The following is a 266,272-nucleotide window of genomic DNA, read 5'->3' on the forward strand; positions in this document are numbered from 1 at the left end:
ATTACCAGCCTCCGAAATTACCTACATTCAGTCCAGGGTTGAAATTAAACTTTGATCCAAGAGCAATACTTTTTAACTGAAACCACTGATGGTTGAAATTTTGTGCCAATATTCAAGATCTATGATTTTTTTTTTTCTTTTATTTGCCCCAAGAAATGTTTAGAAATGTCTTTATATATCAGTGAAACATCATGTAAATCTCTTCACTGAATCCCAGGATCATATTAATAATAAATAACATATATCCCTTCATGTTTGTTCATACAATTAATGTGGAATCAAAAACTGACGGACCGATATCTGTGTGATTTCTGTTAAAAGGCTGATATCCGCGTATTATATCGGTCTAACCGGGAAAGCCTGTCTGCAGCTTGACAGGAACGAGCCACCTGGATACCATGACAACCAGGGTGATTGACAGGTGGCATCTTAGTTCCCACAGTGGAAACGGGAGGAGCCACAGAGGAAGACACCTGGTTCAGAGGGTCAAGTGGTCGTGCCCCGACACCGTCCCGGGCTATGACAGGAATTCTGCTGAGTTATGAGCTAAAGTCTGAGCGGGCGGCTGCCAGCTCAGCACAGGCCGACTCAGTCTGACTCGAGGACCAATCAGAGAGGCTGCTTGGAGTTTTAACAACCTTGCATTTAAACACCTCCACTCGTAGACCTGTACTGATGTGTGTGTGTCTTTCTGTGTGTGTGTGTGTGAATGCACCATGGCATGTACAGGCTCCTCTAGATAAAAAGCATTGTTTTAAACCTGTACTTTAAAACCAGTTTAACAAAAAAAAAAACAAAAAAAAAAACATACAGTCTAAATGGAAGGAGGTAAAGAGACGGCCTCTTTGCCATGGAGATTTACATAACAGGATAATGGAGATCATTTTCATTCAGCTCCTTCACAGAGCAACTGATACAACTGATGCAAATCGGCTATTTCACAACTAATCATTAGATGTAAATTCATCTGAAACGTTTGAGAAATTTCAAATGGCTGACATTTTTATGGATGTTTAATGGAAATGTTGCGGGCTTCCACTTCTGTGGCTAAAACAGCTCCACTGAGAAATAAGGAAACTGGTACTAAATGAAATATTTTATGGGGCTTTATGCCTTTATGGGCCTGTTTGGTAAGAGTGAAATGGAAAACGAAACAAAAGCTGTTTCTCATCTGTAAGGCACGATGTTGAGAATGTGTGGATGTATAGGCATTCACAAACTCGACAAATGCAGAAAACCCCAGACTGGAGCTTTAAAGGGCATATTTTGGCTGTGGAGCTGGAGCCATGCACAAGTGAGCCACAACTGTTTGTATTTTGACCGACAGAGTAAGTCTCTGAATAACTATAGGCACAGCTGAAAGTGAGGAGGAGGAGGAGGAGGAGAAGAGCCTGGAACTGGAAACAATTGAGGAATATTGAGGCATCAGGCATTTGATTCATCACATACGACCCCAAAACCTCAACCGGCGGCCAGCTGAAGAAGCCAGCATACTTTCCCATGAGGTTATGAAAGATGGTGATTATTTGTTCTCGTTCAAACCTCAGAAACTAGACCTAGTGTCATCTATAATCAAACCACTTATTCCACGCTTCATTCATTATTCCCGTGGAGAGTTTAGCTCACGCCTGGTTTGTCCTCAAAGGTCCATACCAGTGATTTTGTATGTTTAGCCTAATATCTACAAAATGTATAAATTTCATGTTTCATTTCTGCTAATCGTTTCCAAAAGCAAGCAGTCATATTTCAGAGTTATGGTATCATTTTTTCCTCCCTTTTATCCAGCCACTGGTTTCCATTCATTCCACTACAATATGAAAATGAACTTTGAGAGACTTCAAACTTTCTTCACACCAGTTTTCCATCACGGTAATGAAGTCGTCCATGGTCATTTTGATGAGTGAAACGGTCTCCCTGGGGAAAATAGTCCCCGGGGAAACATTTGCTTTACACAGAGAATCATCAGTTCTGTGGTTTAGGAATGGCGATGACTTTGTTAGCTGCAGAAGTCAAACATTACAAGGTGGGTGTTTCAACCCAAAAGTCCTATTTATAAATCGAGGGAAGTTGATTACATATTGTGAAATCTTTAGTACTCCCGCATGATTTGCAACATGATTTGTATGTAAAATGTGGCCCTAATAGTATAAACGGGTCAAACATTCAAAATCACCGGTATGGTCCTTTAAAGCCTGTCTTGAAGTGACCGAGTCTCAGGTTTGTGAGCAAGAAAAACAGGTTTGAAGCCAAAATAAAAGGAAAACCACGTAAAAAAAAAAAAAAAAAAATTACAAAAGAATTAAAAGAATCTGTACTTTCATGATCCAGCTCATGTTTCAGAGCTGTGATCTCCTTCAGTGCACCAGTGTAGTGCCTGAACATTTCCCTCAACAAATATGTGTATCTAATTATGTGTGGCCTTTTAAAGACCTCCTAACCTGCTTTTATAAACTTACATATGTTGTTTAATCTTATGATTGCTTGGTAGTTTTGTTTTTGGATAAACTCTTTTGTGCATTTGTTTTACTGAATCTTGTAAGTTTCTGAAAGTATGTAAAAAAAAAAATGCATTCAATTCCTTTACTCAAGCAATGAAGTTACTTCAGTAACAGTAAAAATCCTGCATTCAAAGTATGAAATATGAAAGTAAAAGTTGAGCTGAATTATTGATGCATTAACCCTCTAAGAAGTTTTTTTAAATGCTGTAGCTTGAACTGCTCTCTATACTGTTTAGAGTTCACTCTGTAACAATGCATCACATCTTATAATTTCCATATTAAAGCTTATTCTGCAAACTAACTACTGACTGCAGTTGTCAGATTAGAGCAGTGCCATAAAGATTGTTGAGCATTTTGTACTTGTGTAAGAAAAGTGCTGTAGAAATTAAGTTTGTCCTTATTATTTTATGTGGCGCTGGTTTCGTGGAGGGTTTCAGAAGCACTTGGTCATCTCCATGCAAAAAGCCTGAGGGGCCAGCCCCCGTAAAACCCTGCATGTGTGTGTATGTGTGCATGTGTGTAGGAGGACAGTCCGTTTGGGCTGTGGAGAAACAGAGGCAGGTTCCAGCAGATGGCCAGACAAGCTCCAGCCCAGTCCATTCCTCTGGGGAGCCATATTGTCTGTCCTGGAATGTTCTCCACATGACCTTTGACCCGGCTGGTGTGAAGGAGAATGCTGACTGCAAAGTCACGGTAATAGTCTATATAATACACACAGTAAAATCATCACATACGCCACATTGCTTGATGTTTTCCAAGAACACATTACCTCAGTGGCGCATTAAATGTGTCCACTTCTGGTAAGAGCACAAGCCAAGAGCATTACAGTTAAGCCATTTATTAAGTGAGAGGCGCCTCGCTTTGCCGTCTCTGCACTGCTCTGATCAAATGTTTCCTCCCGTCCAACTGCATGCGGAGCCAAAGGTTCAGAGGGAAAATCATTACAAACATTGTACATTATAGTGAAATATTTCAGACTCAGACAGTAAAATGATACACGCCATATTTTCTCAAAAAGATAAACTCAAATTACACTGTGATTGTCTGATTTAGCAATAAAAAGAATAAAGATGCTGCTTCAAATCTACTCTATTGTATGCCCTGCCCATATCCATTAGCCAGTTCTTCAGTGACACACAAGTGAGCATACAGTGAAAATGCTGAAGAGAAGCAATGATAATCTCACTGTGAGTTTACAGCGGGCTCATATGGTTCCATACAAAATTCAAAACAACAGCTACGGGTCATCTTGAAAACCACGAAGCCCGTAGCACGAGGAACTGTCTGACTGCAGGGGTTGCATGTGTGTGTGTGTATGTGGATTGGCATCTCAATGGCTGTCAATTGCGAGGTGCATTGAGCGCACACACACATGCACACACACACACACACACACACACAGAGAGAGCCCAGATAGCCCCACAGGGTGATCTGCAGCCCCTGCTGTGAGGGAAAAATGGAGGTCTGGTTCTTCATGGTCGGGTGAACTATCTTCTTCCTCTACACTCTACTTACCTTTTTGTACCTGTCTATTTTCTCCTTCTTTCGCCTCATTGCCTCTGTCTGTGCCTGCCTCGCTCCCTCTGACACCATCTGCACTTCATCAGCTCCTTGGATTTGTGTCTGTTCCTCCCAGCAATAGCTAACTGAACCCAAAAAGTCCAGCACTGACTCACTATATGCACTTTTTAGCATTACTGTCAGTGGCTCTGGTTAAACATGTCCCCCAGGCGACCCGGGTTATGCTCATTAAGTAGACGATTGGGTGAATTACAATATTAGACTTCATCCTACAAGTAGGTCTTCAGGTTCAGCCGTTAATGATACAACAAGTAAGGTTTTTACTGTGTCATTGTTCAAAAAGATCATAAAGTATTTGCTGACGACTTTGCTAGAGGTTTCTAATAATCAAAATGTGACTTTATTATTCATGTCAATTAGAAGCCATTGTAAGCTGCTGCAACAGCTCAGCCGCCAATAAAGGTCAAAAAAAGCAAGAGAATACTTAATGCCCCCTAAAACTGTTGACTGAGCTTCTTTATCATCTTCATGCTCATAGTACAATGAAAACGATTATTTTGAGATTAGGAAAATAGTTTTATTCTCTGCTGTGCCTTTGTTTGACTTAACAAATATGTACAGTTTGCATTTTCACAACTGTTTGCAGATGTTTTCGGATCCGATTACACGCAAAGAGCACAAAAAGAGGTGCTCGTACTCCGACTGACCTACATAGCAGCTCCGCTTCACCACCTGATCCAAGGGCCAGAGATGGATAAACCTTGGACTGATGCACTCTGTCGACATGGAGCATGAACGCAGGCCTTATCTCAGGCATGGAGGAAAGTGAATCATACTTCACACTGGATGCAGCATCTGCGTCTTGCCTCTTCCTCTCTCGGTTTATGATATCATGTCGTGATACGGACCTGACCTACTTACTGTAAACCCTCACAACAAGAAGGGCATGTTAGCGTGAAGTGGGGACACCTGGAAACACTGTTGTCCAGGAAGTAACTGCGTTGTTTTGGACCTGAAAGGATCTCGCTCGTTTTAATCAAGCTGATTTGCACACGTTAGTGTAAATGCAGCTAAAATGGTTCCAAATTGTTGTAGTTGGTTTCAGATGTGTGCAGACGGGGCATGATGTATTGTACAGAAACCAACACTCCCAAAACAGACGTTATGGGGTCAGAGACAGTACTGGACTCACATTATGGGCTTGTTTGACTGGCGCAGTTTGTGTGTGTGTGTGTGTGTGTGTGTGTGTGTACATACTCTAGGCCTTAGGGATGCGATGATGAGTAAATATGAACCACCTGGAGATACTGGAAGGGAAACCTTGGCTGCTGCTGCTGTAATCCATCACACACAACAGTGGTGAGTGAATGCACAGATGAAACCGTGTCCGTGTGTGTGTTTGTGTGTGGAACCGTACGCGCCTGCACATTTGGCCATAAATTCCAACCAAATAAATAAGTAAATAGTGTCAGTTTTATTCGCATGCAGGGCTCAGTCTTGGAGGCAGCTTGCAGTATGTACTCGGGTCCTTCAGTTGAAGGACAGTCCTCCCCGTCTTCTTATTAGTGTAAGCGTCGTGGGTGGAAAGTTGAGTGTGAATGAACAAGCAAACACTTGAGCTCTTCTCATAACTTTAGTGAGCAACATGAAGCAACAGGCGGCAGTACGGCACAGTCTCTCCTGCTCTCCTCCCTCTCGCCTTCTCTCTACCTCTCTACCTCTTCACCCGGAAGTTGTAACTACTCTGGACAACATTTAGCAATAAAACGGGTATAACTGAGCATATAACAAAATTAAATATACTCACAATGAGTGACACTGAATGAATTAGGCCATACCATCAAATCAGAAATTTAAATATGGCAACAGCAAACAAAACTTAAACACTTTGTCAGCCTGAATATATATATATTAATTTCCTTGCCAAAATTAACTCTTACACTACTTCCCTCCTCACCAAAGAAGCGTCCTCGCTTCGAAATAGTAAACAATACCGTTATAACAGGCAAACATAAACAATGGGATAACAGAAGGTACAGCAGTAGAACATAAAGATGAGTTTTTTTTTTTGTTTTTTTTTTCCCAGTCCATAAGGTATGGAGTGTGTGCATGAGTCTCTAACATAAGAGGATTCACAGTCCATATTATGTGTGTAAACAGTCCATAAGTTCAAAAGGTGAAAATAACAGTCCATCCATGAGTATGTATGTGTATGCGTGTGAGTGAGACAGTCCTTTGTCAGTTTTGGAGACTATAAACAGTTCAAGATGCAGATCCATAACGCTCAGGAGGTCGCACACAGCGTCCAGACCTGGTCCTCAATTCTGAAGAAGGTGGAACTACAACAGCAGGCTGTTCAATAGCCACTGCTGTAGGACTGTCTCTCACTTGAACAGGCGGAGTACAAGGTTCCTGAAGTGGAGTAATATCTGGCACAACAGTCACTGCAGGTGTCAGATCCTGACACGCATAAGGCCAAGAGCCTGAGAGTGCTGTGAGTGGCGGCGGCCCAGAACCTGATGCAAGAGGTGGTGGTCCTGAAGCCGTGGATGGTGCTTGTGCAGAAGAACACTGGGAGCGATAAGGTTTGAGACGATTGTAGTGAATGACCTTCGGCTTGGCTCTAGGGTTGAGTTGGTCCAACAGCTCATAGGTGACTCCAGTGTTATCTGTGCCTGAGTCCAGTCTCTGTAGAACTTTGAAAGGGCCAGTCCATTTTGGAGACAGTTTATGTCTAGCAAGGGCAGGGAGGTCAACCCACACTAGGTCTCCTGGCTCATAAGCAGTGTGTCTTGTCCGGCGATCATAGTAGTGTTTCTGCTGAGCACCTGCAGCAGCAATATTATCTGCAGCAGAGTGGAATGAATCACACAGCCTTTTCAGGACAGAGCGGGCATATTCATTTGGAGTACCTGGTGTGGCATGTGAAGCTCCTGGTGGGTCACCGAGGAGGAGGTCGGCTGGTAGGCGGGCTTCTCTTCCATGGGCCAAGAAGAAAGGTGTGTGTTTAGTGGAGGAGTGGACACTTGTGTTATATGCAAACTCAACTTGTTTTAGATGATCATCCCATTCACCTCCTTTAGTGTAGAGGTACTTAGCTAATTGATCCTTTATAGATCTGTTGGCTCGTTCCACCATACCATCAGACATAGCGTGGTAGGGAGATGTCCTGGTCTTGTGGATGCCCAAGTGTGAGCACAGATATTTAACCAGATCAGAGTCAAACTGACGTCCTTGGTCAGTATGCAAGCTTTGGGGCACACCGTGGCGACTGATGTAGTCTTCAAACAAACATTTTGCCACAGTAGCAGCTCGCTGATCAGGAAGTGCAAACAAGTTGAGGTACTTGGTAAAATAGTCCATTACAGCAAGTACATACCTATTTCCTCGAGAGGTGAGTGGCAGCTCTGTCAGATCCGCAGCTACTTTCTCAAAAGGCATGGAAGTGGCAATATTTTGCATAGGGGCTTGCTGTTGTGGAACCAGTGGCCTCCTTGCTTCACAGGCAGTGCACTGTAGACACCATTCAGTTATGTCACGTGCCATGTAAGGCCAGTAGCATCTAGCCTGAGCACACTGCAGTGTCTTTTCAGCATTAAAATGTCCAGACAGCGAATGTCCATGCAGTGTCTGAAACACCTCCCTTTGTATGCTGCTGGGAATCACAATCTGTAAAACAGGGTCACCTGGTGGGGGTCTCACTTTTCGACACAAGATGGAGTCAACAACAGCGAGTTTAGGAAACTCTCTCCAAAAATGTCTGTGTTCAGGGGAAGCCTTTTTGATTCTTGCAAAAGGTGGCCTACTGTCTGTCAACACCCACCCAGTGACAGTTTTCAACACAGGATCCTCTTTTTGAGCTTGGATGAGATAAGTACTATCCCTACCTAGAAAAGAGGCAATAGTAGCCACTGCTGGTGAGACAGTCTGTACACATGGAATCAGATCTGCTGCACTTAAAGTAAGGGACACAGGGTCTGGGCTGACAGTGTGCTCAGATGCTGGGGTCTGTGTGAATGTCTGGGTGTGATCAGTCTGTGTGGAAACAGAAACAGAGCTCACCTGGCTGGCTGTGGCCACTGAAGCAGCTTCTACAGTGGTTGGTGGACGACGTGACATAGAGTCAGCATTGGCATGTTTGCTTCCTTGCCTGTATTCCACTGTCCAGTCATAGGGGTCCATTTCAAGAGCCCACCTTGCTCTACGTCCGGTTGGGTCACAGTCCAAAGCCATTTTTCTCAGGCCAAGGAGGGGCTTGTGATCAGTGATGATGCGAAAATGGTGACCAGTCAGGTATTGGCGGAAATGGCGTATGGACCACACAATGGCCCACAGCTCTCTATCATAGGTAGACCAACGTCTCTCAGTCCGAGTCAGAACATGGCTACCATAGGCAATCACATTTTCCATATTATTGGCATTCATCTGTGACAACACACAGCCAATAGCTGTGTTGGATGCATCAGTGAAGAGCAGGAACTCACGTGAAAAATCTGGGTAAGAGAGGACAGGTGTGTTACTCAGGGCATGACGGAGTTGGTCAAACACACTCTGCTCAACTTCAGTCCAGACAAAAGGTTTACCTTTCTGAGTAAGACCATGTAGGGGTTCAGACAGATTGGCATATTGGTAGATGAAACGTCGGTAATATGAGCACAGGCCTAAAAATGCTCTGACTTCTGTGGGGTTCTCAGGAGTGGGCCAGTCTCTAACTTTCTGAATGTTTTTGGGGTCAGGCTTGAGGCCGGCTGCTGAGACAACATGTCCCAGGAATGACACTTCTTCTTGGGCAAAGTGGCATTTTGAGGGTTTGAGTTTCAGATTGGCAGCCCTCAGACGATCAAACACCTCTCTCAGATGTTGCAAATGCACGGCAAAGCTGGGGCTGTACACAATAATGTCATCTAAGTAGACAAGGCATGTTTTCCATGACAGGCCTTGCAGTACCAGTTGCATCAGCTGTTGGAAAGTAGGGGGAGCGTTCACTAGGCCCATAGGCATCACCCGAAACTGGTAAAGAGCTCTGCCTGTGGTGAAAGCTGTCTTAGCCTTATCTTGCTCATCAAGCTGCACTTGCCAGTAGCCTGACGAGAGATCCATTGTGCTGAACACTGAGGAGCCCCTCAGTGCATCCAAGGTGTCATCTGTTCTGGGTAAAGGATGTGCATCCTTGATGGTGACAGCGTTTAAGCCTCTGTAATCAATACAAAAACGCCATGTGCCATCCTTTTTTCGAACCATGACCACTGGTGCAGACCATGGGCTATGACTGACCTCAACAAGTCCTTTTTCCAACATGTCATCCACCTGTGACTGAATCACTTCTTGCATTTGTGGTGAGGTGCGGTAAGCACGTTTACGGACTGGGGGTGCATCATTGGTGTTGATTTTGTGCTTGACAATGTCAGTCCTGCCAAAGTCTGTGGGGCTTTTACTGAACACATCATGGTAACATAAGAGCAAGTCATTCAGTTGTGACCTCTCTATGGCTGACAAATGCCCACATTTAACATCAAATGACAGTTCAGTTGGGCGTTCAGCATGAAGTGGTGATTTGGGCGGTTGTGTAGGGCAGGCAGATACATTGCATACAGGGGCTGAGTCTGATACTATGTCATCATCTGACACAGGGGTAAACTGTCCAATGTGCATACCTGGCTGCAGAACAATGGGGCCATTGGTCGGATTCATGACACGCACCACAGTGAGACCATTTGCCGCTGTAGTCAGGGTGCGTGCCACTGCAATGCCATCAATATCCAGCTGGCGTGGTTCAAGACAGCCATCATAGCATTCTGGGATGCTGGATGTAATCTTAGAAGGAGTTAGTGAGACTTTGCAGTTCATTTCACAGCATGGGGGAACGGTAGTGCACTCCATTATCCGTGCTGTACAGCTCTCAGGTGCTAGTTGGGTGGTCTTAAGTAGTGGCAAGTTCTGACCATAGAGACTACATATGCCCTTACCCATATCTAGGACAACATTATGGGGCTGGAGGAAGTCCAAGCCTAGAAGGGTGCCCTGGCCAACATTCCTGATCACTTGCATAGTGTGATGTAGTGTTTGGGTACCTAACTTAAGGGTTACATCAATGGTGCCTAAAGTGTCTAAACTTTGGCCCGTCACTGATTTTGACAGCACAAAATCCTTCTGCAGAGGTCTCTTTGCCAGTATGGGAATGGCCATTCTGGTTGCTTCACTGATAAATGAAATGTGGGAGCCCGTATCTAACATAATATGTGTATCAGTTCCCTCAACAAGTCCATTAACATATGAAGTAAAGGGTATCTGGCTTACCACTGCAACAGTGTTTTCAGTTTCGATAGATGAAGGTGTAGTATCTGGGTCACCACTGGGGGGCAGTGGCACACTATTGCTGTCTGGCCTTCCTTTGTCACTTTCATGTGGGGCTTCTGAAGAACTAGCTGAAGAGCGCCCCGTGTCGTCAGCTAGCGTCCGTTTCCCTGATGAGGTGTGTCTGGGCCCCGGTAGTCATTGTTGAAGCGGTGTCGTCGATCCTGCTCCACGTGATGGTATCCATGACCATCCTCCTGATAATCTTGGAATGAGACATGTTTGTGGTGAGGACTGGGGCTCCTGTGATGTGAGTCATAGGGGTGTCTGGCAGGGGAGCGACGAGGTCCTCTCCTGTCCTCATAGTAGCCAGGGTAACCATAAGGGTCTGGATTCCTTGTTTTTTCGACATGACGTGACGACTGGTTGGCTCTGTATGGCTGCTGATATTTATCATCTCTTTGATTATAACTCTGATTACGGCTGGAAGAGTGCCAACAGCTGGGTTCTGGTGAGGAGTTGCGAGAATGTCTCATAGGAGAGCGTGACCCCCATTTGTCAGTGTATCTCCCTGGACTACTCCCATAGGGTGAAGGAGAGCGGTGAGAGCGCCGTGGCACATGCCCTTCGTGGCGGTGCATTCCGCTTTGTTCATCCAGTTTCAATTTCAGTGCACCAACATCTCTGCTCAGGTCTCTGACTGTGGCAGTAAGGTCCTGAACGGCATTCCTCAGGTAAGTGTCATTATCAGAAACTGAATTAACTGACTGGGCCATGCTGACATCTCTGGCAGTAACAATAGGCGGAGACATTGGCATTACCAACCGTGCTGCCTGGCGTGCACGTTCGGCTTGGGTGGCAACTTCAAAAGCCTCTTTAAAAGTTTTCACTCCTCTCTCATGGCACTTAATTTGGAGCTCCTGATCCAAACCAGCAAGAAACCGAGACATTTTCATGTACTCACAGGCATTGGGCTCAAAATCTGGAAAAGCTTCTTTCACAAGTCTGCATATGTCCGCAGCATAAACTTCCATGGCTTCATTTGGTTGCCTATGGCGAGCATTGGGAAACGTCTGAAAAGAGGCAATAACGTCTTTTTGACCAAAAGCAGCCTGCAGGCATTTCTTTGTTTCAGCATAAGAGCGCCGCGTTGCAAGGGGCAGATTATCCCACACTATAAACAGTTCAGGCGGCAACCTCGTGGGCAACTCCGAGGCTAATACCGCATCCAAGTCCACAGTGCTATCCCTGTAGCGGGCGTCCTGAATCACTTCATAACGGCGAGCCCACAACTGGAAAGACTCACGACCGTCGTTGCAGAACGGTGGAGGCAATGGAATGCCCCGTTGCGGTCCCTGGAATCCGGCGGGTGAAGCTTGCGCTGGCGCGGCGTTGAGGTGGCTGCCACTGGACCGGGGTGACTCCTCGTCAGACATGACGGCGTCGTGTAGCAATCCGGCAGACTGAGGCGACCGAAATGCGCAGCTGAACAACACTGGAAAGCTAGCAAAACAAAGAAACGGCGGCGAGCGAACTCACTGCACTGTACTGTAGGGCGAAGCTAAAAGTAGCCGCTAACGTAGCTAGTAGCTAGCTCCCGAACGCCAACGGTAGCAACGCTACTCACACCGTTGAAAAGAGTCCCAAAAACTCTACACCGCTGCCACCAGTGTAAGCGTCGTGGGTGGAAAGTTGAGTGTGAATGAACAAGCAAACACTTGAGCTCTTCTCATAACTTTAGTGAGCAACATGAAGCAACAGGCGGCAGTACGGCACAGTCTCTCCTGCTCTCCTCCCTCTCGCCTTCTCTCTACCTCTCTACCTCTTCACCCGGAAGTTGTAACTACTCTGGACAACATTTAGCAATAAAACGGGTATAACTGAGCATATAACAAAATTAAATATACTCACAATGAGTGACACTGAATGAATTAGGCCATACCATCAAATCAGAAATTTAAATATGGCAACAGCAAACAAAACTTAAACACTTTGTCAGCCTGAATATATATATATTAATTTCCTTGCCAAAATTAACTCTTACATTAGCGCTGAGATCATGTTTGACCGTGGAGCTGCGAAATAACAAAACCAGCAGTTCTAAGAAGCTTAGGGGAAATTTGGTATTAGTCATTACCAAGCTGCTTCGTGCCACAGAGACCTGCAGAGCATTAATCAAAAGAGCTGAAGCCAGGGTACAAGATCATGTAGGATTAAATGTATCCACCTCCCTTTCGGTTATCCAACACACAACAATAACCCCTGTCTGATATTCCTTCACACTGCAAAACAAAACCTTGGTGAGCTTCGGGCACCAGGACCTCAGAGGACAATTGACGGAAAGGCACATTTGTTTCACAGTCAGGAGTCCACGAGGAGACTTGGCAAATTGGTCATTTGAAGGCGAATAACGCGCCTCTCCCTGGGAACTCTATCTCACTAATGCACTAATGAAGTGTGCTGCCAAGGTGGCGAGTGCCCCAGCTCTGTGGCATTTTATGAGCACAATAGTAAACCTTGAAGGCTAGTCTGACTGGTTACTCCGGGTGAAATATGACCATGGGATGCAGATGAGCGCAGCATGCCAGAGGAAGCGGGACGAAGGGTGGAATCAGTCCAAGCAGTGTAAATTTAAGAGCGGCGCGGGGCCTTGAGCCAGACGGGGAGGCTACTTTCTCTGTCTGCCAGCTTCAAGTGTGTCACTGGCACGACAACTGTCAGCGCTCCTCACTACATGAGCTCAATTAACTTAATGGGCCCGGATTAATACGGTGAGATTTTGCAAATGCAGCATCGACTGCATCACCCTACTGTTTTTACAAATAGGCTAATTTGAGGAAAAACTATAACACGGGCATTCAACAATTAACTAAACAATGCAAAATCTCACAGGGAAAAAAAAAAAAAAGACTTGACCACAACTGATTTTAGCTTCACAGGTCACTATAGTTCAAGTATGTTAGCCAGGACAACAATAACTTGTTTATTCACATTTCCTCTTGCTGAAGTGATATGCAGTTCCTGTGGAATGTCATGGTCACCCCGCCGCAGGCCTGCACATCGTCATCATTACTTTTCTATATGGCAAGCCCTGTTGAAAGCATAAACCCGGTTCCAAGTGATATGATAAAGCTTGCCTATAAATACATCAAAGGTCACATTCAGCCTCCAAGTGGTACGACTGTAAAGGAAGAACGGCTCGGCTCTAAATCATCCCAGATGCCTCCACAGTTTTCAAGCAGAATGTGAGCTGCGTTTTGCGGGACCCTCGGAGGAAATGTCGCCAATGGATTTTTTTTTTTCACGATGTTGCCGTCAGTGTGAGCCGTGGTCTTTACACACACACACACACACACCCTCATGTTTGCATATAACTTCTGCAGATTTCTTCCAACGAGCACGCAATGAATTTTAAGAGACTTTCTTCTGGACAATGTCGTAGCTTTATTATAATCTGCAATCCATCAAATCACTGCATTCCTGTGGATAAATACGATGTTCGTTTTGCTCATACTAGTACAAGATGTCACATTTCAATGCTCACATGAGTTATTGGAAGTTCTTACCAAGCAACTGGCTGCAACTGGCCTGCGCCCGAAAGGTGAAGCGTTAATTCAACAGGGGATATTATATTATTGTCTGTCTTATTGCATGTTGGTTCACAACTAAAGCAAAGGCTGTAAGTCAATTTGATACATTTGTCACTCTTACAATACATTTAAGCAAATTTGTTCTGCAACATTTACACCAAATATGTGCATATACACACACCGACCCATACATTTCTTCATGAGGTAATTGTATACTCAACACAAGATACCAGAATTCATTTTGCTGGGGAAAAAAAAAAGTGAGAAAAATTTTGTCAAACATATTTCATGACCACAGCTTGATCAAAACTTCAAACGTCAAATAAGAATGGTTGAATGAATCAACCAAAATGTAATATTTTTTTTTAAAGAAGTCAACGCAAATGAACTTTGATATTATGCTTTCAACAGGAAAGTAGGGTACATTCTACATTTCACCAACTCAGAGTGCACATCCTGCTTAAACACTGCTTGTTAGTTTGCTGCTGTAGCCGATGAAGATGCTCCCGAGGAGAAATAAGATGAATATGACTGAAATACTGACCAAAACAAAAGCCAAACTCAATAGAAAAATGCACATTCTTCATGTCAATTCTAGTTCATTTACAATGACCCTGAGCAATAATCTGTAAACATTTCCACATTCACTTCAAACCGATAAAATAAAATATGGCAAAGAAAAGCTCCTGCCTCCTTTTTTTTTTTTTTTCCAAATGACAGATTCCCCATCCTTATTGAATATGTACATGGGAGTAAATTCGTCTTATAGGCATGCTGGTGTTATTGTTTACATACTGTATCTTGCTGTGGATGTACAGGGGATAAACATGACACCGGTTGTTCCGTGGATCCTGAAAGATTTGTAACATTGCTTTATCATTATTTTTATTCTATGATAGGGGCTATCATAGGGATATACACTTTAATATATAGTTACTGTATGTACTGCATTAGAGTATGGAGTGCATTCGTAGGATCCAGCAGTCGATATGTGGGGCCTGACAGCTGTTCTGCATATAGTGAAGACAAGCTAAGTGCTAAGGGAGAGAGAGAGAGAGAGAGAGAGAGAGAAAGAGAGAGAGAGAGAGAGAGAGAGAGAGAGAGAGGGAGGGAGAGAGAGAGAGAGAGAGAGAGAGAGAGAGGGAGGGAAAGCAGCAGAGGTCAATCTTTGGCTAGTCTCTGGATCAGTCTGCACCAGTCAGCCCTCTTCTGGGTGATGTAGGTCGGGGTGATGGTCTGCACGGGAAGGCGCGGCGAGCCCTCCACCCTGGCCTTCTCGCACAAGGCCTCGGCGATGCAGATGACGTACATGCCACAGTCATAGCTGTTCTGCTGGGACGGGCACGGCTCCTCCACAAACAGCACCTTCCTCCCGGCACCCAGGAAGGGCTCCAACTTGGTGGCGATGCGCCGCGCGTGCAGCGAGTTGCTGCCGTTCTGAGAGTCATAGTGGGCGAAGTGGGTGGAGTCGCGGTGGTAGACCAGCAGGCTCCAGTGGGAGCCTCCGGCCGTCTGGTTGGAGTTGTCGTTGACGGCCAGGAAGACCCAGCGGCGGGAGGCCACATCCAGCGGCTCCAGGAACAGGGCCAGCTCCTCCGGGCAGGAAGCACACTTGATGAACTGGGTGACCTCGGGGCTGATGAAGATGGCGGTTTTCTCGGCCAGGACTTTGAAGCGCTCGGCGGCAAAGTACTCGAAGGCGAAGCCGATGACTTGGTCGTTGAGCCAGTGAGGTCCCTCCAGTAAGGCCACATCGGAGCGTCGCAGGAGGCTGTCCTGGTAGCTCAGTACCACGGGGTCCATCCTCCACGTCAGTCACAGAGCGTCAGGCTGAAACAAATGGGATAGATATTTGATATCTATCCTGATTTCTTGTCCTGCATGTTCGCAATTTTGTCATTACATCACAAACATTGCAACTACACACACTGTAATCGTTAGTTGTTGTTTTTTTTCTTTTTTTTTTAACGCCTGCACATGTTGTGATTGTGTATATGAATATGTTCTGATTTCTTGTCCTATCTGTGCTGTCTGCTTTAGCAAAACGAATGCCTGTTTGTCACGCCAATAAAACACTTTTGAATGTGAATTTCGCCGAGGAATGTCACTGGGATCTGCCTTTTCACATTAACCCCCTCATGATCTTGTCTGGTCAGTTGGACCCCATTCAACGTTGAACATCTTAATCCATTATTCACCTCGTTTTGCTTCATATTTCATGAGTGGGTAAACATAAAACTGACATGATGGTATATTTTCAATGCCCTGCACACATTTTGTACACATCAGTGTTTTAGCTATATGAAACACACAGAAGGAACATCACCATTTCACACACACACATTTGTTTGAGTCGTCTTAAAAACCTTCCCTCTGCTTTAGGGCCCAAACCAAACATAATCACACCTGCAGTAGTGCAGCATCCACTCATAGGTATTGTGATATTTGGGAAAAACCTGATTCCCACAAGAACTTTGATGAGTAAGAGAAGGCGAGTGGGAGAGATTTTGTTTGTAATATTTAGCTTTGGGTAACAACTGTTATCATATTCATTGTCTGGAGGGTTAAATTTCTGGGGTAAAACTGACATTTCCCGGACCGCGGCTGGCCAGCGGCTGCCTGCAGGACGACACGCCGCAGCAGAGCGCCTCCTCCCCGGCCTGAGCTCCCCGCTCCGAGCCGCCGAGCCCCGCGGACCCCCCCGACCGGCCCGCAGCCTCCGCCCGCCCGCCCCGAACACGCTCCCGTTACGCTAAAACCCACGCGCTCGAGTCAAAGTCACGTACCTGACAGAAGAAGATCACACAACAAAAACAACAACAACAACAACATCCAGGAAACATGCAACCTTGTCCCTCATTGCAGTGCCAAACGTAAAGCGATTCGGCACCGTAAACATTTTGCGACAGTCGTGCACGACTTGGTGGGCGGTACCGAGCTCGGCTGTGATTCGCTGGTTCTGTTGCAACCCACCAATCACAGCACACCCTCGGTAGAACTTTTTTTTTTTTTTTTTTTTTTTTTTTTTTTTTTAAATCTTTATTGAAAACACATTCAAATATAAATAAATATAAAATTATTAGAGAACAAGAATACATCACAGCAGTTATTCCTCTGTAAACAGTGCACTGTACAGACAGTTTTATTAATTTTTATCAATGTTTTATAAGTTTGATAGTCTGTACATTGTATAAATAATATATAAGACATAAAGTAGTGCAAAAACATAATTAAAATAAATAAAATAATAATGTAAAAATATAAAATATGTAATATAAAAATGACTCACTTAAAGACTTTGAAAATATTGCATACATTTATTGTTCCAATGTTTTTGTTTGTTTGTTTGTTTGTTTTGTTTTGTTTTGTGAGGAAGAAACAGTTCCACTTCCTTCATGAATACCAAGAATTAAACTTTTTTTTTTTTTTTTTTTTTTTTTTTTTTTTTGTATTTGTCAGTGTGGAATTTGGCAAGCAGTAAAATTAAATTACCAAGAAAAAAATGTATTATCATTTGTTACTATGACCATTGCAGCCAAATGTAATATTTCTACAGAAAAGAGTAAAAATCTGAGAAAATGTTACAATTATTAACATCTTTCCACATTCAGTGAGCATCTACACCGCTATCATGTTAGAAATAGGTTATTAAAAAATGGTTAGCACTTCAGATAAACGGCATTCCAAATTTTTATATTTCTCATATATATTTTTAATATAGATAACCTAAGATGACCAATTTCTGACATTATTAATATGATCTCTCTTCTGGGTAAATATCATATCTGTGATCAGCAGAGGAACAGCCCGCCCTTCTGTGCTCGGATTATGAATGATTTTAAATTATTTTTCTTATCACTTAAAAAAATATATTCTGGGGTGGGGTGGGGTGGGGGGGTCTATTGCTTACGAATAGATGAAGCATTAAGTCATTAAAACATAAAGCACTGCACTGCTTTATGTTTTAAAACAGTGCAAGAGAAATACAGCAAAAATACCTGACCTGGCTAATAAATAAATAAATAAAAACACGGATGTATGTCAGTTAACCCACTTAGAGACACTGAAACTATTTATTTTTATATTGTATTTTTGTTTTTAAGAAGCGACTATACATTTTGTGTATACTAGATATTTTTGTATATATCTGTTTATTGTGCATAAAACCGCCCTACGTCATGCAATTATTTTTCTTTATTTTCATTTATTTTTTTCATTGTGAGGCCTTGTGTGTGTCTGTGTGTGTGTCTTCAGCGGGAATTTATATGTTCATAAATATATGTTTCCAAAAAAAAAAAAAAAAAAACAAAAAAAAAAACACCACGCTACGTCCCGGTGACTTCCTGTTATTCTGCTACGCGCGTCCCTGTCCCCGCCCCCGTGTGCAGCGTGAACGCGCAGCGGCGCGGCGGGGACGCGGACGGCCGCTCTGATTAGCAGCGGCGCGGCGGAGGAGACGGACGGAGCGGCCGGGACCACGGCGTGAGGCTCGCAGGCTGGAAACAAGCAAAATGCGCAGCTCCGCGGTGCGCTGCTGAGTGTCGAGGAGCGGTCCGGAGCAGCAGAGCGCAACAAAACTGTTTATTCTTCGGGAATGCAGGGAATTAAATAGACTTTCATTTTTTATTTTTTATTTTTTATTTCTTTCCATTTTTTGTGTGTGTGTCCGAACGAGCGCTGCCTGCGACCCATCCGGAGAGAGGAGGCTCCAAGCGAAAGAAAGCCATACTCCACATTTCGTCAAGTCTTGAGGTAAGGCTGGGATGTTTGGGAGTTTGAGCCTCTGCGACGGTGTGCGGCGGACTGTCCCGCACCGGGAAGGGGGGGTTTGCGTTGGAACCAGCAGACGAATCACTCACACTGTTGTTGCAAGAAATCTGTTATTTATTTGACGTGATTTTTTTTTTATTCGCTTCACTCACTGCACATGAAGCTTTTGGGGCGTACAACGCTTTTGTCGAGTGGTTGAATGAGTAGTTACTATCAGGTGTGTGTATAGGCTATGTGTGTACGTGTGTGTGTGTCTGTTAGGGAGAGAGCTAGAGAGAGAGAGCTTGTAAAAGTCCTGTGTGGCAAGCCATGTCACTTTGCAAAGTTCACACTGCTTGCTCCCCGCTTCGTTCAGTAAAATCAGAGAGAAACAAGTTTGATTTTGTTGTTGCTCTCAACCTTTCCCAGTAATATGCAAATGTGGAGGGTGCATCTCTTCTAATTGGACCTTTTTCCTCAGTCATATGAAACACTTACACACACACACACACACACACACACACACACACACACACACACACACACACACACACACACACTAATCTGATAGTTACATTCATTTGCATTAAGCAACAAGAAGGGGCTGTGCTGGCTGAAGTGTCTGGCCTCACTGAGGCGGGGTAAACGCTGCCATGTATTATTTAGTGGAGGTCAGCCAGGACTGCTTATAATGCAGTGGAGGCGATAGAGCCTGCACAGCAGCTGGAGCCCTACAGGGAGGTGTGATGGGCTGAGGAAGCTGCTGAATCATGGGGTCCCTCCGCAGGCTCATGCTGGACTCCGGATCAGACACCACTCAGTGTGAAATGTCTTCCTCTGATCACGACAGCATCTGTAAATATTCCCAAAGGGGCTGATAGTTTATCTGAAGCATCCAGTAGTGAGTTTACAGTGATTTTACTGCACTGTGTGGTTGCCAATGTTTTTTTTTTTTTTTTTTTTTTTTTCCTGTGGCATCTTTACGATATTTCCATTGTATATCATAACAACTGCAGTGCTTTATGGTGTCACTGTAATATCCCTGTAGGGCTATATAGTGTGTGTTTGTGGTAGTCAGTGGGATGACCTTGCTGTTCTGGCACGGGTATTTTTTGAATTCCCCATCACTGCTTCCTTTTTAGACATTTGCATCATATTCTTCTATTAGATTTACTGTAAGATTATTTCTAATTCTTCCTCAGCAGAGGAGCGGCACATGTTGTGGATTAGTTCATGTTGTGGTTTTTGCTATGAGCAGCAAAATCATCAGGGTTGAAAATGTAGTTTGGGGTAGCAAGGCGTAATTGATTCCTATAGATCAGTGACCCTTTCACAAAAGCTAAAAAAAACAAAAAACAAAAAACAAATGGGCGGCTTGTATTGAAGTGGCTGTGCAGCTCCCCTGAGAGCCCTGCCTTCCCTCTGATCTGCACAGGTGATGAGAGTGAAGTGGGCCTGTCCTGCAGGAATGTGTGGTCTGAGAAGACGCAGCTGCCAGTGTAGCATGAGAGGCGGCGCAGGCTGAGACTCCAGCAACTGGTCCCTGTCGACATCCGACACCCCGCTGGCTCTCTGTCCGCTATTTCTAAATGTCTGGCCTCCGTCTGTATCACACTGAGCTGCATCTGCACGGAGACAGAGAGATATATCACCGACACAAATCTGAGAGGATGGAGCTCAGTTTAGTCAAGTTGTGCACGCTTGAGTTAAAGAAAGAATCTGCCTCTTTATTTCCAGCTTGAATACTTGTGAGAGATTTTTCTGAAGCTTGCATCTTAATGTTAGTATGAGTTTAATCGGAGGCTTTGCATGCACAGCTACAGCACTCTCTTCACTGCTCTGTTTTCACCGCCATCAGCACTGTGATTTCTGCCACTGAGGACAGCTGAGTTTTTGATATTCTCTTTAGCAAAACAACTTTCCCATGTTTCGAAACTAGGTTCAAATCTTTGAAACCTCATCTCCAATCTGTCAGATTGTGTCAGTAATACTTCTTTGTATGTCTGGGAAAACGTTGGGTCCTCTTTAAACACAAAGAAAAGTGGAATTCAGTGATTGAACGAGTCAGGCACCGGCAGAGTCACGCAAAGGTCTTTTGTTGTGATGCTGAAGCGTATAATCTTTCAGATATATCAATGTGTTTGTATTTTTCCTCTACGCTGGAGGCGACCTTGAAAAGCGGTTCTCAAGAGAGAGAGAGAGGCCTCAGGTCACTTCATGCAGCTTGGGGCTCCTGAAGACGATTCATAGATGCTGCAGTACAAATGTGCCTGCAGTCCGTCAGAGACGTCAGAGCAGCGGCTGCACTGTCACGGCACAAAGAGCCGCATCATGCTGCAGCTTTGAAAAGCTCAGTCATGAAATATGTATCAGGAGAAAAAAGTGACCCCTGCTTTATATATAGCCTCACTCTCTGACAGTGAATTATGTCTGTGCTCGTGGAAGACTTTTCTGCCCCCCCTTGCTTGGAGTGTCTCTCTCAGAAGAAGTGAAGTCATAACAGCTATTAATACTAGAATTACAGAAACAGGGTTGATCCTGCTAAATGGGGCAGAATATTACATATATATATAAAAACCCAACAACTTTTCAGGATGAGATACTTGGTTGTAAACAGGCTACTCACATCTCTATGGCATTCTCACATCGATCAGTTTCCAGAATTTTAGCATCAAATCATGTTTTCTTATTAAACCTTACAAAGAGATTTTCAGAATGGACTTAGTATTGTTCATTTAAATGTTATTAGGTCCATGCTTTTTGTTTATTTTACCACAAACACTGAGTGCACTGAGCGCTGGCTTTCTTCCCTGCTGACAGCTGAAGAAAATGTGACCCTAAAGCTGAGGTACATGCTGTAGTAGGAGTTTAGGGTAACATTGACTTCTAATGCTTGTATGCATATTATTTCATAGTGTGACCTTATTTGTAGCCTTGTCAATGAGCAATAAGGAACTACCAAGGCCTGTCACAGAATTAATTTTGTTGTTTGTTTGACTCTTCAAACGCACAGTGTCATATTGATTTTTTTTTTCTTTTGATCGTCAGGACAAGAACCTTCTGTGCTGTGATTGGTGCTTTGCAGGAGTCCAAACCTCCTGTTAGGGTTGTTTTTACAATCCAGCATTATCCCAAAAAGGGGGAGACCCCCAGCATCACCTCCTCCTGAGCTGAATAGCAGCAAATTGAGGCTGGGGTGGGGGGTGTGGGGGGGGCACAAGTCACGTGCTGCCCCCTACATGGTCAGGACGTCCTGAAAAGTGTTGTGGCTGCATGACGGGATTGTATGGCGCAAGTGATTGGCATGCACATGAAGTCATTAAAGAGGAACCTGCTTGTGTTGCAGCGAACAAAGCTCCCCTTTCTTTGGTAGGCCATTATATTAGTGAAGCTTTGGCCTCAAAGGCTCAGCTTCCCTGCGTTTTGCATTTCCCCTCATTAACTCTGCGGTGCTAGTGGCTTTAGTGAGATGCAGAGAAGAAAGTGCATTGTGTTGTACTTTGCAAACGTATTGACGTGAAATGGGGCTTAATGTGTTCTTCTTTTATTAAACCCCCAATGGGATACGGCATCAACAAACATTACCGATCTGGTGGCAGGCCTCGGTTCCAGCCCTTTAAAATCCCCTTGAATCTGCTCTCGTCGTAACTTCTATGCTCTGACGTTTTGCTCGGGACAGAGAAGCAGGCCAAAGCCTTGTTTTTAGTTGAGAAACCCCACAGTGATTTAGTTTATGCCTGAACAATCACAGGAAACTTGAAGGGCATGCAGAGAAAGTTGTTCCAGGGAAACAAAGACCCAGCAGTTACTTTTACTAATGAATACTAAAATGAGAAATAGTAGTGGATTATGGGAGTCAGCCTGCAGGTTTGATGTGACAAAGTGACTGTGTGAAATTGCATGTGGGCCTGGAAACTAACTTGTGTCCTGATTTGACTTTTGAGGTAATGGCTTGTCTGGTTTGCAGCTGGGCTGAACGTTAGTAAAATGTTAATGGCATGGGAACGGAGTCATCCTCCGCTGAAACACCATATAAACTTTACTGAGCTCCAATGTGCTTCACGAATGGCAAAGCGAGTCTGACGAGAGATACAATGACGAAGAAGCTGGCAGCTCTTGATGCTACGCCACCCTTCAAACATCACACCCCGGCCACAGAACTCACCTAATGCTTTTGACGACACCAGCAGAGTTGGACTGATGACATGGTGACAGTGCAGCGTTATTCACCCTCTCGTTCTAATTGGTATTTCCCCTGTAAGATATTTCCATGGCAGCCGCTGCTGGCCGGTGCTTTTGTGGTTTTGACAGCTCACAGATAAGTCACACGCAGCACAAACGGACTCAGCTGCAGCTGATGGCACGCACAGTTTCTTCATTGAACATTCCAGTTTGTTTACAGAGCGAAGCTTGGAGATGCCAAGGCCTTTCTTCTGCAGGATATTGGCTAAGGAGCACTGCTAACATGAGTTTTGATTTGTTGAATTTTCTCTGTTTGTGTGTGTGTGTGTGTGTGTGTGTGTGTTGTGCGTGCGTGCGCAGTGACAGCTGTGAGAATAGCTACTGTGGCCCCCTTCAGCCATATGGTATACACAGGACAGGGCCTGTGGCTAATCCCTAGGCATGTGCTCTTGTGTAATGGTACACAATACTATCCGTTTGCAGGGGAGCGCTGCCACTGAGCTATGATGCTGCTCTAACAAGCACTCCAAACATGTTTTTTCCCGGTTATGCCTACGCGACGATAATGGTCCGAATGATTGCCAGAACATCAGGTACAATTGAACCATTAATTTGTTTCCTAAAGCCGCTGCCAGTGGAGCTTGAAACTTGCTGATTCTGGTGAACGCTCGAGTTTATAAATATGAACATTTGCATTTTCCCCCTGCTATTTTTATTGAGCTATAACTCTCCTGAAGCACTTGGAGTAGATGCATCTCAAGCAGCCCAGTTCATATAGCTCTCAGTTCATGTGTGATGCTTTTATAACGTAGGTTGGAAGATCGGTTTTAAATGTTGTCAGATTTGCTGGCAGGCAGCGTAAGTTATTGTCTGACTTTTTTTTGTTCCTTTCCTGCCTATTATTTTGAAAGAAATTGGTGACCTTCATTGTAGGCCAGTAATACAAACAGCCTATCTGGCATGTAGCACTAATTGCCATATGACAGATTATTGTGCAGTATGTGGCTGCCTGCTGTTTAGTGACACGCCATATGTCTGGGCAGAATATAACAGTGGTTCATGGCAAAACCAAAAGATTTTTTTAAGGGGTTCTTTTGGGGTGCAGTAACTGAAAGAGCAGGAGGGTGCATAAGCTGCAGGACAAAAAATATGTGACACAGGCTAAATATTGTCTTATGAGGCTTACCTTATGCCTCTCAGTATGAATTGTCAATGTAAGGACCTGTGGCATGTCGCTGAGATATACCTACCGCTGTGCCTGCCGTCTGTCACTGATCACTCGGACCTGCGGCATGTCACACAGCAGCAGCCATACACCGCTTAGTGCAACACGCCAGATTAACGGCATATGTGATGATCACAGTTCTCCAGTGCTCCTAGGAAAAGGCAGACTTTTTTTTTTTTATTGCTAAGACTTTTTCAAATAACAGGTAGAGAGTGAAAACATGTCAACCAATAACTTGCGCTGCCTCTCGGCCAAGCGGGCTGAGCTTCGGGCTAACTCTCGCTGAGACATCAGCGTAGCCAAACAATAACAAATTCCCCGCAGATATTTAAGAATGATCTCACGAGCTATGTTCGACACGTGAGCTACCAGCAGCATGAAACAGATAATAAACTCGTGCATCAGTCAGCTCCAGCACTGTTAAGGTGTCCGTTCCAAGTGACATGAGGACTAGTAATAGAGATCAAAAACTGCATGAAAAATAACGTCAGTGTTTACCCCTTGTCCTGTGGTAAAATGTGAATACTGAGCCCGTATGTGGATGGTGGAGTCGGGCTGGGCTGTCCAAAGTGTTGACAGAAGTCAGCTGCTGTTGCGGCGGGCCAGCTGTAGTGGTGGCAGCTGCCAGTGAGGAGCGGTACCTGCCAGTGGAATAAGTGGCACACCAGCTGGAAGTGGTACCTGCCAGTATAACAGCAGCGGCATATCAGTGGTCACTTTTTAACCTTGGCACCAGTCCCTCGCCAGACACTGTGTATTGGACTTATCTGCACTTCTCCCCACTATAATATAATACTTCCATGCTAAAAAAAACGAGTAAAATGAGGCAGCTCTCCTCCCGCTTGGGTGGAAGCCCCTCCTTTTGTGTTGCAAGTCAGTCCTGCGCAGTTCTTCCGAATCGTGCTCCAAGACAGAGTTACACCCTAGAAAACCACACAGTCTTCACCACGCTGGCCTCGTTTTTCCACAGCCACTACACTGCGCAATCGAGATTAATCTGAGACTGATATGTTGAGGTAAATATTGTACATGCAGGCGGCGTTCATGAGTGTGATGTAATGATTTTCATACGGGCCGGCCGAAGAGAGGGGCGGCGAGAGTTTTTAGTTTGCATTTGTGGTGCAAATGCATCATGAAAAATTGCAGCAGACTACATCAATTAGAGCTCTTATCCTGGAGGAATTCTGGCCGCTTACAGTAGTCTGCCTAATGTCAAAGAATGAGGCAAGAGGGGAGGAAAAGAGGAGATAGTTCTGCTTAACTGACAACAAACAGGCGGGATGTGATAAGGTTGACTGAAACGCTGTCTGTTCCTCCCCAACATGGAGCAGAGGAGATTTTCCTGCTAATAGCTGGAATGCCTCTCCTGGCTGTTTGGTGGATAGGGAGCCCGTGTGGTTGCTCTGAATGAGTGAGTGACTGAGACTATAGGCTTAACTTGGAAGGGAGGTGCATCTGAAGTGTTAAGGAGTAACACAATTGGGACTTTATTAGAGAAAACAAGGGAAAATAAAAAGTCGGTCATCTTTCATTGGTGTTGGTGCAGCTCCTCTTTCCTCAAGTAAGCTGTCAAACTTCCCAAGAGAATTACATAATTTGTATTTCTCTCTCTCTCTAGATCTGCCCTGTATTGATCTACTAGGAAATGTTAATGTTCTGTGGTAATATCATCAAATGTAGTACTAAAACACCTGATAATTAAGAATGTATGTCTTTTATGCATTGTAGTTTGCTATTGAGTTACAGGCACCTATTGGAGTGTTAAAGTAAGTGAATTTTTCTGCTACGATCCAGTGCCACTCAACCCTTTAGCTGACAGGTTAAGCACCAACAAATACAAAACTGCTCTTAGCCGTTGTTTGAAGTGTTTCCATCCTCGTGGCAGTCCAGGATGACGGTGTTCTCATTGACATGGCACAAGTGGTCACTGGAAAGTCCAGAGAGCGCCGAAATGGTATAAAAATACCCAATTTCCCGGTCTCTGTTACCAGATCACAAAGAAACTGAGAACTCGCAGTAAAATCCGGGGTGAATCAGTGTTTGATCATCACCAAAACACCAGATGATAATATTTGTCATGGAGGAAAGGAGTTGGATCTGTCCAGTAACATTGCAGATGCTTGTAAAATAAATGTCAGGCTGGACCGAAGATGAAGTCTCTCGAGGTCTGATGGCAAAATGTCACCGTTGAGTGTCCCCATTTTTCTTTATTTCGGTGCTTACCTGAATCCTCCTTTATTGTGCAGTGATCCCGACTTACTGGTCTCCTGACAGTATCTCTGCTCTGCACGTCAGGTTGTATGAGTTGAGTTGGACTGTTGTAGTCCAGGTGTGCTATGAAACTTCAGATGCCAACTGTAATGACTTTTTCCAAAGTCCTAGTTTTAGTGTTTGGGAGTCGGGGCCAGTTTATGCTCAGTAAGTTTTCAGAAGGAGGGTTGGACTGCTCTGATTGTTCCAGCTGACAAAACGCAGTATTGTTATCTGAAAATGGACAAAGTAGTTTTAGTCTAGATCATACATTTCTACGGACACGTTGTCCTTGGATGAAATGCAGTTCATTCGTGTTCAAACGGGGATGTGTCTGATTTATCAGTTCATTTACAGATTTGTGTCCTTTTAAGTGTTAAATGAAATGCCTTTCCTTCCATTTTCTCAGATAACTGGCAAAACATAGACAACATGACAAGGTTTTTTGCATGCAGCAGCAACAAGGACTGAACAATCAATCAGAATATTTTTGAAACCTTAATATCCAGACTGCAGGAGCATCAGTTTTTTTCAAGAAAATATTGGTGGCAAAATACCATTAGAAATGGAGAAGAGATACCCTGGCCTACAGACTGTGTTTTTTAGGTTTAAGAACAGCGGCGCGTGGTCCTTTTAAGTAGGGCATTATTAGGGCAACTCCAATTGTGAAACACATTGTAATGAATAATCATTGTTGTTATTGTTTTGTGTGTGTGTACGACTTTCAGTTGTTACTCGAACCTAAGTCATACATTATTACAGAAACATGACACCACCCGACGGCAGTCTGTGTGTAACATGTTTGGCTTTTCCTGGCGGCCCCGGATTGGTTGACACTGCTTGACGAAAATAAAACATACTTCACAAATAACTCCTGAAAGGCATTGAACATCACAGATGGCAGCGTAAGAGTGTCTGAGGATGGACTTTTCCTTTTAACTCAGCAAATCGTGTTGCTTATTTCTGGTTTGACCACAGTTTACCCAAATGTCTCTTCCCGTCGTCTCCTTGCATTCTTAACAACTTTGGAAGCAGAATTAAGCGTTAGGTCATAGCCTTATACCCTAACCCAGAGCCTCTCGCCAAAATCTTCAGTCATTTCAGTGAAGCCTGCAACCAAAATTGCTTGTTCATCACCACTGCAGCCCTTACTGTCTCTCCATCCATTGCGGCTGTGACTGCACCACCAGGCTCAGATTTCAAAAGCCTGTGGTCTGCTGACGGCAGACAGACAGCGATTGGCCCCCATCCTCAGAAGAGCTGGAGGGAGCCTTCGAAACACTGCCCTCTAATTACAGGTCATGTGTTTTTTCCTAATGCATTAAGCAGATGTGCATACGTTTGTGCTTAACATACAGCCCCCAAGTTGGATGCAATTACCCCTCATTGTTATAAATTACTGTAGGCCTGCACTGCTGTGTGGACTAGATCATTGTGATTTAAGTTTCTGTGATTCTGTTTCTGGTTTTTAACCTTAAAGGGGCATCAAGTAATTTACAACTTATCAACAACTATTGGTGACTAAGGAACCTCAGCAGCACTGACAGCTCTCTGGCACGGCTCGCAGTGGCCTGTGATGGACAGAAATATAAAACTCACATTCTCCCTACAGCTGAAAATTAGGAGGAGGGCTTGTTTCTAAAACGGAGAGCGGCGGCTGGAAAGTGGGTTCTTGGAGGCCAGAGATCTCGGCAGCTGGTGAAGCAATCATTATCTCAAACTCGCGATCAACAACTCAGTCAAAACCCCCGCAGATATGTCACGGTCATTTCATTTTATAGGCCGGGAAAATCTCAAACGCAGCTTTAGTGATACCTGAGGCGTGTCATATGTTGCATGATCTTGTGCCGTTCATCGGTTGGATGAGCAGAATGCCTTCTCAGTGTTTTGCTCCCTTTTTTGAAGATCAAAGCAAACATCCATCAGAAATCTCAGTCACTAAAATCCCTGACGCCGGTGGAGCCTGCATGTTTTCTGCCATCGTATAAAATTTGCTCTCTAAGCTTCTCAGGGCCCAGTGGATTGTCCAAATTAGAGTAATCTATTGACTGAGACAGAAGTGCATTGATGGACAGCCATTTCACCCGACTAGAGTCCCAGGGAGAATTAGACTGGCATCTGAATTACATATTATTACATACTACACAGAGACTCCTGTCCAGGGGTTAAGGGACAAGCTCACAGCATAGATTTTTGTGTTGAGGATTTGTTTAAGTTGGTACGATTAGGTTTGCTGAACAATCACAAATACCTGCTTTTGCAAACTTATTGTGACTAATTGTCCTCTTGCTGACAGCGCACACTGATGTCTCTCTCTGTGGGATATTTTTGCAGTGTACAAATCTGATTCACCCGTACATATGCCATGATTCATAGCAGTAGCTTCGAAATTGCTCTGTGTTGCAATCCATCGTAGGTGTCGAATGCCCTCGAGGAAGCATTCGCCGCTCTTCACCAAAGAATCCCTCGACAGCCAATTTGATCAAATTTAACGAAGCTAATCGGCCATGAAAGTGACGAGCGTTTCTGCATAGCCTCGGGTTGAAGAGCCAGTTTGCTTCTGCTGATATGCCTGACCTGGTTGCAGGTATCCAGAATGAGAAACAGTGTTGATTTCTCGGTGTTCATTACCGGACGATGTGTGTTGATCTCTGCGTGGTTGAAAGCACCGTGCCGCTGTGCTACAGTCATCGCCGCTCATCTCCACTCAGCTATGAAAGATGAGATGAGTTCCTTCTGGCACTTAGCAGCCTTTTTTTTTTTTTTTTTTATGTGTGTGTGTGTGCGGGTGTGTGCAGACTTGCTGAACCTCTTACCCCTTCCAGTATCTGTGCATGCTCTGTACCCTTTGTGTACAGGTGTCAGATTTTTTTGGTAGACATGCATGTTGATATCTCGCCTTTGTTTGTCCTACAAAGTGGAGGGATGTCTGGAGGAAACCTGCCGGTGCCCTGGCTGGTCCTCGGCGCTGCCTTGCCCCCAGGGCCAGCGGCTGCTGAATGAGGCCGTTTGGCCCGATAGCCCGCCATTCTGAGGGGGAAATGGAGTGTGCATAATCTGGGTCACTGATACCTCCTAGTCCCTCACTGTCTTCCTCTCCTCCTCCTCCCTCCTTCTTTCATCTCTTCTCACTGCCTCTGCTATTTGACCCCCCTGCTGTTTTGAGTACAGTCTGACCATTCTTGTTTACAGAATGGTTACCAGCCTTTTCATTCCCTGACCCGTTTGCAACACAGGAGCGTGATTTGCGAGCTAGTTTCTGCACTTTACTTTATAAGATACCAGCCGTGGCACATCGTTGTTCGACTTTCTTACTCATGTCGACCTGGCTCTTTACAGACAGGTATCAGAACATTTCAATTAACATTTATCTGGGACTTTTTTTAGCTGTTACTATCGGTGGCCATGCTGCAAGTCGGGAAATGTGCACCACAGCAAAGTTTCACGCAAGTCTAGTAGTTGAATGTTTCACACTGTAGACATTTTCTAAAATAACATCAACTTATAGATAGTTTTTTTTCTAAGTTGTCTTCTGCTGTGTTCGCCTCAAATTCGTAATCCTGTTAACATCTTTTGGCAATGTACCTTGCATTTGTGGACCCATTTTCTTGTTTGGCAGTGCGTTTTTCTTATTTCCTGTATTTCTGGTCAAAGGCAGACTATGTGACGTCGCGTTGATGCGTCCAGATCAGCCATGACGGAGTTTATCAAAGAAGAAGGGCTTTTCTCTCGATTCACCATTTGGGTTTGATGTTCATTAATGACACAGGGAGTAATCCATCAAAAAGGCAGATTTCCTAACAGACAGAAGCCTCCATAGACCAGGCTGTATTACTGACACGGGACATTTTGTGTAAGGAATTACCTGCTGATGTAAAGGTAGATGAGACGGGCTTAGGGAAACTGGGTTTACCAAAAAATGGCAGCACTTCAGCGCAAAATATATCCCGGATTGCATTAGCATCACAGATTGATCATATCCAGTAGTATGAGAGGGTGTTTTTTTTTCGTTTATTACCTCTGAGATTTGATTGGAAAACACTTTGATCTTTATAATTATCCCGCAGTGATTATGCAGTAGTTTTGGTATGAGCTCAGCTATCGTCACAAGCTGTTTCCTGTAGACTTCCACCTCTCCGGCTACTGATAAGTGACACCATCAAACCATTAGCTCACACCTGTGCTGGTTTTATGACGTTTCATATTGATTAATGTTAAATCGCTCGCTGTTTCACTCTGACATCAGCAGGCAGTATAGATCTCTATCTATCTGTGCATCTACTTCACAGCAAGAGAAGATAAAGAGGAGCTCGCACAGGTAGGGCGGCGAAGAAAATGCTATGATCTTGCGAGATATTTAACCTTCGGGGGGGGGGGGGGCGCAAAGGGCAGGTATATATTTAGAAAATGACGGTTATCTGAATGCAGGCATGTGAAAGAGGAAAGACCAGCGCTTAAATTAAGCAATAAGCAACAGGAACAAGCCAACAGTTCAGAGACAGAGCTTGAGACAGGCAGCAGGTTTAGAGAGAGGTGTCTCAGGGTCAGTCGACACTGCCGTCTGATCCACAGTGTCTAGACCACAGCGATGGAAAAAGTTGAAAATGTTGTCCAGGATGAAGCACAGCCATTGCAACTCTCTCCTGGATTTTTTAGCAGGCAGTCAGTTTTTTTTTTTTTTTTTTTTACAGCCGTCATGGGGCGCTGGGGTCTACGGACGTCTCAGAGACGGCTGGAGTTTATGAGCAGAGTTCAAGACTTTCTGTGAAAATATTTGCAGAAAAGTGCGGATGAGTCTCTCCCAAAGGTTTTCTGTCAGGCTGCGCATTATCTGAAATTTCCGAAACTCTGCTGCAAGTCTTTTTCTGTTGTTGTTAAAGTTGTTAAACAAACAAAACCAGTTTCTCCATGTTGGGGAGGAAAAATATAAGCTGGAATCTTTTTCAAGGTCAGCTTTGCGAGAAGCAACGCCCTTGACATTAGAAATTTTATGTCGCCCTCAGGGCTATTATCCTCTATTGTAGAAGGTAAGATAGAAATGTATCAGCAAAGCCCAAATGGTGTTGTTATGGAGAAGCCCAGCAGAGCTACACTTCCTGTCTCACCCAACACCAGGGTCATTGTCCCAGCAGTGGACACAGGAAGTGGGGTTCTCCATGGCGACCACAGAGGCGTGGTGCTGTTTACACCCACTGTCTCCAGTGCTCTTTTCCACATAAAGTCTTCGCATTTATTAATAGATGTTCTTCACGGGAGCCTGCAGCAGGGTTCACTGGCACGACAGAGCCTCTTTGATTATTGGGCGTAATGCAATCACAGCTACATCATTCGCAGGAGAAAAATAATAGCCATTTTCCTCCATGATACCAACATTTATTACTAGATTGGCAAGTTTCCACGGTCAGTGTGTTGGCGTAATTGGATTTTCCATATTGATTCACAAGAGAATTGTTCCTGTAGCCAAGTGAAGACTAAATTAAAACACTGAAGGTGGTAACTGCTTGTCACCCATGACTGAAGGGTGTGTCTGTGTGTGTGCTAAGGCCACAGTCCTGTTTTTTCCAGCTTTTACCTTTTTATGACGGCCCATATATACACATCTAGCAGTTCACTTGAGGTTACATGTAGCCTTTGACTGAAACTGGATTAGCAGCATTTGTCATAACAAATTCCTTTCTGTCAGGTAATGTTTGGGTCCCAGAGAAAACTCCTCAAAAATGGTTACAGAGGGAGCACAGAGTGTTGTTATCAGAACATACAGCAACAAGGCATTGTTTCTATGGTGTTCTGATTTTTTTTTTCTTTGTTACAATCTTGTCTCTTGTCCTTGGGCGTCCTGCAGTACGCTGTGTAATTTCACTTCCTCCCTCTTCGTCCCGCCTCTCTCTGTACCCCACTTCAGGCGATAACAATAATAGGTCCTGTGTGGCAAAGTTGGGCTCTTAATTTAGCAGTGACACATGGCAGCATGTTCCTCCAAAAGAAGGTCCTCGTGTTCTCAGGGGGTCAGACTCATATTTTCGTGGCAGTTCTGCAGTTGTGCCACCTGTCAGTGTTTAGCCAGTGGAATGTGGAGGGAGTTAGTGTAGGCCCGGCGCTTCATTCAGAATGACCAGCCACGATTATCCTCCGCTGTGTGCACAGACCGGCCTAAGAGGCCTTCAGTCGTTTTTAATTACAGTGTGGACAGTGATTCTTGCACGGACTTGTTCCAGCCTGGCCCCGGCTTCTCTGACTCATGTGTCTTGGTAACAAGTTCTCCTTCACGCAAAATACCACAAGCTCAAAGGCTAACGCTTTTGTAGTTTTCTTTTCTGTCAGTGAATCAACAGATAAAATCAAAGTGTTTATATCTGTTCTGTCGCTTTATCTTTCTTTCTTTGTCTCTCTCATTGCGAGGCATTCTGGCTTAACATCTGATCATAACCTTATCTGCACGCATGTGTTTAAAGAATACTTTTGTGAGGTGTATGCTTGCATTTTAAGTGCTAACCAAGGTTGTGCTTTTCTCTGCGTTGCCTGAGGGAGAACACATCTTCTTTTTCCCTGCAAAGGGGGAGTTACATATTCTTAAAATGCCACAGTACGTTTAGCCACAGGAGGCATTAGATAATTTGATTTAGAGCGAGTGCAGAAGTCCAAATCAAAGAGTAATAATCAATTAGCCTATTTTGTTTTACAATGGTTTTGCATCTCTAAAAAGACAGACTGAGGAGTGAGTATGTTTCTCTTCTTTCCACATTTTAGGGGCATGCTGACATTGGAGGGGGTGTGTACTTTGATTTGATGTGGTGCAGGTAGCCTTTGGTGTTGGCCCTTACCATTGCAAGAGGGTTTGATAACACAGAAATTACACCTATTTAGAAGATGGTGCATGAGATTCTGCGAGGTGAATTGGAGTTGGAAATGGTGCAAAAGACAGGGCCTGAACTGAAACAGAAAGTGCCAAAGATGCGAAGATGGGAGGGGAAGCAGCAGACGGGGTAGAGGACAGAGAGGAGACAGAGTGATGTCATCCAGCAGGACGCACGGCCAGGCTGGAGTCGTGCAGGCTGCTGACTGACTGTGGGCAGACCTTCGTACTCCTCTCTCCATTTCTCACTCTCCTTTCCTGTAATATTGGTCCCGCTCTCACTCTCACTTTCCCACAGCTCAGATTTCAGGAAACCAACATCCTCTTTTTTTTTTTTTTTCTCCCCCTCTCTCTGTCTATTTCTGTTAGAGTTGCCAGCTTCTACACACCAGCCACCACTTCCTAGTCATTAGTCCTGAGGCAGAGAAAGACAGACAGAAAGGGAATACGGGTGGCACCGAACACGGTTAAAGCGCTGCACGTCTCGCTGAAACTGAAAAAAAGCAAGAAAGCAGCCTTTGAGAGGTGGTGAAATGTATGCAAGGCTACGCTTCACCACAGGCCCCGAAACCATATTAATATCTGTGGAGGGCAAAGCGTGCAGCCTTTCACTCAGGGCTCAAATTAACAAGGTGGTTTAAAAAGGCCACTGTGAATGTGCGATGTTGTTCTCCACTCCCTCAAAACAGTCTCATTAAGCTGGCCTCATTCCTTTGTGATTGTTCACCAGGGTGGTAAATCTTGCCAAACTAGATATTAAAGCTTAAATGGTAATTTTATTACAGGTGTAATTACTTGTTATATCCAGCCTTCTCTATGTACAAAAAGCTACCTGCAGTTTTTCCCCCTGTATGCCTCTTTTTTGCTCATGCACAAAGGGCAAGGATGCTGAATTTGGGCCAGACTAGATTTCAGTTTTGTTGTTGAATGTCAGGCAAGGTCGGTAAACGATCTCTTTTTAAATCAAAATTGGATTTTTTTTTTTTTTGCAAATCCAATTACGGACGGTCATCTTGGTTCACCTCTGAACAAATTTTCATCACTCAAAAGAGTAATTTCAGAATGTAGGACTGCCTCAATCCGCACAAACCCCAAAGCTGAAATGTTCAAGACGTTGCCTTTGCAGTGTCAGCGCTCTGCACTCCCCCTTTTTCCATTTGCTCAAATTAGGGTCTAAGTGGGTCATTCGAGTGCGAGCAAAGTATAGGGAGAAGTTACTGTAGCTTTCTCTGCCACATCCTCATTCCCAACAATTTTCCAAACAGACAAAAAATATGAGCCATTCACTGTCAGTCATCACTACTGGAACAGCCCAGAGATGTTTTGTGCTCTTCTCCATAGGAAATGTTTGTCGTCTGACTCAGCTAACACAATGGTAGACTGACAATATGAAGCTCCACAATCGTCCAGGGCCTTTTCTCTCAGTCCTTGGTCCAGGTAACGATGTTGACTCTCTGACCCCCTGCTTCTACTGCTATTATGTTTCCCAAATAGCTGCTCCAGTGTCCCAACAGGCTGCGTGGTTGTAACTCCTCTCCTGACAAGGTCAAGGCCCCCATATGAGCTACAGTGTTGCCTCCAGGCTCAGGGTAGACTTCTGTGGGACGTTGCAAAGGCACACTGGAGAGCTGTGATGCATTCAGGTGCATGTTGACCTGTAATTATGTGTGTGTGTGTGTGCTGACCAAGTTGGTGCTTGCAAGGCATGTCCACTGCTGCATCAATCAAACTGACCCTCCACCCCTTCAAAGGTAGCACAGGGGCTATGTTTTCCACTCTGCACACACACACACACACACACACTTTTCTCTTTACGAGGACCACAGACTCACCATCTGACACAGGTTAAACATGTGGTCTCGAGCTCCACTGATACTAAACCCAATGCTAGTTATTTACCGGGAGCAGCAGTTGTCTGTTGTGTCTGTAACATTTATAGGTCGTATCATATCAAAGCACATTCTTTGCAAACCTCAGCCGTGTTTTCCTCTTCATCAGCTTGCGCCCATCCCTTTCCTTCATAGTTCATTTTATGACTGGTTGTGCTGCTTGATGTCTGCAGTGGTGTTTCCTCCCTGTGTGGTAGCGAGGGGGGTTGGGGCCTGTTTGGAAGGTGGTGGAGCCGCTTTAAAAGCAGGGGGAAATGAGCTTTTGTCTAGTGTGTATGCTGCTGCACATCACAGAGTTTGAGTTATCTGTGCATTATTAAGTCCCAAGTCACTTTCAGTTTCAATTTCAGAAGCAGCACCAACAGATGCACACTGACATACTAAGCACTTTCTGTCTTAAGTAATAATATTAGTACTAGTGTTTTTATAAAAACCCTTAATAGCAGAAAATGAATATTCAAATCCCGGCCAAACTCGTTGCTGCAGCATCTGTCTGTCCACCGGCAACCTCTAGCATCTTGGTTACCTGTCTTGTTGTGATTGGCCAGTGCCAGTCAAAATCATCCAATACCAGATTAAAATTACAATAGCTTGCTTTTAAATATTAGATATTAGTCCAATCTAACACTCTGTTGCTCAATATTTAAATCTAGAAATTAATTCTGTAATTGACAAGTAAAGAGGAAGTGAAAGATGTGTGTGTGATGTGTTTTATCTTTGCCGGTGAATCTGTCAGCATAATTTGGCAGTGATTCACATGTACCGACAAAAAGTTGTGATCTTGATGTGAGCGTTCGCAGTCTAGTGCCAACTCACGCACCTTTAATAAACCCAATCAAACCCAGGGGCTAAAGATGTGAACGCGTCTTGCACCACACAGCATTCTGAGCTGTCAGCGCCGGGCTTTAGCTCCGGTGACAGTGACAAACACACGGCCTTTCAAAGAGATGACTTCACATTGCAGAAAGCCGACCAAACTTGATCTTTCACTCCGCTCCAACAATGGTAGCCTTTGAAACAGTTGACTCACACAGTCGATCCTCCCCTTAGTGAAGGAACCTCCAGAGTGACATCTCTCCAAACAAAACTCGGTACAGAAAAGTAAAGTACAGAAACATTATGTAAACACGGTCATTTCCTTTCAAACACTTCATTAAGTAATATACATGTCTGCTCTGTAGGATTTCAAGGTGTGGCGCAGGTGATTTAGAAATAAATGAATGAATGAATGAATGAAGGTTATTGGTTATACTACAGGACTCCACCCAGATATGATTTGGAGAAAAGGCAGTTAGTGCTATAATAATCTGTTGTGTGTGTGTGTGTGTGTGTGTGTGTTGCTGCTCTAGTCCACTGCGTTTGATAAACAGGGGGCAGAGCAATTAATCAAAATATTATTGGGACCTCTCTGTGATCCATTGTAATATCTAAATCACAGCTGCAATTGTTTGATAAAGGTAAAATGTCTTATTAAAATAGCATTATAAACCAGTTGTATTGTGGCGCTACATTGGAGTGTTTCTTCTTCTTAAATCAGATTGTTCAGACAAACATGTTTGGTACAGACCCATTAAAAAAAAAAAAAAATCACATCATCATTTTATTATTTCTTTTTAAGTGGAAATGAAAATTGCAATGTAAAAAATGCCCACTCCCACTAAAATTGCTATTGTGGAAGTAATTGCAAACAGATTTTTCTGATCATATTGTTGTGTTTTGCTCACATGAAAAGTTGTGTCAAGCTGTAGATCTATGTGCAGCGAAAACCCAGATTTAATGTTAACCTTGATGAACCAAGATAACAGGAGCGGTGATTCAGTGTAGCCATACGCTGAAACATCTGAGAACAAGAGGCCACGTCTTTTGTATTTGAGGGCGACGTTTAAATACCAGCTTTACCGATTACTGACTTACAATGATATTTGACTGGAGATCACGGTTACAACCCGGGGCTCTGATAAAGGGATCTGTTTAGGTCTTGGGAAAAGTCTCCTGAAACGACAGATTTCAGGTCAGATTACATGATGGGGTGATTCCTAATCTCTGACCATTCAGGTGATGTAACCAAATCTGTTTCTGGTTCAGTCGTCTGCGAGAACAGAGACAAGAAGAAGCCAAGACGGGTTTCCTCCAGCTGAGCTCAGTGTGCCTTGTCACTTCCTCAAGGGCACAAACCTTAGCCTTATCTCCATCAGACCTTTACTCCTTAGTTAACACACACACACACACACACACACACACACACACACACACACAGATGCGCTCACACAGGCTGACGAGGTGGGATGACATCATGCTTCAAACATTCTTTCTTCCTTTTCTTTTGTCACTTACTCTCTTTTTCCTTTCTCTTTTTTTTCTCTGACATTTGGAGCTGCAGAGTTATGTTCAGCACTCTGAACAGATTTTCACCGCACGGCCTTAGGAACCTTAGGAATAGGATTCGACTCGGTTATGCTGATACATCTCATCCTGGTCACTTGCCCAGATCAAGCCCAGATGATCTTTGATATCAACAGTGCCTGTTAAAGGTGGAGTCAACGATTCTGGAGAAACACTGTTGATATTTGAACTCACCAAATTCAGCCAGTATCTCCTCACGGTCCACTAACTGTCCATTCTGTGTGTGTGCAGAAATAAAATTGGTGTTTGTACACAGCCCTGGCTTTGTAAAAGGGAAACAAACACGAGCTTGGACCGGACCCATGCAACACTATTCCAGCCAATCAGTTTGTGCTCATGCTCAAACAGGGGGAAAGGAGGTGTGTGGCTCCCAGAGCGAGCGAGACGGATGGTAAATCTGTCTGTCAATTTAAAATATCAAAAATCTTTCCGAAAGGCCGACTCCACCTTTAAAGGTTTCAACTTTTTGGGGAAAATAATGCAGTGACGAAGACAGAAAAGAGAGACCTGTTACTGTGCTGTTTGAGTTTGTTATCCAACAAGTCGCTGGTTATCTCGTCGGTCACAGTGATAAACATGACTAGGCAAGTCTAGATGAAACCGGACTGCCACTACAGCTTGAATCACTGAAACTGAACAATATCTACTTTGCTATTTGACTTTCCTAGCCCGTGTCTTCATGTATACGTGCACCAGGCAGGGAACTGTGAGAACGAGCGTGGGGCAGACGTTGCCTTATAGTCTGTTGGTCTGAATACTTGAGCAGCCTTTCTGCAGTTCGATCACCTCCCTGCAGGAAAGTAGAGCCCATCAGCAGTCGTTGCGTGTGGTCTGGTCCCAGAAATCAGGGGAAGAAAACTGCCAGGACTTTATTTCTAAATGTGGACTTTTACAACTTGGGCTTTAGTAATGCTGCTTTTTAACGAGTGTTTGTTTGGCTTGGCTCTGCCTTCCACACCGCCTGATTAGCCAGCTAACTAGCCTAGTCCAAACTACCTAGAGCCAAGAGCATAACTCAGTGTTACTTAGGATTCAATTTCATTACATTTCAACAACAGAGTGAGTGAGTCAGTCAGTCAGTCTGGGATATACAGTATTCCCGGCAGCCTGCCAGAAATTAAGGGCAGTATCATAATTGTTAGTGTTAATTACAGTGATATAGTAATACCAGTTAATGGTCCATGTCTAATAGGGTATCATCAGTATTGCATGCATAATATATAGTCATATTCTGCTCTATCATGAGACCTATGTGTTTTATTCATTTGAAAAAAAAAGGGTCAACATTTGTAATTTTCTTTGTTTTTTGGGAGCGTGTAGTCTGACTGTTGGTGTTTTACTGCAGGGACATTTTTCCTCATTGTCCAAGGTAACACTTTTTTTGTGCTATTGGACAAGTCATATCTTGTTTTTCCATTCCAACTCACCATGACTCAGTTTTGGTAACAGTTACTTTTCTGGATTTAGTTTTCCATCAGATGTTCCCTCATGGTGAAGCCCTGCTGCTCATATGTGGGTGTGTTGACTCCCTTCTCTACCGGCGCCCCACGCAAGTGTTTCTTGGCTTCTTTTTTGAAATGGCTCCTTCACATGAACCATATTAGTTTAACTAAGATATTCCCTGGAAAAAAAATACTTTTTAACATGGATAGATTATCAACTATGACACAAGTTTCTTGAGTCTTTCGCCAGTATTTCCTTGGAATCTCAAATGAGGCGCCTCCAGAAATAGCAGCTGATACCAGATACTATCCTAAACTTTTGCCCAATGGAGAACCTTAAAAAGAGAGTGGAGGCGAGGCGAGTAGAGCCGATACCATGTAATGTAATGGAAAAGCACCAATAGAGAATAATGCAACTTGCAGCCGATGATAATTCAAACTTCTCTTAAGGAGCACCGTCCTCTGAGACTTGCGCCCACCCATCTTCCTTCACAATACATCATCCCCTCCCCCAGCTGAACCAATCTGAGGACCGTGCGTTTCAGTGTCCCCTGTGTCGCCATGAATCATGCTGGGTAACATGGGTAACGCGGTTTTGCGCACATCCATCAGGATGGTCAAGAAGCAGTGGAGATGGTTGTAATTGGGAGATGTAATGTGATTGGCAGGATCCCTGGTGTTTTCCTGGAGATGTCCATTAGTTGATTGTCTTCATGTGATGATAAACAGAGAGGCAGCCAGCATGGCCCTGTGCTGTCCGGCACTGCCACAACCCTAAATCCCCCCCTATCCTTTAAGCAGCGAGCTGACCATCTGTTCCAGGGCGCCCGGCCCTAGTTTGATTCTCAACACACACACACACACACACACATGCATACAATCACATAACCAGGCATACCTACTAACACAAGCAGGGACATGCACACACACACACACACACACACACACACACACATTCATCACAGGGGTCCAGCACAGCGTAGCGGGCAGTTAATGCCTACTATATGTTTCTGTGAATCCATCATTATGCAGCTAGATTAGTGCCGTGTGTGAGGTCGAGAGAGGTGCTCTGTGTTTTTCTTGCTCTCACATGGGTGTGGGTCTGTATTTGGGAAGGGGAGAGCTACTGAGCCCATGTGTTTGCATGGCACATGGTTTTATGAAAGCTGCCGTGGCAACACATGGCCGTGCAGGCTGCACCATAGCGGGAGGGGGTTGAATACGGGACGGCAGGAAATGACCAGGCAGGGGTGCAGCATTGTACCAGTTTCCAGCTGGAGTTCTTTTCACTCCACTTTGTGCACCCACTATATGTGTCCCTTTTCCATTTCCTGTTTTCCTTTTTTTTTTTTTTTTCTGTTGCTGTGCTCTCCACATGCCGTTTTTATGTGCGGGCAGCAGAAATGAGAGGGCTAATAACAAAAACAAGAGGCCAGTGTTTTTGACAGAGAAGTATCTCTGCTGGCTGGCAGCAGTGGAATTTGAAAGTGCGATCAAGGCCATGTTTTTGGTAGAGCTGGTTTAGGAATTTGACAGAGGCCTAAAAAAAAAAAAAACAGAACAACAAAAACAACAACAACAAAAATAAATGCACATCCCAATAATCAGTGACACACAATAGACAGAATCAAACTTTTGTGGAGGTGGAACCCAAACAGTGTGCCGTGCTGTCGTGTGCTATCCTGCCAACACAGATCTGTACACAATAAGTCTCCATGATTCCCTTCATGCTCAGATTCTGTTGTATAAAATGAGATGAAGACCAAAAGAAAAGAAGCACATAACACAGTATAAAAATAGTATTAACCCATTAAAAACAGATGAAAACATTCATGTAATTGATGTTGTTGTGATGGACTTTTTCACTTTCAGTTACATGACTTATTTTATGAGGACAAATGGGTTGCCATAATTAACCTGATAAATCAGCTGACTGGAAGCTTCAGCGGCACCTCTGAAGACTGCAGGCTTGACAGTCGAGACATGCCAGGAGAATGACAACACCCCATTTGGCTGTATAAAAGAGGTCAAGAAAACAAATAAAAACAACAGAGGAATCACAGAATATACAAGATTGCAGGGTTATATAATAATTTGCTTCTGTCAGTTTAAGCACATAGACTACTGGTAGGAAATATGGGTCATAGTGACTTATGGACAGTCATTAATGTGGCTGCGTACTTCAATATGGGTGGAAATGTGAAATACTGAGAAGGAATGGCAACGCTCTTTAACAGAACAGCATATAAAGTGGATTGCTTCCTTGTCTGTTCACTTCAGTCACGCATCCGTGTTGTGTATTTGCTTATGTTGCATCGCATTACATTGCATAGAGATTCAGACAATAAAGGTCCTGTCGGGCCCCACTACCAGACACTGAATCCTGTTTGTGTGAGTAGCACTGGAGCTTGTTGGCTGCTGGCCAATAGGTGTGTGTGTGTGTGTGTCTGTGTGTGCGCGCGTGTGCATGCACTGAGCATACAGAATATTGGAACCACCTGTTCTAGCCACGAAATAAACTGACCAGGAGAAAGCTATGATTTCCTTTTGATTTCATCCATTAAATCCAAGAGGGGGAGATGTACATAAATTTGGTGAGACAGGTCAAAGAAGGACTTGAGACCAAAGAAAAATCCAGCCTAAAATAATGCAACACTATTAAAAAAAAAAAAAAAAAAGTAGCTTTTGGTGATGTACCTTGAATTTTTTTTCCTATCCTTGAGGATAAATGGCCAAATGCACATACTGTGTTTGCAGTGCAAAGTAAGTCCTGTGGAGTTTGGTAGGTTTTGTTTGTTTTTACCTCAGAATCAAAAAGTAAGGGCTTCTTTCTACATTAACTTTTTTGCATCAATGTTCAACAATCAGAAAGGGACAAATCGATCATAGAAGAGACCAAGTTCTCCACCGACACTAGCCGCAGTAGATCATAATGCAGTGCAGCCATGGCCACAAGACATGTATTGTGAGTGAGAGGAGTGCTTTTTCTTTAATGGAAACTGTCTTGCTCTTATGCTTTCACTCTGCTGTTCATATTGCTATTACTCTCTCCAGCTGCACTTACAACCCGCAGCCTAATGCAAGTTCATATCCATTTTCTGGTGGTTGTCCAAAGTCATTGTGGGAAATACAGGAAGTCGAGGAGGCAGGTTGAGGGAAAAGTGAGTACACTAAAAGTGTATCATTACCCTTCCTCACAGTTGTTGATGTGTAACAGTGTAAGACTATCCGAGGACGTTTGCCGGACCCCCACTAATCGGGGAAAGCCAAGAAACTTGGGTCCTAGTGGTGACAGCACTTGTGGCCACTAAAAATATGAACTTTCTATGTGTCCCTATTTTTTCGATATTTGATAAAAGCATCTACTAATGAAGACCAAACTGCGGCTGCACAATACATGGTCATGTGATACTTAAAGGCCTCTGAAGTACCGTAGATGTTGAGGAGAAGCATTTTTTTAACATCAGCAAATCAGGACGCACAATGCCAATCAGAAAATATAGGTATAATACATATAAGTGAAAATATAAGGTTGTAAGGTTGTTGCCGGTGCACTTTTGGCTAATTTAGACAAAATACAAATGCATTTAACTATCTTCAACAGGATTTTGCCACAAAAATCATTGATAGTCAACAAGCTGGACCTCCTCTGAAAGCTTAGTATACCTGCTACAAGATTCCCATGTTTGATTTTACCTTAGATGGATAATAATAATAGTTTAATAGTAACACGCACCAAAGCCCTGCTAATAGAACACAGCACTAAGGAAGTTACCTTTGACCTCTCACAGCCAGTGTTACTCAGATTGACATCGCCTTTATCCAATAGAAGGCACTTAGCCTAATCATGTCTGGCCCTCTGTCTCAGTGTGGCTGGCTGGAATTGGACAGGGGCCTAGAGAGGCCTGTTGCTTTTGAATCCATCTGATATGGCATATATTTGTACCTAATAACAACGTAACACAACAGGGTGTGGCAAGCACAAGCCTGGCTGTTCTATTTTTCTCCCTTCATGACATGAACTGTGCCAACAGGGGCGCCGCTCACTCTTAGAAAAGTCCTCTGACGTTTGTGTGTCTCCAGTGTGTGTTAGCATGTACAATATTAGATTAAACATAGACTGATTCTGTGCTACACTGATCGCTTAGAGCTTATTTTTTGGTTTACTCAGTCACGTAGATATTAAATTCAGTGTAGCTCCCAAGTAAGTCCTCTGGTGCCCTCAGATTTGGGACAGTCCTGCAGCACAGAAGGTTTTTGTCAGCAGCTCAGTCATAATACCCCTCTCACTCTCTCTGTGGCCAACACTAACCCCATGATGGCCCTCTGCTGTGTATTAAAGGGGAACTTCTGAATAGCGTGATTGTGTATTCAGTTAAGAGGATGGCAGCTGCTCGTGTGTGTGTGTGTGTGTGTTTGTGTGTGTGTGCATGTGTTGATGTTAATCCTGTCGATCCAGATGACTTATCTTTTATCCTCACTCATTATGAGCATGCATGTTGGGCTCCAACAAAATAATTTGGCCCTTTAGTAGATTACATAATAACACATAGGGTCTTTTGTGTCATAATCTGGAAACATTTCATAATCTGACAAGATTGCAGACTGTCTTGTTGAAACGTCTGGCGTTGGATGGGTTGATCGGTGCTGTCACTGCAGTTTCTGAATATAGATGTACAGTGTGACTCTGTGTCACTTCTTGCAAATGGAGGGTTTGTTTTAATTTATTTTAGGGTCATCCTGTTTATTTGTATTTTTAGGTTTAGATGTTTTGAGATGTGCTAAAGGAAGCAGTGTCTCTAATTTTAGATCTTTTAAGGCCACTGAGTTATTCATTCATCTTTGTGGCTTCCTGTCCCTCTCTCTCTCTTACAGTGGTGATGTCTTGAAGCTGTGGCTCCCCCAGCCCAGTGAAGGACGTGCCAGTGCCAGGTGCTGCTAATGGGAACTCCTGCTTCGCCATGAGTGCTCGTGATGGCGATGGCGGCATTGGTGGCATGGGTACCTTGGGCCGGCGCCAGCGCTTTGAGAACTCCGAGTTCACTGTGCGCATCTACCCGGGCGCCTTGGCCGAGGGCACCATCTACTGTCCGGTTAGTGCCCGCAAGACCACCACAGCCGCTGAGGCCATCGAACGTGTCATCGAGCGCCTCCATTTGGATCGCACCAAATGTTACGTGCTGGCCGAGGTGAAGGAGTTTGGTGGGGAGGAATGGATCCTCAACCCCACTGACTGTCCTGTGCAGAGGATGATGCTCTGGCCCCGTGTGGCGTTGGAGCAGCGTTCCTTCTCTGGCGGGGAGGACTACCGCTTCCTCCTGCGGCAGAAGAACCTCGACGGCTCCATCCACTATGGCGGCAGCCTCCAGATGTGGCTGCGGGTCACCGAGGAGCGCAGGCGCATGGTGGAACGGGGCCTGTTGCCGCAGCCCGAACCACAGGGGGACCACGCCGACCTGTGCCGCCTGCCAGAGCTCAACGAGCGCTCGCTGCTGGACAACCTGCGCTCACGCTTCCGCCAGGAGAAGATCTACACCTACGTGGGAAGCATCCTCATTGTCATTAACCCCTTCAAGTTCCTGCCTATCTACAACCCCAAGTATGTGAAGATATACGACAATCATTCGCTGGGTGAGCTCGAGCCACACATCTATGCGGTGGCGGATGTGGCTTATCACGCCATGCTGCAGAGACAGAGGAATCAGTGCATCGTCATATCTGGAGAGAGCGGCTCTGGGAAGACGCAGAGCACAAACTTCCTCATTCATCACCTGACTGCTCTCAGCCAGAAGGGATTTGCCAGTGGGGTTGAGCAGATCATCTTGGGAGCGGGACCAGTACTAGAGGTAAGCAGAGAATGCTAACATAAGACGTTTTAGTAAAAAGAAATGAGTTGCACAAAATCTATTTTTTGTAAACACCGTCCTGCAAAGAATGGTTCCTTACATTGTTTTAACCAGTTTTACTAAAATATACTGGTTGTAACCCCAGAAAGTGGCATCTTGAATCATTGAATTTATGTATTATTATTATTATTTTTTTTTTTTATAACATTTGGAGTTTCATTTAAAAGTGAAAAACAATAGGATATGTCATGCACATATTTTTTGCATTTTGTTATTTTTTCCTTTTCATAATTTCACTTACACATATATTTTTCTTCTGTGACCATCCAACCTTTATTGATCCCCTCGGGGGTCAATAAACTGTTTTTGGTTCTGATGTCATTTGGTCAGATGATTAAAGATGAAGGTAAATTAAGTAAAGAAGTAATTGTAATGGGAGATCATGTCTTGGGGGCGTAAACACCAATGGGTGTTGATGATATGTCAAATACACAGTTAATCTCTGCGCTGATCGTTTGCCTATTTGAATAGACAGAGCAGCGCTAACACATTCAGGAGGAGTTGTTGTGGTTGTGCGAGCTGCTGTGTGCAGCCGGCTGGTCACAGTTATGTAACTCTGCATGCCCACAGCTGTCGGCCGGCCTGAGTTGTGCCAGTCCCGTACAGAGCTTTATTACGGTTTCGGTCCAGCTGTGTGGGGATTATGTACACATGCACACTGCACAGAGGAGCTTTTTAAATTCAGACACACACACAGCGGCCCATCAGTTGTTACTGTTGCACATTCTTGTTGTGTGTTTTTGTCATTGGAACCATTTTTTTCCTGTCTGCACAATGCGATTTTTAAAATATTTTTAGTGTAGATGGTGAAGTGAGGCCAAGCCAAAAGCTGTGAAGGAGAGGAGTTAGGTTTCCATATCTCTCAAGACATTCCATTGATATTCTTCACTTCCTGTGGGACTTGTCAATCTCACACGGCGGAGTCACTCAGAGGCTCTGAGACGTTTACGGCCATACATTCTTTTCTCATTTGTCTTCACCTAAATTCCTGAACGTTGCATAACATCCTTCCACTACCGGCACAATGCAGCCAGTCAGGATGCTAAACAGCATGATAATGATTATTGATGGCAGTGTCATATTTTATAGGGTCTGCATCGCTCTTTGTCACGTCACCTGACCGCAGGATGTTTATAGTCGTTTGAGTTGCATTGAACGGGGAATTGTTCAAAGAAATGCATTCATGTCCGCTGGCATTTGCTCTCATCAGGAAACTTGTAGTAGCAGCGCTCTTAAATTTGGGGAGGGAGAGCTCAACACCAGATAATTGTGTTTAGCATTACCCACTAAGGCTATCTTGATCTTTATGGCCAAATCCATAGAGCTACTCTTGGCTTTTTATGGCTTTTTAACAACAGAATATTGATCCTCATCCACATTTAATTCATGCTGTAGACATTTAGTCATCAACACAAAAGTTATATTATCAATCGTGGCTTTAAAATATAAGTTGAGAATTCTGCCGGTGTTTTCTGCATCAGTGCCGAGTTGAAATTCAGAGCTAAAAGCCAAGTTCAGAGTCACTAGCATGACAACAGTCTCCTCGACAGGTAGTCCTAAGCTGTGTTTTACTGCCTCCCAGGAATGCCATTCACTGGCGTGTCTCCACAGTTAATGTGTAAGCACAGTGGGTTAATCTCCAACGCAGCAACACGACTGAGTGGTTTTGAGTGCAGAGGAGCAGCCTTTAATTGTTTGCACAGGAAGATTGCGTATCTGCCCGCTGGTGATTGATGCCAAAACTGGACCCGGGGCGCTACTGCAGAGAGAGAGAGAGCGAGAAAGATACAGACAGAGAGAAAGAGACGGGGAGGAGTGGAACGGCAGCCAACATTACCTCATCCCAATAATTCATTTTCATTTCCGTGTAGCGATTGATTTAGGTTATGTACAAATGCCACACAGGAAATCTGTTTGCCTTTTATGCTGCATGCAATGAGTGAATCTGTCTTTGCCATTCAAACGCATTCCCAAAATCATGCTTGGGCTTTTTCAGAGCCGTTTTTTTTGCATTGTTGCTTGTGATAATTCAACACAGAGTTTTGCTATTTTTGTGAGGTTCTCTGCAGCTGGTGACAGTGAGCAGTCTTGACCTCTAACTGGAGTTAATGTCCTCTCACCTTAGTGTAAAGAACATTTAAGTTAAACTTGACCACACGGCCATGGGTCACTGGAGTTAAGAATGCTGTCTCTGCCGGCTTAAGGAAAGGACAGAAGCTATTAAGTGAAAGGATGGAGAGATTACTTTGCTTCAACAATAGATGTTTCTGTATTGATCTGCATGGCCTCTTTTGAGTGGGCACAATTGCCTTAATGATGTTTGTGTAGCTGCTGCTCGGGTCGTACAGTATGAAAAGCTTCTCCGGCACATCTTTGCACTGAGTCGGCCCACTTACTTCACACACGCCTCTTCCATCTGAGGGAGCAACCTTGACCTACAATCCTCGTGCTTACAAATGTCAAGTTTTATAGCTTACTTCATGTTCCAGCTGCTGTTATAAAAGAGGTATTAAAGGGTCAGCAAGCTGGTGGATACTGTACAAAGTTAAAGCCAGCAAGGTGGGGGGCCCATTGTCACATCACGTCGAGCGGCCCAGAATTCCTCGCAGCACCCGTTACCACAATTATCACAATTAAGGGCCATGGGCTATGTAGACAAACAAGCATAGTCTAGATGAAACTCTTTTAGGGAGGCTAATAAGTGGTTGGAGAGGATTCTTGGCCAAAAGCCAAGAAAGCAAATATCTATACTAGAAATATGATACTCTGTAAAGCTTTAGTTATCCATGGGATCCTCAGCAAGACTACTTTTTCTCACACACACTCACACTTGGGAGCCACACACTGCAATTACAAGTCTTACAAGTTATCAGCAGAGGTGGACATACTGTCTTTCCTGCCCGGCCGGTGGTTGCTACAGTTCATCACTGAGAAAACGACGATATCAAACTCCAAGACAGTGTTGACCTGCTGTGCCGCCCTCAGGTGAACAGCACACAGTCACTACACAGAGCAGAGAGCAGAGACCTTTTCTAATGACTGTGAGCTGCGACGCAAACTCACCCCCAAGGCCCAAAGCATGCAGAAAGACAGTAGGTTAACTCCTGATTGAGGATATCACTTTACAAGAAGGTCTTAATCCTCCTGGAATCCTGCCAGCAACAGTAGTTTGCTGTTAAGATCCTGACAAGCCCTGTCACTCAAGTGCTCCAGTTAATAAAACTCAGTTTGATGGAAATGGAAATGAAGACTCAGAACATAATAGCAAAGTGTTGGTATGCTTTGTTCAGCACCAGGAGCTATTGCTTTTACATTGTGCACGGCTGTGTTTTTTTTTTTAGTTTTGTGTAAGATTTATTGCACATGTTACAGATCACTCTTGGGTTGCGCAATTAAGGGAAGTTGTTTTCATGTTTAATTAACCGAGCGATGTAAATAAATAGACTGGACCTGTCCTTATCTCCCTCTCTCCTCCTTTGAGCTTAAATTGACGCTCCAGAGTGAACATTAGTATGCAAGTGCCTGTGAAATATGACAAAAACTTCACCTGCTGCTGGCCTGGCTCTTATCTGCTGTCCGTCATTCCTGACATTGTTTACAGGTTTCTGCCACATAATGCCTGACTTTACATTAACTGTCTAAATTCCTGCGCCTACACACACATGGTGCACTGGAACAAAACAAACAAAAAACGAACAAGAGAAAAAAAATTAAATCACTGATTGCACTTGTTTGATCAGTTTTTATGTTTATATGTGTTAAATGGTATGTGGGACATTATGTTGTCATGTCTGTCTGTGTGTTGGCTTGTGAGTGTGTGAGTGTGTGTCTGTATGTGCCATTTTCATGCGTACAGTCATTCAAGAATAATGCATAGTAAAAAGTTTATGATTACACCACAGGTTCCTGTCTCGACATGATCTGATTACAATTTAGATCAACTTCCTAAATGTTTTTGCATATTACTGAGAAAAATGGAAAATGATGCGGCTCATTTAACGTTTAGCTGTGCAACTATTAATTACAACTATACCGTACTATGACTAGAAATTCATTTTTGTGTGTTTCTCTGTTGGAGTTTTGTCCCACACTGCTCATAATGATAGTCCAGTGTGGAAAATGTCGTATCCTCTGCCTCGGAGAAAAGATCGCCGTGTTTGCTCGACACAATGTTATAGTTTACCTCTACTGCTATTTTTACTTGTACGTGACATTTCTTCACTGAGCAAACAGCCTTGACAGATTGATACGTGAAGGAATGTTCCTGAGCTGGTACTCTATAGGGAAAGGCTTGGCAAAGTTTTGAGATAAGGGGTTGATGGTATACCTTTTATTCTTTTTTTTTTTTTTTTTGCTCCAGTTTTTGACTTCTAGCCAGACGTCAGGAGCCCTCTTCCAGCCTTTAACGACTACTCAGGCTTTGAATCCAGATGTCAGCCTGTCAAGACTTTTGCTTTTCAGGTGTTTACTTCACACCGACGCCGGGTTTCAGGGCGTGATGCAGTATAAAACCTTGAAGGATATATTGTGAAACTGTGTAAATGAATTGTATTTAATTTGGAGGTGTTGTGAGAGTAAAACATTTAAATTCAGATCGGTGTATGGCAGCAGTGAAGGACAGGACTGTATAACTCTTTGAAAAAAATGGTAGCGGGAACACCTGGTTGATCTTCAAAATTGAAACTGATGGAAATAAAGACTGCTCCTTTGTTCTTTTGCTTTTGAGAGAGAGAGAGAGAGAGAGAGAGAGAGAAAACGCAGCTTCATATAAACACTGCAGTCTGTCTGCTCCTCAAGGGTCAGCTGGCAGGTTGTGGGGCTGTAGTGCTGCAGGTCTATCACCAGGATCTGCTTTCGAAGACCAAGGAGTTGTCACTTGGTATTATATTAAGAGCAGTGTGTATGTGTGTGTGTGTGTGTGTGTGTGTGTTTGTGTGTGTGTGTCAGCGGGCCACTTCAAGGGCCCTGCACTGCAAGGCAAAGAGGTGTTGCTGCAGGCATCAAAGGATATGCAAACACATGCTGTTAATGCACACACACAAATTAATGGATCGAAACACAGGTATAATCAGCCAGCCTCTAAAAACTCAGACATCCATTAGCTCCCAGGAAGGTTTATTTCCTCTGTCTGTCGGCTTTGTTCTCTCTTTCCTGTGGATGAGGGCTTTTTACATTCAGTTGAAATCTTTTGTAAACTCACCCCTGTCCCAAGTGAGACACATGAAGAGTCTGTGTCCATACGGCTCACAGGAAGACAGTGGGTACTGCTTATTAGACTTCCAAAAAATGACAAAAAGTTATTCCATACAGCTCAATGCAGCATGATCCAAGTCTTCCTAAGCCAATGATCTCATCAAAGGCTGCAGTGGAGGTTTATGCTGAACATTAAAGGGTATGAGTAAAGCTCCTTTCATTGCAGGATGCTATCACAGGGCTTTGGAAGCCATGCTGCACAAGACGTATGGAGGAATATTTGTTGTAATTTTTTGCCCTTTTTGGAACGCTAAAAAGTAATATACATTGATTTCATTTTATTTGCAAAGTCTGCTATGCTCACCTCCCAGTGAGTTATATGAACAGAGACTCCTCACCTGTGTTTGAACTGGCTCAGGGGTGAGAAGATAACCGTAAAAGTTTCATTTTTGATGAACTGTGCCTGTAGCAGCTGGGACGGGGCCTCTAGTTCTTTCTCGCTGTATCTGGAGAAACAGTCTTGAGTTCAATTACTAGTTGGATTATTGTTAGATTTTTTTTTTTCACTGTTAAAGTATTCACAAATAGTGCATGTAATGGAGCTGCAGGCCTTGTTGGGCCAGCGAGTGTTGGAGCTCCTGTTGCACTCTCCAGTGTTCCCGGCCAACAGAAACACTCCCTGTGTGAGTCAGCCCAGATCAGAAGTTTCACCTCTCAACATCGCGTTCACCGCTACCTTAATACACACTCTCTCACACACACACACACACACACACACACACACACACACACACACACACACACTGTTGCACATTTATACCATCTCCCCAGAGTCCCCCTAATACTGCGTAGGATTAGTGTGTATTACGGGATCTCCCCCAACTGGGCGGGGTCAACTGAGATTTACTGTGCTCTGACAGCGGTTGTTTTTCCTTGTCTTGGACAGAAAAAGACCGGATGAGAGAGATGGGAGATGATTGAGCACCGTTCACCCAGTGTGTCCCCTCTGTTTAGTGTAAAATCATGTGTTTGCGGAGGCGAGGTGAAACCAGGGTAAAGAGTACAGTACTGGCCAGGGTGAGTGCTTACACAATGGGCTGGGCCTCCAGGTTGTACTCAGTGGATGAGTAATGGGCAAGGTGCAAGTCTGAAGTGCCATAGTTTGTTTACCGATCTGTGTGAGCCTTCGGTTTAAGCAAAGTAGCAGAAGTTTTGGACTGAAGTAACACACAGACAGTCCAAGTCCGACCACAAAAGCTCCAAGTACACGTCTGTCGTAGTTACACCGACAACAGAGTGGCTATAAATTGTGAAACGGAGCAGGGTTGGGAAGAAATCATTGGGATTGTTTGTGATCTAGGCTTAAAGGAGAAATACACACTAAAACTCCTATTACAGGCACAGGATATTTGCAGTGGAGCTGTGATCCAGTGTAGAAAAATAATCTGAAACGTTTGGTGTCAGTCCCTCAGAAACAAATAGCAAGGGCTTCTTTATACATATTATATATCATTATTCTGCATTTAAATGGGCTGTTGAAGTACTGGGAAAGTCAGATTTCCCAGATTTTGTATGTAAAATTTATATTTTTTACTAGTACCACTGAGAGACGGTTTAAGTGAAATTTGGGATTTGAAGGTTTTAAATAACACGGTCTTTACCTGACTTGACACAGCCTTAAAAAATAGGCTCCTTCAGAAACCATATCTATTTCTTGTAACTATACTATTTTTTTTGTCATTTGCAGTAAAATCACAGACTCACACTGAAATGTGTTTTTACTCTTTTGGGCCACAACTCCAGTTAAATTCCAGTTTTGATTCAGCCGTTCCCATCCAGTGTAGTATAAACACAATCGACAGCTGCTAAAGGTTTTAACATGATTGTTGTTACTGGAGATGAAGAGCGCCAACAGCTCCTGCTGTTTCCCCTCAGCGTTTTTATCTCACCACCGTGGTGCCAAGCCATTTTTTTTTTTTTTGTGTGTGTCTCTGAGATATTGTTTACATGAAGACTGGTACCACTGCTTGGCCAAAGGGAGGCTTCGCATCAGCCAAGATTTCATACAGTTCCCATTTTGCCAACCTGTCTGAAAAAAAAAAAAAGACTAATTGGACAGAAGTGCTGGTACATTGGCAGGGACAGTTTGAGGTCAAAGGTTTCAGAGAGATTTTAGTCGAGCCAAATCATCGCGGGGCTCAAAGGGGTCAAAGTGATTTGTTTAACCTAGCTGATGGGCTTTGTGTTTGTGTTTGGTGTGTCTTGTTGGATCAAATCAAACCAGACAAAAGGTCCAGATAATACTGGGCTGTGATTGCGCACCTGTAGCTAGCTGTGATCCTATTAGGAAGTCAGTAAGTTTCATTAGAGCTCATAGAGGTGCTTTGCATCTGCAAATAGACAACAAACAGCCGACTGTCACGTTCAATCTGAGTCAAATTCTGAGTCGTTTGCGGTCCTTGTATGAAATAGTGAGGGTATGTGAGGGTTTTTTTCTTTTAATGTCAAGGTTGTATGAATTGGCATACATCAACAAGAGTAACTAAACCTGTCACAGTGTCTTGTGAAGCCCACATTGGTTTTTGTCAGCAGGATCTGTGGCTGCCTCGGCCTCAGTGTCTTCTCTGTCTCTGCCAACTCGTCACTATAACACAGATGCTGCAGCCCAACAATGTGCCTGTGTTTGTGTCCTCTCACAGGCTCTTTATTTAGGCTAGGGCATGCAAGAGTTTTCAGATGCCTTGTCAGCAACACACACACACACACACACACACACACACACACACAGAGCACAGTCAGCGCTCGTTGCCAGACTCCACCAGCTGCCGTGGCTACACCTGCACCTTCACCAGAGTGTCAGATTGGCAAAGAGTTAAAAAGAAAGGACTTGATTCTTTGCTGGAGACATGCCACATGATCTGATAATCTGAGATCCTTGATTTTAAGTAAAGGGAAGTCACTCTGGTGTGTCTGTGGCAGTAATGGCTCTGTGCGAGTTTGTATTTTGCAGTGGAAAAGGCTCAGTGTTTTACTCTCAGCTGTGCTTTGTCTCCAGCGTGATTGAAAAGCCAGTTATGTTGCAATTTCTGTTTTGTGTCTCCTGTTTCTCTGAGTTGACATGCAGTCACACAGAGAGACAATCACACACACACACATATGCATACACACACATCATCAGCCCCCCCTCTGTGGCCTTGATTTTGTCAATCTGCAGCTGGCTGGTTGTTGCTTTTCCCCCGGCGTCCCTCCTTAGCAACTCTGTGCTGCCCCGATTGTGTGAAGGAGCGGATGTGCAGGACTTGTTTTAAAAGCCCTTTGTGGATGCTCAGTCATCCCCTTCCCTCTCTGGTGCTTTCCTTCTGGGAGGGAGAACGAGACCTTAGAACATTCCAGAAACCTCTTGTCCGATTCTGTTTTCCCCAAAATGTTAGATGTAACAAAAAAAAAATCTGGGCTGTACAGGCTCCAACAGCTAGGGGCCGGCTTGATAAGTTGGTTTATTTATCCTTTTTATCTGTTTCTATGAAAATACCAAAGGCAAACAGAAAACCGGACTTAACACTAGCCACAGGTTCAATTTGAAACCGGCTCCTTCTCTCCCTTCTGCACACGTGAACCATTTCCCCCGACTGATTTTCCATTCTCGTGATTTTGAGTATCAATAAAGTCTGTTACGTAAATGTTGAAAGCACACCCTCTTCTCCACACTTGTAAGTTATATAAATCCACGGCGCTGACCTTTGCGCCGTGAGGCTCACATCTGGCAGCGTGGTTTGTAGCCGACCTGAGCTCCCCATATGTCCAGATGTGGCGCAGTAAAGCCGAGTGTGAAAGCACACACATCTGGAAAGGAGCAGGGCGGGAGTAGAAAACATGACGGACGTCACCCTGGAGTCAGTCGCTCATGGAAAGACCATCCCAACAGGCCACATGCTGCACTGTACATTTTCCTGTAATTTATCTTGGTTTTCCTGGTACTATTTAAAAAAAAAAAAAAAAAAAAAATTGATTCAAGCAGCGGGTGATCAACTTTAGCAGCTCAGGCAGTGATGCAGACAAAAACTTTTTTGGCGGATAAGTCATTGACTTTTATACCCATGTAACATAACACAGCAGACAATGAAAAGGTGTCAGGTGATTTTATGTTCTTCCTTTTTCTCACTCCTTCCTTGTTTTCTGTTTTCTTTTTTTTTTTTTTTTTTCCGTTCCCCTCCTGTTGTTCGGCAGCAGTGCAGCGGTAGGTCGGCCCTCCCCTGGCCCGTCCCAGCAAGAAGAAGTGTCACCACCATGCTAAGAATAAAGCATTTGTGTTTCTGGGAATGTTGTCTGACTCATTAACTGTCCCCAACAATGGCTGTGAGGAGGCACTGCGGTGTGTTTTGTGAGTGCAGATGTGGTTCCCACCCACCATAAAGCCCGTAACAGCCTGCATCTCCGCTGTCTGCCAGACATCACTGCCCCCATTCAATAACCCTGGCCTTGTAGGCATCAAGCGTAAAAGGACCGTGACAAAATAAGGGGTCAAAACCACTTTCTGAAGGCGTCATTCTGTGACATTTTGCCCAAATTATTCCTAGTTTTTGTGTCGTGCTTTTATCTGTTACCTGGGAGAATTTCTTTTTGTTTGCCAACCTGAGGGCAGAACGCAGGATTAGAGGCAGACCAGCAGCCTTTGAGCTGGTTGGGATTCAGTGCCTTGCTTAAGGGCACTGCATTGGAAAACGTCAAAGAAACCAACGCACGGTGGGCAGCACAGAGCCCGAGCCCACTTCGTCCAGTTGAAAGACGATCGATTAAGCCACCAGGCGCGCCCTGCCGTCTTTCTTTTTGTATTTGACATCGCAGACATGGCTAAACACATCGCTTTGTGTTGCAGGGCAAAAATAAGACTCGATGAGGAGAGGGGAGTGAGGTCAAACAGCCTAATTAGCGCTACTTTGAGTTGTGATGAGGTCAAGTCACGGGGAAACCGAGCTTTTTGGATTATGTAATTACCACTTAAATCCAGCCAAGGCGTAACCTTGCATTTTCTTTCGCAGTCTGTTTGCATTGTATTGTATTGCTTAGTATTGGTATCGTGTTGCGTCTGTGACGGCAGAAAACACGCCTGCATGTGTTTACTTTGTGCACCTCTGCTCCCAAACAGACGTGTGTCGTTTAAGAGAGACGACGTGAAGGGGACAGATATCCCAGGATTGGCGTGCGATTGGACAGAGTCCCGCCGTTTGTGTCTGAGATCTAACTAATTGGATTGACCTCCTTTCGGTCTTGACCATGTGGGTTAGCTTTAGCGTAGTGACTGTACTAAGTCACTCTCCTCACTTGGCCTCTGGCTATATTGTCTTACCTCAGCTAGAACTTAGCATTAGCCTTGTGTTGGCTAACTAATGCTTGACATGTGGCCTATGTGCAGCGTGGACTCATTACTGATAGGACCACCTGTTCTGGCTTTTCCTCAACATGGCCAACTAATGGAGGGAGCTTTACCAATATGCCCTGTTCCTTCCAGCCATATGGGCATATCTGGAGCCTCTCTGGGGATTTTTCTTGGTTGATTCCTTACCCTCCTCGGCAGGGTAGACAAATTAATTGATTATTTCCATTACAAAATTCATTAGCAGCTGTGCCCCAAACACTGCGTGACAATGTTCGGCACACGGCTTTGATTTATTGAAAGTTTCTGGCTTTAGAGGCATTTCAGGTCAGGCCAGATTGTGGCACACTGCAAAAACGCAAAATCTTACCAAGATTATTTGTCTTATTTCAAGTCAAAATATCTCATTACACTTAAAATAAGACATGATCACCTCAGAAGTAAATTGTTTTTAGACAATTTGCTTGTTTCACTGGCAAAATTTGCCAGTGGAAAAAGTGAAAATTCACTTGAAATAAGAGAAAATTTGCTAGAAACAAGAAACAAATTTTGCCAATGGAACAAGCAAATTTTCACTTGTTTCAAGAGACAATTGTCTAAAAACAAGTTACTTCTGAGGTGATCATGTCTTATTTTAAGTGTAATGAGATATTTTGACTAGTAATAAGACATTTTTGACTTGAAATAAGACAAATCTTGGTAAGATTTTGAGTTTTTGCAGTGCACACATTCATTTTCAAACCAGGCTCATGAACAGTTCAGGCAGTCATTTACAAACCAGGACCAGAAATATAGTGCATCCTAATGTGGAATAAGATCAGAGGGACGATCGCAAAGATGTCATGGATCATGAAACGTGCCCCAGAATCTGTGTATTTCAAAGGCATGCCGAAGGATCTGTTTTCCTCCGTCTCAAGAGCCCTTAAAAGACACGGAAACGCAGCGGAGGAGATTTTTTCCGCTGCCACAGTTGGGCGCCCTGAAAATTCAGTCGAGCTCTCCCCCACACGAGCCTTAACTCAGTAACCTTCTGTTCCCGTTCACCGACGTGAAATACTCTCCAAATATTTTTTTTTTAATGGACAGTGTGAACATGTGCGTTTGACATCTTACAGGTTCACATCGCCACGTTGTCTGTTGCAAAGCATCAATCTTCTCGCTAATTCCCTGCAAAGCCTCGGCAGAACCTGCACTGCCACATTCTAACGCGCAGAACGTCCTGCATGTTTTCCGGCGCGGTAGGCTAACCTCGTCCCGCCGCGTGCAGTCAGCTTCGCGCGTTAACTTGAGAAACTGGGAAAGCCGAGGCCCAGCTTCGGCACGCAGTGACTGATCTATAATAACAATTAGCAATAGCTTCGCACTGTTAGGATAAGGGGGACTTTTGGCTTTATAAACACTTGAAGAGAGCTAGGTTTACATTTCTGCGGCTGCATAATCTTCCCTGTCCTGTACTGTATCGCCTGGAGCCGTTTTCCTGACATGGCCCACGTGAAGGGTCGAACAGCTCTCCTTTCATCTTCCACGTGAACATTTTTTTTCTTACCCTAAATGCTTTTTTTTTTACTCGAGTGTTTTGAATTTTTTTTCAGTCTCTCGGTGAATAATGAGATTCTTTATGCTAAAGGACATGGAGATCCTGTTACAGGCTGCCGCTGGGGGTGTGAGAAATGAAAACAAGTCTTGTGATGTCCAAAGATATTTTAATGTTGCCTTTATGACCCTTTGTAAGACTTAAGTAAATTGCACGTCTAGGTGGTGTCCTATGAGTGCAGACATTTCTTCGATCACAGCTGCAGCAAAAAAAAAAAAAAAAAAAGATGAAAGAAATGAGTCTGAGGAGTCTCTTTCACGTTGTGTTTTGTTGTGTCAGGTGGCTTTAAAACAGCACGAGAAATGATTTCGCCGCATCTGATCAAATCATTTGTTTCAGCGTGTTATTTCCTGACTTTCTCTTTTTCTGTAGTCTGTGAATTGGGACGTGACTCCATGTTTTCCAGGACAGTGAGTCCTCACCCCTCACTCCCCCTCAGTATTACATTCCATTTCACTGTATGGCCGCCAGATTTGGGAAGCTTCTTTCTGCGCCTTCCGCATTTCCTCTCTTCCTGCTGGTGTCTGGACTGTTTTTCCTTTTCCCGCCTTCTAGTGAGCCTCTGCCCTTTTTTTGTGTAGAGGGCAGCTTTAGATATATTCTGTGTCTGTGTGGGCTATCAGCTCAGATGGGGATTCTGCACGCAAAAAAAAAGAGATAAAGTTCATCTGTGGGCTGAGTGTTTGGAATATTCTAAGATTTATTCCAAATGAAGATGTATGCGATCTCCACGCAAGTGTTGATAGTCAGTGATAGATAATCCTCTGCGCACTCCTCTATCACTGTTAAAATGTCCTAAATGGATGCATTGCTACTTGCACTTACGCAGTTACTCACATGCACACAGGGAGAGTGTAAGGGGTTGGATTAAGGTTTCTCCACTCGCCTTGAAATCTGTCACCACTCCATAAATCCAGCCTCCGAATCCTCATCTCACACTTCCACACTCAGAGAGACGACTCCATACACAAATCAGTCCAGTATGTACAGCGTACGGCGCCCGGCGTTGGAGATTTACATGGCTCTGCCTTGTTCTTCATCCTACAGTTGTCTGAAGTTATCTAGTTTTACAATAATCCATCTTCTCCAAATCTTTATGGCAGATCGTAATCTCGCTTTGACAAGAGTAAACTTCAGTTACTGCCTGGCTGGGAGTTTACTTAGACCCAGTTAACATTTCACATTATATGTTGGAGCTGTTTTTATAGCAAAAAGATTAAGTGCTGCAGATATTGATAAGAACATTTCAGGCAAAGCCAGCAAAATCAGCAGTCAAAGCAAGTAATTTGTCAAAAACAACGGGATCGTGTGTTGTCCTTGGAGAGAAATGATTTCTTTCTCTTTTGAAGCAAAAATGAACTAACGTTAGTGTGCGGTCATTTCTTGGTTAAGAAGTTTTTGCTCTTATTTCTTTACTTCAGACAGCCAGTCAAATTACAAAAAACCTCCTCGTCGTACTTGAGCAGATCGTTGTTAATGCAACCTAAGCTGCTGCAGCAGGTCATCCGAGCAACTCGCTGGCATTGAGAATTTCCATATTGACACAGGCTTGGGGAGTGAGTGGGATTAGTGTTTGCAGTAAAAGATAGGCCTGTTTTCCTAATGGCTGAGCACATTTACTTAGTGCTTGTCAAACACATCCTATACAGGGAGGCAAATTGACTCAGGTCACTCAACCCTTTGACATCATCAAAGCACACCGGGGACTGGAATGCTACTGCCCCTGCCCCAATTAATGACATTACCATTCTCTGCTTTGATTTTTGTGTGTGTGTGTGTGTGTGTGTGTGTGTGTGTGTATGTTGGTATGTGTATGCGTGCTGTATGTCTCTGCCAGTTTGTTTGTGTGTGTGTGTGCATGCATATATGCATTATGCGTGCTTGTGAGTATTTGCGTTGGCTCTTTCCAGCATTCTGTGCATGTTGTATGGCAGTGAGAAGGGCCGTCAGCCTCAGCCCAAGTGGTTTTGGATCGCAGATGAAATACCTCGTCCTCGCCAGGCCAAGAGCTGGGCTGTGGTTCTCGCAGTGTTTTCTGAACCGCTGTCTCACACTTGAAAAATGCCTGTCGTAGAGAATCCACGGTGCCGTTATTGGATGGGACTCTGTAGATTTAGATCAGAATCCTGTTTTCCTAGGTTTGAATTTCATCGAGAAAACTTCAGATGTGACCAAATGACTCTAGCCTAACTTATCCCCACTGTGAAGTCTGTAGCCGTATTTGGAACATCACACTAACCCCACCCATTCATTAAAAACATGCATTTAGAGGAGAAAGTGTCAATGCAGACGGCTTGTGCTGTACAGGATGTGCTCTTACGTCAGAACATGCAGGCTTGTAAAGTCCGGTGCCAGCCAATATGGTGCTTTTAACTCCAGATCATTTGGTGTCACTATGTCAGCCTGAGCCGACATAAAGACACCCGCTGCCCACCTCTTCACAGTGGTGTTGCTCATATGGGAAAGTAATCAGCGCGATTGTCATTTTTCATGTGCCGGTTGGCCCTTTTTTGTTCGTACGGCTGCTTTAATGTCTTTTGCAACGCTGTTCATTGTCCTTTCGATGTGGGTGTGTACCAGTAAAGTTGAAGGTCAGCCTTTAGGACGTTATGCAATGACACGGCTTAAATCAACAGTTACCAGTAGCCTGTACCTTTCTTTTTTTCTTTTTTTTTTTTCAGAAGAACTGCATATTTTAGGGTTGGGGGAGAAAAACCAATTCACGCAAGAGCTGTGATTTTTATCATCTGCGATTTTAATCGATTCACAAATGCCAAAAATCGATTCATTCATTTTTTTTTCAGTCACATGGTTTCAGTGCTCTCACAGCTAAATACACTACAAGCAGCTGTGCCGCGAGGCCACAGTGCAGCCAGAGTGCAGTGCTGAGTATTGATGGGCTGAACGGGCAAAGAAAATAACTCAGTCCATAGCCTGTTTCGGTTCAAAAGCCATACACCCTGCAGCGTTGGTAGTAATGTAGGGTTTCCTGTAGGAGGTCCAGGATACAATTGGCTTGGCGTTTAATATTGGCTGGACATTAATATTTTCTTTTGCTGCTCAAAAGATCTGCAAAAGCTTCAGCTGATTAGCCAAACCTCCTTCAGTCAGTAAAGTATGCCGTATATGTAAAAAATGGTAAATGGTAAAATGTGGGAAACGTTTTAGCCGCTGTGGCCCCGGTGGAGCTTGAGAAAGGCGGACCTGCTGTTGCTGACAGGATGAAGCTGGTGTCACATTCGTACCTTCTATGTTGAGTTCAGGGAACTTTAAAGCCATACTGACTTCAAAAATAATGTAAAAAGACTGATCAAACCAGGAAAATATACTGTATATGGTAGTTAAACTGAATCGTAATACATCAAAGAATCAAGATTAAATTGAATCGTGAGATCACTGGTGATTCCCACCCCCTAGTATCTTTAATGAAAGAGGGTTTGCATTATATTTTTCAGTATAACGTTGGCGTGATTTCTGCAACAGCTAGTCTGTTTTAGTTGTTTTAGTCTGCTGATTTCGGCTTCAGTGACATCACTAAGATGCTAAGATTTTGCTTATTTTTCTGTATTTACATCATTACAAAATAAATCCTTAGGGTTTTTTGCCTGCTGGTCAGACTAAAAAAGCAAGGTGAAGACCTCATTTTGGACTCTTGGACTCAAACTTCCCATTTGTCCTCATCTTTGACACTTACAGTGTAAGTTATCAGTAAACTGATAAATATTCAACAATGAAAATAATGATTAGATGTAGCCCTATCCATCAGTTTGGCCTTATTATTGCAGCAACACATGATTCTGTCAAATATATGAACTAAGCCCTAGAAAAGAAACACGCAACAGAAGTTGAAAGTTTAAATACACTTATTCTCAAGATGTTACACATACGTATTGTTTTAAATGTTTTGGCCAAGCAGCACATCACATTTGGAGATATTGATGGAAAGGCTCACTGAGTGCAGCCACACCCTTTGCTGCAGTGCTGCATTGTGTTGGCATAGATTCAAGCTGAGGGCTTGGGATGCTGGACGTGTGTGTGTGTGTGTGTGTGTGTGTGTGTGTGTGTGTGTGTGTCTCAGACTGTAGATCAATATAAGTGATGCTGGCCTGGTGGCCCAGTCAGCCCAGTCATACAGTGCTTGCCAACTAGGTTGCGAGCACCTAGGGGCAAGGTTATTGTTAGGTGTTATTGTTGTCGTATGCTGTGTTGCATCAGTGTCCACTGGAGGAACTGGGAAAGTATCTCTGGGCTGCATTTAACTGAACGCTCCATTTGGTGAATACACTGAAAATATTTGTCAGCGAAGCGCTTTGCATAAATCCTTCTGAGTGATTTTTGGATCCGGCTAAATTGAGGGAGTGTTGTGATTTTGATGAGTTGTGGTTTAAAAGACGTGGACTTTTCACCTTTTGGAGTTTCAAACTTAAAAAAAAAAAAGCCAGAATAATCAGATTCAGACCCGCTGAACCTTGGACCATCAGTGGATATGAATCATTGATCAAAGAAGGAGCAGAGCGAGCTCCTAGCATGCAGCTCATCATCTCTGCTTTGGTGGATGACATGGAGAACAGAGGCACACAACAGGGCAGACCGCGAAAGATTTGCCACACACACACACACACACACTTTACATCGATTTACCCTTGAAGTTCAAAGAGGTGAAACATGTTCTGTGTATTGGAGCCGGGCCCGTGCATTCCTATCATTGATTTTACCCAGAGGACATTTACTGGTCAAAAGCCTAAGTGCTGTCTAATGTACTGTATTTTACTCTATTTTTGGTGTCATCCTTGTCAGACTTTGGCTGACGGGCCAGTTGGCGGCTGTTCGCTCAGCTCTCTGGTTAAATTCTGCTGAAACCAGTGATCTCAGTGTTGCATAACAGGATTTGTGGCCATCAGGTGGAGTATATCTGGATTTATAGTTGACTATTGGTTTATATAGCATGAAGTAGAAAAACACACACACACACACACGCAGATTTGTGAGTAAGGGTGAGACACGAGTATCCTTTTCTTAGGAATGTGGTGCACAGAGAGTATTATCTTTCAAATAATTTGTTGCACAATGGCTACATATTGATTCTGGGGAAACAAGGAGGTTTCACTTTGTCATCCAAGGACTTTAGTCTCCCACTATCCTTTAAACATGTCCGCTAGCACACACACACATGAAAAGTTATTGTGCGTTTTCCTGAGTGTCAGTTTCTAATGGTGGATGTTTCAGATCAGAACAAAACTTTTCAAACATTTCAGCCTTGGGCCTGCGGTTTGTTATCCAAGTCTGTATCTCAGCACCCCAGAGAGTCTTTATGTGGCGGTCTGCAGCGGGGGCAGCGGTCCGTCCGACGTTTGACTCAACAATCAGGTCTTGTTCCCCTATATGTTGGTGGAGTGACTCACAGGACTGAGCTGAGCCTGTGGGCTGTGTGGAAGGAATGACAGCAGCACGTGACTATCAAACATCAGCTGCGTTTTTTTTTTTTTTTTTTTTTCTCTTTCTTCTTTTTTTTTCCTTTGCGGAGCTCTGAGCCAGGCTAATGAAGGCTGACTGTAATGACATCCATGCATATTCACATACTGTACCAAATGGAAACTGAGCCCGTGGTCTGCATTTTGTTAGCCACGCTGATTCAGATAAATGCGGTATTCATTTTGGACTTTAATGTGGGCTGCACATACCGGGATTATCACTTTATATGACACCAGGATTAAGGCCGGGAGTCAAAGTTGAAATGCGTTAGCTGCACAATTCACTGCACATCAGTGATTTCTGCAGAATGACTTCAGTTATCTCTGGATTTCTAACATAGGAACAGAAATTTGTCATCAATCAACTACGGTATGAGGCAAACATAGGGAGACTAGAGGGGCTGCCCACAGGAAGTCGACTCAGACGGCAGAATAGAAGAGATATTATGTATTTGAAGAGTTCATTTGGAAAAACAGATAAAAGCCATCCTTAAAATGAATACACCTCTTTCACTGATAGTGCTTGGAGTACACACACATATATACACACACACACAAAGCATGATTTAGGATAATAAACATTATGCCAGGCTATATAAACATATACAAAATAGAAATAAATATAAGTAAATTTTAATAAAATTCAAAAAAGTTTGAAAAGGTTTAATAAATTCAAATGGAGATATCTGTTTTTGCAAATGAACTCTTCATTTATTTATTTTTAATTATGTGTTTGGACTGTTACTGGGCATTGTAATATCACGATAAAACAAGACACATTCTCTTTAAAATGCAATGGGGTGAATAAAGGATTCATCCTTCTGAAATGCCGACTCTGGAAATGGTGAGCCCTAGAAAATTAGTTTATGAATATGGATATATTAGGGATAAGGCAGTAGTGATGTGTGTCTCTTAGGTATAAATAACAGGGTTGTGGATGTAATGTTGCATCAGAGAATCTTTGTTTTGGTTTGGTTGGATAGCCGAGCAAATTTTCCTGCATGAAAATAGGAAAAGAAGCGTATGAGACAGTTAGTGATGCTGGAGAAAAACACGTCGATAGAGCCGAGTCATCAAACAGGTGTTCTTTGAATCCTAGTAATACATGATCTCAGCTGCTGATGAAGTTCAGAGGTGAAATACGAACGGCAGATGCAGACGGATAAACAGCTCCATCACATCTTGACAGGCGCGCGAAACCCCCGGCATAGTAGGTGGTTACAATCAAGACATCAGATCAATTGAAACACACCAGAGGCGGCGCGTCAAACCCGTCACAGGCAGCACGGGCAGCCGAGCATTATTGGAAAAGACAACTTGCGGGAATTGGCCTTTTCGGAGAGATGAAGTGCAGTGATCTGTGCTGATGTCCATGGATTAATTTAATCTGCTCTGATGTTCCAGCGTCTCATCGGACAAGCTGTGCCATCTTAATCAGTGTCAGATAAATGGAAACATCCATTTGAGCTTCAGCTTCTGGCTCAACACTGCCTCCCAGGCTGAGGCCTCGGTCACCACCTCAACTTGTGTTTGAGCTAATGGAGTCGCCGGTGTCATAGACTTTCCTCACTCACTCATTACACAGCCTGGCTATGAGCTACTGTAAGCCTCCATACCCTCAAACGCCATTTCTATAAGCTTGCAACAACTAGTGATTCACAGAAGGGGGAAATGCCAAGGAGCTGCCGGCACAGGTAAACCGGCAAGCTGCTTGTGATCTGCGGTTCTTTGAAATTTCTTTATAACTCTATATCCTTCTCTCTCTCTCACTCATTTGCCTCTTGCTCCCCTCTTCTCATTACCACGAGAAAACACTGCACCATTGTTTACCCTCCGAATGTCCCGGGAAAGTTGGTGCCCCAATAAGGCGCTTCTGCACCCTGCTCTCATTTGCTCCGCCATGCTTTGTGCCCCCTTTTGTATAGCCCCATTTTGATGAGGAAATGAGCTTCTATGGATCTAAATGAGGACGCCTCTTCTTCATAACACTACCCCCTTTCTCACATCTAAGAAACCAAACACTCTTACGTAAGACAGGGTCAAAAGTTCGATTGAGGGGAAAAAAAAAAAAAACAAAAAAAAACATGCCTTTTTTATTGTCACATGTCTGAACTGCAGAGAAGAAAAAAAAAACAGCAGCACAGAGACTGAAGCAGGAGGAGTAACAAGTGCTGTCCTCGACTCGGACATGACTTAAGAACAGAAGAGACACTGTGTGCCAGGGCGAGAAATGACATCGCATCTAAGGCATTTTCACAATGTTTGAAGGAAAAACCTGTAAGGCAGCTGTGCTTCACAGGGAACGAAGGGGCCTCTGCTGCAAATAGACACCCGACACACAGAGGACTGCACTAGCTGTGCGGGAAAAGAATATTATTTAATTTTATGCAGAATGGGCAGTTCCTTCTTTATGAACTGGATTTTTTTTTTCAGATTGCCCAAAGCAGTGCAACCTCACGTGTTACAGATTTTTCTAAAAACTGAGCTTCATCCACACTGGCCAATTGACGCCGGACCCAGAGGCACTTTGTGCAAAAAAGACTCGTCTTCAGCCTGAGATCCTCAGAAATGTAGAGGCCATGTTTTACTCAATGTGCAAAATCAATAACACAATTTAACACAACATAACTTTGAACTGAAAGCTTTTTAGTCCTCATTAATTGTTTTAGTAAATCTGAGTCATTGAGTAATTAAAAAAAAAGAAGCCTGTGGGACTGGTAAATGGTTTAATTTATTCAATAGCACATTTTGAAGTGTCTAATCTTAAATCTAAAAATATCAAGCCGTATCCAACATGAGTTAAACATAGAGCTCATTTCCGTTTTCCAAAGGAATGCCTGGAATGTATTTTTACACTCATTCTCATTGTAATCTCTAATCTTACTCCTCTAGCCCATGTTGTGTGTACAAGTCCTGCACACACACACACACACACACACCAGTTGTTGCACAATGAAGAAAATCACCAGGAGAAAGAAATGTGACATTCACAGGGGAAGATGGCAGTTAATACACCCAATAATTGAATTCAATCGTTTAATTTCTTTTGTCTGCCATCACATAAGGCGGAGGTTTCCCGCTCCTCCGACACCTAAGGGCTCCAGCTGAACACTGATTGCCAGGTAGCTGAGATCTCGCCCACTGGGAGCCCGGGAGGCCCCATTTCCCATTTCAGCGTCTCTTATTTGATGTTTCCAGTTGTGCTGAAATGTCACCTCCCTGCTTGGAGCTTGCGGCCACACACAGCCGAGGCCAGTCATCAGCATCTCTAATTTTAGCTCTGTTTTACAGAGGGCTGCTGTGTGTAAACATACTGTACACACAGTACACACACACACTTGCACGCCTAATTCTCTCCCAACAATTCAGGGAAGGCGTGCTCATTGTATTGTACGCACACAGATCACTATCACTGGATATCTGTGTAGTGTATCTCCTGTCCTTTTTTTTTTTTTTTTTTTTTTTGGATCGTTCTTGCGAATTTCCACTCGTAGCATCTGCTGTTTGTGTGTGTGTGTGTGTGTGTGTGTGTGTGTGTGTGTGTAGCAGAGTGCTGGCACAGGGGGAATTTTGTGCCAGTGGGAACTTCAAAACAAAGAGGTCTAACCTTCAATTTAGCGGAGCCTCGTGTCCCACTGCACCTGCACGCTGAGAATCCAGACCAATTTACGCTGGCAGGGAGCGAGAGCAGGAAAAATACAATGCTATATGTGCACGTGGATTTATTAATTTGATGGCCACACCTTATGCAGACCCTGTTTTCTCTTTATGGACCTTATAATGGCTAATTCATGCCTTTTATATTCTGGTTAAGATCTTTTTGTGTGTGTTAAGTAATAGAAATACAGACAGTCTATGCTGCTTTTCAACTGTGTTTTGTTTACAGTATTGTTCTCTTTTTTTCTTACATTAAAATGTGCAAGACTGACTTCGCAGAGCAATCATAATCCCCAAAATTACTGTTTACGTTTATGTTTACATGTGTTGTAAGTTGGTCCATAAAGGAGTAAGTGAGCCATCTTGATCTGGTTTCTCCTAATCAAAGCATGAGCTCACACTGCTCTTCTGTCAGCACACGTAAACATCATTGTTGTGTTGTTTACATGTGCTGACACAAAAGCAGGGCTGCACAAAGCAGGATTAGGAAGTCAGCTTAACTTCAAAAAAATGGATTTTATGATTTTTATTTATTTAAATTACTTTTTCCTCGCAGTCATCAGCAGACGTGATCGAATAATATTCCTGAACATAATGACTCAAGTTTTATTTTTCAGATTCAAATCACTATCGCCAGGATATAGTGTAAGCTTTTTTCCATTTGCCTGGCTAATGCTGCTTTGTGAAACACCCCCAGGTTAGCTCAGTAACCAGGTTAATGGAGTGGAATATGTATGCATGTAAAGCCACAAATTCAAAGCCCTCAGCAAGGCCTGGAGAGAATGAATGCACTGAACTCTGCCGCTGACCTCCTGTTTAATTTACATTTTTTTTTCTTTTGCTAGGCAGATTTGGCAATGGCAACTTGTACATTTTTAGACGCTGTGAAAAAGTGAACTTGCAGATGATGCATGTTAATCATTAATATAGAGAATGAGATTTTTCGCTCCGTTACCTTTTTGTCATGCAGCAGCCGTGTCACACACTTCAGGAGGTGTGTGTGTTCAGCGCATTCTGCAACAACCCTTTATGTAGGTTCTGTCTGTCACTGTCTTGTTTGGAGGTGTGGGGGTGAAATGTGCTATTATAGAGCACATCTGTAACTTTGAGGAGCTTGTCGTCAGTGTGTAGTGTGTGTGTGTGTGTGTGTGAGAGAGAGAGAGAGACAGAGTGAGAGAGAAAGTGAAGGAGACAAGTCAGAAGAACCAAAAATATACCAGAGATCAGATGCCTGAGGGAGGCCGTCAGACGAAGTCTTCCACACTCTCAGTTTTACTGCAGATAAAGAATGACTGGGCAACTTACAGTGCTGAGTCACCAGAGGAGAAAACAAGTAAACACCCCACCCCCAACAAATGATGCAGGCATCCCTTGAGTCAATTAATGACGATGCATCATCCCCAAATTTTTCAGTGCATCAGATATTGACCTTTAATTATGGCGTTCCCATCCCATTTCATCTTTTTAAATGCCAGAACACACTGCAGTTATGGATTATCTCTGCAAGTTTTCTTTTCCACAGTATCTGACCAGTGGTGTTTGAGATATTACATTTGACTAAACAATTTTAACCTTTAATGATCATACCAGCATCTATTGTATTAATGTATTTTTTTTTAAATGCTGGAAATGATTGTAAAAATGTATCTTCCCTCTATAGTTTAACTTGTTTCACTGTGTTGGAAAAAACTGAGGGCACTTTTGCCGCTGCCGAGATGAAAACAGATTTTGGAAAACCACTGTCTGTGTACAATCTTCCGATCTGGCAACCCAAGGATCAGATCGTCCTTACCGAGTGCTTTCTGTGAGCTTGAGTTTGTTAAGAGATCAAACGGCCCTCTCAGATCGGTATCAGTCAACACTGGGAAACGAATGCGTTCGGAGATGCATATCGTATATGGCGTGTATTGCATATGCCCTGGCTTGACGTTATTGTCGAGTCCACACACTCTCCTGCATAATGTGGTTTCACATTTCTGAGGGAAATTGGCTACACAGCCTGGTGATAAGAAAACTCTTTTCCCCGCCGGGTTTCTGCGCAGGGCTGGAAAGCATGGAGCAGCGCTATGGAAAATGAATTAGCTTATTTCCTGGTTTTGGAAAAGTTTGGGAAACAACAAACAAATTTTCCACTGTCTCAGCGAGCCTCTGTAAATGAGGAATGCGGCTTTTTTTTTTTTTTTTTTTTTCTGATCATCTTAGCTAATTCTCAGAGGTTTATGTTATATGAGAGATGTCTGCGATAGCTCAGTAGTCTGGGAGATCCACGATTATTTTTCTATTAGGGCCGGCTTTCATCTCCATCCCTGTGACTAATGTCTGCTTCTCCACTACCAGCTCAGGAGGACTTACTGCTGGAGCCAGGGGTTTCATCCGGCATCAGCACTGATCAAAAGCCCATTGCTTTCCCTCATTTTGTTACTCGGTGTTGTTCTCATCCTCGATCTCCCTCTGTCTGTGTCTCGGTCTCTGTCTCTCTCTCTCTGTCTGTGTAGCAGTATTGCAGTGCACAATATTTATCTCTTGTCTCATACCAGGGATATGAGGTATTTCCCACCAGTTGCCATTGTTCTTCATGTCATGTCACAAGATATAATTTCATATTGCATTACCTCACTATTAGTGAAAGAATGTGCTCACCAGCCAAGGTAAAGACATAATTTACCTGTGGTTGTGCAACATTGCGCTTTCAGTGACTGTCAAGCTATCCGTGTTGATGCATATATAGGCACGGCGTTTTCACAGACGTGCATCGAGGACAATGGACGAGTCATGTTCGCCTCAAAATATCTTTCAGTCCACAGTTATTGAGCCAGACGTCCGCTGCTTTGGATCTAGACAGTGCGTTTTGTGCGCTGCATCCTGAATAGACGACATGCTATTTTAGACCTGTTCCCTACAATGCTCACATGGTTAATTCAGATGACACAAAAATTATCAAGGCATTTAGTGTAAGTGAATATCACGTTAGAAACATAGGCTTTCAAATTCAAGCCGCTTCTCTTTCGACTGGGATTGGCGTGTGTTATTGTTTCCCTATTGCTTGGCTGTGAAGCAAAAGTTAGTATGATTTTGGTTTGAATAATTTGGTAGGCTGTCTTACCTCAATGGCAAAAAACTAAAAAGACAAATGAGATTATCAGCAGCTCTTTGCAAGATGCTCTACTAAAATCAGATTGCATGAAAAGTTAGGGCCTGCTTATTGTTTACACAGCCTATATTGTGAGACGTCTTTAATCATCATTTTATACATGTAGGATAATGCCTCGTCGATAGAAATGACTGAAGTTCTAACAGTTTTTCTAGACGAAGCCCTGTTTCATTGACTCAAGACAAAAAAACAAACAAATAATAATAAATATAATAATAAAAACCAATTCTAAGCTCTCTAGCAAACTTGCCAGCATTGCACAACCCGTCAGGCTGCGGCTCTGTGTTGCTAATTTCACTGGACCATCAGATCTTCCCCCAAGGGTGTTTTCAGGCAGAATGAGCGGGTAGTTTCTCAAACTAAAGGAAGACCGCCTTTCTGACAAGGATCTTATGCTCTGTCACTGAAAAGCTGTATTGTTCAAACAGAGCAACAGGCCTCGTCAGAGCTTGGCACATTTAAGCGGCGTAACTGTTTTTGAGGGATCACAGTTTGCTATTAGCGCTACGAGCTGAATCACTGTTTCCTGTGTCACTTAGTGGTTTGACTGTTTGGCACGGGCTCTGTTTCCCAAAGATCGGCTCATAAAAAAAGTTAGATGAGAGGTTTGGAAATCTGGTAAGAGATGCTTAAGTCTAAACAGAGCCACTTGTCTTTATCCCCCCCCCCCGGCGTTGCCATTGTTGTTTAATTCTCAAGTTTGCAGATTTGGAGATGTTTCAATCCTCATTACGACGGTAAGGAATCAGTAGCCTTTTGTTGAAGAGATTTACACGCTCATGCCACAGCTTGTCAACACGGTGCAGCACCTCTCTGTTGAAACTGTGGAAACTTACAGTGATGCAGCTAAGTGAGACATAACATCTCAAACGGTTTTTGAAAAGAGTAGATTTGGGCGATATCCAAAATGTAAGATCACGCAACATTGTCTCGTTGAAATGTTGCAGTATAAAGTATTATCTGGGTTGAAGGGATTCACCCAACTGCATATCAACCAAACATTATATATATATATATTTTATGAAAAGAAGAAAAAAAAACATGCACAGACAGAAAATCTCCTTTTATGAAGGGTGGTGCATGATCTACAAGGATTAACAGTGGAAAAAGGCACTCTGAGTCATGTGAAAAAAAAAAAAATCATAGACACTTATGAAGCCCATGAGGGCGAAACATTTGTTATGATGAATTAAACTTTACTCCATTTTAAATTCCTCTTGTAAAATCTCATGTTTCGTGTACATGGATTGCACATTTATGTATAGTCAAAATTACCATTGCAAGCTATTACTGTTACTCTGCATGTTATATAGGATGCTGTTACATAGCTGAGGTAATTTACCACTAGAAGTAGTGCCAACAATATCACAAACTTTTAAAAATCACATAGAAGTTAAGTAAAACAATAAATCTGAGACAAAAACTAATATTAAATCAAAGCTATGGCTACGGTCCTTCAGCTTTTGGCAGCACTAAGTACGGTGATATTTGATATTTTGGATTTATTGAGGGTTTATTTATGTGATGATATTGTCCCAAGCCTGGAGGAGAGTGTTGGCTGTTTTTTTTTTTTTTTTGTCCTCCATAGTCAAATAAAAAAAATTGAGTTTAAGTCGACTAACTCTCCTTGCAGCACTGTGGAAGGCCTCTTAAGGCTTTTGCCCTGAGACAGCCCAACCTGCGCACACAGCCCACCTCAGTAACATTTTTCTAGAGAGCTGTTTGGAGAGAACCAGACACTGCCAGAACCCACATCCCACTTCGCTCTCACTTAGCTGGGAAACACGACGGCAAATCTCCATGTGATTAAACAACCACGACGACCACAGACTGCTTTGGCCAGCTTGACCTTAGGTGTGAGATTACAAGGGGCATGCTCAGGAATTAGCCTCTGGAGAACAGTATCTGCCCACACACGCTGTGACATAACCATCATGCATAATGGGCCTAGTCACCGGCTTTTTCATCCTGTTGGTAACATCCTGTCCGCACGCCGGCGTGGATGAGTAGACCGGGTGGCGAGCTTGTGAAAGGATGTGAAACTCCTTGGGGTGAATGAGCAATGCTCCTCGGAATAGCTACCGATTTACAGAGAATGTTGTGCATTCGGTCTGAGTAATGCCTCGTGAAGCGTGCTGTGGCTGCTGACATCAAGGGAAGAGCGCTGGAACAGTCAAAGCTTTGATGATACTTTTCTTAACAAATTTGAACAATGAGAAGGACGCCGTAGTTTTACTGTGATGACGTGATGGACCACCAAGCAAATTTTCGACCATAGAAAAAGCTCACATATGAAATAATAAATAAACATAGAAACATAAAAATGGACATACAGTTCCTTAAATAGGATTTAAGTAATGCACACCCTGCATTAAAATAGGATTTAAAGGTTTAGAATGAGCTGCACAAGGAGAGGAGCTTTGCACTGGCAAAGGCCAAAGCATATTTGCTGTCACAGATCAGTGAAGCATAAGGTGCCCTGTTTACACAAGGCATACACATTTTCACATGATTTATCAGTTATCAATCCAGTTCTGTCTAACCACATAAAAAAATCCAAGTGTAAACACACCCAGGAAACACCCAAGAGGCATTTGAAATTGGATTTCAAATACTTGTTGGGTGTGTTATTTTTATGTTGGATAGCTATCTAATCACTCCAGCTGCATTTTGTATGCCAGGTGTAAACTAGGTATGAGGTGGACACAAGAATCAGCCTTCATTGTAAAAGTGATTAGGCTTCTTTTTCAGGAAGATTGAGATGTGGACAGAGCATTTCTTTGGACAAAGTGTGAGTGGTAAAACTCCAAAGACACTCCAGCATGAAAATTCATTTGTAACCCCCACCACTTGATGGCTTCCTTAAATATCATCCCTTTGTGTGTCAGTTCAATCAGTCTTCCACCCCTCCCTTTCATTCTGATCACCTAACTTGACCCCTTCATCCATCCGCATCACTCTGCTCCCTCGAGGCTGGACCTTCTCCTCGCAAGGAGCCAGTAATGAAGTCATCCTCGCATGATTAAGGGCCATGTGTCTCCGCTCTACGCTGCCTGAGCCTACAAAGGCAGACTGAGGTCTCATTATCTCATTACCAACAGAGGCATTAATGAAATCTCAACCAAATGCGCCTGTGAAAGGTTGCACTCAACTGCAATTCATTTCTTTGGAGAGAAAGAGAGAGAGAGAGAGAATGAGGAGCTGCTGTCTTCATTCTCGTATTAGCCTTTTCCCATGAGTGACCTCAAACAGCCTTACATGTGGGTAGAGGTTTGCCATTTTCACTGATCTTTCCTAAAGGGACAGTATTCTAAAATATATAATTTATTATACTGTGATTTTTTTTTAATTGTCATCACTGTGTGTGTAAAACATCATGAAACTGTGAGAATCTGAGGTACCTTCAGAGAAAGGCACTTGATTGAGCTCTTTCAGTTCCAACAAGTGGGATATTTTCACTTTGCTGGAAAGTTGGTTGGTCTTTTCTTCATGCGTCCATAGTTTTACCCGGGTCGAGGTCATATTGTGACCCTACAGGGGGAACTAAAGCCGACCCAGCCTGGCGGGAATCTGCAGAAAACACATCCCCTAAAACTCGATGTTATCACAACTTGTTGGAAATCTCTTGGTGGATGATGATGGTACTCAGAGATGGTACCAGATAGTAGACTGATAGTTTACTCTCCCCTAATTTTAAAATGGTTCCTTTGTTTTGTCATGACTTTGAAGTCTTTACACAGGACTTAAGCTAATCCTGACTTCAGGTGAAACTATAATCGCCTGTATTCAAGTAAATTACATGTAGAGCAAGTGACCTAAGTGTATGGTGCCTAGTTGAAAACAAAACCATTTATTTAGTTATTTAAGTAAAAATCTCAAATGTTTGCTGACTATAGCTTTAGGAAGATCATCAAGATGGTAATATTACTTTTTCTGCATTCATATCATTATAAAATGAATACATTTGGGTTGTTTTTGTTGCTGGTCAGACAAAGGAAGCGGTTTAAGGACATCACTGTGGGTTCACCTGAGCATTTGTCATTGTTTTATTTACACTTAATAAACAAAATAATTAATCTTGTGAGGTAAAAGAAGATTAATCAGCGGTGAAAGTGCCCTCCAGTTCTCTCTCAGCGGCTGTAGGTTCGGCACGACGTGGAAGAGCAGAGCACTCTACCCGTGAAAACAAGACATCAGCCCTGTGGCGTCCTCCCTGTCTGTGTTGCTCTGAATGACTTTGACCAAGTCTGCAGACAGATAGATTACACCCAGAGCACGGTGGCACCGTCCCAAGTCTGTCGCTGCTCTGCCCATGCCTCACTTTGCGGTCTCAGGCCAAGAGTAATGTTGTCGACCTGCATGCGGGGGAGCTTCGTGTGTGAGGCGTGTCCCGCTTTGAGTTTGCACAGTGGCAGTGACTGTTTCAGGCAAAAATCCGCCCCGGTACCATGAAGTCACGTCCTGTTAAACATCATCAGTCTGTCATGTCCAGTTCATTCCAGGAATTTGTGATTAAGTGTTGCAAGTTACTGTTGGGTGTACCACTTTCTCTCGACTTTTCTAATCATACTGGGTTTGTTACCCCCTGAGAGCAGGCAGGAAGCTGTTTGCATTCAGCATTCACTCATTCGTGTAGGTCAGGAGAGCAACGGCGATGGTAATACTGATAGCACAATAAGAGGAAGAGAGTGGAGTTATTCAGTCGAGGAAAAAGTGAGAGCCAGTCCTCTTACTCCCAACGCAACATATTGTTGGCTGCATTGCATGGTGATCCATTGAAGCTGCTGCTGCTGGGGAAATTGGTAACTCTGCCGTTCCTGCGGCGATTTCTCCGTGCATGAATGTTAAACGTCATTGCAAAATGGTAACTCTACAAAGAAGCCCTCGCTCTTTGATTGTGAGAAAATGACACCAAAACCTTCACTGATGTTCAGCTGAAAAATCTTTTTGTTTGACCAGGAATCTGCAGAATCACATTATGCCTTCAGAAAACTTCAGTTTATGTCACTTAGTAGCTGATTTTTCTCAAAGTGTTCAATTGTTTTAGGGTGGAGTTTTTTTTTCCCTGAAGCAAAACTACACAGGGCAGGTCTCGTGGGTGTAATCCCTGTTTTGTCGCTCAGCAGGACAACCATCGCGCACGTGTTGTGACGCCCGTTGGGACATATGTGTATTTGCACGCTTTACAGCAAGAGGGGCGGAAGGAAATGAGTTGTTTCACTTGTTAGCTACTTCTGTCATCAGCTCAGGAAAAAAACATATGATTAAAGAAAATATCATTCATTAAGTCTTTTTATTTATTTATTTATTTATTTATTTGACGCCTTCCGGGTGCAGTCTGGTGACGTGTGATGGTAAAACCATTAAGGCTACTAAAACTGGACCATACAAATAAAAAGTTTTACTGCAGAACTGTCTTCTGTGTCACGCATGAAAAGGCTATGAAGTGAAGTTGCGTTGCTGCACTGTTTGCAATAACCATCAGTCTTCACACTCTTCGGTGTTTGCGTTTTACTATTAATAATGTATGATATTTATATAACTGTCTGTTACTGAATTTATCTTAAGTAATAGAATTATTCACGCATTGATTTTCCAAGCCGCTTATTCTAATTAGGGTCGCGGGATAGCTCCAGTTTTGAGTAATAACTAGTGCTTACAGCCACACCACCCTGGTGTCGCCCCCCGATCTCCTCCGTAATAAAATTATTCAGAATTTAACCCTCTTTGGTCAAGCATACACACACTCACATACACAAGCATATACGCAATGGCAGAGGAATGGATCTGGTAGTGACAAGACCACTGTGACTTGTGTTATCAGTTATATCTGTTTTATACTTGGCGGTCGAAGTCATGACACTGACTGACTTCAGTATGACCTAATGACAGTTGGCTCCATCTTGCAACTCATTTTAATTCATTTTGCATCCAGTTTTTTGGTTGCAATTATGTTTTGATTATAGTTTTCTCGTGCTGTGGTGTGCAACCCCCATCTGCTCCAGAGGTCATAACATATCTTTCCCCCCTACTATCTATGTTAAGATTTTTTTTTTATTATTGCGTCTGATAGAGAATCAGCCAAGTTCAGAAATGTCTTCCTTAAACCAGGGATGGTTTTACACAGACCAGGTGGACGGGGATACAGTGTTTGAACGTAAATCACCTCAGTATTTTTTTTTTTTTTTTTTTTTAGTAGTTCCAGATCCTGTTTCCTGCTGGCATACTGTGAAATGTTGAATGCCGAGCCATTTAACTAAACACTCTGAATGTTCAACGATCTACAAAGTCTGACCCGAGTTCCTCTTTCTGTCTGCGAGCGAGGTGTTGCTATGTGGGCCGTAGTGCAAGGTTTTTATTGGCTGTCTGTCCAGGAAGTGCTTACTGCTAGGGGGATGCTGACTGACGGGTGTCTGTCCTGGTCTGACCTGTAGTTCCTGGACGGGGCAGGTTAGCTATTTGAGAGCCAGATGGGGCCGTGAGTATCTATCATGTCCCGTGTGAATATCAAATGCATGGAAGCCCTGTTTGTTATTGATTTAGGTGTCCCATTGATACTCGGTTGCATTTATAAACTCACATTTAGCAATTATTCAAAACTATATCAACTTTTCAAGTTTTCCAGTTTGGCCTTGTGTGCTCCTTCTTTGTCCTCAGGGCAGAATTTAAAGTTTTTTCCATGCTGCCTGCCCATTTGAATTCTTTGTCTGGCTTGGTGAGTCATAAACGAAGGAGTGAGGTCATTGTTGTGATCCAGTGGTCTCAGAGCAGCTCAGCCGGTAGCAGAGATGTCAAGTGCCCTGGGCTCCCCTTGTCTGATTCATAATACACAAAGTGTGTATCAGTCACAGCAGGGCGGTGTGCACTCGCTCTCTGGTCAGTGTAGTCCCTGGTTTTTTGCTCGCTATAGGGCTGCGTTTTAACCCGCAATCCCTGCTATCTTCTGCACAAGATCAGACTGAGGCCTCACTAGATTCCTATAGCGTTAGCTTGGCATTAGGCATCTCGTAGCATGCATGCTAGAAAGAAAGCACAGCAATGGCATCAGTGAAGGGTGGGGACAGGGAGGGGTGTTTTCCCATTCCACAGACACAGGGCCCGGGGCAGCTCAAAGTGATTCACTGAGGAATTTGTTTACTTGTGGCGGAGCTACAAATAACTGCAGGGTTTATACAGGGCAAAAAACGACTTCCCCTCCAGGCAGTCATACAGCATAAACAGAGCTGTGAGGGGAAATACTGGACCTTCTTATTAAAGCACAACCGCTACACATGTTCCACACGGCCACATGGATCCCATTACTCATTGAGGAACTTTTTTCCATCAGGGCTGCAGGCCCCAGCTCCTTCATCCTTTCTCTGGCAATTTGTCTGACTCTGACTTAAATAGACCCTAAAACCATGTTATTAATCTGTCTCGGACTGACGCTGTTTGAAACTTTGCAAGAGGTATTTCATCAAGAAAACGTTGTCACGAGGTGTGTTTGACCCGCAAACATATTATCCACACCTGAAGTCACTTCAGGATTTGGCCTGAAACCTCTGGCACTAGCTTACACGGCCCACATGTACCACATGGCCTGCTCAGATTTATTTCACCGATGTGTATTTGTGATTCTGATTCTGCCCCTCCTTTCCTGCCCCCTGCAGGCATTTGGGAATGCGAAGACGGCCCACAATAACAACTCGAGCCGCTTTGGCAAGTTCATTCAGGTGAACTACCACGAGAGTGGCACTGTGAGAGGGTAAGGAACCAGAGACAAACACAGACACATGCCTGCCTGATACCACTGAGGTTTTCCTTGTTTATTGTATCCATGAACCTGCAATTACATACTTATTTTGATTTCACTGCCTATACCAGCACTCAGTGTCCTTAATTGTTTTCATGGTTTGATGTTAAATTTCACCACTTTTTTTTTTTTCTCAGAGCTTATGTGGAGAAATACCTTCTGGAGAAGTCACGGCTGGTCTACCAGGAGCACAATGAACGGTGAGCGCTCTCCTCAACATCAGCACCATCAGCACTGAACTATTCCACAAGTGGATTTCCAGCTGAACTGCAGTCACAGACGTGTTTTTGTTGGACAGGAAGTGACGCCCATAGTAGATAGCTCCACTTCTGAGTAATGAATTGGAAAGTCCTCTAATGAAATGGAAAGTTTGAGCTGTGATCACCGAGTTGGATGCAAAGTTGGGAAGAGTTCAGCAACAGTTTGTTGAGTGATGTTCAGTGGATTCATGGCTGAAGGTCAGTGTGAAAAGCCCGCGAGCACGGGGAAGCACAGAGGAGACTAAACAAAAGGAAGAACTGTTCAAGTTGATTTATCTGTAAAGGCCTTTGTCAAGAAGCTTGCGTTTCAGTCGACTTCACGCAGAATGAGCCTCCCATGATCTATCAAACAATCAGCAGCCTGTTACCGTGGTGTTATTCCATTGATTTCTCACACAGACCTTCAGAAACTTCATGTGCTTTTGTCTGACAGAGTGAATCCATTTCTGACCTCTCACAGTGCATGCTGCTTCTGTCAAGGCGTTTTCATTTTTTCCAGTCACGAGCAGAATGTGTTTTTTGATATTGACACTGACAGAGAAGAGGGTGTTGTGTTCAAAATACCAATTATGCACGTGTGCACAAATCCATAATCGCACTAAACAGAAATAATAATAAAAACCCTGTATATTATGAATCACACTGCACTCAAACTGCAGCCAAATTAAAAATTTCATCCCATATCTCAACCTGGTAATGAAAGATTGTCACTACAAGCACGTTCCGAATACATGAAAGAGTGTAAATGTGTAACTGAGTGAATTTGATTTTAGAAAGCTTGTTGTGTGAGCGAGTCAAACGGTGAGCCAGTAAGTGCAGTGAGCTCTAAATGAGTGTGACACTAATGTGCTGTGCGGGCCGGCCGGCGTGGCGAGGGTTAACCTCACCGTGGGGGGCGAGCAGCGGGGCCCCCTGTGCGAGCTGCCTCTCATTGAGATGGATTGCTGACTCCAGGCCCATAGAAGCGTGTGCATGTGTCTGTGTCTGCATTTGTATGTGTGTGTGTGTGTGTGTGTGTGTGTGTGTTTGTGTGTGTTTACCCCAATGAGAGGACCTGGGTCGCACAGCTGCAGCACACTTTTGACCTCTAACCTTTACGCTGCAGCTTGCTTCTGTCAGAGAGTGAGCAAGCACACACACACACACACACACACACACACACACGCACACACACGCAGAATGAGATAGATAAGCCTAATGTTTTTGCAGTGTTTATTCGTCTTGTTTGTAAAAAGTGACGGCGCTAATGGCCTCTTGAAGTCACAAACTCAGATTTCAAGAGTCAAAGAATATATCTCTCCTGTTTTCACACCCTCGTAACAAAAAGCCTCGATTGCCTTGTCAGTATGTTTGGGCACCGACGAGGACCTCACGACACAATACGTATCATGATACACGGGCCACAATATGATTCGTATCTATACATCGCAGTATGCCACAAAACAGACTGTATAAAATGTATAAATAGAGCATAAAATCCATAACACCTGGGTAGACTAGTAAAATGTGCAACATATTACATAAATTGACAACCTGAGTTGAAATGGTTTAAGTCAAAATTTCCATTGCAATTAATTAAAACAAACTTACCACAATGCTTTTACTTAATATTGTGAATATGAAAGTAAAATGCAAAAACGGCATGTATTGATACAAAGGCCCAGGGGATCAATATTGTTTTGGAAAAATGATATGTCCATGTGCAGCTGTACGGCTGTATCGACTTTTTTTTTTTATTCTTTTTTTGGACACAGCCATTTTTGTCATTTTACTGCAAAGCCATGCTAAAAGTAGGCTAAAACTTGTATTTTTGTGTGCTGAAGTTGAACTAACCATGACTGGTAATTTTATATTTATTTGTTTTGTCTTTATTTTATTTGTCCTCTAGGAACTACCATGTGTTTTACTACCTGCTGGCAGGAACGAGCGAAGAGGAGCGGACGGCCTTTCACCTCAAGAAGCCTGAAGAATACCATTACCTCAATCAGGTGGGACGTCCCGCATTAGGCACATGAAGCTGTCCTAGTTAGTTTTGACCTTGCCTTGCTCTGGTAAGATCACTGGTTGTGTTGAATGCACACCTGTGTTTTTGTGTCCGTCCGTGTGCTGCTGTGTGCCTGCGTTCTGGCGAGTGACGTGGAGTGGTGTGTGTTTGTGAGCCTTTGTTTTTCTTTTTTTTTTTGGTGTGTGTTTGTGTTTGTGTCATGTGTCTGCCGGCTCCAAGACCCCATGCAGGCAGCCAAGCATCGTTCGCCCTGTCTGTCTGTCTGTCTGTCTGTCTCTCTCTCTGCAAACAGGAAAGAGAGACACAGAGCACAGAGGAAACACATTCCACTGTTGGTGGCTTTCAGCAGCTCCTATAGCCTCTCTTTCACACACACACACGCACACACACTCATGCACAGACACACACACACACACACCTGTACATGAGCCTGATCCTTTCATCTGTTACAGAGACACAGACAGGATTGTTTTATTCTGAGTTTCTGCGTGTGTATCCACAAATGTTTCATCTGTGTTTTTTGGTATCTGTGACACTGTTGGAATTTGGAAGACACACCTGGGTCCTTATCTGTCCCGGTCTCTCTTTGACGTACACACACACACACATACACACACAGACACTCATACAGCTAAATAAGGCGCCCATGCACCACACGATGCCCTTCTCTCAAAGGACAAAGCAAAAATCCTGTAAAGACATGGCCAGTAGCCTTAATAAAAGCATGAGCGTGTTTCTCAGATTGCAGCAGATGTGTTTTTCTGTTTTTAGTCCCCTTATATTTTCATCACTGCTAATGTTGACACAAAATTACCAAGCATTCTTCAATGACCATACCAATCAGACAGTGCAGTCTGCAGTCTCCTCAGCATTATGCAGTGTGTGTTAATTGCATCGGTGTCCTTATCTACTCTTTTCCTGCACATGCGCACCCGTAAAAAGTCATTCAGAAATGCGAGTGAGTGTTTGCATAGCGCAGTAATCATGTTTCTCCAGCAGAACTCCCCTACCTGTTGACCGGGTTTCTCTTAATCCTTTAAACTGATTATGAAATGCCACGTTTCCTCGTTTACATCGCATTTCAGGAATCGGTCAACCGGCGTATGTGGGGGGAATAATCTGATTTCTAAAGTGCATGTAAACACACGTTGTATCCTCAAGCCTGTTTGTGTGCCGTTGGCGATCAAAACAAGAAGGCGTTTCACATAAGCGAGCAACAGAGCGGCAATAAAGACGCAGGCGGCCATTCTAAGTGTTGAAAGTCGATGTTGTATAAAACCTGTTGCGCCTTTGCCGGCTGCCAGCGCTCAGGCAAGTCATGAGGAGACCCCCACCTCCTGAAAACCTGAAGCCTGCTGAGAGGAGAGCAGGGAATTCCTCCCATTCCTCCTATATGTAGCCACTGAGGCACACACACACACACACACACACACACACACCTCTTATACTCTAATCCTCCCGCCCTCACTCCCTCCCTGTCTTTTCCGAGTATACAGTGCGCAACACTCGCACTCACTCTCATACCAGCCTGAGCGCTTGCATGATTTCACAACCGCTTGTGTCCAGACAATCAGACGACTTGTTTGCGAGCTGCATAAACATGTAATTTATTCTGCATTTAGCTTAACAAAGACATCGCAGTGTCAGACCGTTTTAGAAAATGAATGTGCATGTTTGCAGCAAATGTGCACGTTTCATCTCATTTCATGAAGACTTGACATCTTCAGTCATGACTCGTGCTTGTTGTCTTTATGTCTTGAATCTTTTTTTTTTTTTTTTATCTTGTATGCATACATCTCATTGTCTGTGTGTGTTTGAATTGTCTCTGTCTCAGCTGATGTGTGTGTGTGTGTGTTCTTAACAGCATGTCCCTCCATTGCAATAGCACAAATCTGTGTGTGTGTGTGTGTAGCTCATGTTTATACAGTACATATGTGTTGTGACTGGAATGCTGCTGTTTAACCCTAACCGCTCCATCAACTCTACCTTAACATTTCCAGATGACAAAGAAAGTGCACCGACTGCCCTGGGAGAGTTACCATGAGAACGAGCCGGTCAGTATTTGTGTCTCGCCCCCGCCACAGTGTGTCTGTAGTGTTCCTGAGCTTTTGTGCGTCGGGGGGGGGAAACCTCGTCAAGTAGCTTTCCAGTCATTCCAGCACTTTGAGCACCTCAAGCCGCACATTTTCTGCACAGCTGCACCCTCTCCTCTCCAGCTGCCCTTCCCTGGTGCATTTTGTTTGCTTTTTGGACATTTCCTGGTTTGGTTTTGGTGGTTTCCTTTTAGTTTGCTTTGTTTTTGCTTGTTCCCTGTTCTGTTGCCTCTCTGTGTGATGTTGGTGTGCCTAGTTGTAGCCCGGTCACTGTAGCGTCCTGAGCTGCTGTGGTTTGTGTGGCTTTTTGGATTATTGACGATGCCAATACTTAATTAAGAGAGAGTTTCCATATTGAGGGCAAGACCCCCAACTTGTGAGAAGTATTGGCAGACTTTGGGCAAGAGAATTCTAATTTTAACTGAGTATCAATGATGAAAAACTGTGGAAAAAATACAGTTCACACAACTGAAATGAAGAAGGTTGGAACCGTTTGATGCTGGAGAACAAAAGAAAAAATTTATTTGCCAGTATTAGTTTTCTAAAATGAATAGCACTTCAAAGCAATATGACATAATAAACTGGCTTGGTGATGCAGCTACTATATAAATGAGCAAATGCATGTTTCATGCTTTGCATTCTTCCTCAGGCAGCAGAGGAAGTATTGTGTTGTATCGCTCTGACGTGTTATTCAGTTTAGAGCCCTGATATTATCAAGTAAGACTTTGTTGTCCAGCATCACACGGTTCCCATGTTCTTCATTTCAAATTTAGGAATAATATTAGAACTGCTGTGAACTTTGTGTCGAGCTGCTCAAACAAGCCACTCGGTGGGAAAAAAAATCCACTCCTCCTCCTAATCATCTTATCATCTAACCATCTTGAACTGTGAAAGTCTACATGACAGGAGTTAGTTACCTATCTAAGCCGCCTCTACACTCATTCTGCTTTCTATTTTTAGAAAAAACTCGAGGAAAGCTCTATCTTCTTAGATTCAATCTGTAAACAAATGGCTTTTGTTCTGATTCAGTGTTGAAAAGCTGCTCAAACAGTGTGTATGTGCGCGTGTGCGTGTGTGTGTGTGTGTGTACTTGTGTATGTCAGCTTGAGCATGTTTGCGCTGCTGGGAGGAGCAGGTTACATAAGTAAAACTGTTGATCCTTAGTAGCTGTGTCTGTGTGTGTATATGTGTGTGTGTGTGTGTACATGGACCCCAGGGCACTGTAGTAGGTGACCCCTGAACATTTGACCTTTTGACCCTTAATTGGTGAAAGTCAGGGCACTCAGACGTCTCACTTCACCATCTCACTGAAACAAGCCGAACTCTGCTTTCAGCCCTATTTGTAACACATTTGGCCTCTTAGGACAAGATAAAGCATCTCCACAGTAAGTCTCAGTAAAGATGGGTGTATCAGCTCCGTCTACGCATTACGCATCAAAATTCAAAAGTTCACCCTCTGATGAATGAAACACTAATAAATACTCTAATTCTCGTTCTGTTGTGGTAATCAAAGGATCTGTGATTTTTGTTTTGTTCATTATCTCAGGCATACTGTAGATGCATATCAGTGTAATTTGCTTCTCCAGTCATTTCATTTGGCCCTGCTATGATCGACTAAATTGCTCAGGGTCCATAGAAAAGTCAAAGTGAGTATAAAAATCTGCGGGAAGAAAATTACATTTGTTTCAGCTGGCTGCCTACAATTTTTTTTAAATAAACGCCAAGTGAACAACAAAATTACCAAGTGTCAGCAACGGACAGAGGCGTCATTTTGGAAGTATCCCATTCATTTACTGCACCCGGGAACCTCAGGCAAAATCACTTTTTTTTTAAATTTTTTTTTTTTTTTTTAAGATTTCCTACACTGGGAATCTACCAGTGTAAGTGATAGGTTTGGTATGAGGTTTCTGTCATGACAGGAGAGCGTGAGGGAGGAAGGAGACACACAGGTTTAAGAGTGAGTCTCATGCTTGGAGTGTTTATGTTTCCGCGGCCCTGGTATGCGATAATTATGGCAGCCGTAGTGGAATGGGCCCATAAAGAAAAGACCACTGCTCATATTAGAGGAGTGCACGAGCGAGGCAGAGAGTGTGCGTGCAGTTTTATAGTTTTATGATAGTATAGATTTCATATTCTCAAATAAGCCCTGGATCTCATCCCAGACAACTAATCCAGATTAGTGTGTCCGTGCATTTACTCCCGCACAGGCTCACAGACAAAAGTACTCTTATGTTACAGTATTTGTCAATTGATATTGGACAATGTGAAAACTCAGAATCACAATTATCATGACCACAATTATGCCAGTTTTTGGTATTATCATGGTCATGTTAAAATTGTGCTGACATGTTGAGTAACTAGGAATACACATTGAAATAACTGTATCATGCTTTGTAAAAATTAAGTTGTGGAAACAGATGAGAACAGATGAGAGAAAACAACCAGAAAGATTTTTTTTTTTTTTAATGTTACCTAGCACACTTTCAAAACAACACAACCGTAAGAATCCCCATGTCAAAGAGACTTTCTCTCTGCATGATCTGCAGACAGAGTGATTGTCTTCCATTAACCTCCCCTCAGCACTTTTATAAACCAAACATCAGACTTCCTGTTAAAAGTTTTAAAAGTGCTATTACTACCTTCCACCATGGTTTATCAAAAAACAAAGCAAACTCACACACTGTATTCTTTGCATGTGTGTTTGCATTAGGAAGACTTGTCTGGTTGATACTAGACATTATAGACTGCAAAAACCAAAACTTTTTAAAAACATGTAAAGCAAAAGCAGTTATCATGATAATTAAGATTTGAAGTGGTAAAGTATAAGTAACCATTAGATGTTTTCTCGCAGTTTAAAACTGGTAACTGTTACATCAGTGTTTCTCACCATGCACAGCTAATTCAAACACACACTCTCCAGTGTAACATCCTTTTGCCCCGAGTCATAAAGTGATGAATACAAGAGAGTCTAGGTGGTGGAGTGTGGAGCCTGGTGATGGACATTATATCACTGGGATTAGTGATGGAGGATCAGGGAGCCTTTTCAGCTTCAAGTAGACCAATTAAACTGGAGCTGACAACTACTGTCTGCAGGCTACACATAGTGTGTGTGTGTGTGTGTGTGTGTGGCTCTCGGGGTGGGTTAGTGCACCCTGGGCGTTTTAGAGGGTAGCGTGTAAAATGTGTGCTTGTGTCTGCGTGCGCACTGTGAGCATATGAGCTCCTGTCCACACATATCAGAATGAGAATGAGCGATCATCCTCGCTCTGCCTACACAAACATGCCCTCCTCCTCTGATTCATTTCCGCTGGTTTAACTCGTCCACCAGCTCTCCTATAAAGGCGCTCATAAATTGCTACTCCTCTTGGCGCCTTTGCCAGCGTGCCAAATTTCCGTGGACAGAGTTGCAGAAAAAGCAAGGCCGGTTTTTCCACTACATGAGCAGAACATGCATATGCTATCGTTCACCAGAGCCTCTTCAGATCAGACCAGAAATGCATGGTGTTGCCGGTTTGTTTAACCAAGCTTCATAATGATAGCCTCTTTAAGTATGACTCACTTATTTTGTCTGCATCAGGCCAGTCGGCTGCCTTCTGGTTCAGCTGCAAAGTAAACTAAAAAACTATTTTAAACTTCTTTTTTCGATGCCCTGTATACATTTTTAAAAAGGATTTCTGTGCCGTGAGTGTGTGTGTGTGTGTCAACAGTTGTCAGTAACTCCTATGACACTTCATAATGACTTGTCGTGAGCACAGGGGGAGCCTTTTGTCCTTTTGTCTAGCATGAAGCTGTATCAGAAATGGCCGCTGTGAGCTTGATGACACCTGGTTTCGTTGTGATTGCAGGACTGCTTCACCGTAGAAGGAGAGGATCTGAAACATGACTTTGAGAGGCTGCAGCTGGCCATGGAGATGGTGGGCTTTCTGCCAGCTACACGAAAGCAGTGAGTGACACACACACAATCATCATCACTAACAACACCACAACTTCAGTCAGTCAGTTTCTTAATTATTTTAGTCAAATGTACAATAATAAATAGCTGCAGACAGCCCTGCAGTGTGTCTGTGGAGGAAAGCATCTCTTGTCCTGACTTCAAACCCGTGTTTAGGATCTTCTCGCTGCTGTCGGCCATCCTCCACCTGGGGAACATCCGCTACAAGAGGAAAACCTACAGGGACGACTCCATTGACATCTGCAACCCAGAGGTGCTGCCTGTCGTCTCTGAGCTGCTGGAGGTACTGCAAAATAAGATAATCACTCACCCGGAAAACACTGACCTGGGCAATGGTGTTTTTGTATTGATTTCAGTGAAATAAAGTGCACAGCACCTCTCTGGCTGAGCCCGTTTGGGCATTGGGGTGGACACGCAAGCGAGAATTTTGTTTGGGTCAGGAATTTGGGTTTGCGTCTGAATGGTTAATTGATGATGATACATTTGTTTGAAAATCTTAATGCAATTACATAGAGAAGATTCAGACAGAAAAACTATCCTCACATGTAGTTTAGTTATTACCTCACTTCTAATTCTACCACCTTTCTGTAAATATTGTGAAAGCCCAAAAAACTAATCCCTCTCATTCTCAGATCATTTCCAGAAATGAGTTTATGGCTGAGATACATAAATGCAGATGATTCTTGTCTTCTAAACACAACACACAGGCATGGGGATGCACATCTACAATCGAGGACACACACAAAAGACACTAATGTGATTTGGGGCAGAAATGCCCTTTAAATCATAAAATGCCAGTGAAATTTAAATGGAAATGCAAATGAGAGGGCAAAAAAAAAAAATCTTTGGTAATTAAGAGTGCCAAATCATTCTAGTCTGATCTGTGAGAAAACTGGAGCAGTTTTTAAACAGCAAGCAACCCAATACACAGCCTGAAGGAGAAGGAAATGTTGGCACCACGCAGCCATCCCACACAAACCACCGCCTCAACAAAAACATTAAACAGCCATTACTGTAAAAAAATGGAGTGCTATGCGATACAGACGGATTATTTCACAGTTCAGTAAAACTGCAACCAAAAAACACCGAAATGCCCCCACCGTAGTACATCAAGGGGACAAAAGTGCAAATTAATCAGACTGAAATATTAAAAAAGAAACAAATCCAGCCTACACATGCCGTACAAGCAGCTGAAAGACCCATCACATGCATTTGTTTTATTGTTTTGTTCAATTAAGGCACAGTAAGATTTTTCTTCCAAAGCTTGTCGCATTTGTGAGAATGCGATCAATTTAAAGATGTCGTATCTCTGTTTTTGCCCAAACGCTGTATCCGTAAAGTCTCTCAAGTCCTGTGCCGACTTTCTCTCAAGTAAAACATGTAAGTTGAGGAAACATGAAATGAAAATGTCTGTCCAAACAAACTGTGGTCAACTCAAGTTCCTGCAAGCCGGTGGCAGTGAATCCCTTTATATGTGCCAAATCTAACATTTATGATCCATCGTAAACAGATTACACTTCATTGATAACAGAGTAATGGCTGGTAATGTGCTTATAAGTATTACATAATGTATTGCATATTCCTTTATGGATTATTAGCTAATTCAGGGTTTGCTTTTTCATGTCAAGGACCCAATGGATGCAAAATTAACAGACGCCCATTTGAGGGGATTTTTTTTCCAGAGGAATCCCCTCTGAGGAGGTTTTGCTGTTTGGTAGGGAGATGAGTAAAATGGGTGTGATCAAACTAGGATCATCATACATTGGTAAATAAATCTAGTCTCTCATTTGCTGTGACCCTTGCAGGAGTCCCTGTGGCCCTAGATCCCAGTTTGGGAACCACCGAGTGACCAGGCAGTTTAGAAACAGCACTCGCGACGTATTACCTTTTGCAATGTGATAGTGGTGTGTCCGAACAGAAATGGTATATCTGCGATTTCTCTCTTATTTCTGCACTAGCAGGATGTTTACGGGACAGCTCGGACCTCCAGACCTCCTCCTGTGTCAATAACTGGAATGAGTTGGTTCTCACGCCCGAGAGCCTCGCTAGATTTATCAAAGCACATCTCCAACCTCTCGCTGCGCCAAGTACCTAAACACTGTGCAAGATCAAAGGCTCGCACAAACATCTCGGCATTAGTATAGAATGTGTCGGATTTCCCTTTGGCAAAATAAACCGCAGTATTAATTTGGAGGGCCAGGCTTCTTCAGTCGCAGCTTAACGTGGTGCTGGACGGTTGCATAAAAAAGCGCCCTGCCCACCCAAAGGGGCATCGCGTTGTGTGAGACAGTTGTCGATGTTCCAGGGGAGATTTTTCTCATCTGCTTTCTCTCTCTCTCTTTCATGATAAGGTCAAAGAGGAGATGCTGTTCGAGGCTCTGACGACGCGGAAGACGGTGACCGTGGGAGAGAGGCTGATTGTACCTTACAGACTTGCCGAGGTGAGACAGCTTTCCGACGGCATTGCGCACGAGAACTACACAACCCGCTACCCACCTGTTATTTTATCTTACTTTACCAACGTCGTCCTGGATCGTTTCAGTGCAGCAGAGCCATTGGGTGCACACGACCGAAGCCATGATGAAAGTCACACTGCTGATTGAAAAATGGCTCCACTCACCTCCTTGTTGTGACATTGGGCCAGGACCCATTAGTCAAAGTCATGTCTTACAAAAGTCTCTTTATCCTGAGATCAGTTGTGTTTAGTTGTTTTCAGTGATCCCTACGCGAGTCTATGCGAATTTTCATTTCATCCAAGGTCAGAAATACGCCAGCAGCACATTGCCTTGGATCATGTCAGTGTGATACGTAATAGCCCAAAACATCCTCAGCCCACATGTGAATAAATTGGTAACACTCTCGGTGCTGAATCCTCAGAAAATTTTCAAAATAGAAGTTTTATTATCCATGTTGTAAGTTAAGTGGAAGGTTGTCTTGCTGAAGGGTTTGGACAGCAGTAAAGAGAAAAAAAAAATTCTCATCTGTTTTGATCATTTAATATTACACAGCCATGGAATATAAATTAATTAAACCATAATGAAAACCCCTATGGCTCCACTCCCCTCCTCTGTATGACCTCAGCCGAGGACACATTAGTCAGTGTCATGTTTTCCAGAGCCTCTTTATACTAAGATCATATTTGTTTATTAGTTTGCGCGGCCACACAGTATTGCACTTTGATTTAAGGCTGTGGTGTACTGGCTGTGGAAACATATTTTGGCAGGTTCGTCTGGACAAAAGGACACATTTTGTGGAAAAAAACAAAGCCTTTCCTTGGCTTCAGACTCCTCGGCAGGCCTGCTAAGCCGAGCTCGCTGAATTCTTCACACACCAGCCCAAAGTGCATGACTGTCTCAAATTGGTCTAAATTATCACATGACTGCATGTGTTGCCTTGTGGAAAGGCCTCTCTATTACATTATGCAGTTCAATGCTTTTGTTTACATCTCCATGCTAACATCCCACGGTCAGTCCTTCAAAAGAAATGTTGGGAGGACTAGCTGGTATAGTTGGAGCGTATCTCATATTTGAGATCCTCGTATTCCCCCAGCCGACTTTATTGCTATTTCACCGCACATGTTGTTGTTTAAGCTTTATGGCCATTATATTTGTAGTGTCCCTTGATTATGGTTTTTTTGTTTGTTTATTTCAAAGGATCCCCATTAGCTGACGCCAAAACGACAGCTAGTCCAGACAATAAAATACAAAGTCAAACATTACAATATCAGTTCACAAAATACATCTTTTTAAATACAAATTACAAATAAAGAATAAAACAAAAAACATATGGTCACCTCTTTACTATCAATGTGATTGTAGTGGCGAGGATTTTAAATGAAAAAGACAAAGCCTTACCTCTCAGGCTTTTTTGGCTGATGTGTCTTAGCTTAACACATCCAGGTGCACCTAAACATACATAGAGAAGAGTGTGGAGGATGGGTAGTGTGCTGTTTTTCTATGTTTTTATCATTTTCCAATGTAAATACGTAAACCATAAACTCAGTAATTTAACTCACTTTGTCGGCTCGGTAGCCGCCTCAGCTCCCCAGCCTGACCTCGCTGTGTTTATAATTCCACATCTCCTTCTCTTCCCTCCTCTCTAGCTCCTCCAGTCTGTAGCCACACATACACACTCATCGTACACGTACAGCATAACACACACACACACACACACAGTTCCTCTGTGCAGAGATCTGTTTAGAGAGAGAGGAAGGCATTTCAAGCCCTTCTCCAGTTTTCGCCGGGACCCTCTCTCTGAAAACAAACGCACGTCACGGTCTGCAGATGAGAGCCATCACGGATACACAGATGCACACTGTAACGCTGCAGTCAGTATGAATGAACTGCTCAACTGCAGACATGCAAGTGGCCGGCACAGATTTGGTTAATTTGGAAACTGCGCATTGCACGAAAACCTCAGTATTTGTTAATCAAGTGCGGTCAAATAAATAGTGGATTTATGGATCTTATTTTGTTCTGTACACAAATTGCCAGACGTATCTGCAATTATGAGCACCGATTCTCCTGTTTTTCAGTGCAGATTCCTTATAATCGTCTCTAAAAAACTGCCAACAATATTTCACCACAAACTATACCACAAGACCTAATATATTACAAATTTCCCATCATCAAAATGCAGCAATATCCTCATAATGGCGATCAGATATTTAGGAGCCATTTCATATGAACAAACAATCAGTAATTGTTTTGGCAGCACACTGGGTGGTCTCAAGATAAATATTGCTCTAAGAGTCACAACTTTTTCCCTGCCTCTTAACTGAGATCATACCACTTAAAAACCTCAAGGAAATCTGAGCATGTTTGTAATGAGTTTTGTCCTTTTTGAGTCCGGTCAAAATTATGAGACTATTTTCCTCTGAATGTTTTAAACCCGACTTCCTCTAAATAATGAAAAGCTTATGGCTCATTAGACTGCAGTGTGTATGGGATTCAAAACAATATCTTTCATGACCCATGGAAGCGGTTCGACATATTTGGTCTGCAGTAACTAAAAATAACGTGGTCACTTCTGATGACACAAAGGCATTTTAATGAAGAATGGCCGTACGAATATTTGTGTGGGGAAAATTACGGCTCTCTTTGGCTGCTGCGGGGTCAAATCTTTCCTTTTCATGCAGGAGTTAGGTTTTTTTTTCCACAGTTATTTGACAAAGGTGATTTTCTAGGATTATTCTGTCACGCAGATAATAGAAATCACACAGTAAGGATGCCTGAATACTTTATTTATGTGCATGAAAGGACAAAGAATTTGGATCCAACAGTGATTTTTTTTTTTTCTCACTCCACCCCAGGTGTCAAAGAATGGCTCAAATAGAGTTTGTGAATTATAGTGGGGTTAATATGACTTCAGAAAACTACTTATGTATCTTCCAAATAATGTAAAGTTTCTTATCTGTATATTTATATTAGCTTATATTTCCATAAGGATAAGTCTACTCTCACCTCGTCCAGCCGAGATTGGCAAATTATAATTGTGCCCCTAGATCAGATTGGCGGCCTAATGCACATCAGTCACTCTGGTGCACATTAACCCTCCTATTGTATTTGGGGTCAATTTGACCCCAGTCAATGTTTAACGTCTCTAAATAAATGATTAACATAATTTTTTTGCTTCATATTTAATGAGTTTTCCTAATGTAATGGGTACTACCGGGTAAACATGAAATTCATATGATGATATGTTTTCAATGTCCTGTACACACTTTGTACGCATCGGTCATAAATAACAAAAATCTGTACTTAGAAATAATATAAAGCCATTAAAACACCAAAAATTAATATTTCTTTCCAGTTTTATGTCAATCAGTGAGATTTTACGGTGATCTGCATATTTTTCCATAGTCACATAATAGGAATACTGGATGTATAAGTGGGGGTAGGGTGGGGTGGGGGGGTATGTTTAATTTAAAGGGCTATTTAGATTGTCAACAAAGAAACATAAAGTACCTGACACATAAACTTTGGTAACAATTTTAATCATAATAATTTTGTGGAGGTTTAAACTGCTGGGGTCAAATTGACCCCAAACATAAAAGATGTTTGTAAATTTGAACATAACAGGAGGGTTAAAGACATTCAGCACATTAATACTGACCCAGGCTGTGCTGCTGTGATGTGATGCAGGGTGCTGGCATGCCTGTGATGGTGCCACCTGCACCCAGGTTTTGGTAGAGGACGTCCATGCAAGAGATTTAGTCCAGCAGGACTGTGTCATATCCCCTGATTCCCTGCTTCTTGACATTTTCTAGCATATCCTCTGGTGTATTTTCCGTCAACTGTTTTGAGTACAGTGGATACTGACAGTCAAATGTGCATGTGCTTGAATGTTTGGTTGTAATGGAGAAAAACAACTGGCTGCACATCTGGACTCATCTGGACCTTTTTAAGCGAGCAAGGACTGGACCAGAGCTGGCTAGTTGAAAATTAAACATGGAGACCTACTCAAACAGCTGCCCGTTGCTCATTTCATCCAAGGTCAGAAATGTTCCAGCACAGGGTCTTTGATCACGTCAATGTAACAAAGCCATGGAAAATAAATTAATTCAGCCATGATGAAAGCCCACATCATTGTCATGGTTTCCAAAAAACCTCTTTATACCAAGATCATATATGTGTACTGATGTGCAGCGGCCTCATGAGCCAGGCGAGACGGCACTTTGATTTAAGGTTGCACTTGTTGTACTTGCTGTGGGAAAAAAAAAAAAAAAAACAAAAACATTTTGGCAGGTTCATCTGGACAAAAGGACATATTTTGTGGAAAAAAAAAAAAATAAAGCTCCTCCTTGGCTTCATGGCTGCTTGACTGGGTCACTGGATGAACTATTTGAATTCTTCACACACCAGACATGAGGCTCTAGTGCACGATTGTCTGCAGTTATAGTAAAAAATATCACGACTGGTTTCAAAAAAATTATATAGAACCTCGCCAAACAATTGGACCAAACAGAATAAATAGGAAAAAATAGATACAGTTGAAGAATGGGCAATAAAAGGAAACCAAGACAGGAGAAGAAAAGAAACCAAAATGATAAATTAAAATAAAAGGGAGACTGACAAGATTACAGCAGGGATAAAATGACACACAAAGAACATTATAAAAACTATTTCCTGTGCAAATGTGGTTTCTGAAGTGTTACAAAAGATGATACTGATGTGGCCCCATTACCTTTTGTGACAAAGACCAGAACACAATAACACATTATACCAGTTTTTTTTTTTTTTTCAATTGTCCTTCCTCTGATGCTGTAAATGGAAGCATTTGAGTTTCTTCCGCCTCAGTCAATAAGATGCTGGACATGGAGACACTGGCCATGGCATTATTTAACAGGGGAATATGTATGTGTGTGTGTGTATGCAGGCTGGTACGGTGCGGGACTCCATGGCGAAGTCGCTGTACAGCGCTCTGTTTGACTGGATTGTGTTCAGGATCAACCACGCCCTGCTCAGCAAGAAGGACCTGGAGGAGAGCACCAAGGTAGGACAGCACAAACAAATCAGTTATTTTTTGGATTAATTGATCAATCATTTAACCCTTATAAGGTATTCAGGTCTGTGGGACCTGTTTTCACAAACGACAAACATATGTATTGTTTATATTACTTGCAATTGGGATGAAGTAAAAATCTGCTGAATATTTTAACAAAAAAGGTTTGATTATGTTGAATTAAAAGCCCCAATTTGCAATGGGTCCACCAGACCCAGCAGGACTCCCTGTGTAACAAAAAAACGAATACCATGTAAGGGTTAATCTATTGAGTTTCAAGAATGATGACAAATGCTCATAGAATTCACCAAAGTGATGTCTTCAAACCTTAGACCTTTAGTGAGGCTTTATTCAGCAAATGTACTGGATTTTTACTTGACAAAAGACCATAACAATGAATCGGTCATTAAAATTGCCATCCATTAATTTTCTGCTGATCAACTAATCCAGTCGACTAATTGTTGATCAGTGCTGCTGTACAGAACAGACATTGACATTTGACAAGAGGTTACAGCTATCATTTTTAAGTTCATGACACTGTACAAGAGGTTTTTCAAACACATGAAAAGTAAAAGTCAGTTAACTGTAGAATTTGAGCGTTATAGGCAGCAGCAAACGTGAACTTTATTGCAGAACATTTGTCTTGGATTGTATCAGATGAAGCAGGTGGACCAAACAAAGTGGCCACAGAGTTCAGGTTGTCATCATAGTTAGGAAACATCTTGAAATAAAATTCATCCAAAAAACAACTATTGATGATGTACTTTGAATTCCTGGGCTCATTTTGTTGTTTAGTGGTGCATTTTTCAAGTTCATATTTGCTCTCTGGAGAAAGTTCTTCTGTGAAACACAGGCAATCACTGACTGAGGCACAAGTAGACAAAACAATTTCAGGGAAAGTGAGTACGCCAAAAAAGTAAATTCCAACACTTCATCACAAAATAACTGCTGGAATGCAGTAAACATCACAGATGGATCATATCTGACGTTGAAATCTGCAAGTATCCGAGAGTGGATTTTTCCTTTTTGAGAGCTTTACTCGTAACACAGTTAACTTTCTGAATGTGTTTAATATTTATTGATGAATTTCAGGAAATGTTGTGTAGCACTTTTTCCAAAATTGGTATGCAACACTGCATGCCAATTTTTCCCAAAATTGGTATGCAGTGTTGTGGAATGAGTTTACTTTCTCATGCTGTTGTAATTCTGTCTTCCGCAGATCTTATCCATCGGCGTCCTTGACATATTTGGTTTTGAGGACTACGAGAGCAACAGCTTCGAGCAGTTCTGCATCAACTTTGCCAACGAGCGTCTCCAGCACTACTTCAACCAGCACATCTTCAAGCTTGAGCAAGTAAGGCAGCTCTTACATATTCATCCCTGGGCCGGGGTGGATGCCTCATGGTTGATGATTCTGGGAGACTAGTTTCCCATTAGAGTCTTTGACCAAGAGCTGAACTTAGCTCTGTGACTATTATCCTAACACTAAAGTTGTGTGACTGTGACCATTTTCAAGGAAATCCCTCATCCTTATCTCACCACACATTTATTACAATGGCCTTGAAACAATAGAGGAATTCTTCATCAGGTTATGTAACAGGGTTTAGTTGTGAGCCTGACAGCCATATGACTCAACTCAGCCCCTCCCTCTGGCCACCCCCACTGTGGATTTATGTTCTCTTAAGTGGGCTGATTAACTTCAAAGGGCTTTTAAAGTCATGATATGTACAATTTGCCTGGAAGTCAAACGTGGTGTTTACCTTGAGGTTGTCTGAATCAGTGCCCAAGCCCTGACATGTTTGAGGGAGAGCACCCGCTCTGACGCTTCCCTTGCAGTTCATATATGACACGAAGCCGTAAAGGCCTTGGTGCTCGGTGATCTCTGCGCTGCACAAAGACACTTGTTCACAAACTCTGGCTTACCTCTGTTGTCCTGAATACGCTGCAGTTTTTGCAAATGTACCGCCCTTGAAGAGACTTCAGAGGCTTTTTTGTTTTGCAGTTTAAGTCACGACAATAAAATTGAGTCACTGGGCTGTCAGTTTGTGAGATTTGATGTGTTAAGTTGTTTTTTTCACTCCTCAAGTGATCCAGATGCTTATGCAAGTAATACCCCATAATTTGTACCTTCCAAGCTCATGATGAGTAAAGCCAGTTTTGACTGGGTTGTTTCTCAGGACTGCTGTCAAAAGCTCTGATATGAAAAACAGGCTTTTATAATTACAAGGCCTTTTTTCTTCAGCAAACATTGCCCTTTTGTTTGTTTGCAGCTGTGAAAGGAGCATACCTACATGCAGAGCAGAATGTGTGTGTACTACATACATATGTGCATATTATACACACTATAGGGTTTGATCAGTGAAGGTTCTTGAAGGCTGATAACAATTTTGTAGACTGAAATTTTAAGGGCTTGTAGCTCTTTATAGCAGGATGGCCCACCTCACCTGTTTAATGGTAAGCACTAATCCTGGGTTAAATTAGGCCTTTACATGAAGAATGAATTCACAAAAAGCATCATTAAGCAATCAAATAAGATGCAAAAATAGTGCGTGTAGTTGTGGTCAGGAAGGAAAGGACACCAGTGATTGGCCAGTAATTGATATTTCATGAAGTTCCAGTGTTGGACAGTCGGGTTGGTAACTGCACATTGTGTGGTTTGTATTTTACATGGTGTTTATTGTGCATTTTTTTGGTCTGCTTGTGGATGTAGAAGCCTCCTAGCCATCACACCATGTACACCAGTTTATATTCCCATCAGTCACCGAGTCCCTGCAGACGTCTTGATATTGAGTATTGTGTAGCAGGCTGAGTTACATATTCTACTGCGTTAACCAACAGGCTGTCAGATAATGACATAATGACAGCAACTTGTGAGAGTGCTGATGTCCATCACTCCTGTGAAGGATAAACCACTTTGGAGATGGGACAAATAAATCTTGATGATTGGAGATAGTTTTTTGTTTTGCTTATGGTAGCGTGCAGTGGTACAAATTTGCACTTTTGGTACATAGCTGTTTTTACTTGGCACCTCAAAACATGCTTGATTTTTTTTTTCTTTATCAATACTTGTGTCACTGATTAATAACAAGATATTTCATGTCTGTTTTCTTACGTTACTCCTCCTAATAGAATAGAAATGTGGTATAGGAAAGAGAGACTGAAGCTTACGTCTGACTGAGTCAACAGTCTCATGTAGGCACATCTGCAGCCTTCTGTAAACCTATATGAATATTAACAGTGCTTTGTTAGAATAAAAGCTTTGGTTATTTGCTGCCGTGCCAGCATGCCAGCCCTGACATGCCAGCACACACAAAGATATACTGACTTCCTGCCTAGCCAGGCACTCAGTGTGGGATTGGAGCTGTGAAACTGTCAATAAACTGTGTTTCCATATTGATTTCGGATGTTTTCCACAAATCAGCCTGCCACCACAGTCGTTAAGGTGTGTTTTATCCACACATGTTCGGCTTGTAAATAAATGGCCTATCACAGAAACAAAATCAGATCTTGGTAAAACTATATACATATATATATATATTCTGTCCCAGGAAGTGAAGTTGTAAGGACTATGTATTAATCTCCGGTTTAATGTCATGTTGATATTCTTTTTAGAAGCAGCACCAGATACACGTGCATTGGCTGCAGGAGAGCTTGGAGGTTAATAAATCACTAGGGGCAGTATTGGATTAGTTGAGTATGGAAAAATCAGATCAGTGTGTGTTATTAATGCTGCCTGAAAGTTTCCAGATTTGATTTGCTCAGGGTAGGTTCACCGACAGCAGGCACACTTCACTTTTCAGTAGCTCCCTGCTTCACGCTCTGTTAAACAGTTGCATGTATTTCCAAATGGGAAGGAAGTCCAATTTAGCAGTTCAAAGTTGAATGACCTGCTCAAGGGCACATAGGTGGCAGTTTTTGAGGGGCAGTGCCACTAATTTCTTCCCCTCCTTGGATTTCCCAAACATGTGTTATGATCTGCTCCTATCTGTTATTATTTCTAACCCACACACTACCTCAGTCATATTAGTCACACCACTAAAATACATGGAGTCAAATGGGGAAAACTCATATTGTAGTTGCGCTGTGGTCTTGGTTGATGCGTAGCACGTGTGTCTACATGTGGGAACTTGGTGAATCAGCTCTCTGGCACTGATCTGAACTGCAGTTTTTAATCAATCCAATTGACTTTTGCTCATTTGAGTTGGGTGGCAAAGACTCAGCGGCTGTTACCTAACTTTTTAATTCTCTTTCCATGATGGAGAGGGGAAAAATGACTCGTTGGAAGGCGGATGGTATGAGTTGTAACAAACACTGAGAGTGTAAAATTAGCTTCAGCTCCTCCGCTGGCTGCTTTTCAACTATGTGTAGCACACATGCCATGCCCTCTAGACCTGCCATACATCAGAATGTACTTGAGTAATTCCTGGAATACCCAGACGCAACAAGAACACAGTACAAGCATTTTCAGACACGCACTCACATTAAACTGTTAATTAGAGCGATGTTTTTATGTCTCTTTCTCCGAACCCTTTGTAGAGATCTGCATGCGAGGCTTTTGAGAGGATTAAAGACATTGAGGGAGGTATATTTAAAACGGCAGTGATAAGGAATAAAATTGATAGAGTGTCGGTCGGCAGCGGGACCTGGCCTGTGTGTGTGTGAGCGCTACGCACTGAGGAATCCAGCAGCATGTGCATTTCAGACATACAGTCTGTTTGCCAGTCACACATGCTGCAGCCAGGTTGCAGCACATGACTCAACATACGACTCAACATATTAGTAGCTCTTTTAAGACAGTTTGCAAGGAACTCAGCACAAAAAATTAAGGAATCTACCACGGGGCTTGTGAAGAAGCTGATCTGCCCAATCCTGAGTTGCACTTTGCCTTTTCCTGGTTGACGCAAGAGAATAGTCCAGCACAGTAATCAAGGCAAGATGACACAAAAGCATGTCAACTCCATTTCATTAAAGGCAAAAATGATTTAATCTGTAGCTGGCATAAAACCCCTGTATAAACCTGCTTTTAACTAAGTTGTTCAAGGTCTGAACATCAATCAACATTACACTCCAAAATGTAGACTTGAGAGGACCAAAAGACAGATGTGTTCCAGGCAATAGCAACGACGTCATTTTGGTCCAATTATAGTTGAAGGAAATTTTCTGGGATCATTGAGTTTAACTGAGAGATGAGTATTTCTGGCTTAGCGGTGAAAGGAGATGTTATACAGACAAATATGTCCAAGTAGCAATTGAAAACAGCGTTGGCCCAAGAACAAAAAAAAAAAAAAAAAACGGAATCAAAAGAAACTTAATCAATAGTACTAAAAATTTGATGATTTACAGGTAAAACAAGAGTCAGAAGTGGGACCTCCCAGAGATTCCAGTCTAGTCAATGCATCTATCAATTACAAAAACATGATTAATTGCATCAGAGGGTATGCTTAGGTCAAGCGGCACTAATGAGGAACATTTGGCAGAATCTGCATTCTTAAGGGGATCAGTGGAAACCCTGAGAAGAACAGTTTTACTGCTTGGGGATTTATGAAAACTTAGCTTTAAATTGTTAGAATGTTATTCTAACAATTTATTATGTTATTAAATTGTTTAAAAATGTTATTTCTCTCCGGCACCCATAGGAGCTGTACAGAAGGGCTTTGAACATTCTCCAAAACTGCACATAGAAAAGGTGACTTTGAAGCAGGTCTGTAGCTTTTAAGGACTGGATCAAGAGAGAGTTTTGTTTTCTGCTTTTTCCCAGAGGCTGAACACGCTTGAAAAGCTCAGGACTACAGCCTGGGAAGAGCAGTAATCACCAAAAAGTGCAAGCTACAGCCTTTATCCCACATACAATCATTTTGATATATCCTATCATGTCTTATCTAGTGGGATGTACAGCGGTTTAATGAGTGGCAGAGCATGCATCCAGTCAGCAACAAGGGTTTCAGTAAGCAGACTGGGCCAACACACATTATATCAGCAAGAGACACAAGAGGAAGTATTTTAAATCTGATATGTTTTTTTTTTCGTAACAAAACAGTTACACAACCAATCAGCAGTTGATGAAGCAGGAACGAACATTTGCAGGGACTAAATAAATAAACGAAATTCTTGGCCCTTGCATCTTTTAATATTTTGATTGGGGCCGATTGTGAGTGGCTTGTGGAAGGCCAGCGGTTTGAGCCAGGAAATTTGGGGAGAAAATGAATGAATCCTCTCAGAAACTACCACCAAGGTGCCTTTGAGCAAAGCACAGTGGAGGTGCTACGTGGCCGGCAGCAGAAGACTGCATGGGTGAAACTGCACGAACAGGGTGTCGCTGGAAAAGTGAAGAAGCTGAAGCTCTCTGGATTAAAAAAAAAAAAAGGCTTAACAGCCCCATGAAATGGACTCTTTCTTAATTTGATGTGTTTCCTGTTGAAACCGGATGTTTGGGCGGGACATAGTGCAGGGAGGGATCATTCACAGATGCAAACCAATAGGAGTGATGTAACCCAAACCCAATAGGATATCAGTATGGGAGAGAACCACAATTTTATTTTATGGGATAATTAAAAGTGAGAGGATGTTTAAAGATTTGTGAAGGTTTTATGGTTGGATTTACACCCACTTGTGCAAGATGATGTCACTATTTAAAACACTCTCTTTTACAGGAAGTAGAAGTCATGTGAGGTCATTTCATAGGGACTTTAAAATAGCAATACGTCTCTCATTTTTAAGCAATTGACACTGGATTCAGTGGTCTCCTCTACAAGCCCTTTTCAAGCGTGCAGATACTCCAAATCGACGTTCTAGCTGTACTTTTCAGTGAGGGAAGAACAGTTGATGAATATAGTGAGGTATAAACAATTTAACAAATCGTTTGTTGATAAGATCTCAATGGAATCGGGTGGATTGTTTGCATGGAGAATACACAGCACAAACTACAAATCACATTAAAAAGAAACAGTGTTCGAGAATAATGCACTCAGGCTGTTCTGATGTTTGTAAAAAGCCTAACATTTTTTTCCATAAGGAGGTCCAGCAAAAGAAGTGTTATTGATAGTTATTCCATCTGATAATACAGCATGCAACATTTTGGCCACATCAGCACCGGGTCATTTGAGTTACCGTTACTTTGCAGTCCTATGCAAATATTAGAGCTGAAAACCTTCACTTAGTTTTTATTTCATTTTTGTTGCACTGTGCTCCTCTGTCCGGCGCACTTATGAACTTGGCTGTCTTCTGCGCTGAAAGTGGCATCGGCAGCGGGAGTTAACCAGTTTTCTTTTAGCTTTTTGTCTTTGGGCTAAAAAGAAAAGATGGGACTGGAAAAAAAATGGAGATTCCATTGATTTTTATTAAACCTCGCTCGGATTAAGTGTCTTTATTGGTTAATTCTCTTTCCCAGGAACACAAGAAAACAATATGCAGGAGGAACGCTGCTAAATGCTCTGGATGCTTTTCTTATTATTAAACCACAGAGAGGCCAGACGAGCCCTGTGAAGTGTTGTGTAGTGAAATGAGACAACATGAAAGCATGCATGCAAAACAACATTGTTGCCTTGGAGGTGGAAACGTACATAGAAGCGGTTTAGTGTTTTCGGTTTCACAATGGTGTCATATTTTCACGTGTGTCCACAGATAGTGGAGTAGTTAAGTCTGCTGCCACTTCTGGCCTAAGATCAGAGCTCATCAGACCTTTTTTTTCCTTTCTATAGCTCATTAATGTAATTCTGTAGCTTATTTCCAAAGGTCGAAATAAAAAATTAACAAATTTTGATAGTGATCCTTTTTCTTTATCATGTAGACAGTGTCTCACATCTTTAAGATCTATTTTCTAGGAGCAGTAACTTGGTTGCCACAAGACAAAACCAGCCAGTGAATATTATTGAAAATTGGGCTGCAGTATTGATCGTGATCCTCTTTGTGCTATGTCGTCCCACAGGAGGAATACAGGGCAGAGGGCATCAGCTGGCACAACATTGACTACATCGACAACACAGGCTGCATCAACCTGATCAGCAAGAAGCCCACAGCACTGCTCCATCTACTGGATGAAGAGTGCAAGTGAGTCTCTGAGCCTGTCTGGTTACCTGTATGGTCAGTGCATAGTGATGACTGGAGCGTGGGTGGTGAGTAATGACTCTGAGAATTTGCTGTAACCGACATCATGGGCTTGTGTTGGGCGTGTTTCACCACCACATTCATCCAGTTCAGAGTGTCAGATGAATGGCTAAATGCTCTTGTTCATTGGTGAAACTCATTTTCTGGTGTCCTGTGTGGGTAAACCACACCCAGCAGCAACTTCACACAGGTCAAAACAAAGGCTGAGAGTGAATTTGCAAATACCTTGCTCACCACCAGTAAAAATAAACCACCTCAGCTTATTATGAAGAGTTGGCTTTGTAAACTTTACCGTTTTCTTACATAAAGTAGGGGTTTTCAATTTTTTTTTTTTTTCTGGACCCCTATGTGTTGACCCCATTTTCACTAAGCTGTGGAGCCCCATTTGAAGTGATTTTGCCCTGTAGGGACCCTGATATGAAAATACATTTTAACCCTAAATATGAAATTGTTATGATGTAATACGAGTAGATTTGAAGTGATGAGATTAAACATAAAAATAAACATAAAATAATGCCTCATACATTTTCTATTTGCTATTCCTCATTTTGCTGAGGACCCCCTGGATGTCCGCTCAAGGACCCCTGACGGCCCCTGAGCCTCACTTTGAAAACCCACTGACCTAAACGACCTGCCGTATACCTGTTTGTCTTGATTTTGTCACGATCTGATTAAATTCCACCGAACAGTTCTCTGGAAAAGGTTAAGTCTTTCTCACTTTGTGAAATCCACGCCACCATGTTGTTCCTGTATAGTTCCTTGTATAGCCTTTCAATTCAGTCTGATTTTTTTTTTTTTTAAATACATTACCACATTCCTGATGTCTTTCCCATAAATTTTCACAGAATATAACTCCTGTCAGTAACACAGGCAATTTACCACTTTAATCCTTGCAAGAGCACGGCTGTCATGCGACTATTTTTACGGAAGATATTTCCTATTTGATTCCCCCCTCATAAAAGAAGTAACACACCCTTTCTCTATTTGGACATCGATTCAAATTCCTCCCACTTGGAATAGCTGGAAAGCAGCGAGTCCTTGGCTGTGTGTTTTTCATAGCTCAAGTTTCCCCCCTTTTGCTAAACCCCTGGTGTCTCATTCTTCCCTTCCTCTCTTCCTGTAAGCTGTTGATTTTCTCCGGAACTTCTGGCTCTCGGTTTTTAAAGGGCTAGAAGGAAAGTCGGTTTATTAGACGACATCAGCTCACACATCCAGGGACGGCTGCACTGGAGTCAGCCTGCACCAGTGCTAAATAACCTGCGGCAAGAAAGGGGTGAAATGTCAAAACTGGTCACAGATGAGCGATTAAAGGAGCAGTTCACCCAAAATACAAACGTATTTCCCCCACTTAGCCCCGGTTCTGGATGGACGGCTGCTGCTGCTGCTGCTGCTGCTGAGTTTTTCACATGTAAATTTTTGGTGGTTAGAGCTGCACAAATACCCATCCAGCCCCATTATATTGGGGTGCTTGGAGACAGAGAAGACTGCGGCCCTCTGGAAAGCTCTCCTGGAAAGATAGATTGCACTACGGGTAAATGGGGAAAATATATTTTTTTGTTTTGTTTTCATATTTTGAGTGAACTGCTCCTTTAAAAAGCACTGGTAATTCATTTCCAGTGTCCTATCATAAGGACTGTGAATGTTGTGGCGATGTGATTGCACAAGTGGCGTCGATGAATCTGTGTCTGTGTCACTCAGAAAGTCAGGCCGCTGAAGACATGTCTTAAAAATTTTCACGTGTCAGACGAGGAGAAAGTGTCGATAAAAATATCTCCGCTGTGATTTATGCTGGAATATTCATGTCCCAGTTCACAGCTTGCAAACAAAACCGAGTAAAACCTCAGCAGTGCGAGATCTTTGCAGAACCCCTGCCATGTTCCTCCTCTTTTCGCTGTGTTTTCCATTTGACAACACATGTGGAAACCCGCTTGATGTACAGCTTGCCTGGGAGATGACACAAACCAAACTCGCTTGTCCTCGTTTCAGCTTCCCTCAAGCTACCAACCAGACTTTGCTGGATAAGTTTAAGCGGCAGCACGAAGGCAGCAGCTACATCGAGTTCCCGGCTGTCATGGAGCCTGCATTCATTATCCAGCACTACGCGGGCAAGGTCAAGTACGGCATCAAGGTCAGTGGCTAATTGGACCGAAAGGGAGGAGAAAATGCGGCCAGGCTCCACTTTGAGTTTAACAATTTGTAATATTTTGTTGCAGGAGGCGGAACGCAAATCTTAGTGTTAACTGGATAACTTGTCAAGATTTTACTAAAAGTATCCCTGTAACTGGGTGGGAAATCATCACTGTTGGGCGAAAACCTTGTACCTCACTTTCCAGGAGCTAAAATAAACAGCCTTGTTTTTTTTTTTTTTTTGTTTGTTTGTTTTTTAGCTTGGCTGCCATGAAATGTTTAAAGTTAATCCTCTGGGTTTTAAAAGGGGTCATAGAATTTCCACAACCCACAGAAGACCATGTAATCTTCTGATTGAAGTTTAAACATTAAAATCACCAAAATTGAAGTTATGATGGTTTTCACACTACAGCAGTGAAATGTAATATGTTGCTGTATAATGTAATGATATTATAATATTACATTAACTGGAAATTAGTACATTATTAATGGCTTAACATTTGAATTAATGGCATAATAATATTATTAAGAATATAATTTCTCGATTTAATGATGTTATTGCGATATTATTCAGTGCTTCTATTACATCACTAGTTAAAAATGTTACACCCCTTGTAAGTGTTACCAGTTAATTTAATCTTGTTATAAAATTTAACACATAACAAGGTTTTTTAAAATTATTTGTTTTACACTTTTGACCCTATTGGATGGTAATTTTTATCGCATTTTCACAAGTTATAACATTCAGAAACTGTAGGTTATTAAAGCTTTTTTTTTTTTACATTTATAACACCCTAACACGCGTGCACAGTTGTATGATCGACACACTGTGAACGCACACTAGTAAATGGGGTGTACAGTGTCACACATAACAATGGAGAGGCATTTTTAATCACTTTCTTGGCTTGTGTCCCAACCGCAGTCATATTACACAACCAAATCAAGATCTGGCAGCCCAGAGACCCTGTCACCTATTGTGCAGGTCTGGGCATTTATTCAGAGTTACTACCATGAACAACAGGCTTCTCATATTCTGCCACATGCAGCCAACCAGTTAAATTCCAACTCACTGGAATGCATCTTAAAGTGTGTCCTGTGTTGTGACCGCAGGCTTGAAGTACAAAAAAAAAAAAAAAAAAAACCCAAAAAAAAAACGGCAGTGGCGTTATTGCAGCTGTTCATAATTTGCATTAAATAGTTGAATAATCCTGTTAGTGTAATAAATGCCCCATTAATTTGACAAAGGTTGATAAAGGTTATTTTCTAAACCTAACTAAAAATAGTACAAATTGAGCACATCCAATTCAAATATGTAGCTATTAATTAATCATTGTACGGAAGAAATCTTGCTAGTGGCTTATATTTAAAAACTTTCCTTTGAATGTAATAAAGCACAAGTCACAATAAGCGCACTGTGAATAGTAAACTAATGCTTTTGCAGTGTAGTTCCTTCTTCCTTGACAGTTTGAGTCTCAAGCGACACAAAGTCCCTTCCATTCAAAACCACAACGGCAAGTGTTGTTTTGTCGGGTAACCACTTGATCTTCATAATAGCTTTGTAATTATTTGCATATTCGACATGCTGTCATCGCAGACAAGATGCCTGCGCTAGTCAAATATGTTCCCGCTGAAGTTTGTACTGGCTACTTGTTTACAGGCAAATCAGTAAATAAAATGCACCAGTCAGCGAACTGTCACCTGCTGTACTGTGTCAAGACTGTGAGGTGCATGGGCAGAAATTCATCCATCTCTCGCTCTCCCTTTCTTTCACTCACACACACACACACACACACACACACACAGGACTTCAGGGAAAAGAACACAGACCACATGCGCCCGGACATCGTGGCTCTCCTGAAGAGCAGCAAGAACGCCTTCATCTGTGGGCTGATCGGCATCGACCCCTCGGCCACTTTCCGCTGGGCGGTTCTCCGAGCCTACTTCAGAGCCTTGGTGGCCTTCAGAGAGGCTGGGAAGAGACACACGCAGAAGAAGACTGGTGAGCGCTCACACTCACAGAAGCTGTGCGGTGACACATGCAGTGCAGCGACAGGGCAGACTTAACTAGAGAGGAGGGGAAATCTGATTTGAGCTCCGTGCAGCAGCGTTGCTTGAAAACCTTAGAACATGTCTGTGGTCAATAAACGTCCGCTCCGCAGTATATTTTGTCTAATTTTGTGGGAGTGCATTTGTCAGTATTAGCCTACACTGGTGCCCTCATACAAAAACAAATGCATAAAAATCATATTTGAAAGAAACGGTTAGTGTGTGTGTTCTCCCAAGTCTGGTTAGAGCTCAGACTGTCAGACCTCCACCAAGGATTCTATAAAGAGGGAAGGGATAATCATTTACTGCAAGGCATGTAAGCATTATAAAAGCCAAACTGAAAAAATCTTGGCACAGTGAGAATAGTGGTGAAATTATTTTGTTGTCATTCTGGAGCTGGTAATGTGTTGGCTACTATATAAGTTTTTGAATTTCTTAATATAACTCCTTTGGACTAACTTCGACTGAGACAGCTCCTCAGCCCAGCAGTATGCTTGAAATATAATCTAATCCTGTTTGGGCAATTAATTTCATCCACTGGATTTTGGATTCATTGGAAGTACAATAAAAACTGTGCAATGGAGATGTAAATAGGAAAGCATAGCTATGATAAAACTGCAGTTTGAAACTGTAACTAAACCACTTTCAGTCGGCTGGCAAGCCATGCAGTGATTTTATCCTTTCTGTCCTTTATAGGTTTCTTTACCTCTGCCACCTTTTGTATTTAGTGTAGTATACCGTATGTGCATAGTGCTAGTAGTGCTGCCATGTATACAGAAGGGCTGTGCGATATGATGATGTATATCGAGGGAAGAGAGAAAAATGTCTTTTGTTAGAGATTTCCCTCTATCATTTCTGCGATTGTTATCACATAAGTCGCTTCATGGCAATATTTTATACTGAGTCAGAGCTCCTAGTTGTCTTAAATGCACCATTACGCATGTGGGCTTCAATAATAAACAAACATGGAGGAGCATGACACAGAATGAAACTCACTGCAACGCTCAACACTCATACAGAACAGGACTCAGCCCGAGCAAGACAAGATGAGGAACTTGTACCTAAGAAGGGGGGCACCTCCGTTGTTTGGGCGGGGTTTGGATAAAAGAAATCTGACGCAACCACAAAACAAAGCTTTTCAAAGTTTGCCTGAGACCGGTTCCCACGTCAGACCCCGACACAACAAACCTCCTCTACCACTTACAGGAAAAGACATGAGCGGTAGGACAGGGAGAGCCAAAAGATGCGGGCTATGGAGGGCAAGTGTTGAAAACAAAAGCAAATCTCAGTTCTGTTCAGAGTCACATCCACATAAAAGAAGAAAAGAGACTTTGCATTTCAGTTTTCACAGAATTATAAAAAAGCAGTCATGATGCCTGTGGTTATTTTGAATAAACATTTTTTTTTCATCCAATTTACAGAAAACATACTGCATCGTGATGTATATTGTTATCAAGATATGAAATGATTCATATAGGAGATTTTGTCCATATCGCACAGCCCTGGTGTACAGTAGTTGTTCTCTCTCTTTCAGCTTTTGCACTGTATGAATGCCCTCTTTCCCTTTAGCATTTAGCGCTCTAGCTGCATTTGATACGTAGTGGATTCTGCCATCAGATGTTCTGTCAACGTTGTTCGATGCCATCATGTAATTTAGACTGACGCGCTGCACTCTCCTCTGCCCCTTGCAAGAAATATTATGTGAAAATGTGGTTGTGTGAAAATAGATTGTTATTTTTTTAGAAATCTTCTATCCTTTGCTAATCCTTCTGTAGCTTCTAGAAACCCTTCCTCCGAACCACAATCTGAGGATCTCAGTGTCACCCAAGAAACCTGTAGGAAGAGCTTCCCTTCCCCCAGGGAGACTCACACAAAGTTGCATATTTGACATATTGTAAAGATGTTTGTCCATGTTTTTTATGATTTGCCTTTAAACCTGTACGGACAAAGTTTAAATTTAGCTTTGCAAAATTAAAGCTCCTCTTGTCTTGGAAGACATGCTCTATTATCATATGACAAAAAAATCTAAAGATGACACTGTGGAAAGTTTTAGCTACAGGGAAGAGGGGGGAGACAGAAATCCCGCCGCCGCCACCACCTGCAGTTTTGAATGTCAGTTATCTCTCCAGACGTCTTGCACAGGTATCTCTCCAGTAGATGACTGCATCTCTTGATCTCTTCTTTGCTGTCTAACCTGTCGTTTCTCTCTCTTTTCCCCCCTTCTCTTTCCATGTGTCTTTTTCTCTTCTCTGTTTTTTTTTTTATTTTTTTTTTTTATTGTTTCTTGTTTTGCTTCTCCAAGGGCATGATGACGCTGCTCCCTGTGCAGTTTTGAAAAGTGTGGATAGTTTTAGCTTTCTGCAGCACCCTGTGCATCAGAGAAGCTTAGAGATCCTGCAGAGGTGCAAAGAGGAGAAGTACAGTAAGGCTGCAATACCACAATAACTCCTCCCACTGTCATGTCAGACCAGGAGCTGGGAAACTGTAGGGACGAAGCAGACCAACATCATCAGCTTGTATCATAACAGTCAGTCAAGACAGATCAAAAGGATACATGTCCAGAAATACTGAAACATCACCTCACATAGTTCTGGGCTTTATTTTTCCCAGTTTTTTTGAGATTTGTGCCTCATCTCAATTATGAGAAGTCTTATTTTCCATCACCAGACTAGATGTTTGTTGGTCTCCACTCCCTCTGTCTCCACCCTCCCACTCTCTTATGCACCTGCATGTACACGTTCTCCATCTGTCACGCATGTTGTTCACTAGCACGCTTCAGCCATCCTGTCCCTAACTTTGTGCGCTTATGGGCCTTTCGGACCCAGAACTGCATGTTTCCGCAGCATGAGTCAGGCCTTTTGTCGCTCGGTTAACGAACCTTGGTCTGGGGGAAGCGCACAGTAACACTACCAGGTGTCCCATCACAGCTTTTATTCATCCGTAATAGCATAAAGCTATGCTCTCATGTCTAGTCCTGTCTGTTGTGCAGTGGGTGCAGCTGAGACATCGCTTATCCACATTTGCACTAAAGTCTAAAACCCACCGACTTCCTTGGCACTAATATCCAATAGGCTGGTGACGGTGATAGCAGACTGAGGGGAAGAGTTATGACGTAGCTGGGAAACAGATCTCTATATTATTGTCACTAACTTATTATTCACAGTCAGTAACAGAAGCTTTTTCATGTGGTGAAGAGCATACAGTAAGCCTGAATCTGTCACACACTTCTTTCAAGGTCACTTTTACTCCGCAAACATTTCCCCACACTCAACTGTTTTCTGTTTGTTTGTTTGTTTGTTTGTTTTGTTTTGTTTTTGTACCACACTGCAGCACTAGATGAAAGTGAAAATGTTGCACACAGTGATGCTGAAAGTGAAAACGGTACCCTGTTAAGTCTGTTGGCTGTCTAAATACATTGAAGTTGATCAGATAGTCCCACCAGATCACCTCTTTAAGTAGTCCAACACACTTTAGATCCCTCTGTTTCTCATCACTGTGATTGATTGATTGGCTGTAGGTGAAGATGGATTGCTGGTGTATGGATAATATCACTTCCTTTATGGCCACTCCAGGTTTATCAGACTCAATCAAGTTAACTACGGCCAAAACCACAGCCATTGTAATTAGAGAAAAATGTAAAGTGGATTAAATCCATATCTGATCTCATCTGGAAGCCAATAATAATTTCACTTAATTTTTTTTACCTCTCTAAATCGACTGTGCTTTCTGTTTGACCCCAGAAAAGCAGCAGTTTGGGTGAAAACTTCTCTAGGTTCAGTTTATTTCACAAAATAGTTGATAATGTGATAGAAATAACAAATTGGCATCTCAAATAAGTGTAACTGAGAAAGTTTTGAAGCAGTCCTGCAGTCCAGACTAAACCAAATAACTCCTCAGGATCATTAAGACTAACAAGACAAACTCACCATTAACCTCTCAGATCTTTTTTTTTTTTAAATCGTCTAGAATCAGTTTTCCATAAAAGGCTTATAACACTCACTGCAATAACACTTGAGTGTCACATGGTGTCAAAAGTGTGTTTTTTATGTTTGTTGGGAATGGTTTGGTAGGTTTGGTTTTAGTTGAATGTTTGCGTGTGTGCGTGTGTGCGTGTGTGCGCGTGTGCGTGCCTGTGTGTATGTTTCTGTGTGTGTGTGTGTGTGTGTGTGTGTGTGTTTGTGTCCCCTCACATGCTACAATCCTGTCTGTTGGTGATCAGGTGTGTCCAGAAAGAGTCCGCGCACACCGCTGTCGGACCTGCAGGGAAGCAACACCGTCAATGAGAAATCACCACGGTAAGAGTGTGTGCACTTTCAGATGTGCCGTTACAGTGCATGTTGCAAATATACACAACTTACTTTGTTAAATTTTTTATTTTTAATTCAAATAAATATAGTGTAGGTTTTATAAATATAGACAATTTCAGAGCAATAAATGTATGTGAAAATATCTTTACATATTTGTGGATTGCTTCATGTTAGTTTGTTGTTCACATCAAATTTGTGACTTCTCTCTATTTGTCTTGATTTTTGTATAATATGTCCCACAGTGGATACATAGAAATATAATTTTTGGTGGGATTCCTAGCAGCACCAGTAGGTTTCAAGTGACGTTTTCTTGAAAAGGGATGCCAGCAAAGTAGAACGATGTTCCCAAATTATTTATTAATCACAGCTGATTAATATGTCATCAGGCATGACATAGGTATAATGAAGACATATATGAAATGTTGTATTTGTGTGTGATTTATAAAAAATACTTCAGGAGCATCCAGCCACATGAGTATGTGGGAATCTCTCTTCAAGGATAATTTTGGCCTCACTAAAAAAAAAATGTATTTCAGATCTAAGGATGAATATAGGTTTAAAAAAAAAAAAAAAAAGCATATCAGCTTCCACTTCTGGGTACTTTTTGAAAGCTACACCAAGCCTTATACATTATGAATGCCACTAGTGTATCAGAAACTGTCAAATTAGAAAACAGCAGAAATATTGAGCGCTGGCCGTTAAGACAGAGGCAGTGTTCCCTTTATACGGAATGAGTGATGAGTGTGCAGTGACCCTCAGTATCACCCTCACAGCACCCTGCTGACATGCTGGTCCACCACCTCCTCTAATTAGCTGTGGAGCGTGAGATTAGCAGCCTTCAGCCACGGCTGGTAGCACAGGGCGGCTCACACAACACTGTTTTTGTTACACAGGAGCACAGTCTGGGGCTGTTAAAGTCCTCCTTAATGTGATTTGCAACCTCTGCCCTCCCTCTGCCTCCCTATCTCCCTCTTCTCTATCTCTCTCTCTCTCTCTCTCTCTCTCTCACTCAAACACACACCCATGCACACACTCCTCCCTGCATAGTAAGCTAGCAGTGGCGCCCCGTGCAGCTGCTTCCTTCATGATGTAAAGTCAGAGTTATGCATTCGAGAGGAGTGCCCAGGGAGCGATAAATATTGGGTCTCGGCAGGGTGCTTCTCAGCTGGACACTGCAGCGGACAGTGCAGTGCTTTATGGGACTCTCAGGGCGACCACAGAGATAAACAGCCACCACAAAAGCACATTGTACTGTCACCATTTATAGAGATAGATATTCGACTGGGGAGACATTTCTCCTTATTGTGGTAGGCCAGATGCAAACAGATGGTCTGTGCTTATTTCTTATTACATATAGTGGCATAATAAATGCTTTTCTGATTTGGTTGCATCAGCCAAATAAACCCTTAACCACTAGTGCTCGCACTGCATAAGAATATGATATAAATCTAGTAGTCCATCACAATGGAAACCCCATACTGTATATATACTCACCACGGCATTTCCTCCTATAGCTTTTTTTTTTTTTTTTAACATGTGCTATAATTTACATTCATCATGTAATGCAGTAATAGCCTGGCAGTTTAAATCATAGCAATGTCTGAATACACCCCTCCTCTGGGACTGTGAGGTTGTGCCCTGAGCTATGATATGGATGTTGGACTCGTGTTGTTATGTTATAGGAGCCTCCCCGGGGTCTCCTCCTTGACTTCCATAGAGAGAAAACAAATGGAAAGACATAGAAATAAAACTGAGTAGAATCAGCGTGGGTCTTGTATTTTTATTTAAAAAAAAAAAAAAAAAAAAATCATCTGGTAGGTTCTAGTGGCTTGGTGGCTTTTTCATGACATTATTTAACAAATTTGTTAACAATAATACAGCTAGTGTGTTGTAGGCTAGTGTTTGTTTGGGATTATTTGGTTTACCACAGGTTTACGTTTTGGTAATGCAGGAAGCCAAATTGCTGTGAAAGGTTATGAGATGTGATATAGTCATAATTAGACATATTTGCTCTTCATCAGAGAAGTTGTAATCCAGGTGCAGGACATTGGAACAAGTGGCATCGATACAGACCAAGTTCTTACAGAGCGGCATACTGATGGATTATTACTGAAAGCTGTTACCAGGAGTGCCAAAAAGAGCAGAGATGCCACTGTGGTCTGTTTGTAAAGTGGAGAAATTAAGCCAGTAGATGATGGTGATAAATTTTGCGTATTTGCAGCCCAGTGATAGAAATGCAAGTTGGGCATTGCAAGGCCACAGTTCTTTGCTGTCATTTTTTTTTTTGTGTGTGTCCAATGAACGGAAAAGCTAGTTACAGTAGAATAGAATACAGTAAAACTTTATTAATCCCCCAGGGGTGAAATTCAGAGTGTCACAGTGGCAAAAGAATAGATACATACAAGATACAGCAAATACAGACAGGACACACAATGAGGTCGCAGTAACAGTGACCGCATGTGCAATCAAATAATAAATATAATAAATAGGTAAAAGCACAAATGTGTCTTTAAAGTGCTGGAAGCCTGTGTTTCTGTGTATGTGCGTGCGTGTAGTTTGTAGTTTGTAGCACACACAAAACACACGATGAGCACACAGCTGAGGGCTGGATTAGTATACAAAACACAGGAAAGTTAGACACCAAACGCTGCTGCAACAGGCTGCCGCTCGCCAGGCGCCATCTTCTTGTGTGAAGTGAGCAAGGAGAGGGTTTGGTGCTCGCAATAAAATGACCACATTTATTTATATGACAAGCCAGTGAGAAAGCACTTAAAACCTCTCACCAAAAAATATCAAAAAGCTCAATCTTCTGAGATGCTCGTCTGTTTTGACTCTAATTAGCCATGAAACTTCTCCCTACAGTTGAGTCTCACTTTAGCGTACCTTCAGAAATTACTCGGCACCCCTGTTAGTAACTTTCTCAGATCTAGCTATGAGCTTTAATGTGTCACTGTGTGTGGCTTGTGACACAGCAGGAGCGATCCCTATAAATCATGAGAGCCGAAGACAGACTTCCATGGTCATGAGACTATGATGGATTGCTGCTGCTGCTCCTAGACCCTGAATCCTAATACCATAAAAAGTTGGGGATTGTTTTTTTTTTTCTCTGCTTTCCTCTCACCTTTCACCTCTCCTCTCTTTTCGGTGTTAAAATACGTTTGATCGGTAAATGGTTTTAACTGCTCCACCTGACCACCGTGTTTATTTTCAGGTCAGGTGGTTAGGGTTTACCTTGAGGCCTGAGGTTTAGCCCTCTGTGAAACTCTACCTAGAGGATGAATTCCTTTTTCCACACGGGAATAAGCATTCCCTCCTGAGAAAATTCCCAAGAATTTTCCCACTGACACATGCAAAATCTCCTGTGAGTTAACAAATTCCTTAACACTGCCAGAGTGGTTATTTTTGAATCCATAAGGGTACAGCATACATTGAATATACAAAGTACAGGGACACTTGCTCTTTTCATGACGTGCATTGATGAAGAGTTTGTTTTTTTTAAGCTTTTATCCCTCACTATTTCCCCTTGTTAAAATCTGTGCCAGTCACACAGAAGATGTGGAAAGCAGAGCAGACACACGAGAGGATTTTTGACCTTTGAGACTGTTGTGATGTGGATGTGCAAAACAGTTTGCTGCTCAGTGTCAGGAAGATGGCCCTGATAGCTGATCCTTCAAAAAGTTACATTGCAGATAAATGTTGCAGTGGCATCTCTAACAGCCCGCAGAAAATCAAAATCATCTCTTTATTATACAACAGGAATTTTAAAAATGGCTTAAACATTATCCTTATTATCATGTTATCCTTAAGCTGAGACACACTTGCCTCAGACATACACATACAAAAGTGAATATTTTGGCACCTTTAATTGTCCATTAATTCTTTGTGTGTATGTTCATTCCAAGGGATTCTCTGGGCCTCGGCTGGAACGGCCGTGTGGGTCGACAGAGCCGCCATTCGTCCAGCAGCTCCACCACAGAGGAAGATGGCATCTTTGTCAACTCCACCAGCAGCAAGCTCCTGGAGCGGGCTCACGGCATCCTGATGTGAGTAACAGCATCCGTCCTTAGTCACATGACTAATAAGGATAAAATTAAGAATAAGAAAAAATCTTTATTTTTGTAGCACTTTTTCAAAATCTATGCTATAAGTGCTTCACAAAGGCAGCAAACTAAAATAATAAACTCACCAGATTTTTAAAAAATGACCTTTGCACAAGGATCTCGAAGTGCCGGTATGTACGGTATTAAGAGGTCAGAGATACAGTGGGAAGAGAGGCCATGAAGAGCCTTGAAAATAATTAATAAGATCTGTCCTAAAACATACTGTGAGCTGGTGTAAAGAGGCTCAGACAGGAGTGATGTGATCATGTCTCTTGGTTCTGGTTAAAAGCCTGGCAACTGAGTTCAGTACAGTCGAGAGTCAATCAGTAGATTTTGGTTCATGTAAGTAAAAAGGCTGTTGCAGTAACCCCGGTGAGATGAGATGAAGATGTGTAAAATACTCTCTGTGTCTTAAAGGTTAAAATAGATTGTATTTCTAAAAAATTCTACAATGAATTTTTGAAGATGAGTCTTTCATTAAACTTTGCTGATCCTCAGCTGAGACAATGCAACACTATCTTCAGTTCAGTGTCTCCTCACCACCAACACTTCCAATTAACAACACGCTATTTTTATTATGTGGGGCAGCAGCTTGAGCTCGTGTTAGAGAAACCGTCTTTAAAACAACCTAGGTTCAGGCCCAGTGCAGGCGAACATCTGCCCTGCTGAACTGTCCCTCAGCAACGGCTGCATTCCTCGCAGCTCCAGAGCTGACCCTGACCTCTGACCTCTCTGTGGAGGGGGGGCAAGCGAAAAGAGAATTTCCCCTCAGGGATCAGTAAAGTTTCACGTTATGGGGACATGAGCCAAAGAAAGATTTTTGGGAAAGATTTTTGAAATTAGTGTAAAGCTTTATTGATCTTTTGCTTTATAACAGCAGGTTAACTTTTAGGCGTTACCTGCAACTGCAAGAGCAAAGTTAGGGCCAACGAAGGCTCGGCAATATCAAATATATCATGATATTTTTACTATTTTTCATGAGTTATTTTTTTATCAACAGTCATTAGTACTGCAGATATGATGACCAGGTAGAGGTAAATAATAAAACAACTGGAATAGTCAAATGTATTCAAATAATTGCATCCATTTGCCAGAAAAAACAAAACCAAAAAAACAACACTTACAACATATCATGATACCATGATATCTGAAGTCCCATGCAGTGTCTGGTCTCATACCCCAATATTGATACAATTTTGATAAATCGTCCAGTTCAAGGGCAAGCACACAATCTGTTGTGCTGGTGTTCCTCTCAGTCCCCAGTGTGCAGAGTAAGGAGTCGATTTCTGCGTGACAGAGACTAATTTGTACCTTTTTTTCAACAGGAGGAACAAAAACTACAAATCTAAGCCTGTTCTTCCAAAGGTAAATCTCACTCTCACTTTAACTTATCGATAGCAAGCGTACGATCTGTTCTCATGCTGCTGATAACGTGCTAACCCTGTGATAACCCTGCCCTCACCTGCAGCACTTACTGGATGTGAAGTCACTCAAGTACCTCAGCAACCTGACGCTCCACGACCGCATCACCAAGTCTCTCCTTCACCTCCACAAGAAGAAGAAACCACCCAGCATCAGCGCACAGTTCCAGGTCAGACAGACACATACACACACATAGACAGACACAGAAACCCACCCAGACTGTAGTGTAGCTCTGTGTTTTGGCATTCAGCACTCATACCAGGGAAATCACATAATTAGCCAGAGCTGGATTTTGGATTCCCCCTCCAGCTCGACGGCTTGATCCAGCCGTGAATATGATAAAACCAGGGTGTGTCCCTTTTGGCTGTAGGTGGAGCCACAATCCCTCCATCTCTACTGTCTGCTGCCTGGGCCTTGCATTTGTCCATGAGCATGAGTGTAGGTGTGTGAAACCTATTACGCACTTCACATACCCACCCAAAAGTTGTACATGTGTGACATCATGTCTGGGTGTTTTAAAAAGAGTACGAATATCCCATAGGCTCTATCCAACCTGATTTGGTGGGAAAGTTCACATTTTCTCAGAAAGTGACAAACACTTCCCAACCACTTTTGTTTTTACAGAATTGAGAAATTCTTTGGGTTTCTGTTTCTGCTTTTGCCCGCCCTGCAGATAATATCTCACCAGTGAAGGCTAAAAAAACGAGCGGTCGCCAAAGTTTGGAGCTCTTGGAGGCAATTATCACTCTCACTATTGAAAAGACTGGTACAAATCATTGAAGCTGTTAACAAGTGGTGCTTTCCTATTCAAATTCAGATGGACTTTGCAGGACACCAATAACGGTAACAGGACTTTTTTTCACAATAATCCAAAATTCTACCATTTTTTTTTTTTACTCAATATGAAAGAGAAACCCTAGGAACAAGAACAGGCCCTGACACCCTGCCAGATTTCCCAAAACTTACATTGGTAAGAGGGCAGCCTGAACTAAACACAGCGCTGGTGTGATGATGATCAACTAAAATGCTGATTTTGAACAGGCTTATCTCATGTCCTCTTTGATCTGCAGTCATGAAAATATGTGCGTCTCCTCGTGGAATGGAAGAAGTTATTAAATTCCGATGAATGAATCTGAGTGTCTTGACAACTGCTCAGCGTTGGCGGTGGTATGCGCTCCACTGAGTTCCATTTAGACTCGCTGATTTCTCGTTGAGTGAGCTCAGCCCTCTGCCTGCTGGTGGTAGAGATGAGCGCTGAGGCCCCTCTGGCCGGCAGCCCTGGCCTCAGTGTGTGGATGACTTCACTTCCCACATCCTGTGTTGGGCCTGATTGCTTTAATCTCCCATGGAGGAGGAGGAGCCTGCATTCCTCTTGCCACTGAAATATCACACACATGCCGACACACATGTGCATATGTTTACACACACACACACACACACGCACACACATGCAGATGAAAGGCCCATGGAAATACACCACACATGTTGTCTTTTTTTTTTTTTTCACACGACCACATGCTTACATAGCCATGCTGATGAAACTGCATGCACTCTAAAGTTTGTTCGCACTTTGCTCTGACATGCATGTGAACTCAATGAGCGTCAGTGGAGTCACACACTTTCTAATGAAGAGCGAGTCTAATTCAGCCCTCCACTGCAGGCACCAGAGGGCAGACACATGCTGTGCTAGTGTTTGCAGTCCCAGGCAGCACCTTGCACTATATTTTTCAGCAAAGACTTGGGAATAAAAGACAATTATTCAGCGTCTTACACCTACATGATTGCAGCTTCTTTCACATTAATTCACAAATACATTTTAAACAAAGATTTTCAAATGCCTAGTTTTCACGTAAACATTGAGAGTATGGAATAATCTCGGTGCTACATGACAGACTTCCTCCTCTTCCCATTATATTAAGAAACATTTAGATGTGTTCTTACTGCATTATCTAGCCATCTATAATACAATTTTCTTTACAACGATTTAATGGCAGTTATGAAAGCTGGCATTTGTTTTGTTTTTTTGTTTTTGTTTCTAGCACCTGTGCATATTGGCTAATCTTGTTTTTTATCTTTATCTCATCTACTGTAATTTTAAATCTCACTGCACAACTGAATTAAACTAAACTAAACCAATTCTCAGCTGATATCCTCCACCTGACTTTGATTACCTCCTGTCCCACAGCTGTGAGGCTACAAAATGTGCCTTAGTTTGTTGCGGATGGCATTTTGTTACAGCTGATGTCTTGTTATTGTGTCTCATTGTGCAGGCCTCTCTCAATAAGCTAATGGAGACCCTGGGTCAGTCTGAGCCCTATTTTGTCAAGTGCATCCGTTCCAATGCTGATAAGGTAGAGTATTCCCACTTTGGAGAGCAGCCAGTTCATCTGATTTGATTTGATTTGATTTTCAAAGCGTTTTTCATTTTCCCTTTACGTTACATGGCTTTTCTAAAACCGTGTATCATTTTCCTCTCCGCTTTGTCTCTCTTTTTCATGCTTTCCCTTCACTCACTCTCTCTCAGCTGCCCATGCGTTTCAGTGATGCCTTGGTGCTGAGGCAGCTTCGGTACACAGGTATGCTGGAGACTGTGCGGATCCGCCAGTCAGGCTACAACATCAAGTACACCTTCAAGGTAATGCTCAGAAATATAGACAACTTAAGTCATTCCTTTAAACCACTCAGTTGCTAAGTATTATTTATTGAGGACACAAACTGTGAGCACCCTAAGAGACTAATCTAAAGTGTTGCAATTCCAGCAGGCCACATTAGCAGCCCACTTTTACTGGGTGTAGGAAAAGCCGATGATGCTTTAAACACACTTTCCGTTCATGCTTACTGAGCACAAAGTCTCAGAATCGGTGGTGAATTTATTTATTGACAACATGTCATTGGTGTTGATGGAGCAAGTCAGCCTGGATTCATCCAGCTGTGTCACAGGGGTTTTATGCGGGATGTGGATTGGCAGCCATCTTAACCACACTGGCTGTCATAACAGTGATGTCAACCTTGTGAGAAATGCTGTATGACTAATGAAGCAGATCATGGGGAGAGCGAATTGGGTGCGACTTTTGGTCACATATTTCCAGTACCGTTTCTCTCTCTCAGGTTTATTTTCGTTCAGATGTTGTGGCAACTTGTCACTATTGTATAACTGAATATTTTTCCAAGCACAGATGAAGTCACCGATTGACATAAATGAAACTACTGTAAAACCGATAATTACTTGTGTCTGCTCACTAAGATAAATTTAGTATCATCCTCGGTCATCACAAATTCCTCCAAACATATTAGTGCTGTGGTGAGCACTAATGAGAAATATCTTGGGCATGTATCACTGTGGAAGACTCTGCTGTGTCCCAGCTCGGGTCTTCAGAACAGAGCCTCTCCATTGTCCTCGGGTCTCTCAAACACTCCCCATGCTTGTAATTGTATAAACACAGCATCTGTTTCACTGTCCACCCCCTACAGCCCCAAGTGCAGAGTGTATTGAATTCAGACAATGAGCCTCAGTTTAAAGAGTGGGAGTTAAGCATATTTATGCTATGATGTTGGAACCCCTGCAAATATGGACAGCATGGACATTACCTGAAACCACATGTGCCTCGACAGCCTTTTTTTCCAGCTTTAGTTTCTGCTCCAGACAGGTCATGGGAGGTTGATTCAGTCTTATTCAAGATTTAAGTTTATTTTTTTACATTTAGTTTATGTAATTAATTAAAAATGCTGTTTTAACTGTGAATTTTACACTACGTTTATTTAAGTTTTATTTCAAATTCAAGACTACAGTGTGAGCGTGTCACTCCTATTCACTCCCTTTGACTCAGTCACTCCTACACTAAAATCTCATACTGCTCGTAAAGCTTCCTAAAATCTCTTTAATTGACTGAATTTGTCAGGCACAAAAACACATTATCAGACAGAAGCCTTACTGCCAAACCCTGTATGGCACACATGACACGAACATGCAGTTCACAGTAGATATTTCAGTACTGTATGGCAATGGGATATTTCCTGCTAACACGTCTTGTTCCTGTAATAGGATTTTGTCCATCACTACCGTGTGTTGCTCCCAGAGGACACCAAAGCTACGCAGGAGAGCATCCAGCGGTATCTAGACCAGCAAGACCTGGCGCCAGCTGGATACCAAGTTGGCCGAACAATGGTAGGCTATTTACCCTGCACTTTTTTCTCGTCTGTAAATCTCCGTTAACAGTGCAACATTTAAAAGAATGGGTCACCCGGGTGGCTCACCCGGGAGAGCACGTGCCACATACAGTATAGTTATCACAGCGGCCCGAGTTCAATTCCAGCTTTGGCCCTTTCCTGCATGTCACCCCCCTCTCTCCCCTGTCTTTCCTGTTTATTTATACTGCCATGCTATGCTGTCTGTAAAGCAGGAAAGCCAAAATAAATAAACCAATAATCTTTAAAAAAAAAAAAAAAAAAATGATGCTCTGATGCTGAGGCGCATGGTACAGTAGAGGATTATGGCCACATGAAAATTAAAAAATGAAAATGAAATTCTGAAATTATAATCAGTATTCTGGCTTTTTCTTAGACTTTTGAAATTAATATTTCATTTTTATTTTTTTTTTTTTCATGTGGCTCTAATCCTTTTCCTTAGTCTCGCTTGGTATTTGTCTGGATGAGACAATCCATTATTGGCATGTAAAATGAATGGGTAGGCCTTATAAAGAAAGTCAAAACAAAGGACTTGGGATTCTCATTCCTTTGTTAATGTCAGATGACCGTTACATTGAGGCATACAGGAGTCTGAGCCTCAATGGAAAGGATAGTGTTGGGTATAACCTTAAATTACCTGTAAGCATCCTCTCTTTGAACAAAGGGATGTAATGAAGACAGCACCCCATATGAGGTGTGTGTGTGTGTGTCCACAGTATGAATGAGGCATGATAAAGGGGTCCATTCCTTTGGGTTGCTGTCTATATAATTAGAAGATCATACCTGACATTCTTGACCGTGTATCCAGTCAGGGTTTTTTTGTTTTTTTTTAGGTATGTGTGTGTGCATGCGCGTGCTTGTGAGTGGGTGTCTGGAAGAGTGTGTGTGTGTGTTTGTCGCTTCATTAAGTGTGTGTGTGTGTGTGTGTGTGTGAGTGTTACCCTCTGCTGACGTGGTCCCTCCCCTCAGGTGTTTTTTCGGGAAGCTGAGCGTCAGCAGCTGCAGGCCTCACTCCACAAGGAAGTCCTCAGGCTCATCGTTGCACTGCAGCAGCGCTTCAGGGCCCGGCTTGAGAGGAGGCAGTTTCTCAGGATGAGAGACGCTGCCATCTGCATCCAGGTACTGTTGCTTTTTTTCATTGTCATTAATCAACAATTGTTTATTCCTTATTTTATTTTATTTTTTCATCTCTTCAGTTCTATGTGTAATCACTGTGCAAAATTAAATTAGATATCTTGTGCAGTGGGACCAGTTTCATGGATATCAATAGCACGAATCCACTGCTAGTTTAGTGTCTGTTGTGAATGTAGCACGGTCACATATTTACCATGCAACACCAAATTTGCACTGAAAGATTCCAGACTTTCAAGTGACATTAAAGATGTTTTATCTTAGTTTTTGAAGTTTTTGAACTTCCAACTTTGCTTGACGTTGTAAGATCAACTAAAATGCCCATTTAAAACCACAGTCAAGCCGACTTGACTGGTCACCGCCTAGTGTGACTTGAATTTATTTTTAGGTCCCATAAACAAAGATTGGAGCTACTCCAGGATTACGAGACTAAATAAATTCTTAAAGAGCTTTGATGGAATTACTACAGGCATTTCAGTCGACATAGACTGCTCCTGTAAAGATGCATATTCATCTTTACATTACTTTATAATGAAAATAGTACACCATTCAGAATTGTTATTTTCTCCTCACAGCAATGGTGGCGTATTTATCAGTCCAGAGAGGCGGAGGAAGATGACCTTAATATTCAGGAGAGTGCAGCCTTGTGCCTTCAGACACATTGGCGGGGGTACAAAGAGCGCCGGAGGTTCAGGCTCTGGAGGGAGGCTGCCCTGGTGCTCCAGAGGGCTTGGAGGTTATGGCTCTATCGACGTTGCACAGCAGCACTGGTTATTCAGACAGCCTGGCGCTGTCATCAAGCCAGAGAAGCCTACTTGCGCCTGTATGACGCTGTGGTGCAACTACAGGCAGTGAGCAGAGGTTACCTAGCCAGACAGAGGTAAATAATACTGCTATGCTTTATACTTTTAGCCTACACAAACACTTAATTACACTTCCTGTTTTTAGGCTTTCCATTGGAAAATTAAGCTACATGGCTATCATTAGTTTTGCAAAAGCAAACTTTTAATGTTTTTTAAAAAGGCTGAATTATCTCAGAACAACCTCTGAAACTCACTGAGTGCATGAAGTCTGTTCAAGCTGATTAAAACTCAGATTAAGATTTGAAGCACGCAGTTCATGCAATGTATTTGGTCATTGTTCACCGTGTGCCAACAAACCAGTCTCTGGGTAAGATCATGTCATTATGCAAGCAACCCAACACAAAGTAGCTCTACAATCAGCTGAGCTGCAGAGAGCAAGAATCCTTTTATTAGGCAGCCACTTTGGGGAAATGCACTTGAGGCAGAAAGCTTTCTGTTTAGGAACTTTTGGACTATGTAAATTGATACTTAAGGAAGTAATTTTGCATTGATCGGCTGACAGTTAACCATCCCTTCTTAACTGACAGTTTCAAGGACCTGAAAGAGAAGAGGCTGAGGGAGAAACTAGAGCAGCAGGAGAAGCTGCTTCAGCTGCAGAATGGCCAGCCAATTCTCTCACCAGAAGAAGAGGAGGAGCCGCCAGAGAGAATCATGGGCCTGGACTTCAACACGTGGGAGGACCGCTCATACGAGGAGCGGGAGAGGAGACTCCAAACAATCAGCAACCTTGAGGGGGCAATAAAGGAGGCACAGCAGGAAGGAACTGGAAGAGAAGAAGGCCTACATGCAAGATCAAGAGAGAGTATATATAGACCACATTTTGAAACACCGGCTTCACCCTCAATATCCACGGTGGTGGTTCGAGAGAGGGCCAGAATTTTAGACGAACCTAGCCAGAAAACCACCAGGGCCAAGAGGGAGAGTCGGCGGATGAGAGAGCTGGAGCAGGCCAAGTTCAGCCTGGAGCTCCTCAAGGTCCGGGCAACCAGTGGTGGGGCGTCTTCGCCCTCCGAGGAGAGGCGCTGGTCTGCAGAGCTAGTGCCTCCTGTCACTCCGCCTCTGCATTCACCCCAGGGCACACCTGACAGCCAAAGCTCCAAGGGCAGCTTTGAGCTTCTCAGCATGGATGAGGAGCCACCTAGAGCTACAGTAGAAACATTTGATGATGAAGGCCCTGACTCCCCTCTTTTATCAGAGGCTTCAGCGCTGGAGCCTGATGTAGACATTTTCTCAACAAGCCCGAAGCCAGAAGAACTTCCCAGGACTGAGGTTTCTGATGTTGTTGCTCCCCCAGGCAGCAAGGGCCAGCCCAAAACGGATCTGGCAGCCCCCACTTACACACATCCGCCCAAAATTGAGAACTACCTCCCTACCTTTTACGTCCCTGCCAGTGAGGGCAGCTCATTCATTACTCCTCGTCCTGCTGAACCACCACAACCCACTGAGGCTGCTGTCTCCACAGCTACCACCACATCCACCACCACCATTACCAAGCCTGTCAAAGAAAGGCGAGAGTCAACACGGCGACCAGTGGTGGTGGTCATCAGTATGCAGAAAGAAACCCCACTAAGTGAAGAGTTGAGTGATTTCATCCGTCCCCCAGTAGAGCTTCGAGATGAGGCAGCCCAGACAGGGGAGTTGACACCATCACCACAGAAAGGAGGCCTTGCTCCTTTGCCTCAAAGTCCCGTCCCTGTTTCCACTCCTGTCCCTCAGGCTAATCAGGCTGTCCTGGAGAAGCTGGTGAGATTGAACGAGGAGAAGGAGGAGAGGCAGCGTAACCAACAGCAGCAGAACGAGAAAGAGATGATGGAGCAGATAAGACAACAGAAAGAAGTACTGGAGAGACAGCGGCTTTTCTTCGCTCAGTATGAGAGAGACATGTTTGAGAAACAAAGGGGGGAGGCCTTGCACAGGATACAGCAGAGTCGGCAGGGTGCAGCCAGTGCCGGACAAGATGTATTTGGTACCGCCACCTCCAGTAAGCCCCTCAGACCCAGCTCTCTGCTGATTGAGAGAAAACTAGCACTAGCTCCTCATGCAAGAACCCATTCAGATTCCACTGCTCCATCAAAACAGTCCACGCCTGGAGTAGACATCCAGGGCACTGCCCCTCAGCCCCAGCTGCCTCCTCCAGCATCCTCTGCCCCTAAAGAGAGGCTCAAGGAGGGCAGGCCTGTTGTTGATGGCTGGGCACCCAAACTTACCCTGGAGTCCAGAGATAGAGGAGGAACCAGAGTGAGAGCACATACCAAGAAGGCACCTGGTAATCAGGGCACCACCGTTAATATGACTGACAAGCCAGGGAACATCTTCTTCTCACCAAAGGACAGGGTGACATTTGCTAAGTAAGTATTGAATCATCATGTCACTGGCTTGTTGGCCCCTTATGTACATTTTGTTCTACTGTATTTTTCATTAAACATTTATTGGTTACCACAAAAAAGTGGGAGAAGAAAATAGCTTCCAACCAGGTTGAGGAGCGCAGAAAATATACAGTCAGGATGATTACTTAATGTGAAAACTGTGACGTTTTTTCAACCTAGATATACTGTAATGCACATATGGGGAAAAAAAACCTGAACACAAGGCTATAATCTAACATACAGCAACCTACTGCAGTGTTGATTGAATGTCTCACTGAGGATGCATGCTTAATATGTGCAACATAGCCTGCTGCATTTATCTTTTAAGCCTTGAGTCCCTACATCTCAAAAAGCCCTGTATTTTGCATTCAAGGAGCTTCCTGGCTGTACTTTTTACTCAATGTCAATTATCATATATGAATGTTGTTTCTACACAATAAATACTATTTTAGGAATCATTGTTACACTACTAACGTTGATATTTTTCTTCACTATTTTTTTTCTAGGTTTGACAGTGATGCTGTCAGTCAAGAGATGCCTGCAGTCATTCCCAAAGAGGGACCCCCATCAGTTGCCAAGCCCTCTAAAGGACCAAAAGCACGAGAGGTGAGCACATTGTCAGTGTGTAGTTGATTTTCTAGAAATGAAAACATGAAACACATTTGCATGTTTGCAGGTGCCGTTTTGTATGTTTGTGAGAGAGTGAGTAAATGAATGCTGGCAGGATAGCTCCCCAACGTAGAGTAAAAAGAGGCACTACTGAACTACATGAAGAACGAAATGCACCAAAGCTCTTCTTCAGGTCATTGAAGGCAGTGTCAAAGGTTATTACAATTTAAATATGCTGTTATCGCTTCTGGTAAACTCCAGGTTGGCAGAGCGGGCCACAAAAAGAAAGCCCGAATGGCACGGACCCGCTCCGACTTCCTCACCCGCGCCCCCATTCTCTCGATTGGGGGCGATTCTGACGAGGATGACTATGACGGCGACAGCTCCCTCACTCCCCGACATTACACGCTACCCCTCTCCAAACAGAGCTCCACTGAGACGGGCTTAGGAGAATCCTGTTTCAGTGACTCTGAAATGGTAACAGGCCCCAGTAAAGCCAACAGTGTCTCTCTATAGGTTCTTCTAATTGTGGTATCTCTTTATGACATGGCTAACCCACCTCAGCAGAGACTGTATAGCTCTACACGCCACCTCTGACTGACTCAAACTGAGCTTCCACCAAACTTATTTTCTATGAGAGGGGAGAGCACATTCTGAAATCCCTGCCCAAATGATGTTTATGTGATGAAATATCAATACTATCCTTCATATCAGCATAGAAATGAACTGTTTAAGGTATGATGTAAATATTAATATGCATGAAAAAGTTTTTTTTAGAAGACATGAATCCAATTCAGCCCAGCATAACTTTACAATCTAATACTTTGTTGTATTTATTTGACATCCTCCAATTTAATCTTTGTCAGTCATTATTACATAACTGTTAACGCAATTGGAAAACTTGACTTCAACCATCATAGATGCAGGACAGTCTCAGAAATGTGTTTTTTTGTGCTCAGACTTTTCCATCATTAACCCTTTCTCGTAGTTGCTGGTCTAACTTGATTTGGCTTTTCTTCTTTGTCTCTCACAGCTATAACAGAGATTTTCTCTTCATCTTTTTCCTGGCTTTATTCCCTCTGGTTAACAAGCCTTGCATGTCACATGGTTAACTTTCCTCTTTAGCCCTAGCACTGTTCACCAGTCAAACCTTGGGAATTTGGGTTAAAGGACATCACTCAGCCTTGCCCTTCTTCACTTAACAAACTCCTGACTCTTAACAGAAACTGTTCTTTTCCTGGAAAAATATCACTTGTCCATTATGTTGTCTGTTGTCTTAAGTTCTTCCATTAGCTACTCTATTATAAACACCTTGTTGTTAAGGAAACTGAACTTTTGCTTTCATTGAAAATGTAAAATTGACTGTTTGTAGTTATATTTCTTATAGGGTCATACTCAGCATATTTGCATTCACGGTTTTATGTTACTCTGACTAAGTCCAAGTTCTGGTTTTATGTGCATGCAACATGTTGCAGTAATAATGTGATACTGCCATCTAGTGGTTAGGACTTGCATGTTTAGATGATAAAATATCTTACATGGAGCTCCTGTGCATATAGAGGCGGTGGCTCAACTCTTCTGTGCCCTTATTCTTTTATTCTACTCAATGATGTTTCAGCCTGCAAGTCCTGGGGAGCAGACGAAGATGCACAAAGCCATGTCATCAGGAGATTTAGGCAAAGTGGACACACTACGCAAGAACACGCAAGATGGAAGGTTTGTTCCCCAGCACTGCTAGAATATTTCCTGTGACCCTGATTTTCAGCCCCCATATTTTTCTTTTTCTTCTTCTTCTTCTGTCTCTGGGCCTTAGTAAAAGTTTGAAGTATTTTCTTTACACCCACAGATTGCAGTCATTTGTGGGTTGATCACAGTCTTCAAATTCTGTTCTATCTTTCAACAGGGTTCGTGGTAAGATGCGTTTTTGGGGCAAGACCAAGCATGGGGAGAAGAAGGCGACCAGAGAAAAGCTGATTTGTGGGGCTGATTCCCTAGATGGAGACTATGGAGACACTGGGCCATTGCTGGGCGAGGGTAGGTTTTCCAAAACCACAAGCTGTAGTGCATATTGGCATTTGATCAAAAGTGCTTTATAATACCCCAAATCCACACATATTTATGATGGGTGGGCCCAAATCTAATATGACAGCATCTCCCCATGAAATCAAGGATTTCCATGTCATTCAGACACATAGAATGGAAGGAACTGAATAGTAAAATTAACCCACTGGCACATTAATGTACTGCCTCCTTTGTTCTGAAACATTTTCAGTTGTGCGTCACTGACTATTTTTCCATTACCTTCCCACGCAGCAGGTCTGGAAAACATGTCACCTCCCTGCAGTCCAGACCTGACTTTGGATCGAGGGTCCAGGGACTCTAAGGAGAACAAGGAGCCCTCTCCCAAGGTGAAGCGAAGGCGCAGTGTCAAAATCAGCAGTGTGGCGCTGGAACCCGCCCAGTGGCAGAACGACGCACTGCAGATCCTCACCTGCACCAATGACTACAGAAGCATGAATGACTTCCTTATGAAGAAGGTAAATCACACATACTGTATATGGATAAGGATGCCTGTAAGTAGTTCACTTGTAGTTTGCATGGCATACATACTTGTACTTCTCATTAGAGATGTAATTTTCTTTACAAGCAGGAAATGATTATGTTAACTCATGTAAAAAACAATTTTTTTTTTTTTTTTTTTTTTTGAATCTGCTATCTGAGCAATGAATCTGCTATCTGAGCAATGATTTTCATGATTTACTTTGAGGTGTTATGCTGCTTGAGCTTTTTAGGGTTACAATTTGTGTATATGCCTGCTAAGTTGATTGTGGTCTCATGATGTAGATCAATGACTTGGATACGGAGGACAGTAAGAAGGACACCATGGTGGACGTCGTCTTCAAGAAGGCTCTGAAGGAGTTTCGCCTCAACATCTTCAACTCCTACTCCACAGCACTGGCGGTTAGAATTGCACACTTGACAGAACACTTAGAATCAAAGAATTTAACATAAATTTGAGAATTACACATCCAACATTTGATAATAGTGGCACTTAATGTAACTGAATGAGCACAAAATTCAAACCAAAGCAAATCATGGTAATTTTTATACAGCAGCAATTAAGTAATTGGTTTTATACACACATCTTTATGGACTGGATCACCTATATCCGATTTAGAGATACTAAAATAAGAGCTTGATAAAATATTTCTCCAAAATAGATACATAGTGTTTTGCAGTTGAATTCTACAATTACAGGAAAATATGAGATTAAGTGGATTCCTCCAGTAATGTGAATTAAGCAGACCTCTGACCATCATGCTCCTTCTTTGACGCTTTTATCCTCCTCCCCAGATGGACGATGGTAAGAGTATCCGCTACAAGGACCTCTATGCTCTGTTTGAGCACATCCTGGAGAAGACCATGAGACAGGAGCAGCGGGACTGGAGCGAGTCACCAGTCAAAGTGTGGGTCAACACCTTCAAGGTCTTCCTGGATGAGTTTATGACTGAGTACAAGTCCCTGGACAGCACGTTCACCAAGGTACCGCTACACCGGCCTCCTAGATCAGATGAGCCGAAAAGCAAAACGGAATAGACTCATATTTCTGCAGAAGTGTCTACTTTTTTTTTTAGGGAACCCACACCCAACTTTGGCTACAAAATCTAATTCCCATATCTACAGTTTTGGATATCATGCATTAACAAATACATTGCACAGGGATCAGTTATGTCCAAAGAGGTAGAATTAAATCTGTCATCAGAGGTTATCTTGAGACTTGTTGGTCTACACACTTATGTATTCATCAGGTTAATGTTATATATACAATACCTAATGAATGCCACAATGTACATATGGATGTTCTGTTCTCTCTTTTCTTTTTTTAAACAGCAAGTACCTAAACCTGAACGAAAGAAGAGGAGGAAAAAAGACACTGATATTGTAAGTTTCCCTCCCCTAGTTGAGACAATCTTGTCCAGTACATGAACAACACAGGACAGACAAGAAATTTCTTTAACAGCCAGTTAGCCACACTTTAAGAATAAAACAGTAAATGTGCATACACACACATACACATCATTGAGTAGAACGAAATGGTCGAGGGAGAAAAAGAGAGTGGAAACTATAATTTTTGGTCACCAGTGCTTTGCTGCTCTCTGTAGGTGGAGGAGCACAATGGTCACATCTTCAAGTCCACACAGTACAGCATTCCCACGTATTGTGAATACTGCTCCTCGCTCATCTGGATGATGGATCGCGCCTGTGTCTGCAAATGTGAGTGTGCATGCAAATACCAAACCATCTTTATCACAGGCCTAACTAACAACATTCAACTGCTCATTGGATTCATGGGATAAATGAAGCATTGTGGTACTGCAGCAATGCCCTGGCCTACAAACAGTGTTCTGCAGGCTTAAGAAGACATGCGTGTTTTGACCCCAGCAATAATCACATCACCGTTTCAATAATTTTTTTTGGTGTATGTGAACATTACGAAGCAAAAATGATAATTTTGCTAAAATCATATATCATACCACAATCGTAGTATCTGTCAAAATAATTGCATTGTGATTTTTTTGGCTATTTCATTCAGTGTGCTGTAAAATAATTGCTTTAAAAGGTAAATTTAAATCATACACACACACACACACACACACACACACACACACGCATGCCATCATCTGTTCACCACGGTCTCTGTGAACAAGCCCCGCCCTCTTTCCCTCCTCAGCCCTAATCAGATTGTTTTCAACTGGACTCATGGGGTCTGCGGCTCCTTTTCTCCAGAGCTTTCTCTACACAGTTGGCCTTTCTTCACACAGGATGTTTTCCTCATGCCAGCCAAGGCTGCTTTGGTCTCTCAAGCGATGATGTTTTTTTGGTTTTTGTTTTTTTATTTTGGTCCAAACTTTTGATGAATAATGAGGAGGCACTGTCTTTCGGTGGAAAATGGGAATGACTTCTCTGATTTCTCTGGCTGTGTTTATCCAGTGTGCCGGTACGCCTGCCACAAGAAGTGCTGCCAGAAGATGACCACCAAATGCAGTAAGAAGGTTCGTCAGCCATATTGTGTTCCTGCACAATAATGTCCCATGACATCAATTGTGTTACTGTAGGTTTAGTATTATATGGCTTGTGTTATTTCTGTTTCCTAATACGCTGGCAGGAGCGGTCCTTAAAAGACAATGCTTAACTGTTAGTGTGTTTCTATTTTAAACACCAGTGATGTGTATTGTTATCTTTTCTGTTTGTTAAGTATTTGTCTGAAAGCCTACATGTTTGTGTGCATGTATGTGTGTATGACACAGGCACGACCATGGGTTTGTAAAAGTGTTTATATATTTGTGTCTATTAACAGTTCGACCCAGAGCTTTCCTCCAGACAGTTTGGAGTGGAGGTTTCTCGGCTGACCAGCGATGAAAGGACGGTGCCCCTAGTAGTGGAGAAGCTTATAAACTATATCGAGATGCATGGCCTCTATACTGAGGGAATCTACCGAAAATCTGGCTCCGCAAATAAGATCAAAGAGCTCAAACAGGGCCTTGACACAGGTAATTCAGGCAAGCAGCCATGAGCAAACCCAACTGGCCATAGGAAGATTGTTTAAGGTAAATACTAATTCAGTGTGTTGGTCTGATCTTTTTCCATTTTCCCTTGTGGCATATAGATGTTGACAACATGAATCTGGATGACTACAACATTCATGTCATTGCTAGCGTTTTTAAGCAGTGGCTGAGAGACCTGCCAAATCCTCTGATGACATTTGAGTTGTATGAAGAGTTTCTGCGTGCCATGGGTAAGTATTTGCCATTTCAAGGTATTTAGTCAGTCAGTATTCTGTCCACGATTTCCAATTAATATTGTAAACAGTATGAGATATATTAAAGTGATGGTACCATACTGTTAAACATATGTTTTATTGGTAATGCCTCTCCAGGTTTGCAGGATAAAAAGGAAGTGATCAGAGGAGTGTACTCTGTGATTGACCAGTTAAGCAAAACTCATTTAAGCACATTGGAGCGTCTCATATTCCACCTAGTCAGGTAATAAAAAAAAAATAATGCTTTTATGAAATATTAAGAACAGGTTTAAGGCATGGAATTGCCTTTTTCCCCTCTCTATGAGACCATTCTAAAACAGGAATTTGTGCTTCCAGGATTGCCTTACAAGAGGAGACGAACCGTATGTCCGCTAACGCCTTGGCCATAGTATTTGCCCCCTGCATCTTGCGCTGTCCTGACACTATTGATCCACTGCAGAGCGTTCAGGACATTGGCAAGACCACCGCGTAAGAAGACATATAATGCTATCACCTTATTGTATGATGTTAAATGTGCGGCACATAGACGTAATGCTGTTCAGAACCACTGGAATTGGATTATAGTATCCATCAAGAGTCTGTTGTGAGGTTAAAACTACATTATAGGGAATATTTGTGGTCCCTCTGAAATGGCTTTGTCTCTTGCTGCCTCTCCACAGGTGTGTAGAGCTTATCATTGGTGAACAAATGAATAAGTACAGAGCCAGACTTAAGGACATCAGCAGTCTGGAATTTGCCGAGAATAAGGCCAAGTGCCGACTGACCTTCATTCGAAGATCAATGGTAAAGTCAAAAGCATGATTAATCCCACCGTTATCACACCAGCTTGTTTATACCTAGCTTTTGTTATGAATCAGTTACTTAACACTGACGTCATTGAATCAGTTACTTAACAGTGACATCACAGTGTACCCATCCTAAAACACTCCTTCAGTACAGTGCTTAGTGCCTGATTTCCTTCGCCTAAGCCACTTTTCTCCTTTCCAGATGCTTTAACTCCTCCCTAACCTTTCCTTTCCTTTACCCAGAAACCTGTACTAATAGCTGTTAGATTTATGAGCATAGCCCGCACTTTGGCCCTGGTATGTATACACAAAGTGGCACTACATTCCCAACCAATCATCCAGTGGTCATCGTGTTGTGGTACTGATCACTTCATGTTGTGTTGCATCTCCTCTAATGTTCCATCTCCAGAGCATGAGTCATGACTCCACTTAGACGTAGTTTCCCTTTCTCTCTATTCCTCCATCTTCCCCTTTCTGTCAGGCCTCATTCTGTCGCTGTCTCTTGTGGATGGAAGCTCAAGACATTGACATAATGTAATCATGCAATTGCAGCGAATTAGATTTAGATTATGCTGCGTGGAGTATGGAACGCAAACACTGCACACCGCCAGCATATTCTATAATTATCTGCTTTTGGGTGCATTTTCTGCTCAAACACGTGGTAATAATTTCCAAACCTCTTTTACCGTGTTTATAGTCCACTCACGTTGTTTTTGTGTTTTTTTTTTTTTTTTTTTTGGTCTCAATCTCAGTGTCTCAATCTCACTTGAACCTTGTAGTAGGAAATTGAAAAATTTGATTTTATTTTCCTCATTTTCCTTCCGTACAATGTCAGGTTCGGTCGTGGAAGCCCATAAACAACATATTTTCTAATTAACTCTGGGGAGAAAGTCATTACATTACAGTACATTTCCCCAGCAAATATCTAGTATCTGTTATGTGATTTCTAAACCTAATTTTCTGCTATTGCCTTAATTTTTAAAACCAGAGTATGGATTCCTGCATAAACATGTGCATTAGCAGCTGTTTGGCAAGAATGAGCTGTAAGATACGTTGAAGTAAAAATGGTTACTGTATTTGACAGACCTTGATACTGTACTACTATAACCCTTGGCATGACCTCTAAGAACGTCGTGTTACTGATACCTACTCTCTTTGTTTCTCACTTTTGTGCTATGCAGCCAAATGCAGCTAAAAAGGTAAAAAATGTGTATTATTGTGCCCTAGCTATTTTTAGGTTTGCTAGATCATGTGGTGTCATTGTACTTTGTTTTAATCTTGATTGGTCATTTTATTTGGTTCTGAAAGAGCATGCATGAACAAATAGCTGCTTGCTGAAAGTGGTGAAATGTGTGACAAGAAGCCAATATCTTTTGGGTAGAAATCAACACTTTGCCTTCATTTATTTCCAGGGCAAAGGCCCTGTGCAACGGCTAAGCTACCACACGCCCTCACCTCCGGTTAGTCCCCGGCTACCATCAGTGACAGACGCTGTGATGGAGGAGAGCGGGGGTGAGGAAGGAGCGGGGCTGGAGCCTGAAGTGTCAGAGCATCAGCAGGCGGTCATGCAGCAGGAAGAGAGAGTGCTGACAGAGCAGATTGAAAGTCTGCAGAAAGAAAAGTAAAAAACTTTTACTACACTTAAAATTTTTAATGTTGGAACGGTTACATGATATGTAACCTTTCCACACCACAGCACACAACACAGCAGCATATGAGAGCAATAACTGTAATGTAATGAGTCATGCATTAATGTATATTTTGCACTATTTGACCTGCATATTCCAACTGTTCTACTCACTGGCTGATCTGGATAATGTTTGCCTCCGCAGAGAGGAGCTGACTTTTGAGATGCTGACCTTAGAGCCACGAGCATCAGATGATGAGACCCTGGAGTCGGAGGCATCCATTGGTACAGCCGACAGCTCTGAAAACCTGAATGTGGACTCTGAGGGCACCACCTCTGACTTCTCTGGTATGTTATAACATAGGAACGCATAAATTGTCAAACCAATTTGCCAAATCTTCTCTATTTGTAAAACATTCTTGGTAGACAGAGTAACAAAGGAAGAAAAGGGACAAAAAGCATACATTTCCAATCGCCATGTCTTAACCCGCCGTGTCATTGCATTCCCTCACAGAGAGAGGTCCAGCGTTGACTGCCGCCTGGCCTCGGAGATCTGAGGGTAGGGGCCCCAGACGCCGTGCTCTGCGACGGCAACCTAACTCGCTAGAATCTGTGGACTCCTGTTCCACTGCCTCCTCCTTCTCCTCCATATCACACTTCCATCCATCCTCCTCTTCCTCCTCAGCCACGGCCCGGCGCTTTCGATTCCACTCTAAGTCCTCGTCTTCAGGCTCCGGTTCCACCCAGGCACAGGGCCTGTCACCGCCTCCAGCTCATCGCTACGACAGCCTAGACGGTAGCCCTACGGCAGACCAGGAAGGTGCATACGAGGAAAGGCCCCAGTTTACCAGCCGAGGCACCTTCAATCCGGACAAGGGCAAACAGAAACTTAAGGGGGCCAAACATTCAACTGTGAGGCACCCCAGAGAAGGTGGTGGCCACAGCAGGGACCCACCAGATATATCTCAACAGCTGGTGTTGTATGGCAGCAATGAGTTCATGGTATGAAGGACACTGGGACACCAAAGCACTCCCTATCCAGCTCCCTGGCAGGCACACGTTCTCCTGGGGAGGTACGTGATGCCGGCCAATGTCCCCTCCTCAAAGCACTCCTGCTTAGCCTTTCTTTTTTAAAGTCTGCAGAAAATTGTCCCCAAGTGCCATGTACAGAGATCACTCCTCCAGAGATGGGAGAGGGGAAGATATTTGGCAGAGGGACCGGAACCAGTGGAAGGGCTCCCCTTCTGTGGACTTGACTGCCACCCATGCTCTCACAGTGCCTTGGCAGCTCTTCATTGAAGCGCCAAGGGGAGACACATTGAGCAGGAGGACAGAGAAAAGGGAATGTTGGAATATGTGAAAGACCAGTCGGCATCAGGGAACGTTCCGGAGCCGAAAAAGCAAAAGCAGTGTGCTACAGTGTATGAGAAGAAATCAGGCAACGGAGTCACCGATGGTGCAGTCTCCATGAACTTAGAGAGCTCTCAATCATTAGCTGCTTAATAAGTTTACAGTTGATAACAATCAGTGTAAGCAGTGGTTGCTCTGTTATTACAAATTTATTTTTCCCTTAAGCCTATTTAATAAATTTTAATGTCACAGAAACTATAATTCTATATGACTATATTATACAGGTATAAATACTGTACAAAGCCGGAACACCAGTAACTGCTGGGTAGTTGAAGTCAAATATTTATCTTTTGTTTGAGTATCTTGGTAAGAGATGTATGGATCTGGGCGATGGCTGAGTTATGTGTGTGTGTGCATGTGCCGTGCGCTCATGCGTGACTGTATGTATGCGTGAGAAAACCACTTCATGCGTTTTAAGTTTGTGCTGCTTTTTCCCCGTACAAGGGAAATACCGCCATTAAAGGGACCAAGTCAGCTGGTGTGTATTCCAGCCAAGGGGATCCCAGCTCTGTAAAGAATGTTGGATGTGTATAAAATCCCTGCATTCACTGCTTAACAGCCATAAAACAATTGTAATGTACAGTACAGTTCAATATGTACAGTATAGTGGACAAAAAATGCCATTCTTTTCTTGAAACCTATTGTTACCCCATTGTCTCCACCCCATCCCCCTGTCTCTCAGTGTTTGCTCAATAGCAACCAAACAAGAACATAAAATCATCTCGTCTTTTGTCTTTATTCCTGAGTGTTTATATGTTCATTTCACTGGGTTTGTCCATATTTCAGATAATTATGTTGGAATAACACACATTCCTTGCACAAAGTAGATGCCATACAGAGTTTTGAAAGCAGAAAACACTCATCAGTATACATAATCCAAGAGAAGCTGACATTTTCACAGGCCAGTTACACAAATACAGTTACACAGTCAAACAAATAGTTTCAGACTTTCTGTCTCCGTATGATTGGTGTGACCAGTAGTGCAGAAGGACTAAATAATCGCAGTGGACATGGTCTCCACCTATAAGTTGATTTGTGCTCATTTGTGCGATATATCTTGGGGCACACATTTCCTCTACCACTCAGGCAGGGCGGGCAGTCGACACAGCTGTTCTGCACCAACCTTATCATCAAAAGGTTTGATAAATATGGGTTTCATCCCATAAATTTAGTGCCATTCAGTGCCTGTCTCTGTGTTGCTTTGAGAATATCTCATATCCTTCCTGGAAACGAAATAAGCTCTAGAGTTTACACCCCCTTTTCCCCTCTAAGGACAGGTAACGTTGCTCCCTCTGCTTTCTTGTGTAGCTGATCTGAAGAGCCATTTGACAGATCTTAACAAAAGTGAGAGACGGACCAACAAGCTGTCTCTGCTGCAATTTTAATTATTACAAAAATGCCAGTCTGTCTTTGAATTGGGCAGAGTAGGTTGCATTTTTCCAATAAAAAAAATGTTTAAATTCATAATTTTGTTTTCATTGATATACCACCAAATTATTTTGTCATTAGTTAATTATAATAACTTTAATTACAGTAATCACCTCAAAACAGTGTCAGAAAGTGCCAACATATACTACAGAGTTCACAAACCATCAGGCCCTGCATTAGCATTAGCCTGAACTCAACACATACAGTACAGGCCAAAAGTTTGGACACACCTTCTCATTCAATGCGTTTTCTTTATTTTCATGACTATTTACACTGTAGATTCTAACTGAAGGAATCAAAACTATGAATGAACACGTGGAGTTATGTACTTAACAAAAAAAAAGGTGAAATAACTGAAAACATGTTTTATATTCTAGTTTCTTCAAAATAGCCACCCTTTGCTCTGATTACTGCTTTGCACACTCTTGGCATTCTCTCGATGAGCTTCAAGAGGTAGTCACCTGAAATGGTTTTCCAACAGTCTTGAAGGAGTTCCCAGAGGTGTTTAGCACTTGTTGGCCCCTTTGCCTTCACTCTGCGGTCCAGCTCACCCCAAACCATCTCGACTGGGTTCAGGTCCGGTGACTGTGGAGGCCAAGTCATCTGCCGCAGCACTCCATCACTCTCCTTCTTGGTCAAATAGCCCTTACACAGGCTGGAGGTGTGTGTGGGGTCATTGTCCTGTTGAAAAATAAATGATCGTCCAACTAAACGCAAACCGGATGGGATGGCATGTCGCTGCAGGATGCTGTGGTAGCCATGCTGGTTCAGTGTGCCTTCAATTTTGAATAAATCCCCAACAGTGTCACCAGCAAAACACCCCCACACCATCACACCTCCTCCTCCATGCTTCACAGTGGGAACCAGGCATGTGGAATCCATCCATTCACCTTTTCTGCGTCTCACAAAGACACGGTGGTTGGAAACAAGGATCTCAAATTTGGACTCATCAGACCAAAGCCCAGATTTCCACTGGTCTAATGTCCATTCCTTGTGTTTCTTGGCCCAAACAAATCTCTTCTGCTTGTTGCCTCTCCTTAGCAGTGGTTTCCTAGCAGCTATTTGACCATGAAGGCCTGATTGGCACAGTCTCCTCTTAACAGTTGTTCTAGAGATGGGTCTGCTGCTAGAACTCTGTGTGGCATTTATCTGGTCTCTGATCTGAGCTGCTGTTAACTTGCGATTTCTGAGGCTGGTGACTCGGATGAACTTGTCCTCAGAAGCAGAGGTGACTCTTGGTCTTCCTTTCCTGGGTCGGTCCTCATGTGTGCCAGTTTCGTTGTAGCGCTTGATGGTTTTTGCGACTCCACTTGGGGACACATTTCAAGTTTTTGCAATTTTCCCAACTGACTGACCTTCATTTCTTAAAGTAATGATGGCCACTCGTTTTTCTTTAGTTAGCTGATTGGTTCTTGCCATAATATGAATTTTAACATTTGTCCAATAGGGCTGTCGGTTGTGTAGTAACCTGACTTCTGCACAACACAACTGATGGTCCCAACCCCATTGATAAAGCAAGAAATTCCACTAATTAACCCTGATAAGGCACACCTGTGAAGTGAAAACCATTTCAGGTGACTACCTCTTGAAGATCATCGAGAGAATGCCAAGAGTGTGCAAAGCAGTAATCAGAGCAAAGGGTGGCTATTTTGAAGAAACTAGAATATAAAACATGTTTTCAGTTATTTCACCTTTTTTTGTTAAGTACATAACTCCACATGTGTTCATTCATAGTTTTGATTCCTTCAGTTAGAATCTACAATGTAAATAGTCATGAAAATAAAGAAAACGCATTGAATGAGAAAGTGTGTCCAAACTTTTGGCCTGTACTGTAAATGCCACCTTCATGCACACCTTGAAATCACCCAACTTCACTGAAGTGCATTCAAAGTTCCTTGTGCTGAAGTAGCATCAAAAAGAAAAGCACTTGATATTTTCCATTTGGTTATTAGCCTGAATTTAATGAATACATAAACTTTACCATCAATTACTTATGGCTTCCATGCTCTCTAACATCTCGGCTCTTCAGGTATCAGGAAAAACAGTCGCTCTTCCACTTCTGTTTCGCATCATCGTCCGCCCAACTCTTCATTATTTCCGACAGCACCTGAATACAGCTAAAGGCATAACGGCGTGAGTGTAAATACAAACTACGCACTTTTGCACAGTCGCTGTAATGGCCTGGATCTTCTATTAAGCTGCGGATGGGTGGAATGTAGTCTGTCACGAGAGCACCCGCTTTAGACCAATTTGACCTTATTTCTAAAAAAAAAAAAAAAAAAAAAAAAAAAAAAAAAATACTAATTGATTGGACCCAGGGCAGCCCCCGGTGACGCATGCGCAGAGGCCTAGTATGCCATTAAACTCAACAGCAGCTGCCGGAGGGAACAGGAGCTGTCGTCTTTCTTGCAGAAAAAAGAGAAATGTAAAGACCTGAACTACTCTGGAAACCGGTTCAGGAGCTACAGCAACAATGAAAACACAGGGGCTGTGAGTCCGTTAAGTATGCTTTGAGTTACTTCATTTTCTTTTGCTGAGTTTTTACATTGTGTATTTTGACCGATAGGTGGCAGTAGTGCACCAAGGAACATGTATAGATAAACGGAACTGACGCTTCCCATCATTGGAATGGAACAGGGAACAAACAGTGTAGAATCAGTTAATTGATTACATATCTGAATGTCGATTGAAACAGTGCGATTCAAACCACTTTATCAATCAAGTGGTTGCCTGACTTACCCACCACCACCCTGCTGAAACTCCTTGCCGCTCCTTTGTCACTTCATATAAATCCTTACAGATCCATTTAAATTCTTACCATGTAAGTAAGTGAAGCATTGTTTATATAGCACCTTTTAAAACACACAGTTACAAAGTGCTTAATGCATGTGTAAAATAGAAACAAATACATGTGAAAGAGCACAGACCAAGAAGACATATAGATCCTAAGTCCAATATGTATATCTCCAATATATGAATCTATATGATCTTCTTTTAGTGCCAATTCTGTGAGAATCCTACATCTGGCACAGAGATACACAACCCACATTTGGCCGGATGCTTGACAGGAGGAGCAGAGCGGAAATGTCCACCCTGTGATGACGTCTGGCCACAAGAATAATAATAATTCAAAATTAACTAAAATTGTGTAAAGGTGTAATGCACTTTTTTTTTTTATTAAATACCATTTAACTCTAACTCTAAACATCTGTTTCACTGAAAACATTTTTACTGAAAAACATACAGCAAAGGACCCCACACAGACTTGTCTTTACTTCTCTTTTTATTTTTCTTCCTTTTGCAAACAGATGCCCAACTTTTCAGGCTTGCTGAATGCAATCAGGCTTGTAATACAATCCTGATTGCATTCATCCCTACAGCCTCTGTCTTAGCAGCATCTTTATGTAACAGGAACCAGAGTTGTCATTTCGCATGCTGCTACAACACATGTAACTACATCCGGCCTCTGCAAATCATGGACAAAATAATAAATTAATCAAATACATTTCCCCTAACGTGAGTCAAGTTTTTATGTTACACCATAACCTGTACTCTGATACACTGGTGATATTTTGACAGAATACAAGCAGGCACTTCTGCTCACATTATTGAACAAGCCAGAATCATTTTTTCTGTTTCTCTAGGCCTGAAGTGAGAGCAAGAGCTAGTTTGAAATCCTCATTGATAAAAATTGCAAATCATTTTACAACAACAACACATTCATAACACGTTGATACAATTTTCTTGATAAGCACAAGTCCAAAATATTAAGCAGGAAATTGTGGCTGACTTCTGTCAGATTAAGTTCTAGTGAGTCAGAGTATTTGGGGTGAAGGAAATGACACTTGTCATGAGTTAAATGTGTAAGGTCTGAAAAAATAAATGGCCAAACACGTAGTTTGGACACCTGAGTAAATCTGTTTTTGTTTGTCACATGTATCCGATATTGGCATGGCAGTGAAAAAAAGAAACAGTCTGGGAGGAATTAAAGCAGGACAGAAATGCTAAGCATTCATAGATAGACTCCAGATTGTAAACCAACAGTATTTTACTGCTGCCCTCATTGATTTTTGTCTTGTTTCTGTTAAAATTGTTGCTGAAGTTGATAATAACCTAATTTGTTTCTACATCATGTCTGCATGTCGTGGCCCTTAAAGTAACTTTGCATCACAGGAGTCATGTTCCAGTATTTTAAGGGTGACAATGAACTTAATAGCTTTTCTAAACCATGGATAGAAAAAGGCATATATGAGTGGATTCAGACAGGAATTAAAATACACCATCCAGGACACAATACCCCAAGATGAGGCACTGTTGGAGATATCCTGCCCTGCGAGGGAGGGATAGTAATATGGACAGAAACACAGCAGAAACACCAATATGACAATACCAAGAGTCCTGGCTGCTTTTTTCTCTGAGGTCTTGGCAGTCACAGTCACCTTACGAGGCATAACAGTTGCAACGTGAGACTGCATGGCACGCGCCTGGGACACGGCCACCACAAACACTCTCATGTATAAAACGATAATGACTGTGCAGGGGGTGATAAAAGTGAACACAAGGTCGACAGTCCCAGAGACATAGTCAATGACCACCACACACTCTCCATAGCAGGAGTTGTGCCTATCCGGCTGCTGAAGATGGCCCTTTAAAATAATGCCATTGTACAAGACAGAGCAGGCCCAGCACAGACACACAGAGACTTTGACTCTGCTCTGAGTTATTTTGCTGGGGTATAGCAGAGGGTAACAAATAGCTATGTAGCGATCGACTGATATGAGCACCATGTTTCCCACAGAGGCTGAGGTGAGAATGAAGCCGACGATGTAAGAGAGGGCACACATGAGCTGGCCCAGCACCCAGCAGGTTTCTATGAACCGTATGGCTTCAATCGGCATCACCAGGATCCCAACGAGGAGGTCGGAGACGGCCAGGGAGAGGAGGAGCAGGTTGGTCGGTGTGTGGAGCTGCCTGAAGTGGGAGATAGAGATGATAACCAGCAGGTTGAGAGCTACAGTAAGCAGAGCGATGGTGGACAGCAGTGTGTAGAGGACGAGGGCCTCAGAGCTGGAGCGCATCTGTCCTCTGCAGGAGGAGTTGAGGAGTTGTGGGTAGCAGAGCTTGATTTCCTCTGCATTGTCCATCATCAGGTGCTAAAGAAGGCAATATTCAGAGGAGGAGAGGGGAAGGCTTTGAGGGGGAGGGCGTGCTGTGGCAGCTCTGTGACCAAACAACACATTGTGCAGCTCATTTATCTGTCTCTGTAGTGTAAACTAATGTCCCTTCTCCCTCCCTCCTCAGTCATCCTCTTCATCACTGCTGCCCTCACGCCCCCAGCCATCCTCTTCATCCCTGTCTGCTGCCCTCCCTCTATCTTCTTCCTCCCTCAGCTCTCTTTCATCTGTCTAGTGTCCCTTTCCTATGCCCCTTGAGTATTTCCTGCCTCTATGATACTCTTATTTTCTTGTTGCCTGTTTCCCTGCTCATCTCAACATCCTCTACCTCACCTCTGCCTCACTCTTTCCACCCTCCTTCCTCCTCTTTTCTGTCATCTTCTGTAACTCCAACAGGTGAGTTGCATGTATACTGGAAAGGCTTTCCTCTGTAGAATCAAGCTTTGCTGTGAGCACACACTCCTCAAAGTGGAAGCCTGTGGTTAAACAATAATCATCGGTTATTGTGTGTGTAATTACAATTTATAACAAACAACATAGACAGAGCTTTTGAAAGCAGGGACCTCATTTTATTTACTCATGGCTCACCTTTGCTTGTGAGAATTTCGAATAAATTATAATCACTCCAGAATACTTTTCAGTAATTGTGTAAACTGGCGATAATTGTTCTGCATTCGCAACATGGTTATATCTCAGATTACCTTAGGAATTATGTGTTTATGTACTCAAAAAAAAAAAAAAAAACACTGTCATAATTCAAAGGGCAGTTGATCCACTGCCTGCTCTGTGATCATTTCCTCAAGAACTCAAAGGCATAATTGTCCAAATTAATCCGTTTTGCATATGTGGCCACTTTACCTGCAGTCCTTTCTGTGTGGAGTTTGCATGTTGACCCCCAACTTCCTGGAAGAAGAGATCTTGTATTTCAATGATACTTTCCAGGCTAAATAAAGGGTTAATAAGAATAAATAAAATGTTCTGGCCGTGCCTGTGTCAGTTTCCCCTGGGTGTTGCAGTATCCTTCACATTCCAAAGACATGCAGAGGTGGAGTAGAGATTCTGAGTTGTCCATAAAGGTTAATCTTTGTGAATGTATTTATCTGTCTGTGTTAACCCTCTGATGGACCTGCAACCTGAACAGGAAGTCACCCTGCCATCCACACAATGCATACTGGGATAGGCTCCAGCCCCCACATGACTCTAAATGTGAATAAGTATTTATGGAAGACCAATAGAGCCACATACAGTCCCTTCATTGTTTAATGGTGAATAAATTCTCTGTCTGAAATGCAGTCAAATGCAAGCTGTCAGTCATGTGTATAAATGGCACTTTTGCACATTCAAATTAATGTCATGTCGTACGTACTGAATGACTTGATTTGCCTGTAACCTGGTGTTGCATTGTTGAGTTTGTCCTGTCTCAGTGTATAAATACCTGTATAAGTAAAGGTTAAATAAAATAATTTTAAAAAAATCAATTATGTGTTTGAAAAACTGATTTATCAGGTAGGCAAACCTCTCGGCAACAGGTGTTATATTTGATCACTGAACATACACTATATTACCAAAAGTATTCGCTCACCCATTCAAATGATCAGAATCAGGTGTCCTAATCACTTGGCCTGGCCACAGGTGTATAAAATCAAGCACTCAGGCATGCAGACTGTGAAACAAGACATTTGTGAAAGAATGGGCCGCTCTCAGGAGCTCAGTGAATTCCAGCGTGGAACTGTCATAGGATGCCACCTGTGCAACAAATCCAGTCGTGAAATTTCCTCGCTCCTAAATATTCCACAGTCAACTGTCAGCTCTATTATAACAAAATGGAAGCGTTTGGGAACAACAGCAACTCAGCCACAAAGTGGTAGGCCACGTAAAGTGACGGAGAGGGGTCAGCGGATGCTGAAGCGCATAGTGCAAAGAGGTCGCCGACTTTCTGCACAGTCAATTGCTACAGAGCTACAAACTTCATGTGACCTTCAGATTAGCCCAAGTACAGTACGCAGAGAGCTTCATGGAATGGGTTTCCATGGCCGAGCAGCTGCAGCCAAGCCACACATCACCAAGTGCAATGCAAAGCGTCGGATGCAATGGTGTAAAGCACACCACCACTGGCCTCTAGAGCGGTGGAGACGCGTTCTCTGGAGTGATGAATCACGCTTTTCCATCTGGCAATCTGATGGACGAGTCTGGGTTTGGAGGTTGCCAGGAGAACGGTACATTTCAGACTGCATTGTGCCGACTGTGAAATTTGGTGGAGGAGGAATTATGGTGTGGGGTTGTTTTTCAGGAGCTGGGCTTGGCCCCTTAGTTCCAGTGAAAGGAACTTTGAATGCTTCAGGATACCAAAACATTTTGGACAATTCCATGCTCCCAACCTTGTGGGAACAGTTTGGAGCGGGCCCCTTCCTCTTCCAACATGACTGTGCACCAGTGCACAAAGCAAGGTCCATAAAGACATGGATGACAGAGTCTGGTGTGGATGAACTTGACTGGCCTGCACAGAGTCCTGACCTGAACCCGATAGAACACCTTTGGGATGAATTAGAGCGGAGACTGAGAGCCAGGCCTTCTCGACCAACATCAGTGTGTGACCTCACCAATGCGCTTTTGGAAGAATGGTCAAAAATTCCTATAAACACTCTCCTCAACCTTGTGGACAGTCTTCCCAGAAGAGTTGAAGCTGTAATAGCTGCAAAAGGTGGACCGACATCATATTGAACTCTATGGGTTAGGAATGGGATGGCACTTCAGTTCATAGTATGAGTAAAGGCAGGTGAGCGAATACTTTTGGTAATATAGTGTAGTTGAATGTAACCAGTAGCAAACAGTACAAATCTTCATCTACTTGGGCAAGCACAGGCCCATGGGGTTCACGTGCTTGAGCTAAGGGTGGTGCTAGAGGAAAGGTCATGAGTTCACTGAAGCTGGCAAGGCTCATCCTTTGGGCAGCATCCCCCATTTCATGCCAAATTTGATATTTTGGCCCACAGGTGGTGCTAGAGGAGGGTCATGACAATCAAGAGGAATGTGGGAGTATGATTGCACACACCAAATAAGGCATTCTGCTAATTTCATTTCATAATCTCTTATGTGCAAAGGTCAAGAGGGCAGCAAAATTAACAAGGTTCAGTCTCTGGGGAGCATGAATGTGCTTACCAAGTTCATGGAAATCTCAAATTAAAGCACTGAATGGGCAGACATGACCATCACACAGCCATCATTAGGCCCTCTCTGCCAGCATAACAAACAAAAAGAAACTTGGCCTTTTGAAACTTTAAACTTTGGACCTCTTTTCATGTTGTTCCACTTCTGTCTACGCCCTCTTTTAAGGTGTATCTGTATCTATGTTCCACTTTCCAACAATCCACTGAACTAACAGTCTCTGTCAATTTAATATTGCATTATCTCTTATGAGACAAAGTGTGTTTGTCCTTGTTTGACCTATCGTCTACTGATGTGTTGAAACTTTCATTGCATCTTTAGCTATTTTCCAAAGTGGCTGACTCTGAGCTTATGTGTTGGCCTGGATCGGTGTCACTGAAAATAAGCATAAAGAAGTTTTCATACACAGTTAAGTGTGAGTCATCTGCCTCAGCTCTATTCACAAAGGCACAAGTCGAGGTTGCATCAGGTGTTGATGTTGGAAAGTGTTTTTCAACACCTCTGATTGCAGCGCCACTGGGGTTTGATGTGTCATTAACTGTCATCATTACAAGGAGGTGTGAATGTACTCCTCTGGTAGAGACACACACACAACACCAGTGTAAACTATAATGATGTATTTGTTTGGCTGTATTGAAACTAATGTAGTCTTTTTTTAATTTTCAATGTTATTAAACTATCATATCTATAATGAACCTTCGCCGTCAACCAGATTTTATACTTATGTTGCTGTTGTAATGACACAGGACTATTTAGATAAAATGTCTTTTGTGGAGTTAGGTGTGTTGTGTGAGATTCTGAAAGTTATTAATTATTTGGATTCTTTGAAGCTCCAAAAATACTACAAACTTTTTTGTTTGTTTGTTTGCACTGAGGCGTGGTCAAATTCATCAATAAATAATTTTTGTATAAATCCATTTTTTCAAATATTTTATTCCAGAGTGTGAACATAAATAAGATCACGGCTGCCTGTGCTGCAACACAGGCACAGAAAACTGACAGCCATACTCCTGGTATCAATCATGAAGATCATGACATGAAGGCCTGTTTCATGTTTTGAAGTTTTGAAGCTCATACCTCAGGGGCAAGAATGGAGAATATTTTGTCCATCCTCTGTGGAAACATCCAGCCACTGGTTATGGTAAAACCTTGTGCTGTTAGCTTTCTTAAAATGAGAAAAATGGTGTAAAATGGATCAAAATGCACATAGAACATATCCAACACTGGGGTATCCAGCCCTGAATAATTCAAAGCTGTTCTAGAGGGAAAAGGGAGTCAAATTTTTGCATGAGATGAAATGACTAATAAACCGGCCTCTGTGCCTGTGTAGAGTCACAATCCACAATGTTTTTCACTACACTCAGTGTCAGTGTCACTCAAGATGTATAATCTCATGTGCAGAGTTTGCAATTTCATTTGCTATATTTTACTGTGTGTTCATTCAGTGTCTTTGTTTCTGTGAGCAGGAGTCATGCATAGCACTGAAGAGAAATGCATGGGAGGTGTCAGGCTCCTATAAAGAAAATAACTATGAACTCTTAGCTTCTTTGTGTTGTTGTTTTTAAAGGAACGCAAATCTTGCACACATTAACCTAAAAATCTGTAGGCCTATTGTTAAGCAAAGGCAAAGCTTAACTGAGCTGGGTCATTAGGAGCTCTGTGTAGTTTAGTTAAATTCACTGCAATGAAAAGAACCCATCATCTATTTCATGTGCCATTTTATAGTTACCACCCTGGGAGTGTAAAGCCCCACCTGTCTAAGTATTTATGTGATTTTAATGGTGAATTATTAGTGATTTAACGCCTTAATTGGGTGACCCATAGTTTGGCTTCAATCAGTGGTTTAATGCATTAATTAAAGGCGTCCAATGGGCAATCTACCTCGCAGAGGAGGTCGCCATTCAAGTTTCCGCAACAAACACTTATTTTGAAATTTCCAATCCGGAAGTGGCTGATGCGGATAGTAGAGTGGAGCCGCGCGCAGAGACAAAATATGTCTAATATCGGTTATGATAAATCACAGCGTCTGTCAAACACCTGGATTGCTCTGAGACGACTTGACAAAAACGGTTCGTATGTTTTCTTGTATTTGCTGGCAAAGCGGCGATTCAGAAATCAGTCACTGACAGGCCTACTGTTTATGTGTGCGTGCGTGCGCGCGCGCGCGTGTGTGTATCCATAGCAACGACCCTCTATTTACCTAACCCTATGAATAGGAAAAGATGGATAATCAGTGTGTCTTTGCCGACCGTAGTATAAAACCAAATCCGGTTAATAATTCCGATATAATAATAACAATAATAATAGAATAATAATAATAATCAAAATAATAATAATGTGTATTTGCATGGCATTTATCAAAACCAGTGATACAATTGTTACCAGCTTTACAAAAAGCACATAGAGTGAAATAATAAAAGACAAAATGGAGTAATTAAAATAGACAAGCAGAAGAATTAAAATACCAAAACAACGGATGGACTTTCCAAATTATCTGGAGGGCAACAGCTGCATGTGACTGCTGAGTGGGATTAGCCTACTGATACCAGACTGCTACACGGTGGTGTGTGTATGTGTGTGTGTGTGTGTGTACTTGCAAGGACCATAAGTCTGAACAAGAATAAAGTCATATTTTAGAAATGGTTTTGTTTGGTCTGAACGGTGCCTGCTGTGTCTGTTTCAGATGATAGAGTGGTGGCTCTAAGAGAAGTGTGTATTCCTCCAGCAGCTGACCTTGCCACGGTCAAACAGGTGTGTGTGTGCACGCTTGTCTGTTAGTCTGTGGAGAGAGGGTAAGGGATAAAATTTAAAAATATCAGGGCGAGTAGCCAGAATGCTGGTGAGTGATCCTGTTTTCATGTGTTGCCCCACCTCGTGTGTTTCCATTAAGCTTGTTGTTGTCCTGATGGTGCAATAATATCAAATCATACTGTATGTCTGAAACACTGAAGCAGCAGTCTGTGTCCTTTCAGATCATCACAAGTGCTTTCGGGCTGAACCCCACTGCTGCTATATTCAAGGTATGACAACTCATATTCCCTCGAGTTTAAAATGCACGCCTATTTATGTTATGTTTTATTTATTTATTGTTAATAGAACAGAACACAATAAAATAAAGTAGAAACAACCTCAAAACTGTCTTTAGTCTCACCTCAGGCATGGCCAATGTCTTTGGTAGATAATATAACAATAACAACTCATAGGATAAAGTCATACTAAAATAGCAACAACACTGTCGAAAGCCACATGGAAATTTGTTTTATTTAGGAAAATAAAATGCATGATGCTCTTAAAGATTCATTTTATACTATGTTTCTACTGTTCGATTGCACACATTGTCTATAGTGTACTTGTGGTGTTTTGACATGTTCCAGTGATTGAACATTTAATTTCCCAGATCAAATTTTTAGGTTTTCCATCTGCCGTTCAAAAACACCATCATAGTATATTATTTTGCAGTGTAGATATTAAAAGTCATTGTTTTTCCAAGCCAATACAGGGATGTAGGCTCAATAAACTCAATGGATCACAAAGTGAGTAATCAAGAAACAGGGTGAAGGTAATCCCATATTTTTATGTGTAACACTGTGAGACTGTGAAAGTGGTTTGTCTGGTCACGTCTGACTGTCTGTCTCCAGATAAGGAACCAGCGTGGCTGTCTGATCCCCATGAACAGCTCCATCCCCTCTAACAGCAAACACATGTAAGTTGCAACTAGAAACTCTTTCACACTTGTTTAGAGCTCAACTATAATTTGCCTCGGTTGTAGATATTTAAGCGTTTCGGGTCCTCCAAGGCCTATGGAAATAATCTCAAGGAATTCATTCATTCATTCATCTTCTTAACCGCTTATCCTCACTAGGGTCGCGGGGGGGTGCTGGAGCCTATCCCAGCGCACAGCGCAGTGAAACACCCTGGACAGGTCGCCAGTCCATCGCAGGGCAGACAGACAAACACTGACATTCACACACACAGTCATACCTAGGGGCAATTTAGCTTCTCCAATTCACCTGACCTGCATGTCTTTGGACGGTGGGAGGAAACCGGAGTACCCGGAGGAAACCCACGCAGACACGGGGAGAACATGCAAACTCCACACAGAAAGGACCTTGGGTGGGAATCGAACCCAGGACCTTCTTATTGTGAGGCGACAATGCTAACCACTGCATCACCGTGCTGCCCATCTCAAGGAATTGTTAGAAAAAAAAAAAAAAAAACACAAGATGCACACTTTCTCCACTGTAGCTTACTGTAAATGTACTATTCCATCCAAATAAAGTAGTATTATCACTTGCATTTTATTGTTAATAATGAATACAGTTGTATTCAGCTCTGGATCAGTAGAGATTTTGACTCAATTTTAATTGTTATTGGTCTTCACTTGGACATCACCATCTCTGGACTGGGACTGTTTTAAACTCACTTGATTTTAAAACAGAGCTCAGTTACTGTAACATGTTTTACTAACTTTACTAAACATTCATGTCAGTGTGTAACATGTTTTTCATCCCAGGCCATACGTGCTCGAAGTGGTCAAGATCTTCCAGCACGGTAAGAGTGGATTCAACTAATATTCTCTTTAATAGTGTTTTCTACATGACATGGCACTTCCTGCATTTTATTGAGGGAGGACGGTGAAGACAGTGGCTGCCAGGGTCAGGGTTTGGATTCCCGCTGGGGGTACACATGCTGAAAATGTATGCACTTATGATACTAAGATTCAACAATGTCCAACATAACATATATATCATCTGAATCCCACATTAATATTAAAGAAAAAAAGCCTAAGAATCCTTGCTTGATGATTCTTTGTTCTACTCTTTTGATAAACCTAAATAATGGATCACCTTTTCTTTTAACAGTTGAGCATGGCTTCTGTGCAAACACACACCCTATATTTATGACGTCAAGTCCACACACAAAACCAAATCTGTTCAGTGAGGGCCAGTTTGGTACTCACCAAATGGGATAGTCCTGAATTAGGAAAAGAACTGCAGCACATGGATCACAAGGCAAATAATTTCTAAAGTAGATGATTAAAGTTTCAGTGTCAAGTCACTGTCCGTCCTGTTTGTTTTTGGTTTTCAAAGGAGAAAAAAGGCAAAAGGATAGTCCCCTACAAATATTCAACAGTTTTTATACATTAAATATCAACCAGAGGTCAGTGGAATACCAATAAGCCATAAATTACAACATTTCAACAGCATGTCTGTAAAGCTTTATTATGGATCCCACCAGAGTTCTGGGAAAGCACTGTGATTGGTTGTTGGCCTGATTCTATGTATGATTTTACGCTGAAGACAGCAGCAGAAATATGATTAGATGATGAGGAACAGTTCTTGTAACAGCGATATGAAAGCTCTGTATGATAAATATGATTGCCTGCGTCCAGTGGCTGAATCACTCCTTAGTTACTCCCTCTGTTTTCATAGTTTATAAAGTGAGATACTAATTCAGGATGAGGGTCATGCAAGTTATCTTCAGGGGACGGCGTCTGTTATGGCTGTGATTATTCTGTTCCCAGTGTGTCCCAAGCCCAGGACCGTCACCATGACTGCAATCAACAAGAGCATGGCCACCAGGCTACAGACGATTGACAGGAGGGTACGACCCAGTACAGCGCCCACTAATGGTTTAGTAACAAAAACGGTTAATAGCAACTATACAGAAATCCTTCCCCTGTATTCAGCAGTGCTAGACTGCAAGAAAACTGACAACTTTTGGGGAGAGGATACAAAAGCTTTAAAACCATTTAAGTTAAGATCAAACTTAAACAAACAAATAACTATAGAAATATAAGTTTTATATGATGTAAAGTATCCAAGAGTAATTTTAATGCTGAAATATATACTACAGCTGGTATAAGCATTCTCACCCTCAGTTTAGAAAAGAGCAGTGTCAAAGGATACTAATAGTAATAGTTGTAGTAGATGCAATAGTAGAAGTAGTTGTCATTGTTGTTGAGGTTGCATTATAATTCAGAACAATCTCAGAAAGCAAAAATGTACAGTTCATTACGCCTTGCTCCTCCATTTCAGATTCAGAGACTGGAGGACCTCCTGCCTCAGATCAAACTCAGGTGCAATGACAAACTGAACCAGGTATTTGATTCTTCCCAGCCTTCTACATTATGATAAAACACTGACAACCCTGTTAGGCTTCCTCTGCTATGATGGACACCATAAGAAACTCTACCATCATTTACTTTCTCTCCAGAATTACTTCCTATGCCAAACTCTTCTCAGCACAAAAGAACCATATGCAACTATAAATGAATGGTGCAGCTCCCATTATGATGTTACTGCTGTAATGTACTAACTGATACTACCTGAGCCTGTCTGTGGTGTCTCTGTCCACTCCCAGGAGATGGAGTCTCTCAGTCAGAAGCTGCGGTTCCTTCACAAGAGAATGCAGGTGAGTCTTTCCGAATCTGCTCAGAAACACCCCAAGTTCAATCTTTTCACTTGAGGGATTCAGATATTTTGAATTCAGATATCAATGTAGCTACTGCGATATGATTCAGTGTGTATCTGTCAAATGTTTGTCTAACATAAATACCTACTACATAACTGCGAATCTTGCTTATTTCCAATTTCCAAGCAAACATTGCGTTCGATTTTCACCAATCAGAATACATCGCAACTTGAATCAACTAAAATCCAAGCTCTAAACAACCTTGCATCATGTATTGTTATTTTTTTCCCCCCAGAAAAGACATGTGTAATATCAGTCAAAGCAAGTCTATTTTACCACAGTAACCATGTTAAAAGCTGTCTCTCAAATGGTTGTGGTGTCTGTCATGCTGCACGCTGTGTGAGAGTGACGCTGTGTGTGTCCTGCGGTGTGTTTCAGGTGGCAGATTCTCACAGCTGGAGGGGAGTGCTGACCAGAGCCCCCCTGTGGTAGACCGGCCTCACATGTCCAGCTGATATGGACCCCCCAAAGTCTGTGGTGGACGACACGGAGGAGCTGTGGTTACGCTTGTTATTCAGTGCAGTTTTTAGCATCTCATTGTTGATGGATGGCCTGGAAGTCGGATTCCCTTGTTAGTCAGGGTTAAAATAAATAAATAAATACATATATACATATTGCTACAAGAGCAACAGACTTTAGTTCTTGTTTATTTTTTCTACCTGGAATTCTGCTGAGAATTTTTGACCTCTCATTCACTGAACTAGAATTGCGAACAACCTGTTGCTGTGCCTGTCGTATTGTGACGCAAATTAATTCATTACACCAGCGTCACTGAAATATCAAATCAGCGGGGATCAAATATGAATGTTCAAAATGGCCTGGATTTCAGGATCATCGTTCTCATGTGTGTGTGCATTGATGCCAGTGAAATAAAGACGGAGGTCATATTGAGAAATGGAGGGTGTCGTTTTGTTTATAGAATAAGGAAAACAAATTCAAGACCACCTCTTTCTATGATTTTTACGTTTACTGGACTCCTACAAACTGCTGAGGCAAGCTGAAACTTCTTTTTAAAATTCCAGACTTGTTTATATGTATATCTTGTGCTGCAGTTGTTTGTTTGATTGTTTGCTGGGGGTATAGCACTGCATATGTAATGCCAGCTATTTATAAATCATAGGACAACTGATGTGGGATACTTAGAGTAGATTGTATGAAAATACAGAAGGAGCATTTGCATGTAGCTACTCACTGTGAAGTTGCACCCTCTGTATTATATGAATATAATGAGAATAATTATTTATATTTTCTTTGAAACACCACTTTGAAACACCACCACCACTACTATGCTGTAGTACTCTAATGTTGAGTCCATGAAATGATGAAAAAAATAAAATAAATAAATAATAATAATAGTTATCTTTGATTTCACTACAGGCCAAACGGGGTCTATCAGATTTACTTGATTCACTGAGTTTCACCAAGAACCCCATTTGAATGATTGTTTATTTCATGTCCTTGTCAACAGAGAGGAGTCATAAATGCATTTATAAACATGAACATAAACATGAACATTAAGGTCACGTCTGGGTAACATAGGCTACTTATATGAAATGTTAAACATATTCCTGCTGTTTAAAAGAAGTAAAGGAGAAGAATACTTATGCTTTGCCACAATCATGTTGTTTAATAAATTATCAGTGTGTAACCAGAATTAAAATTGAGGCAAAACACCCAATAAATGCAATTTGAAACAAACAGGGAGTTACAAGTTAAAACCACACCAACATCTTCCTCACCTCTAAAGACTTTATCCAAGGTAGGAACTTTTCTTTCAGAGCGCATTGACTACATCGGAATGTTTTCCTGACACCCCGGGCTACGGCGGGTGTTTTGATTCCTGATGCAAAGTTGATATTTACATGATCCTGTTCGGCACTTAGATAGATACGAATAGATAAATTATACCACTTCTATGGTAAGTGGAGATCATTTATAGTTAGATGTCACCTTACTTATACATGTCTATGTAATATTAATATGTTTTAGGACTGTTGAAGTGGTCGCTGTCTTGGTTACTATTATCAAACTAGCATATTAGCCACGATGCTAACTGTTAGTAACCTCGGGCTAAGTAAGGTTAGCTGGGTAAATTAGCTAGCTGCAGTGTGTGTGGCTGGACAGCTTAGACAGCCAGCTACTGGTTAGCCTTGGATGAAGCTCTTGTCTGTCAGACTAAATGCCTGTCAGACGGGCTCTGGTGGAGTGTGCTGTGTTGTCTCTCCAAGACGCCTGTGTGTTTTATCCGTGCTGTAAAGGCTGCTTCTCCAGGATAGACGTGCAGCAACAGGACACGTCGAGGTAAGTACACACCATCCAAGCATGACGCACTTTCTAAGTTGAAGGGAAAACTCTCATCTGCTCTGCCTCAGACTAACAAATAAATCCCAGCACATCATTACATCCATCTCCCACCACTGTCCTCTTCCTCGCCACTCTGTCACAGATTGAGATGTCCCAGATGTGGCTACAGCTGTCTGAGGGAGCAGGTTGACTACAGGTATCGTCTGGCAGTGAGGGTGGCCCGGGACAGCCACATATTTGGAGTCACAGTGTTTGGAAACTGTCTGAACCCGCTCTTTGGCATTCATGCAACTGGATTACAGAGGTAAATGCAGAAGAAGAGCTGCTGTTATTCTCCAGATGATAATCACTGGGGAAAGAATTGTTTTGTCATATCTGGATTATATGCATTTGTAAGCATGAACACATTTGCTGTTTCCACTAATATCAAAATATTTTTAAAATGAGCCTTTTTTAAATTTCTTTTTGGTGAATCTACATTTTTGGCACTCTCCCTGAAAGTAGAAAGAGGATGGAGAAAATCCATAAGACCAACCATCTTCCAAAATTGAAAGTCATTTTTCAGATGACTAATTGTGACTTTACGTAAATGTCAGATGTGTAACTATAAAGCACTGTGCATGTAGAGTGACTGGAGGACTGTGAGATCAAACTAGCGACTTGCAAAATTAGGAGGCTGACCATGTGTGTGATCGTCTTTTGTCTCTGAAAAACCAGACCTCGTCAACCCAGGCTTGCAAACAAAGTCAAAGTCTTGTCATCTTGCAAGGTGACAGTCCATAGCAGATTCTGTGTATGAGGCTTGGTGTAAATCGCGTCCTAAATGGCTCAGACCTTGTTCTACATAACATATTCCTGGGCTGTGAGTGTGAAAGCCATATGCAGTATGACTTGTGAGTGTCAGATTCACTTCATCAGTGTTTCATTATGTTATGTGTACTTTGAGAAGGCTCAAACTAACAATCAAAATGGGTTTAAGTTACTTACTGATGTAACAATGTTAAATCTAAAGGTTTTAGTCTATTGGCTGTATTAATATGTGTTAGGTGTACTATACCAAATCACCAAAACAGTTCCTGTATGTGGCGAATAAAGTGGTTCTGATTGTGATTCTGAAAATCCATTCTGCAGAATAGTGTCTGGACTCTCCTTTGCTCTGTGTTTGCCAGTTTGGTTAAAAGTAGTCGCTGTGGGTTTTGTTGTGTCTGTGATGTTGCAGATTAGTGGAGGATTCAGATGAGCCAGTTCAAGCACCAAGCCGATCCACACTGCTGCTCAAGGCTGTCGAGGACTGTTTCATTGGCAGACATTTCATCTTTGGGATAAAGGTACAGTCAAGCCGGGGTGTCCCATGGGGCTTTATAGATTCAGACACTTACTAGGCATGTGCCAGTACTCACACTGGTTTCAGATATGGGTCTGGTACCAGGCTGAACATGAACTGTCACAGTACAGAATTTTAATTTTAAAATATAATCCTCTATCAATCCCAAGAGCTACATGTAACATATCAGACATCTAAGAATTTTTTTTTGATGATTTTCTTGCTTGTTTCATATAAAGGGTGTAAAGTGGATTTATAGCTCAAACATTTTTGTCTAATGGCTTCAATCTAAATGAAATCCAGTATACCCCAATGAGCACAACCCACCCCATTAAATGCATTAGTCATTCTGAAGAAGAAGAAAAAAAAAACAAATACATGTAAGTCCATGGTAGAATGAAAGTGTTTTAGCTATTTGTAATTTTAAAAATGCCAGAAGATGGCCTTATTTTCCCAAGTTTTGTCCAAATTCATTTAGCTGTGTATGAGATGTATGTGATACAAACAAAATTTTAAAACAGTAGCACACTGTCTAAAAGCGGATATGGAAAAACATTGTTCCTTCCATCCTTATTATCCAAATTCTTATTGGGAATAGCCCACTGGGCTTTGAAAAACATATCCAAGATTTATTTTTCAGTGACGTCATATGTGTATGTGGTCTGTGTGATCTCAAACAGCTTGTCTGTCCTTTATAGGTAACTGATACAGAAAATGGCCCTTTGTTAGGAAGGCCAGTCTCAGGTGGCCAATCAGCCCAGTTCATCGCCAGTCAGATCATCCTCCCCAAAGCTACAGGCCAGGGAGGCTGCACTGTGGTCAGTTATTACCGGACCCTTCTTCAAAAAGCTGCAGACTGTCTGCTGGGATGCACTGATCCCAGACCTGCCACAACGTTACTGCTGCCCCCCCACGTCTCTCCAGTCAGCAGCCTCAATAAATCTATACTGCCTGCCTCATGTCTTCTTTCCCAGTCATTGCAAAGGTAATTACATTAAGAAATACAGTGAACTTTATCACTTTGTATCTGATAATACTCTTTATTTGTATAGAGGCCAACTTTCACAGGGGACTAGAATCAAATTATAAATGAATAGAAGTCAGTGAGCTTGATGTAGACAAACTGAAATCAAAGTGAAAAATAATTACAAGCCAACTAGTTAACTGATGAGAATTTTGAGTGTTGGACTACTTTAACTGAGGTCGTACACAAACACCTGCAGAAAGTCAGTGTCTACAGGTGTCATTGTTAATCTTCTGGTCTTACTAGATGAGTTTGGTTGTTTGAAATGACCAACTATTAGGATTTTGCTTGACCGTCGCTTTTTTTTGTTTTGTTTTGTTTTGTTTTCTATCAATCAATAATCAAGCTTTATTTATATAGCACTTTTTATACAAATACACATAACACAAGTCCTTCACACTTCACCAAACAATAAAAATACTGCTTAACCATTCCTTGTTTTTTGTTCCTAGTTCACAGCGCCTTAATCCCACACCACCATGGCAGCAGTCACTCGGGCTGGTCACTTCCTCAGCAGAGCAGGAGGAGGAAGGCTGCAGCACTCAGGGCAGTGGACATGAGAGCAGCAGACAGGTACACAGCGAAAGACCACCACATTACACACCTGGATGGCAGAGAGGCTGCTGGTGGAAACATGAACTCACAGGGGAGAGAGCACGGTCACCCCTTCCATCATTATACAACGGCAGCTCATGCAATAATCAGTCATTTACCAATAGCCCAGGCTCGTATATCTCCAAGGCTAATGGAAACAGTCCCAGTCTGCACACTTGGTCCAGTCCTCCCCAGCCTGACCACAGTAGGACTTTATCACTCAGCTCCTGCAAGGCTTCTGCAAGCGGGCGGGCCAAACAGTCTTTGTCAACTTCTGTGGCTTGGGAGGATTTGCCTTTCTCTGAGAGTCTAACAGAGTTTTTGTGTAAGGAGGGTGAAGCGCTCAATGGACTTATTGAAATGGAGCCTAATTTAATTGCACCAAATCAGAAAGAAACAGCTGCACAATCACCAGACCAGAACTCATCGAATGAATCTGCCTCACTTTGTCAAAGTAACACCCAGCCGACAGACGCTCTCTCATACAAAACAATATTACTGGATATCACTAATGCAGCTGCACTGAGTTATGATGACGTCACGTTCGACCAGGCATGCAAGGACAATGACGGGTGTGAAAACAGGTGGCAGGGCAACAGTGTTTGTTCCCATGAATGTAAACAGGAGGAGAAGGCTGGGTTTGTGTCTTTGAAAAACTGCAGCGATGAAGACGAGCACTTTGGGGAGGATGTTTACGATTGTTCAGCAGACCTGTTCGATAACTCAGTGATGATCAGTGTGAACACACAGTCACCAGGCATGCAAGATCTGCGTAACGCTAAAAAATCCACCACCAACATGAGCCGGTGTGATCGTTCACAGTCTCTTGACTTCGTCCCGCCCTCTCAGTCTACTCCCATAGTGAAGGGCGCAGTCGTCTCAGGGTTCTGTGTTTCCACATGTAGGAGCCGCACGTCGGGGGAATTCAGCTCACAAGCTGACAGGCGGTGTTCTTATCCTTTCCACTTGGGTACGCCAGGACGGGGCAGTGAAAATCCAGACAGTTCCTCGCTTTATAAATTAAACCGTTTCAGTGCTAACCGGTTGCATCAATGTGGCCGAGTGTATCCACAAAAAAAGCTGTTGTGCAGCCCTTCACCCATAAGACGCAGCCACAGACTCGCCCTCAAGGGAAAAGTAAGGAAATTGCACAATCCTAAACAGTGTCCAGCGACCCACTCCACAAGAGGAAGAGCTATAAACAGCACATCAACAGAGAGGACGTCAAACCAGTGTGACACGAGTGTATGTGATGTGAGCGTGTGTGAGGAAAATGAAATAACGCCTTCTCCTACCGTGACTAAAACAGTAGGGAGAGATTTTAGTCCCTCTGGGAAGGAACGGCCGACAAAAGGAGTTAACTGTAAAAGAACCTGCTTAGACCAAACTCCAGCGTCATCGCGGGCAGGGCTGGTGCAAAGACAGAGAGCGCTTGCCCGTGAGAGTTCGGGATCCAGTAAACACACATCAGTTCATGAGTCAAATCTGAGTGTGTCCAACAGTCACTCCCTCCATGATAACGATGAGGCATGCGATTGGTCGAGAGATCTGTTCTCTGACTCGATGTGAGAGGTCCCGTCAGCAACTACATCTCTTCATTACATCAACATTTGTTAAGGACCGTTTGAGAGGTGATAACTAAATGTGTACACAAAGGAGTGAGTTTGTGCACTCTTGGCTGACTGGATCTTGATCAGTTAAGGCTTAGCTGCTATTTTTCTGTTTTCACCAGTAATAAATGGTTACTTTATTCATCCCAGTCATAGAGATGGAAGTATAGATCTTTCTCACAGCAGCCATTTTGTCATGAAATAGGGTAAACGCCTGACGTATCTGCTAGCAGCACACACTGTTGGCTGCTGTTATTACCAGATTGCAATATTTACACCACAGTAAACAATACTGTTGCCTTATTTTATGGAAACAGTTACAGTCATTAAAATTCAAATTGCCTGGTGTGCAGATGACGTTTTTCACAAGGGTGGGAGTGCATACCGGTGACACATGAGCAATCCTGGCTGCTACTTGCCGTCAGAGAACATCAGTGAAATCCCAGATTTCAGTTTTAAAAGTTCACTTCATGAATACATTTAACTTTTAAGTTTATATTACAGATTGTGTCAGAAATATATGAATGTATTGTAAATGTGAAATAATGTTTAACAGAAATATTTTGCCAAAGGTTTTAAAGTGTAATATAGCACAACTGTATGGTCTAGCATATTTTTAAAGGTGGAATTTTTATGTTTTGTGTTTGAGGCAGTGCTGATGAACTGATCTGACATGCTTTTAAGGTGGCAGACGTGCACACTGCAAAGACGTTCTGCTGCACCGCCGTCCAAAGGGTCAGACATGGTGCAGCAGAACGTCTCTGCCATATGTGATTTGGTGTGTATGTATATACTATTTAAGGTGATAATGCTTATGATATTTAATGTTTTGCACTAATGATTTGCACTAATGAATTAATGCAACACATATTAGCTGGTATTGTTATCAAATGACCTGGTCAAAATAGATTTATGATGAATCAGACTTTGCAATGTTTTTCACGTCCTATTTTTTTCTACTGTGATGGAGAACTATGTGAAGTCTCAAGTAATTTTGGAGACGCTGAATAAGCATTTTTGCCAGTTGGTGTGTAGCTCGAAAATCACTATATAGACACAGTGAATGGGATTTTCAATAAGCACCAAAAATAAATTGAGTGCTGCACACTAGCTAAACTACATTTTGTTCCATGAAATAAAATATACCAGCTAACATCATCTTTGTGCCCTGTTGTCCTTTTGGAGTTCCCTTTTGGTTTCAGTTGTTGCTAGTGTAACCATGGTCTAACTATTATTGTAATGCTGACGGATTTGGGAAGAGGTGATGATGAATTATGCTCTTGTATTAAACTGTTGTACATTGTTTACTGACACTTTCAGACTAGAATTTCATCTAATTTTAGTCTTTCACTTGTCCCATCTCTGGTATGTTTGTTTGTTTATTCATTTACAATTTCAAAACTGCCTTTTTGTACTTTAAAGTCAACCTTTTTTCATTCACCTACAATTGTCACCTTCAGATACTGTAAATATCCACTGCCAAGCATGTGCTAGCTGATTTTGTCTTTCACTTGAACTTTGAGTCAGATTTGGTCGGAGGTGTCCCAGATTTCTGGCTGTTATTCTGTGTGTGTGTGTGTGTGCGCGCGTGCGTGTGTATGCACATGTAGGTATGAATACACATTGTGATATGAGCTAAGAATAGCAGGTACACTGATGCTGCCGCGACTAGAACGTACTGGATGTCTGTGTGTGTGCTGAGAGGGGTACAGGGCTAGAAACAGAAGGGAGTGGAGACTTGGGATACTCTTACATGGCATGCGGGCTAAAAATGGAACTGGGACAAGATGGAAAACAGCTGGACCCTTGTGTGTGTGTGTGTGTGTGTGTGTGTGTGTGTGTGTGTGTGTGTGTGTGTGTTAGAGATGGGTGTACATTTAGCCCGCATCAGCTGGGTAGGGTGAGCTCTGTGTGTCACTCCCCTGCCCTCCACCGCAGCTTATATGGTATATTTATAAGGTGCTATAACATCCTGTTTGGTTCAAAATACTGGATGTGTATTAATTTCAGCATGGGTGATTTCAGTGTGACAGCACCTGCTCTCACTTACATACAATGAAGACCGTATTATGTGCAATCAATAGTATCGAGCTCCTGCCCCTGTGGCTCCAGTTCCTTCTTATGTAATATTCCTTTATGATTTATTATTTGCTGAGCTTACAGAAATTAGAATGACCCTGTATCTAGGCTGTTTATTCTCACCTGAGAATGACTGCAGTTTGTGAGTCCAAAGCTGCGTGGACAAAATAAAGTTGCAAGCAGGTATGCATGCATGGTGTCCTTGCAGTTCTCCTGCTGTCACGTTGAATTAGTCTTGCGTTTGTGTGTGTGCGTATGTAAAGAGAGACCATGTTCCCTAGGCAGCTGGTACGGGACGTGAGCTATGGCACCGAGCAGCCAGCGAATGGAACACACTGCTGTTTGACTGACGTGCCATTGCAGTCGTGTGTGTGTGTGTGTGTGTGTGTGGAGGCAGGGTGGGGAGGGTGCCTGTTATGTCATCCTGGCATGGTTCAGTGCAGGGTCAGTTTGGTATCTTGAAACTGGCAGTACCCAGTCTGTGTGGGTGTGTGCACGTGCGTATGTGTGTGTATGTATTTGTGTGTGCTTTGCAGGCATCACGTTACTCACTGTGCCTTTGCTTTGTTTGTCCTTGTGAGTGCCTGGGTAGAAAAATCCAAAATGCCTCAAGAATGCAAATTTAAATTCCTCACAAAATCAGCCTATCACAGGCCTCTTTTGGTTTTAAGCACTTCAGTGATAACATTAATAAATACAAGTGGCAGTTTAAGCCATAAGTCAGTTCCTTGTAGTGAATGTGGATGGTTCTTGTGGCAAACCCTTAGAGCTGGGATATGCTGGTTGTTGTTTGTGACAAAGTAATTACTGTTTTAAACGAAGCTATGAAGTTTAATCCTGATGTAATTATAATGTTATAGCCCATGCCTACATCTATAAATTATGGTAAAACTTAATATTTTGACTATATTGTCCTAGAGTGTGTCTACCAAATGTCTTCGTTCACTGGATAAACTGAAACACTTCTGAGGGCCTTGTAACGCTCCTTATTGGCTGATGTTAGGTTAGCCCTTATTGTATATTTTTAGTTTTTAGTCTTTATAGTCTTTATTGTAAATATTTAGCCTTTATTCTGTTTTATTTAACTTTATTATATGTTTCTACTGTTGCTGCTGGAACACCAGAATTTCCCTGGTTGGGATCAATGCAGTATATCTATCTATCTATCTATCTATCTATCTATCTATCTATCTATCTATCTATCTATCTATCTATCTATCTATCTATCTATCTATCTATGTGAGAATGTCATTGCAGACCTGCTGACCTGCACTGACCAAGTCCACCGAATTTGCATAGTTTTGTGTAAAGAGCACAGTTGGCAGTGGCCTTAGTGTATCCAAATTTGCTGCGATGAGGCTTTTTTTCAAAAAACACTGACCAGGAAAACTTCCATCCACAGAGAGGAATATATGCAGTAAGTTCTGGGGGAGTTCAAATTCATCTGGTCATTTGTAGTTATGTGTGTAACTAGTGCAGTACGTGGAGTACCACAAACCAAGTGAATAGACACACATAGCCTCTATCTGTGTCAAAAGTAACTGTAGTAGTTTGTGTGTGTGTGTGTGTGTGTGTGTGTGTGTGTGTGTGTGTGTGTGTGTGTGTGTGTGTGTGTGTGTGTGTGTGTGTGTGTGTGTGTGTGTGCTTGCCCACGGCAGGGACAGTGGATGAAAAACATATCAGGTAACCAAAACTCTTCTTGCTTCAATTGTTGTCCAAAACCCAGAGCAATCATTCACTGGTCATTGGTTACATTTTCCTGTTTTAATTGTTTTTTGTTTTGTTTTGTTTTTAATTTTTTTAATTTTTATTTATTTTTTTATTTTCTGAATTAATAACTATTCTTTGTCACTCCACTCAAAGTGGCCCTATTTTAATTTCTGACTTGCCAGGATAGGCTAGGATACATGTTTCTTGCAATGCTTTATTTTTTCATGTTTCCTATGAAATACATTTGGCGGTAAAAAATAACTGTGTCACAGGTTACTGGCCACAGTTCTTTTAATTAGTACCACGAGGCTCATTCCTTTTCCCTTCATTGAGGGTTTCTAAATGGGTCTACGTGCTGGTGTGTCAGACAGTAGTATTTCCATTGCGCAGTCGCCAGGGAAAGTGTCCTACTACCCTCTGCACAGCGCGGGGTACTGCTCTAACATTAGCGTGTACAGTTTAAAAGGCGTCACAAGCACATGGTAGGGAAGGGTGGAGAAATGGCCTCATAAGGAGATGTCAACAAAGCGTCAGCTGAGGGGCTGGCGTACTGTCCTGCAACTGGTGATGCCCCTCTTTGTAGAATTAAATTAGATAGAGATGCCTGTAGCTGTGGCTTTCCTCATATTAAATAAAACATATCAAATGAAGCTGCTGAACTTGACACGTGACTCCAAAGAGGCTCTTCACTCCGGGTTCCATGTTTTAACACTTGCTCAAGAGTGTTTGCAAATCCACAACGATAACCAAGACTAAAGTAACTGCACAATTAGGTGACACTTCTCAGCACACAGTAATTAGCCAGTCAGAGACAAGCATTAACCTAAGGCAATATAAGCTGCTTGTTACAAGTAAATGTTAAATATCTGCAGTATTCAAACAACAGGCAGATCTATATCAGATGAGTCAATGCAGATACTCAACTTCACATCAACCTGTCCAATGTAAATACTCAACTTAGTATCAGCTGACTTTTAACTTGGTGCACTTGGGGTTAGGTTACTGCTATGTTGAGTTTAAGTTCAATATTAACATTTGACAGTCCAAACAAAGCGTTATCAAAATGCCTCAATGGACCAAGTTTTCTCCTCCAGCATATCAAAGATGGCTTGTGTGTAATTGTAATGACTCAGTTGTTACAACCAGAAAGTCACGTTTGAATCACATGGGTTTCCTTCTATGGTCCACGGACACTTCAGGTGAAATAATGAATCTAAATTGCCCATAGATGTGAATAGGAGTCCTGCTCTAGAAAAGTCTGCTCTGTCAGGTTCAAAATTAACCTTCAGAGTCAGCTCCTCGAGCACCACTTCATCAAACATGCTTGTTGAGAGGGGTACCCCCTCGTAGATGCCAAGGTGCATACCCAACACTTTTAGTTGCTCCTCGGGAGTCAGACCGACAGTGAAACAGCCTGCTGGGCCTGAAAACTGTCAGGGGAAATCTGAAGACATCCCTGTGCAGCTTGGATTTTTCATAGTGACACTGTCTTTTCAGTTCTTCATTTAATTTATCTCATTTTATCAATACTTTATTTCTTCTTCCTCCTTTAATTTTTAGCTTTCTTTTTTATCTGTTTATTCATATGTTGTAGTATGCTAAACAGCACAGTACATTGCATTGCACTTGACTGCGAAATGTTCCTCATAAATAAATTTTGGTGTCGTTTGCTGAAATGTGCTTCAGCGAGATGCTGTTCTGGTGGGGTAGCGAGAAAAACGGAAAGATAACTACGGGGCGTGAAGTAAGTTGTGGGAAAGTTATTGTGTGTGAAGTTGTTTTAATCAAAGTGTATTATCAACTCGATGGTAATCATGATGTGCAACTTAGCTATATACTTATTTTTTATTGTCAGAAACCAAGTTATCACCATTGTGATTAGAAAAGCAATATGTGTTGCTCAGACAAATGAGGAGCAGCTAGAAGACAGAACCATCATGGAAGTTGCAGGAGGAGAATAAGCTCACAGGTGAACTGTAATTCTGCTTCATTTGCTCCATGGACAAAATAATTTTATTGTATTCTGGCAGACATTGTGACAAACCTATTACTGCATTTGTGGGTTTGTTTGGGTCACTGCTATGAGAAGAGGAACAGTGTTGAGGAAGACCACCACTCATCCGGCCCTGGTGGTGAGTTTTTCTCCCACAAAGTATTACATCATTATTATTTTGAATGGCAGCAGCCTGTCCTCTGATCCTGTAATGTTTCCTTCCAAAGTGAGAAATTGGTATTTATATGATCTATCCAACAAACTACAGCACATGGGTGGGTAACTGTCCATGATCTTTGATGTGAACGGGAAAGTCAGCTCTAGCCACTCTGATTCTGTGGTCGGCTGTTTATTACTCTGTGGGCTGGTCTCACTCTCCCTCCATAACGGGCCATGGAGACTCTGACGTTAGACACCGGTACTCCCTATAAGCACCTGTCACACCACACTCCCAAATGGCAAGCGTGTGATTGTTTTCCGAAACAGAGCGTGCGTAGATGCCTACTGACTGTGACTATATAGCCTCCATGCGGGTTACCTCCAAAGTTTGACTGCACTCAAGACTAGCTGGGACTCTTACGGCACACAGGAGCTTTTGTTTTTTTAATCACACTCAAGACGGTGGGAGCTTTTAGTTGCTCCTCTCCTGATGCACCATGGAGGTAAGTGAAATCAGCGTTCTTCTCATAAATACATTGAAACAATAGTTTACCATAAAGGACATTATTTTCATTGAAAAGTCATACTAATCAAGTGTCTGTGCCAGCCCTGGGGGCCTGCATTGTTGTTTTGATCTGTCTAATTTCAGCAAGTTTGCATAGAAGTTGAATATTCTGGTTGTACTGGGTAAATCCTCAGTTTAACTGCATGAATGAGAAACACGGTGAAGTTGAGAAGAAAAAAAATGTTCATTTAGCAAATAAATATTACACAAGGATAAGCAAGTATGACCTCGTGAAGTAAGCAGTAATAAATACCAGCGGCTCTGTCCTGTACTCTCCAGATGACACAATGTACTGAGGAAGTTAACAGCCATGCAACCTTCTTGTTGGCAAGTCTGAACCTCCAAAGGACTCGGGCTCAGTTCTGTGACTGCGTGGTCAGGCAGACACAGAGCCCAGCTCACCTCTACCCTGCACACAGGTCAGTAAGATTCACTGGTTTTAACATTTGTACACAAGCACATTGAGAATTGCAGACACAGACACACACACACACACACACTGGATCTCCCTTGCGTGTCCTTTACCTGTTTTAACACATGATTGAGTGTCTGTACGTATGAGTGTGTGGTTTATCTCTCGGTGTATTTTTGCATTATGTGTACGTTTATGTTTGCTTTTGCCCTTATCTTTTTGTTGACTTGTTTTTAGATATGTGTATGTGTATATATACAGTGACTCTTTGGAACAGGAAGTGATGGTGCACCCGGGGCGCGTCTTTGAAACACCCCAGTCACAATCAAGAGGACCAGACCCCTGTCTCTTTGAATAGGGATTATATCTATATCTAAAGTTATGGCATATTTATTATCATTCACATTTCACGTTTTGGGACACTGTCCAATTGTATCAGTTATGTTGTGTCAAAGTTGTCCTGCATGAACCTGTGTGGTTGTCACTGAGATCTTGCGCACAACTTTTACTATCCATTTTAAATAGAAAAGATGGTAACCACTAATAATCTAAAAGTGTGACTGACTGTGTTGTCCACTGTAAATTGATGGAGTGCCCCGTCATCTACTATTTTAAAGTCTCTGACGTGTGTATACATGCTCTCATATTTATTTGCATTCTGCTAACATCCCCTTATAATATCCTACATTATTTCTCTCTATCTTATGTGATCTTACGCAAAATTTGTCTCAGTTAAAAATGAGGCAAAACACAACTTAAACCCAAAATCAAAATAAAGTTTTGAATGAATGTATTTGAATGAATGAATTTGTGCAGGCTGGTGGTTGTGTGTGCATGATGATTGCAGTTTTCTCACCACTATATCTGCTCTTTGCTCCTGCAGGTGTATCCTTGCTGCCTCCAGTCCAGTCTTAGCTTCTCTCCTGTCCACCACTGGTGCCCTCGTGGAACTACAAGATCCCTGTTTTTCTGACTCTGTACTGGTACTTGTACTGGACTTCATTTACACAGGGGCGCTGAAGCCTCCTATTGGCCATCAGCAATACTGCAGTCTGCTCGCTGCTGCCTGCCACCTACAGATGGACCAACTGGAGGAGGCTCTGAGGGCTTGGCATCGGACTGAGATTAATCCACTGAACAGAAATGTTTTCAGTGGAACTGAGAGTCAATTATATACAAAAACTATCAGTACCCACGGTGAACTTGTAAGGACCTACAGTAAGACTCATAGTCAGCCATTTTCACCCAGTACTGATACTTACAAGAAACTTGTTGAAACAGATACTTGCAGTGGTGTGGGTCTAAATTCTCTGGAGAAACCAGATGATCGATATTCAACCAGTGTGAACACATGTGGTGAGACTCAAAGACATTCAGCAACTCTTGATTCCAGAATTAAACTCACAGAAAGAAATACTGGTAGTAGCAGCAGTATTAATACTTCACTTTGTTATAGTAGCAAAACTAAAAGTAGGTCTACTTTGAGTACTGTAAATACCTGTTGTAGTTTAGCAGTTAGTACTGAAAGTAGTAAAAATACCTCTGGTTGTATACGATTACATAGTCTGGTTCAACAGGATTGCTTGCGTACTTTACCGAGTGCTGCTGAAGGGCAGAGGACGCCTAGAAGGCAGCAGAGTCAACCAGAAAAGGGACAGGAGAGCGGGGAGGAAGCTCTCGTGAGGCATGTGGAGGAGAGGAGGGGTTCCTCTTCACCTCACGTTGCTGAAATGCAAGAGGAAATGAGGAGCAGAGCAGAGACGCAAATCTGTTCACTGCGTACAAATAAACCAGAGGAGGTGCTAGAGAACAGGGAAGGAAACGATGATGAGGAGGAGTATTCACTCATCAGTCACAGACGGAGGACTCAGGAGGAGCTTCAAGATCCTCCCTTTTACCCTGTGTCCACCTCCCTCCCTCCTGTCTGCCCGTCCCCTGATTATCACAGAGATTATGCTTCTCCTTCAGAGCACTCCTCTTCCTCCTCCTCATCTTCTCCTCTTAGCTATGGGGTAGTGCCTGTCATCTGTCACAGTAACAGAGCAGCTACGATTCAGCTGGCCGAGGTATCTGCCCTGCCGCCTCTCTATCCAGCATCCCAGACCTCAGCCAGCATCATCAGGACCACCATCCCACAGCCAGCAAGCCCCGGAGAGGGAATACACAGCATCAAGAACAAAGACAACACCAATATTGGTGCTAGTATTACCTCTACAGACAGAGATAATTATGGAGCACACAATCTGGGTTACAGAAACGACAACAAAGACTCGGTTGGAGTACACAGTTGGGATTATATTCACAACAATCCAAAAAGTAGTGGAATACAGAAATGGACTAACAACGACCGCTTGGATCATTGTAGAAGAGAGAATACATGTTACACACCTGGTGCAGATCAATACAAAATGCTGAAACAGGATTACACAGGCTGCATCACAGGACATTTTGGAATACACAATGACGAAAATGACTGTATGGACGATGGATTATCACAGATGGCAGATTACAAAGCCCACCTTGCTCGCTGTGAATCATTACACAGTGACACTGGCACAAAACATTCGAGAGATGACGGAATATCACAGAGTCAGGATTTCCCCAGTGGTGTGGATTACAGATCTGATCTTGATTTTGATGGATGCCCCTCAAAACAACAGCAAGTGGACTGCTCTGATTGCCAGGATGTTTCCATAGCAACGGCAGAGGAGGAGCGGGCGATTACCTGCCTGGATCAGAGGTTAGTGACACGGAAAGCTGAAACCTCACTTCCTGTTAGGCGCTCAGACGCAGGGAGTAGCTCTCTCCATGGTGATCGGTGTTGCAGAGGGGGAAATGAGAAGGAAGATGATCACTCACTCAGGTGTGCAGCTCAGATGGATAGATCAGACAGTGGTAACCCCCGCGGACTTAACATCGAAACAAATAAGAGCTACTCAAGCCTGCATAGAGCTGACAGAAATAGAACAGACGCACGCAGAGCTGACAGTCACTCCAGCCTGCATAAAGCCAGCACAGACGACAGAGACGCTGCCCGTGGTCCACCTGCTGCTTTCACAGACAGTGAAGACCACACTGATGTGTGTGTGCCTGCCTCCGCCACACCTGAATCACGTTTGGATGATGCAATGGACAGTTTCTCTGCCTCTGACCAACCAGAAAGAGAAAAGGCGCTTCCTGAACCCCATCCATCCATGGAGTTTGAAAACATCTCGGATGCTGAGATCGTGCAGCCGGATGCATCTTGTGTAACACCTGCAGTCAGTAACACCTGCGACCCTACTTATAATCCTGTGGGGCACTCATACCGCGGACATCTCCAGTACCACTGCCTGTCCAACGAGCTAACACACCTCACACACGTACACTCCCACCCCAGCCACCCCTTCCACCTCCATCCCGCAGACCAGTTCAGTGATGAGGAAGGGATTGCTACATGTAGTAGCCCAGGGCACAGAAACCGGGTTGTACTGCTTGACATTAGCTCAAAGCCCACTGAGCTGCTGGTGTCACACAGAGCTGGGGATGAAGAGAGAAGGGTGTCATCTGGGGGAGGAGGAAGAGGAAACGAGAGAGAGTGGAAACCAGAGATTGATGCTGGATTTGGTCCCGGTGCAGGAGCTAAGGCTGGACACCAGGCTGGAGCTCTGGTTGGGGGGGAGCCAGCCAAAGTTGAGGGTGCAGGCATGACTACCAGCCTGCCAGCCTGCGTGTCTCCTAGTGCACCAGATGGCATGACAGCTTCTATGTCTTCCCCATTGCCAGTCAACATGCCCTCTGCTGTGTCAGTCTGCACGCCATCGAGTGTGCCAGCCCATTTATCAGCCCTGGTCCATCAGCCATACCAGTGCACTCTGTGCGATCGCTCCTTCAGCCAGCGAGGCTCTCTGAATAGACACATGCGCAGCCATCTTGGCGTACGGCCCTACTCCTGCCCTCGCTGCCCTATGACCTTCTCACGCCAGTACCGTGTCACAGAGCACATGCGTGTACATCAGCGCTTTGCCCTCGGGGAGCAACTTCAAAAGCCGCCCGCCTCTTCCATTTGATGCAAAGATGAGAGAGCACAGGACGTAAATATGCTGTCCTCCCATTAAATGTCCCATATTATTCACTTTTCTTGATTTTGTTTTCAAATATACTGCAGTGGAATGTTTTGCAAATAAGTGCAGTTGAGTTAAAATTGTAATTGAATGTAAACTTTGTTGTCCTGCCGCTGCAATTGGGGTTGATCCCTCATCTGGGTTTGGTGAATGCACAGACTCAGTTAACCATCCCACAAAATTTGGATGACAACAACAGGAAGAGAACCACAAATGAGGACTGGCAGTTTTACTTTGTCAGTGGTTAATAAGATTCTGGATACAGGCGATTTTTTTTTTTTTTTTGTTTTGGTATGGTATGGACATTAAAAGAAATTGATTCCTAAGATTGTGAAGACAATGCAGAAAATTACTGGAACTGTCAGGTGACCTTTACTCCAACAGGTGCTGCAATAGGGTCCAGAAAATAGTAGACGAGCAGCCACCTAGGCAATTGCCTGATCACTTTGCTTCAAGAAGACTCTATTGCTGGGATCATCACCCAGAACGGTAGGCAAAAAAAAAAAATTCACACCAGCAAGTGCAGAAATTTGTTTTTATGCTGTTTTGTTGTCCTGATCATTATCTGTAAAGCACTTGGAGTTATAGCTGTTGTATGAAATGCACTATAAAAATAAAATTTAATTTGATTTAGGAACAGTTTTTATCCCGATGCTATACGAGTTTTTAAATACGTACCTTTATTTTACCAACAATAAAAACTTTTTTTGTTATATTCTTGTATATTTTCTCTTTTTAATTTTTGTGTGAGTGAGAGCTGTGTGGTCCTACAATGGCAAATTTCTTTTTCGCAGAAACCCCACAGGACAACTTACATTATTTCAATAGGAATGTATATTCTTACAGCAACATGTTATTGAGAGCTGGATAGTAATCACATATACTTTACTATGCTCATAGAGAGATACTTTGTTGTATTAGTAAGTTCCAAACATCTTCTGTTGCTCCACTCTTCACAGCTCACACCTCCTTTTTCCCGCTCGTCATTCAGTTGGCGTGGTGGTCATCACCATGAGGGCCTAAAGAGAGGACAGAGGAGAGGACTCTTGTAGTGTCACAAAGTAAACCAAACCCTAATCCAGCCGAATGGATCCATTTTCATCATATTGTGTACAACCCATTCCAATGTAGAGCCCCTATTAAAACATAGCAAATGCTTGTAAAAGGTGCTGGTTGTGGCTCCCACTGTTGTCATGATGTAATAATTAAAAATTTGTTTTGAAATACAGTGCCCTTGTGATGACTCTGAAATGTTTTCCATATGCAGATCCTGAGTGAACTGTATGCTCGGCTCTCAGCACTGTCTGCAATGGACAGAACTGATTTGGTAGCCATCTCAACAAGGCCAAGAGGGTCCATGGAAAACAGAGAGTCCCAAGACACTCGCAAAAAGATTATTCATTAAATGTAATAGAACTTGTTATTGAGGCTTATGTGCACTTTATACGTTAGTGAAAATAGCATCTGCACATAAACTGATGCCATTCCATTATGTCTATTTGGGGTTGAAAAGGGTCTCTGCGTAGGTTTCATGTACCTGCCCAAACTTTGTGTCAAGTCTATGTAAGGCAGGTCAGAATGCGGCATGGCACTGGCGTGAGAAGGCCATAGGGCAGCGAGGGCAGGAGTAGGGCCGCACGCCAAGATTGCTGCCCACATGTCTATTCAGAGAGCCTCGCTGGCTGAAGGAACGATCACACAGAGAGCACTGGTATGGCTGATGGACCAGGGCTGATAAATGGACTGGCACAGTATACAAGTATCAATATATGCCCTGCTGCGTTCTTTACATTCACACTCAACTATAAAATGCACTATACCAGTTTTTCATACTAGCCCATTTAATAACTTTTGGCAAGTGCCGTGTAATTCTTTATCTTTGTTACCCATGTTTCCATGGAAACGTAGCTGGTTGTTTTACCTGTGCTGAGCACCTTGTACCTTTTACGGAAGTATGCTAAAACACCGACATGTGCATTTTACTCCAAATCAGTTGCTTCTGTGGTCACAATTTAAGTGTTTCAGCTTCAGGCATCTCACCAGTCACTCCAGTATTTTTCCAAAGAAGAAAAAAAATTCTTTCTTCCTTTCAGAAACGTATACGTCCAAGTAAACTGGAACAGTCAGGGATGCTTGGCAGACCCCGTCCCTAGCCGTCTTTAGTTATTATCAGGTATGAATCTGTGCAATAAGAGATACAACGTTTGTTTGTTTGCTATTTGTGTTTGTGGTGCCCCCTAGTGGCAGACAGCTAGTGACACTACTTTGTAATAAATTAAAAAAAGTCAGTATGTGACATTGTTTCTAGACTCGGACTCCACTGCAAGTGGGGTCTGGCAATGATGATGATGATGATGATTATTAGTGTCTGCTGTGTAAGAAATCCATAAATGACATTTTAAAGGACCATACCATGTTTAGCCTAATATCCACAACATGTATATGGTTTTTGGTTTCTGCTAATCTTTTCCCACAGCACGCAGGCGTATTTTAGAGCTCCAGTGTCATTTTCCCTATCTTCTATCCACTGATTTCCATTCATTTCACAACAATCAAAATCTTTCGGAGACTACAAACATTCTTCAAAAAGGCTGATGGCATCCTGGCTGATGTGGGTGAGCGACTTCCTATGGCTGTGCAGGCCAGTGTCTTAGCAAACTTCTATTATTCCTTTAAAGCAATATGGAAGGGCTTTACTTGAGCATGTTCCAGTATCATTACCTGGCTCTTGGTGGACCGCAGTGCAGCCGCCGACAGTGATGACATCACGATGAAGATAATTATGCACACCAGGATGTAGAACTCAAGGATCGCTTCCAGAATGAATTCCATGGCCTGGACACACACACACACACACACACACACACGGACAGATTATCGCCAGAGCAATTTTGTGCAGGAGCAGAAAGAGTTAGTGTAACAAAAATCTACCCAATCAATAGTAAAAAGTACTTCATTTAAAAGGCAAATAATGTAAGTTAGTTTGTTACCTTTAAAAAAACAGAGCTTTAGAAAACAGTTTGCTGATCTAACAAAACATACCTTAAAAACAGCTCTCTGTTTAAAAGTTAAAATTAATCTTTTACAATCGGCATCAAATTTGAAGTAGTGGGAGAATACTGACGGTGCTAATACTGCTAAATAAAAAATAGCAGTAAACAATATGCAGCTCGTACCATATAATGTGCTGACCAGTCACTTTCCGCATTGTCTGTGTTGTTATATTCACTGTAAAGGTCATAGAAGCCGCTGTGGATCAGGCCGGGAAGGATGCTAAAAACAGATCCCCAAAATGATGCGAGCACAGCCACGATGCTCAGACCCAAAGATAAAGTCACCTAGAGGTCGAAACAGAAAGATGGAGGAGAAAGAAAGTGAGTAAGAGAGAGACAGAGAAATATTGTTGGTGTTTCTGCAGCCAGATTTGGGACAGACAGCTGGGATCAAAGCAACACAAATAACAGGGTGGGATATAAGTGGCAAATATATTATGAAATAATTATACTGGTCATAGTCCCTGGGCAAAGTTGCCAATGTCCATTACTTCACAATGTAATAGTACTTACCGTTTTCTTGGTTGGTCTGTGCTCTGTCAAAATATATACAATCCCACATATGATGTACTACAGGGGAGAGGAAGAGAGGTTGTTTTAATGCATGTTCTGGAGCATGAGGTGCACATTTAACAAGCTTGATTTGTTTTTATTTGACATAGTGCAGCTGCAGCTACCTCTGGACATAATCTAATCTAAATGAAATTATTTTCCCAGCCAGTAAATGGCAGAATTTACAGTCATGGGGGAGGGACATAAAAATTCAAGAAAACATTTCATTGGATGTAAAGTCACTATACACCCCCTGAGTGCAGGAAGAGTCATTGACATTTTTTAATTGTTTTCCAGGATATGACAAACTATAAAATACCATTAAGAAAATTTATAAACTACTTTTTTTTGGCCACATACTGGCATACAGGTGACAGAGCAACACATATGTGTTAAAAAAAAACAAAACAAACAAAACAAAACAAAACATTATTTCAATTTCATAGGGTTTTTAAGCCTTGGGGAAAAAAGGGATATATAATCTATTCAAGAGGAGGGAAATGTATATTTTTGGTTTTATGACCTAACACCCCGCATACTGGACAAATCAAAGAAAACTCTATAAATCACTATGCAGATCTCTCTCAGTTATAAATCATACTCTCAAAAAAAACAAACATATGAAGCATCTGTCAAAAAGTCAGCAAAAACACAACCTATCATTGGTACTTGATTGCTGCTCAGTATTTTTAATATAAATTTGAATGGACACATTAGGATTTCAAATCAGTATCAGCCGTCAGCCATATTTGCTGGCGGCTGGTAAATCTGTTCATTTAACCGTCGCCATTTCTCTTCTGAAATCTACTTTGGCTGTTTCGAGGTGAATTTGGCTGGCCAGCTTGTTCAGTTGATGAAAAAGTTTCTTCCAGCGATACCAACCATTGCTCCCAGCCAGAAGCCAGGTGGGATGGCTCTCCACATTTGGTGAAAATAGCCCTCCACCATGGAGATGGAGAGGATGAAGAAAGACGACCCGAAAATCAGCACGACAGTCTACGAGGGAACCAAAAGCAACATGTTAGTGTCTCCTCCACTCTTGAATCATGTTTTGTGACTGCATGATCCAGTTTGAATAAGGACACCTAACAGGTATATAAAGTAGATTATAAAACAGTTAGTTTGGGTGGTGCAAGCGGATTGGACAAGAGTGCTGATATGCAGTATAACAGCACTCTTTCCTATTATGTATGTATGTATGTATGTATGTACAGTATGTATGTATTATCTAGGACTATCATTACCAGTGGTCAGCAGTAACTGTTAACAGAGCTTTTTCACAGCAGCCATTTAGAGTTGAAATAGCAGGTAAACACAGGTGTTGCTAATGACCTTAATTAAAGTTCTGACCCATTTCGACGTGGGGAAACCAGCGGCTGCTTTCTTCCTTTTTGCCCCCACTGTGGACCGGCAGCGCCCCCTGCTGTTGAGCGGCAGTGCTGCCGTCCTGTGTCACTCGCTAAGCAAATGAATGCAATGCTATTTTTAGCATGGCTTTCATGTGCATTGCTTGCTTTCACTGTTTCACTGAGGATTTTATCGAAGCAGATTTCTGTTGCAGGTGCACCCATGTACCAATGGGCAGGAGAAATGGATCGTGTAGCTACAGTGTTTAGTTCAGCTGCTTGATTTGTGACAGAACAGCTTTTGATGATGGAGCTGAAAAATTGATTGAATGAGTAAATTGTAATCTGTTGTGTCTTATTAGCATTAATGGATGAGGGATGTTGTTCGTAGAATTGTTGTATAGCTTGTATGTCAGCACTCCCTCTTGTGTGATATTTTTGAAATAATTAACATAATGCCTTTGAGCACATAAAGCAAAAAAGAATTGGTGCGTGCGTGCGTGCGTGTGTGTGTGTGTGTGTGTGTGTGTGTGTTAGTGTGTGCCTCACGCCAACGATCTTGGGCTGCCCTCGAATGAAGCGGTGCAGAGGTTTGCTGCCCCCTACTGAAGTGCCATGAACATCTGTATTCCCCTGCGGCTCACACACGGAAATAAGCTCAGCAGACATATTCTGAACACAGACAAAAACAGCTGTTAGCACGGTGTCAGACATTCAAACCAACAACATACAGTCAGTAGTGTTGGGACAGAAGCCTTTAAGTTTTGGGCAAAATACCCCTTTTTTTTTTTTTTTTGACTTATCCAGACTGAGACAAGATGTTCAATACCATTTTCTCCTCCTTAGCTTAGCATAAAGACTTGAAGTCTATGGGAGTCGTTAGCCTAGCTCCGTCAATGTGACGAAATAAACCTTACAGCAACTCCAAAGATGTCTTATTCACACAGTGTATCATGTGTTTGAAATACAAGTCTTGGATTTTTTTTTTTTTTAAATTTCTTAGGAACCGAGCTAGTGGATACACAGAGGAGAAAACGGTGCAAAACATCTTCTCTCCGTCAGGGTAAATCAGAAAAAGAGTATTTTGCCCAAAACATTGTAGTATACCTTTAAGCTATTTGTATTACTTTCATTATTTTTTTATTGTTTGACATGGGCCTTTATATTTTTTATGTTGAATCCATGTTTCATTATAAATGACACTGTTGTTGCTTTTATTTTCTTTGTGCTTTAACATGAACTGTTCTGTGCTGAATCCATTTTACACTAAAGAAAAGTCAACATAATAGAGCTGATCAATAAAACTCTGTGGAGACTACACAATTAGCCCATGAATAGGACTATAGCTTTATAATAGCCGCCCTTAATGTGTCCCCACCAGGTACAACAACATCTGATGGCTGCGGCTAAGCCAAACCACTGATCATGAACTGAAAAAGTGTCGAGTATCGAGACACACAGTAGAGATTTGCAAGACTGATGTTGTTACACTTCTGAGAAACTTTAGATTAGACTAAAGGAGACAAAGCCACTCTCAAATCTGGAAACATGATATGCTGTTGATGTCAACGAGGGAGAAATCTCAGAGCTGCTTTGAGCTTTTTGGATTTCCCATTTTACAGTTGTCACTTCTCGCCAGCTATATATTTAGCTTATTTTGGTCCAAAGTTATAAAGTGTTCTGCTGTTTTGTTGTGGTTTCTTCATTAAAAGAGAAAAAGAAATGGCAATGCTACAGAAACAGCATTAGGCAATGCAGACAAACATCTGTGCATGTGGGTGATGTGAAGCATTCACTCATCATCAAATAATCTTAATTGAACTGTAAAAAGCTGCATGTATGGCCTTCAGAGTATTTATAATAAAGTGTCAAATCCCCAGCAAAGACAAACAACATAGATATTAGAAAACAAAGGAAAAGATTTTCAGACCTTGAGTGCTGTTGAGTGTGGCGTTAGCTCCTGAAAACTTTCTCCAGTGGAACAGCAGAGCTGATGTGCGACTCGTGAGCGATTCGTTCATGTTGAACTAGCCCAGATGTTGGAGCTGAGGGAAATGGGTTTGTCACAGAAAAATTTGTAAGTAGACTGAACAAAACTGAACAAGGCCATAGGATGGATGATTAGACCTACTTGAGATCATGACAAGATAAGTGGGTCATGCCTTGATGATACAAAATGAATGCAAACATACAATTAGACTAAGTGTTGTTTGACTCCATCTGGAATAGTAGTGGTGGAAGATGTGGTGATAATAAAAGGGATGGGGGGCTTTTTCCTTCATGGAAAAAAGCAAGGCACTGCTTAAAATGAGACATAAGTCCCTTTTAATGAACAAAAAACCAAAGTGCCTGTTCTTCGCTGATTCTTGTGCAAGCTGTTTGAAACGTTTGACTCCCAAAAAAGAATCAAATTTCCCTTCAGTCCAGCACAAACACAAGGAACAGGGAGAGGCTCTCTCTCTCTCCGCCTCGCTCTCTCTCTTTCTCTGTGAGTGTGTGTGTGTGTGTGTGTCTGTGTAGGGACGGACACCACATGGAGCTGAAGGGGCGGCACTAAACTGGAAGTTTTGGTCTTTCTGATAAAAAACATAGCTTATTTCTTTCTGCGTTTGTGTTCTGGGAACAGCAGCTGTCCTCTTTTGTGTTGCATCATCCAGCTGCAGAGAAAGAAACAATGAGGAGAGGGGGATGGGAGAGGAGGGGGTCCCAGAACACAGGAAGTGGGAAGGACAAAAACAGAAGATCAAGAGGAGGAAAGGAAAAGGGGGTGTGAGAGGTGAAATAAGAGAAGACAGCTCGTGAAAACTCAAGCAACTCATCCTCAGGAAAAGTTGGTGGTACAGAGTTTATATACTCACTACAGTCTAGTGTTAATTTTGTCTGTGAACACAAAAACTTTTTTTTTTTAATTTAACCCCTATGAAAAAAAATGTCAGAGGTAGACTCACACACAGCCACAAATAAACATAAATTCGCCCCTTTTTCACAACCTGACAAACTCAGTAAAACAGGAACCGAGGAAACATTATCCTAAATCTCGACATTTGTAATGAGGCAACACTAGAGGCAAGATTAAGACCAATGAGAAACAGATAAAACTCAAAACAGGTTTATATATTCTCAATTGAAAATCAAAGCCCAGTGTGAAAGTCCTCAGAAAACCTGTGGCCCACTTTTGATTGGACGACAAATATTCTATTGCTTTTCAAAAGTATTCTGTCGCTTTTATTCCAATTATTTAACTCCGCTGGTTCCAACCTGGCTTCACTGCAGACCTTATCCCTGACTTTTTTAGGATATGCCCAAAAATTGCAGGGATGGCCACACTCTAATCAGGGTTCTCCATGAAATGATTCCCACTGATGAGGCCAGTTTTCAAAATGTGTTTATGACTTGGAAAAGGTGAGAATTCATGATTACTTATTATAATGCCTCCCCTAAAGACATGGTGTATGTGATGACTATGGTAAAAAAAAAAAAAAAAAAAAAAAAAAAAAAAAAAAAGTTGTTGATACAGTGTGTTTGATTGAGTTTGCTGCCACCTGCTGGTTGCTTTTGGTATGTGACCGCTTGTGAATGAGGATGATTTCCTGAATATCTTCTTCGACCCTGAGCCTTGGAGAGAAATTGTCTCAGTCATTTTGACAATGTTTAATGATAATTTCCAAGTTTATACACTGGAACTGCAATATTGATCACTGACTGTTGTGGCTGTTTTTGTGGCTTATCTTTTTTTCTCAATTTACCAGCATTTGGTTTGTTAATCAGCTTGAGATGACCAGGATAAATGACAGTCTAACACAAAATAGTAATCAGATTGGAGTTTATTGAAAGATGTGTTCATTGTACATAATTTGTTCAAACTAGATTATTAACATAGCTTATTACTTTGCACACTGCTTGGTAGAATGCTACTTGGTTTGAAAAACATGACCATAAACACACGTACACAGCACACTGTATGGACATCCATGTGAGGACAGAGACAGACTGGATAATTAGCCAAGCACGCTGATCCATCTTTCACAGAAAGAATAAAGTGATATTACCGTCATCAGAAACAGGGTTTATAATCCCTAACACAGTTTGTAGAAATCTGGTGACAAGACAGTGATGATTAGATGCATATGAAGTATGTGTCGTAACACAGGAGCTGCATGCTATTTTTTTCCTCTTCAAATATTCAAACTACTCTGGACTGGACTCATTACAGCATCTTAACAAAGTTTCGAATTTGGTTAAACTTAATTCTCAGTTTTTCCTTTAAGCAAACAACAACAATCAGCTCAAAAGTCCTGCACACCCCTCTTGCTCGGTTTAATACATTATGTCAGTATATTCTTTCACATCTATTGAGATCACATTTAGCAACTGGATTATACCCTCTTTTAAAATAGGGATGTCTTACATGACATTATCTGTGATTCCCTGACAGCTGGGGAGAATGATGCACTGAAATTATGACACAAATCACCTGTCAGGTTGCATTATTTTCAAAATACTCTCTGTATCTGTCTATTTATCTAAATTGAGATCATTTCAGTTTTGTCTTGCAGTGTTGGTGCCACGATACTGTTGGGAAACTGTTGCTCTGCATTCAAAGTTTTATATTAATTCATGCCAATCACAATATAGCATCATACATCTTCCTATGTACATATACAATAAACATTCACCAAGAAACAGTCAAAAGACCTTTTGATGGTCTTTTCTGTTCCGGAGGTTTGATTGACTGACTGCTGCTGCACAGGACAAACTTGATATTAGAGCACAAGTTTCTCCAAGATATTTCAGTGCAGCTTCCCCATCGGGGGAACTGGAATCAAAAGGGTTGTAGAAACGTCTCTATGCAATCAACAGTTTCTTCCCTTGCCCAATTCTGCATCTTCTTGAAGCTATAATCTCTTTAATGTTGCACACACAACACTGCTTTCAACCCTACAATTTTGCATCTCCAATTGAACAGGCAGAGTTGTTTTTTGGGTCAGTGAAGCCCTCTCATGGGTAACGGGGGACACAACACTTAGAATTTGAGCTTATAATCACGTGACAAGCTGCCTTGTGGCCTACGACAGACCAAAGGCACCAAAAAAAAAAAAAAAAAAAAAAAAAAAAAAAAAAAAAAACTCTTCACAATTTGTAGTTGACAATACATCAGGAATCATGCACAGTCTATTGGATTTTTTTTATATATATATATATAAAATATGCTAATCTATTGCTAAAGTGGTTGTCCTGTGAAAACACCATCAGTCCGTGCAAAAATGATGGTGAAATTTCCACTGAAAAGCGATGTTTCCTCTGGCCTCGAAAAAAAGAAATGACATGGCTGCAATTAAACGAGCATCAAAAGAGCAGAGTTCATTAACACAAGGTTCATATTACATTCTTGCAAATCACAGTGGTTTTCCTCTTCTGTAAGTTACACAGGTAGTACAATAAAGTGGCAGACCGCCATCTGCCACACGACTGCAGTCCAGTAACTGATTTTTCCTTATAGTACGTAATTAATAAAAGCAAAACGTGGAAAATTGAGAACAAATGAATGAAAACAAACAAAACCACACCACCAAAAACAAGTCTGTATAGGCCTCGCATCTGAAGAGAAAACCCAACACAGCATCTATAAATACTGTGTCCAATCGTCAACCACAGGGAAGATCAGTGCTATGCTGTAGAAAGTGTACTCACTGCCAAAAGAAACACACACACACACACACACACACACACAACCATAATCACGATCGCTGCCACCTCTCACCACTTCATATTGAAAAGTGGAGATCTATTATGTATCACACTAGTAAAATGAGATTAGAAATTAGCTCGCTGTCGTGTTTATTTTTGGCAGTGAGTGTAGAACGACGTTTAATCCCTGCAGCGTTTTTGCCAAACACTAAAATGATGAAACAACGTGTTTCCGTTTGATCGTAACAATTGCATTGATGAGCATCGGTCATTGGAATAACGTACACACAGTGAGCGAACTACACTGTTATATTCTACCATATATATTTCATTTATTTACACATACTTTATAAAATGACTGACAGAACAGAGAAGAAAATATGACTGAACTTGCATTGTTCTGCATTAATCATGAGTATTAGTCGCTGAACACCCCCGCGAGTGCGCCAGAGCCACGTGTTTCACAGTGGTGCGGTCACAGAACACACACCTTCGGCTAACTAAGGGGATTGGCACAGATGATGATAACACACGTACTATCTGTGCTAATTTTTTTTTTTTTTAACAAGTTCTGGATGGTTGCACAGTACTGTCATGTAATGTTCCTGGTACAATTAGTTGCAAGTGTTGTGTTGCATCTACTTTACATGAGGTCAGAAAATTAATACACTTGACCATCCCCAACAGTTTCCTCACTATTTAGTAACTTAAACAGAGACACTGACTCACTACTTTGTATCTGGTGAATACTGTGCCTCTGGTCGTTGCGCAGTTAAACAACAAGCCGTCTTCTTTTTCAAGGAGATTAAAAATTACCGATACATCTGTGTATTGTTAGACAATCAGTATCAGCTGATTTGGGCTGTGAAAATGACAATCAAAATCATATTTTTTTTTTACAGGCAACACTGTTGGAACTGGCTGTGTATAAGGAACCTGGAAGTTCCTCTTGGGTGTGTGTCTGTGCATGTGTGTGAGTGTGAGTGTGTGTGTGCGCAAGTGCTTTTTGTTTCATTGAACCACTAATTTCCAAGTGGTCTTTTATCTGACCTAGCAGAGAGTGTGTTGAATTTGTGCAAACACCTGGAAAATGTATGTGGCGTGGCATGCCTGCAGGCTGTCCGAGAAAGAAAAAAACGTTTGATTTCATCTTTGACTGACGTGGTCGAGTGCTTTCTCGTTATGAGACTGCTCATCCCAGCACCCGTGGTAACGCTTGATTATTTGCAGACAGGCGTGGCTGAAATGCTTAACCTGATTTGTACACCTATTTGTATTCTAAATTCTTACAACAAGCAGCACCGGGGGAAAATTAGGTAGTGTCATCAGCCTCAGAAAAGCATGTTGGTGCAACCTTCACTCTGCTGTGTATGGACAAAGTGAACAGCGGCCGGTCAGCCTGTGAAAGTTGAAAGGAAACTTTTGTGGGGCTCAACTTCACAACTCTCACTTGTGCTTTCAAACGAACTGTATCTAGGGAATGTCTCTGCATGTTTAACTCATTTGCACGTGTGTATTTGTGTTCTGTGCGTCAGTCTGTGCACTTACAAGCGTGTGGCTTGCTAACACTTGACACACCGACACGTGTTTGTAACCCTGTGGCTGGCTCTCCTCGTGTCTTCAGGCATAGCAGAGGTAGAGGCACGGATACACATTCCCAAGTGGCTGCCGAAGATCATCAGGGATGTTTTTTTTTTTTTTTTTCACTCAGGACACACACTGCTCCTTCTTATTTGAACGGAAAACTCCCATTTTCCCTATTAACTCCCATGATGTCTTGCTTTTTTTTTTGAGTTACCCTGCTCACATCCCTGAAAATTAGACTAGATGAAAGAGTTGTTCTGAATCTTGAAATCACGGTGCAAGGTTTTCCTAAGCTGCTTGTCGTCTTCCTGTTTGGTGGGTGGAGGCGGAAGTGGACGAAGGAGATTCTCAGGTAGTTGTAGTTATCTGAAGTACTGGTTTTTTATACCTTGAAAGACCTGGGTGGAGGGGTGACTGCCAAATCTCACAGAGCTTGGATAAGTGATTCTAACCCCAATCGATCGAATGCTACTTCATCAGTCCTACATGATGGGCTGCCCAGTTCACAGTTCATCACAATACCACAGCAGGAAGAGGCTGGAATGCAGTGGCCTCGGCGTCAGGTCTGGTGTATCTTCCTCAGCTGGTTTCCAGGAGCTGTGGGTCCTCCTCCTCGCTGGTGACATCAGGAAGCTGCTCCCTCCAGTAGGTGAACTGGCTGTAGGTGTCCGAACAGGGGAAGTCTGACACCTCACCGTGGATCAGGAGCGGGAAAACGTGGTCTGCCACCTCGCACAGACGCCCGTAGCTGAGAGGGAGATACAAGACACCCGGGTTACGTGTGCAGGCGTTCAGAGTGTGTTCACGTGGCGCACTTTCACATGACGTGGAGGAAAAGCTGGAGAAAGAAAGAAGCGAGACATGTGACTTACGAGGAGATGTTGGTCTTGGCATGTTCCTGTATCAGCTCCCCCTTTGGATTGACTGTGAATATTCTGTTCAGAGGAACACCCACCTGCTTATAGGAGTACACATCCTGACACACACACACACACACACACACACAGAAATTATTGTCGCCAGCAACAACAGCATGAGATGCATCAGCATTTTAAAAATACTAATTACTTGTTATATTATACATATCTGACATCAAGCCCAACATATACAGTATGTTAAATATTTAATGATTGTGAAATATCAATGATAACATTAACTTAAAATTTGACGTTTTTTTTATTCAGCTGCTTTAGCAATTGTGATACTGCAATATCTGCAAGTTTGTGTTGTGAATCTATGCCTGAGCCAGCATATTTGTTTGACTTTGTGCACAAGATGTGTGTGTGTGTGTGTGTGTGAGAGAGAGTGTGTAGGTGTGTGTGTGTGCCTTACCGTAGCCCTATTGCCAAAGGCAGCATAGAAGGGTTCCGTATTTGGGTAGAACAGGTGCTTGATGTCTGTCAGACACTCGATCTTGAACTTCTCTGGTTTCTTCTCAATCACCTCCCTACAAGGCAAAGAGGCAGATCCAACACTTTTTATAGATCTATTGTTGTGTACATGTATGCATTGTGTGTATCTAATGTGTTGACATGCATCAAGATTGATGGGTGTGTGTATGTATATGTGTGTTTACATATGAGCATGAGCTTTGGTATAACACTCAACTGTGCACTTTACTACAGATCCTCAGTTTTCTTCATACAGCATCAAGTTTATATTTGGTACAAATTCTGTTTAACCCTGATTTTGTGTGTGTGTGTGTGTGTGTGTGTGTGTGTGTGTGTGTGTGTGTGTGACCTGTGCAAAGCAGAGAAAAGGCTGCTGGGGCTGAGCAGCACTGGGCCCATGGGCAGCATGGTCCCCCTCTCATTGACCCAGTGCAGGTAGCCTCGGGTCATATCAGCCATGCCGATGGCTCTTGCTGAGCAGTACATGAACTTATAGCCATTCCTGTGAGAGAGAGAGAGAGAGAGAGAGAGAGAGAGAGAGAGAGAGAGAGAGAGAGAGAGTTTGCATTTCCCCAAAATATATTTCAGGTGAAGAAAAATAACTCAAAAATTCAAAATGTCAGGCTATTCTTTATGCTAGGGGAAGAAATATTTGACTGTGATAGTGTTGTGTTGTGATTTTTGAAGATACAGGTGACTTGTCTGCTCAGCTAGATTTTAGTCTGTTGGCATTAAAGGGATAGTTCAGATCTTTACTCATAGTGTTGTATTTGTTGGTTTATGCCAGTGTAATCCATCCACCAAATTTGGATCATTAACTCCAAAATGGTGGAACTAGTTTCTGCAGTAAAACAATTCTGCCATTTTGGACAAAAACAAAAAAAATCATCAAGTCCTACAAGGAGTTAATGAACCAACCTCAGTGGATGCATTACATTTGCATAGACCAACAAATGCAATGTGTGAAAATCTGCCCTATCACCTGGAGGCTGGATGCTGTGTGGTCACACTGTGAGGGCAGCACTCACTGGCTGACTCGGTGGTAGAGCCGTGCGATGCCCTGGTGGGTCCAGTCTTTACCCAGGGTGGGCAGGATGTGGCCGAGGGTGTCTGACCTGCAGGGAAACACATTAGGAAAGACAATGTTACACTGTAAATACAGACACACACACACACACACACACACACACACACTCGCCTCCTTACCTGGTGATGGTTCCATCTATATCAGAGATGACAATCTTGTCGTCCCAGCTCCAGAGGTAGATGGTGCCATGGCAACGACAGGTGCCCTGATACTGGGTGGTGACACTGAACACCACGTCATTAGGACCCTCCTTCAACTGTAGGCTAGCCTGTACACACACACACACACACACACACACACACACAGAAATACACACAGAATAAAATAACTTGCATTTCATAAATATCTTTTTGTATTGTATTCTTGTATACACCCTTAAAACCCACCATTAAAAAAAAAATCTCCTATTTTGGCATACCCATATGAAAAAACTGGAAAAAAAAACAGGGATCGTAAGGCCGAAATGCATGTATGAGGCCTCATTTGAAAGGCAACATCCTCTACTTTTTTAAAATGTGCTCATTTAGTATGTGGCTAAAACACAACCTACACTATATCACCTCAAATATGAACAGAAATATATTTTTGTGGTTACTGTTTTCAGTCATATTTGAATAGCAGTGACTCATCCATGCTCAATGTAAGAACTATGAAAGTCACCACAAACCTTTTACATGATATTAACTACATCTGTGTAAAATTTTAGACCTCTGGGCACCCCCAAACCATAACTGCAGCCCGGTGTGCAGCCAATCTGGTAGATTTTAACAGGGTATCTAAATTAGACGGATCAGATTTCAGTTGTGAATATGCTCTGAATCAGTCGGTGGCATTTTATCGGTTACAGCTTGAACGCATCATGTTCATATTACAGAGCTTCAAAACAGCCGTAAGCAACTTGAGCATTTTTTTTGCCCTAGAAATGTTGCTATAGAGTTCAATCGGTAAAAATGTGGGAGTAAGGACATCCAAACAAAGAGGGAAAGAATAAACAAGAATGATCTGAGTATTACCAGCTGCTCTGATGTGAGCCGAAGGGTCTTCTTATAGCAGACACTGCTGGAGCCGAAGAGGGGCTCCGACGGGCAGGATCCCGTCACCTGATTGGACAATCTGTGGTCCTCATCACTGGAGGAAGACTCATCCTTCATCCTGAAACATCAAAAACAGCAGCTTTGGTCAGAGATACAGATGATATGATGATATGCGTGCGTGGCTGTGCACGCCTGTGTGAGATGATGAAAGAATGAGAGAAACAAAGAGAGAAGCAAAGAGAAAAAAATGAGCCAGAGAGACAGAAAGAAGTAATCAAAGCGAGCCAAGTGTCTGTGTTAGGTCACCTGTTCATACTGAGGGAACTCTCTGCTCTGTCTCCCACCTCTGTCACCGAATCCTAAAGGACACAAAGGTTAAAGGCACGTCACACACTCTTTACCTCCATCTCTCGTCATGCTATGGTGTACTGTAAGTATACATGACTGCAAAATGATGTCACCAACACCAAAGTGTGTGTGTGTGTGTGTGTGTGTGTGTGTGTGTGTATGTGTGCGCTTACTGATTTGGAGTTGCTGTTTCTGCTTCTCCATGAGAACCACCAGCGTCCTCCTTTCTTTGGCATCTTCTCTTTCATGATGGTCTCCACTGAGGCCTGGAGACAACCGTGCACATACAGTACAACTCAAAACTGACTGAAAAATGCAACTCAAAACAGACCACACACACACAAAAAAAAAATCAAGTAACTCAAAACATTTAACAAAGACAAAACAACCAAAAACGACATATCAGCAGTCAAAAACATAACTTAAAACAAAGCACAAACCAAAGTGCAAAGCAAAGTGCACAGCGGGCAAATGCAGCTACAGGCAAGAGCAAAACGGCATGCAGAGAATGTCAAAGGATGCAAGGTAAAATCTGAAAGAAAAAAAAAAGACCTCAAAGGATGTGATGGGATAGCAATCAGATGCAGGCGAAGACAGGAAGACACACACACACACACACACACACAAACACACAAACACACACACACACACACACACACACACACACACACACAGAATCATGCTGTGACAAACACCCAACAAATTAAGCCTGAAAGCAACATTACAGGTTGGGATGGACTGGAGCCAAACAGAGCAGGGAGGCAGTACGAGAAGAGGCCGAACGCAGAGAACATATAACTCAAACACGAACACTTAACACACACACACGCACACACACACACATGCACGCACAGGGGATGGATGGTGAAATCAATAGAGAAAATATAAGTAGAAAGGAGAAAATAAGGGGGGCACATGTTATTTGCGTGTTAGGAAAACAGACTTAAAGCAATATTTCACTGTGGTATAACACGGGTAGTTCTGATGTGTGTTTCCTCATGTGTTCATAAACAGTCAACGACCAAAACTGGCTTCATGCCCAGGCTTGATACGTCAGTGTGGTCGGTGTAAAAATCACACACTCAACACAAGAAAAACTACAGTGGATGTCTTCTTGTTTGGAAATATTGAGTGCCACGCAAAAGGTGTGTGTGTGGGTGTGTGTGTGTGTGTGTGTGTGTGTGTGTGTGTGTGTGGCAGCGTTTGTTTTGAGGTTGACTGCTCATGGAGTGACAGTGAGAGAAAACTGACAATGCCGTACCGAAGTGAAACATCACTTTAAAGAGAGTTCATTTCAAAGTGCTGGGAGTGCACAGGGGAAGCTGATGGTGCAGGGGAACACAAAAACACATCAAACATCTGGCAACCCTGGCACGACTTATGCTTTTTATCCTATTTATTTAACAGTTATGTAACAGAACTGATAACTTTTAATCCCAACATAAACAAAAGGGTGCTCTGTTGCATTGTTGTAGGCCTATACATTACACAATCATGACTTGTTTTTACATAGTTGTTGTATTAAAATGTGAAGTTTTTACATTGAGTTCCTATAGTTAAAGCTGCACTAGGCAACTGTGAGAGTTTGGCGCCCCCGGGTGGCAGGAGGTGGTAACTGCTTGGAAAACTGCACACAACATGCTCATGTTCACCAGCCCCCAGCTAGCCTGTGACGGCATTATACCAAAGGATACCAGGATAATTAGGGCCCTCGCCTCTCTGGAAGAGGACCCTATTGTATTTGTACCGTTTCTTTTTTCTTCTCCCTTATTATTACGTCTCTTCGAGGCTTAATTTGACCCCCTAAACATGCTCAAAAACTCACCAAATTTGGCACGCACACCAGGTCTGGCGAAAAATTCGATAAAATCAAAAATCGAACCCCCCAGGTGCAAAAATGGGCTCGGTAGCGCCACCTAGGGACGCAAAGGCAGCTGCTGCGGCCCACAAGAATGTCATAGAAAGACCAAACCAGCGCCGAAACGTAGATCTCATCAAGCCCGACATTTTTCGTGCTCGTGCCCCCCACCTAAAAGAACCGCAATTTGCATTTGAAAGTCACGTTTTCGCCCAAATTTCCACTTTGCATGAAATCTATCTCCTCCCAGGGCATTAATTTTATCGGCTTGCAAATTTAATAGATGACAGAGAACATAGTGCTTAACAAAAGTTATGAAGGAATTTACATTCCTTCGAACCGTTTGGCTTTCAGAAGGATGCAAAGTCTGAGTGTCCACAACCAACACCTCCACTTTTTCCCATGGACCCTGGTGTGCCTGCTGTGAATAAACAGGCACTTGCCCTGACAATGGGCACTAATTAGGCCCCTGGTGACTAAAGTAAAAGTCTGACAGCTTTCAAACCTATGCCAATGGAAAGAGGACGCATATTCCTACAAAACTATATATCATGGTGTGGACTTGAAAAAGTTTGTGGCCACTGAAGAGTTGTTCAACAGGTTTGGACTCTGGTTTCTCTGCTCTGCACTGCTCTCCCTCCCCTCCTCCACTCCTCTAACTCACAGTAGTTGCTTGCAGCCTTCTCCCAATGCACACTCATTGGGAAGGAGCAGTAACAACTCTCTCTGTGTGTGTGTGTGTGTGTGTGTGTGTGCTTAATGCCACAGCCACTGGGCACAAGTGGGCACGCGGCAGCACGGGTTCGAGGGCCCGTCCAACGCTGCTTGCAGCTTTAATATTTTTATTATTATCATTATTTTATTGAATTGTTTATTTCTTTTTCCTTATTTTCTTGTCTTTCTTTCATCTTAAATTTGTGTAATTTAATTGGTCCTATGTTCTATTTATTATTATTTTACTTTGTCATGTATGTACTCATACATGATTTTGATTATAAATGTTAAGATTATGTGAAAAGGGAAAAAAAATGTAAATGAAGGGAAATGTACATGTCATATTACTATTGTGAAAAAATAAATAAAAATTAAGTTAAAAAAAATTCTGAGAGGAGAAGAGGTTCTTTTTCTTCTGATGTGTGCACATCAAAATTTGATCAATAAATATACACACTCAGAGTCACTTTATCAGCTCCACCTGTCCAGTCTGCTGCAGTTCAGCTCAGCAGCTCTGCCTTAAATTCTACTTTTAAAGAAAGTTTATAATGTTCAGTTTGTGTTGACATTGTGGAGAATGTGTCACTTTAATTCTGTGTTTATTATTGAGGTTGTAGTTTGCAGAAGTCTGCTACTGGACTACATTATACTGAGAGGTGTTTCTAATTTTTTGTCCTCGCCTATTTAATATACATGAGAGGGGACAGAATAGTGGAAACAGCTGTCAGTAAAGTGCAGTCCAGTCCAACAGCAGCACTAACTATGAGCTCAATGCCAAACACAGAAGTGAATGATCACCTCTGTTACTGTGACAACAAGACAAACTGAGCATTAAAGGCAGCAGGAGAGGAGACTTTATGGCACAACAGCTGGATTAGATTAGATTAGATTGTGCAGGTCGACCTAATACAGTGGTCACTGAGTGTACATGCATAAGTAAACGGCAAACATAAGCATCCAAAATATGCAAAATTCTATAAAAACTATATAACCTGTAACTGTGAAGTTATGATTTTCCACATTATCTGCTCAAATGTGTCAGTCCAGCAGGATCGAAGATGAAGTTTGAGCAGATCAAGCCTAAATACTGACAACCGACTTTTCAGCTCCCTTCAACCTTTATTTAAGGCCAGAGAGATGAGAGAGAACACAAACAGACTGCCAAATGGAAGAGTACATTTGTTCTTTTGTGATTTAAAAAAAAAACAACAACAAAGAAACATATGTTTCTGTGCATCAAGGGGAAAATTTGGAAGAAATTTGGAAATTGGAAATTTGCAAGAAATATTTCAATCTAAAATTCAAGACAGCCATTAAAATTTGGAGGCTTAGACCCACTGATATTTAAAAAAATATTTTAAAGCTGTGAAAGCAGCATTGCATACTTATGACATATATATGTTATATATATTATTCCATTAAAATATTTTTGAAAAGTTTGAGGTCTCAGAAGGTTCGATTCTGACTTGGTCCAGAATTCCAGAATTCCCATCACAGAGGAGCATCGGAACGCCGTCACAAAGCTCCTCTGTGACGTCGGCGACACACAGCAGACACCTGGACCTGCGCGTGTGTCCCGACTTTCATTTCCAAAGTGATCGCCTACAGTAAGCATGTCACTGAAGCAGGTCAACAACCACAGGAGGACGGGCTCCTCACAGCTCCGTCCGGCTCCACAGAGCCTCCACCAGGCTCCCATCACCCACATTCACACCAGGTATGGACATTTTCCCTGCTGTCTACACAACTTTCTAAGGGACTTTCTGACTCTCTCTCTCGGGTCACATCTTGCTCAGCTGCTCTCTGCTTTTGTTTCCATTTTTTGGAAGAAATCAAGCCAGTTTGCTCAGGTTGCAAAGGGTTAATTAAATTTAAACACAGGAAACGTGACGTTGATCCAGGTTTCAGACGGTTAGATTTGGTTTGACAGGTTTGATGTTCAGAGTGACAGCGCTCGCTCTCCTCTGATGCTGCTTTTATACAACACTTCCAGAAACAGCTTCCATCAAATAACGGAAATAAGACACGACAGATTATGATTTACTCATTTAGTGATAATAACAGTAAAACAGCAGCGTGCTGTTATTCTGTATATCAGCACTCACTGAGCGCCTCTTGTCCAATCAGACTGAGCCACTAACAAACTGCTGTATCATGTCTGACATGTATGGTGCTACATTATATTTGTTCTTTTGCTCTAATTATGTTGTTGCTGTGGTTTGTGATGTTTGGACTGCTGCTGATGCATGACTCTTGACCTTTAACCTTCAGCTCCACCAGAGCTGAGGAGCCACACCAAACTTCTGAGGAGCTCCAAAGCTCCTTCGCCTCTCCAGAGAAGAAACACCAAGAGAGGGAGGCCACAAAAGACACTGAGGAGGACAACAAGAAGGAAGGTGATGAAGCTCCCAAACCGACCTTCGTCATTGTTGACCCCCAGGACAGATTCAGCCGCCAAAGGCAGCTGTTCAGGGCCAACCTGAAGAAAAGGAGGGAGTGGATGCTGGAGCCTTCTCCACAATTTAAAAAGGCCCAGGAGAGGAAGAGGAGGGAGGAAGTGCTCCGAAAAGAGAGACAGAGGAGGGAGGAGGAGGCGGCCAGAGAGAGAGAGGCCTGTGCAAGAGAGGCCTATGAGAGAGAAAAAAGAGAGAGAGAGGCCTGCAAGAGAGAGAAAAGAGAGAGAGAGGCCGAAGAGAGAGAGGCCCAAGAAAAGGAGGAGGAGGAGGAAGAGGCAGCAGGAGTCCCAGAGGCAGAAGTGGAGCTGAAGCTCGGCCTCTGGGAGAAGCTCCAGGCCTGGACCTTCAGGCAGCAGAAAGACCGCAACCTGAAGAGGATCTCCAGGACTCTGAGGCAGGAGCACAACTGCTGCAGCTGTGAAGGTAAGTCAGGTTAGGAGTTGTATCCCCCTCAGGGATGTGTAGCTTCACAGACACATTGTTGTATTTTTTCAAAGTGGTGTGTGAAACCATTAACAATACTATAGTCAGTCTCCAATTAATTTAAATTTAACATTTATTTCTTTTTTAAAATGATTTATAATTTAATATAACTTAAACAGCTCAGGGACATTCATGCAATATTGTTTGAGCACCTTTTTGCACCGTCAACTTAAAATAATGTTCTGTTTTTTACAGAAGGGGTGAAGTTCGCTGAGCGGCAGCAGTGGAAAAGGAGGAAGCTGCTGAGGAAGGAGGAGGAGAGACAGAAGAGAGAGGAGGCGTGGAGAGCTCAGCAGCTGGAGAAGGCCAGAGAGAGAGAGAAAAGAGAGAGAGAGGCCCGAGAAAAGGAGGAAGAGGCAGCGTCCACGGCAGCAGAGGAGGAGCTGAAGCTCGGCTTCAGGGCGAAGCTCCAGGCCTGGACCTTCAAGCAGGAGAAAGAAAGAAACCTGAAGAAGATCTCCAGGTCTCTGCAGAAGGAGCACGGCGTCTGCTGCAGCTGTGAAGGTAAGTCAGGTCGCTCACTCAGCAGGAGGAGTGACGGCAGCGTGGCCTCCTTCAGAGCCGCTGCAGCTCCGTCACACTCCACACTCACCTGTCCACCTGTCCACCTGTCCCTTTTCTCCTGCAGTGGACGGCTGCCCGGAGGTGGCTGAGCGGCAGCAGTGGAAGAGGAAGAAGCTGCTGAGGAAGGAAGAGGAGAGACAGAGGAGAGAGGAAGAATGGCGAGCAGAGCAGCAGGAGAAGGCCCGCAGAAAGGAGGAGAAGAAGAAGAAGAAAGCAGAGTAGAAGGAGGACTTCTCGGGCCCATCCTAATTTTTTTTTTTTTTTTTTCATTCATCTTGATAACAAAATCTCCTCCTGATGAGACCTTTTGTCCTAAACTGAGGAAAGGATCCCGGGGCTGAAGTCAAACCAACTTCACCTTCAGCATCCTTTCCCATTTTAACACACACACACACACACACACACACCACCACCACCACCACAACCCTTCACTCCTCTCAATCTCCACACCCCTTAAACCCTACACACTCTAACACCACACACACACACACACACACACACACACACACACACACACACCATTCCCTTCTCTCCTCTCAATCTCCACGCCCCTTAAACCCTACACACTAATGAACACCACATATACACACACACACACACACACACACACACACACCAAAAGGTCTCATCATGATTGGCAGATTAGATTTTTTTTTTCAAGATGAATGTGCGCTCTTAAAAAGGACGTCGGCAGTTTATTTTCCAGCGCTCCACACGTCCCAGCCTGGGAGCCGGGACGTCCTGAAAAGCTCCACGTCCTTTTTAAGAGTGCACCTCGGGCGGCACGGTGGCTGCTGGTGAAACACTGCGGCCTCACAGCGAGGGGGCGGGGCTTGGGCTCGCAGCCCCGCCCTCTCTGTGTGGAGTTTTCGTGGTTCTCCCCGTGTCTGCGTGGGTTTCCTCCGGGCACTCCGGTTTCCTCCCACACTCCAAAAACACGACTAAATTTGCCCCCATCAGTAAAATCAATTGTCTCTCCCTCAGCTGAGGCTCCCTGATCTCTGCTTTTTACTGAATAAGTCTCTTTACTGTACTTTGTTGGCTAGATGGTGTTATTTCATATTTTATTATAAGTTCTGCCAGTTAAATTTTGCTCAGAGAAGGAAGAATCACACATGAAGTGCAATTATAAGGAAGAGGATTTGGGCCGACCCAACAGTAAATACATAAATAAACACATAAATAAACTGACTTCTGAGATTTATCTCAGAAAAAAGTCATAATTTTGACTTTTCTATCATAATTCTGAGAGGAGGGGGGCGCTTGTGAGCAACACATGGAATAGAATCAACAATAATTTTTTCCAAAAAACAGCTAAATATATGTGAAGATCAGTCCAAACGTGTGCGAAAGACAACACAAGGGGGTGAACAATCGAACTGCATGCTGAGCGTGGATTTGAATGGCGGAAAAGCTTCAAAAATACAAATACAGCAGCCAAGCTAAAGCTAACAGTTCACGGCCTGCTAGAACTGCGAGGCAGCGCACAACAGGTGATTCCGACCAACCCTCGCCCACCCGGTCTGAAAACTCAGATATGTCTGCTGAAGGTATTAAAGAAGAGATCTTATCTTCCTTGAGAGGAGAGATTTCCAAAATCATAAGGGATGAACTTAAAAGTGCGCTGGCGGATGACTTTAATGCACTTAAATCGGAATTTCAAGGACTGAAGTCTGAAGTTGCCAATAATACAAAGGCAATGCGTGCAGAAGTAGACCACCTCAAAGCAGACATACAGGATGTGAAGGACGGATTATCAACATGGTCCAATGAAGTGACATCGCTGCAAGCCACGGTATCCAGCCTTAAAAACCAGATGACAACTCTTAAAGACCGATGTGAGGACATGGAGGGGAGAATGAGACGGAACAACATCAGGATAGCAGGCACAGAAGAACATCCGAACTCCAGCTCTCCTAAAGCGGTCGCTAAATGTATCAGAGAAATCCTACAGCTGGACCGGGATGTAAAGGGGAACGCTCACACCGTGTACTCGCCACCAGAAATCTTGGAGACCGGGAGAAACCGCGAGTGATCATCGCGAAGTTACATCATGATGAAGACGCCGTGGAGATCCTATGGAAAGCACGGGACAGAGCTCCACTATCTCACAACGGACACCGAATTGCCATATTCCCCGATTACACCGCCAGTGTTGCCAAGGCTAGAGCTGCATTCACGGATGTACGGAGAGCGCTGCGAGGTCGGAAAGGGATCTGCTACGGTCTGCTCTACCCAGCCAGACTCCGAATCACACACCAGGACGAGGACAAGGAGTTTGTGGACCCCCAAAAGGCCATGGACTATGTGAAGAACATCCTCCCAGCAACAGAGATGGAAGGCTGAGATCCGGTTATGATAATGACGAGAGACTTTTACCTTACGAACAATTCTTCTTTGTTATCCCCATATTCTGTTATAAATACTAGTCTAATACCGGTTCACTTGTGAAATTTCATGTGGGGTCATTAACAGTGCAAACTATATTCCATATAGCTATACCAGTATGTCCCATGAGCGACACAAGGTCGCGGTAGTTCTCACTCTCATCATTTATTATCATATATCTTACTTAAGTAGTTATTATGAGAGTATAGGTTATTTATAACTCTCTGTCAGAGTCTGGTCGTACAAGCAATTCATATAGCGGTAAAGAGCTGCTGTTTGATTTGACATTCCTATGCTCTGCAGGAGCCTGAATGAATGGATGATGATAATTGTATTTTTATTTTCTTCTTTCTTTGTCTTAGCGCACCCAAAGCACAGTCAATTCCTACCCGGGCTGCGCACATGTGCTGCTTGTTTAGCAGCTAGGGACAAGGTCCCAAGTACTGTCATGTCTGTTAGCAATAGTTAGAACTGGTTAAAGTTCTGGGACTGGTTCGCACTGAGTGTCCACAACCAACACCTCCACTTTTTCCCATGGACCCTGGTGTGCCTGCTGTGAATAAACATGCACTTGCCCTGACAATGGGCACTAATTAGGCCCCTGGTGACTAAAGTAAAAGTCTGACAGCTTTCAAACCTATGCCGATGGAAAGAGGACACATATTCCTACAAAACTATATATCATGGTGTGGACTTGAAAAAGTTTGTGGCCACTGAAGAGTTGTTCAACAGGTTTGGACTCTGGTTTCTCTGCTCTGCACTGTTCTCCCTCCCCTCCTTCACTCCTCTGACTCACAGTAGTTGCCTGCAGCCTTCTCCCAATGCACACTCATTGGGAAGGAGCAGTAACAACTCTCTCTGTGTGTGTGTGTGTGTGTGTGTGTGTGTGTGTGTGCTTAATTCCACAGCCACCGGGCACAAGTGGGCACGAGGCAGCACAGGTGCGAGGGCCCGTCCAGCGCTGCTTGCAGCTTTAATTTAGATTTCACTCTCAAGTTTTATGTAATCTCTTCCTGAAGATGGACAGGTATCCATACCTGAAAGACAGTTTCATTTTGGCGAATAGGGCAAATTTACGTGATCTCAAACCGGTGGGGGAAGACGGTCCCCTCTGTTGTAGCCCCACTTTGTTGTTTTGTCAGGTAACATGACTGCATTTTACAGAAAAAAAATCTCGCCTAGTGCAGCTTTGACTCAAGTCTGATTCTGAATATTATTATTATTATTATTATTATTATTATTATTTATTTTATTTTTTTTTTTCTGGCTGATGATCTGAACAATTTGTGGCCATCACCTAAGCCCTATCCTGGAAATAGGTTATAATTTCCAGGATTTGTTGGACAACATACAAAAACACCATAACTGCAACAACAACATCAACAAAACACAAAGCTAACTGGAAAAGGGGTATCACAGAATCCGTGTGCTGTCTTACCTGTGGCAGAGGCTTCTGGTAGACCTGCATGGCCAACATGAGAGGAGCTGCAGTGCTCCAGTTGTAGTACCTGAGACAGACAGACAGACAGACAGAGCTCAGAGCACATCTTTACTTTCAAAACTCAAAATGTGAGAGGGAGGGGAAGGGACAGGAGAGAAGGGGGAGCTGAAAAAAAATGTCAAGTTGTTTTACTTTGGATTTTTTTTCTTCTTCTTCTTGTCTTTTTCATGTTCTTTTCTCTTCCCTACACAGTTTACTATACCAAATCATCCCTCACACTTATGCTTCATAAGCCTCATAGCTACGAATATTTTTCTCCAGCCTGTTTCATGTCACTTCCTTTACATCTCTTAAAGGGGATGATTACCAAAATGTGACACACTTCCATTTTAAATACAGTATGTACTACATATACATATAATATTACAAGCCTGAGCCTGAGCAAGCCTGGTGAGACAATATGCAAAACATGTTGCTTACCTTGTTTTTTTTTTTTTTTTTTACATGTAATATATGTAGAAATAAGTGGTACATTGACTAAGTGGGAGCTTTGTAGGCATGCAGCATGATTTATTTATTTATTTATTTATTTTTTTAATTTTAATTTTTTTTACTTTTGATTTGAATTTCAGTGCCAGACCAGCACTTGAAGAAAGCAAGTAATAGTTTTGCTGTGCAGGAAACATCCTTTTTTTTTTTTTTTTTTTTTTTTAAATATAATGGTACATACTTGGTTCCTATCTTGACCACCAGGCTGGGGTCATCGATGACGGAGGGGTTTTCAGAGAACTGCTGGAAGGTGATAGCCTTCTCCTGGAACTGCTCTGTGGTGTGCAACACACACACACACACACACACACACACAGAGACGGTGCTCAATCATATGGAAGCAGTCCCATCTCAGGAGATAATATTCAAATTACAAGAGATGCAGAGAGTCAACAAACTAAAAGATTCAGGTTTGTTATGACCCGTCGGTACCTCTTGTGATCTCTCTGTTGTCCGTCAGTCCTCCACACAGAGAGATGGCGACGTGCGGCAGGTCTCCCAGCTGGTCTGACAAGCTGTCCACGCCGCTGTCCATCCCACTGCTACCCACCGACTGAGGGGACTGGCTGGCGCTCCGCACACCCATCATCAAGTCAGAGCCCCCCTTCACTGAGCCACCGGCACCATCGCTGCAGAGAGACACACACAGACATGCAAGAATTCATTTACAATATCGCCTCCCCTCAGCGACACGAGGAGGCCGCAAAGGGAGTCCTGGCTAGCCTCATCGTAATGTCTGGCTACACTGTCACAGTCTAAATGTCATTACTCACATATTTTATGTTTTGGTAGTATTGATATCAATCTTGTTAATGCGATACTGGTCTATGTTTTCTACACCTCCCACTCATCTGTTTATCCAAGGAGTATCTGTTATGTGGACCTGGGAGGATATACAGAGGACTGTATCCTGACTGCATTGAGCAACCCCTTGTTTGAGTGCATACCAGTACATGTTGTGTGTATGAGCCTGTGTATGCATGTATGTTGCTTGTACCTTTTAGGGAAGTATAGTGCAGCAACTTCAGGCTCCAGCTCCGTGATGTCATCCAGGTATATGCCATCAGCACCCAGGTGTTGGCTCCTCTTTTCTACACAGCACACAGTGTCACACATCATCAGTAGCATGAATGAAGGATGAAAGTGGACTATTGGTGTGTGGAGGCATTTTCAGCTCATGCTCATCTTTTCGTGTTATTTAATTACTGTTAAGACTGATTTTCACACCAAATCGTGAAAGAATATCATATAATTTGAGTTTGTGGGTGAGTGCCCGATACCTTTTCTTTTGGATGGTGAATCCGTTCTTCTGACGGGACTCCCTCTGTTCCCTCCCTCATCCAGATGATCAGGGAGAGTCCTGGGAGACATCGAGGAGGCTGCCAACCCCTCCAGCTCACCACATGATGCACCCACACTTTCCACCTCTCTCCCTAAGGAAAAAATACCAAACAAAAACAAACAAAAATGGGCCATAGAAGAGAAAGCATTTCATTGTAAATTGTTAATATCATTGCTCCAGAAAACAAGTTCGTCCATAGATTTATAGGTCATCTGTGGAACAAGGAACACACCAAGGGCTCATACAGGGTTGACTCATGCAAAACAGGAATTTTCCAAAAATGACCACTAGAGGTCACTAGGCTATTGAAGTGGCAGGTTCTGTAGTCCTGCAGGAGAGGTGTTATGTGAGCCTGACATGACGGAGCCATTTGTGTAACCCACAGAAACTCCAGTTGACCAACATGTAAGTAACAAAAATCATCGTCATCATCATCATCATCATCATCATCAGGATGGAGCTTTTTGTCATTTTTCCAAAGATCTAGTTGAATAGACATAGAGATGATAGCTCAGCTTATGTGTTTTATAGAGCCTTTTTACTTGATTAATGACTATAATGTACTTAATAGCTGGTCATTTCATACTGTTTTTATTTAATATCGTCAGAATATCTTAGAATAATTTCAAACTTTTAAATTATTGTTTGTGGAATCCCAAGGGGACTAAATGAGAATTTGGGAATGAGAAGAAGCTGAGATTGCAAGAGTCAAAAGTGGCCATAGATGATGACCACAAAACTGTGTTTTTAATAATATTAATGATAATAATTATAATAATGTGATAATTTATTGATTTATTTATTGATTATTAAGTCAGAGTGCAGTTTCTCTACTTGCTACCTTTTGAAGTGCTAATTAACTCGCCTGCTGGATCATATCGATCACACGTTTATATTTTACATTTGAATGTCAGAATTCCACTTTGACACTGATTGAAAGCCCATGTAGAGGTCACCTTTCAGATTCAAATCGAGGGATGGTGGGATGATCACCCACCTGGCTCTCCGCTGGCCCTGTCCCCAGACTTAGCTGCAGCTCCCTCAGTCCCACCGTGAGTCTCCCCAGGCTGAGGGACGTAGAGCGTGAGGGACGAGGGCCCCGTGTCTGCGATGGCTCTGAAGTGAGTGCTGTCTGACACCGGGATGGACACTGGGGTGCCTGCGGTGTTAGGGTCCTGCTTCGGGTGGGACGCCAGGAAGGAAGGCTGACAGCGAGACGGAGGTGGAGGGAAAAGAGAAATTAAGAGACTGTGAGCGAGCGCACCATTTCAGGCAACATTTCTTTCGCTTACTCCTTCACGTCTCTCCAATTGACGGATCCAAAGTCCTGCCCGAATACAAACCAGCCAGTCATATCTTATATTCATCTGCCTCCATAGATGTGAATGAAGTGTCTCTGAGTGTTGAGAGATGTTTTCAGAGGTTTGTGCTGCTGCCTTACAAAATTTGTTGGAGGATTGGTCAATTCCTCTCCTCCCCTCTTTTCTTTCTTTTTATTCCTCTCTCAATCTGCCTGTCTCTCACTATCCTAAGCCCTCCCTCTTTTTTCTATCAATCCATACAGTCTTGTCTTGTCTTGTCTCTTGTATCTTAAATTGACTCATAAATATGCATTGTTATTTTCAGGGAGCGGCATGCATTCATCAGTGTCGTGAGTTTTGCTTCAAACAAGTGAAAGTGATTGCTGCTATGTGGTTGCTGTAGTGGTAACGTCATGTAAAATTTTCCCTAAAAGAAGAGAAAATGTAAAAAATGTAAAAAAAAAAAAAATTGCCAGTATTGTTTGGTATTTGCAGAAATAAGGTGTAGCGCTATTACAAAATGGGCTTCTGAAAGCTGAATAAAATGAATTGAAAACAATATCTGTAATCTTTGTGTGTGTGTGTGTGTGCGTGTGTGCGCAGATACCTGGGCAGCATGTGGCAGCTCCCCCCATGCCCACAGCATCTCAGGGTTGTCTTTGCTCTGATTGGCTAGCTCCGAGTCACTCTTCGGAGTCGATGACCGTGAATCATCGCGGCTGCTGGGGAAGTGACAACGAGAGGCTCAGTTCACTTTAAATTCCATGGTGAGTTAATGTGTATAATTAAAAAATGCATCCCACTACCTGATGATACTTGAAACAATATTCAAAATAATAAAAAAAACAGCAGAACAAAACACAATACAAAATACCACTATTCATTTTTCCTTTCATTCATTTTCCACTTGACTGTATCTGTTTCCTACAGCATTTCTCTCCTTTATCAGGCATCTCCTTAATCGGTGTTGCTGCAAGCTCTGGAGAGGGCAAAATAACAAGTGATACCTAACATGGGAAGGGAAGTGAGAAGTCTGCTGAGGACAAGAGATGGACAGACCGCCAGACGGAGGGATGGACAGAGTCTCCTCAATAGTGCTACAAAGAGAAGACGGAAAGACAGACACAAAAGAGAAAAAAAAGGCAGATGAGGAGAAATCAAAGGAGAAAGAAAACAGTGATATATAGAAATTATTATCTACTCCCTTTGAGGACAGAATAATGAAAACACTACTTAGCATATGAAAGAGAAAAAAGAAAAATCTGAATAAAGGATGGAAAAGTAAGATTTAGACAGCTAAACAAGAGCAAAGATTAGTTTATTTGCTATTTCAGGCCATGTACACTTTTGTAGTTTCACGTAAGACTCATACTAATGTGTGTGTGTGTGTGTGTGTATGTGTGTGTGTGTGTGTATGTGAGAGAGAGAGACCCAACAATACCTCTTTGAGAGAGTCCAGTCAGTGCTGGTGTGTGTGTAGGTGCTGCTCAACACACTGGCTTTTGGCCCCTGATCACCGAAGCTGGCTCTGATCACAAACACACACACACAGAAAGAGATCTCAGTCATGTACACACAGACACATACACACATGCAAACACAAACACACACACATGCAAACACAAACACAGGCGCAACAGACTGCATAAATACAAAGGGTAACACGTGAAGACAGCTGATAATAAAGTCACTTTCCACCCAAAAACTGACATTTTCTGGCACAAAATTAGTCGTTTTGCACTGTTGTCATACATGGTAACATTCAATAAAAAGTGTATATAGTCCAGTAATTTTAGGCCAAAATTGGGGTCAAACAGTGAATTAAAAGGTTGTATCCTTTTAATTCACTGTTATATAGTAACCTTTTAATTCAAGGTTACTATATATATAGTAACCTTTTAATTCACTGTTTAAATATCTGTGCTGGCATTTATTCCTTATATTCCTTATTAGCGCATATCAAATCAGATAATGTGTGATATGCATGTGTAAACAGAATAATTCAAAGAACTTGTAATTCACTATTCCGACCCGGAGAAATATAGCCAATAGGATTGGCCGATTTCACAAGACCACGCCCCTCATAATTCCGCGTCCAACTAATGTCTCACAAACAAACTTCTTTAGCGACGATGTATCACTAGGCTACTAGACTGAAGTCTTGCGGTGAAGAAAATTATTCTCAGTGTATTTACAATACATTAGTAACGTTACTAGTCCTTGACACTAGAAGGCGCTCTAAGACCGCCCAGCTATCCGGTCCCAAACCAGGGGTTGTTTCAGTTAAGGATTCAGTTCAACCAAGGAGGTCAAAAGGAGTTCACCAGGCATCTTAGCTCCGGACGTAACGAACGTTAATGTGTGTTCAGTCTGCGAGCATGTTCAGACTTCAGAGGTAAGCAGATGAATTTGTTTAGAAGTAACGTAGCCTTGAGTACTACAGTGGGATATACTAACGTAATGACATGTCCAACAGTGCAACGTTAGCTCCAGCTATAACCAGTGGTTAAAGTGGAGCGCTAAAGTGGGGAGCCCTAAACTTCCATTACTCCTGCCCCTCCCGCCGCATCTTGGCGCTTTTGAGAGAGCCATGCAGACTGTGCATGCGAAAATGATCTGTAGTCCGCGGCGCTACTGCCAGTTTGAATTGAATAATTTATTTATTTGACTAAGGTGGCGGAGCTCAGCTCCGGAGGGCTCCGGCCCACTTTAACCCCTGGCTATAACGTTATAACGTTAGCTGTTTGTTGTCGCTAGCCTAAGTTAGCTAGGTAAAATAATTTAGCCCTTTAGTTAAAACCTTCTTGGAGAACATTGTTATGTCAGTCGTTAGATAAGGTAGCCCTATATTATCGGGGATTAAAGATAAATCATCTGACATCTTGAAGTTGCAACTGCCGAAGTGAGACCAGGTGATTGCATTGAGGTAGGGCAGTGGCTTGTGAGACATAGCAACAGTAACTATGCGTGCTGCCAGCGTCGGAATGGTGAATTGACTTTTTTTCTTGTCTTTGTGTGTGTAATCAACTTGTGAATTTTTATAGTGATATCTGAAAGTAAAATTTTGAACCTCTTTCCCCTGTGTGTTAAAAACAGTGTTTTTTTGGTATTATGTGGTCATAAATAGGTGATTTTCAAAACTTTCCACCAATGGGATTTCTTGGGACTTTTTTTTCCCCTCACTCAGGACAAACTGAGGATACAAAATCAGTTGAGTTTGCTTCTCTTGCAATTTGTCCTAGGTTTTTTCATAAAATGACTGGACTAATATTGTTTAACATTCACCAGAGCACTGGAACTTGTCATGAACACGACACAGCAGCCGTCACTGTTATGTCAGACTTACGAACAGAACTTTAACTTAAGTGTTTAACAGATTTCTTGAGACTCAGATCAGAGAAGGGACAGAAGTTCAATGTTTTCCTCTGCCAAAATTAAATCTAAAATAAATCCACTTTCTGAAATAAGAAACACATTAGTTGACTGCTTGAAAACACTATGAGACCATGTCTGTAGTCATCATATCACTCAATAACTAGTTTGAAAGATTTTTTTTTTTTTTTTTTTGTTAATGCCCAAAATACGTCATGACACAGACACACACTTTTATCTGAACAGGGCTGTAGGGATTTTCCAGCCTAAAAATGTCAAACAAAGACTGGGAACCCCTGCATCAAGGGAGGCATCCAGAGTAATTATTCAAGAGAGGCAGGGAGCACTGTGGGAACAAACACAGCTGATATTCACAGAGCCACACACACACACACACACACATACACACCATCTCACCTCTACTTAGAAACATTACATTTGATGCTTTATGACAGGACAGAGATGCCGGCTTCAGTGAATTGCCGCATTCCTGCGCTCAGTTCCTCTGATTTGCATTCCCTGAACCAAGACCCCCGTAAATAAATGTGTACCGCTTTAATTTTAACCCCACGTCCAGTCCTAAAATGGACCTTTTCCCAAAGTGAAGATCACAAGTTCCTCCGTTTGGAACGCTTCCCTTGTATTTCTGTCCTTGAGATACACTCGGTGCAAATATTCAAGCCCTTATTTTAGACGGCGGGAACAAATGCTTCCACACTCAAGTCATCTACACGTGTGGAAAAAAATAAACACGTTGTCATATGTGTGGGGACACAAACACACACACACACACACACACACACACACACACACACACACACACACACAGAGTCTCTCCCTTTAAGACGCAGTGAGAGCTGCTGGCGGTGGGTCATCTGGTTCACAAACAACTTTGTGAAGAAGGTTGTTTACCACAGCAGCGGAGCGGACATTCTCTGGCATTTAACTACCACACACACACACACACACACACACATACACTGATGTAATCACTCAGACCTTTCCAGACTCATACTGACCAAATGAAATAGAGAGAGAGAGAGGAGGGAGGAAAATCCCATAAGCTGTCTTTCCCCTCTCTCTCTTTGGCTTAGAGATTTTGGCAGCCAGTAAAGGATTTTTGGCTGTTCTCTGCTATTTCTGAAGACCTAAACCTTTCAAAATGAACACACACACACACACACACACACACTTGTAAATTCGCATCCGTTCACAAACCTGCCGCCATCATCCTCTCTCTCCTCATCAGAGCTCATATCGATGGTGAACATGTCTTCATCCTCTGAGAACTCCTCCCCGCTTTCCTCTCTCCTTCCTCCACCTCCTCCTCCTCCTTCTGGCCGTGCCTTTCTCCTCCTCTTTCGCCTCTTCTTGGTCATCCCTCCATCACTTTGCTGCGGTCCCAGGTTCTGGACAGAGAGCGAGGCGCTGGAAACGGCATCTGTGGACGGCAGTGAGTGGGTAGCATGAAAACTTTTTAAGTAGATGCACACATTTTCACAAAGTCCAAAAACGTCCTTTTCAAAAGGGGCAGAGTTTTCACCTTGGTGACGGGAGACGCCCCTGCCCAGCTGGGAGGCCATTAACTCCTCCCCTGTTGACATGATGGGTGATGTTGCCAGGTAGGAAGGCACAACTTCCTGTTAATAGAGGAAGTGAGATGGGATTAAAAGATTATCATCCTCACAAAACTCAATGCTGTCATTACGAGTCCTCCTAAACCCATTCTGCAATCTACAATTAACTGCATTTCAGCTGACACATGATAATCATATGAAGTGAAAGTAAATAAAAAGAAAATAAAATAGGAGTAAATCCATTTTGATCAGGCTCTTAATGCAAAATGGGAACATGTGTTGTGTTGGGGCAAGAGGCTGAAGCAGGGTAGCCTCGCCATTTCTAACACAAATTATTGCCGTGCATCTGTTTTAACTGAAGTGCTGAATGACAAATCTGCACAAATGGAAGGGCGCACATGCAGCAGGAGCTGGAGTGGGGATGAGGCAGACGAGGCTTGTACGTTTCATGAGCCGGTCTAGACGATCTGGCGAGGATTTGGGTTTGGACACAGATAAGCAAAAATACGCAGATTTGCTTATCTGATCCTGTGGCTGAGCCAGAGAGAGGGATAGAGAAAGAGATGGAGAGAGAGTGAGTGTGATGAGTAAACCCACACACACTGCAGTCTGACACATGCCTCGCAGAGCACATGGCACGTGGAGAGAGAGAGAGAGAGAGAGAGAGAGAGAGAGAGAGAGAGAGAGAATCTAAAATCTCTGGATCTCGCCAAACATGCCTGGTCATGTGTCATCAGCTCAGTGCTCTGACTTTGCGGGGAATCCATCCTTTCACAACAGTTTGATTTGCATGGATGGCTGATCTTAGACTAATACATTAAGCACAACACGGAAACCATAAACCACTCTCCCCTCACGGCTTGGACACCAGGGTCCATATGCTGCACGCTTCTTTAGGGCGAGATATGTTTGCCTGCACAAAACTAAATCACGCCGAATCAAACAGCAAATAGGAATTCTGTTTTTTTAGGCAAACCCAGCAGCCACAACACAGCTGCGCTTGCCCTTGCACGCTGTAAACATCACCTGATGCATTAGCTGAGGTACACTTGCAAAAATCCGCAAACACTGAATGATGTCTCAGTGCACTTTCTGACATTTTAACGAGCATTTTATATAGCTCAGCTTGTTCCTCGTGTCATGAGACATTTTCAGCACCAGGCAAACCTAAGCCACATGGTGACAGTGACGGGAAAGTTGATAAATTAGACATAGGCCGGGCAGGACACAAACAGCGCTTTCATATATTTTTTAACAAGTAAGGTGCACTTGATTTCATCTGCAAGGCTCTCAAATGCCGGGGGAGGTCAAGCCCCATCACTATAAACGATATCATGTGGGGATTTCATTAAGATTTCAGGAACAGTTTAAGCTCCAGCCTAAAACAGTAAATCCAGGTGGAACTCTTGTTAATGTTTGACATAGTGGAGCCATTAGCCAAAACACATGCTCTGATAAATCCTCGGTTTTCACTTTATACCCTGAGGGCCAGAGAAAGAGCGAGAGAGAGAGAGAGAGAGGGAGAGAGAGAGAGATTGAGGAGGCACTAAAGACCGGGATGGATGCCAAGGAAGGGTTCTTTGAAACTGTTATTGTTGATCTTGTCACGTTCAGACAAGAAAGAGAGACTCGGGGAAACGAGGACGGCCAACTTCAAGTGCGGAAAGAGACGGTGTGAAGGACAGAACAAAAAAAATGTTCACACTGAAAAAAATGATGCACGTCAAACCATTTGAAAAACAGTAATAATACATTAACAATCCTCAGGCAAGCAACAGATTTAACCCATTCCTCTCATCCACCTGTTAGAGCTGCAGGTCTACTGTTTATTCTGTATGGAAGCGACTCTGCTGCATCTCCCTTCCTGCATGCCTGTCTGTGTCTGTGTCTTTGCTTTCTCCATCTATACGTCCACATGCACGCCTATCCTGGCTCCGCTTCCCCTCTACGCTCCACTCGGGTTGCTGATATACTGTAGATGGGTGTCAGACAGCTCCTGTGTCCTGTCTGTGTGCACCAGACTATGGAGCAGGTGAATTCTGCGCAGCTATAAATAGCCTTTGGGTGCTTTTCCACGGTGCAGTGGTGGGAACAGCTATGTTTAGGAAAGGATTAGAAACAAGGCCCTGAGACTGACATGCAACAGTCTCCGACTCGGGGCCAGCAGAATTTGCAAATCAGGGTCTGAGGGTTGATCTGAGGCATCTGCTTCCTACTGTGGACATTTCTGGTACAAAAAAAAAAAAAAAAAAAAAAAAAAGTATGTGATCTTTGTTTGAAATGCCCTCCTGTGATCTGCTATCTGGTGAGAGCAGGGCAGAGAGAAAATAAGTAATAAAGCAGAATTAGACCAACCTAATCCATCTGATTATAAATTAAATCTTTCAGATTATGACAGCTTTGGGATAATTCCCAACCGGGCAACACGGCCAACACTCATCCTGCTTATGCCTCATCATTATTCCCTTCAGAGGATGTTGAACTCTCCCTCTCTCCCTCATCCCTCTGTCTCTCTCTCTCTCACTGCTTGTGCTCTTTCCGTTCACTTATCTGCTTTCTGTGCAGAGGTGAGAGATTAAAGCAAATCTCCTCAAGTCAGGTAACTTGGTGCCATATTTTTTCCACTTGTGCAGTTTACAATTATGCTCATGTAATAATACTATGGCCACAAAATGTCAAAACCATGAAACAGTTTAGCTATAAAACTAGGATACAATATTTGTCCTTGTCCATTGCTTGAAAGACACACGTTAAAGGAATAGTTCATCCAAAATATGAAAAAAAAAGATATTTTCTCACTTCCCCCTAGTTCAATCCATCCATTCAGATTCAGTTTCTTAGTTTCTATTTTGTTCAAACGGTTGTCTATCTGCCCTGAATTCATACTCCTGAGGGCAGAGGAGACACAGCATGGTGGTGTTTCTCGGGTTGCTGGGAGGCACAGAAACTATCTGGATGGACAGACTGCAAATCTTCTTTTTTCCCTCTTTTTTGTATTTTGGGTGAGCTGTTCCTTTAAGCAGACTGAAGCCAAATCGCAGAAAAAGGCCAGTGCTTTCGATTGTCTATCAGTTGCCTGTTTGCCAAGTACAGACAACATTCACTTACCTCTGGTGCAGTGGAAGCTGTTCCTATAAAACCAACATGACATTCACACTAATTGTTCGTGTACCAGCTGTTCACTTGTTGTCTTATAGGATTCCAGTAAACTGCACCTCACTGCTTCCTCATTACCTGTGTTTGACATGATGAGCAATTCCTCATACAACCTCTATATTTCTAGTCCATATCTTTTTACCTCGACGTGTTGTATGTGCAGCCAGGATGCTTTTGATCCAAGTGCTGCAAGTTGATGCATTTTTAGTTCGTGGAGCCCCAGTGGGACTGGGGCTCCACTCCACGCATGAATTCTGGTGGTATAAGTTTGATATGGTACACAGGGAGGGCCATACTGAAATAAAGAGGAGCTAATATAAAACCCAGAGCTCCAGTGTGCAGGGCACATGGTCCTCTGAGTGCTCTGAGTTACTTAATGCATATTAATAAAACAAGAAGAAAGGAAGATCTGTGGCGGCACTAAGGAATAGAAACCAGATACTGGTTTATTTTTGGCAATCTGTTTGTCAGGACAAACCTAGGATGAACAAAATGTAACTCACCTGTTAAACAGACTAAAAGAGAAGAGGAGGATTTATCTACCCACAATCCCAGTGGCTACAAATTGTCCACTGCAAATCGGCTGGCCCCTGTGTGGTTGTGTTGTCTGCCTGTCCTGATGACTTGTCTCCAGAAAACTGGCCATGGGATGCCACAGGAGGACAGTACCTCTTGTCCCTCTCGCTGCTCCAGCTTGTGTTTCACATCTCTTATCTCCTGATGTGCAGAAGCCAGTCAGCAAACAAAACACTTCTGACTGTCCCAAAGGACGGACTGACGGCTAAAGGTGATTGAACCTTTTCAGTCATAGCACCTGTGCCCTTTGTCACTTTCACAGACCTGCATTTAACGGCTTTTTGTATTGTGTTAAATGATATGGTGTTTTTTTAGAGACTCTATACCTGTATAAGAAAAGTTCTATAGAAATTAGGATTTTTATTATTGTTCCCTGACTAATAACCCTAGCCATTTTCTTTTACTTTCTTCTGCTGGCCTACACTGACATGACTTCTGTTTTTCTTTCTTTCTTTCTTTCTTTTTCTATCACTCTATCCCTTTGTTTTCCACAGTCTTCGTTTTCATCGGTGCACTGCTGGTGTTTTGTATCAGGCTGCATGCCCGTCATGTCAGTAAGAAGACCTCTGCTATGTTCTGTATGTGTGTGTGTGTGTGTTTATGTGTGTGAGGATCTGCTGATCATTACTCACCAGTGTGTTCTCAGTCTCTTTGACAAAGAAGGCCTCTCCATTCTCTCCCAGCTTCATGTGCAAACTCACCGGCTCTCCATTAATCTCTATGTCCACCTGCAGAGGACAGTTAAAAATTAAACCTTGATTTGAATTTAAACAGATTTTTGTTTGGGTTTAGTGCATACATTTCTAATTTAGCTTCTTTCTCTCTCGATCTCTCCTTCACCTCTGTGTCACTTCTCTCCTTGTCTTGATAGGATTACGCACAGATACACTGAGCTTCGCTTGCTTCCCCTCACTTTCGAGTAGTAGTATTTATTTTAAGATTTTTTTTTTTATCACAAAATTTATCACAAAATTCAAAATGAAATGTCGGCATCTCCTAAACTTCAGCAGTGGTGTGTGCAGGACATGACCTCCTCACATTTGACACCATCGATATGCAAACAGGGACAGAAAAAGAGAGACAGCGGGAGGCAGAGAGCTGGAGCACACTGCAACCTCACCACTTTCTCGCGGGACCGCAGGACGCCCATTTTGCCGAAGCGGACGTGGAAGGGGGAGCACTGCAGGGAGCCATCGGGCTGCCGGACGACGATGACGTCTATACATCCAGACAGCGTGGCGGGGTTGAGCCCACGGTACAGCTCCTTGACCTGGACAAACACCTGGCCCGCCAGCTGACCCACATAGTTCATGGTCTGGGACTGGAACAGAGCAGAGATTTGAATTATTGAATTATTTCTTCATGCAGCCACCTTTGTTTCTTGCTTTATTTCATTTTATTTACACTTCAAGCAACTTAGCTGGCATGACTATGCAGAGCTTCCTACAGTGTCTTACCCCGTTTTTTTTTGTGTTTGTGTGTGTGAGGTGTGTTTGTGACTGTGAGTGGCAGATTGCGTGTTGGTGTGTTTGAAAGCTGGTACAGGGTGCGTTGAGGTATTTTTTCCTGTTTTTTTTTTCTTTTCTTTTTTTTTTAAGAGAAAGAAAATCAAATGTCCCTCTCTTTTGAACTATATTCACTGCTGGCATTTGGGAGGAGATTAATCATGTCATGCCAGTGTTCCTGATCCACAGTTGCTAATACCCTCGAACTAGAGCAGCAAGCACGGCTCTAAAGAGAAACAGACAGGGAAACTACCTGGGCCGGGAGTTTGAAGACCAACGGAAAGAGGGAGGGGACAGAACGAGAAAAGAAATGCACGATATCTGAATTCACCAGCTCGTGACCACACAACCACAGACATGCGGGCAACAGCACCAACAGGTTTGATATTTCATGGTGCACATATGTCTCACAAACAAACCATCCAAAACCACTTTTGAACTGCCGTGCAAAGGAACTGAATCATTTGTAAAGGCTGATAACGCCACAAGCCTGCATACTTATTTATTTGACAAATTAGTTTGCAACTTATCGCATTGTTTCTGCAGCGGGGGAAAAAAAAACAGCTTCCAGCAAGGGTAAAAGCTCTTTTTTGCATTTGTATTATTCTTATCATAAATTGTATAATCACTTGGCGGAAAGCCCGGTTAATAAGAAGGAAAAGCAAATTAAATCACGAAAGAAACGACAGAGGGAGAGAGGGGAGAAACAAAGCAACAGTGATCACAAGGGAGAGAAAGAAATGACAGGGAAGGTGGAAGCAAAAGGCAACGGTAAGATCACTGAGGTGGAAAGAAATAACGATGTGAAATCAATTTGCCAGGGAGAGACAAGGAGGAAGACGGGAGAAAGAAACATAGAAATAAAAGGAAGGAAAGGATGGAACAGTTAGGAAAAGAAGAAGGAAGAGAAAGAGGATGAAAAGATTAACTGCAGAGAGACAAAAGAAAAAGAAGGGGAGGTGAGATGGACAGAGGGAAAGCTGTGTCGAGAGAGGGAGGTAGTGAGAGAGTGAGATTCTGAGGGAAAGGAAGAGAGGAACAGGAGGAGAGAGAGAGGAAGGACAGATTAAGAGGGAAAAGAGATGAAGGCAAAACTGTTTTGATGGGAAAAAAAGAGAAAGTGAAATGCAAGAGCTGGATTTACTGAGGAGAGAGAGAGAGTGGGAAAAGAGCGGATGAAGCGGCGGAGGAAAAGAGAGGAGGAAAAATGCAAAGGAAGAAGGAGGGAGAAAGGGAGGGGAGATGGAGAAGAGAAGACAACCACCCACACACACACACACACACACACACACACACACACAAGCACAAACACATACTGTCCCCAAAAGTCTCCACCTGCTTGTGCTGACTCAGAGATGCTGGCGCTGTCTTGCTTCCTCTCTCTCTCTCTCTCTCTCTCTCTCTCTCTCTCTCTCTCTCTCTCTCACACACACACACACACACACACACACACACAGAGTTACAGCATGCCTATGGGACAGATGGCCTAATATCTTGGCAGACAGAGTAAGATCTCTGTTGTGGAGAGGATGACTTGTTAAGAGCCATCAATTACTGAGGATCAGAGAACAGGGCTGTTCTGCTCTGATTGCCCACCAATATTCCACTGACCTGCATCAGATTCACATCACAGGCTCGCTCCGACTGCAACACACACACACACACACACACACACCACCGAGCTCGCAATAACCCACACAGGCAATGCTTTCCACTGAGACTGAGGCTGATGACACTTCCACCTACATCAAACCAGACAAAGTCCTCTTAAGCCCGTTTTACATAAATATATAAATATAACAGCAGACTTTGTAGACATGAACACACGCTTAGAGGTAAAAGCACAGCGTTAAGTACACCGCACATGAATTACACCACCAGCAACACAGAAAACAGATCAAAACACTCATCACAAAATCTCTTTGAGTGTGTTAAAGCCTAAGCAGGGGGGAGTGGAGCTGTTTGAGACTGATTATATAAGTGGTCGTCCCCTTCCTCATAGTCTGTCTCTCTCTCTCTCTCTCTCTCTCTAACACACACACACACACACACACACACACACACACGCACACTAAGGAAGGACTTCCACCCTCGTTCTGCTCTAACAGCCAATCATAAAACACCTCTGTTTTGTCAAAGCCAATCACGAGACAAGTCAGGGGTCATGGCCGTCATGCAGCACGCTCGCTGCTCTGTTTCAGAATACCAGGAAAAACAAAACAAAACAAAACAAACAGAAAAAAAAGAAGAGGAATCTTGTAGCTGCTGCTCAGCGGTTGCTTTTTAGAGACAAGTGGGAGGAACACGCAGACAATGCAGCTCAACGTGCCTCTGAAAATCATAAAACAACAAAGTGGAACAACAAGAGGAAAAAACAATATCAGAGAAAGCAAAAACATCAAGATACTGCAGAGAAAAATAATGATATTTTAATAAATGTTTAACACAGCACAGTCAGAAATAACCTATAATATAAAATATAAGTATTTCTTTTTCCTTTACCGACCACAACAACGCTAATAATAATGGTGATGATGACCATAACAACAACAACAACAACAACAATACTATCAAGGAATATTAATATAATAACTTATTGAGAGTAAGACTCACAGAAACACACAGGCTGAAGGACCAACAGACATAAAAGCAACAATAATACAGGATTTTCCAATTAAATCAATTAAATCAATCTACTCTCTCTCTCTCTCTCTCTCTCTCTCTCTCTCACACACACACACACACACACACACACACACACACACACACACACACACCCTGAAAACGACGATCATTCCATTGGCTGACAGACACATTGTACAGAGTAGAAGCCATGTGACTGAAGCAGGCACTTCAGCCTTGCTGACTGCTACAACTGAATGGCAACACACACACACACACACACACACACACAACACACAAAGAGGAGGAAGAGAGAGATATCATTATTTTTACATTATTCTCCACACAAAAGAGATATAACAGCGTGTATCACATTACACACGCTCACCATTTCACCGTCACTCTCCTCACTGAGACCTGCATGTGTTTATCGACCTGCAGTCCTCGTGCAGCGCATGCATGCACCATGAACACACGAATGGGCAGAGGGGACATTTTCTCTGGTCTAACATGATATAAAAATAAAATGTTTTGCTTTAACATCAGCAGCCTGTGTGCCTGTGTGTGTGTGTGTGTGTGTGTGTGTGTGTGTGTGTGTGTGTGTGTGTGTGTGTGTGTGTGCAGCCCGTAACGCGACATGTAAACAGCTGCACACGGGGTGAGGCTCCGCACAGACGCACCGCGCGCCGAGCAAAACAAACAGCGCATCAGTGCAGACGCGACTGAAAACACGGATCCTGCTCTCTTTTCTGCTCGCCCTCACCAGCAGTGGACTAATAAACACATGCAAATATCTTATAATATGCGTCCACAGTCGCTTACACTCCGGTTAAACCTATTAGTGCTTACATTATTTATTACCGCCGCTTCTCGTTCCGGGATCTTTCCGCCATCCAAATATCCAGCGAACGTCCCGCTGCCTTTCAAAGCGTCCTCTGTGTTTCAGGCTTCAGACGGAACATTGTCGATGACGGACAAACCGAGACGCTTCCCTGACATTTGATCTTGGACCCGCTGCTCAAGGCTGCCTCAGTATTTAAAGCACAGTGGAAGTATTCCTCCCATCACCGCCGGACTGGGGATAAAGACCGACCCTGGTAGGCTGAACCGGTGGTGACGTCACACGCCCTTCACTGGACCATCAATAATAATTTCCCTTTTGCATTTTGGAGGGACATGGAAAAATTCATCCTTGATCAAACAAGACAGCACATCAAATTAGGACCCAGAGATATTATCTCAAAATTTGAATATAAAAACCAAACAGTATGCCTCATAATAAATCTTATGACTCTGATGGGCAATTTTCCAAGACCCTACCTAACTTTAATGTTTTTGCTGTCGAATTAAAATATTATATTGATACTTTAGAGCTAATGCCTTAAATCCTATGTGCCTTATTTTATTTATTTATGTATTTATTTATTATATTTTAATTTACATTTATTGTAACTGTTATTTTCTTTGTATACTTTGTGAAATCCTTATATCCTGATTGTCTGTATTTCTCTTGATGTCAAATAAAAAATTTGCATAAAAAAAAACAATAATTATAATAATAATTTCCCTTTATTTTCCTCCACTGACATAAAAAAAATAGTTTACTCAGTCAATCATATTTCCTAGTTAATTGTATTAAGTCTGTATGTTTTCTTAACAATTTCTCTCAGTATGCACGCTGTGTGCTCTGTCTCATTTGTATCTGTCCTAATGCTGCTTTGAACACACTTTCAAATCCATATCCATATCCAATCCATATCAAATCCATTTCCGATCCAAATCCTCAACACCTGTACTTTGTTGCAGAAAAACTGATACATTTACTCACATGTTAGTCAGGAATGGCTTTTGTGGATATGTTATGAATATTCTATATAGCCTATGACTAAAAGGTCCCCATATCCCATCTCATGCTTATAAAACACAGAGTTGTCTCAGTCATGCAGAGTAGGAGTTGTTTATGTGCATGAATACAAAATAATTTAGATTAGGATAGACAAATAAGGCTTAATCTCAAAGCCACAAAGATAACATCAGCACTTTGGGCATATATTTTCTGTAGGAGAGAAGATGAGAGGCAAAATGGGACTTAGTCTAAAAACAAACTGTGCAGCATGGGAGCGTGGGAAAATTTAGAGCACTATACAGACAGAAGGCATCCCCTTTTGATTTACTCCTTGTGGGTAAATCTTTGGTTTTACGATATATACGGTAATTGGATTTTTCCTTGACCTACTAAGGGAACTTTCTTTTTCAGGCTGGATAAGCTGTGAGTTTTGTCTTTTTCCACCTCCATTTTTTGCCAACCTTTGCCTGCATTGTTTGCCACATGTTATTTATTTGATATCTCTGAATACAAAAGAGAAGAAATTCAACTCCAGCATTTGGAGCAGAGGAGCCAAAAATAACAGGCGACCTCTGGAAGGCATCTCTAGTTGTACAGATGAGCCCTCACATTTTTGACTGTGTGTCACTCATGAAAAAGTAATTCTACACTCCTGCCCCCAAATACAGAGGTCAGCCCAGCGATGTTTTTACTGGCTTGGAGAATCACAACAGGGCTTTAACCACACAAGAACAGAGCATTAATACAGTTTTTGAAATTAAACTCGACATACTTTTCTGCAATTGACGTTTTCCATCAAACCGTTTTGAGCTGAATTGTTCTGATATGCAAACCCCGCCCATGAGCAGCCTCAAGTAGACTGAAACAAACATTAATACTTTGAAAATAGTGCGCCGTGCTCCAACCCATCCCCAGACAAATCTCTTTAAAAAGCTCCCGTCATCCTCATCCAATTTTCTCTCTATTTTAGGGGCTTGTATGAGCTTTTAATTTGGAAAATGTTCTTCGGTCAATCCTGTCGGCTTCATAGGTTAGTGGGTTAGAGACTGGGGAGCGACTGCGACCTGAGAGGAGAAAACAGTCCCTGCTTGCACATGAGTAGCACAAATGACACATGCAACATTTAACCTATATTCATCCTCCTGGCCTACATCCAGAGACCTGCATTCTTACCATGTATTAATAGATATGTGTAAGTTTAAGCACTCCTGGCATGGCTTGACATGTATGCATACATGATCCATGAGAGGGGGAGGGAGGGGGGTTGTGGCACAGACAGGCAGATAAACAGTCCCACCGTGCATGAGGCCCTGATAGCGACTGCACACTAATCAGATGAACAAGAGCTGGTTGAAAAGAACTGATGGCATCGCATCCAAGCAGACAGTCACAGACATGCCTGAATGCCCTTCTAAACATGCAAAAAAAATTGTTTTATACCCATAAATATGCAAAACGACCATGATCTTCCCATACAAGAATGCTTCTTAAAGAGGAGAGAGTGCAGCCTGTGGCAGGAGAGCCAACATTCAGTCTAAGATTATGCATAAAATAAACCTCTTTATTCTTGTTCTTGTTTATAGAATAAGCAGAAGTGGCCACCTGTAGGCCGACAAAAAGTTTAAATATTTTAATGCTCAGGAGCAATCAGAGGTGAGTGTAGTTCAGCACTTGGCTCTCATCATTAATTCATCCGCTGTGTGAATTTGAAAGCTCTAGTGCTTCAGTTTTCTCCCTTTGTGGACATTTATTTTGTGGCTGGGTATGAACACAAGAAGTGTCCGAATAAAAGGATTTAGGTTTGTATCTCTTATGTGGAGAACAGGGTTTCATCATTGCCAGAGTGAACCTCGGTGTACAGCTCACCTGTGTTTCAGGTCAGGCATGATGCTCCGCCTCAGATGATCCCTATTTCCTGCAGGTGGGTTGAAACTGTTACTTTTTACCTTTTTTTTTTTTTTAACCTCGCCTTTGCACCTTTTTAGCCTCGAAAATGATGTCAATATGTAAGCACCTGTTTAACTTCAGTGTGTTTACTGCACTTTAGTCACCAAAATGGTTGACATTCATGACTTTTGTAATGAGATTACTAAAACTTTATTATGTAATCAGTTCGCCTGGACACACCGTTCCTACTCCAGCGAAACAAACAAAAATGTCTCCGGAGGCTCGCTCAGACGGCTACTCTGTAGTTGCTCAATGATTCTCAGAACAAGTCCCAGAGATTCAGCCAGTATGATTTCATCAAGTGCTCCCGCCACTGCTTGTTATTCTAGCCTGTTTTAGACAGAGGGAACACACACACACACACACACACACACACACACACACATACACACACACACTTGGCATACAGTAACTGTATCAGCATGTGAGGGCTGAAAGAGTAGTTGAAGGAATGTGGTCTCTCCAGGAACTAGGGCTGAAAGTAAACAGCTAAAGCAAGTCAAGAAGGTAGTTTGTGTGTGTGTGTGTGTGAGTGTGTGTGTGCGTGTGCGCGTGCGTGTATGTGCACGCATGCATGTTTGTAAGAAGATTCAATTTGGATTCAGTAATTCAAAACACGGAAACAGCATGCACGGTTTTGGATATATGACTGGCTGCATCCTGTTGTACCCATGACTGTACAGTATTTATATTGTCTAGCTGGCAAAAGTCCATCAGCACACCCACATACACACACACACACACACACACATGCACACTTGAACACATCACCACCACACAGCCTGAGAGGGAACAAGGAAACACGTGCTGGGTTTTCTAAGAACTGAGCCATTCATCAGGGAGTGACAGGGAGCTGACTAGAGAGAGGAGAGCAGAGAGGAGAAGCGAGAATGAGCTCGAGGGCGAATTTGCAGAGAATAAAAAACGTAGCAGTTGAGGAGAGAGAGACAAGTGAGCTGTGGAAGTATGGCAGCCAAACAGGGGGAGGGAACCGGCTGCTTTCTCTGCGATCGGGGTAACTTTAGTACAAGTCGGTCATGACCTCTGGCTGAGGCGGACTGACTCCCTCAGGCCACGGGGCAAAGGCAAAGTTTTTCAGTGAGACCAAAAAATACGATGCGTGCTGCGTAGCCTGCAGTCACAGAGAAGCTGCCGATGATGTCATGGCTCTGCAAACGTATTACCGGAATAAAAAAAGCTACATGAATGGGAAAATCAGCCTGCTTTCATCTCCTAATGAGCAGTTTGCAGTATTAGTCTTGTAGAAAAGTTAGGAAGTTGGAAGGAAACACAAATACTGATGATCGCGATGTAGCTGAGGGCCTCCAAATAAATAGAAATATTAATATTATGCGTGCTGGTGTGTTATGATAAAGAAATTTATCTATTCTTAATTTGTCTCTGGGCTCCCAGAGACAAATTAAGAATAGAGATTTACATTGTCACAGTGAAATATAAATACACTGAGAGGAATAATGTATGTGCCTTCCAAACATATTGTTCTTTAATCTCACAGGAATGACATTTGGTACAGCACGTGTATGTGTGTATGTGTGTATGTGTGTATGTGTGTGTGTGTGTGTGTTCTTTTTATGGGTTGGTCGATAGTTGCTTTGTGTATATTTCTGTTTATGAGTGCACTTGTGTGTACATGTGTGCGTGCTCTCTTTATGTTTATGTGGGCAGTTGATATTTTCTCAAGCCCTCGAGCTATGGGCCTGCAGCGTTTCCTCATGTCAGACACGTGAGAGAGGGAGAGCGATAAAGGCAGGAAGGAGGTGGTTTTCTGGGACAGAAGTAGCCTGATCTCTCCCAGGAACTCTGGGGTCAACAATGCAGTCACTTCATCACCACGGAGACGGGAGGTGTCATCAGGGGGATGGGCTCTGGGAGCCAATCAGAGGCCTGGCTGAGCCACACATCATGAATGAACAACTGACCCCTCCCCCCAGTGTGGGGTCCTAGCAGACATGTAAAATACTTAGCAGTGCTAAAAAAATCTCATTAGCTTAGTTACTGTGCAGGGCTTAACAGGGCGAGCCAGGGCTTTCTTACAGTGGATTCATCTGGTTTTCACTTTGGCTTATGATTTATTGGAGCAAATTTAGAAACAAAAAAAATAGTGTGGGCAATTTTGTTTTCATATTTTGAATTGACCCTGGCTGAACCTGCATAGCCCTGTTGTAGAGAAGGAAGTTTTTTTTGTTATCAGTATTTGCTATTGTCCGTCTCAGTGAGCAAGCACGTGCTATCGTGCTATTTTGGAGTTAAGGTAGAGATATAGATCTCTCTCTCACACACAAACACACACACGAATGCACGCACATACACACATACAGACTATCCGGCAGGGTTGGGTGGGGACACAGAGGTACAAATCCTATTATGTAACAAATAGCTCTTATTTCACTCTTGCCAATGACAGATGATTTATGAAGATGGTTTATTAGCCTCATAAATGAGAACTCATTTTCTAGCTGCTAACTTAAATAGTGTGTTGAGACATTGCCTGTATAAATAGGCTAAGAAGATAAGAGGATACAATTTACCATTTCCTTGGTGGCTACATGCTCAGAAACTGTGGCTATGGACAGTAAAAGTTAGTTTTCAAAGTTGGATGTGTTTATTTACTTCATTCCAACCAGAAATCTGAAAATATTTAAGTATGAAAATCGAATCAGAGTGCATTTTGTTTGGGGGGGTCATGCGATTTCAAATAAAATTTTGCACTAAATTTTAGTGCAGACAGAATTATGCGCATGAATCCATATGTGTATATATCTAAATTGCCATCCTGAGAGCAATTTTTTCACTCTGAGATCTCAGCTCTCAGTTACGAGACCTCATGATGCATCACCTGACAGTATGCACGGCTTAACGTGACTTCTATAGGCACTTTGTGGCTTCAAGTGGTTTGTTAAGGTTTGTAAAAACTGGTAAAATCAAAATAGACCTGCATTTTAAATTAAGGTGGGATTTTGAAACTCGCGAACATGTAATTTTCCATCACCAAGTCTAAACCTTCAAAAAGTTTCTCTGTTAAAGTTCAGTTGAGCTAAAGCCCAGTGCAGGATGATTAGGAAGTGCAGAAGTGCCGCCTGAGCCCACACAGATGAGTGTGTGGCGTCCCCTCGCATGGTGTGACGGTTATATAACGGCACAGAGGCGGCGTAACGTGCCATAATACGTTCCTCTGTAGGCTTGAGGTCATACAGCAGAGATAAGAGCAGTTGATCAAGCACATGGTAATACTATACGCACAAACATGAACCCACTGACAGACAGAAACACACAGGCACACACACACACACACACACACACACACACACACCCAGCACACAGCTCTGACAAGTAAAGCACATGGCTTTACTGCAAATAGTCTGAGACCTTACTGAGATATAAAAAAAGAAAAAGACACAGCCGTCCTGCCTCAAACACAACACACACACACACACATGCACACACACATACAAAATGTGTTAGCTATTTGATCTCTGCATGGTGTTCCAAGGCACAGAAGCGGAGGGATCCAAGTGTGTCTTCTGGGAAAGTAGATGCAACCCAAGACCTCCTGACCAGTCAAGTGTTCTGTCCACTAATCCACGCCACTGTCCCTCCCCCCCACTTCATGCTCTCTCTATCCATTTCATCTCCACTTAGACCTTCAACTGAATGTTTCACTATGGCCAACTCTCATCAGGTGTAGCAAGTTGAGCTTAAAGGGCAGAACATGTGGTATTTTGCCTCCCTTGGGGAGTCACCTGAAGGCAAAACTGTTGCATGACAGAGAGAGATGAAGATAAGAAATCATCTCTACTCCCTCTGCATGCTTCTCACTCATCTAGCTTCTTTCCCAAGCCTCCCTCTCTCTTACGTGATCTTTCTAAAGTCACAAGGTTGTTGCCAGGGGCAAAATGTACAAATACCCTTATACCCTTATACCCTCAGTGCTGCTGGTTGCTTTTAGGGAAATGCAGGTAATCTTGGAACTGAAGTGCTTTTCTGGCCAGATTGTATGATAAATATCTAAAATATAAATATTTAAAATAAGACACATTCAGATTCAGTAGAAACTGTCCCCTACTTGTTGCCTTATGATGCAATTGATAATACTGCCTTCAGTAGGATAGGGATTGAAATAAAGAAATAAATAATAAACCTACCTATCATTATCAGTAAATGCAGACAGTCCCCAGAAAAGCATTGTTTTGGTTGTGGTTATAGTGGAAATTGGTTATAACTGCTTAATTGCATCAAATTGCTAACATTGCACCATGTTCATCTATTAGTATTGTAGAACCATGCAGTATTTAAATATAAATCCTTAATTTTGAGAACATACTTTAGAAGAAAAAAGATCCACTACATCTCTCTTGTCCTATGTTTTGATCTCCTCTTTTCCAAATGTTGCCTTGCAATAAGTGCATTCTATTTTTCTTTCCCTCAAATGTGCGCTCACTCTCGACTCCTGCTTTCAAACTGTGGACAGATAGACCAACAGGCTCTCATATAATCTTTTTTCTTTACCCAGGACCAGGTGTCGTTGGGGCTGCCATCCTCATGGTGGCTGCTGAAGCCGTGCTGCTCCTCTGCGTGGGTCATAACTCCATTCCACGAGTCACAATCCTGAGCCGACACGGCTTGCTGCGCAGACTTCTACACAGTGTCTTCTGAAATGTCCCAGAGCATGCCACCTCAAGAGGAAATCCTTGAGGAGCTCTGATGGAGGCCTTGTATCTGACCCAAGGAGCTGTCTGCAACTGCAAACAGCTTTACAGAATATTTTCTGAACGTGTTGAAGACGGGATTTGAACTTGAAGTAGCCTGTGGTGATGTTTCAAGGATGATCCTCTGTAGGATCAGTTGTAGATTTCTTCAGAAGATGCCACTTGACAGACCAAGAGGGCTTTTTGTCTCCTTCAGCGTCTAGCAGCTCCAATAAAATGCTGTCAGCATGGTGCAAAAAGGTCTTCTGGGTTGCTCCACAATGTTAAGTGTCCTGTGTATGATTCCACGCTGAATGAGATGGTGTATGGGATTGCTCAAGTGGGTTCAACAGTCTATATGCAGGGGGTGTTTTAGGACTAATTTTACCAACAAGTGTGTTCTGGGAATGTTGTGCTTGGTAGAAATCTGAGAGGGACCAGAGCTGCTGGCACTGCTGCTGCTTCAGGTGTCTGAAGTCTTCACAGTGCACGTAAGACAGCGATATTACACATGTGACATCAGGAGTCACCCAGCATGTTTACCAACATGTCCCTGAATCACCGTTAAGTCACACACGTGCAAACATCACAGAGATCCCTCGTATGAAGCACTAAAGGACCATCTAAGGCCAGAGTTGCCTATCCATCTAGGAGCCACATTTGCCACCTGACCCTCTGTCCTTGTGATACCTTAGCTGAGAGCCATCTGGAGATTGGGAACTGTGCAATCTCATTTATCTCACAGACACTGACAGTGCTTACAACACTGCACTGTACACTGGAGACCATATGTTTCAGCCAGGGTGTCTGTATGCTCGAGCAAGGCCATGCTTCAAACATAAACACCCCCAAACCAGAAACACAGTAGGAGAGATGATTTCTTTCAGCTCCACAGACTCAACTCTAGTTTTCCTAAAGCAGCCAACAGGGACATTCAGTGACAAATGTAAAACCAGCAGGTCTGGCTTGCTCTGCTTGCCCTGTTGCTACACGGACCCTGATCCCAATAAATGACAGGAAAATGTATGGATAGAGATGTAGTGTCTTATGTAGTGTAGTGGCTTTCCCATCTGACACTAATGTTGGCTGCTCATCATGTTGGCAATGTAGGAACTTAGGCCTTTTTTAACCGATTTGATTTGATTGTAAGTCACTCCGGGTTTAAGGATCAGCTACATGCTTAGATGGTGAAATGTTTGTTTATTTTTAACCCCATTAGCTAATGTATTATAACAGTAGCTATTCTTTCTAGAGTCTCCATAAGTAAATGTTAACTAACTAGTACCTGTACCTAGTACCTGCCTTTATATACTGGACTCTGCCATTGCCTCAGTTTCCTATGCATACTGTATTTGGAAGTAAGAGTTGGTTGGCTGATAAATGAAAAACACTATTTTGTGCCAACTAATCTTTTTAGTGTGCAAACCTGCAAGCTCAGAGTACTTCATCAAGCCTCAAGCTCACATTGTGAAGAGTTGGGAAGTTTTGGGCAACAAGACACAACCATTTGTTTGTTAAGATCAAAATTAGCATTGTCCAGTCAAACACATATAGCAGGTTAAGGAACTAGTTCCTGTATAATAATTTGGGGCTCATTAAATAATTCTGTGGTCCATTTTTGGGTTCTGAATCTGGTCTTTGACAAACACAACATCAAAGCATAAAAGAGGATGCGCACACATAAGTGGACAATTTAAAATATCCTGTACATTTATACAGTTAGAGGCATACAAAACTGTACATTGTGACATACATCCAACGCACAGCTGAGATATGGAGTAGAAAACACTGAAAACAGGAACTCTCAACAACAAAAAAACAGCAACAGAAAATTTCTACAGCCAAAACAGCTCCAGAATCCATTTTCTCATACATTCACTTGGATAAGTACTTCATTTTTTACATGACAAAATTGGACAAAATATATTCAAAATATTTCGTATGCAAACAGGTACATGCAAAACAAACCTCTACAAAAAATAACTCTATAAAACTGTTCATTGCCAAAAGTTGGCTACTGCACCATACGAAAGATTGTGTGCACTCCCTGTGTAACGTTTCTTAGATTTTGTGCATTTGCAAGGAAATTTGCAGATGATTGGGGTATTGCAATGCATACAGTACTTGACATAAACCATGCATTTTAAAATCGACAATTGTAAACCTACCCAGAGGCATAAAGGCAGCACCTGAAATTGTGAAATAGTAAGTCTATTTTTGTCAAAATGTGTCAAGCATTGTCCAGTTGCACTGTATTCGAGGTCTTTGTCCCACATCATCAGTATGTATTGTGCCACTGTGGACGCCAGAGAGACATATCCCAGTAGATTTAATGCATTTGGTGGATAAAGTGATTGTGACTGTTATTCTTTCTTGTTGTGTGCGGATCAAATGTGCTTCCCAGTGAGGAAGAAGAGCGGTCGGTCCTCCTTGGCATTAGCAGTCTGGAATTCATCGCTCAGCCTGAACCTCCACTCCTCCTCCAGCTCCAGCCTGCCCACTGTCTGCCTCAAGGAGCTACGATCTGCACTGATGACACACAGAGTCGCTCCTGAAGTGAAGTTGGGAGAAGAGAAAGTGAGAGAGAGAGAGAGAGAGAGAGAGAGAGAGAGAGAGAGAGAGAGAGAGAGAGAGAGAGAGAGAGAGAGAGAGAGAGAATCAAATTACCAAATGGGAAACAAATGAGTTTTCTGTGTTAAATGCAGTGTTTTTAAATGTACACTGGACAAAACTGCCAAAAGTTGCTTAATATATTAGTATCTGAAATTTACCATAACACTCATACATTAAAATCCCACACACATAGCACTTTTAGGCTTCTAGGGCAAATAATGAAACAACACGCTAAATTTCTCATTTGAGTCTCAGCCAGCTGTAACTCCTGTTGTATGTAATCACAAACTGTGTGTATGTGTACTGTTGCAGTGACACACGCAGTTGTGTATGCGTCACCTGTTATGTAACACCTATTCCTCTGCTGTATGTGTTTGGTCTGCCTTTGTACCTTTGAGGAAGGTGAACTTCTTGAGGAAGCCGGGTGTGACGAAGGAGTCAGAGAAGCAGAGGAGGAGGCCACTGAACAGCAGCCCTGTGGTGCTGATGTTGATGGAGTGTGGCCTGGAGCTCACAAAACACACCGTCACCTGCACGGACGAGGCACAGAGGACGTGACTTTTGGGGTAAAAACATGCATGAACTTACAACAGTTTTCTGTAGAAGTTGGAAGATGTGGTAGGATAATAACAGACATAATTCAACAAACAAACAGTCTATGGATTTTCATGTCATGCTACTGTCCTCTGTGTATTTATGACTGTGTGTGTGCGTGTGTGTGTGTGCTGTATACCTCAGGTCCCAGGTTGAGGTAGCAGTCCACAGACAGCACGGGGTGTGTGTAGTTTTTGGTGCTCAGTGGAAACAGTCTCTGGCTGGTGTGTTGCAGGTATTTCTCCAGGAGGAGCTGGGCGGGTGTAGCCAAGAAAAGGTGCTTGCTGTCTGGGGCACAGACGTACTGCGAGGGCCCCACTGAGGTGGGAACATCGGTCATCTGAAAAATTTTCAAAGTTTAGTTTGATTTCACTACTTGAAAAAAGTATTTATCACCTCATTACTCGACCTCTCTTGGCCCAATATTCTGCCAAATATCACATTACAGAAATTCCATGATTCCTAAAATTTGTTTCTTTACCGTGCTCTGTAATGAGTGTATGTGTTGCTGTGTGTGTGTACTTTTTCCTACCTTGGTCTTGATGATAAACGTCCTGTATCCTCCGATGGCGATCTGCTTCTTCATGACACTGAAGTTGTTGAAGCGGCAGACGAGCAGCCCGGCGCTGTGCAGCCGCAGGGTGAAGTCCACGTCGTGGCAGGTGAAGCGGTTCTGGTCGTACTGGACGTTCTGACTGAGGTCCACATTGAGGAGGAGGAAGTCGTGGAGGTGACCTCTGGAGAAGGGCTCTCTCGGTCTATTTCCTGGACATAAAAAAAAAAACAACAACAAAAAAACAAAAAGAAAAAAATATAGTTTTAATACTACTGCTAAAAGTTAATTTAAAAATTAAACTTTATTAGCATAGCAAATATGTTTTTTATGATCAAGAATTAACAATGTGTTTCAACCATCAAATAAATACAAAATTGCACGCTTAAACTAAAACAAATAAAAAAAGAAGGCACCATAAAATAATAAGTTAAGAATAGAGGATAAAAGCAATCTAATAATAAGGAAAATCAGACAAAAGACATTAAATGAAAGCTGTGTAAGCCCTTCTGTTGTAACATTTGAAACCATGTTTAAATGATGATGCTGACTCTATAGTTTGCTCCTCAAGCAGGTTATCGCACAGCTGAGAGGAACTGATGTCAAAAGCTTCATCACTCCAGGCCTTAAGGCTCGACTTTGGAAACAGCTCTGGCTTGTAATCAGAGGCTCCACATTTCACAGAAAATAGCAGGTTATAAAGTTTTCATATACCTTGGGAACAGACCTAACTGTGCTTTAAAAAGCGACCAGTAAAATCTGAAAAGCATGTTGCATTTACGTGTGAGATCTGAGACATTTATGTCGATAATGATGGTGTTATAAGTAAGACACCTTTCAAAACAAGTATTGCTTGCTTATATTATCACCTTTATCCTGTGTGGTCTGTGTTATCTTTAAAGAAAAGGTTTCCAGGGTGGATCTGTAACATTTTGCATTTAAATGTGGCTCATGACCCCTGGTGTACCCTCTATCACCAATCAATACTATTATTTTCCATTGTGCACGACTTAGTGAGGCCGAAATGCCCTGGAAATGTTCCCAGGCACTCCCAGGCCCTCTGACCTCATGACCCCTGACCTCTGAGTCCACGGCTGCTCCACTTTCTGATCCCGCAGAGCCCGTAGTGAGCCAGGTCTGGACAGGCCTCCATGTGCTGTAAGACCTGCTTCAGAGACACGGCGCGCTCCACTGGACCACTGAGGACAACAGGAGAGCGCAACAAAGCCATTCAGTTAGGATTAAAAATTTGATTACCCATACATACGAGATAACGCCTTTTGTCCTCAAACTGATTTATATACAAAATGTGTGTATGTACCTGCGTGCATCAAGGTCGACTGCGTTCCACATAACACACGAGTCATCTGCCAGGATTATGAAGGGCCAGACATCGCCCGCGGGCCCCCCTCCCTCCAGCCGACGACTCCGCTCCAGCTCCAGGTTGTGATAGGACAGCTCTTTAATCAGGAAGTGGGCAGCACCTGTAATAAAACAGGACGGGGGTATTAAGGTGGTGGAGTGTATTTAGTAAAATGAAGAGTTTTTGTTTGCTGAAATGTGGTATAGATATACCTGTTTTCTAAAGAGCATGAGAACAGGAGCAGGAGAACAGATTTTCAACAAGAAAATGAGTAAATTACAAAACAAAGTTCAGTTTAATAATGTAAGTCAAGACAAATTACTCTTATCTTCTTTGTTAAATGGCTGGTCATAGAAAAAACAGCTCAACAATATGTAAATTTATGATTATGTGATTGGCTGATCAGACTAAATGAGACTTGACCCGACACAATTAAACATGTCTTTACAAGAGGAGAACGAGTCCTTAACACCCCTAACAATAGCAGCAATGACATACCTATCCCAGCTCCATTGAAGACAGTCGGCAGCACCAGCATGATGTGGTTGGGCCAGTACTTCTTATAGACGGCCATCTCATACTCTTTGACCACCAGGATGTGCAGATGTGAGGCTCCGTCCATTGCGTGGTACAGGTTAAACAGGCCGTGCTCGTGACGACCTGTGGTCGGGGTGAAGATGGGGCTCTTGATGCAGTCTGGGCTCTGGAAAAAGGAGAAAGGTCCCATATCAAAATTAACTTATATTAAAAAATGTATCTGCCCAGTTAAAATATAAAAAATAAGCTTTGGAATATATAGAAAAACCTAATCTTTAGTCGAGCCACTGGCAAAACACACTGTTCTTTAAGATTAGAGAAATATTTATTTGCAGAAATGGAGATATCTGTTTAACTGAACTGTTAATTCCATGAGAGAAACTGATGTTGTTAGCAGACAATAGCAGGGGTTTTAAAAGTGTGGTCTGAGGACTCCAGAGAAGACACCAGCATTATTTCATTATACACTATATTGCCAAAAGTATTCGCTCGGCTGCCTTCACACACATATGAACATGAGTGACATCCCATTCTTAAACCATAGGATTTAATATGATGTGGGCCCATCCTTTGCAGCTATAACAGCTTCAACTCTTCTAGGAAGGCTTTCCACAAGGTTTAGGAGTGTGTTTATGGGAATTTTTGACCATTCTTCCAAAAGTGCATTTGTGAGGTCACACACTGATGTTGGTCGAGAAGGCCTGGCTCTCAGTCTCCGCTCTAATTCATCCCAAAGGTGTTCTATCGGGTTCAGGTCAGGACTCTGTGCAGGCCAGTCAAGTTCTTCCACACCAAACTCGCTTATCCATGTCTTTATGGACCTTGCTTTGTGCACTGGTGCGCAGTCGTGTTGGAAGAGGAAGGGCCATCTCCAAACTGTTCCCACAAAGTTGGGAGCATGAAATTGTCCAAAATGTCTTTGTATGCTGAAGCATTAAGGGTTCCTTTCACTGGAACTAAGGGGCCGAGACCAACGTCCGAAAAACAACCCCACACCATAATCCCCCCTCCACCAAACTTTACACTTGGCACAATGCAGTCTGAAATGTACCGTTCTCTTGGCAACCACCAAACCCAGACTCGTCCATCAGATTGCCAGACGGAGAAGCGTGACTCGTCACTGCAGAGAACACGTGTCCACTGCTCTAGAGGCCAGTGGCGGTGTGCTTTACACCGCTGCATCCGATGCTTTGCATTGTGCTTGGTGATGTGTGGCTTGGATGCAGCTGCTCGGCCATGGAAACCCATTCCATGAAGCTCTCTACGCACTGCTCTTGAGCTAATCTGAAGATCACATGAAGTTTAAAGGTCTCAAGCTATTGACTCTGCAGAAAGTTGGCGTCCTCTGCGCACTATGCGTCTCAGCATCCGCTGACCCCGCTCTGTGATTTTATGTGGCCTACCACTCCGTGGCTGAGTTGCTGTCGTTCCCAATCACTTCTACTTTGTTATAGTACCACTAACAGATGATTGTGGAATATTTAGTAGCGAGGAAGTTTCACAACTGGACTTACTGCACAGGAGGCATCCTATTACATTACTATTACAGCACCATGCTGGAATTCACTGAGCTCCTGAGAGCGACCCATTCTTTCACAAATGTTTGTAGAAGTAGTCTGCATGCCTAGGTGCTTGATTTTATACACCTGTGGTCATGGAAGTGATTGGAACACCTGAATTCAATGATTTGGATAGATGAGCGAATACTTTTGGCAATATAGTGTATCTTGTGTTTTGATCAGATCAGATCAGATCCCCACCTACAGTGTAGACATTTTTCTATTTCTTCACCAAACCATATGTAATGACCAAAGCTTGCTGCTGGTCTGTGGCCTATTGTGTGCTGATCTGACATAAGAAATTTTGAGAACCACTGGCTGGAAGAATCCTCATCCTCCCCACTAATAATTACAGCTGTTAGTCTGGCCTATAGCAGCACCTAGTGGAGAAATGAAGATGTTGCACCACGGAGAACAATGTAATCTGATCCCCTTACAGGAAAGTGTATGTGGTGAGATTATGTGTCTGTGCCATTAAGGGATTAAGGGAAACACAAACTGGGCTCTTTGATTTTATTCAGAATTTATGTCTCCAGCGTGCACTACACACACACACACACACACACACACACACACACACACACACACACACACAGACACAGACACACACACATTAAAAATAAGTATGAGGTGATCTGAATGACTGAATGAAACTGAAATGATGAGATATGGAAAATTTTCAGCAGTAGAAAGGGTGCTACAGGTAAAAACAGAACTATTACATAATATTTATTAGAAGGGTGACTACAAGTAAAAGACTGATGAGAATGCAGATTTACAGGTTAGAAACAGATGTACCGCTAATTAAGATGTAAGACTTGCTATGACATGCTTGAGCTTATGACAGACTGTGGAGTAGACCAGCAGTTTTCAGGCGTTTTAATGCTGCAGATACCTAAGTTGACATTTTTAATCCACTGACCCCATATTAAGTTATTTCCTGATCCTGATATGAAAAAAATTGTTTGTTTTGTCTTAAGTATTAAATAGTATAGATGTCATATTTGAACACTGATTGAAACATAATGATGAACCAACCACTCAAGCAGCTTTTTACACTGCAACAATTTCAAGTGAATTCAATTACAGTTAAAACAAACTGTTTCTAATTTTTCTGAGGAGCCTGTGGAGGCACTTAAAGGACTTTCAAAACCACTCAGCTAGGCATAATAATGGACCCTTGCATTAATCTAATTAATCTACGTGTCATGCGGATGACTAGGATGGATGCCTAGGTTATTGTTGCACTCACTCAGTATAAGACAGAAATTATTTACCCAATCAGACGTGAGGGGCAGTCTCATGCTCTCCAGCTGTCCGCCTGGTTGGCTGAAGCTGAAGTAGTGCTCTTTAGACTTGGGAATGATGAAGTAGAGCTGGATTTCTTCCCCAAGCAAGAGATGGGAGAAGGTGAAGGCATGCAGTGTCGACTCATACATCTGAACACGGCAAAAAAATAGCATTAGAGAGAGTGAGAGAAGCAGAGATGGAAATTCTGTGTGGAGGAGAAGTTAGGAACACACCGCTTTGCCTATGACATTTACAATATTCACTTCTTTACAAGCAGTATGAATGAGATTAATCAAATTGTGTATGTGTGTGTGTGTGTGTGTGTGTGTGTGTGTGTGTGTGTGTGTGTTTTTTCTGCTGACCTGGTATCTGGGGTTAAAGCCCATGTATTGGTGACACTGTTCACAGTGATGGTAGGTGTTGTAAGCTGCATATTTAGACAGCTTGATCCTAGATGTCCGCCTGCGAAGGTACACATCCTCCTGACGCACGGGGTTTCCTGGGGAAGGCAGCATGGGCAAAGAAAGGTTAGGACGATGACACTCCAGGGCTCAACTGCATGATGCACAGGAAATGTGCAGGTCAACACCAGGGAGTGCAGTGCTTTTAAAACTTTTAAAAACATGCCTTAAAAAACTGGTGTAACCACTGATCGTAGGTGAATGTACTGACATGAAGTAACTGAGGAACTGACTGTTTTTCTTTTTTGCTGTCACTATTAATTCTGAAAATGTTTTGTAATACATTTTATCTTAAATTATTTTAACAAACAAATAAAATAGAATAGTTTGTTCTCATTTATTTCAAACCATTCAGTGTCCATCTGTGTCCCATGAAAGACAGGCTTACCCTCAACTCTCATACCAAGACAAACCCGCTACACCAAAGGATGACAGCTGGCTATCCCTGAGATTGACTTTTAGCTTTTAAGTGTGCAGGTTTATTTATTTTTTAAAAGAAGGAAATCTACTTAAGACAACTGGGAAGCAGAAAATGAGACTATGAGAATGAGGTTAGAAAGATTAGAGAGTAGAAATGACGATAGAGGAGACAAAGGAGATCATTTTCAAATGACTTTTTTTTTATCTCGTCAATGTCTTTCTCTCTTTAGTGTTTCTGCTGTTGATGTTGGGCAAATATTCCTCTCCTTTCCTCTCTTTTCCTCTAATGCTCTCTCTAACAGCATCATATTTGTAGATGTGGATGCTGTGTCTGTCTGTGTGTTAGGTTTTGTGTGTGTGCCTACCCTCAGCACAGGGTTTATGACCAGGGCAATAGACAGTGCTGATGTCATCATATTTGGGGTCATGGATGGTGTAGTCAAAGGGCAAGGTCCTCATAATGTCTGGTTTGGGCCAGGGGGCACTCAGTGGGTGGTATTGCACCCCCTCCAGCTGGGCACCTATACATACACACACACACACACACACACACAAGCACAAACATAAACACACACATTAGACATAAATACACAGCACTATGAATATCTAAGATTGGCATGACGTTTAGACACATCCTGATAGAGACAAACGGAAAGCCAATTTTCCATTTAATCCCAGGTGTAGGTACAAGCATGCATACGATGAGGGTAATGATATTGACATCAACAGCAGCAAAAAACAAACAAACAAACAAACAATAACTTAATTAATTAATTCCGATATTGAGGAAACTACAGAACAACTTCAAAATGAATAAGAGTTGTTTTGAGAAACATATTCTCCAACATTTAGATGGCAAACCCTGCAAACAGAGGGTGGCTACTGCTACGTTTGTACTGACTGTAGTTGATGTCCTCTTCATCATAGATGTCCACTTCCATCAGCCTGATCAGCATCCGAGACAGAATACCCAGGAAGTGGAGGTACGCTCCTGTCTTACCCACCTGGCCATGAACAGAAAACCCAGATCCTGGTATTAGAACAAAAACTCACACATATCGTATGAGAACACATAATCCCACATGGTCCCATAGAACCGCTGATGCCTGAACCCCGAGGGGCTGTGAGTTCAACCTTTAGTCACATCCCCCTGAAAAGTTGTGCGTCATTCTGTAACTTCGATTGCTGTAATGATGTCAGGAAGATGGCAAACCACACTAAAACAAAAACCTGAACAAACAAGGACCACATGTCACTGCAAATTGAAAAAAAAAAAAAAAAAAAGCTTGATATGATATTAAAACACAGATGAGAGGGCATAGAGGCTGCAGATTTTTTATTTTTTTTGTTACAGTAGCTGATTTATTGTGTAATGTATTTGAATAATTTCCTTGTCAAGTCTGGGACATGTTAAAGAAAGAATAAAGAACAGAGAGATAAAGAATGAAAGAAAAAAGAAAAAGTGGAGTACCTGTGGGGTCCACTGAGCAGTAACCTGCGGGGGTGAAAGTTGTCGCTGCGTCCCTCAGTACGATTGTTGCTGTCCATGTGGTAGGACCGGGGAACAGTCCACTGGCGGTAGTAGAGCGACTGCTCCGTGCACGTCATCATCTTACTCAGCAAGGGCCTGCGCACACACACACGTGCAAACACACACACACAAACACACACAGCACAGCTTACGATTACACTTATTCTAATCAGACTTTTATCATCTGATCTCCAAGAAACATTAAATGACATATCCATTTGTGCAAAATTATCATTTTTTCATTTCATTTTTCATTTGTATCAATCCAGCAAAACCAGAAATGAGACATGTTAATTTTCCAAAAAAATCAAAAAATAGATGAGTGATACACTATTAACTCTGCAATCAAAAAATATTTAATTGCAAGTAAAATGAAATTGTGTTCAAAATGCAAATCAAAAGCTTTTGATGTAAATCCACATGCTTGCTGTTGAGCTGGATCTTGTGGGCGAGGCCTGCGCTGAAAGATGTAAGACATGTCTCTATTGGCCAGCGTCTATCAGAGTGACACCCACAGTTAAAATGTAGGAGTATAGCAGCCATTCTGACCCACACTCCTACCCAGAAGGTGGCAGTAACTTTATTGCTTTATAACGTGGATGTTGCCAAGCTGTCACTCCAGTCGAGACTTGGATTTGCATTTTAATCACAAATTGATTTTACCTGCAGTAAAACATTAGAGACAGATAGAGAGACACTCACTCCAACATTCATAGATACTGGCAGTAGAGTTCTCAGTCCCCTTGACTTGGCATGCAGTGGCTAAAACATGCAAACTCACTCAAATCATGCATTCATCTCAATACATGAGATGTGTTTGTGGACAGCTTTGTGTCTGTGATATTGTACTTCACGTGGTAGAGTGTGTGCACTGAGGCAACCAGATTGTGTACGTGTGTATGTGTGTTGTTAATTTACCTGAAGCTACTCGCCCAGGCGACAGACATGTGCGGCAGGAAGGACGTACAGCGCGGAAGCCCGCTGCTGTCGCTGGCCGTGATGATGTCGTAGAGGACGCGAGGGAGGAGCACGGAGGGCGGGCGACTCACCCCTCGCGCCCAGGAGCAGCTCTGATGAGGAGAGGAGGCGCGGGGGGACAGGGAGTCAGAGGAGGTAGATTTAGACGGCCGGCGATGAGAAGGAGGAGGTGGAGGAGCTTGAGGATGAGGCTGAGGGTGGGGGAGTATTTGTGGCTGGTATTGGGAGAGTGTTTGAGAGAGAGGGTAAGGCTGGGAAGCGGCGTGAGATAAAGGCTGTGGGTGAACTTGACTCTGAGGTTGGGGTTGGGCTTGGGGTTGTGAGACGGGTTGGGGCTGGCAAAAAATTTGAGTTTGAGGCTGGGTTTGTAGCTGGTGCTGGGGTGTGGGCTGAGGGTACGGAAGAGACTGGGATAACGGCTCGGGCTGGAGCTGAGACTGAGACTGCGAGGGAGACTGTATTTGGGTCTGGGATGAGCTGGCATCCATGGCTGCTCTCTGGGTATTAGGAAAGGTGGTGCTGTGTCCAGGGGAGGGGTCTAAGCCTCCACCGTCCGGGCAGGACTGGAGGGGCTGGCTGGACGACGGAGGAGAGTCTCCTGGAGGCACAAGACACAGGAGAAGGAAATAAGACAGAGACAGAGGGAGAAATATTATTGCTGCCAATCCTAAATTGACAACAGAGGAAGAATGATATGAAAGTTCAAAATCACAATGATAATGATTAAAATTATTACAGTTTTCAGTATTCTGCTGAGAATATTTAATACTTACTAATACAAAAGTGAGCTGTATTAACATAACACAGACAATGTCCTATGTTAATGTGAAATAGACAATACAAGCATATCAAATGCATAAGGCGTGATTAACACCTTGGCAATGAAAGACATGCACCTTGTGACTTTAAAAAACCTGTTAATCAAAAAGAGTTCTTGTAACAATTAAAACAATGTAAACATGAAACAATGTAAATAACTAGATACTGTTTATCGTAAAACCGGTTTCATCCCTTACTGAAAATTATTTTCATCCCTAATGCACAGTGTTTATATTGCTTGTTGCTATTTATCATCTGTTTATAATGTAAATTATGCTTCATATTTTGCTATCCACTTTGCTGCTGTAATGCTTGAAATTTCCCCACTGTGGGACTAATAAAGGAATATCTTATCTTATCTTATCTTATCTTAAAACATTTTCAAAAAGATCAAAAGACGGAGTTTACAGCTTAGGTAAACCTGATAACTCCACTATTTGTGTGTGTGTGTGTCTGTGTGTGTCTGTCCTCACCGTTTTCCTGCCCATCCTCCTCCTCGTTGTCAGTGCTGCTGAGTTTGTCTGCGTCGCTCTCCAGCAGGTCACTTCCTGAGCCGGTGTTGTGTGGTGGCCGTGACTCCGCCCTCACCAGGTAAGCCGCCAATCCCAGCTCTTGCTCAAGTGTCGTACGCTGGAGGTAGGAGGAGCTTATCACCCGCAGGTCACAGTACTTCAATGACCTGGAGACAAGAGTTTGTTTAGTTGTTTCAACTCCAACATGGCTTATCCACACACTGATGACTCCTGCTGTTGCTATGTAAAACTACATAGTGAGACCTTTTTTGAGGATGATGTGTGTTTGCTAAAGACTGACACAGGCCTTGTCCACATGCGTCTCAAGTGGAAATGCAAAACGGGTCACTATTCATGCCTGGCACAATCATGCATTTCCACTGACTAGTTGTGATTGGATTGTGACCACACAGATAAATTACATGCTGTCACTATCTTCCCAATTTTCCCCACCCTATTCCTTATCTCTCGCCTATTAACAAAGCCAGCTTCATTCAAATTTGACTTTAATACCAAAAGTCTATCAAACACTCCTTACTTCCACAAAGTGACTAGCTGGTCCTTCCATGGGAACACATAGAGATGCATTAGCGTTCATGTTGCACATCTTTTGCAGCCCAATGCATGCCTCGCCACCTCTGAAAGGGGTTTGGATCACAACATATCTACAAGCCCTATTCACAACTGTACTTAGCATTGTCCACTTGTGATCAATGAATTGAGGTGGATATTACAATCAAGTATGAACCAGGTCATACACTTAATCTGTAGCACCTGATAATGGGAGTGCTAACACCTGAAAAGCCTTCAGTCCTGATGAAAACCTGCCACGGCATATCATTTTCATTGTCAGTAGTGAGTAAAGACCATGCAGCCTTGGCTAAGTAGAAAAAATTATGTAACATGATGCAATGTTTCTTTCAGTGTCAGTCTGACCTCTCCTAAGAATGCATGAGTTTGCCAGAGCTTCACAAATACTCTGAGGAAAACACAAATCACAGCATTGGCAATATAACAAATAGTTTTCTGCAGGATATCTATCATCTATCCATGTTTTTGCTTATCTATTTGTCTCACTTCTATTCGCCTGTTTTTGCCTGTGTATGTACCTCGGCAGGGACTCTCCCAGTGGTTCGGCTCCTGACAGGATGAGGATGCAGGGCAGGGCCTCCAGCTCCAGGTAGGTGCGAGGAACCCAGTCAGCATCCTGGACCTTTAGCCACGTCTGAGTGAGACAAACAGACACAAAAAATGTTATTGTTCTTAAAAGGCTCCACAGCTGAAACTGAAAAAAGTTTCACTTTCACTAATTTTTTCCTCTTTTCTCCCTCTGTTGGTCTGCCTGTCTCTCCATGAATCAATTTCATGACACTTTAATCTGCTTCCCCACCTTGAGCTGCTCAGTAAATCTCTGTCCGATGCTCAGAGCTTGGCTGGGATTTCCTAGGATGATTTCAAAACTCTCCTCCAGACCCAACCGCCTCCTCACGTTGGACAGTCGTCGGTGGGCCCACGTCGCCAGAGCTAACGAGGGGATCCGCAGCAGCACCATGTGACCGTGGTGGGCCGGGCATCTCTGAGCGGCCGTGAGCAGGGACTGGACGATCTCCAGGGTCTCCACGGAGGTGTGTTTGTGGAGATCGTGGTGGGAGCCTTTAAATCTGCCGGACGCGGCCATCAGAGCTACGCAGTAGTGTTGGATCAGAACTGTGGTGCGGATTACAGCGCTGTGGAGTTTAGGGAACCTGGAAGACAGAGAGACAGACAGAGGGAATAAAGAGAGAGAGGGAGAAAAACAAGGATAGAGGGAGTGAGTGAAACAGATGGCGAGGGAATATGTAATTGACTAAGTGATAGGGCTGAGGTGATCAACACTATGGCAATATTGTCATCTAGGAGTAATCACCAAACATCATCTGGCATTTTGGATGTTGTAATATAATATGATATACTATTAAGTGTTTTCTTTTTCTGGTTTTAAAGGCTGCATTACAGCACAACTTTCTAAACTTATTAGACTGTTCTAGCTGTTCTCTTATTTGTCTCTACTTGCTGGGTCATCATATCCACATTAAGTTCAGGTTCAGTTTAAGTTTATTGAGAACCCAATATCACCGCATACAGTCTAAAAGGGCTTACTTTGGTATTACTAATGGCATCAAAATCACACGTGTGTGGAAATATCTTAGAAAATCACCAGCTGTCATCCTTACAATACTGTCACTATATTGATATCAAGGTATTTGGCCAAAGACATCATTTTTTTTATTTTAATTTTTGTTAGGACCCCCCTTTAGTTATTATTGCAGTAACAACTATTCGTCCTAGGATCCACACAAAAGTTGAGACAAGACATTCAAACATCATATTATGGACAATTCACAGTATCCACAAAAACAAAATGAATCAGCAAAACAAAATGATGCCAACCCAAGTGAGAGCTACAATTTGTCTTAAATGTTGTCATATACAGGTTTACGTATTTTGTGCAGGCCTTTGTGTAACACAGGTGAGTTCAATATCTTTGTTTAGTGCCCTGTCTTGATATGTTAAGTGTGTGTGTGTGTGTGTGTGTGGCTGTGTGTGTTACCTCTCTTCCAGCACAGATGCCATGCTTTCAAAGGAGGAGTCGTATCGCATCAGAGGCAGGCTGCTCCCTGAACGGGTTGACTCTAAAAGCTCTGACACACCAAAGTACCGTGTCTTCTCGTGGTACAGGTCCACGTCCTACACACACACAAAGACATAAATGCAAACACACAAGCACAAGCACACGCACTCAGAGTTAGGGGCACAAGCACATACACAAAAGGTAGGGGAATGCACACATGCATTTTTAAATGCACACCCCTGGTTAATAATTTGTGTCAACATGCAGATATGCTGTGACCGTTACATACAGTGTGCTCAACTGTGTCAGTGTCCTTTATCACTGAATGGGAGACTGGGGTGGGGAGGTGGGGTCCAGGGGTGAGGGGGCATACTAAGTATTTTGTTAAAGGAGCTGAGGCCACTCCAATTTTGGTAATTTTCATGTTTTAACCTAAAACAAAAGACTGAATAGTCCTCTGTGGGTGGAAATAAATAGTAGAATAAACTGAAAAGTCCATTGCCGAAAAGGTGAAAACAATCCTGTTTTTCTTAGTTCCTGAAAAGCTGATATTCTGGAGAAAAAAATTCATCAGATAACAGTGACCTGTACTCAAAAAGAAAACACACACACACACATACATACAAACACCACACACACGCATTTCTTTCTTACGTTGCTGAAGGCAGAAGGCCAGTGGATCTCGTTGTAAGGGCTGATGCGGGTGTACTGTGTCTGCAGAGCGAAGGGGAACGAGGTGACGTGGAGAGTCAGGATGTTTGGAGCCTCTCTGACCTGTCTGGAGTTCAACAGCTGGTCCACCAGACCCAGGCCGCTGTCTGGGCTGCTGCAGGCAGCGCTGAGGTGGGGGCAGAGAGAGAGAGAGAAGACAGGTGAAGAGGTGAAGATCATATAGTGTCAGAGCCATATGTTGTTGATGCTGCTGCTGGTATCGAGCCAAAACTCTTTGAAAGGAAATAAACAAGAGTCAGTGCTTTAGTCACTCTCCGTCTCTCCCCCACAGATGCACACCCACACACCTGCTAATGTCCCAGTGGGCGTGGTCGTGTACCAGGATGTACAGCGTGTAAGTGTTGATGTGTGCCTCCTGGATGAATTCATCGATGCGCGCCTGAGCAGTCTGATCCATCTTCACCACATAATGCTCAGCCTCCCTCTGAGAAACACAGTCCTGGTCTACACCTCCAAGCTCCTGAAGGACACCTGAGAGAGAGAGAGAGAGTGAGAGAGAAAGAGAGAGAGAGAGAGAGAGAGAGAGAGAGAGAGAGAAGACAGAAAGTCAGTAAGTAAGTAAACAAGTGGACCTGAATCACATGAACACCAGATATTTTGATTGACTTAGGTTGCTTTGTTTTCACTAAACAATTTGACTGGTATTTGATTTGAGGTAGTAACTGCCAACGCAGCACATCTTAAATTTCCAGCCGGTCTGGTCCTACCCAAGATTTCTATTTTTTTTCCTACTTGCCTTGGGTTTTTTAGGGGGAGTTTTTTCTTACCCGCTCTGAGGGTTCAGGTCAGGGGGTGTGTCTTGGTTTCCATAAACTGTGGGCTTGAAAACCCCTTTGAGACTGTAACAGTGATTAAGGGCTCTAATAAACATGAGCTTGAACCAAAAAAGTATTATGCAGATTTTACACATGCGGCCCAGCATTTTAAAAGAATTACTGGAACAAATGCATATTTTACATATTTTTTATCCACTTGATGAAATTAGTCTTTCACTACAGCAATCCTCCATCGACTCAGGAATGTCTCAACAATAAATAACGACAAAGGAAGATCATGGCTTCACCGATATTGCCAGGTTTCATCCTTTAACCAACATGAATGTTGTCACCAAATGTGATGGTTATCCACCAAGCAGATTTTGAGATATGCCACTCTGTACTGACTGACATAGTGATGTATACGCTCCCTTGTTTCAAGGGGAAAAAGAGGAAACTGCTGAAAATGAAAAGAGCTGAATGACTAACCGGAGCTCCAAAGGTGTAGAACGGTCTGTTGAAACGTGACCTTGGAGGGCGGGACCAGGATGAGGAAGCTGACCCGGTCGAAGGAGCCCAGGTCGAGGTTCTGTGTGCTGGAGTCGGCTATAGCACACACATGGGACAGCAGTTTCCTGGCCACTGCCAGCTGGATGGGACGCACCTCACACCACTCCACCCGGTATTCTGCATACACACATACGTACACACATAAACACAGGGCACAGTTTTATCACCTTGTCACACAGCTAGATGGTGCTCGTTTAAAGGGATGTGCTTTCCTTGACATAATGCATGGAGCAGTTTAATTTAAATGCACACAAAAACAAACAAAAAAAACAGAAAAAAGGTCCAGCTACATCCTAAAAAGCTTCTTATGTAGTCTTAAACTTAAAACGGATACCCTCCATACATATGTTTGTCTGTGTGTTTGTGTGTGTTTGCCTTACCTGAACAGGTGTCCTTTGGACTGGGAGTTCTGTCTTTGGGGCTCGATGTGCACCCATCTTTTCGGCTGGGTGAGTCTTTTGAACAGTGTGTGTTTGAATTCGTAGGACTGTGTGTGTCTTTGGGACTGTGTGTGTTTTTGGGACTGTGTGTGTTCTTGGGACTCCTCTCCTCAGCTGATTCCTGACTGCTGGATAGAGGAGACGACTGGCTGCTGTCCACAGCGGCGTTATCCAGCAGGGACTCCACATCGCCATCTGAGAAACAGAGAGGCACGCAGCACGTTGCTTAGTCACGATCAAACACACACTCTCACACACATGCACATGCTCACACACACACACACACACACACACACACACACACACACACACACACACACACACCTGGTCCGAGGGAATTGCAGTACTGGTTGAGCTCCTGGGCGAGGCCAGAGGAAAGCTGGTGGTTGAATTCTCTCAGACCCTCACTGGGAGAATACATGCTTTCTGCCAGGGCACGGCACTGGTGTTTACCTGCAACACACACACACACACACACATAAACAAACACAGGCATGCGCACTTTATTACACTTTATTTCACACTTTATTAAAACATGCTCTATAGTCAAACAACTGCATTGTCCAAGCATGATGAGGACAATTTAAAAATTTTCACACAGAAATTTATACACATGCCCATACACATGAATATCAAAATACTGCAGTGTTCATGGTTGATAGCAATATAAAAATCCCATTCAGCACACACTGATTTATTCAAATACTCTGTATATATATTAACAAGTAGAACAGAAACTTCATGTGTTACAAGTGTTTAAACTTAGAGTCGATAATTTGAATAAGGACATTGAATTAGTGCAACAGTGGTCTGAAGCCAAGTATAAAACAAACAGCCTAAAAAAATATTATTATATCAGGGACAGTCTGAAATATTCTGCTGTAACAGTAAATACAACGGTATGATTATGTGATTTCATTTAGATTAATAGAAAAGAACTAAGAAATAAGTGCTTCAAATATTAAAACATTACAATGCCAACAAAGAGTTACAGAGTGAAGGATCAAGTGGAGTCCATACCACCGATACTACAGTCAAAACACTAGTATTACTGTCGATTTCAAAATTTTGGTTCTGACTTCGTACCCAGATACTGATTCTTGTGACATCACACCCCACCGACGCCCGTCCCGTCTAAACCCACCTGTGACGACCACGCAGGATTGTGTTTCTTGCCCTGGTGCGGTGACAATGACGACGACGTAGTTGGTGTTGAGCAGCCGCCCCTCCATCAGCCTGCTAAAGGTTTGGTTCAGGCCCTGAGCCAAAGATCCAAGCTGCTCCCCGAGAACCAGCACCCCCTCCCCACAGGAGGAGGCAGCCAGCTGGGCGAGCCAAGGGAGCTGGCTGGGAGTCAGGGGCTGCTGGCTCTGGGGAGGCAGGGAGAGATGCTGGGGGAGCCCTGGCAGGGTGGAGGAGGGCTACGGATAAGGGGCAAAAGGAAGAGTATTTCATTCACGCATTTATAAAAAACAATACTCCCTCGCAGCAGTCTCATAACCAGTATTTTCAATATCCTGCAGTTTCTTTCTGTAATGTAATGGCAATATCTGGCTTGCTCTGATGTGAAAATCAGCTAAATGCCGACAAATGTTAATACATTGGCTTGCTTGTTTTTCTTTTTTATATTAGCTTGCTTGCTTTATTTCTTGTAATTCATTTAAAATGAAACATTAAATCAAAAAGAGGAAGAACAACACTGAGAGAACAAATTTTGGCAAGGCTGTCAAAAACATACCACTTTTTGGACTACCCTTCAAAAAAACTCAAGCAACACTTTTTACATCAGCTGAAGTTGTATAAACACACACACATTTCATCTCCAGGTTACCTGAGGTTACAAGCTTTCAATATGACTAAAACACAGTGTTTTCTTCTATGTTCCACATCGATGGTCTCTCCCTACAGTTAAGCTATAAATGTAAGTCAATTGGTGCAGATGGTGATTTATTGGTAATTTATTATCGTACTGAGGTTAAAGTTACACTGAGAGCCAATCTGAAATGTTGACTATGTCCTGTATTATTAACCAATTTACAATGAACTCAAGTTCCAGATGGTAGTGGGATTTTAGGTTGGTGTAATAGTTAGTGTTCAAAGGACAGCTTTTATTGGTAACATCCTGTGACTCAAAAACAAATTCTTCAAAGACGGGGCAGCCAGGACGCCCTGTCTCACCTCTATGCCGTAGTGCCTCCCGGGGGCGGCGGGTGTCTGGGGCTGCTGGTACTGCCTGATCTCACTGAGGTGGGACTCCCTCCAGGACCTCATGAATATCTGCTCCAAGTCCTCGATCAGCGGCACTTGGTCTGGGCCTTGGGGACACAAGCATAAGATGACACAATGTAAGAAATTTGCAGGGGTGGTGAAAAAGAAATAACATAATGTAACAACTGTCATTTGGTGGATGTTTTCCTTTCCCTCCAGAACAACTCACCCCAACATTCATGATAGTCCTGTCTGACTTAGCATTGGCCTTCAAATTGTATATTTTGTCTATAGATTTTTACACTAGGCAAACTCAGGAAATAGCATGCAATGGAGAGCTCAAGACATGCCACACAAGGCAAATTTATTAGACCTCAGATGAAAGTTTTCAGAAAAACTCAAAATCTTACCAAGAATACTTGTATTATTTCAAGTCAAAATGTCTTATTCCTAGTCAAAATATCTCATTACACTTAAAATAAGACATGATCACCTAAGAAATAACTTGGCACTGGCAAATTTTGCAAATGAAACAAGCAAATTTGCACTTGTTTCAAGTAAATTTTCACTTGAAACAATATAAGACACAGATATTAAAAAAAATGACTGCGATCAACCATATTTTGATATTGGAATAAAGTATCAAACTGACCAAGCTGAACCAGATAGTAGACAGTGAGCAGAATCTGCATCTCGGTGGACAGCGGCTGGATGGGTGAGGGTCCGTAGTGCTGGTAGACTCTGGGGAGCGTCTGGGAGCTGAGGTAGCAGCTCTGCAGCAGAGAACTGACCAGCACATCACTGACATTGCCAGTCAGCTGGGGTAAAGAGCCATGGCCTGAACAGATGAGATGTAAGATTGCAGAATGAGTCGATACGGTAAACAAAGCGGATAAATGAATAGAAGAGAATGAGAACGACTGGTTTGTTAAAGGCAATGGACAATGCAAATATTTCTGCACATATTTCTACATCCTCGCAAATTTTGATGTATAAAATCTGTTACAGCAGCAAAGGGGACAATGAAATCAAAGACAGACATGAAAAGAGACGTATCCATGCATGGACACACAACACACACACGTCCACACGCCCAAGCTGTTGAATAGGATCAGGTAGCGGGAAAATGCAACGTGATCTATCCTCAAGGAAGAAAGATGACACAGGTGAGGCAGTGCAATGCGAGATCAGAGACTGGGGCTGCAATGAGAGGTGCAGGGGGCACAAACTGGGGGGAGCAAGAGAGAATATGAGGAGATGAGGAGAAAGGGAAATAGTGGTGAAGAAATGAAATGGGACAAGAGGAGCAGGAGGAGTAGAACAGACAGTGAAGAGGTACATAGGTGAGGAGTTGAAGAACGAGGAAGGAGCAGGGGAGAAAGATGAAATAGAAGGAAACACTGTGGAAAAGATGGAAAAGGGGAGGTGTGGAGAGCAGAGAGAGATGGAGGATTGTTAGATGGGAGGCCCACGATCCACTTAGCAACTCCTCTCTCAACTAGTGTGGCTCAACATCTACCTAAAGGACAAGCTGACAGAGGAGGGGGAGGAAAGGTGGATGGACACGTTTAGCAGGTGACAGGTGATACAGGTTGAGGGATGAAAGGGATGGAGAACCGGAGGAGAGGAGATGAGAGGAGGGCACAAAGGCCTTGAACACCCTTGGGTGTTGGCCTGACCTTTGGCCTGTGAGGAGGAGAACTGAAATGGCCATCTGTTCCTATTAGTTCCCACAGACTTCACCTCCTTCGGCTTGGGAACGAATTCCAGGTGGGAAAATATCACCTGCCATCAGCCCCAGAGCGAGTGAATTACAAGTCGCTTGCTTTGGCCACTTTACTCGCTTCTGTGACAGATATTGGCCATCGTGTGGAGGCTTAAATTTAACAGGCACTAACTGGCATAAAACAGATGGTCTACTCACAAGTGATGTTTTTCAACCAGAAGAATTAGACGTGATGATGAAGCTCACTTTATTCCAAACTCTCAACAGAGTCTGAATAATGCAAATGCAAACGCACATACAGACACACACACTGACCTTTGAAAATGACAGGTTGTAGTCTGCAGGTGGTCAGCAGCTGATCAGGCACTGTTACAGACAGCTCCAGGGGGGACTGTGGGGTTAAAGACCCTTGGGACACACTCGCTGGGGCTGTAGCTTCTGGATTTGTGAGAAAACATGACAAAGTAAATACAATGTCCAATGTATTTTATGTGTACACACACACACACACACACACACACACACACACACATCTATCCCTCCTCTCCATTTCCTTTACCTAATCTGTTTCCGTTTGGCGTGACAGAAGGTAACGACAGTGGTAACGCTGATGAAGATGATGAAGTTGGCGGCGTCTTCATGATGTTCTCTGGCACAGCAGAGGCAGACGATTCAGGGGACCAGCCTTTGTGTCTCTTTTTAGGGGGCCCAGCATTCACATGGGGCCCTGGAAGACAGAAAACCAGTGGTTTTACGCACATTTCACAGGAGCTGCACAGTTTGATAACCATTATCTAGACAGACGGAGCATGTTTACAGGCAGCCGAACTCCAAGACATCATTTACACTCTGATAATTTGTGATTGGCATTTAATTATTTTTGATAATTGATAGACATGCTGATAAACCAATTAATTGAAAAAAAAAAAAAAATCAATAGCTTAATCGACAATGAAATTAATGATTGCAGCCCTGATTTTCACAAAAAATAATAATTAGCTGGTCAAAATGGCAGGGGCGAATGGAACATGCATGAATTCAACTCATTCAAGTCATGTTGCATAGTTAATTTAGAGTTTATACACAATTAGTATAAATACCGTAATATTGTAACACTTTTAATTCCTGTCTATCTGTGAACAAATAACCTCCTGATCACATTGAGAACATACAACATCGTTAATTCTATTTCAGGACGGCCTTCTGTCAATACAGTAATGGAAAGCAGCAGTATTTTAGTCATACATTAAGCTGTCTCTTCCTCTTCCTGTCAACTTTCTCTTGAAATGCAATGACAGACACACACACACACACACACACACACACACACACACACACACACACACACACACACACACACACACACACACACACACACACACACACACACAAAGGGATGCTTGTTGAGGGGGGCCATGAAAAATACAATGTAGACAGGAAGGAAGCTTTTCACTCAGCTGCAGACAGAAAGGAGAGAGGGATGGAGAGAAAAGGAAAGAGCAAGAGGAGAAGGAATTTTACAACCCCGTTTATAGAGGTGATAGACTGAGAGAGAGGGAGAGAGAGAAAGAAGAGGAAGGTGGGAGGGAGACGTTTTAGTGCCCCAAGTGTTGGCAAATGAAAGCAGGGAAAACAAAGGAGCCCCCCCACCCCCAAACACAATGTAGCTGGCTGGCTTCTGTATAGAAGAGGTGTTAAAACACACACACACACACAGGCACGCACACACACACACACGCACACACACACACACACACACACACACACTGCACTCGGCTCCTGGGGAGGCTGTTAGAGGTAGGAGCTCTCCCTTTCAGCAAGACGTGTGAAGACACCAGGGGGAGGGTGGGGTTGAGGGGTGTGGGCGGGTTAATGACAACACACACACACACACACACACACACTCACACACACGGGTACTGATTCCTCCTTTCACTCTCTCTCTCTTTTGTCTCTCTGCAGACATGTGTGTGTGGATGCAGGGATGTGGTTCGGAGAGGAGGTTGTCTCCGTTAAACTCTGTAACATGTTCCTGTTTTTCTAGTCTTCATTTTAAAGTAAAGTTGATTGATTATATAAATGTGAAGCAGCACATTGCTGGAAAAAGAACACACATGATCACCAGTCCTTCCCTTCCACTGAAATAGATCAAAGATGCAAATAAATAAATACATAAATTAATAAAAAAAATAAAAAAAAACCAAAAACAAATCAAAAGTGAGTACATTTTGTCAACAGTCATCAAACCAGTCATGCATCATAATCTTTATCAACTAAGCCTTCAGTAGAGTCAAGAGTCAGGAGACTTTACTGTCATATGTACAGAACAACACACAGATCATCCCCACAATGATACATCCAATCCAATGACATGACAAGGCCAGGAACGCAAGTACAAGACATATCCATATAATCAAAATGGAAGTACATAAACAATAACATAAACATAAACAATGGGCAGCTTGGCACCTTGCATGGTGGCCCCTGCCATCAGTGTGTGAATGCGTGTGTGAATGGGTGAATGTGAAGTAGACATTGTGAAGGGGTCTGAACTGTCGGTGGACCAGAAAAGCGCTATAGAAATGCAGTCATTTAACAGAATAGAATACAACAGAATAGAATAAACTTTCCTGTACAGCTGAGGCAGATAAATCAATCATAATCATAAACATGTCTACAAGATAAAAACATCACATTAAGCATGCACACACTGCCATGTTCACGTTTACAGTTGCAGTTTTTTGACCGCATTAATTGCTGCTGTCTTGACGATCCTGCTCATCTTGTTTCAGTTTAATAAAGTGAGGTACTCAGACCAGACAAGAGATATTAAAATCAAGAACGCTACCTATCAAGCGGACATGCACTTTTTCCAAAACGCCAAGACTCACCCCAGACCCCTTCAGTTTCCTAATTAAAAACAGTCTCTGACCACTTTTCTTACAAATAAAATCAACATAGTCTGTGAAACTTGTCTTCTTTGTGTCAGTGCAGACATTCTCCAGCACACTGGTAATGGAAGCAATAAGTCTCACTCGTAGTTTTTTTTTTTCCTTGTCACAATTTATTTGGACTGCCGAGTGTTATGAGCTGAGATTCACATTTGAATCAGTGTAGATACTTCTGTATCGTCCTGTCCAGTGTCAACTTTATCTCAGTTAGTGTCAGGGCCGGGATGATATTAAGCTGATGAAGTCCATATGAAGCTGAACATTAACACTAAATGGTGCAAAAAAAAAAAAAAAAAAAAGATTTACTTGTTTTTGTTTTTTACAGCTACTTCTGCACTTGCTAATCTTTTTTTTTTTTTTTTTTTTTTTTTTATACATTTCCTGTCATGGAAGTCCCCAATGTGCACATACCGATTGTGGAAGGTCTCCCAGGTCCTGAGTGATTTAAAGATGGCTGGCTGATGGGGGGAACAGTATGGCTGCCGTTTGTCAGGGGGGGTGGGACATCGACCATGTGCGGTGGACCTATGGGGTCCGCATGCGATCCCACTGCAGAAAGAGGCACAAGGAAGACGAGTGAATGAGTTACATCAACTTCTACTTCTACTTCATTACATTTACATGCTGTCAGCACATGCTCTTGTGCTTTGCTGTGTCGATCATGTGTTTGATGTAATTTACTATACAATGGTGGAAGTACGATTTCAAAACAAAAGACTGCATGGATGAATAAGGAAGGAAGTTTATTTGTCAGCTATGGATGTGCACACACAGTGACTTGGTTTCGGACAACAAATGAGAAGCCCCAAGTTGCACTGCACTTTGAACATTTCATAAGAGTCTAATTCAAAATTTACTGGCAAGTGATGATACTACATACATTAAAGATACACTGACCTTACCTAAAATGTAGTGCACGTCCTGTAACACTGTGCCTAACCGCCATCACAAATTACAGAGTGAGCCCTCATGACCAAAGCTGAGGCCGACGATAAACTTGAGACTGTTGCAGAGTTCATGGAATTAAAATGACGCGTTAACCTGTTTACACCGAGCTCAAGTCCCAGATGATACTGGGATTTTATGCTGGTGTAAAAGCAGCATAAGGACATAATCATCAGTTTGATGTATCTTAGATATGATGTTATCCCTGTGTGTCAGCAGCATCTTTGTATGTGGGCATGAGTGTGGTCAGTGTGTGTGTGTGTGTGTGTGCTACCTGTGTAGCTGCCAGGTGTGTGTGCAGGGTGAGTGGTCAAAGCCAAGTTGGGCAGGTGTTCATCTGATGTCACATGCCCTTCTGAGAGGCTAGACCCCATCTGCCTCACTCTTCCATCTGAAACAAACACACACGCATACACACACACACACACACACACACACATATACACAAGAGCAGCAGCTGAGTATATCTTTAAAGATCACAACTGTAGAAAAGAGTTACTTGTACTACAGAGTAAAAAATGCAGTTTTATATGTGTGTGTATATGAGAGAGTTGTGGGGTAAAACCATGACAGATAGGCCTTAGGCAGTGAAAGCAGCTCAGAGGGCCTTCTAGCAGAGCAGGGAAATTGCTACAGCAAAAAGATGATGGATTTGGAGTCTGAGTTTAGCTGAAACGACAGTGTCTGATGTAAAATGCAGGAGTCACACTGTGCACTTCCACATATCTGCTGCAAGCCTAGGGAGGCAATCTATGGGTTGTGGGCCTAATTCAACTTCAGCCTGTTTATACTTTGATTCTGCACCAACATATGAAGTCTAAGTGGTGGTGTAACCAACGTCTATTCGTTAACTTATAGAGGGAAAGAACGGGACTGATGAAACCGATGCACGTCTCAGTGCTGGTTATATCTATTCATGTATCGTCAATTATCTAACTATTGCATTTAGTCATAATACAAAAAAAAAAAAAACACTTTTGAGTAACTAAATATAATTACCCAAAATCTGATCCCTTCAGAAAACAAGATAATCAAATCAATCTGTGCTGCTGCTGAAATGACAATCAGAAATGATCTTCATGTGACTCACTCCTGTGACTAACTAAAGGAGTGTGTGCTTTCTGTATTTCCACTTGATTAAGACAAAAATCCTGATGGATCCTTCTCCTAATGAAATATCTTCATGATACATGTGGTCACATTTAACAAGAAGGACACAAATAACCAATGTAGCTCAGTGAGAGACTTGCAAGCTGGTATCATATGTTATCATGTAGCCCCGGTTCAGACCAGTAAAGACCTTTATACACCACCGGGACTGAAAATATAAGCTAGTTAGTGAAGTGGAAATACTTCTGTCCAGTCTTAATTTGACAGCGTTTTCACCTCCACCTCCACTTGCCTGGTAAGTGAAAAGCTCATAGACCCTCATATCTCCTTAACCAAAGCCCTTCAGTTTTTTAATTTACAAATCTCTGTGTATTTTCCAGAAAACATCATAACATACTGTAGTTACTTCACATGCCACTGTAAAGGCTATCTCTCAAGATATACCCTATTTAAAAGTTACCGACTTGGTAGACTTAAGTATTATATTTGCAGCTTTTGGGAACAATTTTTTCCAATTAGTCTAACCTGCTCTTTATCCTCCAGGTACAGACCAACAGGGAGTCTACAGAGTCAGCCTGAATGCATAACATAGACAGAACAGGGAGGGCAACATAGTTCTGCTGCTGAAAACATCAGACGCCTTATCTCCCAACAACAGAATATTCATTATGCTAACGGTGCTGATAACAAATGAAAAGATCATTTGCAAAAACAGATAACTCCATTTGTATTATTTCTACAACCTATATTTTTCTACATAAAACCAATAAAAAAATGACTTGTACACTAATGTATAGGCAACGTGGTTTTTGCAACAAAAGTGGCATTTATGTGTTTTTGCAGAAAAACTCTTCAGTGGCCACTTAATAGTTCCTCACACCACATTTTTGACACTCAATACAAATATCTATGGAATACAGGATCAGAGGAGATTAGTGTGACATGCCAGAAGGTGCTCTTTCTATCCACTGTAATTCCAGGGAAAATCCCCCCACTCTGACCTCCGCATGCTCTGAGCACAAGCCTCACCCTGAACTTTGACTCTTGCACTCAGAATCACAGGACTACAGAGTTAAGTGGAAACCACGGGATCGGGATAGATGTATCAGTCAAAACCAATATCTACAGGGCTGCATGATGCACCAGAAGGTGTCCTTTTACTCCATTATAATTTGGTGGATTACCTCCAGGCAATGACCTGCATGTACACTCTACAGTCTCACCTTTAACCTCTGCCCTCAAGGCTTTCACCACCTGCCCAGCTGGTCCAACTTGCAAAGGAAGTTTTCCTTTAATGCTGGTGCAGGTCAGGTCAAGACTTCGTTGCATGGCGCCCAAATGAGAGACTTAGAGGGTGATTGATAAAACCCACATGCAGGGATAACGGCTCGATAGGGGGTGGAACTTAAACAGGGGTACTTTTTCCATATTTTCCTCAAAGTTTACACTGTGTGAGCCAACCTCCTCTCTTCATATATGGAGATGACCTAGAAAGAACTCTTTGGCTGTGTGATATATCGTTTTTGCACGCCCACTGTGATTATACATCGGTGTGGATGATCAGGGCTGTTAAATGTAAAATGCTTCATTTACATTTTTATTTCTATTGGATTTTACCCAGGTCACTGCAAAAAAAAAAATAACACCATGTGCATGTTATGCTGTAGTACTAAGCAGGGGATTGTAAATGTGACAATACAGCGGCAGCATGGTTATCGAAGGTACACAACTCTATAGTGAGTCCACATCCACTTCTTTTCCTTGGTATTTTGACCTTGTTGTAACCCTGAAGAGGGGTTTGCCAAAATGCATTTGTTTTAGAAACAAATTTCTTGGGAATATTGTGGATCATAGCATATACTCAGCAGCATAAACACCTCCTATTTTAAAGATACACTGAGGTAATTATTAAACTGAACCTATGCGAGGCAGTGGAGGCATCACATTCTACGCTGATCAACCACAGCAAACAGGATCTCTCTGCTTTGCTCCATTCCTTCCATTGTCTCCTCCTGTCCTCATTTCTCTCCCCTGCCAAACCCCTTTCCCTGTTTCAGACTGGTTCTTTACATTGTGCATTTTCTTTATGTCTGTCAGATCTGAAGAGCCTGCCCTGCTGGACTGACAAGCTGTGACTCAGTTTGTTGTACATCCCCTCACTACTAAGCCAATCTTACTGAGCTTGGTGTTGCTAGCTGTTTTGCTGTTTCTGTAAATACAACAGGTCTGAAGCATTTCAGTATGCTACAGAACACCTTCAATGCTGTTCACATTATACACACATTTATCTCTACTGGCATATCACAATATCAGAGAGTCCTAGAGCAAACACATTTTCCTAAACTTACCCTGAGAATGTTTTTTTATGTATACTGTCCTTCCTGCTGTTAATCATCAGGTTATAGATCAATAAATTCAAAATACACGAATCTGTTCATGTCTTTTTTTTATTATTTTGAAGAGCATTCACTTACTGAATTGACTGAACTGAAGATGAACTGAACACACCCCTGATGTTTGACACCACATGCACCCCACCCAAATAAAAGTGCAAAAATTTCTGCGTGTAAGTTTGTTCCATCAAACAGCATTTGTAACATGTTAACATTTTACTCTGTCTCTCCCTCTTACCATGTCCCCTCCAGCAGATGGGAGCTCCTTTGACCAGCACGCCCTGGTTGTTTCGGTACAGATGGTACTTCAAGTGCTTCTGCTTTTTGGGCTGGGTGCTGAGCTTCAGGTTAATGTGGTTGGAGAACTCGGTGAAATAGCGGAAGTCCTTCTCCCCGCAGCCCATGCAGTTCCCCGAGAAGCCTGGAGGGAGCACAACACACACACACACACACACACACAAACACACATACAGAAAAATATATTGGATCACAACACATTACGGTTGTGTACATGTGAGTACTACACATTCCTGCATGTCTTAGTTTTATGCAACCCTGTAAAAATATGTCAAAATGCAGCACCACAAAGCTAAAAATCATTGCTTTTATCTTGAGTCGAGAAGATGACATTTTAGATACACAAAATTTCACCCGTCAGTGACATGATTGTCCCGTGTGTGTCTCCTGCCTTACCCAGCAGTGCATTGCGTCCTCGTTCGTCTGGCAGGAAGCGGCGGTCCACGGCGCACACCAGCAGCGCGTCAGGGAGGGAGGGGGACTTGACCCCCACCAACAGGAACCCAGGAGGCACATCTAGGTTGTCCGACGCCAGGGAGGACAGACGCAGGTCCCGACCCGCCTGGCAGAACCCTGGAGATATGGTGTGATGAGGTTAGGACCATTATTTAAAAAAAAAAAAAAATCTGATATTGATTACCTTTTGAAAAAGACTGTAGCATAAATAAAAAGTTTGGTACGTTGTATACCATCTGTGGTGCAGCATCCTTCTGGCGGGGGCTTCATCTGGTAGGGAACTGGAGGGCTGTTAGACTCGGAGCCATCTTCATCGTCATCATCATCATTCTCTACCCGACCTGTTGGTGACACACATGTACGGTCACAAAAAATATACAGTCTCAATGGCACACAAGAGAAAAAAACACATGTAAGCACACAGAGCAATACTGCAGGTTGATTTTGGTTGGTTTGGCTGTACTGCCATTAACATTAAAGGAACATTCCACTTTAAAACACTCTGAGACTATTTAAAAAAAAAAAAAACAATGGGCGACAGACAGTCTGTTGTTTTATGGTGCAATTCAGTTTTTCGCAGATACACTGCCCAAACGTGGTGCATCCAAATAGCAGCTACATCTGCTTTACCTCTACTATGCTGGATTTCCCTCTGCATGCTTGTTTAACATTGCTGCAAATCAAATGAATCTACAAAGAAGCCCATGCTGATTAATTTTTAGGAGCTGATATTGAAACCTGACATCTAACATTTCGATTTTAGATCTGTGATTTTTTTCAGTGCTGTCAATGGATTCATTTTTAGCTAATTAATTATAGCAAAAACACACCATCAAATGTATTTCATTAAAATGTTTTGAGGCTGGATTTTCCTTTTTCTTAAACGCATTCCTGGGATGAAACTCGGAAACAGTGACTAGTCTCCTGGGATTAAACCTGGATAGATTTTCAGGAAAATATCCCTCTCACTGAACCCATAATCACATCTTCTCCCTCAAGATGCCAGCTGGTTAGCGTCCCATGCTGGAAAACAAGTCAGAGTGGAGTCTGTGTGCCTGAATGTGTGTGTATTTGTGTGTCTGTGCATCCATCCAACCCACCATCATGGGCTGCGGACTGCTCTGTCTCGAGGTACAGCTGTGAGAAGACGGGTCGGGGCACCACGGTGTTTGACCGCAGCGATGACTCGATGAAGTTATGCAGAACGTCTTCGAGGCGTGTGGTCCGCAGCTGGCCCGCATACGAGTTCCCCATTGGTGTCCTGCAGAAACACAGCGGCAATCAAAAGACATTTGCAAACTGGCAAAAAAAAAAAAAAAATGTGATGATTCACCACTGATCTACAGACAGATTTTTAGGGTTTCCAGCAAGGGAGAGGGATAATGTACCAAGCTTGTGCTCTTACTCATGTTTTGCTGTTTTCATGTATCCTTCAAAGATTTACCAGTTGGATACTCCACAAAGCAGTATTAGTGAGTGAGCCAGATAACTTTAAAAAGTGTTACAAAAATATTCTCTGAAATTTTGTCCATTACCGACAAACATCAGTATGAATGGCTGAATGACATTCCTAAAACCTGACATTGAGGTTTTGTTTTACAGATTGAAATCACTGTCACCAGGTCCAACAACTATCTGGCTAACCTTCTAATCCTGCTTTGTACATTATCTGCCAGTTTTGATATTGTCCATTAAAACTATAACAACGATATAAACTATAATATGTAGATCTGCATCAAACATTCCTTGATGTTAACACAAAATACCTTGATATTCTGGTGTTCTATATAAATAATTTTGTTTAATAAGCACAGAAAAGAGAAACACAAAAAGATACAGGGGATAGTGAGAGTGTTTTGACTATTTTAAGTGCTCTCCTATTAACTGCCTCATATTTTCTCTGGGAAACACACACACACACACACACACACACACACACACACACACACACACACACACACACACACACACACACACACACACACACACGATGAACACCACTGACAAGAGTCAGGGCACCCTGACCTAGACTCTACTGTTGCTCCTTCTCCCTTTTTCTACTTTCTCTCTCTCATTTTGACACAAATACACATACACGCACACGCACACACATACACACAGAATGACTCACAGGCAAGGAATACTGACAGGCAAACTCACATGAACCCACATGTATCTGTGTGGACAGGTCAAGGAATTACATTTGTGGCAGAGTGGACATTTTTTTCTTTTATTTTGAAGGGGTATGTTGGGACAATTTTACTGAGCTGTGAAATAACACATCTGCACTACATGTAAGGGAATACACATCTAGTTTGTACCACTGAGGAGTGTTTTGTTTTAAGCCATTACATCACATCATATTTTCCACCACTCCAGGCTGCATATTTATGGTTATTTTCTGAGTAACATCACTCCATTGCTTTTAAGGCAACAGCAAGAAAAACCCAGCCACAGGCTTCCAGGCAGCATCGCATGGTGAGCTACAGGACAGAACAGTCACTCATATGTGAGTACTGTAGCATTAATGTCACAAGGTGAAATGTAAAAGGGTGCTCCAAATAATAACGGGCATTTTTACCCTGTCATTTTTTTATTTCAAATGATTTTGGAAAAAAAAAAAAAAAAAAAAAAAAAAAAAAAAAAGCCAGTGTTGATTTGTGACTATGGTGCACACAAATAGTGAACAACAGAGTGGCGCGCCGGCTTTTGTCCACTTTTAAACACTTAATGGAGAATCGCTTGGATTGTTGTGCACACAAAGAAACTGTCTGGGGACATGGACCGCTCTCCATCTCTGTTTATTTAGTTTGCCTCTCCATCAAATGTGATATCTAAGTCACAGCTGACTGGATTTTAACAAAACCTTGAAGTACATGGTATGTCACCACTGGAGTTTTCATTTCATTCTCAAAAATGTTATTAATAGGCCCAAAAAGAGTCTCATAATACTTGCTTGTCCATTCATGTGTCATGCAGGATATTTCATACCCACTGACCGGATCTTGACTAAAGATGAGCGATCAACATTGTCAGAATTATGCTGATTGGTCCTGTGTGGCGCTACAATCTCAGGTTAAAATAAGGTGTCATACAGTATTTATTACTGTGAAAGGAACTGAATCACCTATGGGAAACAGCATATTTACTGTTACCTTGTTTTTGCTTGGTGTACTATTATTTCCATTTCATCAGATGATGAATAGTATATTTGAGTGCCTTAAAAAGCTTTCTATGAACAGTAAAGTGTAATATTTTTGTTGCTGTTGACTGAATATGTTACACTCGTTCAAACGCCTATGACGTGGCACACCTTGTAAAGATGTAAAGCTTCTGTCAGGCCAAAATGTGTGTGTTATATGGCAAACAGACTGGGCCAGTGAGGGGGAAATAATAAGGTTAGAGTACAAACAGTGCCTTAATCCCCCTTCCTCTAAACCTCTGACCACCCATATGCTGGATGTCGCGTGCACGCAAGCACACACATACATGCACACACTCACACACGCACACAAACATAGTGGGAGCGACTCGGGACTGACTGGTCTGCTAGCGTGAGATTCTTTTAGCATTCTGTGGCCTGAGGGTCAGTGTAATGAAAAGACTAACCTGTCAGATTACAGACTTTAAGCTGTTTGTGTCACTCAGATACAAGACTGCAGCTTCCTCTCAGGCTGAGGCTCTTGACTGATTCAAAAAAAATGTTTTGAAAGTTGTCAAGTCATATGTTTGACAACATCTCAAGCTGATTGAGGAGTAAAATTTTAACTAAAGGATGGCATTTCTATCAGAGGCATAAACACTTTCAAATGGCCATATGAAAAATATTGTTTTTTTTTTTTTTTTGTTTTTTTTTATTTACCACCGTATCCATGTTACTAATGGTTGTTCACCAGAAATCTTTTGTCTTTAAATATATTAGGAAAGCACCAACAGTTGTCCCTAAGTGCCTTTTTACGTTTCTTTGAGGTGTTCCTTTATATTAAAAAAAAAGAAGAAATCAGCTACAGCAGCCAAACTGATCCAAAAAGACCAGAAAAAGGGAACACTAAAGCCATGTCATGATATCACGACATCTAAAATATGAGACAATATATAGTTTCATATCACAATATTGATATAATGTTGATAGACTGCTCAGCATCTGCCATAATTTTGCATAACTTAATTTTATAACGGCATCATACTTAATTTTTCTATACTTTTCATACAACTACCACTACTATTATTACTACTATGACTAACAATAATAAAGATAACCACAACAACATTATTATTATCATCATTATTATTATGTGATACTTTATTGACCTTTGTAGAGGAATTAACTTTTCCCATGACCCTCTCTACGACAGGGTCAGAGCACAGAATCGGCTCAAGGACCCACACACACACACACTCACACACCCACACACCTTACACCACAAACCACCTTCTCCCAACACTTTCATATGTAAGGAAGTACTGCAGTCTTTTAATGCCTAGCACCACTGTATAGTGAGGTATTGGGGGGGGGGGGGGGGGGGGGGGGGTGAGAAGAAAGAGACAAAAAAAACCCTGCCATAACACAGCCAGCACTAAGGAAGTAATCACACCTTCTCCTAGCAAAGAGCAGACTGATCTTTACAACCTGGAGAGGAACAGGAGGAGACAGAGAGGGAAGGAGGCGGGAGATGAAAGCAGAGAGGTGTAGTCCTCCTTTCAATGAATCCTAACCAAAATCAAAATTGAGCCCAGCAAACTGAATCAAAGCAAGGCTCTAAACTATACTGCTGTGCTTTTGCTCCACTCCTACAGAGGGAGCGTTCAGGAAATTCAGGTTTGGTTCTTTTTTATAGCGTCTGGACTTACAAGAAATGGTCTGGTGGCTATAATTTACCATTCAAGAGAGAATCTCCTGTGGATTTAATGCAAGGTAGATGTAAGGTACGAATGACTACTGCAGTGGCTCAAAATGCACGGAAAGAAGCTTAGGACCACGATTTGCAATGCTCCAGTGAAAATGTCAATCTCTAATTTTAATTCAAAGCTGCACATGTACTCCTTCTGCATTCTACATACCTTGAATTTATTTATTTATTTTTTTTAGAAGCTATTATATATGCTACTAGGCTTTGTTAATCTTTTCTAGTCCTATCTCCCCCTCTCCTCCTCTCTGTGACATGGAAGTGGGAGATCCTTTCATCTCCCTCCTCCTCTCCTTCCTCTCTTTCTGTCCCTCTTTCACCCTGGGGAGAGACACTATTGTGCTGTTTTATGACTGCAAGGACCCGCCATCACCTCCACCCTCAAACACACAATCATGTATTTAGGTTCTCTTTCAACTCTGAACCCCATGACACCTCAACACTTTTTAGGCGCCCTACTATCTTTAGGGACCGTCTTCTTACTGAATAAACGTTAAATGAAAAGGAAAAAAAAATTCAGGGCCTGGTCGACCAAAAAACAATTAAGTAATTAAATATGTATACGGAGTTATAGGTGTCTCTGGTGCATGAGAGGCTTTCCAGAACTGCGGTTTACTGAAACATATAGCTTGGCTTTTTAATGACACGTCACTGTCAACTTTTTAAACAACAAATTCCAACCTTTGATATTTCACCCAATCATTAAACTGTTCTCCAGACTGCTACAGGAACTGGTTTCAAGACCATTTGCGCATTACTAAAAAAATTTTACTTTCCTGTGGGGCCATCTCATTGCAAGAGATCTGTAAAATGCCAGTATTTAAGGGAAAAACGATCTGAATAAACACTACAAGAGACAAGGTGCTGCCAGATCAGATGAAAAAAGTAGATGTGACAGTTGTTCTACAGAAAACATACAACACACAGAATAAATGAAGTTACATGCAGTTACATTGTTTTCTCGAACAAGTGACAGCTTTACTTTTTCCTCTAAATATCTTTATTGACACATATTAATGCTATAACTCTGACTGCTGTTGCTTTGAACAAACAACAGTCAATAATTGCATGCTTATAGGCAATAATAATATGAGTCAACGTGTGTACAACATCTTCATAACAGTATCTATACTTTATTTATTTATTTATTTATTTATCTAGACTTTCTTCCAAGTTGTTACGCTTGGAAGAGGGAATACTGGAGGAACTGGTATCAAACTATTGGCCAAATTGAAAAAATACAGCTATAGCTATGTTGTATCCATTACATATTTAGTCTGAACAACCAGAGAGAATACTCTCGTATGCTAAACTTTTATTTTGGACAGAGAACGTCTTAAAAAAAAAAAAAAAAACCAAAAAAAAAAACACTCCAGGCCTTTCAAGATGCATGGTGACACTGTTATTCTAACAATACAATAGAGTAAAGGCAGAGACACAGACTGGCAGCCTGAACATTAGCCTCGAGGGCTCTGTGGTAACCAATAACAAACCAGGAATCCATTCCTATCAGCCAGCAGGGATCTGTCAGGGACACACACACACACACACACAGACGCTGGAAATGTTCATGTGATTGTTGAGTTGGTGTTTTTAAAGTTGAATTCATACATAACCAGATTATATGCCTGCAAGCTGGAGGTTGCAGGGCTGATGAAAATGTCTGGTTAGGAAACACCTCCAGAGCCACATGTGCCCTTGTCTTGGGGCCCTGTGATTTCAGTGATGCAGAAAAAACAGACAGAAACATGGAATTTGATAATGAAAACAGAATCAATGAGGAATACTTTGGAATTTGTCAAAATGTGGCAGCAATTTATAATAATCAGAGGTTTCTCTACTGTTATTAGTGTTTTTTTCACAGTGTTTTCACAGTGTCTCTGTTTGGTGCGCTAACAAGAAGAGCCCATAACATTGACATTCATTAAATGTTGTCTCATGACATTCATTAAATGTTGTTTATTTTATTGTATTATTGAAATTTTATGCATCCACCACATGATTAAACACTTTCTTGACGTCAAAAAAGTGCTTCAATTGTAAAAGACAGAAAGACAGAAAACATGAAATTTGGAGGAAAAAAAACAGCTAAAAACAGCTAAATAAATAAATAACATGGAACCTGGAAAAAATTTAAAATTAAAAATTAAAAAAATGCTTTGATACTCTTGGATCAAAATCTTTTATTTTGTGTCTCACCTACTCTGAACCCTTTGTTTTGTTGTTGTTGTTGTTGTTTAGTTCTAAGTTAATCACATGAAGGAGTGAAGTGCTACATCCTGGTCAAAACAGCAACAGAGCAGAGCATAGCACAACACTGAGTAACATGAGGCAAAAATAATACTCTCTATCAATCCAGTGTCCTCGTCAGCTTCTCTCTGGCACACATACAAACACACACACACACACTCACACATACACACACAAAAACATAAACACACAAACTCACACACTCTCCCTCTCTGTGCTCTGACGTGTCATGACTGCAAGGTCAAAGGTGGGTCCAGATAATGTTTAAGCAAGACTTTGATGTGGCCCATACCTCTAATACACATGCATGTGTATGCGCACACACACACACACACACACACACACACACACACACACACACACACACACTCTCTATCCCATGGGCTCAGGCTCAGTGGACACAAAGAGCCTGTCTTGGGGGTGAAAGGTCATTCTGGGAGAGGTCAGATAGGAACCCCAGGCTCTTTCTCTGCTGCCCAGGCCTACATACCAGCCACACACACACACACACACACACACACACACACACTCACACAGTGGCCCTGCTATTCTTTCTTTCTGTCCAGTTCGTCTGACAAGCCACCTCTCCAGTGCCTTCAATAGCAGATCACATTACACACACACACACACACACACACACACAACTACACATACACACTCACATGCATGCTTAAGTGGATGCATGCACACGCAATTATACATGAGAGCATGCATACACATACACACACTATCACCAACAAACAGGGCAATTTGGATCTTTGTGCATGCATGCGTGTGTGTGTGTGTGTGTGTGTGTGTGTTTGTGTGTGTATGAGAGAGAGAGAGAGAGAGAGAGAGAGAGAGAGAGAGAGAGAGAGAGAGAGAGAGAGAGAGAGGGAGAGAAGTAGAGATAAGGTAGTGGAATGCAGACCAGTGTCAGCTGGTCAGTGTAGCAGCATCTCTTTCAGCAGGAGCAGAAACACAGAAACTTCCAGCTTTGCAGATGCTCTGAGAGCACTGACCCACAGCCGAACACGTATACAGAGATGTCAGTCATACACACACACACACACTGAGAAGACCCTCAGATGTTCTCATCCCTGACCAGTGACCCACAGCAAATACTCTCATTCACAGTTTCCTCAATGGAGACCGGATCGATGACCAGCCAGCCAACTGGCCGACTGCTGAGGCAAACGGTCAGCCAGCCATTCAGCTAACGTCCACACATTCATCCATCTGTCCAAGTGGACAACTACTCATCTAACCAGCCAGCTCAGCCAAAACACAGACTATTCAAACACATCAATGTCCTCCATAAGCCTTGCATCGGTAACGTGTCATATTACCAAAATTCAGGGAAATTTAATTATTTTTACCACAGATGGAAATTTTCACCGCTGACACCTTGGAAACATGTCAGTGATGAAACACATGGAAAACAATGTCAGCTACCAGAAGAAACAAGATAAAGAGATTTATGTCTTCCACAGGATACTGACAGTGTGTATATGTGCAAATAAGTGCGCACGTGTGTGTGTGCACATACTACACTTACTGTGCATGAAGAGCTAGTTGGAAGAAACTAAACAGTTCCCACTCCTACATATTTGAATACTTCTTCCTCACTGCCTCACTATCTTGCTGCATGTCCTTGAGCTCTTTCTCTCTTTATCTCTGTCTTGCATAACTCCAGAGGAGCTCGTGTTGTCTGGGGACTTGAAAATCTGGGTGAAACTATAGCCTATCTCAGTATGGGCTCAAGCATTTGAACGGCTTGTAGGACCAGACACTTGAATGGGCTCAGAGGTTGACAGATCACCATCATGATGAATTGCATGAGGTGCTCCTTGTGTGTTTGTGTGTATGTGTTTTCAAAGCCTTTAAAATGTATTCAGCCTTACACTAGGTGTGGGAGAGATTCATGCATAAGAGCCACGTGTTTTTCGAGCACCAGGACCAGCAAAATGTGTTAATAACATGATAAGAAAACAATAATTTACTACATTTACATCCAAATTGGCAAATCATCTCAGTTGGCAACAACACTGCAGACAGAATCACCAAAGTGTTTGTTATGGGCAGTGGGAGCTGGAGACAATGATTAAGCAGTGGCGAACTGTGTTTTGTCCTAATTTGAACCAGGGTGTTCACTAACACTCCTCTGTCTCACTTTATGGGCTAGGTGCATCCATGGAGAGCAACACAGACAGAAAAACGAAAGAAAACCACCACAACAACAAGACGCAACGGCTATGTCAAACAGTCGTCATCGTCTAGTTTTGAAGATGCTACATTAAACAAAAAACGAATATAATGTAGTCCAACCCTGCAGCGTGTTAACTTGTTAACATAAGTTTGTTTCAAGTTGTTTTTGGCTTAAGTCTTAAGACTATAAGTAGAATAAATTTTAAAAAATAAAACGAAAAAGGGACATTTTTGAACTAATAAAGACATTACATTTCACCTAACCCACAATTATGATGACAGGTAAATAAATATTAACCTAATAGCCTAATTATGTTGGAGAAACATTGCTCTTTACAACTAAATACTTGTGTCGCATGGGTTTATCACCATATCACGCAGTTTAACAGTTGCAGTCACATAAATAACCCACGGAAATATAGTTTACTGCGACTGAACCCGGTTTTTATCGACAACCTCAGCGCAAAAGGGAGAGAACAGCGTCGGTCGACATTTCATCACCAAGAAGCCCAGGTAATGCGCACAACCTTGTGGGGTAGACACTAGAGAAAACACACACACACACACACACACACACACACACACACACACACACACACACACACACACACACACACACACACACAAAACAATTAACAGGGCTAAGCTTACCTCTTGTCTTGTATCAAGCGGGAAGGAGCTTTAGTTATTCATAAAAAGGCTGCAAGTTGATCCAGCGTCCTGTGACCATGTCTCCGGCGCGAGACCTGCGGCGGGACTGGTGGGCTGGTGTGTCATCACCTCTGATCCTCCGCGAGGACAAGGGCCCTCCCACCTCCACAACAATGGTTTCACCCGAGCACGAGAGTCAGAGTATTTGGTAACGTGCTCGTTACCAAATACTCCACTACTCGTTGCTCCTTTCCAAAGTTACGTCACTAATTACTGTTACATACTTGTAATCCCTGCACGAGCGTAATTTGGGTAGTGCGTGGCGCTCGGCATAACCTAGATTTTGCAGTTTATGTCATTTTAAATTTGGAAAATCATACGCCATCTAAAACTATATTATCTTGTTGGAGCCATGTTACATTAGAATAGCATGGTGCAATATTTAAGTCTAATTTGTGAAATTATCCTTGTTGGGATGTGTTGAAATCACTCATTTTAATCACCATATTAAAAGAGAGAATCTGTGGGGAATTATGCTTAGTTCAAAAAAACTAAATTACACCTATTAAATGTGCACACACTCACCAGCATGGTGACAGGGCAGGTGTTACAGTATGTTCTGTATTTAATTTTTTTTTTTTTTAATGAATTTCAATCTGACTCATTATCCGTGCAGAAAACAATACGCACTGTAATTCAAATTTTGTGTGTCACAAGCTGAACCTACTGAACATTTTGTATGCACATGCTCATATCAGTCATGCCTGATAATCAGAATGAACAGCCACTCCATTTCCACTCCAATAGGTTGTTCAGTCTGAAAATCCCCTAATGTCAGCTGTTTTCTGTGAGAAGGGTGAGTTGATTTTCTCTTCTGCAGCAGCTCTAAATGTTCAGCCAATCTCAATTCAAAATTCTTGCAGTTTAATGTTGCCTTTCTTATCAGTGAATGTACAGGCAGAGGAGAGAAGCATATAGCCAAGGCAGGGCAGGGAGACCCTCCAGCCCCTCCATCACCCACAAAGGTGGCTTCATTTCTGTGAGCCCACTGTTCTCAGCACTCTGGTTCTCAAAGTGACACTACAGACGGTAAGCAGTGACAGCAGTGTGACAACAGGAATTAGCTCTTTTGCAGATGGGTTAAAAAATTTTCATTTTATTTTTATGAGTTAAAAATTTTGCAGGAGGATGTGATGCCATCCTCACTGAGGCACAGCGGCTGGGGAGGAGAAGCTTCACTGGGGCAGGATGGCCCCTCCTATTTTACGACAGTCCTAAACATCATATGCATAACACATCAGAAAACAATACCAGTAGCATGGTAATTAAGTATTCAGTGGGATAATGAAAGCGACACATTCGGCATTCAAGCCACTTTAAACAGCAGGCCCCAAATGCTTTTCATTGTAGGCTCTGTCTGTCTGTCTACCTGTCTGTCCAAATTTCCCAGAAGCTTTGTCAGAACAAATATGGATGGGACACAGCCATATGAGGCTCCCTGAATAAATATGGAAGAAGTGGTTTACAGGTTTAAAGACGTTTCCGAAATCAAAACATATGCATGCAAAAAGGCAGACTATACAGTTTTACATGGGAGGGCCATCACTTTGTTTACTACTGTGATGTTAAGGATGAGGCTGAGGAATGATAAAACCCCTCAGGTTCATACCAAAAATAACAACCCTTAGAATTAATGCAACACTTTAACATACCTATCAATCTAATGTTTTGATGTGTAATGTATTCAAAAGCACAAACAATGGAGTAAAATGCTCTTATATTTTGGATTATGACGTGGTAAGAGTTGTCCTGAAATCCTAAGTTGTACTCCTCTGTCTAAGTTATACTCTTTTGGGAGTTGAATTATTATTTTTTTTAACCCTTGCTTATCAGTGCCCTGCTTCATACTCATACATTTACACATTCACATCTGGAGGTTTCCCAGTACAATCACTGTCTTCACTGTTGGACACTGAGCAGCTCCACTGGAACAGCTGGAGGTTATTTGCCTTGAGAGCGGCATTCATTCACTCTCCCAACCCAGATCTCGTCACTTCTGTGATCTCAGTACGTCAGCACCTGTGTTACCTCAGGCATACAATCAATGACAGTGAGATTTGAGTAGTAGTAGCAATAGAAAGGGCTCCTGAAACAAAGGACTCTTCCTGGACAAGAACTGACTGCTGCAACCCTAACATCACATTGATGATTAGGATGCAAATAAAGGAGCTTCACATGCAATTAGAAAAATCAGTGGACCTACCAGACAGACACCCAGTTCTTCACCTAAGGCTTTAAGTACATTAACAACGACATAAGATTCAGAACCTGTGTTGCCAAATGAGTTTCCATCATTTGAAACCTAACCACAACAGCTCAACGGAGGTGTACAACCTGCCAAAGAAAATCCAGTTCATGATGCCTCAACTGGTTTAATTAAAGATGACTTGCTCCTATACACCACCTTATCTTTAAAACCAACTCCCTCTTGTGAGCAGAGAGGCCAGATCTACAGAAACATAAAACCCACACGCAAAAACTATTCATTCTCACTGTTTTATTATGCCAATCCTAACTGCCTAGCTCAGGATCATCACAATCCCTTTTCTTATCCTAGTTTAATAAAAGTTAACTAAGAAGTCTGCAGGTGGGAGCACAGTGTAGGGTTGCCTCCTGAGTGCTTCATTTCTACAGTCTCTGTTGTGTGTTTGAATGTGTATTTTGCTGCATATGGCTTTTTGAATATGTGGGTTATGCTTAGCATGGCTGTGTGTGTGTGTGTAGCTCTGTCTGTCTTCAAGGCCTCTCTGGATGATGACCTTTGACCTCCGTCCCATTAAATCAAGATGCATTCAAGTCACACATGTAAAGGCAGCCTTAAGATTTCATGATATTCTAGAAATTAGACTCCATCACATTCCATGACCAGCAGCAGCCCTGGCTTCATTTTTATGATCTAATGGATTTCGAACGTTTTTGTTTTCAGCAAAATTTGAGGTAAATGTTGAGGTAATCAGGGGGTAATTTCTTTGTTACTCGCTAATTATCACCTACTTGCCATGAAATTCACGGCCCACTAAAATGAAGTGTTTCCGTGTTTCCTCAGGAGTTTTCCCCTGGATGTTGTAGAGGTCTAATGCTGGTGCTGCTGGGTAGGGAGGCTCTGTAGAAGAGGTAGGACTGCATTGTCCTTGCTATTGTGTTTCATGTGTTTGCGCCTGTTTTCTCCTGCCTTTGTTTTGTCTGATGCATTGTTGACTGATTAATTTTACGCAGGCTCATTTGCCTCCTTGAAGGGTTATATAAATAAATTGAACTTGAACTTGCTGAACTCTGGCTCAGTGACCAAAAAGGTCTTGGAGAAAGAGGAGATGGATTGGCTCAAGGAAACCTGTACAATAAAGTCAAGGGCGCCACTGCTGAGACAAGATGTCAGCTCGTCAAAGAGGAAAGGCTGTTAATCTCAAAATTAGATTTTTATTTTATTTTATTTTTTTACATCACTCACTACTATAACTAAAGTGCTCAGTGAAGTTCTCAGTGAAGTTCAGTGAAGTGTTAAACCCCAGGTGGTTTCTTTAAAACGGTTCATCGTCAGTCAGATGATGTCTTACATATTTTGAACTCCTCCCTGAAAAAGGGTGTTGTTAGAAAAGTAACCTTGATCCTTCACCACTACTATAATTATAGCAGCAGTTCTACCTTTCCTGTTTTTTTTCTGCTTTCTGACTTATTAGTTTTCCTTCCCCTCTCTCTTTTATCTGGCTTAATTTTACTCATTCTTTTCTAACCTTTGTTTTTATTGAAAAGGAAATTGTATCACATTGATTTGATTTTACCTTTTTTTTTTTTTTATTATTATTATTATTATTTTTAATTTTTGGTTTTGCCTCCCTAATCAACTGAAATTGTGTGACCTGCCCATCATAGCGGTGGTCGACATGGTGACAGTGGCCCTTCTCAGGTGTTTGTCGCCATCTACTGGAAATAGTGAAGTAACTCAGCTAAACTCAAGAGTTAGGAGGGACATTTTACATAAAAGAGAAGATCATCCCTTTTCATTCTAGCCCAAATGACCAAATTGTCTATGCAAACCGAAAAAATAAATTAATTCATTTAGAAATTAAGAGATAAATATGAAGCTATATTAAAATGTAATAATAACTCAAGTTGACAAGCTCTGACAAAGTATAAGTATTCAATTTGATTTAGAATTGAAGAATACTCCTGCTACCTGACTTGCACACCTTGCCTTATGTTAACACAGGTGGTTAACCCTACGGTTAATGTTTGTTGACCACAATAAGTAATGCTGAAACCCTTCATGAATTAATTATTGATGTTAAATTTGTTGCTGACTGACTAAGGTCATATTTTACTCATGTATTATAAATGATTGATGGTTATGCATTTGTCCAAAATCTGTTAATCTGTTGCACATATTTTGTAGCCCCTAACTGAAACAAATCATTATGTATGAACCTGTTTTTTGAGGCATTTGTAAGATTGACCTTACACTTTAAATAACCACAGGTAGTATGTATAATCCTTTATGGTGATGTGATGTAAACACATTCATAAACTGCTTTCTACTTATTGATAAAACTGTCTAGAGGCCCTTCTCTGAAGCTGCAACGGTCTATAAACTTTTAAAATTTAAAAGGAATTATTTCCTGGATAAAGGAAATAATAAAAATGATAAAAACAAATGCATACAACTTAAATGGATTTATTCACATCTGTTACATCAGGGTGAGAAACTCTTCCTAGAGGACGGCTGAGAAGTGAGCAGAGCTGGTGGCTAAATTATCTGTCAAAGTCCAAATCAAAGGCTAAAGCAATGAAGGGCTGACCTATTCAATTTTCAATGTTAATTAATTCAGAATTAACTTACAGTTTGTTAAGATTTAAAACTTTTGTTCTGATGTTATGCAAACCATAGAAGGCATTTGTTTTAAAATAATCATGAAACAATATTTCTAAACATTCCCACTGCGGTCCTCCCTCCCAATTACAGTCTATATTTTGTCACTGGGACTCTCATACTTCATCCGTTCTGCTGTCCCAACTGGGCAGTGCCAATCTGTACAGCAGCATAGCCATGCCACGCCAACACAAGGTCCCCTGATGGGAGAACAGGTGTTGGACAGGGTCCAGTGGAGCAGAGCGGCGCGGGCTGCCATGATATATCAGATGAACCGGCCAGCACCAGCTCCTCTGGCCCGAGGGAGGGGGACCTGGCCATTTATAAAGGGTGTGTGTCGCTCTGTGTGTGTGTGTGTGTGTGTGAGCGTGTGTCTCTGGGAACACAGAGGTTCGGAGAGGGCAGCAGCAGTAAAACAATGAGGCCCAACTCAACTGAACATCAGCAGAGACAGGGGAGGGAGGAAGGGGTAAACGCAGAAAAATGTTAACTGTCACCGGGCTGGGGATTAAAGACCCAACAGGGAGGAAGGCTAATCTGGGAAATCCCTAAACAAAAAAGTATATATGTTTTTTTTTTTTTTCCTCAGGCCATTCCGTGCTTTAAAAACTCCCAAAATACATAAATGAAAGGATCTTTGTACCATGTGACAAGTGTTGATGTCAGATCAGGCAGCTGAAAACTTTTTGCACCCAGGGGATAATATATTTTCATGTTAATTTAATAAGAACTAGATTCAAGATCAACACTGCGTGAATGAAAGCTGCAGGCGTAGAGACAACCTAGCCATCTTCAACCTTGCATCTTCTGCAAAATTTGCCAAATTGTACGAATTGCTTTTTCTTATTTGGTTGAGCCCTAACTCAGACCTTAAGCACCTGGTTTATCTTTTCTTTTTTTTTTTTTTTTGAGATTAGCTTCTCAACTCCCTTAACTTCTAATTTTTGAGCAAAAAAATAAACAAAATGGATTCATTGATTTGCTAAGTCGCCGTGGAGCCACATTGGCCTAGGCACGGCTTGAAGTCCCTGCTAATGGTTGCAATATAATATTTTATGTGCCGTTGCTATAGCCATGGTGCTTAACTTATGGTGTAAAAACAGTCAGGCCCATTCATTTTAGTATAAATACTTCACTTCGCTTCAAGACACAGGCTGAGCTGTATGTAAAACATGTCTTTTTGAATATGCCCCGGCAGAAGGAAAAGGCATTTCTACTTTACACATAATGACAGCCCAGGTCGTTTGGCTGAGAATAATGGTGGTTTCGCTGCAAAGCATATCACTCTCATTAGGTTTTTACACACTGGTCGTGCATAACTGGAGATGCGCTTGTCTGAACACACACACATACAAAGGTATGTGCACAAATACACACGTACACACACACACACACACACACACACACAGACACACACCTACCCATCTCCAAAGTCATTAAATCCCTTTGAAAAGAGGCCTCATTTGAGAGAAGCAATAAAATTTTTAATCATTTTATTACCAAAAGAGTATTTAACAAGTGGGTAATGAAACGCCAAAGGCAGGTTAGCTGAGTTTAACCTTCATAGAGGAAGCCATGTATCACATGCTGCCCCAAGGCATGGTGGGACAGAAATGTCATCCTCCATTATCCACCATACCTGAAGTGTTGCGTTGCGCGGTTGGCAGGCAGGCAGGCGACTCGCTCTGCAAGACGAGGCGTGCGGGAAATTAGGGGGGGGATTCAATTAATGGACGTTTTTTACGCACCAGGGAGAGGGCACAGCTGCACACACACACACACACACACACACACCTTAATGCATGATGCACACACACACGGTGACAAAATTGAACACACAAGCGCATGCACACACGCACACCTCGGAGCGTATCGTACACACCTCACACTGTGAGGGGCTTCTGATGGGACAGCAGGGCAGCAGGAGCGTGTCTCTCTCTCTCTCCTGATCCCTCTGTCTCGTTTTCTCTCGCTCTTTCTTCACCGGCTTCTTTTTCCCTGCTTCTACCTTGCACCCTGGTTAACTCGGTGCCTCTGCCTCTGTCTGCGAGCAGAGGGTGGGCTGTGGTGAATCTCTCTCTCCCCCCTCTCTCTCTCTCTCTCTTACTCTCTCTCCCTGAGGTAATAGTATAGTGGGGTCGCTCCACTGCTTTCTCTCCATGGGTCAATTAAGGAGAAAATGAGGCAGAGGGGGACACTCTCAGTCTGTCACCATAAAAGAACCATACCTACCTACCTACTACCTGCCAATTGCTCATATAATATACCGTTAAACTGCCCTGCAGTGTATGTGTGGCTGTGTCTCTGTGTGTGTGTGTGGGTTTGAGTGTGAAAGAGAGGAGAAAGACGGAGTGAGAGTCAGGAAGAGAGGGACGAGGGAGGGGTCTCTTATGTACGAGACTGAAAAAAGCGGTATTTCCAGAAAAGCAATCGTCAAGTCCTTAAGGGAGGGGAAATACACCGCGCACCTCTTGTAACACCAAAAGCGGTCCCATACATTACACCTTGCAACTCCTTTGACACACAGAAATAATTTATGACCGATAACAAAAATACTCTATTTTCAATAACAAGCT

At 42.5% G+C, this 266,272-nt stretch overlaps 7 protein-coding genes across 13 annotated transcripts; 2 read left to right on the plus strand and 5 right to left on the minus strand.

The window, feature by feature from the left end:
* Positions 1–13,737: 13,737 nt before the first annotated feature.
* Positions 13,738–16,823, minus strand: senp8 (SUMO peptidase family member, NEDD8 specific). 2 transcript variants are annotated; one of them, XM_030048597.1, is made up of 3 exons: positions 16,690–16,823; positions 15,026–15,733; positions 13,738–14,972 (listed from the first exon to the last, which is right to left on the minus strand). In XM_030048597.1, the coding sequence occupies exon 2, from the start codon at positions 15,704–15,706 to the stop codon at positions 15,065–15,067; it is 642 nt and encodes a 213-aa protein (XP_029904457.1). In that variant the 5' UTR covers positions 15,707–15,733; positions 16,690–16,823; the 3' UTR covers positions 13,738–14,972; positions 15,026–15,064. The 2 variants fall into 2 exon arrangements, with proteins under 2 accessions (XP_029904457.1, XP_029904456.1); XM_030048596.1 differs by having other exon boundaries at positions 13,738–15,733.
* Positions 16,824–18,380: 1,557 nt separating this feature from the next.
* myo9aa (myosin IXAa) lies at positions 18,381–134,487 on the plus strand. Of its 4 annotated transcripts, XM_030076113.1 has the most exons (44): positions 18,381–18,655; positions 43,772–44,742; positions 76,892–76,986; positions 77,172–77,234; positions 79,183–79,282; positions 81,300–81,353; positions 85,238–85,335; positions 85,501–85,627; positions 87,696–87,785; positions 92,722–92,838; positions 94,067–94,201; positions 100,772–100,893; positions 102,937–103,078; positions 104,881–105,076; positions 107,426–107,545; positions 109,343–109,418; positions 113,333–113,473; positions 114,856–114,895; positions 114,999–115,121; positions 117,223–117,303; positions 117,477–117,587; positions 118,995–119,117; positions 120,107–120,256; positions 120,844–121,148; positions 121,659–123,479; positions 124,004–124,103; positions 124,368–124,583; positions 125,725–125,822; positions 126,010–126,140; positions 126,420–126,643; positions 126,951–127,067; positions 127,461–127,649; positions 127,998–128,048; positions 128,270–128,381; positions 129,099–129,160; positions 129,466–129,658; positions 129,775–129,903; positions 130,045–130,150; positions 130,264–130,395; positions 130,587–130,710; positions 131,894–131,911; positions 132,125–132,333; positions 132,545–132,687; positions 132,854–134,487. In XM_030076113.1, exons 2-44 carry the CDS (start codon positions 43,858–43,860, stop codon positions 133,345–133,347), a joined length of 8,163 nt encoding a protein of 2,720 aa, XP_029931973.1. In that variant the 5' UTR covers positions 18,381–18,655; positions 43,772–43,857; the 3' UTR covers positions 133,348–134,487. The 4 variants fall into 4 exon arrangements, with proteins under 4 accessions (XP_029931973.1, XP_029931993.1, XP_029932001.1 ...); XM_030076133.1 differs by lacking the exon at positions 131,894–131,911 and having other exon boundaries at positions 126,423–126,643; XM_030076141.1 differs by lacking the exon at positions 124,368–124,583.
* Positions 134,488–139,328: 4,841 nt separating this feature from the next.
* LOC115376516 (trace amine-associated receptor 13c-like) lies at positions 139,329–140,321 on the minus strand. The gene has a single exon (XM_030076154.1). It carries the CDS (start codon positions 140,319–140,321, stop codon positions 139,329–139,331), a length of 993 nt encoding a protein of 330 aa, XP_029932014.1.
* An 11,517-nt stretch (positions 140,322–151,838) lies between these two features.
* On the plus strand, positions 151,839–158,147 carry ddias (DNA damage-induced apoptosis suppressor). Its single transcript, XM_030076728.1, has 5 exons — positions 151,839–152,291; positions 152,437–152,598; positions 153,514–153,622; positions 154,317–154,603; positions 155,095–158,147. The coding sequence occupies exons 1-5, from the start codon at positions 152,170–152,172 to the stop codon at positions 156,803–156,805; spliced, it is 2,391 nt and encodes a 796-aa protein (XP_029932588.1). The 5' UTR covers positions 151,839–152,169; the 3' UTR covers positions 156,806–158,147.
* A 7,863-nt stretch (positions 158,148–166,010) lies between these two features.
* LOC115355045 (membrane-spanning 4-domains subfamily A member 15-like) lies at positions 166,011–174,803 on the minus strand. The gene is made up of 7 exons (XM_030045679.1): positions 174,749–174,803; positions 173,368–173,490; positions 172,355–172,468; positions 171,434–171,490; positions 171,044–171,205; positions 170,589–170,702; positions 166,011–168,886 (listed from the first exon to the last, which is right to left on the minus strand). The coding sequence occupies exons 2-7, from the start codon at positions 173,485–173,487 to the stop codon at positions 168,851–168,853; spliced, it is 603 nt and encodes a 200-aa protein (XP_029901539.1). The 5' UTR covers positions 173,488–173,490; positions 174,749–174,803; the 3' UTR covers positions 166,011–168,850.
* Positions 174,804–176,646: 1,843 nt separating this feature from the next.
* Positions 176,647–210,915, minus strand: lpin1a (lipin 1a). Of its 3 annotated transcripts, none has more exons than XM_030045660.1 (23): positions 210,704–210,915; positions 206,848–207,048; positions 206,360–206,455; positions 201,962–202,058; positions 201,637–201,859; positions 198,488–198,574; positions 198,054–198,143; positions 197,654–197,765; positions 196,743–196,950; positions 195,684–195,836; positions 195,401–195,494; positions 194,836–195,032; positions 194,585–194,678; positions 193,852–193,921; positions 184,124–184,216; positions 183,909–183,961; positions 183,582–183,720; positions 182,688–182,836; positions 182,510–182,596; positions 181,831–181,983; positions 181,423–181,537; positions 180,963–181,066; positions 176,647–180,838 (listed from the first exon to the last, which is right to left on the minus strand). In XM_030045660.1, the coding sequence occupies exons 2-23, from the start codon at positions 207,037–207,039 to the stop codon at positions 180,670–180,672; spliced, it is 2,775 nt and encodes a 924-aa protein (XP_029901520.1). In that variant the 5' UTR covers positions 207,040–207,048; positions 210,704–210,915; the 3' UTR covers positions 176,647–180,669. The 3 variants fall into 3 exon arrangements, with proteins under 3 accessions (XP_029901520.1, XP_029901512.1, XP_029901528.1); XM_030045652.1 differs by having other exon boundaries at positions 197,654–197,768; XM_030045668.1 differs by lacking the exon at positions 198,054–198,143 and having other exon boundaries at positions 197,654–197,768.
* Positions 210,916–220,300: 9,385 nt separating this feature from the next.
* Positions 220,301–250,031, minus strand: greb1 (growth regulating estrogen receptor binding 1). The gene is made up of 33 exons (XM_030045457.1): positions 249,878–250,031; positions 249,011–249,118; positions 248,718–248,894; positions 248,263–248,445; positions 244,796–244,912; positions 243,988–244,125; positions 241,185–241,352; positions 240,941–241,063; positions 239,552–239,737; positions 238,870–239,006; positions 237,836–238,112; positions 237,016–237,144; positions 236,632–236,886; positions 236,171–236,368; positions 235,214–235,397; positions 234,849–235,032; positions 234,174–234,310; positions 232,974–233,328; positions 232,693–232,808; positions 231,545–231,750; positions 230,193–230,850; positions 229,221–229,370; positions 228,645–228,754; positions 228,109–228,264; positions 227,225–227,361; positions 226,850–227,011; positions 223,975–224,179; positions 223,435–223,597; positions 223,194–223,312; positions 222,093–222,325; positions 221,700–221,900; positions 221,358–221,496; positions 220,301–220,904 (listed from the first exon to the last, which is right to left on the minus strand). Exons 1-33 carry the CDS (start codon positions 250,029–250,031, stop codon positions 220,741–220,743), a joined length of 6,129 nt encoding a protein of 2,042 aa, XP_029901317.1. The 3' UTR covers positions 220,301–220,740.
* Between the last annotated feature and the right edge of the window lie 16,241 nt (positions 250,032–266,272).

Source organism: Myripristis murdjan, chromosome 3 (genome assembly GCF_902150065.1).
Source record: "Myripristis murdjan chromosome 3, fMyrMur1.1, whole genome shotgun sequence".
Taxonomy (NCBI): domain Eukaryota; kingdom Metazoa; phylum Chordata; class Actinopteri; order Holocentriformes; family Holocentridae; genus Myripristis; species Myripristis murdjan.

What these genes read in the sequence shown, in the direction of transcription:
- ddias (XM_030076728.1), top strand. Translation starts at nt 152,170, where the DNA reads ATGCCTGTCAGACGGGCTCTGGTGGAGTGTGCTGTGTTGTCTCTCCAA. An exon ending in CATGCAACTGGATTACAGAG is followed by an intron (nt 152,599 to 153,513) that starts GTAAATGCAGAA and finishes GTGATGTTGCAG; the next exon opens with ATTAGTGGAGGATTCAGATG. An exon ending in CTTTCCCAGTCATTGCAAAG is followed by an intron (nt 154,604 to 155,094) that starts GTAATTACATTA and finishes TTTTGTTCCTAG; the next exon opens with TTCACAGCGCCTTAATCCCA.
- LOC115376516 (XM_030076154.1), bottom strand. Translation starts at nt 140,321, where the DNA reads ATGGACAATGCAGAGGAAATCAAGCTCTGCTACCCACAACTCCTCAAC.
- LOC115355045 (XM_030045679.1), bottom strand. Translation starts at nt 173,487, where the DNA reads ATGTCTGCTGAGCTTATTTCCGTGTGTGAGCCGCAGGGGAATACAGAT. An exon ending in GCTTCTGGCTGGGAGCAATG is followed by an intron (nt 171,491 to 172,354) that starts GTTGGTATCGCT and finishes TCTCCCCTGTAG; the next exon opens with TACATCATATGTGGGATTGT. An exon ending in ACAGACCAACCAAGAAAACG is followed by an intron (nt 171,206 to 171,433) that starts GTAAGTACTATT and finishes TTCGACCTCTAG; the next exon opens with GTGACTTTATCTTTGGGTCT.
- lpin1a (XM_030045652.1), bottom strand. Translation starts at nt 207,039, where the DNA reads ATGAACTATGTGGGTCAGCTGGCGGGCCAGGTGTTTGTCCAGGTCAAG. An exon ending in GACTGGACTCTCTCAAAGAG is followed by an intron (nt 198,144 to 198,487) that starts GTATTGTTGGGT and finishes TTCTCTTTGTAG; the next exon opens with CACTATTGAGGAGACTCTGT. An exon ending in GCACTATACTTCCCTAAAAG is followed by an intron (nt 195,033 to 195,400) that starts GTACAAGCAACA and finishes GTCTCTCTGCAG; the next exon opens with CGATGGTGCCGGTGGCTCAG.
- myo9aa (XM_030076113.1), top strand. Translation starts at nt 43,858, where the DNA reads ATGAGTGCTCGTGATGGCGATGGCGGCATTGGTGGCATGGGTACCTTG. An exon ending in AATACCATTACCTCAATCAG is followed by an intron (nt 79,283 to 81,299) that starts GTGGGACGTCCC and finishes TAACATTTCCAG; the next exon opens with ATGACAAAGAAAGTGCACCG. An exon ending in ACATCAAGTACACCTTCAAG is followed by an intron (nt 117,588 to 118,994) that starts GTAATGCTCAGA and finishes TTCCTGTAATAG; the next exon opens with GATTTTGTCCATCACTACCG.
- senp8 (XM_030048597.1), bottom strand. Translation starts at nt 15,706, where the DNA reads ATGGACCCCGTGGTACTGAGCTACCAGGACAGCCTCCTGCGACGCTCC.
- greb1 (XM_030045457.1), bottom strand. Translation starts at nt 250,031, where the DNA reads ATGGGGAACTCGTATGCGGGCCAGCTGCGGACCACACGCCTCGAAGAC. An exon ending in AGGACGCAATGCACTGCTGG is followed by an intron (nt 248,446 to 248,717) that starts GTAAGGCAGGAG and finishes TGCTCCCTCCAG; the next exon opens with GCTTCTCGGGGAACTGCATG. An exon ending in GCTTTAACCCCAGATACCAG is followed by an intron (nt 227,012 to 227,224) that starts GTCAGCAGAAAA and finishes TGCCGTGTTCAG; the next exon opens with ATGTATGAGTCGACACTGCA.